Genomic DNA, 251,068 nt, shown 5'->3' on the forward strand with positions numbered 1-251,068 from the left:
TAATCCACCCTGATGATAACACCTTAGTGCAACACTACCGCTTTTGTCCAAAGGGGGTGCAAGGATGAACAAAAACGGAAAATTCCTGGGTGCACCTTTAGGCCGTGTGAACACAGGCATGCCTGTAAAGCCTATTCATGAGCCAATTGCGCTACAAGTTAAATTGCTCATGTCCTATACTATATTCATCTTTATCAGGACGGATCTGGGCCCGTGTGGGGGAGATCATTACTGCAGCTCTCCAAGATGAGAACTTTGAGGTGGATGCCAGGAGGTGTAGGGAGAGAACCATGCTGCTGCTGGACTACTACAAGAAGCAAGACTTTCCCAGTCTGCGCAGGTTGGTTCACTCACCCAGAAGAAGCCATAGTTCTGGAGAAACTCAAATTAAACTGACTTGGCTTGACACCATGACAACAAGGCTTCCCTGGATGAGTCCAAGACCCTGGATCTGGTACTCATGCATGGATAATTCCTTGTTTGTTTTTTTGTATGACACACAAGCATAATTAGTATTACACAATACTGTAATAAATGTCCCTGTTACTTTGAATATATCATATATTTCCCTGTTACTTTTGTCAAAGAGCTTCAATCTGTTAAGACTATTTGAATTTTGAACGTTAAGATGATCCCACTGGCAGAAATCTTTACATTTATGCTGACCATCTTCCAAAACATAGGTACTGTTACCTATTCTCAAACACAGGCTTAATGTGTGTGTGTGTGTGTGTGTGTGTGTGTGTGTGTGTGTGTGTGTGTGTGTGTGTGTGTGTGTGTGTGTGTGTGTGTGTGTGTGTGTGTGTGTGTGTGTGTGTGTGTGTGTGTGTGTGTGTGTGTGTGTGTGTGTGTGTGTGTGTTTGGTGTGCTCAGATTTGGAACAGAGAGGTTGTACGCCCAAAAGGAGGATCTGCTCCATGAGGTTTTGGAGCTGGAGGCTGAGAAGGGGCTCCTGGCCAGCGGGGAAAGCACAAAGTACCAGGTAGGGGCCAGGGGCCTCATTTATAACGGTGTGCGTAGAAACCATCCTAAAACATTGCGTCCGCAGAAAGCCAAAAATGTGCTGCGCAAAAAAAAATTCAGATTTATAAAACTGTGCGGCGCACAGTTTCACGCAATCTTCCCTTTATAAATACCCACCTGCGGTGAATTGTGCGCAGACGATCTCCACCCCCTGTCCTCCCACTTCACCTCCCAGTTTCATCCCACAATCTACCATACATGGCGAATGCTAAATAGCTCCTGAATATGATGACGCACTTAATAAGCACGGAATTTTGACTGACATGAGGAAAAAAGGGAGGCAACGCGGCCGCAAAGAAAGCGACTGTGAAGGAAGAAAGCCTGTGACGTCGTGCATGTGCTGCAGAAACTGGCACACACACCCGCGCACTTATCACATATCATGATTGGCACAGTCGTTGTAGCCTAGTCTTTGTAAAGCAGTTTCGCCCAACTTTGTACTGTATGAAATATCACGTATTAGCGTAGGCCTACCTGTAGTCCTATATGTAGGCCTATATAAAATATGGTGTGACAAGTGAAATAATGCCTATAGTCAATTCGAGAGCATTGTTTATCTCCCGTGAGGTCCACACATTTCCAACAACGTCAGATTATAGTTATATCTTCCAGAGGGGGAATTGTTATGGGAAAGAGATGTGTGTAATGATTTGCTAAATTCATAACATGATTTTATCTAACGAAATTACAGTTTTAATTAATATCTGTTGGGCTTAACTTTGTACAAAACTACTTTTTACACACCTCTTAAAATTTGCTCTCCCGCTGGCCACTCACGGAAACACCTCCCGACGTATAGGATATTATTATAAAGTAGCGCTATAAGATTCAACTTATAAAATATAACCAAAGCATGTAGACCTAGGCTACTTGATAAGTAATTCAACCTACATCACAACTGCATGCCATAGACTACAGTAGCCATATATTCACAACTATAGGTAAGCTTATATATTTTATTGACTAAATATATTGGGTGCCAAGCATAATTTGTCTGTGTTTTTCTGATGACTGAGCTTTATTTCGTGGTGTTGCCATTGAGTGTCGCTGATTCCCCGAGTCAGGAAAACCTTGCGGTAGCTCTACGCATGGTCGAAGGTTGGCGTAGGAATACGCACACTTCTCCGCAAATAATGTCTTTATAAATACCAACGTTTGCCACCGCACATTTTCCCGCAAATTTCTTCCCGTCTACGCAAGGTTTTTGTGCGCCGCAAGCTTTATAAATGAGGCCCCAGGAGTTTTGTGATCAGGGAAAAGATATAGGGACAGGCTTTAAGTTACAGCTTCTATCAAACGGCTCAATGCAGCAATTAGTTTATTCCTTACCAGCGGAAGTTAGGATGTACACATATTTTGTTCTCGGCCTAATATTAGATTTAAGTGTGTAATTCCTCACAACTGAGTTAAAGGTGCACTATTTACAAACATATTTGATTTCAGGCGCCTAAAAGTAATTTAGTTTTGATTAATGATGATATAATTATTCATTACTAGGAAGTACATGTAGAGTAAATATGTTTTGTAGACTAACTGCAAGCTCTGCAAATGTCAACAAATCCCCCTCTCTTGACGGCAATTTGTTTTTTACACATCACTAAACTGAGGATAGCCAGAGAAACATCCAACATATGTTTTTTAACGCTCATTGTAGTTACTTGGCCACTTCACTTTTCATCCTCTTGGTGTCATTCGGTCACAAGTTCAATAAAATGAACTCTCTTTTGTTCTTTTTGGTTGTCGCAGCAGTGAAATATAATATTTGCCCCCTTGTCTCTTGTAGGACGAAGAACTGAGAAAGCCAGCCATAGAAGAGCTGACTCTACCAGAGCAGGACAAACCTAACATCAACTTCACACAGACACACGCTGCAGGTAAAAACACATGCAACACCAGAGGGGACAAGACTGCAGTTGATTGAGTTTAAAAGAAAATGTGTTCAGTATTGCATTCAAGGTTGTTCCCTCTTAATCATTACATCCAGCTGAGAGGAAAATCAAACCTAACTGTGTCTAATCGTTACCGTTGCATATGACTCATTACATAGTGTGGATGTGGTAAGATGTGGCCAATGATTAAAGTCCACTTAGTTGCATTGTTAATATTTATATCTTATTCTGTGAGGGGAAAAGGAGATTCGAAAAGATTCAATCACTTTTATGCATTTTGCACCACACTTTTGGTGGCAGAAGGCTATAACCAAATTGATTAATTGGTTCATTATGCTTTTAAATTCACATCCTATCCTCTGTATGCAAGAACGAACACTGATAAAAGTGATCTTGCCTGATCAGAAGAAATCAATGAGCCAATCATATAAAAAGTGTGAAACATGAACCCGACATGAGCTTGAAATGTATAGCTTGTATTTAGTTTTTTCTCTTACGGAAAATAGAGGCTGTAGTCACAGCAGTAACCAGCCCTTTAAAGCCCACAATTACAATTTCAAGTGCAAGTCATTTCAAGTGTCCTTCAGACGTCTCAGTGGATGTTGCTCTGTAGCTGACGGTTCCCATCAGAAATGGGGTAAATCTTGACATGATTACTATCACAGCAGAGCCAGAAGACTACCACGACGAACCACCGGAGCTTTCGGCGGCGCCCATGGCTAAGCGGCCGTGCCAGTGCTGCTGCCAGACCTACTCTGAGATCCTCAGCTTCCTGGAGAAACGCTCAGAGGCCGAGCAGCGGCTGAGAGAGGAGGAGGTGGCTCTGCGCCGCGAGGAGCTCGAGATTCAGAGGAGTAAGAATGCAAGAGCAGTGAGGGGTGATTTCTAAAGTGGATTTCCACTGGTTTAAGAAATTAATAAAAGTCGTTTCAGGATTAAGTTATCAGAACATTAATTGTAACTCAAATCTGCAATAAATTCAGAGGCCTGCAACTAGACTTAGTAAAGGCGAGGAAAAATATATAAGAACTATACTATTAAGGAAGAACACGTGATATATCACTAAAGTAATTTAAAAAATATAAGACTTGGACTTGACAGTAAAATAATCATAGAGAAGCATCTAGGTTTTCCTTAAAACTGAACTTAAATTAAAGAGGAAATAATAACTGTTTTAACAACATATTTTTCAATTCCCCCTTTTTATAATTCTCAGGTAAGATCGCCCTTGAGAGGGAACGTCTGGGGGCTGAGAGGAAAGAGAGGGAAAGGAGATTTGAGCTGGAGAGCCAGGAGAGGCAAGTCATCTTGGACCTGCTCAAACAGAAGGTGCTGAAAGGCTGACTGAGATAAACTTTACCACCTGAATTTCAATGTCACCTGATCTGAAAGATCAATGGTCGTTGGTTGTAACGCGCCAGTCATTGACCTGGTAATATAACAGAACCAGATCTGATCTGAGAGATGAACACAGAACTGAGATTTATAAATGGAGGGCAATACTGCTATATATTCAGTTGCCTTTGTCTGGGTTTGTGCAGGCATGTTTCTGTGTCTGGTGCACAAGGTACCGGACAGGTGCACTTAACTTCTGACAGTATTCAAAAGCAGCACTATTAACTCAAACCGGCTGCACAGAGCTGATCCATATAGATCCCAATAGGAACTTTATTCGTCACTTCACCGTCTGCACAACCATTTAAAGCGCTGCACATACTGGGGTGTCACCTACGAAATGAATTGCAAAAAAGGGTGTAGTGCTGTTATCGACTGTGCCACATCTGGCGGACAGGTTCACTGGGTTTACACATGCTCTATTCCGTCACTTCTTTTTTCAATATGAAGACTTTTGAATAAAATAGAAGTAAAACTATATTTTACTGACTGTGAATCTACTGTACATTGACTGGTAAGCACTTTTGTACCGCAAACAATATAAGCCATTAAGGGTGTATTCACACATGCTGTGTTTAGTTCGTTTGAAACGAACTCAGGTGCACTTCCACCTTCGGTGCGCATCTTTCAGACAGGTGTGAATACAGCAATCGCACTCGGGGGCGGACCAAACAAACGCTCCGAGACCCAGCTGAAGAGGTAGTCTCGATGCGCTTCAAAACGCACTCTGCTGCAGTTCGTTTGTGGTGTGAATTTGGCCGGACTCGATCCGACCCAATTGCAGGAAGCACTGCGCCTTTTCTTTCTTTTCTTTTTTAATAAATCGCCATCAGCTTCACATTATGGGAAAGTGTTGTTGTCCATTGTTAGGAAGATTAGTTGTGGTTTGACCGGGAGCCCCGAGCGAAAATATTACATTTGATAATGACGCGTGCGGATCAGCGATCAGATGGAGAGGAGCGTCTCCCGTAGCCTACAGTGCCAACAGGTTCATGCTGCGCTTTGCATGAAGTGTGTGTTTTTATTGTTCTTCCCAACGGGACCGTCAATACTGTCCCCGTGTCAGTTTGGTGCTGAACTGCGCCGAACTGACACCCAGCTGATACACAGCTTAATCAGCTGTGTTTCAGTTTGAGCCTATTCTTCACGCGAGTCGCGCGTCCAGCAGCAAAAATACAGTAAAAATGATGTTTCACATCGTAGGCTAGAAGCCACATAACGTGGCATTGTCATAGGGCTACATATTATAAACATATGAAACAACAATAATTAGATTTTTTTCTTCTTTATTTATAGGCTAGATGTAGGCATTTTTATTATTTTTAACTCCATATTATATCAATGATAAATTCGCAGTTTTTACTTCGTTCTTCCTGCTTCTCTCCACCCCAGAATGTCTGTCCAATGAATGAATGACCTTAGATCACGTGTGGTTTTGCTTCGTAATGCTGGTTCACTTGCAAAAGGGGCAATATGAAAGTGGACCACACCAAACAAAAAAATCCAAATTCTATTTGGTCTGGACCAAAGCAAGTGAACTAACGGACTTTCCATGTGTGAATACACCCTAAGTGTGTGTCCTTATTCCATATCCCAGATTATACATACATTACGCGCACATGTTTTAAACTTATGACATTAAGTGAAGTAGTTTAACAGTTTAAGTGCGCTACATTCCTTTTGCTATAAGATAGTTGTTGTTAGTCAAATTTATGTCAACATCCTCAGTGTAAATTGTTACTCCAAGGTGTTGTATACTGTTCTTGGTTAAAGTTGCAATATTGCATACATATAATTCATAATGCAGTTTTTATTACATACTGTATATCCATGTTCTACTTCATAACAGGGTGTGTTTTTTTATGCGAATGATTTATTACATGATCTGGCTTTTATTACATGACAGTTGCTAGTGTGACCTTTATGTTGTTCGTAAAAAAATGCTTTGAATTACATTACTATTTTTGCACATGCCATAGCAATGCTATACAATAAAAATAAAATAACAATGCTAACACAAAGGATGATTTTTTATTCTGAATTATTTGATAGCCTATTAGATGGAAATACTGTACTTTTTCTACACTCTTATTAGCCTGTAAGCTGCTTTGTAATACTTGTTTAGAGCACGTCGTGTTATGATTGAGTTATCTCCACCTCAACATTCTGTCCACGTAGTACCTAGGGGGCAAACCCCCTTTTTTTTTTGAAAAACAGACATGGAGCGTTGTAAAAGGTTGTTCACCAGAAATGATATCCAGGACCTTCCAGGATCCCAACCTAGGTGGACAACCTGGTCAACTAGCTGCTGGAAAGCTACAGGGGGCCGACAGAGCAAATCAGAACCACTGTTTAAGTGAATGGGGATGGGCTAATGGGGAATTTTTTAAACTTATAGATATCATTATGAAACTTTGCAAGTTGATAACTGACATTAAAACAACAACTTTTTGTATTACAGTATTTTCCAAAAAGTTTGAATAAATATGAAAAATCATCAATATCTTACTAATAATGCCTAAATTTGCATATCTGCAAAGCCCCAAAATCTAGATGTTGGACAAAAGCAGAGTCAATTTATTTTTAAATTTGTAAAACAAAACAAGTGTCCAACTGCCTGAAGCTTTTTCTAATCACAGTTCAAATTTGATCAATAACCCATAGAAACATTTTTTACACTGTTTTTTTCCAAGGGAATGTCTAGCCGTTTCCTAAAATACCAGCTGGAGACTCCAAAAGGACACTTTTGGTCCATAGCACATGAAATTTAACTGTGTAAAAAATGTATTTTCTATGGGTTATTGATCAAATTTGAACTGTGATTAGGAAAGGCTTCAGGCAGTTGGACACTTGTTTTGTTTTCAAAATTTTAAAACAAATTGACTTTGTTTTCTTCCAACATCTAGATTTTGGGGCTTTGCAGATATGCAAATTTACGCATCATTAGTAAGATATTGATGATTTTTCATGTTTATTTAAACATTTTCGAAAATACTGTAATACAATAAGTTTTTGTTTTAATGTCAGTAATCAACTGGCAAAGTTTCATAATGATATCTATAAGTTCAAAAAATTCCCCATTAGCCCATCCCCATTCACTTAAACAGTGGTTCTGATTTGCTCTATGTCGGCCCCCTGTAGCTTTCCAGCAGCTAGTTGACCAGGTTGTCCACCCAGGTTGTGATCGTGGAAGGTCCTAGATGTCATTTTTGGTGAACAACCTTTTGTCCATGTCCATAAAATCACTTTGCCCCCTGGGTATAGCCTATTAATTTATCAGAATGAAATAGGCTATATTATCCTAGCCAATAAGAGAAATTCCACATAGGCTAATAAGCACTTATTAATTCGAATAATACTAGGCCTACTTGATTAATCTATCCAAGTAGGCCTACTTCTGCCCGCCATGTAGACACTGTGGCAGTTTCTAACAGATTGCCTTGTAATTGTTTCTTGCTGCACCGCTGCCTGTCAGGAAAAATGTGGGGCAAAACAAAGTTTTCACCCTCGCCAATTTTTTTTAGGTCGATGTCCTGTAGTTTTAGGTCATGAAAATCCCACGCACTGATTGGCCAAAATAAAACCTTACACGCCCTTTGTTGTTTAGATCTGGTTTCTGATTGGTTTCTTACAACGTCATTCCCTTTTTTTCCATTTCACCCAATGAACAAACGCTCGGCGTTTTTTCGCTTAGCCTACTTCGACCGCCGTAGCTACAGTTCACGTGCTATCGGCGGAGTTTTGGATTTATTTTACTGTTGCGGCGCACAATAAGTTTTTGATACATTTCAGTCGGTCCCCATGGTGACATAAAACGTCGTGAGTGTTCCGGAGACGATAAAGAGTCAGTGACAAGCTTGGAAAAAGCGCTCACTACTTTCCATCTGCTGTTGGTAGATCAGGTTTCCTGTGTTGCTGGTCGGTGTGAAGGTAGTTGTTGACTGGCTAACATCAGCACGAGAGCGGCTCCCACGTTTACATGTGGAGCATGTGCTCTTTGTTGTTTTAGTTTTTACACAGTGTTGGTGATTCACAGCCTCCGCAGAGTATTTTCTTATTTAAAGATGCGTCTGCATGGTGAAAGTGTGAACCAACCATAGTTTAGATTTTAGTGTGAAAACTGTTCATAGGGGGATAGGCTATCTATAAAGAACGATTTTCACGGGTGTGTGGAATCGTAACCAAATACCATATTGACTCTACAAGAATATGCCTATTAGGCGTTTTGGTGGTCATAGGTCTCAGGTCTCTCTATCTCCAAAGTTTTCGTACAGTCACGCCAAAATGAACATTTCAAGAACTAGCTACCGCGTTTTTTCTGCCAACTCAACCACCGCTTGCACCGAGCTGGCCAAGCAGATCACAGAGTAAGTGAAGTTTTATTTTATTTTTATTTATAACTTAGCCTAACAACGTCATGGTTGAAGTCTTTTCAATGTCTGCAATCTTTTTTTTTGTTACCTGGCTGTGCACCCGAGGCGAGTGGGTGTGTGTTGTTTTGAATTTGATGCAGTTTGATTCAATCTATTTATTGAACCCCTTCAACTAGCATTGTGGGACCCCTTTGATTAAATCTGTCAAGCTGTATTCCCTTCATCAGCATTTTTACAATAATAGCACACCTGTAATAAAGGACCTGTCTGTGAGAATCATTACATACTGTGTGCAGACAAAACAACCATACTAAGGGAGCAAGCAGGGCACATTGCACAGACATGACTTAATAGGCACATATTCATGAGACATTAATTGTGTATTGGAAAAACAAGTAAAACCAGGTGAGACGCAATAAAAGCTAAAGGGTTTGATGTTCTTATGGAAACATACTGACTGACCCAGATGTCTGTAAACGCAAATATCTTCTGCTGTTGTTATTGTTGGAAGAGCAAGCGAGCCGCCATGTTATTTTTCCCAGCACTGCAGAGTTGTCAGACAGCCAGGCACAAGTTGCACAGTGGAAAACGGCTTGGCTTTCTCAGTGTGCACTGTTTGGCAACATTGTAGAACATTATTAGGGAGATAATGTTGCCATTCTTCTAAGTAGTTTTTTTTCTTGTGGAACAAAGGTTAAATAACAACATGGACGCACAGGATATGTTAATGAACAATGGACCTAATATTTAGGTGGTGCACATGCTGACTGGGCTGTCTGTAAATACGCCTGGGACTTTAGTCATCCATATTTTTAGATCCATGTTATTCTTCAGTTAATTTTTGTTCGCCCTGTGAAAAATAGATAAAGGGGCGTTCTATCAAATATTGGAACAGGGTAGAGGGTATGTAAACAGGGTGAGGCTACAGAGTCAGAGGCGCCTGTGTTGCCTAGCTGGGATCTCTGCTGACTTTACTGGCAGCGCCTCCCACTGTCACCAAGCTAAGCCCCCATGTTATTTCTTTGTAATTGGCACTGTTAGATTTTATAATCAACAGCATCATTTTCTGCCCCAGGTATGACTGTATTCTTATCACCTGGACATGATGCAACAGGAATGTTCAGTGTGTCATTAATCAACCTCAAATTAATATATGTTTGTGATTTTTGTGGTTGTTTTGATGTGTGTCCTCTTTGACACTGGTAACCCTCACAGTTACTTAAAATTAAGACTGTGGGGATGCATTTAAGAAGATGGCATGGACAGTTTGTAAAGTTATATAACAATTATGTTCGATTAGTCTGCGGAGTGTTCTTTCAATTCATCGATTTAACTTGTGTTAATTGTATAAAAAAAAGTGAAAACAATAGTGTTTTACAAGCCACAACGTCTCAATTTACACTTCAGTTAATGGGACAACAAAGGTGTGTGTTGTAACACTCCATGTCTCGTTCTTCCCCAGACGCTTGGGTGTGGAGTTGGGCAAGTCAGTGGTTTTTCAAGAGTCAAACACAGGTAAGGCTGTTATATATCATACAGTCCCTTTTTTCCTTGATGAATGTCGTAGATTTACAAGCTGAAGGTTAATTGTTGCTCCACTTTGTTTGTTCTTTGTTTGTTTGTTTTTCAGAGACTAGAGTGTATGTGAAAGAGTCTGTGCGTGGTCAAGATATCTTTATCATTCAGACCATTCCCAGGTGAGACAGAAGGGGGCATATAATGTTTAACATATCACTAGTATGTTCATAAAAACCATGTCACCTAACTCAGCAACTATATTGAGCTTTTTAGCCTAATTTTGCATTCATATTTAGTTATTTCAGCCCATGACTATAATGTTTGTTTCAAACTCATTAGCCTCATTCCAGCAGCAGGCAGCATCTATTTAATTTTTTTATATTTTGCTAAAAATCTCAAATTCCTGATCTAGATAGATATGGCAATAACGTTATCTTAACAGATGCCGCCACATACAGAATCATTTTATTACCTAAATCTGTATTTCATCATAGTTTTTCACAGCAGTGTCCTTCATATGACCACAGACTGTAAAAGGCTGTGCATTTTGACCAGGTTTTAAATGTTTACTATGACAAATCACTATGCAATTCATGAGAATAAGCCAAAACATGTTGACTCTGTTACCCTGAGATGTTTGTCTTTTTGTTTCACATTAGAATGGGGTCCAGATAATATGTAACTTTGCTGCAAGTGAAACTGGGAAGACAAGACCAACTATGGCCATTACACTTTAACTAGTGTCGTCTTATGTTTGTCCTTGTGGGTCACTTGTTTGCTTTGACCAAGAGGTATGCTCTGAAAGAAAGATGCCCAAAGTTCACAGGAGGGGGCCTGACCTTTTTTGAGCTTTTTGTATTGAGTGTGTGCTGATCCAGGAGGCCACGGACCTCCCTGTGTGGGTTCTCTGCTTTCAACAAGCTGTCAATGCCAAAATGAGTACATCCAGTATCCCGTTTCAGTAGTCAGCTCGACTTCACATTTCCGTAGTAGTGAAATTGTCCTAGACATCAAAATTACAACCAATTATGGAAGTGTGTAAAAGCCAGTAAGCATTTTTACTAATTTGTCTTTTTTTTATCAGTGCCAGGGGGATTATTGATTAAAAAAGTTCCTATGAGCAAGTTGTTTCTTACTCGCAAGTGTGTGTGTGTGTTTTCCTTTATCTAAAATAGTCTTTTGACTTTAATGTGTTGTCTCTCAGAGATGTCAACACTGCCATCATGGAGCTGCTGGTCATGGCTTATGCCCTGAAGACCTCCTGTGCCAAGAATATCATTGGGGTCATTCCGTACTTTCCGTACAGCAAGCAGTGCAAGATGAGGAAGAGAGGATCCATTGTCTGCAAGCTGCTGGCATCCATGTTAGCTAAATCTGGTATGGACACTGCGATAATGTCATTTCATTTTGTTATTATTCTTTTTTTTTTGTATTCATACCGACTGACTGAATGGAAGCATAGATTAAATTCATAAAAACGTATTCAACTAGTTTCATGTTGAGGTGGGGATACACATTATAGCTGCTGAGCCAAATATGATTGTGGCATGATGACTGATTGGACAAGGTGTGGGTCACATGACGTTGGCAGATAAAATCATATAGCTTGTGATATGTAGTCCTCAGATTGGTCCAGTCTTCAGGTTTGTGCACCACACTATTTATAACTTCACATACTTGACAATGTCCTGCTTTTGTTTTGAATGCCAGATGCATATTGCAAATGTGTTACGTCAGAATTTCCTAAAACTGTCGCATTCTGTATTTAAGATAGGTGTGCACACATTTCTGCGGCAGAAAATCTATGGTGAAGCCAGACCAACTCATGTTCATATGTGTTTTGGTGTTTGCAGGGCTGACTCACATAATAACCATGGACCTCCACCAGAAAGAAATCCAGGGCTTCTTCAGCTTCCCTGTTGACAACCTGAGAGCTTCCCCCTTCCTCATCCAGTACATCCAGGAGGAGGTGAGGCCCAGGGTCAAAGCAGTGATGGTGCTTCACTGAACAACAAAGAATGAACTTTGGAACACAATTTTAGTTAAACAGTAGTTTGTATGATGTCAGATCATAGGGCCATTCTTCTTTTCTTTTTCTTTCCTCAGATCCCAGACTACAGGAATGCAATAATTGTTGCAAAGACCCCTTCAGCTGCCAAGAGGTAACAAAAATAGCATGGGACCGCCTGAACTTTCTTTTCCTTAAAGGAGCACTATGCCACTTCAGGAGAGGGGGTTTTGTTTACATTTCAGAGCCTGCAGTTAGTTTACACTTTATATTTTCTCTACGTGTTATTCTTAGTTTTGAATAATTATATCAGCGTTAATGTTTATTTTTTATTTATTTTTTTTGAGGCACTTGGAACCAAATGTAAGTCTAGCATATGTTTGTAATCAAAACTATGGACCCTGCTGCTGTAAACAACAACACTTAAACAGTAACTCTCCAGGAAGTTTCTAGTTACATTCTTCGTTTCACCCAACTGCATCACTTTGCCTACTGCCTGGTGGGCTGTTTCTTTCATTAACATTGCATTTGTGCTTTCATATTACAACGTTCTGTATTTTGTAAGTCTGTTCATGCTTCTGTGCAAACTTGTTTTTCTTTTTGCGTGTGTATTATCGTTTCTAAGGTTTGAGTTTGACAGTTTATTTGACCCTGTGTGTGTGTGTGTGTGTGTGTGTCCTTGTGTCTCAGAGCTCAGTCCTATGCTGAGAGGCTGCGACTGGGGCTGGCAGTGATGCACGGGGAGGCCAACCATTCGGAGTCGGACATGGCCGATGGTCGACAATCTCCCCCCGTGTCCCGCACCACCTCAGGACACACAGGCCTGGAGATCCCATGTAAGACGCATAACAACAACGCAGCTGATGCCTGCTCACGCTTTCCTTTTCTCTCTGCACTCTGTGTTTCATCATTTACAGACTGAACACAAATCACTGTGTTCTATTACTGGTTGCAGGTAAACAAAGTCGCTTTCCATGTTTATGTTTCTCCCTGAGGAATGTCTTGTTTTTAAATGTTTTGTGTGTGTGTATGTGTGGCTGCCACATACACGTCTATATATTGTACTGTATGATAGTAGCTGTTGACCTAAAGAGTATTTTTTGGGTGGGCATTTGTATGCTTTATTAGACAGTTTTGGAGAGATGGAGATGAAATGGGACAGAGAGGGTAATGACAGGCAGAGAACGACCACAGGCCGGATTTCAATACGTGTTCTGCTGCTACTGAGGACTGAGCCTCTATGGGGGGGGGGGGGGCACTCTAACCACTAGTGGCTGGTTAACTTTTGTTAATAATTCGAATAAAATGTTGCATTAGTAGTGTTTCCAGCAAAAAGGAAACATTCTTAGCACCTATAAAAGGATAGGCCTAATTGAACTCTTGTTAAAGCCACTACGAGTAACTTTGTCCGTTGGCGGCCCCTTTGGACAAAAGCGATAGTATTTTTACGATGCCAGCTGTCGTAAAGTTTTTTTCTAGCGTGTGCCGGTTGTGCCAGTCTCAATTGATTAGGACGCAATATAGTGCATGTCTGTGTGTTGAAAGTGTGTATGGATCACGATGAGGTAATGTGTTTATGTTGTTGTAAATAATTAATATTTCAGATGAATAATGGTCATCTGATGATGGTGAAGCAAAGTAAACTTTGTGTTAGTACCGCTCATTCATTTAGGAGTAAACACTGCAGTCTAGTTCACTCCCGTGTAATTGTATACACGTTGCTTGGCAACGCCCTCGCCTCGTCCCGTCTGTCTATCACTCTCCCTTTTAGCTTTTCTTCATTGCATTTTTTTTTTTCTTTGATGGTTCAGCCCCGTTATCAGTCATTATGACGACAAATAACTGTCTCAAACGAGGCTCCCGCTCCCCTTCCCTCGCCTGGTGGGATAGGCTTCTCAAATCCCGTTGCAGCGCTACACTGAAATCTGCGACCAATACGGATATGTGACCATAGAGCCTGCATGCGCGAACCGAAAATCGGACTGGGTGTGCGACCAGACCAAACGCAGTAATAAAAACTATATAAAAACATCTTTCTTTGCACTGATGGTCTCGTTTGCTGTTAAAGGTAATTTATGATTATCAGAGGAAACGTGAGGCTGTTTAAAAGATATTTAAATGTTACTCGGAGCTGCTTTAAATGATGTGGGAAGCTGAATTTGCAGCAGGGAAATTAGAGCATTGAGTTGCACGGTGAATAGTCTGTGAGAAGAATGAGTTCCAAATGAAATTTGCTATTCATGTGTCTTTAGCCAACCAAAATAGTTTTCCTTTGTTAAACTTAAGGACCCAAAGGCCTCTGGATCTCAGATTCCAATCCCTCTGAGTCAAGACTATTGCTGGCCTAAAATGGTCAGGTTAAGACCAGAGTAATGACCGTGCTGAACCTGCAGTAACATACGCACGCATGCACGTACAAACCTAAATCACACTCATTCCACCTGTCACTCTCTCACTCTCTCTCTCTGCCTTAACATGTGCATGTATTACCTGAAAAATGAATTCATGGTACAGATAAGGCTTCTTACCACTGAACAGCTGTTCTGTTGTAATCATTGTGCGCTTTGTAAAGTTTTTTCTGTTTGTTTAATGTCTAATTGTGTATTAATTTTCTTTTTGTACCATCCTATATTTTGCAAACCCAGGCAGCAGACACCATGTCCCATTCCCTGGGTTAGAGCTCCCAAGTACGCTTAATGCTGGAATCCATTTGTGTTTGGAGTTTGTTTTTCTGCATGGAATGACCGCATGGATTACTGAGTGCTTCCAGTCATTGCACATCTGGACATTCAAGAATTGAAATGACTGGTCCTATTATATGTGTTTATTATATATTAATATGTCATCTGTAGGTTACAAAAAAAGAACTTGCTAACAGTTACATAATGGACACGTGATAAAGTTAAGGCAGAAGTGATGGATTGAGAAGTACATGAACTATTTCATTTTTACTTTCTTAGAGACTGAAAGATAGGTGGGTATAAAACACGAATGGATTTAAGTCGGATTTTATTTTAATATCTGTAAATCTAAGGAACACACATCGAGTAATTTGTTAATAATTTTATTATCACTTATCGTTGTGCTGACCCACGGTTTCTGTTTTCCCTTTCTTTTGGCAAGGGAAAATACTTTGACTGTTTTTGATTATCAGTTTGACAGTTTTTGATGAATTGAAGATGACATTTGTTTTCCCAATAGTGTGGAAACCCTCAGTCTTGCATCATCTCATTTAAAAACAATTTGGTTCGCTGGATATTAAAAAATATTAGTGGACTAAATAATGCTGATATGAATGATTTGATTTATGTTATCGCCATGGATGTCAAATCCTCGGGCTGCTCAATAGTCAAATGAAAGGATTGAAATCAGAGCCTAAAGCAAGAGAGACATGAAACTGTATGTATGTGAAAAGCATTGTTTCTTAGGACTCATGCTTATTAACCCTTCTACTAGATTTAGATTTTATGAAATGACATAAAACTTGATTATGAACCACATATTTTAGTTCAGTCATTACTTAGCATGAATGTATACATGCCAAGTACGAACCAAAAAAAACTGTTAAATGTGTACCATTTTGCATTTTTTTGCTTGACAAATTTTGAGTTGGTTACTCATAAACGGCTTGATTTTGTCTTGTTAAAAAAATGTTAATCATTGTATTTGCATTCTAGTTGCTTGGCTTCTTTTCCAAAATCACAAAATTAATTTTTTTTTTGCACAAAGGTTACTTAGTGGATGTTTTTGCGATGGATTTGGAAAGTGACCTCTGAACGTGCTTGCTGTTGTTTGGAAGAGGGTTATTGATATGATTTGAGCATTGCTAAGGTCTGGGCCTCAAACCCTGGTTCTAGACCTGGATCAATTATTACTTGGAATCCCTGCAAGTACCTGCTGCATTTTGTTATGCCCCTCCAAGACCACTTATTCCTATAACTTTTTTTTCAATACATCAGCGTTGTTATCAGTTGTTCAAATTGTTTTTGACTAGATAATAATGATCGATCTTGGTCTGTGGTTCCTAACAAGAGGCTCAGTTCTACACACACTTTTCCTTCTACCACTAGACCAAAAGCAGTTACATGTTATCACTCCATATAAACCCATCGTATGTCTTGGTTTGAATTAAGCAGCAGAACAAATTTGTCCCATACATAGTCTTTGTTTATTGGCCTATGGTTATTAGATTGGTGATGTGGTAGCTGGACGCTTGTTGGGGTAGAGCTGTCTTGCATGATGTTTGCAAGTAACCAAATACCTTCTCACCAAATCTCCTGCCACTCAAGAGTCTGTCACTGACTGGGATTACAGGATAAACCTCAATTATGTTCCAAAGTAACTGTTGGTTCTTCTGTGTCGTCTTTTCAGTGATGATGGCGAAGGAGAAGCCACCTATCACTGTTGTTGGAGATGTAGGAGGCAGAATCGCCATCATTGTGGTAAGACATTTACTTCTACTTAAAGCTATTTAGCTCCTATTTAACTATTTAGATTCACTAAGTATGTCGTAAAACATCGGTATTGTAAAGATGCTGTGAGGAATAGGGCAGTTGCTTGTGGCCAGTTAGTTTATATGTTTTTTGTGATACACATACATTTTTCTGCTTTTGTTTTTCCCCATTCACATATTAATGCCCTGTGGACCTTTTCACAGGATGACATTATCGATGACGTGGAGGACTTTGTTGCAGCAGCAGAAATCCTGAAGGAAAGGGGAGCCTACAAGATCTACATTATGGCTACACACGGCCTGCTGTCTGGAGACGCACCGAGGCTAATAGAGGAGTCTGCTATTGATGAGGTAAAACCATGCGTGGATGGCAGAATGATCTGTGTCATGCTATCTTGTCACTGAAGTTAGCTTGGAGAGGACCGGGTTCTATGGAAAATGTATGTAGTGTAAAAGGTGTCTTTGACAAAATAAAGGACAAAGTTGACTCATATTCTTTCAGTAAACTTATCTAATTAAATAAGTGTGTAAAATATGTATGAATACGCCTCAGTGTGTATTCATTTATAAGACGTTGGAAGTGCTGGCAAGCTAGGGAAACCCCATTACTTACTACCCCATTGTTGGTCAATTCAATGTTGGCTTGAGAATAAGTTATAGTGCTACCTGAGAGCCTAGACTCAGGGCAGAAAAGTTCCTGTAAACATGGAAAATGGGCTTCAGCTTAAATGCAATAATGCTTTTGTCTTGCGCCTCTAGGTGGTGGTGACCAACACTGTTCCTCATGAGGTGCAGAAGCTGCAGTGTCCAAAAATCAAAACTGTGGATGTCAGTATGATTCTGGCTGAGGCCATCCGGCGCATCCACAACGGAGAGTCCATGGCCTATCTGTTCCGCAACATTGCTGTGGATGACTGAGGCAAAACACACACACACACACACACACACTCACACTCTTAACATTTACATTCCTGCACACAGAAAGCAAACAGGCACACATAACGATGACCTAGAATCAAGTTTATTCCATTCCCTGCTTTAACCTGTGGTTCCTGTTTGTTTTGCTGATAAACATGTTGACAGAAATTGTCTTTATTTACTGTATGTTACATATGAAGCAAATCAAACTCTGCTTTATTCCTCGGATGTTTTACACAGTGGGACTGCACAAACTTCACTAATATACACTAAAACATGAATGTCACTAAATGTAATGTATCAATGGCAGTCTCTTGGGAAGCTGCAGAATTTGGCCAATAAAGCAATTATTCCTTGGTGATTATAGTTCTGTCATTTCTTTTTTACCCTGTACCGTAGATTGGAAGTGACATATACCCACACATGCTTGAATTACTGGATGGATGCATCACAGTACCACAGCTGGCATATGTATAATGGTGTGATATGTGTCTGGTTTGTATTTTGAGGTGTGAATATATTTCTGGAACTGTCAGAAATGTACAGTACAGTAGTTTCCTGCCTGAACCTAAACTCTCAGTAGCGGTTTCAGTCACAGCTGAGGCTGCTTGCTTTATGAAGCATGGGAAACTGCTCAGTTACAGTTACAGTTGTTCAGTTACATTTAGATGGGCACATCCTACAACCTGTGCTGTTAAGTCATGGCGTGGTTGCAGTTCATTATACATCATAGCACTCAACACAATGTACAGTGTTGTGTAGGAAAATATGTAGTGTATTGTAGGCAAAGTGCTGGGAGTTGATTGTTCCAATGTGGCATACCTAGCACAGAAGTTAAATTGACTTGTTATGCTTGTTATGCTGCCTAAAATAACTACATGGTAGATACAATGCTAGATAAAAAGATCCAAAATATGACTAATCATGATTTAGTATGTTGCACAGATCTAATGCTTTCCATCACAATGGGTACAGTATATATGCACTCAATTAGCCTTTAAATTAAAAACATTTTGTGATACTTTTTGTATGTAAATTAATGTGTTAATTACATTGATTGCCTTTTTTTAAATGATTCCTAGATGGCCCATTCACAAGTGTATCTCACACATGACCCATTAAGTCCCAGAGTAAATATATACATATGACACATAATAAAAGGTATTTTTACTCTTTTACAGAGGAAGAAAAAAGGCCATAAAACCGGCATTGCAGTGATCTGACCATCTGTTTCATTAAACCCTATATAGTAATCTTGATGCGTTCTGCCCAGGACCCTGAACTTGTTCTAAACGCCTCAGAGTCGCTTTAATCTGCTGAGGAGCTTTGACCAAGTCCAGGGGCCAAGACAATTGAGAAAAATGAGTCCTAACCGTATGAATGGCCTCCCTCAACGCAGCTAGGACCTGGCCACTGAATAGTATTGATAAAGTAATGGTACTTAAAATGATTATCCAGATATCCAATTTCCGACGTTGATTAAAGTAGAACTCTGCTCTGCATGACGAGACGACGGATCCCCACACCTGCGTGACTGTGAAGCTGCTATGCCTCCCTCTCTGCACAAATGAACGAGCTGAGTGCGGAAGAATGTTTAAATGTGGACTGAAAGAGGAACTGCCCTGCGAACGTTTCTAGGGCCACTTCCTCAAAATAAAACAGGAAACTTGGTGCGGTCTAATCTAATGGAGTAAAGTGTGTGTGTGTGTGTGTGTGTGGGGGGGGGGGGGGGGCTTTGACCTGAGCACTAACAACTGTTTGTGTCGACAGGTTGCCTTGCCTTTAGGGGAACCATGAACAACTATTTGAGGAACTCCACAATTATCCATTTGGTAAACCGGTTTAACGGTTTTGAGTTTAATTTTCATATTTTGTGATGCTATAGATATAGAGGGCAGTTCAGTTTATTGTATTGTGCTTAACTCTGACTGCTGTCTCCTCAGGCCTGGAGCCAGTTAGCAGAGCTTATGCCTCTTTTTAATTGGGTTGTCACACTTGTGCTTTCATCTTAAATTGAAATAATTATCCAGAGATGGGAAATATGTCTTTGTTATTTTCCAGGCTGTTTCTGTTATTTTTCTGTAAGCTTAAATGTGTTTTTAGGGGAAGAAAATCCTGCCCTGATAAGACCATAGACTTCATTAACAGTTTGATAACGTGCTGCCAATCAGTCCACACTGATGATGTACAAAAACATAAGCGCACACTTATTTGGTTGTCAGGACAATTGACGTTAAGAGAATAGGAACCCAGTGCAAGTAAGTCTTAGTTGAGGCAGATACATATTAAAGGTACAAACCAGAGCCTTAAAAACCTAGTGTGTTCTCATTTTCAACTTGAGTCAAACTCACTGAACCTCTCCATGCAATGATATATGTGATTTTGACGTTTGGGTAGGGTGAAGCCTCAGTGTTGGAGCGGGTTACAAATACTGTATAATAGGATGTTACAAGTTCCAGTGGTTGCAGTGTGATTTTCTTTTCAACAGATGGCGACAGAGATCCTACAATTCTGGATACCAACCGAAACTAGAATGGCACATGCAGTTTTTGTTGGCACATGTTGGCTTATTTGGTCACATTTTAAGACTCCGTGGATGAAATTGAGCTGTAGGCGTATGAGCAGAATGTGAACATGCTGGGAACCCACCGTAAATAATCAGTACTCACAGTTCTGTGACACAAGTATTGCATCTTTACTTTTCTATAATTTAAAACGTAAGTTTTATCTTTCTATTTCTACCCAAAAGGACAGGATCAGTGGCCTATCTGTGGCCTTGAAAAACCTGTTTATCATCTCAATTCTGGTTTGTGTGGTCTATATAAATCATACATTTTCCAGTGTTAACGTATTTACATTTTATTTAAATATGTTTTAAATAACAGTCAAACACAGTAGTCCTACAGGACTATACACTTCATGTGTTTTCATTTAATTCTGTATTTATTCATTTCTGTAGAGTCATTCATTGCTGCACTGACATGATTTATTAGAAGGAATTACTGAAATATATTTTTTTAATCTAGCTACATCAATAACTTCACAGAACAAATTGTACTTTTTTTGTGCTACCATCTTTTATTAGACATTTAGATCAACATTCCACTTACATTTGTTAAATGAACAGTAAAATAACATTTGTGAGAATAAGCAACGATAAAAAAGGTCAAATTTAAATATAAAAAAACAACTTACATCGTTTTGAATGATGAATGAAAAGTGCATTTACATTTGCATTTTACCGCTTAAAAACATGTCATGCTTAATGGCAAAAATTAGAATTGAATACAAAATAAATTGTAAACATTATGATGTGCTACAGGTAAATAATTAAATCAGAACAATTCACATTAGACATATTTGCACATACCCCCATAAATATAGACATTTTCCCTTCAGTGAACAATCTGTCAGCAACAGTCTAGAAATCTCGATGTAGGTAAACATTTTAAGTTAAAATTCAATACTTTAATCTAAACACCAGCAGCATCGCACCAAATAAGCAGCAAAAACATTACACCAAGTTAACAACTGAGTTATAAATGCATCGTCCTTTTCCATTGGGAATACTTTCAAGTTCAATTAGTGATATAATTCATCTCTCCGGTTTCTCCTCCTCTCAGCTGTGAACCCTGGAGTGTCTTTGTTGGTTCAGAGTCACTTATCTCAGTCAGGCATCTCTTTACTCTCCAACCCCCGTAGACAGCCAGACTTTTCTCTGTCCAGCAGCACTGTATTTCATTTCACATCTAACTGTTCTGTCATTCAACACGACGAACAAAACGTATCCCCCCTCTCTCTGTCTTTTTTCATTACGACAAAATACAACTGTTGGTCTTGTTCATGGGCGGCCGGAAGGTGCCGTCTTCTTTGGGGAAGGTCTCCCTGCGTCTGCGGAGCGCGGGGCTGAGGCGGCTGGGGAGGTTGGCCTGCTGCAGGAGCTCCTTGAAAATCTCCACCACGTTGATGTTCTCCTTGGCCGACGCTTCAAGGTAACTGTTGTTCCAGTCCAGCTCTACGGTGGACAGCACGTCTTTGTTGGACACCTGACGGTCCTCCTCGCGGTCCACCTTGTTTCCCACCACTACAATGGGCGTGTACTTGTCCTCCTTGATCTCTAGGATTTCGTCTCGGAGGCTCTTGACGGCCTCCAGCGAGTCGGGCTCGTCCACGGCGTACACCAGGGCGAATGCGTCGCTGTTCTGGATGGAGAGCTTGCGCATGGCCGGGAAGGAGTAGCTGCCGCTGGTGTCCAGGATCTGCAAGGTGATCTTGACCCCGCTGATGTCGTACTCCCGGCTGTGCAGTTCCTCCACGGTGCGCCGGTGTTTGGGCTCGAACGTGTCCTGGAGGAAGCGTTGGATGAGCGCCGTCTTGCCCACTCCCGCCGCCCCTAGGAATACCAAACGCACCTGGGTCTTCTCCTTCACCTCCAGAGACATGCTTTGGTTCAGGGGGAGTGTCCCAGATTCCAGAAACACTATGTTTGCTCACTTTCTTTGCAGTGGTTACAACAGCTGATGTAGACGATAAACACTGCACCTGCCCAACTGACTTCTACTTTTCCTTTCCCCCCTTTCCGGCTTCTTTTGAATCTCCTCCTTGAGCTTATTTCCCTTGATTGAGTTTTTTCTTCTACACCTCCCAGTTGAGCGTTAAGCTGGCAGTGGCTTCGAATCTTCACAGAATGACTTATTGGGTGCTTCTCTGTGTATGATCCCCCACACTGCCTTTTTATACATGTTTTGGTGAGAGCTCTTCCATGCCCTCCTGAAGCTGCAGCCAATCAGCAGAGAGCAGCCTGTTGAAGAGCAACATCCAGGAGGCAACCAATGAATACAGAGCAAGTAAATCAGTGTGCTGGGGAAAAGGAGGTGACATCTTTGTGAATAAAGAGATAGCAGAGCATTGAAAATGCAGAAAAATCATCTTTTTTGTATGTGCAATTTCTGTTTTCACTGCATGGGCATACTATAACGCAATACAATTCTCACACAGTAACAACAGGGTTTACATATCAATTTTGTTTCGGCAAAGAAAGGCAAACTAATTTATATAAAGTAACTTTCAACAACCAAAGTGTCTTGTGTAAGACAAACTGCATTACAACAATGTGTAAAGGGAAACAAGGGATATTAAAAGAAGGATCAGGATTTAAAAAGAACGCAATCAAATAGGAGACTGAAATAGTAAAACAAAATGAACAAAAATAAGAATACATCGTTTTCGCCTCAGTCTTTATCATTTGTTGGCGTGATTGTAGAACGAGTCTCTAGCTTTTTTGGGCCAGTGGTTGGGCTCCATGCAGTCAAACTAGTGTTTCTCCAGTTACATTTTTAAAAGTTTTGTTTCATTCCTTCAGTAGTAGGGTTGCAAAATTCCGGGAATTTTCAAAGTTGGAAACTTTCCATGTTTAACAGGAATTTACGGGAATTTGGGGAATTAACGGGAATAAATGAAGCAACCCAAATGCACCTAATCCTTGTAACTATGTAATTTCAGTCCTAGCAAACGCTCTAGACAGTAAAAAACAGTGTTTTTTTATATATTTATGAACATTTAATTTCAAATCAGATTTTTTTTAAAGCTTATTGAGACACCCAACTTGATATCATATATTGATTTTTACTAGACCTGGTTTCCAGAGGCTTAAACAGTGATTATAAATATAGTTGGGGAAAATATATTTCAGCATAATCTTGACTAAAACAACCAGAATTCATGCAAGTATACGCTTGGCAAGTTGCACATAGCACACATCTTACTGCAGGGGTACTGAGGCCACGCCCCCTACATGCACTGTGCATTCCTCCATTACATGGGGGGCAATTTACTTAATTTATTGAATGGGTGGGGTTAGAAAGATGTTATATTTAACACAACATTCATATTTGTGTTGTTCAGTGAAATTATTGATTGTTCATAAAATAATCAACTTGATAGTAGTTCTACGTACAAATAAATCTGTTCAAATATAATGTTTTTTATTGTATTATTTTGCATAGATGTCTGCCTATGACCAAACATAGTGTTTATATGTTTAGATTTATGTTTGGATATGAAAAAAAAAATCTAAATTACCACCATTTAGTTAATTCCTATAATTCCCTATTTTGAATATTCCCAAAATTCCCAAGCGAAAGTTCCCGTCGAAAGTTTCCGGAAAGTTCAGAAAATTTACCGAAAACTTTCCACCCCTTTGCAACCCTATTCAGTAGTAAGAGGAAAGCCTGGAAATCCAGAACTGCCGCTGGCAAATTTAAATTTGCTCAGCCTGTTGGTCTCGACACGATCCATTGGAGCTCATTAACTATGTCGGAAAATTCAGATTTGCCAATCAATTTGTTCAATCTGAAATCGGCGGGCCAGAGCCCTATGTATGGGGCTATGGGGCGGACATAGCTGGATGACGTGCTGGGCATGCACCGTCGAAGCTGTGATGGTAAACAACAAAGATGGATGCGGATACGTTGTTTGAGTTTGAGACGGCTTTGGACGGCACTCAAATCTTTCATTAGCAAGAAAGAAGAATTTTCTGTTGTCGACCGACCACGGAAAAAGTTTAATTTACCAGTTAATCTGCTGAATACGTCACCTTGTTCATTGCTCTGATTGGTCGTAGTGCTATCCAATTGCGTGCAGTGTCATTTAAAATGTGTGCGTTTGTGTCGCCCAGAGCCATCTCCTTATATTGCTCTGGTGCCGCCCCTTGAGTTGGGAAGGTCTATTGATCGTGGCCAGACCCTATATGGTTCTAGATATAGGGTCTGGATTTCCAGGCTAAGGAAAGTCACAAAGACCAAACAACATATCTGTCCTTTAGCAGGTGTAATTTTCTTACACAAATGAAAGAGAGAACATACTGTATGTACTCCCTTTAATTTGTGTGTTACGTCCCCTAAGAGCTCTAGGGGTAAGGGAGTAACATAGACCAGATCACAAAGAAAAAAGGGAGTCAAGTGTTCAAAAGTAAAAGTGTTTATTGCCGAGCCCTATAGCTTCAGGGAGACCCATTGGCTAATACAACAAACAAAAAGGTTCTATCTAAACTTAAATGAAAATACAAGTGCTGAACCTCCCTAGCCAAAATCAAAACAGGAGAAAAGGGGGGATAAACAAAAGGGCAGGCCTCCCCTACACGACTTCCTGGCTCACCACAGAATTAGGATATGACCGGACAGCACTGCTAAGCAGTTGATAGCGGTAGTACAACCAGGTGGCAGACGACAGCAGGCCACAGCAGACAGCGATCAGTGGAGAGCAGCACATGGGACTGGTAGCAGAGCCAAGAGCAGAGAGAGAAAGCAACTGCCATGCAGCTCCTCTTTTAAAGCGGCTACGAGTAACATTTAAATATCTTTTAAACAGCCTCATGTTTCCTCTGATAATCATAAATTACCTTTAACAGCAAACGAGACCATCAGTGCAAAGAAAGACGTTTTATATAGTTTTTATTACTGCTTTTGGTCTGGTCGCACACCCAGTCCGATTTTCGGTTCGCTCGTGCAGGCTCTATGGTCACATATCCGTATTGGTCGCAGATTTCAGTGTGGCGCTGCAACACGATTTGAGAAGCCTGGCCTCCAGGTGAGGGAAGGGGAGCGGGAGCTGAACCATCAAAGAAAAAAAGAGAATGCAATGAAGAAAAGCTAAAAGGGAGAGTGATATAGGCTACGGGCGGGACGAGGGCGTTGCCAAGCAACGTGTATACAATTTCACGAGAGCGAAACTAGACTGCAGTGTTTACTCCTAAATGAATGAGCGGTTGGTACTAACACAAAGTTTGCTTTGCTTCACCATCATCAGATAACCATTATCTGAAATAGTCATTATTTACATCAACAACACAAACACATTACCTCATCGTGATCCATACTAACTGCCGTCTCTCGTTCATTCGCTTTCTGTGAGGACACGTAGTCTTTCAGCTCCGTGAGAGAGAGTAGTTAGGTGACGCTGCTGCATCAACTCATTGCAATCAGGTGTGTGTAGCACTGACTGGCATTAGTTGATGCAGTGTCAAAACTACTCTCACGGAGCCGAAAAGAGTCCTCACACTTTCAACACACAGACATGCACTATATTGCGCCCTTCTCAGTTCACACTCGCACGCCTGGCACGAGCTAGAAAACAGCAAGAAAACAGCTTTGCGACAGCGGGCGTCGTAAAAATACTACCGCTTTTGTCCAAAGGGGACGCCAACGTGCCATATTACTCGTAGTGGCTTTAAGCAAGCAGCCCCTTGATTAGTTCTCCAGGTGTGCCTCGTTTAGGAGCAGCAGAGGTAGTGGAGCAGAGGAGGGTGGAGCCGAGGATCTGGAGGCAGCATATACAAGAGTCCATTAGAAAATACATAGGAATGTAACATTGTGGCTGTATCTCGATTCAGGGGTTGCGGTCTACGAAGGCTGCATTTGAAGACCGATTGCGTCATAGCGGCACGCAAAGGTTGTTCCATTTGCAAGGCTCCTTGCAAGGCTCCTCATATGCGGCCGAGAAATGCAGCCTTCGTTTCACAGTTTTGAAGGCTGCATCAGATGTATCCTTCGCAGCCCAACATATCCCATGATTCATTGCGTTTTTTTCAGAGATGGCATACAATAAAATAAAAAATAACAAAAGAGCAACGTGTTGCTCCATCTTTTTAACTTTTATCTTCCTTTCTTTTTTTCTTGTACTTTTTTTTCTTTTCGTCTGGTAGGCAACTTCTTTTTCTTTTTTCCTCTTTTGACAAGGCTGTTTCCGTTGGCAGCTATCAGGGTTGCTAGGCAGCACAGGAGCGGCGTGTCGTCACGCAAGGTAACGGCTTGTTACGCAAACCGGAAATGCTCGTAAACGGAGACCTGCGTAGACCGTCCCGTTTAACAACGCTCGTTCGGCCCTGGTTCGGCCTTCGAATCGGCCTTCATAGGCTATAGCCTTCATAGACCGCGAGACCGCGTCCTACCAAGGAGGCGGTCTCTGTAACGGGATACAGCCTGTGTAAGAATAATTCACACAAGGAGAGCATGACGATCACCTACAGCTGTCTGTGGTGTCCAATTAGTGTGATGCATTGCCTGTATCTGTCTGTTAAGGCATCTTGCCTGCCTCCGGTTTGCCATGTAATGATGCTTGAGGAGTGAGCCTGACTCCTGTATATCCCACTGGACCGCTGTCGTCTCTGGCTGTGTGAGACTCTGCCTGCCTTGTTAAGTCATTCAACAGGGTGGAACCACCATAAGCCCCCAGGGCATGCTCTAACAACCTGTCCCATAACTGCACATATTAAAGTGTGAGCGCTCAATGCAATGACACAACTTAAAACATGCGGGGGAAACAAAACAAAACAAAAAATGCATCCTTAGCAAGTTGATCCTGCAAAATGAGTGCTGTGAGTAGCACTGAAAGGAAACCAGGAAGTGCCTGCGACGGTCACGTATGTATTTGATTCACAAAATTACATATTTTGTAAAAACATAGTGTGCACCATAATGTGGTAAATAAACAAGCCCCAACAAGCACACAGGAAAGTTTGGTGATGTTGTAAAGTGTATATGTTGTCCTGCTCCCATTGACTAGCAGTGTTTGAGCAATGCTAACCTGGATGAGCGACCTTTGCCCATGTTTATATCAACAATGCACGCACATTTACAGGAACGGTTTCTGTCGCCTTTTCTTGAGCCGGAAAAGATAAAAATTCTAATGTTGAACTATTCCTTTAATATAGTCGGCTCTCCACTTAATTTGGGTCTGTAATGCAAACGTATTGTCGTCTGTGCTTCTTACAGCGTTTCTGTATCGTTCTTTTCGGGGGGCAGCGCCGCACTCCCACACACACACACACACACACACACACACACACACACACAAGTCACGTAACTGTAGATAGAAATAAAGTGTGGAGATACGCTGAGGATACTAATAGCGGCGGCGCAACCTATTAGCTTAGCCTAGCCACTTCATTGTAGAACTTCCCCCGGGCAGAAATACCCTCATAAACTCTGGAAAATGAAGCGTGGAGTTGGTCTTTAAATGAAAAATGGACCTCCCATCTGTGGCCACAGGGGACTTCACATGCCATTATGTCTCATATCCCAGGCATTTTTCTTATTTGGTTATTTGCGGTCATGATGCCCTGTGGTGGTGATAATTACCAGATGGCACTGCCCGTTGAACTGAAACAAATGTCCAGCTATGACACATGTTGAGCAAAGACACTGTTCTACACCATTGCACTTTATAAGAATGTTATGGCCATTCAATTTTGTGCATATCTTTTATGTAAAAAATATCCTTATTTACAGGCTGTGTTTATTCCTTGTCAAAACTCATGTTTGACACAAAAATGGCTACATATTGTTTCTCATTTATCAGCTCTTCTTGACTTCCCTGGTAAATTTTCAATCCTAATTCAGCAGGTTGCTGTCTACCTGTTTTGGGACTGAATGTGTGTGTGTGTGTGTGTGTGTGTGTCCTATTCGTATGCACAGTTTATAATTGCCCTCCTGATGCTTTTGTGGTGCTAATTCTTCCTCTGCTAGGTTGAACCTATGTTAATAATTTTTTTTACAGACTGTCATAATCACTTATGTTGCTGTTTTTAAAACAAAATGTAGCACTTGGAGCAGTTGGGCATATTTGATGAAGTCTGGGTACTTGCCTGGTTTTGGCAATTAAGGCTTGTATCCACGCGGTAGACAATTGTAAAGCCCTTTGGATAAAGGTGTCTGCTAAATGTATGCTTTGTGACAATACAAAGAAAGTCTATATTTATTAGTTATCTGTATGTTTTCATTTAGTAAAATGGTGTCTATTAGCCCCTTGTGTTGTATTGCGGAGGATTAATCCTAGCTTGTTATGTTGATTGAAAGTTGTCTGTATTTCAGGCCCATGGCCTGAATGTCAACTCTCATGTGGGGTCATCCTGTCAAGATGATGCCACAATATGATGGTGTGCCAATCTGACAGGTGCCAAATATAAATGTTGCCCTTTGTGTGAATTAACCTTGACTGCTACTGGAACATTCTCTCCCTGTATCTATTCTTTCAAGAAGTGGCTGCAGAGGACTGTTGAGGTTGTATTGCTGTAACAAAGGAAGCATTGTGCATCCTTCACAAATACCGCATGTAGAAATGTTCTTAGTTGGCAAACAAAATAAGTATTTGTGCAAATTACCATCAAATTCATTACAAGTGCGCACCAGGCAATTTATTTTTTCTAACCACCCAGTATGTGATATTTAAATCAGAATAATTCCAAACAGGAAAGTGCATGCAGCTATTTGCAACCAGCAAACCTGTAATAGGCCTTTCACACCGCCGCAAAATCGGCGCTAGTTCTGGGCTTGTTCGGAGTTAGAGCCAGTGTTTTGGTTTCACACCGCCAGAGAGCCTGCTCCGGGCCGTAAAAACCGGGGGAACTCATACCCCAGGATTGAGCAGGGTTTGATAAGAACTGCTTGCGCGAACGGTTGGGGGAGGGATTATCCTGACCAACCAGAGCAACTCAAACCTCATGCCCGCCATATTTAAAAACACCGCTACTACGAGACGTAAACATAACATAATTACCGAACGTAGCGATCAAATTGACCGGCGAGAATACGCTGTATGGGTCCTGTTTGCTTAAGAAAGCAAAGCGAGAGCCAACAAGTGTAAAAATAAGACGTATTCGCCGCTGTTGTTGCGCTTAAAGCTAGCGGTAGCTTTAGCGTTAGCCACAAGAGCAGCGGCGTCGGGTGACGTACACACACGTTTACAGTGACGTCATGACGTTGCTCTCTTGCCGGCTCCATGGCTGTCTCCGGTCGATGTGAAACCAACCGGTTCATAACTGGGATAAGGCTGTAACCAGTTTTGAACTGACCCCAACACCAGCCTGGAACTGACTCTTGGTTCATTTTGGTGTGAAAGGCCTATAAGAGAAAGGCATGACCCCTGAAGCAAAATAGATCAATCATTTTAGGGTCAATGAAATGTTACCAATATCGCCCCAGGTGGAAGCCAGAAAAGGCAATTTTACGTATTGTTTCCTTGGGAGTGATGGTAAAAAAAAGAGATATATTGAGCTTGGGTTGCAGTAGCCGAAGCGGTGAATGTCATTTCCCCTGATACACAGCCGGTGGCTCAGGTGGAAAAAAAGGAAATGGTTTGACATTCAAGCTGAAAAAAGAACAGACCAGAGGCAAAATAAAGAACAGGTGGAGGTCAAGGACCACCTGAACTGTCAGCCCAAGATGAGAAACTTGCCACAATTATTGGACAAGAAATGAGGGTGGCGGTGCTGACATCAATCAAGGTCAGAGTCAGAGGTAATTTGTTTCATAATTGCAAGGTGATATTTGAATAGTGGGCTTTTGTAGTTGATTAAAAGAATTGTGCATAAAATGTTTGAACAAATTAAGTTAAATCTATACAAATTGAGTCAATGAAATGCCATTATACAAAGTAAATAGTACAGTACACACAATGATTAACTCAAATGCAATCATTTTCAGATTTTCAGATTTGGCCATATTCCAAACGGCTTATTCATACTCTCACCTTGTTTATCAAAACAAGCAAGTAGGTAAGTAAATACTAGTGAGTAGTAAATGTTGATGGGTGAAATGATACCATCTTTCAAATTTATGTTTGAAAGATGGTTTATGTTGTCTCCCTGTCATTTATTGCATGACTACTTTAAGTAGAACAATCATAAATTGTTCTGTGTCTGTATTCCAATTTGGCTAATTTCGGCCAGTTGTCAGTAGGCAACCTGCAATCAGGCCCGGTTCTAGACAGTTAGATTAGGGTGGGCCTGTAGAAATTTTACGTGGGCACACTGGGCAGAGAGACCGAAGATACGAGTGCGCGCAGAGCGCGCAAGCAGAATTTTCTTGCCCTTGTAAGATCTCTGCGTCTGCTTTTTGGCACATTTACTGTGAATTGTGTAGAACACAATATGCAAATAAACTTTGAGTGTTGCTGTGTGGGAGATTTGATTCTTGCATGTTTTTTTTCCAAAATGTTTTTGAATAACATGTAATATACATTATATAAAACATAATGTATCTTTTTTTTATCGCAGTATTAACTGTAGGCAGCCTGAGCTGATTGAAGAGAAAGCTTTGGGACTGGGCAACCTGGATGGTGGTAGTCCAGAGCTACAGTATATACTATACACCCTATATAGATATATAGTCTTTCCACTATTGGCTCCGATGTCCAGCTGGGTGAAAATAGTAGCCAGCCGAGGTCACGACCCTGCTAGGGGGATCCGGGGGTATGCCCCCCGGGAGATTTTTTTTTACCTTTTTAAAGTGAAATGCATGAATCTGGTGCACTTTGAGAGGAGGAGGCTAAATCTGAGGAATTTTGTGTGAACAAATAATTTGGAGACACTGGGTCGGATGAATTAGAAGCTATTGAAATATATATCCATAGAAATAGAAATTTGAAATAAAATATTAAGCAGGGTCCTCTGGGATGGGCTTGGTGCTCTTTTTCTTTTACGGGACATCTTTTTCTGTAAGATAATGAATTCATTTAAATGCAGTGAGAGGAACCAAGCAGAAGAACTCGGTTGTCCAGTTATCTTTTTTTCCACTGACGAGGCTGAAATAGGCTATTGACTGACTATACACAGTGCATGGGCAACTGAGGGCAGCCCCATTTTCAAATATTTTTAAATAAACTCAATACACACTGTGCATGCCATGGACTTGAACGTGACATGATCAGTTAACCTCGGATTACCTCCCAAATGAACTGATTCAATTATTAAGCTATTAACTATCTACCAAAACATTGTATTCCTTTTATTGTATGATAATATCATTTACATAATATGATGTTGATATCAAACACACAAAATTTTTTTTTAAATAAAAATAAAAATTGGGGGGGCCCCTGGCAGTCGAGACCCTAAGCAACCGCTCATTTCGCTTATGCCTCGGGCCGGCTCTGCTGACCAGTGACCACTATAAGCGGGTGGGTAACTTGGAGGCAGGCTATCCTGTAGTCAAATAATTACTATTAATTAATTGTCTGAATTTTATTTGACATTTTCTTGGACAGCGAATGAACAGGTCCGTCCGATAGTGGGTCTGGACTTCCAACAAAAAAAATAAATAAATAATTTTCATTGGGTGGGCACAGCCCACATTTGGGTGGGCACGGCCCACCCTGGCCCCTGGCTACCGCCGGCCCTGCCTGCAATACATAACAGTAAAAAAATTTAAATTTTTTTTTTTTTATATTTTTATATATACATTATAATTACAGCAGGCCTGAGCAAAAAGGGGAAAAAGACAAACAAACATATTGCAAACAGTTGGAGCAAGACCAAGCTTGTGATCTGTATCAACATACTGTAGTGCATTTCTTCTTGTCAGACAGGATGTCTGCCAGGATATTGTAAGAACCGCCGGTCTGACTATGCAACCACTATCAGTGTCCTCATATCTTTGTCAGTGTACAGATAGATATGCAGTGATGATGATTGCCATCCAGCCATCTTGTCTTATTCTTGTAAAATACAGTGCTGCAAATTATGTGGCATTGTAATGTGCCCTATTTTTCATGTTTATAATGTTTTACAATTTGGCTAATCATGGTGTTGACAAGAAACATGATGCCACGAGATGTGTTTCACCGACTCTCTTGAGGCCATCCACACTTCTTCAAACTCAGTTGCTCTTTTATATAATTTTGGACATCTGTGCTAAAATTGTTTTTCTCTGCAGCGTATATCTGTCATAAGATTTTATAGCTATCAATCTTGTCAGGTCTTTGGTTGAATGGACATTTGTGAGATGGAAAATTACATGTTCAACATGGAATTCATGTTTTCAGTGTTTACCGCTGATGCAGCCCTAAAATGGTTGAAAAATATATAAAAATGTAACATATAAGTTAATTTACTACTAGACTAACAGTGATCCGGCTTTAAAAGAAAATCTGCACAATCCATGCAGAGATACTAATGGCAGCCTATTTAACATGGCACCGTCTTGAATAGCATGTCAGCAGGGCCGAGTGACAGCATATCACCAGGGCCGAGTGACAGCATATCACCAGGGAGTTTTCATAACATCGCTCTGTCCTGCCTACATGTCAGTTATTATGTAAAGGCCTGCTGGTTTTGATATGTGAGCTGCTTATATATGGATGTATAGTCTCCAAGCCTAGAAAAATGAATAATTTGAATTATGTTAATGTCGGGTTTCAACAAGCTACAACTTCAGAATACTGATTCCTAGTGAAATGTGCTCAGGTGATAGATAGATGTTGACAATGGTGGATGATGGGGCTCCAGAAAAAAAATGCTAAATGCTGCGGGGAAATGCTAAAATAATGTATCAAATTAATCAAACCATCTATGAGCCTCCTTTGATTATGTATCGTCCCATTTCTATTGATTTGAGAATTGTCGAACCAAAGCTATTCAACATTTGTTGTGATATGTGGTAGTATTCATTTCTTATTTGACTTAAAAGCACCTCATTGGCTTTTGCAAGTAAATCATTTGAATATGGTATCACAGACTATTGTAGCTTAAAATGGATCAAAGCAATGCATATGCCTTTATTCATAACCAAGCAATTTGTACCCCATGGTTGTGGTTATTGTCATCATTTGCAAAGAAAGTTGACTATAATTAACTTTGTGAGTATTTAGTGTACTATATTTGGAGAAGAGTAGGCTAACACGAGGTTACAAACATCTCTATATTCACAAGACTCACAATGGAGCAACCAAAACATTTCAATCTAATCACTAGTGTCTATCAGTGTCTAGTCATCAGATTTGGTACACAAATGGTTAATGCTAATAGGATTGGCTTTTCCTCGCTATCGTGTGAGAGGCTATCTCTAATTCTGGTTGTAAGAAGCCGCAAAGTTCTGTCAAATAGAAGTAGTTGTGCATGTAAGCTAAGTGAGGAGGACACAACAGTTAATGTGCTTTGCCATTATAGTGTGTGTGTGTGTGTGTGTGTGTGTGTGTGTGTGTGTGTGTGTGTGTGTGTGTGTGTGTGTGTGTGTGTGTGTGTGTGTGTGTGTGTGAGAGTGAGTGAGTGTTTCTGACTTAAGTCGCTTTCAGGGACAAGCACTAGACTTAAAACCACTTTATTGAGAACAAACTGTAATACACTTATATAAAATATTTTCTCAGTTGCTTATGTGTGGTTTTGTTAGGTGACAGAATCAACCCAACCAGTGGCGTGCACAGACATTTTCGGGGGCAGGTGCTCATTGCAAAAAAAAGGGAACAATATATTCTATCGATGAATGACCAAATCATTTTAAGGGTACTTGTCCAAATTCCCCCCCTGGCCTAATGACTTTTAAAACCCGGCCACACATAGAGTGTTTCTCAAAGGAATTTGGGAGACTGTGTTTGGGACCCTGGACCTTCTAGGGGGGTCCAGGGGAATGCTCCCCCGGAAGAAAAATTTGAACCTTTTAAAGTAAAATTCATCAATCAGGTGCCCTTTGAGAAGAAAGCTAAGGCTAAATCACCTGTGTCAATGTGGGCTATTTAGTACTATTTTCTGGAATAATTTGGAGACACAGAATTACCAAAAAGCAGAAAGAAAAAATGTACATGTTTGAAAAAAAAAACAGTCAGTTTCGGATTTTTTTAAATAATCCCTTATCCCGAATTCTCTCTTTGAAGTCTTCGTTAGGCCCCTGATCTCTGTACTAATAATATCCTATTAAGGTAAATACAAGATTACTGCAAGTCTTGTAACATAGAAATAACTTATGGTTGGGACAAAATAATATAATTAACTTATATAGCTTCATGACTGATTTAGTACCACCAACCCACTTTGTGTAGTTAAAATAAAATGTGTGGACAGCTTTTAAGATATTTGAATAACATTTGAGGAACAGTTTAATATTAAAATCTGAGCTTTAAAAGGCCCTGAACAGTTAACATGACTCTGGTCTTGACTCTGACACTTCATCTTCTTCTTCCTCCTTGCTGCTGGTGGATGCTTTCATCCAGGAGAGCAGAGAGCTTGGTTACATTACAACCAGGCACAAGGCTACATTGGGAATTGCCTGTTTGTCATTTAGCAAATAAATTACTGCATGTGTATAGCCTTATATAGCCTAAAGTTAACGTAAACAACACTAAATATTCAGCATGAGTTCATCACGTCATATATATATTTTTTTGGGCTAGCTTGTTAAGCAGGACAGTCGGCTAATTTATGCTCAGCTGTGTGGCGCTGCATGATAGAGGCTACTTTATAACAGAGACAAATAAATGCAAGTTATAGCTTGGCAACTGAGGCTTAGGGGGCAAACAATACACTCTTGACTCCATTCAATGTATGTGTTACCTCGCTGATGGGGCAGGGCAGGCGCAAGAGTAGGTGTGTGTGTGCAGCAGCTGTGAACTGCTGCGGCAACGCGCCTCCGTTTGTGTCCACTCTTTCATTCATGTTGACAAAGGAAGTGTGTGCGGAGGAGGAGGAGGGGGGGCATATTTATTGGGGCATTATTGTCAAACGTTTTTAATCGTTAAGCATTTATAGATGATAATGTCGGCATGGGCCACATACACTTTAAAAAAAAAAAAACTTTCAGATTTTTTTTTATTTATTTTTTTTCAAAAGGGCACTTGATTGGGCCAGGGGAAAAGGGCAGGTGCTTCAGCACCACTTCAGGTCTACCTGTGCACGCCACTGAACCCAACCGTGAAGTAGCTAACACACAGAGGAGGCAGGTGAGTGGGATGGACACAGTCTTACTGATGAGACTCAGTATTGTGCCGGGGAAATGTAGCTCAACTGCAGGGCCGGTGGTTCGATCCCCCGTCTCCCCGCCACAAGTCCAAGTGTCCCTGGGCACTGCGTGGTTGCGGCTGCTATCGGTGTATGAATGTGTGCTCCAGTTGTAAGTCGCTTTGGAGAAAAGTGTCTGCTGCTAAATGACATGTCAAATAATGTGACAGATCTACTGTGCAGCAGTAGTTCATCCACATGTGTTTGTAATGAGGGCTTTGGATAGGCACATGTTTACCCTCTGTTCATATGGCATGCATCAATGTATTAGTTCATCAGGTTACAGAAGCAATCATGCCAGGGAGTGATTCATATAATAGTTGGAGTAGTTCGCATAATCCAAGCTGTGCAATACAAATCTCAGGAAACACATTGACAGAAAATTTACTGTCACTCAGTGCGTCTGCAGAGCATGTTAATTGCCACAAATTACCCAAATAGTTCCTGCCTGTCATCTCAAAAAAGGGGTAATTATGTTAAATTTCATTGCGGTAGGTTTCGCTTTCCCAGTTTGTGTGTGACAGACAGTGTACGTGCTTGTGGGCAGCAGCAGTCAGATGGCTTGTCAGTCTATATTGGGCTCAACAGTGTGACAGTTGGGTGATCAGTCATGCCTCATCCTGTCAGATTTATCACAGCAGCCATTCCAAGGTTCTGCAGTTATAAATATATATATGAATTTTGTGTGTATTTGGTTTTGCAGTGTTGTATGTGCAATTCCGTCTACAGATGCAACCTATCCACAGCCCTTTTATAGCTAACGATGATAACTAACCTGTCTCTTAATCCGAAGGTCTGTCATGCTTTTGTGAATATGACGCAGTACAACCAGTGTGCCAAATCCACCCATCTGGCTCCATCTGACACAGATGGAGGGACAGCTCAATCACATGGAGCTGAGATTTATGCAGATAAGAAATAAATCTTATTTTTGAAAGTTATACAGAGTAAACAGCTTCACTTTTCTAAGCTGTGCCATATTGGCTGAGGCTCACGTGGAGTTGAACACGGCTATTTTAGTATTGTCAACAGGAATAAAACCCGAAGGACAGCAGCATATAGTAACTAACCTTGGCCATAATTGAAAATAGAAAAGTGAAGGTAAATGCTCTCTTATCCATACAAGTATCTCTCAAGGCTTCATATATGTGTTTGGTGTGTGTGGACAAGAGTCCTATCATAGCTGTGAGTGTGCATGGAGAGACACTTTAAACAGCATTGTGTAAACCTTCCTCAGATCAAAGGTCCAACAACAAAGACTGCATTTTTGGGGCTTTTGCACCATAATTCCAGGTTTTAGCTGTACATAAAAAGAGCCACTAGCTCATCTATGAGCTCCATAGTCCAACTAGCTCATAGATGAGCTAGTTGGACCTTTTCGGGTTGAAGATGGCCTCAAAATCAACTCCCAAACCTACTGCCAGTTTCTAGAATATACTTTCTTCAAGCAGTGGTACAGGAAAAAGTCTGCATCTTTCAAGAAGACCATGATTTTTATGCAGGACAATGCTCCATCACATGCATCGAAGTACTCAATTGCATGGCTAGCCAGTAAAGGCCTTAAGGATGAAAAATAATGACATGACCCCCTTCCTCACCTGACTTAAACCCATTGAGAACCTGTGGGCCCTGCTTAAACGGGATATTTACAGTGAAGGAAATCAGTACACCTCTCGGAACAGTGTCTGGGAGGCTGTGGTTGCTGCTGCACAAACAGTTGATCGTCAACAGATCAAGAATCTGACAGACTCCATGAATGGAAGGCTTGTGACAGTTATTGAAAAGAAGGGTGGCTATATTGCTCACTGATTTTTTTTTTGTTGACATGTCGGAAATTTTTATTTGTAAATTTTGAGTTGTTTTATTATTCTCACTTTAATAGATGAAAATAAACAAGTGAGATGGGAAAATTTTAGTTTTTTTATTTAGTTGCAGAATAATTCTGCATACTAATAGTTGCCTAATAATAGCAAAACATATATATATATTCTCCTAAGAAAGACAAAACCTCACTTTTACTTTCGTAAACATTCAGGTTTAGGTTCTTTAACATTTTGGATTGACCGAGAGCACTGTAGTTGTTCAATAATAAAATGTATCCACAAAAATACAACTTGCCTAAACATTTTGCACACATTTAGAAATTGTGTTGTTTTAAATGCTTGAAAATACTTTGTTCCATAAGTGTAATATCTGAAATAATCATTATGGGTGATCTTTTGAAATAAACAAAATGTGCTCTCAGGTTTGATAAGTTTCAGGGCACACTTGTACAGATGACTTTACCTCTCAGACTGTAACTGGACATTTTGGTTGTGAAAACTTGCCCTCTGACTTCATGATTTAATTTTCATTCTTGACTTAATCGTAGACGACCATGCTAATGCAGGCAGAAACAAAGGACTATTATTAGTGACAAGGATATTTTCACAGTCAAATAGCCTTCATAATGACGCTCATTTAGATCTAAGGCCCTGACCCAGAAACTAAAAAATATATGTATCGCGTAAGATCACTTATCAGATCCCCTTTTCCACAAATACATTTTTAACAGCCCAATTATACAGGCTTGAAAGGGTGTATCACTTGAGTACACTGACCTGATATTATGCTATAATTAATATTCATTGTGTGTGACCGCTGTTTTTAACTCTCCTTCAGTGGACACTTTTGGAGACATGCAATTTCTAGGTCACTATAGCAGTGTGTCATTAGGGGTGATTCCAACCGCGCAATCTTCGGTCGTGAAATTGAAGTTAGCCTATAACATGCTCATCATCATAACTTTCCCATTGTTTGTCATTCATCAATAATTTTCCACAGGGACAGTTTGAGATAGCCTGTTCGAGAGTGTGGGAGAGAGAGGTTTGAGTATTTTCCACAATTGTCTCTGATAATGGTGAATGAAAGGAATGTTTTGACCAACTTTTTTAAAGTGGACTTTGGAGATTTGCAGGAGTTTTTTCTTTGTAGTAACGCTGACTCATTCATGACCCTGGTTGATACTTGCTTTGAACTGCTCATATAGATTCAAAGACTTGAATACCAATTACTTTTTAATAGATACATGTTTATATATTACCTTTCATGATATCAGAGAAGAACAATGTTCTTTTTAAAGAATTATAATAATTGCATTACGTTTTACACAGCGATAGCTTTAATAAGCTATGTTAAAACTACTGAATTTCAGACGTTTTAAAAAGCTTGTATTCTTTATGTCAGCTCTGCTCCTAATGTTCAGTGGAAGTAAGAACACTGCAAATGACAACTTCCACCAAAAAGTATACACTGTCTTGTAGCTCACAGGCTTGTATTTAACGGCCACTGCATGATTCAGAGGGTTTACTGTTCTTCTCTCCATCTCACTGTCCTTTATTTAGCCCCTTAGCCCTCCCTCTGTCTGCGACCCTGAGACCATCAGTGGGGCTCTTTCTCTCTCTCTCTCTCTCTCTCTCTCTCTCACACTCACTCACCAAACTGCCATTGCATGCTTGTCAGAGATATTAAAACAAGCTCATTATGAGAGAAAGATAATGACAATTAAAGGTTAATAAAAAAATAAATGAGCTGAGTGAGAACTGAGAAAAGCAAATTGTAATCCGCATCAACAAGACATTATACCCCCTTACTTCCAAAGGCAGGGGGCCTTAGGAAGTAAGGGGGCATAACGTCTCATTATGTGATCAATCAATATAACAGCTGTGCATGAGCTCACACATGTGGCCTATTTGAATGCAGGTAAGAGTAACTTTGCCAGGCCAGAGTAGTTAACCATTGGTCTAGTGAGCTTTAATGGCTTGGAGGAGCAACACTGTCAGACATAATCACTTACCAGGTACACTGTGTATTTATCGGGTGCAATGAGCCACATGATAGTCGTCCTTTCCAGAAAAGATGATTCCACAAATTGGAATTCCCCTCATCTATTTTGGGGAAATTCCATTTTCTTTCATTAAAACATCTCTGTTGGACAGAAACTTCAGTCATGGGCGGCATACTGGAATGTTATGTGCTCAAGTCTTTGTAAGCCTGTGGACAAAGACAGACATAGCACAGACCCACTGGTTTCAGATTTACCGTCATTGTACTTCAGGTCCTTGTTCCTCTCTTTCCTCTGCCTAATATCAGAGTTGTCCCACCATTAAGCCTCTAGCCGTTAGCTGCTCCCACTATGGAGGAAATCTGCATCTCTCCAGTGATGTTATACACATTCACACTACCTTTAATTTTCACTTTGCATTCAGGTTCAACACACAACGTTACATCAGCATTCTAGCACTTATTTTATGAAGACTGCATGGCTTTCCTCACAGCACTGACTATGCTCTGCCAGTGAAAAAGCTGCATTACCTCTAGGATGGATTTCTTCATGTAGAATTGTTTGAGTGTTTGTTCAAAAAGGCAGCTACAGAAAAAATAATTCAACTTGAAGTTTTAAGTATCTCCCATAATATACAGCATGTCTTCTTCTCCACCCGGTTTTCTTCTCCACACGCCTTTTCTACTTCTGTGTGAGTGAGTGAGTGAGTGTGTGTGTGTGTGTGTGTGTGTGTGTGTGTGTGTGTGTGTGTGTGTGTGTGTGTGTGTGTGTTGTGCGTTGTGCCTGTGTGCAGGAGATCAGTGGTATTTTCTTCTTGTATTAGTCCCTTTATGTGGCCCAGTGTTGTTGACGGGCTAGCTGTCGGAGGCATCAGAGGAAAAAGGCCTGCTGGGCATCCATGTGCTAACAAGTCACATTTGTTTGTGTAACACTGTCATCTATCTCAAGTGTGAAGTGAAGTCGCTCTCCATCTTTTGTTTACAGACACTAGTTGCCTGAGGACACTCACAGGCAAAAGAAGATATGCAACGCTTCTTCACAGAGATGTTGAACACACTTTTACTTAATAATATTTCTCTCTTTAGGGTTTTATGTAATACAATTCAAAACTTTGACCTTGTCATTGGTTTCAAAAGTTTACAATATTACAAAAAGTAATGAGACATCACATAATAAACAGGGCTCTTGCTCGTGAGGTGCAAATAGACTGAATGAACAACATACTACATTAGTTAGCTTGACAGTTCCCACTGTAACAGGGTCTGATGTGACATTTCTGTTGTAGGTATTTTATTAAATGGTGAGAAAAGTGGAGTAATTATGTATTTAAAAAGATGACATTCCTGCCTCACAGCTGACTGCGAGTCAGCGCTTATTTCTCATTCCTCCTTCAATGTGTAGCAGTAAGGGATGGAGTCCATCCAATTCAAGATGTATTCATTTATTACATTTTCTTCAAAGCATAGAACAGCTTATCTAGCTTGTTAACATTTCGTTAAATTCATAAGAAAACAATAATACTAGTGGATTTGTCCCAGTTGTACACATCAGTGGTTCTCAGTTACAGTAAAGCTGTCTCTACTCATACAACAAGCAGGGTGCAAGCTGCACCTGTATGCCTCAGGAGTAGCAGATATAATGCAATTTTGTAAGAAGTCATTGAATGGTTTTGTGGAAAACCAAGACACAAATTACTATTCCAGGCAAAAAAAATGTTTCAATAGAAAATGTCTGGAGGGGATTTTCAGATACTGTACTGGGTTCATCATGTGGTTCATGTAGCGCACATTGTTGTCTCATGTTGCAGTGGCCGTGTCTCAACATATTAATTCCAATGGAGAATTCAGAATTTGTTTTCTCTGCTGCGCCTGTAAGATACTAAGACAAAAGATAACATAGGCTTCATACAATACAATAAAATAAAAAATAGGTTAACTATGTTGTTTTTTTATGTCCTCTTTTATGACATCACCTACCTTCCTATTTTGCTCTTGTCACAAACATATATTTATTATTAGTTTACTTTAAAGTATAACTATGTTGTTTTGGGGCTACATGGATGCTGGATGGAAGTGAGGGTTAAGTAAAGGACTGGTTTCATCCTCTCTGAAATACATACAAACGTAGGTAATTCATCATTTACATTACCCATTGCACCTTAAAAAAGCAGTAGTCCTCTATTCCACTTTGATCTTATTCATATGTTTTACTTGAAAGAAAAACCGGTTCATTTAAAAAAATTCAAATAATAACAATTAAATCACAAAACACAATATTGAGAGGTTGTCTAGATATCATTTTACCCAGTTTATTTCATTAGTGCATGCAAACCAATTATTAGTCTCAAAATTGACTGTGTGACCGCTACTTAATTCCAATGTGAAGCGGATATTAGAATTTCCAGGACCCAGTCTATGAAATGCACAGTATATTCTAAAGGTTATTGAGCAATTGTGAGTAAAGCGGAATAAATCTATCATCTACATTTTCGGGTAATTGCATCCAAACATATTACATGAAAAAGATTACAAATGGTCATTCCCTATACAGTATTGACAACAGAAACAGGTTTGAAGAGATCAGACTTAACCAGAATTAAATCAAGCTCTTTTGAACAATATATGGATCAATAGGGCTTTAGCTACTGTACTTGTTACGTAACATAGCAGCCCTGGAGGGTTGCAATACCATCCAAGAATCGCATGAGTGGGATATTGATTTCAGTGTGCTGGGAGAATAAATGCCCAGATGGTCCTCATTACTTGGAGACCCCTGCACCTTTATAATGGTCGCTGCCGCTGTTATTGAGTCTGTGTAGTTATGTAACCATTGGGATTATTGTAACACCTGGCAACCTTGATGCTCTCAAAATTTTCACTTAGTCTTGTAATTGCTTGAAAACTCAGGAAGCATGCCTGGCTATCTTGCAATGAATCAGAGATTGCCATATCCAGTAGATCTTAGTGATGTATTTTCCAAGTAATTATGGTGAAAATGAAAGGACAATAGTGGAAAACCTTAAAGAGGACCTATTATACTACTTTTCTGGTCTTAATTTCTTGTTTTACACTGCTATAGAGCAACCTGACACGAATCACATCACAAAAAACTATGTAGATTTTCGGGAAACTCTTTCTCTTATTTTGGCGATCCAGCACGTCCTGTCAACACTTGAGTGTGTGTGCTTCGGCAATCTCCGCTCCCTCCGCCTGTGCATCGGCCATCTCCGCTACCCTCCCCCCCCCCCCCCCCCCTCTTGCAAACCCCACTCCGTTGTGATTGGTTACCTTCCTTCCGGAACACTTTCAGTGGCGGGAAGCGCGAGCATGGACCTATAAGGGCGCGAGGCAGACGCGAACAGGGAAGTGACAGCATAACCATACATGGAAACATCCGCGTGGTCACGTCACAAATTTTTATGCGACGTCACGAATAATGAAAGGGTAGACCGCTTTGAAGACGTGACTTCTCGACTGGCTAGAATAGTGTTTAGTGCTCTGCACAGACACCCCAGAAGGTTAGCAGGGAATACGTCGAAATGCATGTAAGTCATTATTTGATAATTTAGTATTAAGCATGACTATGAATCATCATAACAACGTTTATAGGTCATAAAAGTCAAAAAGCATCATAGGTCCTCTTTAAATGGAGGTGACTTGCTCTTTAAAGGGGATCTTCCTCCTAAGATGATAGAGACAATTTAAAGGCCATTCTGGAATTCTGATATATTTCCAAGGTTGGAAGACATTTTTCGATACTTACTGTGATCAAATTAAGTATCACTTTCCATCTGGTAGGTAATACATCCTTGGTCTAAGTTCACACGTTAGTATCGGAAAGGCTTTAATAAAAGTAATTGCATTGCACATTCTTAACACCTGCCATAAAAGCACTTTGACTCATCCTTCTTATACCAGTATGAATACAGCCATCACGTTATCAAAACGAAAGTCACAATTTGATTTAGCTGATGCTTTTATCCAAAGTGACGTACAAATCCAGAACAGAACAACCATATAATTATATGAGCTTCAAATAAGCCAAACTACAAAGTGCTACATGTAAGTGCAACAACAAATTAAAATAAAACTGTAGCAAGACACATAAATGATGCTGCTATTCTGGCATTGTATTACTTATAGTCAGGGTGAATTGACCTTGAGAGTAGAATTCTTGTTTCAAAAGGGATTCATTATTTCCAATTTGTCTAAACCCACTAAGGGTTGATATAAGGGGGGGGGGGGGGGGTTGGACTCCTCATATGTGCCTTTTTTCCGTAAGCAATCGATTTGTAAATATATTTAACAACTGCTACATGTGAATCAGAAGAAAAACCCCAATAAATGTTTAACATTACTAAACATGACATCTTTTTGAAACATTCAACTGAATTGGTTCCTTATTTCTATAAATCTTACATTGCAGATGTAGTGAAAGCAGAACATATGTTGATTAAATGGTTACAACATGGCATACATAATGTTCTTTGCATACTCAACAGACGCATGCATGCATACAACAAACAAATGACCTCACATGTATTTTATTCATGCATAGAAACCAAGCAAGACACATCAGTCTGTCTATAGAGCATTTTACAACTCCTCAAGTTGTTCAACGTACTTCTTTATTTACATTATTCACATGTTTAGCAATCTACGTATGGAATAATTTTTTCTTTAAAAATTGTTCAACTGTGTTTTTGTTGGTCTCACGGGGGATTCCTCCCTGTAGCGCTTCCTGAGGTTACTTCCATTTTTCCCCCATTTATATACATATTTTTTCACAAGTTTTTCCTTTTCTAAATACAAAGGTTTAAAGACAGAGGGTGTCGTATGTTGCGGTGTGCTCTCCTGCCGCCCACAGCGCAGGACGGCACTGGTTGCACATGAACTCAACCGCTACGGCATCGACATCGCAGCCCTGAGTGAAACCCGGTTTCATGGAGAGGACTCATTAACAGAGGTGGGAGAAGGCTACACCTTCTTCTGGAAGGGACTACCAGAAGGATCCCGCCGCCTCCATGGAGTGGGTTTTGCTATCAGGACCAGCCTGCTGCACACAATCCCTGAAACCCCAGTTGGTATCAGTGAAAGGCTGATGACATGGCGTATACCCCTCACCAAAAACCGCCATGCCACCCTCATCAGTGCTTATGCCCCAACCCTGGATGCAGACCTTGAGAGCAAAGAAACATTCTATGCCTCCCTAAACTCCGCCATAGGTAGAACACCTTCTGCTGACAAGCTTATTCTCCTTGGGGACTTCAACGCGAGAGTAGGCTCTGACAGCGAGCTATGGAAGGGAGTCCTCGGTCAGCACGGTGTTGGCCAGATCAATGACAATGGCCTCCGCCTTCTCTCTCTCTGCTCTGAACATCAGCTGGTCATCACAAACACCTTGTTCCAACTAAAGGACAAATTCAAGACCTCCTGGCAGCACCCTCGCTCTAAACACTGGCACCTACTGGACTATATCATCGTCCGCAGTGTGGACAGAAAGGAGGTGCTAATCTCTAGGGCTATGCGTGGAGCTGACTGCTGGACTGACCACCGACTGATCAGAGCCAAACTACAGATGGATATCCGTCCCCAGCTTAAAAAAACCCCAGCAAAGAAAAGGTTCAACTGTGACGCACTAAAATCCAACTATTGTGTAGAGCAGTTGAGGGCCCAGCTTGCAACAAACCTCTCCACAATCCCTGATACCCCATCAGACCCCAACATCAACACCACCTGGAGTTCCCTACGTACTGCCATTTATCAGGCAGCAGAAACATCGATGGGATTCACTAGGCGTAAACACCAGGACTGGTTTGACAACACTTCACCGGATATCCACAACCTCCTCCACTCAAAATACAAAGCGCATGCTGCTCTCCTAGCTAACCCACAATCCCCTACTGCAAAGACTCACTACATCTCCATCAGAGCTGAAGTACAGCGCACCCTCAGAGTCATGGAAAATGACTGGTGGACCAGGAAAGCCAGCGAGATTCAACTTTACGCTGACACAAATAACACCCATGGATTCTATGATGCCATCAAGTCCATATATGGTCCCCAGAGGAAAAGCACAACACCAGTACGATCGGCTGATGGACTCACCCTACACAAGGACACCCAACAGATCCTGGACAGATGGGCTGAGCATTTCGATACTCTCCTCAACTCCCAGAACCCTTCCAACCCATCCATACTTGCAGATTTCCCAAACGTCCCCCTTGTTCACCATCTGGATTCCCCGCCCAGTTTCACTGAGGTTCACAAAGCCATGAAAAGCCTCAAAAACAACAAGAGTCCTGGCCCTGATGGAATCCCTGCGGAAGTGTTTAAGCATGGTGGCTACCTCCTCACCCGTCGGCTTCACCAGCTAATAAATAACATCTGGTCCTCGGAAACCATCCCCCAGGAGTGGAAGGATGCAGAGATCATCACCATCTACAAGAGAAAGGGCGACAAAGCTGACTGTGGCAACAGCAGGGGAATCTCCCTTCTCTCTGTTGCTGGCAAAGTGCTAGCCAGAGTCATGCTCTTTCGATTGGTCTCTCACATTTCCGAGGACATCCTACCAGAATCACAGTGTGGGTTTAGGAGAGACCGCAGTACTACGGACATGATCTTTGTAATTAGGCAAGTACAGGAAAAATGCCGGGAACACCACAAGGATCTGTACGTAGCCTTCATCGACTTGTCCAAGGCGTTTGACACCGTCAACAGGAAACTCCTCTGGGAATTACTGGGAAAGTTGGGGGTTCCACCAAAGTTCCTCAACATTCTTCAAAATCTCCATGATGAAATGCAAGCCTGTGTTTGCATCGGAGGCCAGAAATCCCCCCTTTTTAATGTGAAAGTAGGGGTCAGGCAGGGCTGTGTCCTAGCCCCTGTCCTGTTCAACATGTTCCTGTCCGCAGTCACCCTCCTCTCACACAAAGCCCTGGAAACCACAGACGGTGTCCACATCCAGTTCCGGCTGGATGGAAACCTATTTAATATCCGGCGCCTGCAGGCCTTCACCAAAATCACCACGCGACAAATCCTGGAGCTCCAGTACGCTGATGACTGCGCACTCCTCGCTCACACACCAGATGCTCTGCAGCGGGCACTTGATGTGGTAACCAACATATACAGTGCCCTTGGACTCAAAGTCAACACATCCAAAACTCAGATAATCGTGCAGCAAACATCCCATCAACCGGAAGTGCCTATCTTCACTGTTGACGGCCAAAAGCTCACAATTGTCCCGCACTTCACCTACCTTGGAAGCGTCCTCTCACCCACCTGCAACATCGACAGTGACATCCAGGTCCGCATAGCCCTAGCCTCCTCTGCCTTTGGTAGGCTTAAAAACAGAGTCTTCCTAAATAGAAACCTGACAGTTTCTACAAAAGCAGCTGTATACAAGGCAGTCTGTCTGTCCACACTGCTGTACAGCTCAGAAGCCTGGACACCATATCAAAGGCACATCAGAAACCTTGAGGCATTCCACATCCGTTGCCTGCAAAGGATCCTGGGTGTGTCCTGGGAGGACAGAGTCCCTCATGTGGACATCTTCGACCGCACCCACACACCAAGCATCGAAGTGCTCCTTGCCCAAAGACACCTGCGTTGGGTCGGCCATGTAGTCCGCATGCCCACCCAGCGACTCCCCCGCCAGATCCTCTATGGCCAACTTCAGGAAGGTCGTAGGTCTGCTGGGGGACAGCGAAAACGGTACAAGGACCACCTCAAAACCCTCCTGAAGCGCTGTGACATCCAGCCAGCATCCCTGGAAAGCCTGGCTGCCGACCGTCCCACATGGCGCTCAGCCAGCCACCAGGGTGTAGCACACCTCCAGGAGCAGACCACTGAGAGGAGAATACAGCGGCGTGCACAGAGACACCAGCGCGCTGCAGGGGCCACCCTCTCATGTACAGACTACATCTGCCCCACATGTGGCAAACCATGCGGGTCGCGCATCGGCCTCTATAGTCACATGAAATGGCACCAACGAAACCCCCCATAATAACCCAGCTCAAGTGGAGCAACGTCATCATCGAATACGATGGACAGCCATAAGCAACAGACAACTCTCTCTGAAACAAATAGTTATTTGTGATACTGCAGGGCTACATACATACAATGGACCTGACTTAACTTTAATGAAGTAAATACTACACACACAGAATGCAAATGTACATCTACAAGCATAGTCACACTGAACTCAACTCAACATTCACTCACTCAACTGTACAAAATATTGATTTGTTGCGGCCAGCTGTTTTGTGTACCAGATCTGTCACTGCATATTCTTGCCAAACAATATCAGGTTGTCTTTTTAAGATAAATCTCCACAAGTAACTAAACAGCAGATAATGCATTCGGATCACATTCACATTCTGTGACAGTTTATGAGTCACATGTTCATCATTTGACACCAATACACAGAGAGCACGAGATATTTGCAGCCTTTCCTCAGCCAAGCTGTGTCTGTGTACAGTTTCACACATTATCAGAATTGACCTTATCTGTGTTTCATGGTTTCTTGTAGCCATTCTGCTGTGTGTGTGTGTGTGTGTGTGTATGTGTGTGTGTGTGTGTGTATGTGTGTGTGTGTGTGTGTGTGTGTGTGTGTGTGTGTGTGTGTATGTGTGTGTATGTGTGTGTGTGTGTGTGTGTGTGTGTGTGTGTGTGTGTGTGTGTGTGTGTGTGTTGCTACGGATAGAATATGACTCTGTGGAGGGCTGTTAGGGCTTGAAGCTAGTTAGCAATAATTGCGCTTGTAGTGTAGTGGTTAGAGCGTCCCCCTAGAGGTTCAGTCCTCATCGCAGCAGACCCGGTTCGAATATGACCTGTGGTCGGTTCTCTGCATGTCCTCCCCTCTCTCCCATTTCAACTCTGTCTCTGTCTCTCCAAGTCTTTCTAATAAAGCGTAAAACGCCAAAAAATCATCTTTAAAAATAATAATAATACAAAATAAAAACAATAACTGCCGCACCTGCTGCAATTGTTGTGCATTTTATAACAAAAATAAATGTCATACTAGAACTTCTCCAAACTCCAAGAAAATTCTCTGGAAAAGCAGCCACATAAATAATGTAAAAATGATATTTTTTAAAGGAAGAAGAAAATATTTATCAGAAATAACACGCTAGCCTCCGAGGCAGTAGGGTAAAGCACATGTATGGAGAAGGTAGGGGTATTCTTCTTTATTTCAGAACATGATCGCTCAGCCTGATTGGCTGATGCTCTTATTGAACTTTAAAAAAAAATTACGATATTCACTTTCCCTGAGGCTCTTTCTGCTCATTTTGTGTAGATATGTAGGGCTATATACTGTATAATACAATTTTATATTGTTATTCATTTTCAACATGCATATTTCATGGTTGCATAAAGAGGCACATGTGCAGCGAAAAATATCCTAATGTCATTATAACCCTTATGAACAACACAAACACAAAAATGAACCTCAGGTAAATGCCCAGCTAGAGACTGTGCAGCAGCAGGGTAAATGAGTATGAAGGGTCGAAGGAGGACGACTAAGGTTATCCCGACCTCTCTCCAAAGAAAAATCTCTCAGACTTCAATCATGCCTGCTTCTCTTTGCAGAGACCCTGCAGAGCTTTTCAAATGAGTTAATACCTTTGAACAATAGGTCATCTTTTTCCATACATTCCACACACAACCTATGAGGGGGCGCTACTGTCAATATGCTGTCAATATGTTTTTTTTCCTCCCTAGAGACACCATACGTTATTCTGTCTATTTGACATTTGATTTTTAGTCTTGATTGACATTAAGTGACATGTAGACTGATAGAGAAAGAGGTTGTGTAAGTGTTAAAGCTTGTCGGTTCATTCTTAGCTATGTTTTTCTTCTCAAATGTTTAAACTTTGGCCACACTTTCCCTTAAACAGTAATTGTATATATATATTGTATTAATGGCGTCTGTTACACAACAAAGGTGATAGGGTGCAATGGGATCATATTAACTTTTTCAACACAGATACATGAACATGAGTTGTGTTTTTCCAATACTACAGTTACACCTAATGATTTCATGACCCTGCTGACATTCGATGGATATGACATATGGTTGGATGCATCCTTCCTCTTTCAATTAGACGGGGGAAATAGCACGGTATGTTCTGTTCAGTGTTGCCCTGGAAAAGAAAAAAACATGCATCACAGTTGGAGACAGGTCTGAGGAACTATTTCAGAAAAAAAGGAAAGAGGCCACTGGTTTCTATGCTCCTGACATGATCGTAAAACACAGATGTCCCTCATGAGAGCCACAACTGATGTATTGGCAATAAACTGTAGAGGCAACTTGGGGGCGGGACTCGATAAGCCTTAGGCTTCTTCCGTCACCCTTCGGACAACACAAATTAAGATGTATGATGTGAAAGAGATAATTGTGTATTGTGTGGAATTGTCCGAAAGAATAATAAATAAAAAAACTTGTCACAAACACTAACAGTGTACATAACGATCATTGTCACTGACAGGCCTTCCAAACAAGGGTTAGAACATGATTTCAGATAACCACACGAAGTGCCCCATGAATTTAACCCAACTGCAAGAAAATTACCAAAAAAGCAAGCCTTTAAATGTATATGGATGTTTCTCATTGTATACCAAAACTGATGCCAAAGTTCAGTTTTTTCTTATTTTCATATGTACCTCTTTATCCATGCAGTTTTTGACCAGCATATTAGAAAACGAGGGCAAAAAGAGGGCAGGCAAGTCAGTCGAGCTTAGCTGAAGCCACAGAAACATAGAATTGTATTAACCGGAACACGTGTGCGCAAACTTGAAAGTTAACAAGTTATCAGCATTTTACCACAATTATAATGCCAATGGTAACATGCAGATGTACAATGTTTACAAAGACCCCCATCATGAGTGTAAGCATGCCAACATTTATAAATGATCATGAAACAAAAAGTGCAGCTGAGGCAGATGAGAATGTCATCACATGATATTTAGTCATAAAGCATTAGACACATTTAACATTTGACCTGATGATGGCACTAGGAAGGAGAACTGAGGAGCTACAGTGACACAAGTAAGATATGTGTAGATACTGTATGTTCAAGGATCATGGCATTGAGTTGAACATTGGGCCACAGAAACATAGAAAATGAGCCCCTGACAGCATAAAACCTTTTGAAAAGTAATGTGTGTTAACAGAATGTTTAATTAGGGAACAAAGGGCCCTGAAAACCGATGGCATGGGGGACATATACCCTAGGAAGATTGGGACGTAGGTATGCTCTTGCTGGAAGCATTTACTAATCCAGACTAGATTTAACTACGACAGAAACGGAGGACAGGGAACAAGAAAATAACTTGCAGGATAGCCAAACTTGTAATATGTTGGCATGAAGTGTTGAGAGACCAGCAGGTAGCAAAATCTACAATTTGGCAGAATGGAAGTGGCAGGGCTGAGTATTTGTGGAGGCTTGATTAGAGAGATGAGATGCAGCTGGTGTGGCACTGCTCTGACTCAAGATTACCTGCAAGGCATATCTTACACAAACACACACACACACACACACACACACACACAGGGAAGAAGGGAGATGGGAATATCAAGGAGTGTCAACATATTAAATGGACACTGTATTTAAGGTGAAGGGCATTGTAGATCATTTCCTAGTGGCAGACGTGACATAAACATTACCTAGTGTACAAAAAGAGCATCTGGACACACCTTAATTGAGACTAATATACATTCTCAATTCCAGGAAGAAAGCCAGCGACTCATGCAGCGCCCTCAGAAAAATGTACTCCCCTCCCAAGGCATAATCCAGGTGCATTTTTCTGATTTCTGATTCACTTTAACATTATTGTTATGCTACAGACACTATACTGTGTCTGATTCATCATTATTAAAGTAATAGTTAACTTCCAGTGGTATACATTTTATGTGGTAAAAGCCTTTTCTGATTCAGGGAAAAAGCCCAAAAAACTTTGAAAATTTATTTAATTGCTATTTCAAGAAAAGATATAAGACTATTAAAAGGCACTGACACCACATAGATAAGGCTAAACCCAGTGGCTGACAGTTCTGTCTGCAATGTATATATTGTGTTTGGTGTGGTGTTGCTATCTGATACCACAACTGCAATAACCAGAGCACACTATCCTCTGTCTGTGGCCAGGTGGGCTGTGTTTCACTTCATTATCCCATATGTCAGTTAAACAGGCTGATACAGGGTTTCCATAGCGAGTGATAAGCGCAACGGGTATCGACCGAAGTGGTGGAGACTGAGAAAGAAAAAACACACAAACATTCATCTCCCTTTTCATTAATTTGGCCTCGCTTTGAGCTAACAAAACAAAATGAGGAGGGTGTAACCTGTCTCCTTGTAAGCATTTTAAGCCCTTTCATCAAGCTTATTGTGTGATTCACAACAGTTTTTTTTTCATGTGTTACCTTGATAAAAACCATTCAATCCACTAAAGAGTTGCCTTCAAGACCAATACTTCCATCATCTCAGGAGCTTGTGGATAAAACTTTAAACAGAATGGCCTTGCGACACTACATGATCAGCCGTGCAGATAAAGAGGCACGTGATGAGTTTGTTTGCCCAAGGATCTCCCCTTTTGTGTGGAGAATATGAGCGAGATATACACTCACAATCGGCATTAGCATTAAAATGTGCTCGTGCTTCCCTATCCGAGTGGTCGGTCCTTTCCCATCAGCACGCCTGCCCCTCTCACGATCTCTTTCCCTCGTGTTGCCACACGTGGGCTCTTCAATATGCAAAAGAAACTTAATGAACCACTTTCTCTTTGCAGCTTCATCTGCTACACACATACGGTTATCCATCTGAAAGAGCTCTGGGTGGTTTCTTACAACCCGACATGATCACTGATTGCACTCAACAGTCATTAATCAGTAACAATTCATCACGGTGCTGCAGTTGTACCCCTAAGAAATTCCACGTAGTATGCAACGCATGTGACCGTGAAAGTGTGTTTGACATGCAGTATGCAGCTGTGGAGACTTGGACAACAGATGATAAGTATGTATGTATGCAAACTTCATACAACAACCTCATGCAAACATACTTCTCCACATGCATTTGCATTTCAAGTTCAGCAGTGGGGGAGTTTGAGAATAGCAACATTTTCCGGTTCAATATTTCTCAGAAATACCCCACTCCTCCACTCTTCTGCTGCAGTATATACAGCCACACTAAGGATGCAGTAGGCTTTTCCTCTCAGTAAAACTTGTTATCAATTCATGAATAAAGGAATGGTTTAATTTGCCTTATAAGCAGGTTTTAATTACACACTTGCATGCGCTCTCGTCTTGGAGAGAAAAGGAAAAAGATAAGATGGGACCATGTAGATTTCCCTGACTCCTCTGATAGATAGGGATGAGAAAAGATAATGATTGAAACCTAGACACATCGTTTTTCTCCTCCCTGTAAGACTAATTCTGTGTGGCATGGCAACATAGTATGTGAAGTTGTGTGCAAATGTAATGATACTTTAAGTTGTTGGTATGAATGTGTCCATGTATACAGACTGTACCATGTCCAAGATCTTCTCTGTCAACAGATTTGTGTTGAAATGAACTTGTGTCACAAGTTTTCAAGCAAGAACAATCAAGACTTTTATAAATCTAAGTACAGATTGACCAACAGTACAAGTTTCTACCATTATACTTCTCCCAGATACTCTTTACATGAATACAACAGATCATGATACTAAATCAACTAAGTCATATTGTTACAGTGGGTGAGGGTTTGGTAGTTATTGTTGTGGGTAAATAGGAATGTGTGTGTGTATTCTATATCTATTTGTTTGTGTTTTGAATCCAACATTCTGAGTGGGCTGGAGTCGTGAGAACCTGTTTGAGGCCACCGGGTCACTCCACAGTGGGATGTTGATGAGAAAGAGAAAGAGAGCCTCCAGTGTCCAGCCCTCAACTCCCAGCTGTCTCTCTATCTCTCTCTTCTGGCTCTTTGCCCCGCCTACGCACACAATCACATAACTGCACTGGGTTGGTATGACATAACCATTATTATTTATTCCCTCTTTTAGTTTGACCTTGGAAATGACAATTCAGTGATTGATATTGTAATCAAATATAATATCCAAAGCAATTGTATTTTTTCTAACAATTATTAACCACAACACTGGCTGTAACACAAGGAGGAGCTCTAGAGCATGCAGACATGCATAGACATAATGTAGATTGCAATAAGAGAACTGTTTACAATTTACAATACGTTTCATAACACAAAAATAGGGACTCCAAAATAAGTTTTTTTTACTGCTCCTTGCATGGAGTATAGGGTTCCTGCCCATCAATACAGTACATACAGTAATTTATATCATTTTTAGAAGTAAGAAGTGGTGTTATAATTTCCAGTTAGATTGACATCATGTTTATCTGTAAATGGGGAATGGTATCTCTGTTTGTCAGTATTTAATGTTTGCAATATTAATAAGGTTTGTTTGATGTGCGGTGATCAAATCATTACCTCATTTAGATTTCATGTTGATACCATTTAAGAGACAAAATCCACAGTCCTTGTTCTGTGTAAAGATACATTGGGAATCCAGGCAATGATTTCAGAATGAAACTGCATGGGGTTTCAGAGGTTTTAATTAGACAAATCAAATGGGTATCTTCAAAAATGGTTGTCTGTGTGAATGGAATTCCCTTATCTTATTAACTTTTCAAAGTTAAACACAACTCAAGAAGAAAAAAAGTAATTTGTTGTGTTCAGAAGAACATTTGCATCTCTGCATATGAGGCATTAGTTCGGTTTACACTCGTAGGTAATGGACGTTAAATCTATTGAATTTGAACAAAGTAAAGTGACAACACAACAGCATTTCCTTTTACTTAAAATAGTATTCATGAATCATGATTCCATTACGAAGAACATTTTGAATCAAAGATTGATTTGATTGACTGTTGAATAACTGTTGGAAAGAAATCTCCTTCTCATTGTAAAAAAAAACCCACAGTTAAATGCATCCATGTCTGTATGTGAATGAGTAGACATGGAAATGCCATGGAAACGTCACTGCTTGGTGGGGCTCATTGGCTGTGTCTTGATTCAGGGGTTGCACCCTACGTAGGCTGCATTTGAAGACCGATTGCGTCATAGCGGCGCGCAAAGGCTGTCCCGTTTGCAAGGCTCCTTGCAAGGCTCCTCATATGCGGCCGAGAAATGCAGCCTTCGTTTCACGGTTTTGAAGGCTGCATCAGATGTATCCTTCGTGGCCCAACATATCCCATGATTCATTGCATTTTTTTCAGAGATGGCATAAAATAAAATAAAAAATAACAAAACAGCAACGTGTTGCGCCATCTTCTTAACTTTGATCTTCCTTTCTTTTTTTCTTGTACTTTTTTTTCTTTTCGTCTGGTAGGCAACTTCTTTTTCTTTTTTCCTCCGTTGACAAGGCTGTCTCCGTTGGCAGCAATCAGGGTTGCTAGGCAGCACAGGAGCGGCGAGTCGTCACGCAAGGTAACGGCTTGTTACGTAAACCGGAAAAGCTCGTAAACCGAGACCTGCGGAGACCGTCTCATTTAACAAGGCTCGTTGGCCTTAAAACCGGCCTTAAAATCGGCTATAGCCTTCATAGACCGCGAGACTGCGTCCTACCAAGGCTGCAACCCCTGAATCAAGACACAGCCCTAATCTGCCATCGTGAAGAGGACGAGCAGGAGCCTGGGGGATGTTTGGAATAAAAGACAGGATGAGGAGAGGAAACAGATGAGTGATTGTTAGGAGGCTGAGGGAAGAAAGGGAAAAGAAAGAGAGCGTTAAGGGGAGCAAGGGCATGTAAATAATCAATATTACCTCTGCTTTACTACGCTTACAGACCAGGTAAAACATTAAGACACTGCACACTATCAGACCTGGAGATTAGGATTAGTTTCATACAAGGGAGAAAATTATTCAGACTGTATATGCTGTATACATACCACAAGCCATTTTATGAAAACAGTATGTGGCCCCTGGGTGCATCCTGTATTAATAATCAAAAAGTCCAGCAGTAGCGGGTGGGATAGCCTTATCATTTATACGGGAAGAGATGAATTAATGGGGTAGAAGCTGGATTATTGATTTTGGAACCTGCAGTGCAGTGTAGTCTGTGTTGTGTTAAGCAAAAGAATTGCAATAGGAATAAAGTTTAACTTTCTCTACTGTAGATTTTCGCAATTATTTATTTATTGTACTAACCTTGCCCAGCACTAAAAAATCAAATTAAGGAGTGAGTTTGTGCTAGCCTGGCATTCCCAGACCTGCCACTAGGCGCTGGCAAATTAAATTTGCTGCGCGTGTTGGTCTGGACACGCTCCGTTGAAGCTTTACGAAGAAGACCAGAAATCTGGGCTCACGTTTCAATTGGTTCTATCTAATATGGGCGTGCCAGAGCCCTTTATATGGTGCTCTGGGGAGGACGTAACCGGATGACGACAGTGACGTGCATGCGACGTCGAAGCCGTGATAGTAAACATCAAATATGGCTGCGGATATGTTGTGTGAGTTTGAGACTGCTTAGGCCTCGACCCTTAACGATTTGGAAGACGGCACTCAAATCTTTCATTAGCAAGTAAGTGGAATGTTCTATTTGCCGACCGACAACGGCAAACGTTTAATTTAACAGTTTAACAGCTGTTCGCTAAACGAAAGGGGCTCACGTCGCCTTGTGCATCGCTCTGATTGGTTGTAGTGCTATCCAACTGCGTGCAGTGGCATTTGAAATGCACAAGTAGGAGCCGCCCCTTGAGTTGGAAATTACTAATGATCGTGGCCAGACCCTCTATCGTTCAAGATATCAGGGTCTGGATTTCCAGGCTAAGTTTGTGCCACATTTTATGAAAATTCCTCAAAGCCTTCTTTAAAGAGGTATGAGGTCACACTGAACTTGGCCTTTGACCGATGACCTTCAGAATCTAATCAGTTCAGCCTTGAATTAGGTTGCGTTCCAAATCGCATACTTTCTACTATATAGTATGTAGAAAATAGATTTAGGATGTCCCGAGATTGTTAGTGTTGAAAACAGCATGCTATTTGGGCGATTCTGACCCACAATGCGCACGTGAAGTGACGTCACATCGAAGAAGCCTCCATATGAAAACAAACAGGGATGCGACGGATATAAATGCTAGAGGCAAGATCAAGGCGCAATGTTATGATGAAATAAGAGAGTAAAAGTATGTCCCAATAGTATGCCTACTGCATCCTAACTAGATTATTTTTATCGTCGGATGTAGTATGTAGAATAGAAAAAATAAAGAGTATGCGATTCGGAACGCAACCTTAGAGTGGACATGTCTGCAAAGTTTGAAGAAAAAAAAAGTGTTCGTGACATATTGCGCTCACGAGAATACCGTTGTAAAGACGGAGGGACTGACTGACAACCCGAAAACAAAACACCTCAAGCCTTCGATCACCGCCCACGCGGAGGCATACAAATGGAAGCTTGCTGTCATGGGGCTCCAGGGGGAGAGCAGCGGGGAATGTCCGGGGAGCTGAGCGAGAGCAGGCCAGAGCAAGCAGGCAGAGGGGTCCGGGAGGAAGTGCTGGCTGGTGTGGGCTGGAGCTGGTGGCTGGAGTCAGGCCGAGAGAGCTGTGGCAGGGAGAACAGGAGTTAGCTGCCAACAGGTAAGTAAACTAGAGAGCGACTGACTGTGTGAAACAGAATCTACAATCTGGCAGTGTCTGGAAGGTCAGGCCGGGTATATGAAGAGCTGTTGATTAGTGATAGATGGCAGCTGTGAACGCTGGTCCCTGACTCCAACACACCTGACTCCAACCCTGCAATTAAACCAGACACAGACACAGGCACGGGCAAATACAACACAGGGGCAAAGAGGCCCAGGCAGGATCATGACAGCATGTGTAGGTAGTTCCCATCCAATTGCAACAGTGACCCCAATTTCCAGCATAGACCCCCATTTCAATCCCAAGCAAAGACAGAGACAGCATTACACAAGGTGGACTAGCCATTCATCTTAAGAAATAGTGAGTGCCATCCACATCCTGTGGATTGTGTAACGCACTAAATTGTTTATTTTTGCATTTGGGGTCACTGAAGGGAGCTGGGTTTGCACAATGATATGCTGGGGCTTTTACCCAATCACTGAGGAAAACAGCAAGGCTTTTCATCACACTCTGGTGACAGAATTGGAAAGCATGGCGTAATTGGGCTCTTTGTGTTAGTAGTGGAGCAGATGCTACAATCTTTCAATTTGTGATACAAGCGTAAAAATGGCATGAGCAGTCTCCATGGTTCACTTGACAAGAAAATTGTCCGAGACCATGAAGTGAAAAAAATAAAATAAAAAGAAAAAACCCAATAGGCCTACATTCCAATGCAAACAAATGTATCTTGAAATTTCAAATGTCTCGGACAATTTTCATGTCAAGAGACCCATGGAGACTGCTCTTGCCGATTTTCACGCTTGTATCATCAACTGAAATATTCGGACTAAAGTAAGCACTTAGCCACAGAAACATCGGGTTTTGCACTCTGGTATGTAGGAGCTGGTAGCTGATAGACCACTGATAACAATGCACTTCAACACTCCCTAATTACCATGGAGATTGGCCACCGAGGGCAGGATGGAGATGTAAACTCCCTCATCTTTGGGAAGCTTTAGGGCTATCGGGCAAGAGATAAAAGGAGTCTCAATGTTTTCATTGAGAACGAGGAAGGCGTCAAGAAAGTGATTAAAAAATGAGAAAAGGCAGAGGGGGAAATGAGAAATGAGAGGACAAGGTGGGGGCGGAGTAGTGCTGATCTATGGGATAGCCGTGTGTGTGTGTGTGTGTGTGTGTGTGTAGAGTTGGTTTTATTTTTAGATATTCATTGTCCTCTGCCCTTTGCAGACACACAGCCGGTCTTCAGCCTGGTTGGTTTCAGAAGATCAGTATGGATCTGTACTCTCATGAGTGAGGTGTAAAGTGTGGTGTCTGATGCTGATGGCAAGATCACTGTAGTAAGACATATGAAACAGACAAAGCATTCCTGGGATTTACCTCCATCTGTTGAAATTCAATACAACAATGTGTTGCCTGTTGCAATATTCTGAGTGCTGCGGTGCATACAAACACACACTATTGTATGCAACATATAGTCTTTGAGCTTCAGTGAATCAAATGATGATGTGAAAACGAAGTGAAACAAGCCTTATGTAAATTAGATGTAGATTGGAGAGGTGCGGAAAATTACTTTGTGTGGTCTCCCAGGGCAACTACTACTAGGAGTGCATGCGGTTACCTTGAATATTCTCTTTACAACACACACAACTAAGCAAATATGTCTGCTATCTGGGAGATGAGCTGAGTGAATGCACCAGCTAGGTGTGACAAGAACAAAGCCTGAAAGGTTAAATGTATGATGCAGAGGGACACAAAAGCCTCACGAGGTCTGCCTTGTGTAGCTTGTTAGTCTTTCTATCTTTCAGACAATGGTTTACATTCACCGTATCGCTTTTCCACCCAGCTTTACCGCATGGATCATGGAAAAGAATGCCGACCGTCACATATGGGCTGCACTAGGCCTCTGGCATTTCAATACTTGGTTACCATATCATCCTAACATTCCATCTACAGTGGAGGGAACGAAAATGACACAGATGGAGAGCGACTAAAAAAAACTCTACAAAAAGATCAAATGAGGATCCAAGCTCAGTTCGTCAACTGTGAAAACGGACAGCCCACACCACACATGGAATTAAGACTAAGTGAGCAATGTGTATTCAAGCAGTATTGGCTCTTTGGTTTCTTATTATGGCACTCAGCAGACACTGTTTGTTGTGAGGCATTCTGCCAGCTGTGCTTTCAGATGACAGAGGTCCGTTTTTAATCCGCATTACAACCTTTCTTGCTGGTCAAAGGCAGCTCTGAAAAACTGGGGCATGTCCGTTGGCACATAGCTAAAGAGCATATATTGACATTTATTCTAATTCATCCTATTTTCTACGGCTATAACCTTCAAGTCACAGTCAGCATCCTTCCAGTGTAGATGTGAAATCAGCTGAGGGGCTGCTGAGTCTTTGTGGTATTGAGGAGGGATGAAGTGTTTAATAAAGCCTCCTACACTGTCGACTGAGATGTTTACAGACTATACAGAGACATGATATTGCATTCTGTGTTGGGGCCACCAGTGCTTCATGTGAAGCTGTGACCTACAGGTGCATCCTATGTAACCTGGAACATGTTCGTGCAAAGGTATATTTCCTGCTTTCACTAAGGGAAAGTAACTGTACTCAGATACGCCATCACATTTAATTTAAACATCCAAAGTGGTTTAAGAGTGAGCCAAAACAGGGGCTGAAAGTCACCAAAGCTATGTGAAGCAGAGGGGATACTATTCTATGTATTGTACTGTAGGTTCATCACTAGTGACCCCCTTCCATATGGTCACATCGTTTTTGAAGTGGATTAATTGGTAGGTGGCCGAGAGGGCCTTGAATCCACGACATTTAAAACTAGAAGGAGACGGCGTGCAAGGGAGACTCGGAGAAAATAGTTCTGGTCTCATCAGGTTTCTTACTTTATTGACAGGTTGGCATCAGGTCACAAGTTACAAGTGAGGAGACACAGCTCCCCATATAATCAATACAGATGTTAGTTAACCTATACCTCACCAGATAGGCTATCTCTCAGATCTTAACCATAATTCTAGCCTAACCTCAACCGAACTTTGAAAAGGGAACCAAAAGCCAAGCCATCTTCCTCGGGCCTCTGTGACAGAGAGCAGCCAAGCTGCTGGTGAGCGCCCAGCTTTCTGGCAAGGCATGGCCTTGTAACAGCTCAGTTGTGTGTGTGTGTGTCTGTGTGCGTGTGTCTGTCTGTGTGTGAGTGAGAGTGTGCATGTGAGTGCATATGTGTGTGTGTGTTCTGATGCCAATTCGATATCCTATTTGTAGAAAGATGTTCCTGTTACCAAATCTAAGCAGCTGGTGTTGTTGCTGTCGATGCAGGAAGCAAAGGTCAGCCTTGTGCCTTTCTGATTGACTCAGAGTTCTGTAACTACTTACAAATGTGACATACTATGTTTAAATAATCCTACATTTTCACTTCATCATTTGATTCATTGTTCATACAGAACTATCAATTATATAGCTGCTGCAAAGTAAGCTTCCATCTTTATGCTTCACGGTCCAGTAATCACAATCATATTACACTGACAGGGGCCATCCTGCAATATGAATATGATTGACTTAATTTGCTATTTAATTATTAGTGTGTTATTCCTGCTTTTACTTGATGAGCACATGATCTGATTTAGCTCTTATGCTGAACTGAATTAAAACATGCAGTGCTGCAGGATTGGAACATACATTATATCAGTGTTTCTATGTTTTTTAAAGAAGTTGGTTTATTTTTATAAAATGTGTGTAAAGTGCATGTGAGCAGATTGTGCATGATCTAGAAATGATTAAAAAGGGTGTAAGGCAAATGGAATTAAGGCAGAGAATCGGAGAGAAAGTCTACAGAAACAACTGTCACCAACAACACTGAGCATTGTGCACATCATCCCTCGGGGCAATTAATCTAGAGCCGACTCCCATTTACCGTAATGTTAGGTAACAGGCTATCAGCGCTTCACATTCAATCTCCCCTGTTTGTTGACAGAATCTGACTTTTATCTCCGCTTTCCATTCCTCCATCCCTCTGTCTTCTCTCCTTCTCTGGCCCATCTATCCATCCTGCCTCGCTGTTTGTCTATGAGTCCGTTTCTTATCTTGTCTCTGTCTCTTTTTCACACACACACACACACACACACACACACACACACACACACACACACACACACACACACACACACACACACACACACACACACACACACACACACACTCTCACTCTTCTCTTGATATAACCATCTGTGGCCGCTCACCTGACCAATGATCACCAGGCTGTCGGGGCGATAATGTAAACCTCACTGAGAGGAGATAACAGGCTACTAACATAATTTTCCGGACGGACACACACACACACACACACACACACACACACACACACACACACACACACACACACACACACACACACACACACACACACACATATGAAGCCTGGTGCCCACAGTGAGACACTTCTCAGTTACCATGGGAACTTCACCTGAAGCCCATTTATACTTACACACACACACGCGCACACACACACACACACACACACACACACACACACACACACACACACACACACACACACACACACACACACACACACACACACACACACTCATTAAATAGACTGAAAGCCCCTCACTGTGTACTTTGCACCAGACGAGGTTCTCACAGGAGAAGCAAACTTCAAACACTGTGAGATGATGTAACAAGGCAGCAGGGCCACCTGCAGATATATGGCCCATGTTTCGAGGTGACTTATCGCCCTCATGATTATATAAAGGGAACAATACATCCCAACCAAAACTCTTTTATAATAACACATTTTGAGTTGCAATATGAGTTAGAACATTTTTTTATATGTTTGTTCAACTTTTGAACTTTGGGACAAATTAGCCCAGTGAAATGTATGCTTCACGACAACCTCCATTATGAAGCAATCCATTTTTTGCAACGCCACAAGGTTCTCTGAGTTTATTCTTAAGTAACATGGCCCATTGGAAATCCGAGCATCAATATGAAAAGCAGCAATCATTATCTGTCTCGAGGTTGATTTTTAAGTGTGTGACTTGTTCCCTCTTGTGGTAGCACGTGCACACTACAAGTGAAGAGAGGGAAACAGTTGAATTACTTTTATACCTGAAGAAATACCTTTATGTACTTGCAAAATCTGCAAATTTACCTCAGTATTTTTTATTACATGCTTTGTTGCCAAACAGAAAGAAACTCACATTGACATTAAAAAGAGCTGATAATCTTTATGAGACTATTGAATAAAAAAAGAAGGGAATAAATTAGCAGCAGAGAAGAAGCAGCTGGTGGCAGGGATCACCATGTACACAGCGGTGACAGTCTGCATGCGGGAGTACAACAAATAAACAACAATGCAATAACGTCAAGGATCACGCCCTACCTTAATTCTTCACAGATTCAGTGCACCACCTGTTAAGCAGGCTAAGTTACAGAAATCAAACATGACCGAGATGTTGCATGATGACCGACAGGTGCTGGGTCTGACTCTGTTTGTGACAGAGAGGCTGAGTGACTGAGTGAAATTGCAGAAATTAATTTAGACAGGTGGGTAGGTACAACGACACGACCTTTGAACACGCTCTCTATCGGAATTTATTTTGGAGGCTAAAGTTCATTATTCTGACATCAGTATCAAGTACCTCTGATTAACAGAAGAACATTTTCTTATTTATCCTAAATATTTGGGCTATACACTGAAGTACAGTTGACAGAACAGTCACATCTCAGGGTACATTCAGTAGCTGCCATGGAGCATTCGATAAAATCAAACGAGCTTCATCAGAATATGCTCAACTTTCATGCTACTGCAGATCTTACATTTTTTTCTGAGCACTTTGAGGCGTTCTTCTCCATGCTAACACATTATGACAACTGGGCAATGTCTATCTGCACCTACAGACATCTATGTGATCAATCCACCTTAAAGATGCCTTTGCAAAAGACATTTGCAAGTGAGGTACAATCAGGGCCACTACACTGTACATCAAGGGGAATCCTTCGTCACATTCTTGAGTAACATGGCTCCAGTTGGCTATTTGGATAGAGAAAACAACTACTAATCAATGTATTCATAATTGTTCTTTATTTCCATTTCAAAGCCATATTATGAAAGCTAATGTCAGTTTTTACAAGACTCATTTTGTAAACATTTTAAGCCAAGACTTTTTAAATTCAAAATATAAAAATGTGGTAAAAGTAAAAACATAAAAAAAGTAAAAAAGAAACGGATCCCAGAGACACAGGAATAAAAAAAATCAGAAACATTTCTGTAAGCAGCGTTCACATTAGTGTCATAATTTGATGGAAGATTTATCAGCTCAATTTACAGCAGTGACTACTGTGAGTCTGAAATAAAGAGTTAATTTAAAAAAATAGACATTTGCAATTATTCCATCATCATCACCCAGTCTGTAAAAGCATTATGTATCGTGACCATTTATGTAAATCGAGTTAAGATTGCATTGTGAAATATTTTGCAGGCAGACACATTTACTATAGCATAGAATATACCTAGTCTAATCAGCGGCAACACTTCATTAAATTACGCTTTTGAGTCATCATTATTCCTGGAAAACACATTGAAGACAGCACAAATATTTAAGTCTCTGCTGATGGACTGGAGTGTATATATATTTCTGTGCGCGTGTGTGTGTGTGTGTGTGTGTGTGTGTTTTTGTCGTGCGTGTGTGTTGATGCCTTGTGTTTCGATGCATGTTTAAAAGTCAAGGTGACCTTCTGTTTGATTACATAGCAAGTTCTCAACCGCTGCAAACGTCTGCCTGAAAGCTCAACTTGCCCCTGTGTGGCACCGGATTCTGTGACACCGTTAGCAGCACAGATTCATTCTGCCTAAAATAAAGCCTCTCAAATGACCTGTCTGAAGAGGGTGCACTGAGGCGTTATAAAAGGCTGAGATTTGGCCTCAGAGCTGGTGGACTCCATCTTTGAGTTACACCTGCAGAGACTTGATTGGGAAGAGACAGAGGGCTTGTTGAAGATGGGAAATAGGAGATCTGATCTGTTTTCTTACTGACCGCTGTACCTAAGACACTAACTGCTGGTCATATTTAACATTAAAAGTCACAACATACACAGTTTTTGCACATAAGACTTATGACTTTGTGTGTGCAATCCATCTGGGACTACTTAAGCTACACAATAAAGGAGAATGGGATTTCCTTTGTGATTAAACAATGATGCACAAATTAATTCAACAGGAACATTTATCATTCAGAATCCCACAAACTTTTTCGTGGTCAGTTCCCATTGGACCTATACATTCCACAGAAAAAAGTGTTCCTATGAAATCAGAGAAACCTCCTTTGTAGTGGAGGTCAAGTTACAGGAACATTTCACCCATTTTGCCTTCCATGTGCTCAGTCAACTGTCCCTATAATGCAGTTTGTGGTATACAGCTGCCGGAGCCACGTCTGGGCAATAACAACATATTATTCACCAGAGGGCAGCATCCACTCACAAACTATACAGTCAGAGTTGTCGCATGACTAAGAGTCCCTGTGTCCAGCTAAATTATATTTCACACACAAAGGCTTCTATGTTTCTAATGGGAATTCATGGTCTTTCGATTCTGTTTTCGCGATGGACAGATTTTTCGTCCCGAGGGGCTCTCACAGAAAGCCTGCATTCACATGACAGCTGCCACACATAGACAACCATCCTGCACATAGTGGACACACCTGTCAACCAATAATGTCATCTCACTCTCTCAAAAAAAAATGGATCCATTATTCTGAAAACTGAGGGGTTTAAAGCTCAAGGCTAATTTGAACCAGTCGCCAAAGCCTTCTTGAAAATGTGCATTGTTATATGAGCGTTTCTGTGTTTTTTGGATGTATATTTGTTTTCTAAAGAGAATAAGGAAACCGATACTCCCTGCTCCCTCGTGCTTGACCCTCTGATTAAACCAAACAACAGAGGTATTTTGTACAGTGTAATAGTTAACAGTCTGCAAATATTTGTTCACTTCAACCAAGACCTAATCCAAAGAATATTAAACCTTTGGACCATGCAAGGTGACTCACGTTAAGTAGGAGTGGTGTCGGACTTGGGAAAAAATACACATGAATCTCAGTACCTCATTACATCCATTGCTTTCAATCATCTTTGCTTCTCAATGATGCCTTACCACACTGCATGGTATGGATTTGCTTGGGGAAAAAATCCATTATTTCAGTGTGACAACAAGAAAGATTGGAATACACCAAAATGTCCTCAAAGGTCCCTGTGATCCAACTCCACCGTGTGCCTGGTGTGTAACGCCCAGAGCTCTGGATTCAACTTTCGCGACCAGAGTGCTCGCAATGTATCTGCCAGATTTGGTGCTCTTCAAGGAACAGTTGTAGGGCGCATCCCAATTTTCCCGCGACAGTTCACTCTCGATAGTCAGCCAACCAGCTCCGTTCACACGTTTTTCAGTGATCCCGTCTGAGAGATTGTGGGGGCCCTGAAACCAGTGCACATCTCCATCTGGGTAGACATTGTTGAAGATGCAACTGGGTCCGTGACTAGTCCAAACACCATCAACAGACCCGCTACACTCTGAGGGGGAAGACAGTAAAGAGTTAGAATATAGCACTTTTATTACATTTTATGATGTTATTTAGCATGTGAAACCGTCATCAACCGTCCAGACCGCATTGATTACATTATCAAACCTAAAGCAATACCACATTTACTCAAATACTGCACTGCAATTACAACTGAGCATTGTCTTGTTATAAAATGGTAGTAAATGCGTCTTAGACCATAAGCTTCATGAGTGCATCTGCAATAAGAATCCATTACGGTGTATGTGTGAAAATGTAACACTGTGGCCAGTCTGTGTACATTACAGCTTTACCTTTTGACATTCAAGCACATTTTACTGCGAAAAAACATAAAGGAGTATTTTAACACAGCAGTATTTTACTTAAAGGTACCCTACGTAGTTCTGGACCCCTATAGAGGGGTTGATTATGTAATGGTCCCCGTTTTGTGATACAAAGTCCTGCCAGTGGTTTTAAACTATTCTACTGATCAACAGGTGGCCAAAAGAGGATAAACAAAATGCAGCAATGAGCCAAACAAAGTTAAGATAGAATACTGACAGTTATTACACATGGATGTAAACAAAACAAGACTAGATACGTATATTTAAAATGATCTGTGTTTTATGATGAAGGAAATGCATCCAACACGTTTGTTAGACTTAAAGGATATACTCAATGTTAGTGTGTTTAGTAGAAAACTCCACATTGGCATGTTTAAGTGAAGAATCTGAATAGTTCTGCCACCCCTGCAATTGAGGAACAATAGCTAAAAAGCAGCAGACTAGTCTTCTTGTCTAAAAAAAGGGTTGTTTGTGGACTCTGACCTTGTAACTCCACTCTTGTAGATCCATGCAGAGCTCCCATGTTGGATTTCAGTTTGCACATGTAGTCGCCGCTCCCCAGGGGCTGCACGTTTTGAAGGATGAGGGACAAATGTCCGTCTCTGTATTCACAATGGTGCCTGTGGTGTCTGGTAACTTTCCCTCCACTGTCCACGGAACATAACGATGTTTTGTTGTGAAACCAGCCCATATGTTTGATTGATAGTTGATGTCGAGACGAGGACACGTTGCAGTTCAGGGTAACCAGCTTGCCGCACTCTGCCGTCACCTTGGGACTAACACTCAGCCTCGCCAACTCTGTCGACAAAGATACCGACATTAATATGAGATTCAATGGAAACAAAAAACATCTTAAAGTAAGCATTATTGTCAACACAATCCCACTGAGTATTGAGTATATGCTGATTTTCCTTTAAACTTTTAAACTTAAAGTAAATTATTTTTTTCCCCCTGCATTATAACCCTGATTATTTAGATTTATAAATGATATAGATTTGTTCCTGCAAAACATTTGTTACAGACTTTTCCTTTACTAAATGAATATTTCTACTGAATTACTTTAATAGGTTAAAAAATTGTTCCACAAACCTTGTGTCGTCAGAGTGAATGCAGTCAGAAGCCAGAGAAGTAAAGACAATGCTGTGAACCCCATTTTCATCTCAATTGCATTTCACTGTAAAAAGGAGAACAATCAAATCAGGTCTTAACATAAATACACAAAAGTATTTTTTTTACAGCCAGGTTGAAACCATGATCTTGAAAGAATTACGCTTGTGGAGCCTTATACTGTAGTTGAACTGACCTTTAGCTCCTCTCCAGTGCTTGTCTTGTCTTGATTTCTTATGGTGCTTTTCTGCCTCGTCCTTCAGACAGAAAGTAAATGATTACAGATAATATACGGAAAGGAATTGCCAGGAAGGCTAAAGCTTATCAGTGCTGGTACTTGAAAAAAGGGATCGGGAAAATAAGGGTGGTGTTTTGTGTGTGTGTGTGTGTGTGTGTGTGTGTTTGCGTGTTTGCGTGTGTGTATGTGTGTGTGTGTGTGTGTGTGTGTGTGTGTGTGTGTGTGTGTGTGTGTGTGTGTGTGTGTGTGTGTGTGTAAGAGAGACAGAGTGACAGCGAGATAAGGCCTATTCATAAGTCCGTTAAAAGTGGCACAAGAAGGGACTTGTATGATTGCCTTTGATGTGTTGCAACAGTTTTCTGCTGCTTCTTTTCAATGCGTTTAAATTTCATATCATTTTTTTCCCATGAGGTCATTATCACTGTCTGATATTGTTCAAAGTCAATTGCAGTAGCCACAAGGGAAAACCCCTCCAATTTATGAGGTTCCAAAATAAAGCCACTCTCACTCAGTTGAGGACTTCATTGTGTCTTATTGTGCGTGCATTAGTCATTTTATCGGAAGTAGTCATGGTAGAGTGGGAAGAGTTTGTGACCTTCTCTGAGTACACTTCCTACAATACTTGTTTTAAAGATATATAACTTTGATTATTTTTATTTTACTTTATTTCTATACATCTCATTTTATATCTCTATAGTTTTACTTATTTGTTTGCAAGTGTTAATATAGACAAATATAACTGATTTAAAAACGGTTACATTTTGTTTACTTATATGTATAATCAAATCAAACTTTATTTGCATAGTATTGTATTTTATGGCTAAGATCTTTGTTTTGGGGAAGTGATGCCAGCCTTGTCTCATATGCATCCACAAAATAAATAACATGTCATGATAATTATTGATTTTTAATAGCGCATACTTGAGCACTTTCAGCACAGGTGTTAATTAGAGATCTGTCTAGTGTCTGTCTAATATCACACATCTTCCTTTGGTTCTTGTATGTAAAATACACACTAAGAGGTCGCTCCTAGAACATACATATCAGTTGCTTTTAGTCATTAGAATGAGCAATTTTGTATTCTTTTTGGTTAGTATTAGGGGTGTAAATCGCTGCTTTCATCACGATACGATATTAAATCGATTCATTAAACAACGATATGATATTTGCCGATATCTAAAATCTGCTGCGATAAGATTTCAATTCGATTCGATTCAGGGGCCTGCGATCGATATGAGACGATATTATATGCTCATTTAACACAAGATGGCCTATCTCGTTATCTAACAATACATGTTGATAACCTTCTTAATTGTTTGTATAATTTTTATCCATTTTTATGCATTCTGAACACTAAAGATCTTGAAGTTAACAGGATAAACAACAAATTTAAGCTGCTACCTCGGCTATTTCCCTCTTTTTGATGACATTTTATTTAATGTCAAGGGGACTTCCTTATAAAATACCTCTATGTAAAATACAGCTAAAAAATATTAGCTTGAATTATTTGATTGAAAGATTAATATCTTTCTTAAGCTTAATATCATTCATAAGATTAATATCTTTCATAAGATTAATATATTTCAATCTCTTACTATTATTCATATCTTAAGGTGTCGTGGCAGTAAACAATGCTTGGAGTGACATTTGAGTAGTTTTGGGCCGTGTGGGGTTTCAGGGCACAGGACTGAATTGGTGGATTCCTCGCTAGCTTAGCTCATTAGCCTAATAGAGCTATCCTCTTTAGCTGAGGCTGCGGTGGCTTGTAAATTCACCCCGCGGAGAGGGTGACCGCCCCGGGGAGTGCAGGAGCTTCTCACCGCTGAGAGAGCAGCCGAGCCGCGCATTCTTGGAACTTTACACTGCGAGCCACGCAGAGCTGTGCTGGACAGCCCGCGGGGATAACAGCCGAATGCCCCGCTAGCTCGGCTGCTAACCCCCGCGAGCCTGTCGAGCGGCGCGCTGCCCCGGTAAGCGCCGGCTCGACTGCTCTGTCAGCGGGGATATATGATCCTCTGCCCATGGTGCAAACACCGACAGGTCTGTTACCGATGGTTTCAGTGTCCGAAATGAACTTTGATAATCATAACAAGCGTGAAAAGCCTGCTGCGGTCGGGCGGTAATGGTGCCACAAACACCCGGGCAAAGACATTGTCAAAATAAAAGCATATACAACATCAATTTGTATCGATGTTTGGACGTTGTATCGATGCAGTTGGATCGTTCGCAAATCAATCAATGGATCGATCTACATCGATGGATCGTTACACCCCTAGTTAGTATACCTTGTCTTGGCAAAACACATGGAGTTATACACCATCCCCCTTTGGTTTTCTTCCATTTTACTGAAATGAGAAAAAATAGAATTAAAACATGACTTCTAGGATGGATGTATTACTACGGATGTTAGAACTAACATGTATGTGTTGTAACATTACTAATGTGAATATAATACTTGACTTTAGACTTGATGTAATGACTTCTTCCTGTCGCAGCTGTGTTTGTTATGACCCACATACAGTAACCAACATATAAACATTTAAAGGGGTAGTTCAGGATTTTAGACATAGGGCCTTATTCCCAAGTTAGCCTTGGTGTTCTTTATCAGTGGAGACAGTTTTCAACACATTTAATTCAGTCCTTCTAGTTGCAGAGTGCGCTCGTGCTAAGCTAGCGCACGGCATCGGGGGGATACCTAGCCTGCTACTAAAACAGTCTTACCCACTCCACAGTACACCCGAGGCCAATCAATTATAACGCCAGACTATCGATGTAAATGTCTGTGTTGATAGAATAATTTTAGAAATAAAACCAACCTCGCATATTGCATTTTGAGGGACTTTATTCCTTGTAGGCTGCGGCAGCGGCGGACTAATACCTAGGTTACAGGCTCTATAATAGTTTGTTTACCTGCTGCTGTCTTACAGACGCAGAGTACAGTGCACAAAGGAGTTGTATTAGCCTATGCAATAAACAAGATATGGCCACGTTTGGAGGACTTAGCAATGCGTCTGCTTTTGAAGACGATTATGAGGAATTTGTTGTATCCAACGAACCGTACCTGTACGAGCCGGAATACACTGATGAAGAATTGAGAGGGATGCTCAAAGGGCAGAAAGAGAAAGAGCGTCTGTAGAGACAGCCCCCGCTGGAGCTGCAGCAGAGAACCGGGACAGAATGACGGTAGACTGGTGGCAGTGCAGTTTCAGTTTCTGTCCCACGCTGCTCTGTTTACTTTCTGCTGTAGTGATTCGGTTACACAGCAAAGTAAAAGTCCGCTGCTGCTAAGAAAGTAGTCCCTCAAAATGCGATAATTCATGCGATGCGAGGTTGGTTTTATTTCTAAAATTATTCTATCAACACAGACATTTACATCGATAGTCTGGCGTTATAATTGATTGGCCTCGGGTGTACTGTGGAGTGGGTAAGACTGTTTTAGTAGCAGGCTAGGTATCCCCCCGATGCCGTGCGCTAGCTTAGCACGAGCGCACTCTGCAACTAGAAGGACTGAATTAAATGTGTTGAAAACTGTCTCCACTGATAAAGAACACCAAGGCTAACTTGGGAATAAGGCCCTATGTCTAAAATCCTGAACTACCCCTTTAACAACTAGAATATCTTTGCTATCAAAACTGTGGGCCCTGCTGCTCCCGTGAGGAAAGTTTTGTTTATTCAGTTATTAGAATATTCCTTACGAAATGTTCACTTTTCTGACACACCCAAGGTTACATAGTGCACCTTGAACACATTGGTCCTTTTCTTTACAATTAATCTAAACAGATTTTATAGACTCATTTCTCCATCCCAATGTCCACAAGCCAAGCACACAACCTGATGCACTTTTACAAGTGTTTGACTTTTTTTATTGATGTCATCTACCACACAATAGTGTAGCAGCCATGAAAAACTAAATTCTGCTCTGAACTGTCAGTGGACCTCCATCACTGTTTAAAACCCTGCCCCCTCAGGCAGAACATTTAATGCTAGAAACTCAAGGTTTCAGAATAGCCCCTATGCTTCTTCTGTTTACGGCCTGAATCTTTGAGCACTTTAACAAAGCTCCATTTTATTTACTGCAATGCAGGTTGCCCTTTGTCCATGGGGCTGCTGTACTGTGTTGTATGTTTTTCTTTTATTGGTATTATCTATCATTGAATTATATGTGGTGTTGTCCTTTGCCCTGACTGCAGGTTTTTATGTTTTTATGAGCACTATGTCCAGGGATAATGTGACTGTTGCAATGACTTGTTAAATCTTGAATTAACAGTGTGGCCCTCATACACACTGAAGGCCACTTGGGTATTCTCTTCTTTCACCAGGCTCTCAGCCCACTGTGTATACATCGCCCTCTGAAAGCCCTAGATTTATTTATGATATACCAATTTTATTACACCTGGTATCAAACCTTATATTGCTCAAATCCTGCCCAGGATATTGCAGAACAGTTTTTCTTTTCATGTGTGCGTTGTTTTGGTATACCAATGGAGTGCTGGATTAACTATTAACACAGGATGACTCAAATGGGCAGGCAGGTTATCTCTCCTTCCTCTTGTGCCATTACAATAAATGAAGTAGGTCAAAGTCGTAGATGTGTGATGGCCGGTTAAAGCATCAGTATGGTAATGTTTGCTGTGTTTGGCTATACAAACTTAGATTTGGGTAGCATGTTATTTTTTGGTCTGTTACTTCAAAATAATTCTAAATAAAATGTCCAGAAAGGACCCAATCGAATGGAAACATTAACAGAAGATTAGATTAATATTGAAAAAAATCTTGATATAATGAAATACACATCTAACTTGAAGAGTAAAAACTAGTAAAGCGAACATTGATTAAATGGTACTCTTCCAAATAATTCATTCCAATTGATTGCCAGTAAATATTAAACAAATTATAAAAAGGCTAGGGAACCATTCCTGTGGTGTTTAAAAAAAACCTCCAATGGTTAATAAATAGTTTATTTCATTGGAATGAAGTGCCTAATTACCTACTTATTTCCAATTGTTATGAAACGGTTAGAATCACTTGCATTACTTGCCCTTACAGTATCTGAATTCTTAAGAATGATTGTGCTGCATTCCCATAACTCAGCAAATTAGCTTGGTCAGCGCAAAGTTAGCGTTTTGAGTGCTAGAAAAGCGCTATATAAATCCAATCCATTATTATAATCATTATTATTACATTACCGATAGACTATTTTCACAGCAGACATTATGACTTTACATGGCAAGAAAGGCTGGTGCAGGTGTGGAACATTAGCTATTGGCCAATAGGTGTCCTATGCCATGGCAGGCAGTCATCATTCCAGTTCAATAATTTATTCCACCTGTGCTTTTTCCTTTGCTGTCCAAGCTGTCTGCTGGCCCCTATCATTTACGGCTGTTTATATATTGCAATAACACATATTAAATTGTAGAAATATCCCCCCGGTAAACCTGTGGCTTATAGGCAAGTGGGGATTTGCAGCCCTAGAGCAGGCTCATGTTTTGGCCCTCTCTTTAATCTGTCTTTGGATATGTGTGCACACAGCCACACAAACACACACTAATGGTAACACAAACATAAATGTTAATCTTGAATTCACTGTCTCATATTACAGGGAAAACCACTGTGTCAGGCCTTGGCTGCCCTTCATGACAGCAGTGTTGCGGCTTAGTTACACGGCATGCCGAGTTTCATCCTGTACTTAATTGCAGTGGGGAGCAGATTACCCGTGAATGTGGCTTTAACGTGATTTAAACCGCTCAAGTTATTTAGCATCTGGTAAATAAAGTTTGACAGGAATTCTGCGCTTGAGTCCGGCTGCATTTGAGTCTCATTCTGGACCTGCTGCTATGGCGATTACTATTAGTCAAGAAGATTTTGTTGCAGTAAGAGGACAAATTCACATGTTCTCCTGATATGTGAAGCCTGAGGATTACATACCTTTTAGAAGCTGAAAAATTGTCATGCTAGTGTAATTTATAGTTTTTTTCCTTGGCGACTGCCTGGATAATGTCAAAGATGCAGTCACCAATCTCAACACAAGAGTGATTTATGTGACCTTTTCCGGATGTCACCTCTGTTAGATGAATCATTAGTGCCTATAAAAACTTATATTTCAGCAACTGGAAGCATTGTCTGATGTTTTAATGACCACCCATAGCCTACAATATGACGTGAATAGGCATCATGGTCAACAGAAATGATGGAGCTGAGTGTAAAAATGATTTCTAAAGGGTACAATAACACCAAATAGTTAAACACTTTTTCAAGGCCCAGTCCAAGTTTTTGTATGTGTTTTTGTTTTTTTATGTATTCATATTATTGATCTGGTTTTCTTATTGTTATTTTTTTTTTTATCCCTTGAATTATTTCTTGCTTTTGCTCTATTGTCATTCCTGTTCTTGTTTTTATTTATTTATTTATTTATTTTCTTCCTTTATTTGCACAGTAAATGTACGTTTGTTTGTGGTTCTTCGGAATCTGATTAAAAAAATAATAATAATTGTTCTACTTTTTGAACTTGACTGCTAACGAGCATTACGGAGTGTGCTGGTACAAGTATTGCTCATAATTCCTGTCTATCTAATTCCACTTATAACCCAGGATTTTGGCTGGTAAACCCCCCCTCTCAAAGCCCCACTAAAGCTCAGCCTCAATGAGATTTAAAGAATATAAGTTGTGTGCTGGCACTTTAAAAGTTCAGTAAGAATCTCATTTACAAGATGGTGTATACCTCTGCGGGTTTCCAGCTTGCTGCATTAGAGGTAACTGAACTGAAGCCATCCTGTTTTATGTTGCGGCATGGTTGTAATGCTAGTACAACCATTATTGGTGTCTATAATAGCAGGATCCAATCAATGCTACCCTCTCCTCATGCGAGAGCTGTAAGTGGGAGAAGCACAAGAGGCTCTAAAATGTAGAGAATTTCTTTCTGCGTGCAAAGAAGGAAGGCAGTTGGAACTAAAGAATTTGTCTCATTCGAACTCTGCACTCAAATAAAATTGAGCCAATTTCACCAAATTGTCACAGAAGAAGCGCCTTGGTAGATCTGTGCAGATCAATGATTGTGTGTTTCAGCTGTACTGTAAAATTGTTTTGTTTTTTTAGGGATAACAGTGTGAAGAGACTAAAAGCACAGCGTTATCATTCATGTCACTCTGAGTTTATACTTGCTGTGATAAACAGAATTCCTCTGCTTTCTTTTGGATTTTGAATTGGGTTGCAGTATTCATTTGGGACTTTTCTTCTGCAGCTGAAGGAAGTTGCAGTGCCATGCTCCAATATGTAGGAAAGCTCAACCAATTCACATTTGCTTTTTGCCATGCACATGACATGACCATGTGGGGCATACTTTAATTCTAACGTTGACTTTATAATCAGGCATTAAAGATATTTTCCAGAGTCATACTTGTATTCAATTTTCATAGTTAAAATCTAAACCGTGAATATGAGGGAGGTGGCCTGCAAGGGACTTCTACCTGTAGTCATGGCCATGGGCTATGATTGAATTAGCCTTATTTAGCTGTCATAATGAGTCTGCCTTTTTTTCTATTTAGTCCAAGGCTTGACATTGATATGATAGTAAGAGATCACATTTAAGGAAAATAATGAAGTATCTGAGATTCAAAGTCCTTGTGGCTAATGATTATTAAAATCAATGCATGTAAAATGCACCGCAGCAACGATTCCCTTGAGCTAGATCATTCCTTAATTGATGTCCTCAAGTCATATTGTCAAAATAATCAAATTCTCCATATTATATTTTCTCCACAACATGTAAATATGCAAGCTTTTGAGGTGACCATGGGGGCACTGAGAATAAAGGCATGCGTATACATAGTATCTGATTGCATGAATAAATACTTCACAGATTACAGTTATAATCCCCAGGACACATTTACTGTACTGCATGTTTTACAGAATTGGGCCAAAAGCCTGGACTGTATTTGGACTCAATTAAAGTTAAATATGGGAATATTTGTCCATATTTTGCACTTTATTGCACTACAACCAAGTTTCTTAATAACAGTACGAGGATGTTCCGTATCGATATGGATGCACCTTGTCATATACATTCATCAGTTAAAATAGATGTTCTCAGAAGTGAAGTTGTAGCCATCTCGAGTGCAAATGATTAGATCATAGAAGGATATGAACTGGCTGCTAAATTCATGCTGAGACTCAGACAGGTTGAAAACACTCGTATGAGAGATGTGTTACTGGAAAATCCAGAAGAAAATTGTGTTTAATCTTAACATAAATTAAAATTTGGGGAAACATCTGAGATTATAAGCAAACCTTTAAAGAAGATGTTTTTTGTTGGTGTTGTTTGTTAAAGGTTGACATTGGGAAAGCCATGTGACTCAATCGTGGAGTAATCTCTCTCTCTCTCTCTCTCTATCCCTCCCTCTCTCTCTCTCTCTGTGCCCTCTGTTTGAGCTCTTTAAACTTTTGGGACATATCCATCACACACATTCATGAATCACATTTATGAGCAGATCTGGATCGTTTGCCGCACTCATAAACACACCATTCGACCCAATCGCCACCCATCAAGACTGCTATCACACAGTTAATGTCTATTGGCAGGTTCGTCTGAAGGGTACAGCATGGGGGTATAAAGCGGCAATGGGATTAACTGTTCTAATGGGTTTGAGGGAAGCTGTGACCAGTTTCCGACTGACAAGATATTACACACATTGTTCATCTCAGGATAGTTAATTAAAAAGTCTGGAATAAAGGCTGCGGGAAGTCTAGTGAGAGAAGAGTGCTATATAAATAAAATGTATTATTATTATTATCATTTATATAAGGAGATGAAGAGCAAAATAAATCTCTTTAATGACTGTCCTCTGAAGTTTGTTTTCTGTTAAATTCAACACAATAGAACTTTCGGATCCAACATCTAGTAATGTTATGTGAAAGTTGTATTTTGTGTCTGCAAATCCTTTGAACAGACATAGGGCCTGGTAAACCCTGTGTCATATGTCATAAAGTCTTGTTCAAGAAAACAGTATGAGATTACTTAATCTAGATTTTTCAAAACTAAAATCATCAGATGACATTTTGTTGCAGTATGACAATATAAACCATATGGTGATAACCAAACTCAGGGCATATCATTTAGCTTCATATGTCACCCTACCTCATATCAGAGAACAATATGATGGCTAACCATAAACTACCCTTTTCTTTTTTCTCCTTTTCTCTCAGATGTATTTTGCAGGCAAACCATATGAGTGTGATATAAAAGACATCATGAATGATTCATTACGGCCTAGCTTTTATTCCTGACAGTCCTCAGTGACCTTTTCATTGAAAAGGAACAAAAACTTGAAAGTGTGGACCAGTGACAGACTAGAAGGATAATGCAGACAGGAAAGGTTAATGGTGAATCGTTGCAAAACTCTACCATTTCTGAACGTTTTTAACATGATTCTAATATGCAATTAATCAACATTATATCAAGTCTCTGTGGTGAAAATCCACAGAGCCCATCAGATCAATACAAATGTCTAAATGTTTTGTGTCCATAAAAGCAGATAATTGGTTCAATCTCTGGGATCATATGATTTTAAAGGTCAATCCTTTTAACTTGTTTAAAAAGGTCTATCGCTGTGAGGGCTGGCCAGTCATTAAAATGGTGTACATAAAGCTATACTGTGCTTTTGAAGTAATGACCCTCTTTAGGTTAAAAAAAGCTGCAGGTACTGCATGATCATTGATTCATTAATGGTGTTTTCACATCTAATAGTTTGATTATTTGGTGCGCACCAGTTGAGAGTGGATACATTGTTTTGTTTTTTAGATTGTTCGGTTCCTGTGCGCAAAGGCCCAACTCAACATTGTAAACAAAAGTCACATGCACGGAAATGCTGTCATTTGATGAAGCATTGTGCGTTTCCATCAGTGGGCCCATGATTCATCAATCTCACCATAATCTAAAGGATGTGAGTGCCTTCTGGACTCAACTGAATAATCTTGATTATCCTGCAGCTGACAGGAACAGGAGAAAACCATCATGTCCTCTTTCATTTTGTTACTGACATGACAAGACAAGCTACTTACCCTATTTCACTTTTATCTATTTTTAACCATCTATATTTCTGTATTTTCATGCTATTTAATCAATGTAATACTTTACTGAAATCAACTATTTCTCCTGTGCAGTAATCTCAAACTGTTATACTCTTTGTATTTAGACTGTCATTATTAGCTTGTCAGTTATCTGTAAAGTACTTTGATTTGTACTTACCTGTATGTAATGGTAAATGGCTTTCTTGTTTCGGTAAGGCAATACAAGTTTTGGTTAAGCTTGTAGAAAGCACACCCATCCATTACGTAGCAATGTGACACCTTTACAAGCAGATACTACAGTATGCTGCGTTCAAAGTGCTATATGAAAGTGGGAAACATTAATTTGAACTGCACAATATGGCTTATCATTATGTTACTGCAATTGGTACCAAAACAGATTCCTAAACTGAACTGCACTATGTCATTAGCATCATTTTTATTCACTGCCAATCACGTGCATTTGGTGTAGAAAGTCATACATAGTTCAGAGTTCCAAAGTTTCCTGAAGGTAATATGATTGAAGAAGCCTTCTTTGTAAACTGAAAAAATAGGATCAGAAAACATCAAATCTGCAAATAAGAACTCAAATATCCAAACAAATACATGAAAGTGAAAGATGAAAATAATATTACATTTAACAGAATTCCATAATTTCCTTTGTTAATTTGTTTTTACCGTTGAGATGACAGGATGGGACACATGACATCCTCCTTTAGAACATATCCATAAACCCTTAATGATTGCTATATAAATCTAGTTTGACACATTTAGTTTAATAGGCAGTTTAAGCACAGTGCTGTTATCAGCCCCATCTGCATTGTCACTGTCCCTGCATGTTATTCATGGATTCATCAAATCCAGGCTGTTGCTGTTGACCACATCCTTCTATCTGCATAATCAGATTTATCTGAGCAATAATTTTCCTTAATCTCTAAACGAACAGCCATCTCAGGGATCCTTGTTATATTTTGTTTGAACTGCAAATGGGTAAAATACAATATTTGAATACACATCCCATGCCTCCCGTTAGTCCCGTGGTGTTGTCACCGACTGTGATGCAAGAGAAATGCATGTTTGAGGGAGAATTTATCTCTCTCAAACCAGCTCAGAGGAGATCAGACAAGTTTTAGCAGAATCAGAAAACCTAATCTGGCTAAGAGCATACAGAGTAGTTGGCATACCTTCTTAACGAATGTGGAGCCATGCTCAAACTTGACGCCAGTGTTTGCTAACGCAGAGGATTAGCCTTGTGTGTTTGCCTGCACTTTGAAGTTGCTGATGTATTATTGCAGCATTACTGGGCCTAAACATATCCTTTATTTTGGCTCCACTCCCAGATGAGATTCTAGCTTCTAAAGGTGTTTTATGATAGGATGATTAAACATGGTTCCAACTGCCTCAGTGCAAAAGATGACCCGCTGTGTGATTAACAACACTCAGACAACCACTTCACACTGAAGTGCTTATAGACAGTGCTTTAAATGCCAACAATTTGAAGTGGGGGTGTATTTCCCTTAATTATAAAAGGGAAATGATTATAGTAATGACAGATGAAGCTCACAGGAATCTCTGTGCATGTCATCCTCTCGTGAGCTCTCCATGTCTAACGAAGGGCATTTTTTTGCATTTAATAAGACTGTACAGATGCTCAAATGCTTACAATGCAGCTCTCCTAATTAAACTTAAGTGCTTCACCTTGAATTGTGCATTGTGTAACTGTATTGTTAAATGAAGCTTTGCCACTATACTATTTTTATAACAACACTACAATCTCACTTAAACAATGTAATAATCCATAGAGAGATGATACTTCATGTGCTGACTGTATTGAGGCTTGTGCAACAGGAAATAACATGGTAATGCTTTCGACATACAGTTCAGTGGTAGGGCAGATACCTACACACCATATGTATTAAAGACCTTCGGGGAGGAAAGGAAGCACGGTTCCTCTAACCTTTCATTGTTAAGGTTGATTGACTGATTGTGTGTTTGTGTTAACCAGGAGGCTGCCATCAATCTTCAGGCTCACTCAAATTGTATTACATTTTCAGTTCTGTTAAAGCAGCCTAAACTTCGCCTTCTAAATGAATAACAATTAACACAACAATCTATTTATTTTTTAACAATGTAGCCAAACTGAGGCCATTATTTTGGACCTATGTGAAATATTGTTAATGTATCAGTTATGACTCTGCCCTCCAGATTTAAGACTGTGGTAGTTAAACTTCTGTTGAGAAAACACCCATCGATCAGTTTTTTATACCTTTTCAAAACTTTTGCTCAACATATTTAAAAGCAATATTTTTTTAACCTTTTGAGTCTGGCTTCTGGGCCCTCCACTGTTGCTTTCCCTGAAGATTCTTCCATTCATTTTAATTGACTATGTTTCGACATAGGACTGGCCTCGCTGCCAATGGTATTCATTGACAGAGTGAATTAGCCTTCTCGTCTCCCCTGGGCATTCATCCACTTTGATTTAGTGGAGCTAGTAATCATGAATTACAGTCAAGCAGTTGAGTTTTTTTACGCTTTTGTTTACAGGCTGCTGCAGGGACCTTAATCTGGCAGCGATAAGAGGGGGAAAGGGTGTGTCCATAGTTGGTCTTTACTGCATATGTGTGTGTGTCCATCAGATGGTTTTCACAAGCTCTGTGTAATACGACCTGCTATGCAAAGCAGAGGAAAGTTGGCGACCAAACCCCAAATGGATACAACAGTGTTTTTATTCACCTACAGGACATGGGTCCTCATTGTAAATGAATGAGGGAAAATAGCGTTTTTGACAATGTTCAGCTATCAACTTAACTTTGATAACTTACCATTCATCACTGAAAGCACATTATAAAGATATAAGTCTAGTATCATCTAACAAGGGAGAACTTCTAACAGAGTGCTGGTCAGATCATTAGCCTCCATTGATGTCCCCTTTAAAGGCATTACCCTTCATAAATGATAGCCCTGTCCATTAGTGATAGTACATCAAATGAACAGTTTGACTGCTGAAGAAAATTGCCTCCATCAATGCTCCCACACGTTTATGAGCCTGTGACTTAGGATCCTTCCCCTGTTGGGAGAAGGTGCCATGAAGTGTCACCCATTAGCCTTGCCATAAAGGTCACCAACACAGGAAAAAACACGGGCCAATTCTACATTCCTGACGATTTAATTAGTGTCCTTGTTGGCGATAAAAGGGGTTTCCATCAGAGGGCGGGTGGTTGAAGGGGTCGGAGAGAAGAGAGTAAGAAAGATGCACACAAGGCGAAAGGGAAAAAGCTGAAATCACGAGGTTGCTCCCTCACAGCCCCTCCATCCAACACAAATACACACACTTGTATGCATGTCTGCACCATGCTTTATTTAGAATTTCCCCTACCATTGTTTTAGAAGACATGTTTTGGAAAGAGAGGTGTGAGCTTTCCGGTCATAATTCTTTCATCAAAGAAGGGACGCTATCCCCCTACAATGGAATGGAAAACATTTTTACCAGCTTGACAAATCTGTGGACTATGCATCCTTTATACAGTAATAACACTTCTTCAAAATAAAAAAGCAACAATTCATCTAATGCTCCTATCTTTTACATTTTCATCTGACAGCAGATGTATACTGTACATGAGCCATACATTTGAAAAAAATTATAATTCTGACATGACGGAAAGCCTGATTCTGTATTTATTTCATTTATGTGAAACATAGCTATCATTTTCTGCCATCTACTTCTAAATGAGAAACAATGGTGTTTACATTTGAGAGGAGGGGAGCTAACTGCACAGGAAAGTTGAATGTCACATTCCAACTTTACAGCACTGCTTCCTGGTATCCCAGCTCAAAGAAACTCATCCTGCATGCTTGCTGAAGTACATTTCTATCTATTAAGAATATTATAATTTGGCCACAGATCCAGCAGATTCGTTTTGTATCATCATCTCATGTTGATTACCCTTTAGAGAAAAGTTGATGGCTTGGACCAAACGCAACGCTAAAATTACACTCATATAAAGCTCTAATGTGTGTCATGCTGAAGCAGTCAATTTAGGGTGAAGTCGGCTATATTACTTTGGCGTCAATTGAGCAGCTCCATGGTCATTTGGGCCAAACAAGACTCTTTAGAAATATCACTTCAATCTACAGTATTTCACTCTCGGGGCCTCAGGGTTTGATAAGCGTTTTACCCAACAAAAGTTATGAGGAAAGCTGATCCCCCATTGTTGAATGATTTTAGCCCTGGTGCTTGAAGCAGAAACAACTCATTAAAAACTAACACATTGACTGACAGTTTTTACCAGATAGGGGAAATTTCAGTTGTTGTGTGATAATGATTCATTTATGTATGGTTATGGAAATTAACTCCTGTAATGTTAAGTCTTCTTTCTCTCCTTACATACAGTTCTGCTGACGCTGACAGTCACACTGTCCTTGTGAATTCACTTTGTGGTTGTATTAGCATACACTTTAAAACGTAACAGCATCATGATCAAATCTACATTTGTCATTAAGATTGCATCTTATGCGCTAACACTAGACTGCTAACGGTTGAAGCAATTGTCCTCTTACCTCCTGCCTTTTCCGTCTGATGGCTGTTGATGATGTCTTATTCAGAATGAACTTGAAGTCTGTTTGTTTCTCTCCGGGACTGTTATCTCACACCCACTTTCTCTGCTCCACCACTTTCTAACCCGATAGTAGCATCAATGGTGTGGACTGCTGAGCCACTTCCTTTTGTAAAAGCTATTGTGTCGATAGATTGACTTCCTGTTATAGGGTAATAAATTCAGTGTTGTCAAACACAGTCCTCTTCCTTCCTTCCTCCCTTCCTAAAGGAACGTTTGTAGCTTGCTGTTTTCCTTCCTCTGGACTCTGTCTGCTTTTTTCTTTATGGGACATTCATTAAGATCTATCATGAAAATGAAAAGGCCGCTGTCAACAAAATTTAGTTTTTATTGAAAGTTGACTGTAGAAATGCCAATACCTTAATTTAGGTTAAGTAAGCTTTATCCTGTATGGTCTTTGGACTAGTCCTGTCGTGTTGTGAGACATGACACCAATGATGAAAACATGATTTTTGACTTGTTTATTGTTTTCTCCTAGTAACATGAGCAATTCACCGCACCACCTTTCTTACTCCTGTGTAACGTCTTAGAGGTGAGGATGGGATGGTGTCAGCCACATTTATAGACAGAGTCTGCCCCGTCCCTGCACTCATCCTCGATTCCAGGCAATCATGGCGGGCACACCGAGACAGGAGCGTCTGATGAAGTCACGCAGGGAGTCAATCCAATGTTAGACACTATATCATGCTCATAAGAGAACACATGGTGTTAAAAAGTTTTTAATGAATGAGATACTTGCCCTCTTTCTAGGTCTTCCCACTCTGACCATTTTTCTTACAATTTGAACAAAACTTTCTCTGAGACATTTGTCACCATTGGCTTTACCGGATGAGATGAGTAAACTGAGACGAAGCGACGAAGCCATGGTTTTAAGTTCCTCTCAGCGCTGAAAGGTTTTGAGATTTTCCATTAGGGGCTGCAACCACACCAGAAAGGTCCAGGACAATTGGCCACAATGTGCTGCTGTTACTGTATGGCTGGCAATTTAATGAGCTTTTAATGGGCTTTCGTCAATAACAATTTGCCACAATATGTTGTACCCTGTGTTCACGAAGAGTTTCACTAATGCTCGACTGTAGCTACTCGGAACTTTGAAGAGCAACCATTGCATGTAAACACTGGCTGTGTTTTAGTCTGACATGTGCGAAAACTGACTGGAAGAAAGATATTTATTTATTTTTAGTTTTTTTTCTCCCTTTGTTTCACAGAGTTTCTTCTTTATTTCATCTTCTGAAATGACTTTGTAGGGGAATCAATTTTCTGGATCATTCTGGAACTTTGCTGATAACGTTGGCTTATTAACATCGGTGTAATTTTTATCAGAGATGGATTGAAACTTAACTTTTTATTTGTGAGCAGCATCTGTGCTCTGTCAGTTTCAATTGTGTTCCTTTAGACATGTGAGGGAATATGTGTGTCCTATTCACAATTAAGTAAAGGGGGATGGTGGTATAGACAAACCCACTGAAGTGTACTAAGTGATGAATATGACATTGGACATGTCTCTCCTTCGAAAGATGAAAAAACAAATCAATGTTACAAACCATGTAAAATAAAAAAGAAATGTATTTGGGCTATTTTAAATGCTATAGTATGATAGTTTAACATAGTGTTTTATGATAGCCTTGTCCTACCAGACCACTGTAGTTCATTTCATTTGTACAGAAGGTCTGGAATCACTCAATTGACAAACGTATACTCACTTGAAGGCGGGTGTCTTTTGAAGTTTAAAACTATTGGATCTGCCCAGTGCCACTCTGGATCTGCCAACCAATCGAATAACGTTTGGTCATGACGTATGGCATGCGCTGGCTTCTGCAACTGAAACTGGCGCACATCATTGTTCTCCGCCTCTCCCTCTGTTCGCTGATTGGACCAGTAAAACAATCTGCAGGAGAAAACCCACTAATATACCGCAGACCCAGACTGACTACTGAAGGGAAATGAAAATTGAGCAGAAGTAGGTATAGGCGGGCGTTGCCAGGCTAGTTTTCTAAGACGAATGTAGAAGTATTGTTTGAACATGTTGGGTGGTGGCACGAAGTGTGGTTATTAAGTATGTGGCTCCTGTCATTACACACACTGAATGACACAACTTCAGGGATGGAGAGAGGACAGCTTTAACTGTCATCCTCGTTCAGTATTCCGTTCTCCTCTTTTTCTTAAAGATTTTCTGACTTTGTTCCGCTTTCCCCAGATGCCCACAGGAGGCCTTTCTGGCAACAGAGGAGGGATTTCTATGCCTCTGCCATCAATCCTGTTTTCTATGCTTCAGTCCCTGCCTGTCTCTCCCACCCTCCCTCCCTCTCTCTATCCATCCATCCATCCATCCAGCCAGCCTTTAGTCCACCCCTTCAAATCCATCTCGCCTTTCCCCCAGGTTGGCGAATTGATTGCGTTGCGCTTATGGAAAAAGGGCAGCCTCTGGGGACATACATTGAAGCACTGGTTTACCAGGCCTTCTGTTTTAATGAAACGCTAAAGCCCCAGCAATCACACCTACACACACAAAGGTCTCATACATACTCCCACACATACAAACTGACACACACATGAGTACACACACTGCAGCTAGCTAGCGGGCAGATCTATGTCCATAATTACCTATGCTGTGTAGAGTCCCGCTGGCATTTAACAACTAGAGTTACCACCTTGTTTGCCTGCTGAATGTAAGATTTACTTCGGAATGTCAATGCCGCCTAATGGCAGAAGTTACTGTATGAAGTCTCGTGTGTGCTCATATGTATATAAAATGAAAATGTAAATAATATATAATAATAATAATAATAATACAAAAGAATAAGTTCAATTTTGTTTCATAGGCTGTTGTTTTCATTGTCATGTTCTGACGCCTTGCTAAAGTGAATACAAAATCTAACATGGGCGGGGTGAGAGGAACTGGGGAACTAGAGAAGATTTTAATGTCTTACAAGCTGTTGTCTAAGAGGGAATCAATATTACGTATCGATCGCTGCTGGGAATGAAGGGTTGTGGGTCACGGTTATGTGCGTTTCGTGGACGGTATAATGGGTCTGGTGTGTGTGCAGAATGTGTTTGTGTAAGTGTCCATCCACTGCCTCCTGCTGACAATCTATATCATCTAAGTATACTGTATAACTGTAATGACGACAGGCAGTCAGCTTCACAATAATATCAACTGGTTGTAAACACCACCTATAACCAAGACTTTTAGCTTTAACAATTCTACACTGTGATATATTGACCTGTTCCATATACTTGTCAGGCTTTAGGGTCTCCTCTTCTCCTATAAAATGAGCTTGTTTAGTCTGCTGTGTCATTTTTAAAGCCCTTCCAAGCAGATGTGTCTGTAGAGGGAACTCTGCGGTTTTGGCCAATAATACCAGCATTTAAGCCATGTCACAAAGTATGTGAGAAAGTATGTAGAAGTACTGTATGTGTGGATGTGCTCAATTGCTGATTGGGGCGGTGCAGTAACTCTGGGTAAAGCTCTTTTGTTATGTCTCATGTGAATGACATGCTTTCTGAGTGTGTTTCTAAAAGTGACTTTAATTATATTTAAGGAATGTCAAGTACATTTTATTTTATATAACCCAATAATATTCATAATGATAGTTTAGTTCGAGGGAATAAATCATATGTGCAGCATTCAACCACTGTGTCCTTTGACCCTGGATTCAGATAGAGAAAATCTTCTTTTAAAGTGGAAGTAACCACAGGAAGAGCAACTGAGGAGGGTTCCGTCTCCAAGGACAGATAGACGTGCAATAGATGTCATATGAACAGCACATAACAGATCAACATAAGAATCTGGATTGAAGTACGTTTTTATGACTAAGGTATTGACTAGGACCCGAGTCACACAACCTCATCTACACCTTATAGACACCACCACATAGCACAACTCAGCCATGGCCTGTTCGACCGAACCCAATCCATCCTTGCTCTTCATTTCACGCCTCTGCTTGCATTGTTTATCCTATTCAAGTGGGGCGTCAATGCCAACATTCAGCTATATGAACTGTGATTGATGGTGAGACTCACAGTCTGCCATGGTAACAATCCTCTCCACACAACAACACAACACTTCGGCCTGCTTTAGTTGACAGAGCAGAAACAACACAGCCTTAGACCTTCTATTCTCTGACACCAACGGGGCGATAACAGTCCTGTAGCAACCACCGCTCTTATTAAACAACAGTGGCAAAATGTAATTCTTCAACAAAATGGTGCTATTTCTTGCCACAGCAGTATATCCGAAATATGAAACAGACATGTTCTAATGGCCCAATTTGTATTTCCTCCTGAAGGAGTTTATTGTCACTGGGTGGATTAATCAAGTTCATTAACCCTCTTAACACACATGCTATAAGACTAAAGGAACGGATCATGAAAAGAAAATTGGTGTCCCTGGCCACTTGCAGAGCATGTCTGATCCCATTCAAAGCAGGCCCACTGGTTGATGATTTAGATGGCCACCAACAATGAGCCACACGACTCCATAATCACAGGCCTGTGAACAGCAGGCAATCTCACAGTTTAACTGAATCAACAGCTGAGTCAAATCAAATCAAATCAGTTTTATTTGTATAGCCCAAAATCACAAATACATGTGTCTCAGTGGGCTTTACATTTCATACAATATGATATATGATACAATATGACACCCTGCCCTTACACCCTTAGCTTGGCTGAGAAAAAACTCCCAGTAAAAACTAGGGGTGTAAATCGCTGCTTTCATCACGATACGATATTAAATCGATTCATTAGACAACGATATGATATTTGCCGATATCTAAAATCTGCTGCGATACGATTTCGATTCGATTCGATTCAGGGGCCTGCGATCGATAATTGTTTGTATAATTTTAATCCATTTTTATGCATTCTGAACACTAAAGATCTTGAAATTAACAGGATAAACAACACATTTAAGCTGCTACCTCGGCTATTTCCCTCTTTTTGATGACATTTTATTTAATGTCAAGGGGACTTCCTTATAAAATACCTCTATCTATGTAAAATACAGCTAAACAATATTAGCTTGAATTATTTGATTGAAAGATTAATATCTTTCTTAAGCTTAATATCATTCATGATAAGATTAATATCTTTCATAAGATTAATATATTTCAATCTCTTACTATTATTCATATCTTAAGGTGTAGTGGCAGTAAACAATGCTTGGAGTGACATTTGAGTAGTTTTGGGCCGTGTGGGGTTTCAGGGCACAGGACTGAATTGGTGGATTCCTCGCTAGCTTAGCTCATTAGCCTAATAGAGCTATCCTCTTTAGCTGAGGCTGCGGTGGCTTGTAAATTCACCCCGCGGAGAGGGTGACCGCCCCGGGGAGCGCAGGAGCTTCTCACCGCTGAGAGAGCAGCCGAGCCGCGCATTCTTGGAACTTTACACTGCGAGCCACACAGCGCTGTGCTGGACAGCCCGCGGGGATAACAGCCGAATGCCCCGCTAGCTCGGCTGCTAACCCCGCGAGTCTGTCGACTCGGGCAAGGACATTGTCAAAATAAAAGCATATACAACATCGATATGTATCGATGTTTGGACGTTGTATCGATTCAGTTGGATCGTTCGCAAATCAATCGATGGATCGATCTACATCGATGGATCGTTACACCCCTAGTAAAAACCCTTTACCGGGAATAAAAAAAATTTAAGAAATCTCAGGGAGAGTCGACAGAGTAAGGGATCCCTCTCCCAGGACGGACATACTGCAATAGATGTCATAAGTAGAGAAAATCACAAAGGAATTTGATCATTGACCAGGTGATTACATGGTAATACTAAGTAAAGTGTGAATAGTGTGGATGCAGGAAGACTTCAGATGCTGCCAGAGGATCCACACCGTCTCGTCTCCACCAGGGAAAACTAAGGTTTCCATCGCCGGGATTACATCCCACGTCTCCAGGTGGCGTCCTTAACCACTGCAACATCTTTCGCGTTGATGGTCCATTCTCGGATGTTACCGGAGAGGGGACCAGATCCACACCGTCTCGTCACGACCAGGAAAAACTGGAAGAGGACAGACAGGCAACCAGTGAGCAAAGCAAAAATGAATTTAAAGTCCTAATCTTCTTTTGATGTAGCCATGAAACCATTCATTACCAAAGCAGAGACTGAGTTTTTTTTTAAACAGCTAGTGTGGGCATCTCAGCATGATAACGTTTTGGTTTCTAACCGGCAGCAAGGATGAAGAATGAAATCAGCAGCCATTGTGATGAAATGGAAATCAAGTATCATTTCACGTTCTGTCTTTGTAAGCCCGTGACCGCAGGTCAGCTGGCAGGATTCAGAGTTATGTGTGACGAGTCCAGAGAGAGAGAGGGGGGGCAGAGAATAGGAAAGCTGTGAACTGAAGCCAAGTCCATTTTGTTTTAGCAGCACATCATAGTATCTATCCGATGCTCAAAGTCAAAGAACTACAGGAAATACACAGGGCTTGTGAAAAAAAGTCTTCAAACCGATTTGGTTATGTTGTACAGAGCATCACACTTATGAACTAAAGTATCAAATTAGACTGTGATGAAGGTACTGGAGGGATATCTGTGAAAATGCATTCTCAACTAATTTGTTTCTCATCATGCAAACTGTTTGTGCAAATCATTCTGGAGAGGAGCCATTAAGGACAAAGAGGAGGAAGAACTGATGAAAGAAAGGAAACCAACGTGCATACGTAATTTAGCTTGCTGTATTCACCTTGGAAAGTGGTTATTTGTGTGTGTGTGTGTGTGTGTGTGTGTGTGTGTGTGTGTGTGTGTGTAGGCCTATGTGTATGTACGTACTGTATGTGTGTGTATATCTGTGCGCCAATGGCTGGTTTTTGAAGCAGGTTTAACTTTTTCAACCTGTAACCAAGGTACTACGGAAGTCTGTAATATACCTCTTTTATTTACCACTGTATGCAACTAGTTAGCCATGCATGCTAAACGCAGCATACTTCATCCTTACAGAAGACACTTTGATAAGCAGATTGTGAGGAGATCTTCACTGATTTTATCAAAAAGTGATTTTGAGAACACTCATTCTCATTCTCCAGAATCGTTGACTCCACCTTTAACAGGTAAACACTACTTTATTCCCTACTTATGAGACCAAGATTACCAGCATAATGTGAGTGATAAGCTTTTCAGCATCAAATTGATATGCTTTTATTTTGAAATATAAGCTGTTATTGTGTGTCCAGGATGATAACACGCACAAAATGTGCAGGCATCCTTCTTTATGTAAGCTTCTAGAGATACTACCCGAGGGCAAAATAAATATGTATAAAGATTCCAGAAATTGTAATCAACCCACCCAATGCACCATATAGGTACCGTAATCACAAAATGTATTCAGTCACTTGATGTAGTTTGCAGTCGAAACACCAGATCCAATGTGAGAGAGGACTGCTGTCAACAGTGATCGATCACTGAGGCACCACCCATCAAAAGGTGACATTGACAAGTTGAAATGCCTGTTGTGTTTTTCTCTGAGATGAATGATGAAGTGGAAGTTTGAGTTGATTGACACTCGGCTATAACCTGGACAGTAATCTACCATGTCGTCAGCGTATTACAGTCAATGAGGAAAGTCACTTTATCTGCATCCCTTTGAATTGTCTTGATTGCATTCCTGAAACAGCAATAAAATACATTTATTATTTTTTACTATTGGACTTATTTACTTTTACAAAAAAATTTTGATTAAGTAACCTATAAAGTGTCCGTTTAGCATAAGCAAACTGTTAATCTTACTGGAGAATACATGTAAACCTCCTTTTTCATGAGGTACACTGTGTAGTATAGGAGACAGCACCATTCAGTAGTGTTTGGTGTTGGAAGGCTGTAACATTTGAGGAACTTGGAGACAGAAATGAATGGATTCTATTTTGAGACAACCTGCTGTGTCTAGACAACCTTGATATGCCAATACTTGATGTGGCACACTGTCAATGGCGGCCTTTTAGGTCTAAATATGTCTCTTGGCCAAGGAAGATTGTACTTGAGCCAACATGGGTGGATGAGTTGTGCCCCTGGGTTGTTTGATGAGATGAAAATAAATTCTCCTCTCTCTGCCTTTGTGAGTCTCACATGCTTAGGGAGAGAAGTGTCCACTCTGTCTGAGCCTACAGGGGGTGTCTTCACTTAAAGCTTCTCCTTCTGCTTCTTGCTCTGGTCCAGAAATTCCCACTAGCCATCACACATATATTTTGGTGTGAAGGCTCAAAAGGGTGGGAAATATTACCTGCTGCCTTGAAAATAATTATATGTGTCCCTTGGTCCACAGTTATCCTATTTCCTCTGGCTGTATAATTGTCCTCCTGCAGTACAGTGGAGGACTGGGTCTGAATTGGCAAAAATGAATAAAAAACATTATATTGATGCTGCCACATTATTCAGCTATTATTATAATACTCTTAAGAACCTTGAATGCAATTTCAATATGAAATTCTGTAACATTGAGGAAAAGGTTTGCCATTGTGAATGAACAACATGAACACCAGGCGCCATGTATGAGAACTACCGGCCAATTTTGGTCCAAATGTTGGCGGAAGTTCGTGCAACATTCGCAAATGTGTGTAAGAACCAATCCAGTATGATTGCAAGTGAAAATTGTTGCCGTACGCATATTCTCTCCCAATGTTGTGTCTCCAACAATACTCAGCCCTGTGAGATAGTGCATTTAGACATGTCAACTTGGTGGCGGGACTAAAAATAATTCAACACCATTCTACAGTATTTAATGAGCTTCAATGGAGAGTGTCCAGACCAACAGGCGCAGCAAGCTTAATTTGCCAGCGGCAGGTCTGGATTTCCAGGCTAGCCAATATCTTGAATGTACTGAGAAAAGATAATGGTGTTGAATGATTTTTAGTCCCGCCACCGCTTAATATTTCACATTGTTCATTGTACTGATTGGTTGTACTGGTATCCAATTGTGTGTAGTGGCATTTGAAATGCACAAGTAGGAGCCGCCCTTTGAGTTGGGAAGGTCTATTGATCGTGGCCAGACCCTATATCGTTCTAGATATGGTTCTGGATTTCCAGGCTAGATATTGGCGAAATATTGGCCAAATCTTGATACTTAATGAGAGCAGCAGACCCGGGTTTGATTCCTGCCCGCGGTCGTTCTCTGCATGTCACTCCCCTCTCTGCCCCATTTCACCTCTGTCTCTATCAATAAAGCATGAAAAATGCCAAAAAATATATTAAAAAAAAAATTAAAAAAAATGTGTGTACCTCTCGTGGAGGAGTCCAGGTCACAATGATAACTTAGTGTAAAGGTCAATTTAAATGTTCATAAATCTCTTACACTCTTACAACCTATTTTTTATCCATTTACTTCACAAACCATGGACGACCATGTCCATGGTTTGTGAAGTAAATGGAAATACAATGTGTTTCTGTTCCAGATTAACCATATAACCCTAAGAGTTTTGGAAGGAGAGTAATGTGCAGTGCATTGCCAGTAATAATAATCAACCCCCTAGCCTCTACAGACACAATGCGTTTATCACCTTCAGCCACTTAGCACAGGGAAGAGTGGAAAACAAAGCCTGAAACTGTCCACTTGCATGATGTTACCGTGCCCTCGTCTGCCTGCACCTCTTTCCCTCTCTGTTTAAACTTCCATTAACCATTCACCCTTAATGGCTCTGGTATTTCAGACAATTTAAAGCCGCTCTCCTGCAGAGGGGACGGTGCGATCGAGTGTGGCAGAAAGCTAATTGAAGTCCGCTGGCACCATTAGCAAACTGCCATCAGGCTGATAGCCAGTTGTATAACAAGAGGCTGAGGAAGAGAGAGAGAGAGAGACAGGTGAACAACTAAACACTTATTTCTTTCTCAAAGGTCAGACTCGTCTGACTTAACACGCCCACATGTTTTACACACACACACACACACACACACACACAAACACACATATGGCTTTACAGTGTTTTCTCACAGGCTTACAAACCAATGTCTCTTTCTCATGCAAAATCCATTTTCAAAATCTCTTAACCTTGTAATCCCATAACTAAATCACCTCTCGGTTACTGTCAAACGTGCATTCACACTGGTTCAGCACTCTTCTACCAACAGGAAACAAAGCCCTATCATTCTTCTCTACAAAGGTCATTCAATACAGGGACCCGCCAGCTTATGTCACGCACTGGCCTTTATCGCTGTGGCCCAAGCTAATGCACCATGACTGTTGCCTGTGCTGAAAGGACTAACAAGTGTGCTCTCTTGCTGAAAATAGGCACTGGAGCCTAAAAGAGAGGTCTCTGAGATTATTTTTGTGTGCATGCTATTTAGCCTTATGAACACTCATATACACAATGCACAAGTAGGCAATGTATTTGGTAAATGCCTTTTTTTAAATGTATCTTCCCGCACCATATTTGGCAGTTACACATAGCTTAAATCAAACCTGCAGCCCTGGCAATATTAATACTATGAAACCCAGCCTGGCTCTAGATGCACACAGAAGGAGCCTTAATAATGGGTCAGTAACATGCTGATCTGTGCCACCCACTGTTCTATGGATTTGATGTGGCTGCGACCGTCTTTATTTCCCCTGGGCTGTAACGCTATCACGGTGAGGCGAGGAGGTGAGCCATCCTGCTGAATGGACATGCTCCCAAAGATGTGCTGTATGTGAGAGACTAGCCCTTGGGACCAATACTGGCTTATGGCTCTCTGATTGACTGGGCAAAGGGAGGAAGAGATGTGAGGAAGTGAAGATGGGGAGTGCGGGAAGGTGACAAGCGTCTGTTTGTCTCCTCAAGCACTTGAGTATAATGCTATCTAGAGCATGTTTATGAATGCTTATCAGTCTTTGACAAGTGTGTGGTTTAGCGTGCATGTGCTGTGCCCCCGCCCCTATGCCTTTCAGCCTGTGGCCCTAATGAAGGCTGCTTACAGTATAATGAGAGATGTGGTCAGATAATGGAGGAGGTAATTACTCCAGCGAGCAGCAGCCTCTGGTTAAGAATGACATTATTGATCGGCCAGATGCAGCAGCACGACAGGCCAGGGAGTGAAAATGGAGAAGGGAGAAAAAATCAACTCCTAAAAATAAACACCTCGACTGTCCGTCTCCCAATCAAAGCTGAGGCATGGGGCACACAGGTGAGAGGAGAGTGCAAACACAAACACATTTCAGCTGAGCAGCTTCCCTCAACAAGAATATCTGCACTTACAGTGTCGTGCGAAAGTTTGTGAACCCCTTGAGCCTTTTGGAATTTTATTTATTTTAACCATTATTAATAAAAAAATTTCAATACCAGTATTTTTTATATGAAATAACAGATGTTTGCTTATCAATTCAAAATTTTTCTTTTCCAGAAATCAATTATTAAAATAGATAAAACAAATTATTTGACAAATGTATGTGCAAAAGTTTGTGAACCCTGAGCTGCATTGCTTAAATCGAGCAAGGTAAACACAATCAGGTGGGCCAAACTGATTGATGAAATAGACCAATGTAGTGAGAGATCTTTAGGGAAGAAATTGGGCGCCACTAGATAAAACAAAGATAAAACCAGGTCAGTTTAGGCTCACCAAACTGAACCCATACAGGTCAGACATGCTCAAAGGGGAAACAATCTCAGAGGATCTCAGGAATAGAGTTTTGATGTTGCACATTTGTCTGGGGACAGCTATACATCCGTATAAAAAAAGTTTGAGCTCCATCGGCCCACCGTGAGGCAAATCATCTACAAATGGAGAGCTTTAAGAGTGACTTAACATCTGCCTAGAAGTGGACTTCCTTCAAAAATATCTTCAAGCACCACAAGAAAAGGGATTTTTCAGGTAAAAGCCAACCCACACATTACATCTGGAGATTTGCAGACCATTTGCCATCACCATTCTTCACTTGGGAGAAGGTTCTGTTGGTGGTAGGCAGAGTTGCGTTTTTGCCCAAACATGGCGGTTTTGGTTATGACCAAACAGATCAATTTTGGACTAATCTGTCCACAGAATAAGACTTCAGGTATCTCCAGGTGCTCTCTGGCAAAGCTGTGACAAACAGTTTTGTTCTTTTTTGAGAGCAGAGGCTTCTTCAGCAACCCTCCCTTGAAAGCCATGTTGACTGAGTTTTCTTCTTATTGTGGAACCATGCACATCTGTTCCATATGTTGCAAGAGAGGTCTGCAAATCACTAGATGTAATGTGTGGGTTGGCTTTTAACTAAAAAAATACTTTTCTTGTGGCGCTTGAAGATATTTTTGAAGGAAGTCCACTTCTAGGCAGATGTTCAGTCACTCTTAAAGCTCTCCATTTGTAGATGATTTGCCTCACGGTGGACCGATGGAGCTCAAACTTTTTTTTAATTAATTTATAGCTGTCCCCAGACAAATGTGCAGCATCACAACTCTATTCCTGAGATCTTCTGAGATTTTTTTCCCTTTTAGCATGTCTGACCTGTATGGGTTCAGTTTGGTGGGCCTAAACTGACCTGGTTTTATCCGTGTTTTATCTAGTGGCGCCCAATTTCTTCCCTAAAGATCTCTCATTAAATTGGTCTATTTCATCAATCAATTTGGCCCACCTGATTGTGTTTACCTTGCTCGATTTAAGCAATGCAGCTTAGGGTTCACAAACTTTTGCACATACAACATTTGTCAAATAATTTGTTTTATCTATTTTAACAATTGATTTCTGGAAAAGAAAAATGTTGAATTGATAAACAAACATCTGTTATTTCATATAAAAAACACTGGTATTGAAAAAAATTAATTAATAATGGTTAACATAAATAAAATTCCAAAAGGCTCAAGGGGTTCACAAACTTTCGCACGACACTGTATGTGAGTGAGTGGAGAGCCAAAGGGCTTCACTGAGCTCGGAAATATCCTGCTACCCTTCTCTCTCTCTCTCTCTCTCTCTCTCTCTCTCTCTCTCTCTCTCTCTCTCTCTCTCTCTCTGTGTTTGTTTGTCTCCCCAATCTGTGTCAATGATGTGCTTGCCTCTTCTGTGGCTGTGGACAAGGGAGGGGATTTCCAACTGCAGTCACTGACCATATCGCTTACTTCTCCTTTAAATATAATATTCAGTTATCTTTATTTTTTGGGGCATTTTTATGCTTTATTGATAGTGTAGAGACAGAGTTGAAATGGGGCACAGAGGGGAGTGACATGCAGAGAACTACCGTGGGCTGGAGTCGAACCCGGGTCCGCTGCTGGCCGAGGCCCATGGGGGGGACGCCCTACCAACTGAGCTAAGGTTGCCCCATCTTTAGTTTTTTTGGTTATGTTTTTTTACAAGACTTTGCTAATTTAAATATGTTTAGAATTTGGGCAAAATAGAAGTTCTGTAGAAGTGTGAATCTAGCCTACTAAATGAGATGTAATTTAGTGTTGGTTATGTTGAATGCTATAGTGATCTAATTGTATTTAGTAAAAATACATTCCTGAAATGCATTCTCTTCTTCTCTTTGTATTTGAACTAATATCATTCTGTTGTAATTTTGTTTAGTTTTACACACAGAGAAGACTTTGTGTTCACTTTCAGTTGTGCCACAATGTCTTACATTGTTTTCGTTTCAGTCCATGGTAATAATTCTGTCATACTTTCAATTTAAGTTTAGAATAACCCAACCTTGATTCTGTCTTGCTGTGTTAAGCATAAACACAGTAGAGCTACTTTCCACTCCGCTGCACACCTGCAAGTCACACCTGAACTTGTTTGCTGGCAGCATTATAAAGTGATTGTGGCCCGGCGTACATATCTACTATCTAGATTTATGAGTCTTGTTTCGGCTGGCGGAGAACGAGAATGAAATTGAACACATTTATACAGTGTTGTGTAAACAACAGAGTGAAAAACAATGTGTCTAGATTGAAACATATCTCTGTCTCTCTCTCTCTTTCTCTGTCTCTCTCTCTCTCTCTCTCTCTCTCTCTCTCTCTCTCTCTCTCTCTCTCTCAGACATACACAAACACCCACTTTCTTGACTAGATTTAATGAAAAATTGCTGTTGCTGCTTATGGGCGCCCTGCATTGCCAACTTGCGACTGAGATGACGCCAGCAGCTGAGCCCTCCCTTTAGTGATTCATTGCTTTAATCACTCCGGCTCTCCAACCTCTTACCCACCATGGCAGGGTTTGACACATCACTGCCTTCTCGGAGCGCTCACACCATTTTTCCTATTTAGGACACTGTCTCTATCCTCGTGGTCAATCAGATGTTGTGTAGGGTTGGTAAAGTACAGCACAGGTAAATTGGTGCGCAGCCATCCCCAATTCAACTGCAAAGATGGTGGTTTTTCTTGCATGCCGCCAATGCCATCAACCCCATCTGATCCTATCACTGGAATATAGCAGAAACTTGTGAAAGACTATAGATCCGGTATATTGAGGTGATTTTAATTTGCTTTTAGTTAAAAGAAAATGGCCCAGTTTGTCTGTTTATTTGTATTTTAAATCCTCCCCTCTTGCTCTGCCTCCACCTCACTGTGTTTAATTCTGAGTGGTCATAACATTATATCCACTGTGCAACAGCAACCTTCATAAACCGCTATTGATTTTTGCCCGGGTCTGTCTTTTTACTGCTACATAAGGCGGAAAGTGGATCAATCCCTCCTCTTTTTCCCTTTTGCCACTTTTAAAAGGCATGATAACTCAGTGGCTTATAGAAACACTAGCGGATAGAGGGGAAGCACCGAATGAGTGCGTTGCTCCCTGCTGTGCAGGAAATGTGCAGACCTTGCCCTAATTCCGGTGAAATATTGAAATGTGACCAAACAGGGATGATGTAGGCTACTTGCCACTATTTAGTGAAACCTGAGAACATGAGAAACTAAAAGGAAGAATTAAACTTGCAAATGGCAGTGATTCACTCCCAGAGCACAGACAAAACGTATGTACTGTATGTGGCAAGAAGGATGAGTGTTGGCTCCTATGAGCTTTCCAGTTTGCTGTCCTCACTACACGTTTTGTACTGAAATACACAGCTGTCGTCTCCTGTGCTGTCTTCCCCAATGGTTCGGAAATTGCACACAGACGTGATGGCGGATCATAGGGAGCCTGTGTGAAGCTGCTGAGATGTTGCCCCACAGGAGGTGAGAATGGCAGTTCGTGCAGTGTGGATGTTTCAAAGTTGTACACGCTGTGAGACGCAAGAGACTCAGCCTTGAAACAAGCTCGAGTTCACTTCTTTCACTACAATTATTTTTCTTGCCAGCCTTTACAACTGTACAGATATTTTTAAAAATATTGGTTAAAAAAGCTAATGAAAATTCCCTTTCTCATACATGACCAAGAGGATGTGGATGGCTTAACTTACATCCAATATGTAATTACAGAGCATTATACCATTAGCATCTGTTTGCAGGTATTACTATGTGACTAAAGCAGCTTTGCAGGCTGCATGAATTTCCTCTCAATAAGAGCATTAGGGAGGTCAGGAACTGATGTTTGACGACAAGGTCTGGCCAACCAAAAATCTGTGTGCAAGTTCATCCAAAAGGTGTTTGCGGATTATTTATACTAGAGTATGTATTTCTACCCACTGAATGATGGGAAGAAGGATTTAGGTGGTGAACGCTGAGCAGAATTAGCCTGGCGCTACCAGACCATCGTACTTCATTTCATTTGTACAGAAGGTCTGGAAGTGCTGTAATTGGCAAACGTTAACTCACTTGAAGGCGGGTGTCTGTTGAAGTTTAAAACTATTGGATCTGCTCAGTGCCACTCTGGATTAGCCAACCAATCGCATAACGTTTGGTCGTGAGCCGGCTTCTGACGGTGCGTTCAGGGAACTCGGAAATTTCCGACTTCACTACATATTGTAGTCTATGGATCTACCGGTACCTGGCAATGGTAACTTGTTAGAGCCTAACGTTTAGTTATTTGGATGAGAAAGGTTGTAGGCGTCCATACTTTCCCGAGCAGATGCACTGGAACACAGACAGGTCGGAACTCGGAACTACCAAGTCGGAAATTTCCGAGTTCCGAGCGTAAGGGAACGCAGCATTCAACTGAAACTGGAGCGCGACTTCGACCCTGTCACTACACGATCTGAGGAGCCTGCACGATATGAGGACCGCATGCGCAGAACGGCCGCCATCTTGGAAAGCCCGCAGTCGCCTAGGCAACGCACGTCAGCGTCCTCACCCCCGCCCCCTCCTAAAGTTCCCCGTGAGCACAAACACACACACACAAAGTCCGTGGGTTAGCGGCCCCTTAACTGAATTTAATTCCAACACGTAATCAGTATCATGATTAATTGTTCTATCTTCATAACAAACTAAATTTCATGAAAATCGGTTCAGAATTGAGCGAGTTACAGTCTGTTTTTAGTGCAGTCTGTGGCTCTCCAAAACACTTTGAGCTAAGCGGGCTGTCAACGATGGCGGCCATTTTGCGCACGCGCACCTCATATCGTGCAGGCTCCTCAGATCGTGTAGTGACAGACCCGTCGTTCTCAGCCACTTCCTCTGTTCGCCGATTGGATACTCAGAAATCTGTTCGGAAAAATCTCACTAATACGCCCCACCACCAGACTGACTACTGAAGGGAAAATGAAATTTGGGCGGAAGTAGGTAGGCGGGCGGAGCCAGGCTAGAGCAGAATGACGAGAGAATAATTTGTTATGCACTGCCAGTTGCCTCTCAGTCCAGAACTGAGTGTACTGTATGTGCTGTTGTGGTTTGGCTGTCCACTGTGTCTTGTGTGAGACAGTAAGCCTCTGAGAGAATTTCTATTTGGATCACAACGCAGGGATCGGCTCTTTTTCTGTCTCTGTGAGGATACTTCTGGGAGCTTGTCGAGTGTGTATAGTCTATCCTGTCCCCCTGCCACAGAATAGGACTGTAGGTCTGTCAGTCACAATGTCAGTATTAGGGCCCTCAATGGCCCCTGCAGGCCTTTCCCCTTTGGCGTTCCTTAGTGATGCCACACTCACATACTCAGATGACTGCTCCGTTTACTCTGTGGGCTGCTGGCTGTCAAAACTGTCGGCTTTACAAAAGTGCTTGTCTGAAGGAACAACTGTTTGTGTGTGTGTGTGTGTGTGTGTGTGTGTGTGTGTGTGTGTGTGTGTGTGTGTGTGTGTGTGTGTGTGTGTCAGTGTGTGTGTGTGTTCTCCCCTACTGCCTGTGTGTGTGTGTGTGTGTGTGTGTGTGTGCATGCATGTGCGTTGTCGCACTGCACAACTTGTCCAAGTGACTAATCCAGTGACAATAAACTACCAATAAATATTGTTTCTTCTTGCTCCAGCAGCTTCAAATCCACATTAAATCAAGTTAGGCATTTTCTATGTTTCACTGGTAGGAGTATGAGGAATGCAGACCAAAATAATTTGCTCAAAGCTGCTGAAAGATGCAGATTGAGCTAACGGCTGTATCCGCAATACTAGCAATTCCTTCACGTACGGGGAGTGATTTGACTTAAAAGCATTGTTTAAGGTTTTCTGTTGTCCAGCATTTTATTCACATTTCTGGTTGTGATTTGAGTAAACAAACATGGAGCATTAGGTTTATTTGTCAGCTCATCGGTGTTGGTTGTGGTATTTTTAAGGTTTGGAGAGGCTGAGCTACCTCCCAGTTTCAGCTCCATACTTCCACGCAGTCTACCTCACTCTTTGTTGATTCTCACATCAAACAACATTTTAAGGAAATCAAACAAATGTATTTCCTTAAACTTCTTAATATTTTTTCTTTTGCTCATTCATTTTATATCAAAGATAGGTTGTTAGGGAGCTTTACCTTCCCATATTTACAGTAATAATAAATATCCATTATAGTCTGACGTTGGATGAAATCAGGTTATACACAAAAAAATATGCACTTCCTTCAGCATAGAATTAATCAAATGTTCTCCTTAAGTTGAACACATTATTAAATGTGCACATAATTATTGTTTACAGTGCGGGTCTGTCTGTCTGTCTGTCTGTCTGTCTGTCTGTCTGTCTGTCTGTCTGTCTGTCTGTCTGTCTGTCTGTCTGTCTGTCTGTGTGCATGAGTGTCAAACCACACAGGGCAAGGAAGTCAATCTATAATGAAAATGCAAATTGTCTTTCTCGTGTCGACCTGGGCTGTCAGTCAACATCACAATACTCCATCATCTCTCAACCTCTCAACAACCGGACCATAATCCAACTGGACGTGACTCAGAGGAATCACTCCACCGTGCCTTCCCCCTCATTAATAACAGAGAAATCAATCTCCCTTATTGTTACGTTCTCTCTTCATGTCTATCCTCTATTCCTTCATCGATTTCAGTCATCCCACCATTCGTCTGAACCGTTTTGTCTTTATCACTCCTTTCAACTGTTTTCCTCCATTCCAGTCCACCTTCTTTAAATTGCCATTAAAAAACCAAATTAATTGGTAAGTTGATGGAATGAAAAACTATAAAGCAAACAGGTAGCTAGGAGAATAGGATGATTAATGCTTAGTAATTAACTCCGGGCTATGTTTTCAATTACAGTTCAGCGGTAATGGATTATTCTTTGTTTTTTTTTTGACCAACTTCCAGACTCCCAATTAGCCCATTGTTGTGTGGGAGTCCAGAGAGGGTGAACTGAGTGGGTCTAAAATAACACAGCGAAAGGTTTGTTTTGTTGCCTGCCTGGTCTAATTTCCTGTTCTTTGTTCCTCCAAGTGGGAGTAGCTGTGCAGCGTAACGTATGTTAGTCAAATTTGATATACACAATTCCAACACAGTTCTGTGTCTGCTCATCAACTGGTTCAGAAACAGGTGAGAACTCAGTCAGGCTGCCAAAACTATTAAAATGTTGTCAGCGAGGAATCAGCTCAAAAATATAAAGTGAGTAACTTGCGGCATAACACTGCTGTTGCACTGCTCCTTATTGGTTGATTCTTTGGCCTCACAGCTTTGTGCAGAGGTGCTACAAATGTTAATGCATAGTATTTACCTTTCATTTGATTTACTCCATGAACTCTACAGACATGGGGACTGGTCCACATAGTTGTATACATTGTTTGTTAACGTTCTTTAATGACTTGCCCTTGCTTGATGTGTGTCTCTCTCTCTAGGTGTGTGTCAGAGTCTAGACATTTTTAAAGAACTGCAACAATGACGTTTTCCTCTTTTTGCAGGTTCTCTTCGCCTCCAGAGAAAATGTAATTAGATTGGCGGCCGCACATGCGCGACACTTTGACTATGATTGCGTTCCGAATCGCAGACTCTTTCTTTTTTCTATTCTACATACTACATCCGACGATAAAAAGAATCTAGTTAGGATGCAGTAGGCATACTATTGGGACATACTTTACTCTCTTATTTCATCATAACATTGCGCCTTGATCTTGCCTCTTGCTTTTATATCCGGCGCATCCCCGTTTGTTTTCATATGGAGGCTTCGTCGATGTGACGTCACTTCACGTGCGCACTGGATTGTGGGTCAGAATCGCCCAAATAGGATGCACTTTTCAACACTAACAATCTTGACCGCATGAAGTAGGACATCCGGGTACTTCTAACCATCCTAAATCTGGCCACAAGAATCGGGACATCCTAAATCTTTTTTCTACATACTATATAGTAGAAAGTATGCGATTCGGAACGCAACCTATGTGATCAGAGTTCAAACAATTGCTCTTGGTCTGTTGTTTTCATCTCAACTCATCTTGTGACAGTCCCTATACCATTACTGTAATACCTGCATAGGTCACTCATTTAGAACCACAGTTTGTTTAGCTAACTGCTCTTACACCATGTTCCAACGAGATCCATTTAGAAATGGGGAAGTGCCTTTGACTTGCTGGCTCCAGAAAAATCAATGTTTGCTGCTGTCCCAATAAAACAGCCTCTCCATTAGCTCACAAAACTGGATCATTATCCTTATCCAGACACATAATATCTGTAACAGCTCCATTTAGAGATAGCCTATATTAGGTTAAAGATATTTTTTAGATACTTACTCAATCGGTGGGACCATTTTGTAATTAATATTTGACAGGCATGAAAAACAAAGTTTGTGTGTGTGTGTGTGTGTGTGCGTGTGTGTGTGTGTGTGTGTGTGTGTGCGTGTGCGTGTGTGTGTGTGTGTGTGTGTGTAGGCATGCAGGAAATAGTTGGGTAAAAGTCAAAAGTGTGTAAGCGAACTTAACAAAAAGTGAATAGGATAAAATATGCATTTTGTGGTTATGCATTAATCCCCCAGCCTGAAACTGTCTTCTTTTTTAAGGTTGGTACATTTTAGGGTACAGTACATGGTTTGCTGAGGCCACCAAAGCTGCCATTGGTGGGCAAGTCATACCAACCATAACAAAGCAGGCAACATTAACAAATATACAGCACAAAAGACGTGATAATAATAACCATGGTGATAACAGAACTGCCATCATTTTTTCATTACAGATCACCATCTTCTTGTGTGCCTGTGGTGCCTTTACAGATTCTGGTTAGCTCTGCCTTGGGCCTTATGCTGCTCCAGGGTAGACAGCTCATTAAGAACAGTGACAAGTGCTGTGGCAAGAACTTAACCAAAGGAGGGTAAAGGAGGACTAGAGTACAAAAAGAAAAAAAAATATTACAGCCACGACAGGAACAGTATCTCCCCTTACAATTTACTCTGGCAGTTGGCAGCTTTTTCAATTTAAAAAAAAATTGCATCTTTCCTGGAGATATAGTGCAACATATTGCAAATGATACTTTAAGAGTGAGCCAGGAATAAAGTATATATTTGCTTTGTAAGAGTCTGAAAGCAATGTGAAGCCTCGTACCCTGGGGCATTCTCCGTCTGACGAATGCTTTTTTCACCTAGGTAATTTCTAGTACTGTGTACAGAAACACATAACACACACACACACACACACACACACACACACACACACACAGACAGACAGGAATAAAAGGTGTAAAAGTCCCATGTTTGCCCAGTGGATTCCATCTGATAGAGCAGAACTCTTCCCACAACCCGCAGAGAGGGACAACCTGCGTGGGCGGTGGGCTGTCAGTCAAATCCACATGTACCGCGGCTAGTGATGCACAAAGGGAGTCTGAGATTTCACTGTCATCCTCCGTCTACCGCCCCCCCCCCCCCCCCCCACCCCCACAGATCTCCCCACTTCTGTCTCCTCCATTTCTGCTCCAACGCACCCCTTGCCACACAGAGTGTATAATCTGTGAAACGACTGAAACTGACTGCAAATCATCTATAGTATAGGCGAACAAATGGGATTTTTATGTTGCAGCTCAAGTCCCTCCCTTATTGGTTGTGCTAATTCTATGTGGAGCCACAAGTTGTGTGCTGTGTGGGTGTAGAAATTGTTCTTCTTCTATAGGTCTTAGATACAGTATACTGTATTTTTCTTTCTTTTTCTTTGGCTGGTGCTGCTATGACACTGCCTTCCGCTCGGTGCCACTGTTGTGCCCTGATCATATTCGCTGTCCATGGTCCTGAAAGGATCAGCTGCGCTCAACACTAGTCTTACCACTTTCCCTCAATAGTTTCCCACAACAACCCGATTAGATTAACGCTCACCAGTAGATTCTAAGTGCCTGACGAACAATGAATCCCTCAAATCACTTATTCCAATTCCAGATACCTGCTATACCTACTTGGACTGCTAAAGGCTTCGACTTGTACTTTAGCAGGAAACAATAAGTGGAGGTTTTGAGTGCTATTTGAGTGCATCTTATGTCACAACCGTAGACGGCGCCGGCCTGAGAGGCTTCAGAGGCTTCACCATACGGATCTCTCGATCTCTCCATCACTGTGCCGGTGGACCAGCGTAATGCGTAAAGTCATCCAATGGAAGCTACAGCCATACAGGAAATAATGGGATTTGCATTCAAAAATAAAAGGACAAAATGTGTTTGCGCACACAGTTAAGTATTAGTCTATAGGCACAGTCGGGGGAAATTGTGCCATAACAATATAATCATTATTTAAAAAAAATACCTAACTGGTTTCTTTAGAACTGCTTTGTATAATAATGTGCAATTTATAATAACATAAAACCAAACTAAATAGAGATACATTAACACAAAATATCCTGACCATTATCCCACCATTGTCATTAACATGTTTTGGTTTTAGATTATGATTATAGGCTGACTACATATGTTTGAAAATATGTGAATCATGAAACGTTTAATGAGTAAACACAAAACAAACAAACAACATCACATTCAATTTATTAATTTCTTTAGGACTTTTACAAAAAAATATCATTTAGCCTACTTGCATTTTTTCTTTCTTTCTTTCTTTCTTTCTTTCTTTCTTTCTTTCTTTCTTTCTTTCTTTCTTTCTTTCTTTCTTTCTTTCTTTCTTTCTTTCTTTCTTTCTTTCTTTCTTTCTTCATTATTGTGGACTCTGGTTGCAACGTCCTGAAGCAGTGTGAATGATTTTTGACTTTATAAATAATAAATACGTCTACATGATTTGTCCTGATAGTGTATTTTCTTTTACATTTTCTCTTATGATCAGGGTGCTATTATACTGAAAAGATCAACCGGACGTTCAAACCCTCGGTGAAGCTTACTTGCCCATTGGAGAAATTAAAGAGTACGAGGAAATACGGCTGACTTGCCACACTCGCGCTGGCTTCGCTGTGAAGTTAAAACGCCTGTGCAGCTCGCTATCACCTCCTTCAAACCCTCCCCGGAGCGAAAACAACACACACTTTGACCTACATGTTTGACAACAACTACGCCCTAAAGAGCTTACATCGGATATGACACCGATGGTCGACAACACCTGCAGCGACTTCGGCTCAGATTCAGAGTGTTTGCCTGACGAGAGGATAACGCTTTTAAAGACATTGTCCGACACGGGAAAGAAGACTTGCTGAATTAAACTTTGTTCCATCTTTTCTCCCCCGGAGGTGTAGGCTACAGAAGCACCTGTGGGTGACTGGGTGTCGTGTTCGTTTGAAAATAACCGCGTTGACTGCCGCTGTGGACCGCTGGATGGGACGCAGATAAAAAAATTAAAAAAAATGTTTGGTCAGCTCAAGTTCCAGGTTGGGAGGTTAGCAGAGATGACAGGGGTCGCTCGTTTTGGAAAATGACTACTGGCTGCAGCACCGACGCTAAAATAATGGTCAGAAGATGTCTAGTGACGTTCAAACCGTTCAGGTAAGAGACAAAAGAGCTGACGACGTTATACTGTGTAGCCTACCCTGGCAGTTTCCTTTTAGCCTCGAGCAACATTGTGGTTGCTTAGCATTGGTAACAATTTAGCATATGTTTGTTTTGTTTTTCTCACTTCTTACGTGTTGGGCATAGGCTACATTTCATAACATTTTCATACAGATGTCCCATAGCTGAACATAAAGACATCACTGCGAGGAATGGCTACACTGAGTTGTAAAGCCCTGACAAGATGCGCTACTGTGGCATTGGGGATGCAAAGAGAGAGAGAGAGAGAGAGAGAGAGAGAGAGAGAGAGAGAGAGAGAGAGAGAGAGAGAGAGAGAGAGAGAGAGAGAGAGAGAGAGAGAGAGAGAGAGAGAGAGAGAGAGAGAGTGTGTGCGCGTGCGTTTGTTGTGTGCAAGTGTGTTTGTGAGTGAGGGTGTGTGTGTGTGCGCGCGCACACAATCTCAACACACACACACACAACCCCACACACACACACACACACACACACACACACACACACACACACCAGATGTTTTTCTACGAGATTAATTAGATCTAGATGGATAAGGGAACAACACACAGTAATACATCATGTAAGAGCCGTTGTAAATAAGCCTGTACCACCAGTCAGTCGAACTCTAACTTAGTTTCTTTCTACATGGATTGCTCCATGTTCACTGTGTGGCTGGGCTCTGTTTGTGAAGATGTAAAACTGTTAACGTGTTAACCACTTAAACACCTCAGACTTAACCTGCTTTGTTCTAGCTGCCCTTACATGAATAGAGTAATTGCTGGCTTTAAATCTTTAAATCATTTCCTCTTATACATTGTGGGAGTTGGGTGGCGCAGCAGCTAAAGGATCTCCTCGCTCTCAGTGGATACTATCATTGACCCTTTCACCCACTTTCCCACCTGCTAACACTGTTGGATTTTTCCAATTAGTGTTCCACTGAATGTCATGACTTACCTGCTATCTCCTCAATATATTCAGGCTTTCAAACACACTCACTGCGGCAGCTTAGTGGCAAAGCTACTCTAGCCTTGACACCACAGATACAGCTGATGTGTGTATGTAACCCCTGTTATATTCAAACTTAAAAAAACTTGGCCTTTTCTGGATAGTTATGACAAGGAAACTCAACCAACACTTTGGCAGAGCTAATACTGCCTGACCACATTTGAACTAAGGATGTTTTGAAGATTCATCTTGGATCACTGGAGCACCGTTACAACTCCAGCAGACACATTTAAGTTCAGAAAGTGAACCGTGGGTAACTTCTTCAGATAAACAGGAATATTTATTGACGCGTGTGATCTATTGATTAACAGCTACAGCAGAAAGTGGTTAAAAAAAACAGCCAAAAGTAATTTTATCTCATACTTTCTAATTAGTGTGAGATAGGATAATCAACACCATCTGGGTATGATCGCAGTGAGTGGCTATAGTTCAGGCGACAGTGAAAGTTTCTTGGAAAAACACAGCAGCGAAGTTAACATCCACACCACGGCTCGTTCACGCCTGGCACAACACAGCAGCCTCTCGCTTCACTGTATCCTGTACCTCCAGGCCCAATCTGATATAAGTCTATATGTGTGAGGAAGCCAATTAGCTGATAGCGGATCTCTCTTTCTGATCCAATTATGGGGAGCAGAGCATTTACTTTAAGCCTGTTAATTAAAGACTCGTCAGGCAGGACCGGGGCCTAATCCTCTCGTATCAACCACCTAACGCCACTTTGAAAAAAAAAAAAACTTCTAAATGATAAGAGAGTAAAACGATCGCCCCAGGACAGCATCAGGCCTACACATCCACACAAACTGATTATATTTCCCTCTCCTTTGCACACACACCCACATGAACAGGACCAATATTGGTATCTGGTCCGATGTGACTGGAATCCACTCATCGGACGGATATCGGACTGATGCCACCGATCCACGTACCGATAATGTATCTCATTCATATTTAGGAAGCAGCCAGCAGCTTATGTAAAAGGGCTCTTTGGAGATTTATTTCTTTGCACATTCCTGCACTTCTATTATAACATTTTCATTGCACTTTCAAAACCTTCTGAAGGAAGTTGAAGTTCTGAAATACTTCTGTATTGAAACAGTTCAAAGCAGTTGAAATAAATGGTTTCCGATACATTTAAGCCTTTTTGCAATGTTGTATATTTTCTGCATTGCTGTGTTGCTAAAGCTTTTAATATCTTACATATAATACCACCACCAACAAAAAGGTAAAAAAAACATTATGATATCGGACAGTATCGGTATTGGTGATATCCTGACCTATAGCCTATATTGAAAATGGGTCGGAACTGTAATATAGTGTATCGGTGCATCTCTAACATGAACACACAAAAGATGGTTAATCATTAGATCACAGGGGAAATAATAGAAATGTATACTGTACATAACGTAATAAAAACAGTGGATCACAAAGCTTTATGGTTAGCCTGTAAAATCTGCCAATATCGCTTCATGTCCTCTGTGTAACCCCCCTTGTGTCAGTGGGCCTCTTCAGTGTTCCATACTGCAACAATACAAGGCCCTGAGGATGAGAATGAAAATAATGTGGCAGCTGAAATGTATTAACACTTTAAAATCAGTTATTCAGATTTCAGCATCCTAAGCAGATGGTAGTATAGTGAGGTATGATAAGTACCTCTGTATCATGGCGGCATATACATGACAAATAATCCCTCAATCATATTGATTGTATGGGGAGGGGGGGACTGGATACACAACGTCAGCTAATGTATAACTGTGCTGTTGTCCTCTGACAGTGATTGAGCCATTCTAATTAATAACTGCAATATGCTTGGAACAGATGGGTGAGATATTTTATTATTTCACTACATTACAGTATCCTGGGAGGGGACAGAGAGGTGAAAATGAGAACACCAGAGTGACTGAGCATGTGCCAGCTGCTCAGATGCCGGGGACTTTGATGTAAATTACAGTTATGTCCATCACGTCCCTGTGTATTTTTCAGCATAAAGAAATGCAACATGGCGGATAGCGGTCGCCGACGCGCTGTCACAGTCGCTCTGAAGTTTCTCCCGTTAATCCCGCTGGTGACAGTGATCAAAACATTTAAAAAATGGTCTGATAATCTGCTTCCACTGCCAGCAAAATGAGGTTGATGATCAGAATGTGGAAGTCTAATTTCAACACCGAATCATACGCAAATTTCAGTCTTGTTGCAGGTGTAATCAGTGAGTTCATTAATTCGATCCAGATCAAAATGCAATCTTGATCACTTTTCTTGCAGAATGTACATGGAGAACAAACGACCAATCAAACTGTAATGACTGCATAGCTGCTATACTTTTCGGAGTGATCAGATAGCTGTAATCTTGTTTGATGCATTCCATTTAAATGAATGATAGCCTTGATGATGATGATGATGATGATGATGATGATTATTATTCACTTGCAATATGTTCTTGTGTCGCTGCACTCAAGGAGCCACATCCCACTGTCTGTCCTTGAAGCCAGTGTATCACGACTCGGAAACCAAGACGAATTGTCTCTGTCTTGGATTATAGTCGCCCATGGGAGCTTGCCAAACCACCGCGCTCTATACTTAACAGATTATTCAACATCGTCTTGATCCTTTTGGGTCAATCCCATCCCCTCTGCAAGCGTTCGGTTAAGTGGCCATTCTTCCTTGCTGTTGATGGGAGCTTATTTCTCACTGCCTCATCAATATTAAGAGGTTTCTGCCTTCAGAAGTTTGCGTGACCGGAGCTACTTAACTGCACCATTCCGGGAAAGTGGTTGTCCGATCTCACACTGGGCCGCGCATTCAAGCAAACAGCTCCTGCCTGGCTTTGAAGAGAAAGCAACAGTTCTAAATAATTCATCCATTTGTTATGTTAAAATTCGGTTTTCCAACCCCTGATGCTGAACATAAAAGTTTAAAGGTTACCTTTGCAAGGTTGGCCATTAATTATGAAGTGAATGGGGGATAGTTGTATCTCAAAATGCTCCTGTGAGTTCATTTTCTTCATCTCCAAAAAAGCTTTAGATGTATTCTTTTATATTTTGGATATGATTTGAGACTGCTTGTTTCATACAAGATTCCAAACAAATGTAACACAATGAGGACATTTGGGACAATGGCTTCAGCGCTGGAGTGTTAGCCAGTCATTGCCACATTAATCTGCCTTTTTACTGCAATACTTCTAATCTTCCAAGAGCTTTCTCTTGTGGGGGTTATATCAACAGAGATGTTCAACCTTTTGTAAGTCAAAGATCTCATTCTCTGGTCTAACAAGACGAAAACCCACCACAAGTCTCATTTTATTTTCCCCTCTGAGCTACGGCAGCGTTTTAAACATTAGATCTTTGCCGCAGAACGAGGGAAGGCACAACTTTACGTGTCAAAGCTCAAATTTGCCCATACTCTGATGACATTTTTCAAGTCAATCTTAAATCAACCCTCAAATCCCCAGATGGAAATTGAGAGAGATATACATGGCCGAAGTCCTTCCTCCTGTCCATGAGCACTGAGACACTCACTTCATTTGGCAAACATCAGTTTAACTGAGGACTGTGGATCTTGTCCCAAATCACGTATATGCTCACATGCCTTTGAAAAAAAGATCTCTTCCATGTCAGTTTAAGTGACTTAGACCAATTTGTGTGCTCACAGACTTTGGTTGGCATTTGGCTTTTACCTTTTAAATGCCTGAGTATTAAGGGCTATCTACTGTATCTGTCGTCTCCTTGCCTTTTTCTTCCCCTTACCCTCTGTGTCTCTCTGATATTAAATAATCACATCAATTGTGCGTTCACTCGGAGACAACAACTGCTCATCCATATTTTGACACCGATAACATCAGAACACTGACATTTTTGGAGTTCTCTGCTTTTCTGCGTGTTATCATTGCTGTATGTATAATCCTTCTGAAAAAGCCGAGTGCTGTGTCTCTTCGTTTGCCTTCTACCCTCCTCTTCTGCCCCACCACCTCCACATTTTCCCTCACCCTCCTGTCTTTGCATCTCTATTTTCCCATCCTACCTTTTACTCCCCCGCTGCCAATCATTCTATCCTGCTAACCTGTTTTTTATCTTTGTCAGCCTGTTTCATCTGCCCGTACGTTCTTTTTTGTCTGTTTTCAAGCCCCTCACTCTTTATCAACACCTTTCTCTGCCTCTAAATATCTCACTGGCCGACCCGCTCTCCATCCTCATCTTCATATTTCCAAACCACTCAGCCAAAACATCCATTAACCTGCCCTTCCCTATAAACCGGTCCATCTATCTCAACTCCCTTTTCATCTGTTGCCTCTCTCCTCCCCCTGTGTTGCAGGATCTTCGTGGTGGGGATAGGCTTCTTCAGCCTTTGCTTTCTAATGACCTCTCTGGGGGGCCAGTTCTCAGCCAAGAGACTGGGGGACTCCCCCTTCACCATCCGCACAGAAGGTACTGACACTGTGTGTGTGTGTGTGTGTGTGTGTGTGTGTGTGTGTGTGTGTGTGTGTGTGTGTGTGTGTGTGTGTGTGTGTGTGTGTGTGTGTGTGTGTGTGTGTGTGTGTGTGTGTGTGTGTGTGTGTGTGTGTGTGTGTGTGTGTGTGTGTGTGTGTGTGTGTGTGTGTGTGTGTGTGTGTGTGTGTGTGTGTGTGTGTGTGTGTGTGTGTGTGTGTGTGTGTGTGTGTGTGTGTGTGTGTGTGTGTGTGTAATTGTACAACTACTTTTGTGAGAACCAATTTGAGTTTTAGACCTTAGGAGTGTGGACATTTTTGGAAGGTGAGGACATTTTAGCCAGTTTTCACTTTGAGACACACTTTTAAAGGGCTGTTTGAGGGTTAAGACTATGTATTAAGGTTCAGGTATGAATGTTGGGGTTAGGCATGTACTGTAGGTTAGGATAAGAGGCTAGATAATGGATTATGTCAATACATGTCCTCACAAGTAGGTGTGCGTGTGTGTGTAGGTGTGCGTGTGTGTGTGTGTGTGTGTGTGTGTGTGGTTAAACAGTTTGTTCGCTGATTTGAAATGCTGTAATGTCACTGCATATTGCTGTACTATAACTCTCCATGGTCTTGCTGGCGCTTCATTGCCATGTGCCACTTTGTCAAAGCTGCACCACCTGTCAGCGGAGATGAAAATGGCCTGGGATATTAGGATAAGGCAAGGGGATCGTAAAGTAAATGTAAATTCCACTGCAGAACTATTATGACCAGTGAATTTCATTCCTATATCCTCAAGCAGAAAAGCAGCTTTTTTCCACAGTTGCGGTCAAGTTGTGAGAGATAAATCGTTGTGTTGGTAAAAAGAGATTGATACGGGGGAGTGGGACGTGAGGAAGAGAGGCTAAGCCAGTATAGCTTGGAAGTTATTGGTCTGATCCTCAGCAGTGACAGCAGGGTGGATGGCTAATTTTATATTTGTGGCTTCTCGCTACTTTTAAGGGATTTTGCACCAATGCCAGCCCTGTTCGCCCTCTGCCATAAACAGTATGCTGGGAGTGTGTGTGACACACATACTGTAGATGTAAATACATGTGACTATGTTTACTCGGCTAACAGTACTTTAGAGGAAGACAAAAACACAAAAAGCTATGCATAATTTACAACAGAATCTATCTGCATAATATTGAAAACCTTTTTCTTGCACTATCATTGATGACCTTAGAGCAGGGGTGTCAAACTCTGGCCCGCGGGCCAAATCTGGCCCGTTTCAATATTTAATCTGGCCCGCGAACCAATTCGGTAATTCCATTAAATTCGGCCCGCAAAAAAAAAAAAAAAAAAAATTTTTTTTTTTTTTTTTTTTCTCATGCGGAGCCTGTGCCATATCCGCACGTCACACACGCACCCAACCGTTAGGACACTCGCACAGCTTACCACTAGGAATGTCTGCTGAAAGTTCCACAGCTCAGGATTTTAAGCCATGAATTGATGAACTTGCATTGAAGAAAAGATGTCAGTTTTCTAATGGCTGTAAATAGGCCAATCTATGTGGCTAAATAGCATGCTAATATGATGATTGATTGTGTCAACTATCTAAGGATGAATGCTAACATTATCTGGTTTTTAACTTTTTGCCTCAAGTTACAATATAGCTCACTAGCTAACGTTAGATAGCCGCTGATAGCCCACCCCTTTTGTTTCCAATGGTGGCTTTGCATTTCATTACCAATGTAAAGTGTCATAAATAGTTAACACTGGTGCTGGGTCATGATTCCTATAAAAAAATAAAATAAAAAAACGTGATATGTTTTGAAAGTGCAGAAAGTTTTGAAAAATCCAAGAGAAAACATATTGTGGCTCAATCCAGAATGCCTGAGAGCCTTACTGCATTATAGTCCTTTATAATTGTTTCACCAGGAACCTGAATGTTGTCTTTTCCTTTAGAAAAATAAAGACATTTCCACAATAAATTGATGCAGAAAAGGCACAGAAAACAGAAACATCTACCAGAATACAGGAAATTAAGTGTTTGACGCACAAAAATTTCTGGGGGAGCACCCCCATACCCCCCACCTATAATTTGTCCCCCAAAATATGTAAACGAAACCTAGCCTATGCCCCGTATGTACGCAGGTTATATACCTAGATATGTTGTTTGATTTTTGGAATAAAAAGAAGGCATGTCAGTAAGCGACATGTCTGGCCCTTCGTGTGATTATCATGTCGTAATTCGGCCCTTTGTGAAAATGAGTTTGACACCCCTGCCTTAGAGGAACAATAAAAAAAAAATCCAACCTTAAATGCCTTTTTACAGCTCCCCTGAACCCTCTCAGGATTCTCTGTAAGACTGGCCATTATTTGGAAGTCCATTAAAGAGAGCCCATATTGCCTCTGCTGTAACCACAAGTGGAGATTACACTATGATGAGCCACTGAATCGCTCTACATTTCTAGAGATTGTCTTGAGTCAGCGGTTGGTCCTTTGTGCCGTTTGTACACACAACTCAGGTTCTCGGAATGACGGGTAGGGTTCGTGAAGGGTTGAATAATGGGCAGGGGTTTTCAGATTGAGTATGAGGGATGAAAGGGGGTTGAGGGATGGGAAGAAGGCAGTCGAGGAAATGAACGTAGGGTCAGTTGGGGATCAATACACGGGCCTGTAAACGTGTAGGGAGCCAGGGACAGAGATTCAAGGTGGGAAGGGGATCAAGTCTCAATGAGCTTCGGCTTCATCATCCCTAGGGTTTTCTGTATTGACAAAAAGAAAGAGGAACCAGGTTGTGCGGGGGAGGGTTTCCTAGTTCTCGAAACTGAGGGAAATGGCAGAGAGAGGGGTTACAGTATATAGGTAGGAGAAGGACATTGAATTAGTGCGAGGCTTGTTCATTTGCTGAATTCATAATAACGTAAACAAATAAAGTTAAAGGTGGAGTCAGCTATTCTGCAGAATGCTTGTTTTCAAATCTCCTTTTTGTCAAAATCGGTGAATACCCGTTTACAGAGCCTAGGCTGTGTATGAACACCCACTTTTTTCAGCGCACACACAGTATGGGGATGTAGCAGACTTTGACGACGAGCCTTCTCTAGAAACTGCTGACTCTGCCTTTTAAAATATAAAATTCAAGTTTTGAGGGCAAGCGAAGTTAGAATTGTCAGTGTGCATATTTGAGAGGGACAAATCCATTAAAAGTATCAGGCTTCACTTCTAGGTAAATCTACTCCCCGCTGTAATGTTCAAATACTTCTCAGCGTTTCATTTGTCCACATCCAGACAAATACTGTGAATAATGAACCTAACAACCATGATCTTCCTTATCACTGCACACTGCACATTGGGTTACTGTGCTTTGTGATGGACGGTCACTGAAGCCGAAGCCATATCTCACCGCTGAAATGTCATTAACACATTGGACCAGCCGGAGATATCACATGACCTGGAGTGAAGGCTGATTGCCACTGGCCAAAAAAAAAGGAAGAAGGAAAAAAATATATATAAAGAAAACAGTTGCCACTGTAATCTCCTGCTGTACGAGGTGCTAAGATTGAAAGTCATAGGTCATTGTGTGGAGGCCGGCCACTTCTCACTACTGCTAGAGTTAAAATAAGAATCGTGTGTGGTGAGGGAGCTTCCACATGTGTGTTGCATGTGTGTGGGCACAGCAGTAGTTGGAGCATGCAGTGTGTCGTTTTTTTTACGTGGGTGTGAGAGCAACTGAAAGAAGGAGAGATCGACTCGGTAAGGTGTTGGTGCAGCTCAAATATGTGCTGTAATCTGTCAGAGCCAAAGATGTAGCCATGAATAGAACACACATAATAGCGGTCTTAACTGAATGCATAGATGCTGAAGGGTATTAAAAACCATGCACAGTGTGTGTTAGAGAGAGAGATAATTGGGCAGAGGGAAGGGGGGGTCATTTGGGATTACGGTGTTTGTGATAAATTGAGATTACTGAGTTTGTGTGATAAATTAGGATTAGTGTGTGTTGTGCGTGTGTGTGTGTGTGTTTTAGTAAAATGAACTTGATTAATCAACTACTCATAGTGCAGCCGGGAAGACATCTGGAGCAGGCTCATTAAAAACTGCATGGTGTCCAACAGTTCTTCCCCATAGGAGTCCTGTGTGTGTGTGTGTGTGTGTGTGTGTGTGTGAGAGAGAGAGAGAGAGAGAGAGAGAGAGTTGTGCATTCCTTTATGCACATATTATTTTGTACTTGTCTGTGCACAAAAGGTGCTCGTATCTCTATTATCATCTACAGTGTGCCGAGGTTCATATATGTTTGTGTGTATGCCCCACTGGTTTCCTCTCTTTTTTCCCTTTGTGCGAGTCTGTGTGGTTGACGGCCTCACACTGTTTGTGCTGCTTTTTCCCTTTGAGTGTATGTGGGTTTTATGCGTTTGTGATGAGCTGGCGGGAAATTGGCTGTTAAATGGGGCGACAGGAGCAATGTGGGACAAGATTGAGAACAGAGAGACCAGAGAGCCTGAGAGGCTCATCCATCTGGTCTCTTCAAATCAGCCCCACACAACAACTAGCCCTTTCATTAAACCTCCGGTCACCACCTGCAAAGCAGAACACACACACACGCGCTCACTCACTCGCGCACGCACGCACGCACACACACACACACACACACACACACACACACACACACACACACACACACACACACACACACACACACACACACACACACACACACACACACACACACACACACACACACACACACGTATATTCACTCAGCTACTGTGGTTACTTTGTCAGCCATCAATTATATTTCCCCTGAAGACATTTCACTTTGCTTATAAAGTGAAGATTTTGAAAAAAAGTTCCACTGGCAGAATTGAACTTAATCTTAACCATGTTTGTTGAAAATTTCCACCTGCCAGTAACATTTCTATTTCTGGTTAGCAGAGATTGTTTTCATATTGACATCGTATTTGAAAGAGGGCAATTTTTAAATAACAAGACCCACTTTTTTAAATACAAATGCTGCTGATTATTTTAGCTGTAGAAAGCTCATGTCAGTCAGTGAGTTGGGGAAACAACACGTTATTGGCTGTTTAAATGCTATCTCTTCTCCCCATGCCTTGGTCCATACAATTTACACACTTGAGACTTATATAATCAATAACTAAAGCACTCCGAAATAAAAGTGGTTATCTAAAACTATGCACGTTTATTTATAAGTATATTTTTCTTCAATTGAACTGAAAAACATGAGATTTCCTAATAAATAATATGTTGACCACAAATACAGGCCTCAATCAACAATTATTTTCAGGCGCATGTCTTGTATGCTAATTTGTCTGCTGTAAAAGCTTTATTCCAAAATTGAAATAAAAAGTATCTATCATGACTCAGCAAACTGATTGTGCATTTCCTCTGGCTCTCTCTTATACATTACCGTTAAATGAAAACCCTTAATCACTTCAACGGAAAAAGGTGCGTTTCATTAAAAGAGCTGTTTCCTTAATAATGATTTTTGAATTTTGTTAATTTGAAGAATTGTTTACAGAGGTGACATTGGGAGCTGAAGAAGACAGCTGATTTAAACCCTTACAGCCAACATATCCATAACATTTTGTCCCCAATAGCCCTCAGCCACCATTTAGTCACTGCTGTCCATTTTTATCATCTCAAATACTCATGTGTCATTGTGTAACATTGGGCTTTCTTCTACATCCTGAGTTGAGGATGTGTGATTCAGCATCTGTCACATAAGACTTTGATATGTTAACAACAAGGCCATGGGGAACACAAGCAGACAAGTCGCTTTTCTGTATAGAAATATAATTCACAGGATTTCATCTTGTTTTGTCATTTGTATACAAATGTTAGCTTGCTGTGCGCACACAATAACCAGCCAAATTTGTGTATGGCTTTGTCACCTTAGTGGGAATCGCACTGGTAGCATTTGTCTGGGTATTAACTGAATTCCGTCGCCACCTCTCGCTTGTGTGGATTATCAGCTTCCACTGGAGATTCAGAGTGCTGCGGGGTTTTTGCTGAAATCCCCTTCTCTTCTCCTCAGTGACTCAAAAACTCATCAAGAGCTGTGAGCCGCAGATGGAGAAGTAGGGGCTCAAAAGGGAAAATGAGAAAGTATACAAGGAGCAGGAAGGAGGTGGAAGTAGAATGGAGATGTATCTGGAGTTAAGCAAGAGATGGAGTGTTTTTTTAAGGGGTTGCATTGCTCTCAAGAGAGAAGGATGAAAAATAACCATAATTATGTTCTCCTAAATTTAAATGCATTAGACCGGAGGGAGATGTGAGCTTGATCAAGGGCAATCCCTATGGAGCTTGTACATGCACTGCACTTTGTTACACTAACAAGGACCCATGACAGTCCCCTCATCCTGTTTGTTCTAGCTGAAAAACTCTGGGCTTTTTCTCTCTCTAGGTGAGTCCCTGCTGGGACAGAGAGAATATAATTTTATATTTTTTGCTTCACTTTAGATTTTTTCTTCTCTGTAAGTTTTATTTAGCCTGGAAAACCAGACCCACATCTGGAACCATGTAGGGTCTGGCGATGAGCATGCATTTCAAATACCACAGATCACTCTGGATAACATGTGGTAAAAAAAAATAATAATTAAATGGTTTGGGGGTGAGGTGTCTGTTTGTAATGATCCTGACCGTCCTAACATGGATGGAAAGATAGAAAATTAGGAAATGGATGAGGAAGGTATGAAATAAAGGTTAAATTAGGTGAGATAGTTTATGATGGTGCTTTCATCACCTTACAGTGCAGGAAACTTTTATTGAGATGAGTTTTGGTGAGTTTGTGTGGGTAGGGAGGAAAATTAACTATTCAAATATGTTTAAATTACTACCAATTGCAAAACCTCAGCCAGGTACTAAACACAATCCTCCAGCAAGTTCAACTTCCAACAACTTCATTTATCCCAAAGGGCAATTCAATTTCAACAGTCCACAGACCATACAAACATTTAAATATAGACAGCCGCATGAAGTATGCAGACAGGAGTACATCAGATAGATTACACAAGAGGTCTGGGCAAGGAGTATACAGTTCTAGTTTAAGAACAATGATAACATAATAAAGCAATAACAACTCAGATTAGTAATTCAAAAGTTAATTTCCAGAGACTGAGGTTTAAAAGCCTGATAGCAGACAGAATGAAGGACTTTGAATAGCGGTTTGTTTTCCTGAGTGGAGCTATAAAGCCTGAGGGCATTAATGTGAATTCTTTAGACAGGACGTGGTCGTGTTGGTCAATAATTCTTTTAGCTTTTTGGACCACGCAAGGGAACATAAGTCTCTCTGCCGAACTCCAATTATTTTGTAGCAGACCTTGACAATATTCAGGCTATTCCTTTGTTTCACACGCAGACCATCAAACCAGCAGATGAATGATAATGCTAGACTTTTCAATCAATGACTGATAAAACTTGCATACAATTTTGATACACACAGGCAGAGTACTCAGTCAACACACCATGGCTGGCTATGTAGATGTTAATTTTCAGAAGGAGAGCGATTATGGCCTTTGCAATTTCATTACTCTATAGATACGCAATGGTGACCCAATGGCTGTCATATTATTCTTCGAGATAAAAATGGAACTGACGTGGAGGTACAGTATTGACAGAGAAACAATGACAAACATCCAATTCTAATTGCCACAGCTGGATGTATATGAATAGATCTTAGCAGTCAGCTGGTGGCCAAACAACTGCTGAAATAGCTCCCGTTGGTAAAGCATAAATTAAACATCTCATGAATCTTTAGTGCATTTCCTGAAATAATGCTATCCTCCAATCTTGTTTGCACAAACAGTCCCATTTGCATGTGCACTAACTATCCCCAGCAGTATGTGATTACCAAATCATACAGTACATACTACTTGCAATGTGACAATATTGTGTCTTTTAAAGCTACTATCGTACCCTGTCCCCCAGTTTCTCTATATCATTACCAACCACAAGTAAAGTATGGTTCTACATGAACTGCATACATCACCTGTACTATCCATTAAATTCCTCCCCGACTTTGTTACCCCTCTGTGCAAACTTCAGGCCATTCACCGTGTTATTCCATCCCTTAGCCCATTCCTAACACCAATACATATTAATGAGAAAGCCAATTTTCAAGTAGAGAGAGCCATTGTTCTGACCTAAGTGCTATTACCCAGCTGTAAATGAGAAATTTCTCCACAGCACATTATATTACGGTTATGTCTCTGGGAAGGTTACTCAGCAGCAACATGCTGTCTCAATTACCCAGCCTGCATCAAGCTTTGTCTGCAGGTCGCTAGCTCATCGTTTTCCTCTGCCATAAGCTGGTTATTTTCTCGGGTCCTGATAGTGTCACACTCGAGCTTGCTTGCACTTTCTTTCTGCAGATATACGCTAATGGTGTTTACGAAGCCATGGCCTCTGTTGCCTGACAGTTTTGGGACGACTACCGATTGTATTATGTCTGTGTTGACAAAAAAGGCAGCTGTATTTGTCTGGTTTCTTTCCTGGTGTGGGCTGATAAGGTCATAAAAGCGGACCAAGAATGACTTGAGATTATTTCTTTCCTCGAGCCAACTCTTTTCCCACCTCTCTCTCTCTCTCTCTCTCTTTCTCTTTCTCTTTCTCTCTCTCTGTCTCTTCTTTCTCAATTGTTTCCCTCAGAGATGAATATATAAGTGTCAGGTGCAAGACTGCATAATTTCAGGGTAGCTGTAGCTTTTTCTTTTGTTTCTTCAGCTCACTTCTGCCTACTCCTCTGCCCCCTCTTTTTCCTTCTCTCACATGCAGGCCTGAGCTGAACACAGTTGGAGAGCTCTTCCACAGCCCCCCCCCCCAACAAAAACAACTGCTGTATTTGTCTGAAAAGTATCAGTCATGACCGCTGCAATGCAGACAATACATACAAATTAATAGTGGAATGATGATGATTATGACCATTTTTTTTATCTTCAAATTTACAGATTTCACTTTAAATAATGAAGCTTAGTTCCAAATGATAAGCAGACAAACATTAGTTGGAAACAATATAAGAAAGCTTGTCTTCCAGCCTTTTCTTCATGTGCAGTAGACTGCCCTTTTGTGCTTTACTTTTCTTAGTTGAAACTATTATTTTCCCTGAGATGGTTTGAAAGATGAATATTCAACGAACGCACTCACAAGACCAGTATTACAACAGTTAAACATTGATAAATCATCACTATTTTCCTTTTCGATAATAGAATATACGATGTAAACAAATGAAACCATTGCCATAACATTGGATAGCCCTTAAGGCCTTAACATTGCATCTTGTTGTGTATTAAGTGTCTGCCTTTATTAAAATATATTGTCTGTTCAAAAAGTGAGAAGACGGAACTATTCTTTGGCAATAAATACAGCTAAGTTTAAAGCTCCCATATTATACACTTTTCGGTACTATTATACACCATATTATATGGTCTTAGTGGTCACTAATACGTTTTTCTTTAATTGTTTGCTGAAAAAAACTTTCAGATAATTTATTGTACTATGCTGAAGTTCAGCTAATCTCACAATGGCCTATTTTTTAAAAAGAGCTGCAGCTCCCCTCGTAAATATACAATCTTTGCGCTGCCCCCGCCCCCTGTCCGGAAGCGAAGCCAGATACGCCTCGCCCTCTGTCTGTCAGGGCCGTGGACCAATAAGAAATAGGGGTGTGGGCTGCACAGTGGAAGCTTCTGGCTTTCCAGTTTGTGAGGTCAGAAAAGGGGAAAATTCTGACTGGAGTATATTGGGTGGGGGAGGGGTGGTGGTTTCAGAAAGGGGGATTGTGAGAAAAGGAGAGTGTTATTTTTAAAAATATTTTGGCAGTCTCTAGGCACACTGTGGACCCATGGATATGTTAGAACACATTTAAAAAGTGCATTTAGCATAATATGTGACCTTTAAAAAAAAAAATCTGTTAACATCACATGGTGAAATAAAGGAAGGAAGGAAACCAAGCTACATTCAGTTTATCTTAGACAACAATGGGTTTAATGGGAAGTTTATTTTCACAGTAGCATTATCGATACATACCATTAATCGTAGTCCCAGTTGTTTTACGGGTATATGGCCACTTTTCTTGTATAAATAATTCAGTACAATCTGGCAATTAATATATGGAAAAAAATGCAAAATTAAATCAACTAAGTGCACTCAGGACAATGCAAGCTACTTGTCCTTGTCATACAACGACAAACATGACAGAAAGCCTTGGGATTTTTTATAAACTGCTGCTAGATAAATTGGCATATAACAGACTCTATGTTTACAAAGATGAAACTGCCCCTGGTAGAAATTACTGGAGAGCAGAACTAAGCTGAGCAATGCATGCACAATCTACTATGAATAAATTAGTTAGCAACACAAAACAGGTTCTAGTTTAGTGGAACAACTAATCCCATATACTGTATGTACTATCCCAAGTCCTTTGTTGGATATGCTGCTATGCGAGCACTAGTGCTATTTCAGGAAACGCTGCAAGGGGGAAGTGACATGTCTCTTAGGGCAGCAGAGATGCGGTAAAGATAGACGGATGAGGATAAAACAAAGGATGAGCACGGCTGCTCTATTACCAGTTTACTCTGCTCACTTGTTTCACAGTGCAATTTCCTCCCGTTTGATTTGCATTGTTTGCTGCGTTGACACTGCAGCCCTCTTTTCTTCTTTGTTCCCCTTTTCGCTCCTGTTTTTTTTTCTTCGCCTCTCCAATCATGTATGAAAAAAATGCAAAGTATATTTTGGCATCATATGGTATTGTTGCAGCATCATCCATCCAAATCACTGGTTTCTGGTATCATGCTCTCTGATGGAATGTAAGATGAAATGCCAATGTCATAGATGAGTGCTCTTTTTTTTAAATGTAAGTGATCAGGATTTTTGTTAATGCGCATGCATAAACACACATACTATTAAATATAATTTCATACAAGCAGCTTAGGGTTTTAGTTCAAAAGCTATAATGAAACAAACCAAATGACCAAATAGCTTCCTTGATTGTAAGACAGCTGGTTGAAAGGATGGATACACGCCCTCCCTCTTTCTTTCCCTCTTTGTTCTCACACTCAAAACAGTTTCTTAAATCTTTTGTCTGTGACCTTACACTACCTCTCCCCTCCATTCCTGCAAGATGAACACAGAGAACGGCTCCTCCCGACAGGTAATGGCCGGGAAGGATAGAGGCAGGTTGACTACAAAAAAGAAGAGCTGAAAGGGAAGAGAAATGAAAAGTTCTAGTGAGTGTCTCTAAGCACTAGACAGGTGGACAGGTTAACTTCAGCCAGCTGTGTCTTATTTTTTATATGTTTGTGTGTCTGTGAAGGCCCGTGTCTGCAGCACCTAGGGGAGTTGAACTGTTCTGGGCTGGGCTGTAAAGCCAGGCTGATACGAGGGTAGAGTGATTGCTGGGATTTTATAAGAGTGGAGAAGAAAGGCTCAGTTGTGGGCAGCTGATATGTCCTAATTTAAAATCAAAGGATACACATGGGCGCAAAGCTAAATTAAGATGCATGTGGGACGATAAGACAAATACACACACACAAACACACACATAAACACTGTCTTTTGCGCAGCCGTCACGCAGTCAGTTGAAATTACGGTCAACCTCCCAGCATCTATCTCTCTCTCTCTTTATCTGCCACGCGACTGCCAAACAAACACTCACACACACACATTTACTAACGTATGAGGATTTCCTGTGCTTCACATATTCATGTGGCAGCAATAAACACACCCGCAGCATTGATATTAGCCGTGGTGTTGCACATCCGTCAGCAGTGCGTGATAATGTCATGAAGCTTCCTACACACAAAAGCTTTCCCTAATGGTTGCCTCATCAGCATCAATGTCCAATAAGCCATATCTGATTGTTACCCCTGTGAGGTGTAGTTGTTGAGGCAATCCTTTTGATCAATGTCACTAATTAGAGGCTTCATTTTGCAGTTAAATTATTTTCTTCCACTGGCAAGATTTAAAGATGGATTACCTCACCTCCTATTGATTGTGTAGATAAATCAATCCTAAATGTAACTGTGTAAAATAAGTGAGATCTATACAACAACTGCAAGAACACATCCCTCTCTGTCAGGCTGCAGCTTAACATAAGCTTTGGCCTCTTCGTGTCTCTGGAAAAGTTTATTTGTCATTACCTGTCAGTTTGCATGATAGGGCCAATCCGTTTCTCAGTAAATAAAAGGCGTGCTGAAGCACAACAGAAAGGGAGATTGCTAAAAGGTTTTCCCCAAATATTGGTATCTGTCATGTAACATTCCGTAGATTTCTCTGCTGAGAGATGCATCAAGTTTGAATGGGAACGGCTTTAACAAGCACAACCATTTTTCCATGTCAGAAACCCTACAAACGATGTGGTGGAGTACAGTCGCTTTACTGGGATTTACAAATGATAGTGCAAGTGTAATCCTGTTCACTTCAAGCACAAGCTGAGTTGCAAAGCTGAGGCAAAGTTAAACACAAAGTTGTACAGTTACTAATAATAGCTGTTGGCTTATATTAGCAGTCTCAAAATGACAAAAAATTGGTATGGTTTGTATGTAAGCTCACTGTTAGGTAATGGGAGTGTTTGCTGATGCTGCCATGCATACCAGCATTTTTTATTTGTCCCTGCGTACACGTGCTTGTGTTGGTCTAGATTAAAATTTATTTACCTGCCTTTTGGGAGATCAAGTTGGATGAATCAGTTTTGATTGATCAATCTAATTTCCTTAATGGACCTGCTCAAGGCGGCGTCAGTCTCTGTGGCTCCCACCCTGCCATCATCCGTCTGAGGAGAATGAAATGTGTCCGACTCAGCATCCTGTGGTTAGGTAATCGGGAATACATGAAAACCCTGTAGTTCATGCTGTAGATTATTTACACACACTGCGTTTCCAAACATATATGTGATATATAATGCATGGACTCCCGCTTTCTCTACTTCTCTCACACACACAGACACACACAGCAAACTATACCCACATGCTATCAAAGCAGCTGAGCTCACAGACAGTTTAGCAAGTCGATGGAGAAAATTGCCTCAAGCCCCTCAGCACAGCTTTGTACACATAAAAATCCATGCTAAATTAACTTGTAGAATACAAATGTTCGTGGCAATTAAATGTATTTTATGTTTACATGTAAATGAACCCAGCTGTGGATAGGTTATCTTATTCTATGATACAATGAGATTTTTGTGGCCCATGTAATTTATGGATCTTTTTAATGTATTCATATATATACAGACATGTCCGCCTCACTAGCTTCTAACATTATACATGTTTATGTGGTCTGGCCTCTGCTGCCATCTGCCATGTACATGATATGTTATGTTATGTTACATTCCAATGCTCTGGATGTCTTGTAGAACCAATGAGTTGTCTTGTGCTGCCATCTTTCTACCCGGTCACTGTAACACAAACCGCTGTGTCCGGCTATCATAAAGGGCTTCAAACCCTAACCTCAACCATTATTCTCATGTGTTTCCTATCTCAGGTCTAGTTGTTATGTGTCCCCACAAAGTAAAAAAGCTGGAAGCAATAGGACCACTGCCTCCATACCTTTTAAGCTAAATGTCAGCTGTCTGCAGCTGAACAAATCGATAGCAAGCCATCATTACCAGACCAATAAGTGTCACTGCTGTCAATGAGCAGACAAAATCTGTTGAGATTAAGCTGTACTATGTGTGTCTAAGTGACCACATATCTGTATTGGCTGGACAGAGGAATCGGTTGCCTCTGTTCAAGGCTTAAATATCGACTGTTCTTCTGAGACACTGTAGCTTGCTATACAGCCATTTTTTTTTGCAGTGCACAGTGATTATGTTCTATCCAGCAGCACATCTTTGAAACCAAAGCCACACCACTGAAAGAGATCTGCACTGTTAGCCTCTTACAGGAATATGGTACAATATGCGGACAGATAAGTAACAAGACAGCACAGCCAACGCATTGAGAAAGGAGACAACTCAGTTTATCAAGTCTAGTTTCACCTAGGATTGTTATACAATGAAACGATTGCTGCTGTTGCATGGATTGTCATCAGCATCCCTGAGGATAAACAAAACAAAAAGATCACCTTTCGGGGAATGTATAGGGGCTCCATACGACTCTACTCATAGAACTGGTATTGCAATTTATATATTTATTGACATTCACATTCTCGCACACACAGGAACAACACAAGCACATTTGGCACTGTCTAGTCTCTTTCATCAATATTTCAATAGAACATCATCCTCAGCACAGGGGAATTAAATAATTGATTAGCTATTCTGTAGGATTTAATAAGTGTGTTCTTCACATGTGTGGTGTGTTATGAGGTGAGTGTTGTGCCAGTGTGTGAATGTGAGTTATGTGGTGTGCCTATGTTTAAACTGTTATCATCGCACTCAGTCACCTTCTTCAGTGGCGGGCAATGTTGTCAACACAGCAGACACTTTATTCCAAATCTCCAACTGCAATAACTAACATCTCATCTCTACGTTGGCATCAGCAGAATAGTAGTGTAGTAGTGGTGTAGTAGTGGTGCCTCAGGTATAGCTGAAAGATAATGCAATTAGGCAGAGACCGCTGAGCATTAGCTGCAAACAGAGGCTTATTGAAGCTGACATGGCTGAAAAAGCTGGGAGGGGGAGACAGATCATAGTCTAGGCTGTATTCTATGTATGTATGTGTTGATGTTTGTGTCTTTGTGCACATGTTAAGGTGTTTGGGAGGCAGAGCAGGCAGTAGCAGCACCGTGTTGCAGATTACACAACACAGCGTCAATTGAAAACGGAGGTCAGTCTCAGTTTAAGTCCGCTTGCACACAAACCTATTAGGGCCTCCCTCATTTGGCCTAGTTTCTACTTTAAGATGTTCCCCATCCATTTGCCTCTGTCTGGCTTCTTCTCCTCTTTGTTTATTCTGTTCTTATTCTCAGCTGCAGATTTCAAATCCTATATCAAATACTCTAAATATATTTTAAGTTGTCTTAAACTTAAAGTGACCCAGGTTTGACAGTATGCTGGCTAGAATATGTTGCAGAAATCTGCTATGGATTAAAGTATTTTACTTAGCCACCAATTAATTTGCCTTGTTTCATAGTCACTACACTCTCAACTGTATCCACTAAAGTCAATGGGTGCAAATAAAGTTCACTTCCGGCTTGCAAAAGTTCACTTCCGGCTTGCTGAGGGTGAAGAGCTATTTTTTGAGAGCAGCGGAGAACTCAGATTCACAGCATTAAAAATCTCTGAAAATCTCTGGAGATGTCCAAAAAAGGAAAAACCACTGATAAGGCAATGGAGGAGGACAAAGTTTTTGCGGAAGAAATGAAAAAACAGTTGTCAGACTTGAAGAAAGGAATGTTGGCAGATTTGAAGAGAGAAATAAAAAGTGAGAGGGAGACGGAGCGAGCACTGCGGAAGGCTGAACTGGCTGGGATTGTTGACGAATTGATTGGGCGTTTTGATGTAAAAATCAAAGAGAAAGTTGCTGCTGGTCTGAAGCCACTGATGATCGAATTGAAGGAACTTCAAGCCGTCAATGTGAAGAAAGATCAGCTCTTGAAAGAGATTGGAGATAAAATTGATGATCAAGAACAACAAGCAAAAAACAGAGATGTGATAATAACTGGAATGGATATTAAACCAAGGTCGTATGCAGGTGCCGGGAATGGAGAAGAAGAGGGCGATACAGGGAATGTAACGGTGGAAAAACAAGTGGCAATGTTTCTGAGAAGCAAAGCCATTAATCTGGATCCAGAGAACGTGGAGTCCTGTTTTCTTCTCCCGAAGGGAAAATTCGCCAAAAAGCGTGCTGTCATTCTGAAATTTGTGAGTAGAAAGCATAAGATAAATCTGCTCAGTCAAGGCAAGAAGCTTAAAGGTGAACAAATTGGAATGAGTGAAAATTTAACCAAGAGAAAGGCTTATCTGGCCTACCAAGCGAGAGGGTTAAAAAAATGTGGACAGGTCCAACAAACTTGGACGAGAGATGGAAGAATCTTCATCAAAATGAATGGAGCTACACCCGAAGAAGCCAAAATTGTGCAAATCAAAACGGAGGAGGATTTGGATCAATTCCGGAGGGACGAGGATTAAAGAAGGCAAAAAGCATGGACTTTGAACTAAAGGGATTTAAACTGGTTTGAGTCAAAATATAAGGTTTGAAATCGTAAATAAAATGTGCTCTGCTATTGATAACCTAATGGAATGTGTGACGATTGAAATTCAAATGAAAGATAAATGTTAATTATCAGCTGTGTGTTCAGAACAACCGATTCAAAATTGGAAGACTTTCTCTGACTGAAGAATTTGTAAATACACTGCATGTTATGGGACTGTAGTCGAGGTCAGCAGACACACTGACTGTTTTGAATACTGTTGCAGATGTGTTTAGACTACTAGAGAAGACATGGACAAGGCCATATCTGCATTGTCACAGGCAGAGAGGAAAATAGAGACCTAAAATTATCTGTGTATTAGAATGAATCTTCTTAAAAAAAAGAAAAAAAAATGTTCTTACTGTAGTAGCTGTGTATCTGTGTATCTGAATCTTATGGCAGTGGGGGCGGGACCCGATAAGCCTTTGGCTTCTCCTGCTTCCCTTCGGACGATAACACAAAGTAATATGTATGAATATGCAATGAGAAAATTATGTATTATGTGTAATTGTCCGGAAGAATAATAATAAATAAAGCAGTACATGAAAAACATTTTTATATATACTGTATATAACTGTGACTGGTTATTCAATTTTTATCATGTTATTTCTAATGTGCCATACCCAACTGATTTGAATATTCTGAATAATGTAGAGCTCATATCAAAACAAACACCAATATTCAGATTGTTTCCTATTCAATCAAACTTTAGTCAACAAACATAATTGATACCATCATATCATTCATAAAATATTATTATAAGAATATTGCATTATTAAAATTACATTGCGTAACCTCTGTCGCCCAAAATAGGAATCCTGAGTAATTACAACAACACTGTCGTTGCATATACATGAGGTAAGCCTTCGGTGATCGTGCATAGATTATATAACTTCTGCTGTACGTCCAGTATTCTTCATAGCTGTAGAATGAACCACTGAAACATTTCCTAGGATTTTCCCCCAGTGTCAGGGCGTGACACCAGTTAGTAAACACTGCCATACTGAGAAATACAGAGACATTTTTGTGGTGCTGACAGGCTTAATCAACTTTGTCAACTCGTTTGGCGATGGCTTGGATGTAACCGACATTCATTTATATGAAAAAGTGACGCACCAGTACTTAAAGTCCAGCTTGGAGAGTATCTTCCTGCTGGTAGTCAAGCGTCCTGAAATTTTAACCGATGCCAGCGTTTTGTAATTCACTATTCTTGGGGAAAAGATTAACTCCTTTAAAAATGAAATCACCAACTGAAAAGTTTCGCAGTGTGCACTTTCAAAATACATTAGCGACTGTTCCAGCCAAATGTTGTTGTTAATAAATGTTTTAAGGAGCCCTATAGTGGCTGCTCGCACTCTAACAAGATGTATGCTCGCAACAAAACATTTCTTGAGATGTAGTGAAATCGCAGTTTCCAATTCTGAATACATTGTTTTCCAGCATTAGAGTAAACAACTGTGTTTTTCCTCTAAAGTGTGTTGTCCATTGTATTTGTTAGCTCTACGGAACACATGGCACAGTTGTTGCTATTGGCTTAAAGCCATTAGATAAGCACCTTTTCACTGTAAACACCTAAACTACCCTCGGCCCAGCTGTTCCGTTTCGACGGTAAACATTTGTATATCCCAAGTTTTCAACACAGCCTCCCAGTATCACAAGGCCAGATGTCCATTCTGGCTCCAAAGAGCGCTGTGTCTTTCCTCTCTCACACACAGTTTCTCCGGTCCTTTGCTTCATTACCTGTGAGTCAGAGTAAATAACGGGATGACTGAAGGTGCCAGGGTGCTGAAGTGAACCACTGAGCAAAAAAAAAGAAAAAAGAAAGAGAGATCAGCGTCTGCCAAGGCTCGCAGCACAGAGCTAATTTATCTGCAGAGGGTTGAATTATAGAGACCGTTTACTAACAGTTATATGTCCAGAGAGAGAAAGGGGGGAGACTAAAAGACAATATTTAAAGGGAATAGACGGTGAAAGATGCCAGGAAAGGAACATATGGAGAAGTCTAGCTTAGTAAGGACCAAGAATACGTGAGCACATAAAAGTGAGGGAGTGAGGAAAAAAATGGAGAAACGAAAGAAAGGTCATAGAGAGGTTGGAGAACAGATTTGCCAGGGAGTGAATATCCCAAACAGTTGGTAAAGTATCTATACTGAACTGAAAAGGATTAATGTGCGGTAAAAGAGCTGAATGAGAGCCAAAAAGCAGGGGAGGAAATCCTTCCATGTTCTTATCACCATAGAAACTGCTTTCATACAACTGTACTCTGAAATGTTTGCTTAAGTTGAGAATTAATCAGCGTCCTGTTAGTCATCACAAAGCCTGGCAGCACAAGCGACCTGCTCGCAGCTTAGTGCATTTCTTGCATTACACAACTGGATTCAAGTTGCCAGCAAGAGCTTAAATGTTCAATGAAATATATCACCAGTGGAAGGGACAAGGAGATACCACTTGAGGAAAGTTCCCACTCATGCCAATTTCAAAATTCGGATTTTCTGTCGGATGCTCTCATTGCCTTTTCTGCAGGACGACAGTATATAGTGACACTGGCCTCTGGCATTATCTTGTTATTTTCTGGGAAACGAACGAATGGCCACTGAGATCCACTTGTCTTATACCAGTTTTATTGCTGTCCTTGTCATGCTCTTCCATCTTCCCCTCATCCTCCCCTCAGGGCTGCAATGAAACCGTGTTTCATTGTGATGTTGATTGATAGGAGGCCTTCGGGTGATGTAGTGAAAGATAGTGGAGGCGAGAAGATACAGCACAGGCAATTACTGTCCAAAACGTGAGCAAAAAAACCTAATGGGGTATCTTAATACGGTGCATCTATTTTTCCCCTAAGAAATATTTAACATTAACGTGTTTTCTTCTCAAGCCAAATGAGCGGAACATATAAGAATGTTGGCCTCAATGTGAAACGCTATCTGACTTTAATGGTGGCCAAAAACTACGCAGTCTAATCTGCCTAATGGAATTTTCATTCTTAAGTGCTTTGCTTGTACACTGTCTGAAACACGTCTGTGAATAACTCGATGCAGCTTTCATAATAATATACATTTAACCATCACAACAAAACTGAAAATATGTAGTTTGTCTATTAACATTATTCACTCAATCAAAGGTATTGGACTTAGTGATTGCATCTGAAGACGGTGTGTTCTTGTACAGGCAGCTTCATTGTTCTTTATGTTGTCGCACAATTAAGAAATTGTTATTACATATGGTAATAGGCCTACACATTGTGTTAGGCTTAGCTAGGGTTGGAGGAAAATAGGTGAGGATGAATACCGCTTACATCTTTTGTTTCACTTCATTCTTGTTATTATATAATATAGTATCTGAATTGTAATAGCATTCACATCCAAGTTGTGAAACATGAATTAAGCAAACAAGTATGGGTGCCTTATATTGTTAAGATAATCACAGCCGACTTTAATAAATATGGTGTTACATTTTCAAAGCAAAGTATTTTTAATATTCACAGTAGCTATTCAGTTATACAATACAACTTAAATGCTACGTTCCATCCCATATAAGGTGAATATTATCCCAGTGAGGTGACCACACCCAGAAGTAGGGCATGCATGGCACATCTGTTATTTTTTCATTCTCACCCTTATCTACAACCACAACCACACACACACACACACACACACAAAACTGAAAAGGTCATGTCACACATATTTCTCGTCTAAATTATTGTATATACCCCCATGTAACGCACATAAATACACACACCCACACTCGCTCAACACAACGCTCCGTCACACTAACACACATTGACGCATTTGTGGCAAAAGGAGCCCCTGCAGCTGTGTGTCCGTCGGCTCTGAACAGCAGAGCTAATGCTGAAGTCGTGAAAGTCAAAGGGGAAATGCTTTCTGAGCATCAGGGACTACAGTAGGTGGTGGAAATGGTAATGAGGGCCAAGGCTTGTGTCTGTCATGCTTGTCAGGGTGGTGCTTGTGGACCAATGTGCTAGTATGTTCTCAAATAGGGTGTGTGTGTGTGTGTGTGTGTGTGTGTGTGTGTGTGTGTGTGTGTGTGTGTGTGTGTGTGTGTGTGTGTGTGTGTGTGTGTGTGTGTGTGTGTGTGTGTGTGTGTGTGTGTGTGTGTGTGTGTGTGTGTGTGTGTGTGTGTGTGTGTGTGTGTGTGTGTGTGTGTGTGTGTGTGTGTGTGTGTGTGTGTGTGTGTGTGTGTGTGTGTGTGTGTGTGTGTGTGTGTGTGTGTGTGTGTGTGTGTGTGTGTGTGTGTGTGTGTGTGTGTGTGTGTGTGTGTGTGTGTGTGTGTGTGTGTTAGAAATCAAAAGGAAGGTCATCGCTCGGACATGTCACTGTTCAGTTCAGGAGATAAATAGGACATTGTTGGTGTGTAATACCCAGAAGAATAATGCCATCAGATGGAGAAAATCCATTGTTTTGTATTCCATTTGAAGTTGTGCTATGAAACAGCCTTCGCTATCACCCCATTTCATCACAGTTTCATCAAGAAACATACACACACACACTACACTCATCAACCGATTAGCCTTTTATGCTGCGTGTATGCACATGCACATTTTGGTCTCTGTTCAAATACTGTTGTTTATTTGTCCGTCTCTAGTGCTGTGGGTGGGTGTGCGTCTGTGAGTTCAGCGTTGCCAGATTTTCTACCTCTGTCGTCATCATCACAAGATAAATAATCTATGTTAAATCAAGAGGACAGGGAGGCAAACGGTGATAATTAAAGAGTCAACGTTTTTTTTTTTTTTTTTAAGAAAATGTCTTGTCCACTTTGAATGTTTCATCTTTATAACATAAAATAAATCACGTAAAGCAACTTCAACAGCTGACAGAGAGAACAAGATTTGGGAAAAGAGGTTGAAGAGGATGAGGGTTGAATTGGGGCGGAACTGATGAGAGCTAGATTACAGCGATGCACAAAGTCTTACTTCATCCCTTTCCCGATCATTTTGAAACAGAGAAGCGCTCAAAAGGAAGTGAGAGACACTGTCGGCATTAATCGGCATTGTAGCTGTCTCTCCTCCTTTGTGTATTTTAATATCCTCTCATCTATCCCATCTGCCCTCATGGAATCCAATTTGCCTCGACATCGCTGGATGAATGGTGCGAAAATGTCAAATCCAGCCGAACAATAAATATTTCAAAGGCTGAATCGAGGAGGGGAATTAAGATGGAGCAAAAGTATATTTTTTTTCACCAATACCAGCTGGTTCAATTATATTGGGTTCTTTTCTATTCTCTTCTTTAAATTACAAAATAGCTTATTGATCATCCCATCATATGTGGCCTTACATCCTATTAAATTCTTAGATAATTTGGGATCCATTGAGTTTACTTCATTGCCAACATATTTCACTGCCTCCATGCTTTCATTTTCTGCATTTTCATTTGCCAAAACCCTGCTCCAACTGTATGCCTTCATTCCAAAAGTGCAGCAAAAAAAACACAAAAAAAACACCATCTCACTCTTTTCTATCTGCACTCAGTCTTGCCGCTCTTTTGCTAATGAACAGTGGAGCTCCTGCGTCATAATAATTAAACTGTACATAATGTGTAGTCATTGAAAGTGGGTGAGTAAAATGAGGAGAGTAGGGGATGCACTGGAGTTGGTTAGTGGAAGTGGGGCATTAAGCACTGGCCCAGTCTGCCTGTATTTCTGTGTGTCTGCCCGCTAAGGAATGACGTTGGAGGTTTACCAGTGATTGTGTTGTTTCCTCTAGTCTACTGCACACAGGCAAGAGGCTGAAGTGGAGGGGGAGGATGAGCTATTAGGTGAAAAATGTGGAATAGTACACGATGGAGCATGAGAGGGATGGTGAGGAAAACACAAGGGTGAGGTTAGGAGAGAAGATTACATGTATGCAAAAGGTTCATGTGTTAATTGGGTGTGCATGTATCAGCCGGAGGTTAGCATTTGTGTCTGTTGTTACTATTGTACCGATTTTGAGTCTCTCATGAAGTTAAGGAGTTGAGGGGCCCAGATAGACTGCGTTGATGATGTCACCTCGGCAAAAATCCTGGGGCCAATGGTGAATAATGTCAAAACCTACTGACAGGAATGCTATGACAGCATCCATGTTGGTTTTACTGGGGGGATGTTGCTGCATTTTCTGAGTCGTATCTGGGGGACACAACATCCAATTATACTCAGTGGAATGGAATATCTCTAACAAAGCATTTACAAGTTATTTAGAACTGAATAAACATATCCACAGTGTTTAATGGCATCATCAATTCAAGTCTTGATTTTTGTAGTTCCCAGCATGGACAGAAAGTTAAGCATTTTAGATATTCATTTTATAGTGTGAAATAATGTTCTTTGTTTAAGTAGCTTTAAGTCTTACATGCCAATCTGTGTGTGTGTGTGTGTCCCTTTGACAAAATGACATCGGTCTCCAGTTAATTTAGCTGTGTCAACTCCTATCCAGCAGGCCCTTCTGTCAGCATTCATCAGACCACAAATGGTTTTCTTCTCATGAATATGCAAACAGCCCCTCCACCTCCCCCCAGCCAATCAAAACACCATCCTGTTCTGGCACACATAACACTTCCCACACGCAGGAAGAGAAGTGTGTGTGTGTATGATTGTGTGCACTCACTTTGGTGGTGTGTGCAGCTGCAACCATGCTTAAAGAGATGGTGTTAAAGACACACTCGCATGGGGGCGCCTTTAGCTCAGTTGGTAAGGCGTCCCCCTCCCGGGCCGGGCCCAGCAGCAGACCCGGGTTCGATTCCTACCCGCGGTCGTTCTCTGCATGTCACTCCCCTCTCTGCCCCATTTCACCTCTGTCTCTCTGCACTACCAAATAAAGCATAAAAATGCCCAAAAAATATCTTAAAAAAAAAAAAAAAAAAAGACACACTCGCACGGCATGACATCCGCGCACACATGCACGCACTGTACGCACACACACACACACAAACAAATGATTGGCGGCCTCACCGTAGGAAGGATTATAGTTCAGAGCTGTCTCACAAACCCACCACATATCAAATGATAGAGAGTGTGCTTCGAGACAGTTTCATTTTCAAAGGCAGAACTGGATCGTGCTTGATATGTGGAGACAGCGAAACGAAAGTGCCATAACTCTGCTGCAGGTGAACACTCGTTCCTCACTTCTCTCAGATAAGTTTTTCTACGTTGGATTTCATTATTTTCATAATGCCATTTTTTTTTTACGGGACCATGTAGTATCTGATTTATAGTTTTAGATACACAATGTTTGTTGTTTAATATTTGGGCTTCCAATTTCAAACACCTCTGGGAGTCTGTAATTCACTGAATGTACACTTGTATTTTTTCTTCGTAATTTGTGCATGCAGTGTTATTTCAGTTAAGTTCAATTAGACATTAAAAAAAGCATTTAATCACCTACACTCACCCTGTCACCATTGCACAGTACAAACGTCAGTCATAGACGTGTCATCTATTGTGTAACCCTACTGTGCAAAGATAAGAAAAGGCTTTTTTTTATGATGGTGCAGTTGACACAGACAAATATTTTTTTACAGCCTGGGTAAAAATATGAATGCTTGTGATGTCGGGAAGTTATAGGTTTTTTATATTGAGTGACTCTTTCTGTCATATCCATTACAGTGAAGTCAACTACAGTTATTTCATGCACCCTTTTTATAAGCACCTGCCCATAGTGACATATTAAGTTAGTTTTAGTATTCTGTATGGATTCCGAGGGAAGCTGCATCTGGCTGGCAATTTAATTTCCACACTAATTAGGGGGCCAAGCCCGAGTAGGGCTGGGACCGCGTTTTGCAGAGCAACGCGGTTCCCAAGCCCTGCGGGGCAGGGAACCCTATTGATCTTGTAGGGATTATTAGGGGGCCAAGCCCGAGTAGGGCTGGGACCGCGTTTTGCAGAGCAACGCGGTTCCCAAGCCCTGCGGGGCAGGGAACCCTATTGTTCTTGTAGGGATTATTATTATTATTATTATTTTTCCTTACGTAAAAGTGGTGCTGCAGCCCAAACCGTAAAGGGTTGGGACATGCCACTTGCAGGGCTTATCCAGGTCCGTGCCTGGTACGCAGACAAAAAAATTCAGACATGCCAGCCACTAGGTGGCGCTACAACAATAAAAAAACATGTTTGGGGCTATAACTCCCACACCGAAAGTCCGACAGTCAAAAACTTTATATCCACAGATGCCCACAAGTCAGCTGCATCTTTTGAGATAGGCCACGCCCATTTGCGTATATATACATTTTTCGCTACATCGCGAAAGCTGTGTCAGTCACCAAAACATACTCCTCCTACAGTTTTCGCCCGATTTGGACGAAACCAAAAGCATTATGCTCTACCGACTCCCACGAGCAAAAGTAAGTCAAATAATTTTTCTACGACCATCGGAAGACCAAACGGTAGCGCTTTAAAGATTTGCGAAAATTCCTTAAAAAAATAAAATAAAGGGATTTTCTTGAAACTCAAGGGACACTATCATGGGGCGTACCTGAGTCTATAAAAAAAATATGGGCAAGAAATTCCTATGTATGCCGGATTTATTAAACAAATTAGTTTTGCACTTTCACTTCCTGTTTCGAACTATTTGGCGGGAAAATTCAAAAACGTGGAGAGGTTGACAATTTGATTTTACTCATAACTCCCCAACCAAACATCGCACATTCACAAACTTGACATCCACTTCTTTGGTACACTGAGCTGCATCTTTCTATCTAACGCAGTTTCGCGAATGTCATCCATAGGGGGCACCAAAACCGCAAAAAGCAAAGAAAACGCGTTTGGGGCTATAACTCCCACACCGAACATCCCACATTCAAAAACTTTACATCCCCGGATTCCGTGAAGCGAGGGGCCGGCGCTGCGGACGACGACGTCCAATCCCGAGTCGCGTGGGAGGCTTGGCCCCCGTTCACAACTGCTTGCAGTTCTAGTTCTTCTTATTATTCTTCTCCACATAAAAGTGGTGCTGCAGCCCAAACCGTAAAGGGTTGGGACATGCCACTTGCAGGGCTCATCCAAGTCCGTACCCCGTACGCAGACAAAAAAATTCAAACATCCCGGCCACTAGGTGGCGCTACAACAAAGGAAAAGGCGTTTTGGGCTATAACTTCCGCACCGAAAGTCCGACAGTCAAAAACTTTATATCCACAGATGCCCACAAGTCAGCTGCATCTTTTGAGATAGGCCACGCCCATTTGCGTATATATACATTTTTCGCTACATCGCAAAAACTGTGTCAGTCACCAAAACATACACCTCCTACAGTTTTCACCCGATTTGGACGAAACCAAAAGCATTATGCTCTACCAACTCCCACGAGCAAAAGTTGGTCAAATAATTTCTCTACGACCATCGGAAGACTAAACGGTAGCGCTTTAAAGATTTGCGAAAATCCGTTAAAAAAAAAAAAAAAGGGATTTTCTTGAAACTCAAGGGAGACTATCATGGGGCATACCTGAGTCTATGGCAAAAATATGGGCAAGAAATTCCTTTCTGGGCGGGACTTATTAAAAAAAAGAGTTTTTCAATTTTTTTGCCTGTTTTCGCCATTTCCTAAGTCTTTCGGCGGGAAAATGGGAAAATTCAAAAAACTGTCTTTACAATGGAGAGGTTCACAATTTAATTTTGCTCATAACTCCCCAACCGAACATCGCACATTCAAAAACTTGACATCCACTTGTTTGGTACATTGAGCTGCATCTTTCTATCTAACGTAGTTTTGCAAATGTCATCCATAGGGGGCGCCAAAACCACAAAAAGCAAAGGAAACGCGTTTGGGGCTATAACTTCCACACCGAACATCCCACATTCAAAATCTTTACTTCCCCGGATTCCGTGAAGCGAGGGGCCGGCGACGCGGACGCGGACGACGACGCCCGATCCCGAGTCGCGTGGGAGGCTTGGCCCCCGTTCACAACTGCTTGCAGTTCTAGTTTTAATTGTTCCCAATGTCAACATTCTGCTGCTCGGAAATTGAAATGGCCAACTTTCTGTGTAGGCTACAGGGTTTGCACATACGCACACAGAAACACACACACACACACACACACACACACACACACACACACACACACACACACACACACACACACACACACACACACAAGTGTCTCTCTCAGTCTTCAGTAGTCCATTTAGAGACACTAACAAGGATTCTATTCACGCTTCACGCATTTCTGCCTCAGGAGAAATATGATTTGCCGTGACACTAAATATTCAGTCCAATATGGTGGCTAAAGCAGGGCACTGTGCATGTGTGTGTGTGTGTGTGTGTGTGTGTGTGTTCTGATTTATTCCACCACATGCCAGTGGGGCAAGCCAGACACGGCATGAAATGGTATGCCAGCAGCTTGGCCCCTGTAAGCTCACTGCTTTCACTCTCATTGAATCTTAAGTCTACATTTTTCTATCACAAACACAAACAGGTATTCACTCAGGCACCACAGTGCTAGATTCATGTCCGAAGGCCTCAAAACAACTTTTGTTTGATCTCTGGAGATAAGTTATTCTTTCATACATAGTAAATAACTTGCATCTAATTAAGGTTTTTTTTTTTTTGGTGCCAGTTAAGAAGTTTTCACTTTTCAACCCATTTATTAAACTTCCATTTCGTGATTTGCTTGTGATCAAAGGCTCCTTCACGGCATTAATTAGAACTGCAGGGCAGTGGCACATCAATCAGCCGCTACCACTTAAATGCATGCATCTATCAACATGAGCCATTTAAACACAAGGTCTTTCATTAACTAGGTGTCACTGCCGTGCAATAACAATGGCACACACAATGCATTATAACTCTAACTCACACTCACACATGCAGTTGACTTAAAAACCCACTCTTGATGGCTTTGGCTGCATGTTTTGCTCCAACTTGCTAAAGTTGGCATTTTAGTCCTTGAGGCCAACATCATTATTTTACGCTAATCCAACTCTGCACATAATTTAATATAACCTACGCCTCATCATAGTGCAAGTTAAACAGTCACCTTGCTCACAAGTAGTGGAATACTTATCATGCGTTCACGTCCATTCAGGATGGCATTTGCAATGGTAATTTTCCAAATGTAATTGAAAATGTACATTATTAGAGGCTGAATTAGATTCACCAGCTTGAACAGAAGGTGAAGCAAGGATAACCCCATGGGCTCATTATCGTAAAGGTTTTCCTCACATTGGGAAAATATTTCTGGCCATGGGCATTAACAGTCATATAATGGGAGGCACATTTTCAAACCTGTTTGTCATCAGGTAACTCTTATCTGGATGGCTCTGTCATTTGTTTCTCCTTTATTATACTACAGACTTTGAATAGTTTCACCTCTTTGGCCTGTTGCAGTATCTGAGGTGCCAATTATGCCCTCTGCTTTATTTAAGTGGAGCTATGCATATTTGACCTACATTTTCACGGTTCCTTGCATCACAGTTTTTAAAGGTGCTCCAAGGAACTTTCAGTTTGTGTTCATTCTTGTATCCCCTTTGGACAAAAGCGGTAGTGTTTTTACGACGCCAACTGTTGTTCCTGGATGACCATACCCATTGCTGTTACGTGTCCATTTTTGATCATCAGAGGGAAAATGATACTGTTTCAGAAATATTTAAGTTCCTTGTAGCACCTTCTAAGAATCAATTACACCTGCAGGTCACTTTGTATTTCAATCATTTGACATTTGGCTATTTTGTGTTCAGTTAATTTTCTTTCGTTTACTGAACGCAGATCTCATCAATATATTGTCCAATCAATGGGCTCATTCCTGCGCTACTTCTACTTTTAATCCTTATTTGCTATCAATGTTCTTTTTCATCCTTCCCTTGATACTTGTATTCTTTCACACCTAGATTTGTGTGTTTCTTATCAGCTTTTTCCAAGTGCTTTTTTGTCTGCAATGTCAATGTCGCAAACACAGTTTCCTGTTTCGACTTCACAGCCCTTTGAGCTTGAGCAAGTCGAACCATCTCTATCTCTCTTTAGTAATAGCTGCTGTTTATCTACTCTCTGCCTGTGTCCATTACAGGCAGTATCTGTGGTCACGGTGGCCTTCACTCGCGAATATATTACACCAGTGAGATCTTAAATAGGAAAAGGCTGTGTTTTTTTTGTTGTTGTAGTGGTATCATTTAAGCTAGCTATTGGAATATTGGCACTTGTCCGTTTAAATTGGCATTTGGCTCACCTCACTAAAACACATTAGAAACATTTCCACTGCGTCTTTCATCAAGGTACATAATTAAATTGCAACCAGGACCAGCTTTTCAAAGCTGGACCTTATTTATTGCAGCTGGTAATTTGCCTTCAATGGGAGTGCAGTTTCTGTGAGTATTTTTTGAAACGCTACATTTGTCTCACAAAGATTCAGAACAATTAGCCCCCTGACTCGTAATAACATTTGATACATTAGGATATGGGAACATATGAAAGATCTTTTCATTAACTTTTTGGATATCTTACACATTTTTTATTTTGTTTGAGTCATTCTCATTTTGCTCCCTTTGCAGCACTAATGAACATCACAGTTGCTGTGTGGAAAATCTCATTTGGTAATTAATTAACAGCCACATACAAAGGGAATCGCCCACAATAAAACAGTTATTTAAAGCGGCTACGAGTAACATTTAAATATCTTTTAAACAGCCTCATGTTTCCTCTGATAATCATAAATTACCTTTAACAGCAAACGAGACCATCAGTGCAAAGAAAGACGTTTTTAAATAGTTTTTATTACTGCTTTTGGTCTGGTCGCACACCCAGTCCGATTTTCGGTTCGCTCGTGCAGGCTCTATGGTCACATATCCATATTGGTTGCAGATTTCAGTGTGGCGCAGCAACGTGATTTGAGAAGCCTATCCCTCCAGGTGAGGGAAGGAGAGCGGGAGCCTTGTTTGAGACAGTTATTTGTCGTCATAATGACTGATAAAGGGGCTGAACCATCAAAGAAAAAATGAAAAATTAAGAAAAGCTAAAAGGGAGAGTGATATAGGCTACGGGTGGGACGAGGGCGTTGCCAAGCAACGTGTATAATTTCACGAGAGCGAAACTAGAATACAGTGTTTACTCCTAAATGAATGAGCGGTTGGTACTAACACAAAGTTTGCTTTGCTTCACCGTCATCAAATAACCATTATCTGAAATAGTCATTATTTACATCAACAACACAAACACATTACCTCATCGTGATCCATACTAACTGCCGTCTCTCGTTCATTCGCTTTCTGTGAGGACCTTACTATCTATGGTGAGGACACGTAATCTTTCAGCTCCGTGAGAGAGAGTAGTTAGGTGACACTGCTGCATCAACTCATTGCAATCAGGTGTGTGTGGCAGTGACTGGCATTAGTTGACGCAGTGTCAAAACCACTCTCACGGAGCCGAAAAGAGTCCTCACACTTTCAACACACGGACATGCACTATATTGTGCCCTTCTCAGTTCACACTTGCGCGCCTGGCACGCGCTAGAAAACAGCTTTGCGACAGCGGGCGTCGTAAAAATACTACCGCTTTTGTCCAAAGGGGACGCCAACGTGCCATCTCGTAGTGGCTTTAAAGGTCCGAATTTGACATGACTTCAAACACCAATTCAATTTAAAAAAAAGTGTGTGTCTCACTGTCTGTAGGTATAGGCAGAGACTTTGATTTCTGGAAGAGACAAAAATATATAAAATTGGCCCACATATTTGCTCAATCCTAATAATAAATGATCTCTCAGCATGGCCATTCCTTCAATTTTCCTGACCCTTAAAAATTACTGTTATCCATTATCAGCCAATCACAGAGATGTCACCATAGCGACCCACCGTCACACTATATGACACAGCGAATTCATCACAGGCAAAGGACATGACACTGTCAGTCCTGAGACAAATACATCTGTCGCTGAGAAGATAACTCAGTGAACTTCAGGATTCCTTTGGAAGAGATCAGACAATGACCTTCCACTGCAGCTGCTAGGCACTCTAGCCCATTGGCTGTAATTGCCTGTCAAATAGCAGACGTGGGCTTTGACAGAGTGGTCAGACGGCCTAATCCAGGTGTTTGCATTGTCAATATGGGCCCTGCCAAATCCCCAGATGGGAGGCTAGAACACACTGTGACCTTTTTGTCCCTCGTGTCCCCAAGTTGTACCTTTTTATTAGGCTGTGTACTGTGTCACATGTGGTTACTGAATATTTCGGAGAGGACAGGTTAACTTAATATGCTTTATAATGTCTGACAGTACTTGGGTTTGTGTTGATGTATATACCTGGGTTGTACTGACACCTGAATAACAATTCATATGCACTGTGCATAGCCTTCTAAAATCAGTACTATCGCTGTGTTCTCACCTGTGCAAAGGAACCGAAGTGAAAATGCACCCGAGTTTGTTTCAAACAAACAAAAAAAAAAGGCTGCAGGTGTGAAAGCGCCTTCAGTCATCTCCCTCAGTCTGACTGACTTCACTGACACTCTGACCCTGGCAGTGTCGGTGTAATTTACCTAATGAGGTCTAGCACACCTTTGTATGCAGTCAGAGTATATCCTACCTCTCTCCCTCACTGTCTTTGCAGCTGCATTTGTGTGGGTGTGTTAAGATTCTGACACACAACCAAATATGTGTTCATCTCGCAACACACACACAGACACACACACACACACACATATACACACACACACACACACACACACACACACACACACACACACACACACACACACACACACACTCACAACCAAGTACACAGCCCCCCACCCTTTCTGTATGCTAGTCCTGAAAGTAGGATAATAGCCATCACACTGAGAGAGAGAGAGAGTCCCTGGCGTAATTGGCTCCTGGCTTTTCATAACTCATGGTCTTGGAGGAAGTCTGATTCAAATCAAAGGGTATCAAAGGATATAAAAATAAGCCTATATTCAGACATCACACTCCAGAGTGTCTGGGTGTCTAGGCCTGAACCATAGCCAATTTATGACAAGAGATCAGAACCCGGCACTGTGCACTCCTGTTGGCAGAGGAAATGACAGATCAAGCTGTAGATATACGGGTTAAAACCTGAGATAATCAAACAGGCACAAGTGAGGGGAGCTGCTCTAATGAGGCTTAAGTGGTATTACTGTGGAGGTGGTCTTTCACTTTTAGAATGTGTATATTTTTTTTCAAATCAGGGAGTCTCTGTGCATGTCATTGTACTAAATGTCCAATACAGCTGCATAACTTATCTAGTGTTCTCCTTTTAGACATTTGCATATTTATTTTAAGAGGGCACCCTCTAGTTTTGCAATTATTCAAATAATTACTGTTTTATGTCCATATACGTACATGGAAAGCCTTTTTTCGATACAGCCAATCAATTCAAATCAAATCAAAAAAAGGCAGAGCAAGTGCTCAAGCTGAACACACCCAACACAAGGGATACACACTCTAAACAACAACAGCAGCGTGTCTGCTAAATTCTCCTTCTTATCCAACTGACAAACATGAAAACATACCCTGTGTGATGCACCGTTGCTTCTTGAATCTCTTTTTGATGAAAAGGGGACTGAAGTGGTTGTTGTTTTTTTATTTATATGAATATAATTTATATGAAAAACACATATACTATATACTGAGTGTTTTTCCACAGATCTAATTCTGATCTAAAAAGGGAATTTACCTTTGATCTGCAATGCCTTAACGTGCATAGAGAGAGACAGTTGTCCAAAAGGAAGAACACAGGCCAGAATCAGCTACAGTATGGTGAGCCAAGCAGAGCTGCAGGCTTTGTGATTAATGCACATGCTGTTCTACACGTTTGTTATGTTGCTCGGCTGCCCGGCTTCTCATTCATCTCCTATTTCCCTCTGCTCAGTGCTGGGAGGCGTGGAGTCCCGTGGTGTGCTGAGGAAGATCAGTGACATGCTGGAGGTTATTCTGAAGAGGATGGACAGCCTGTCTAAACTGGACAACACCTCCACCACTGACGCACGGCGCCTGGATGAGCTCAGCTCTGCTATCAACAGGTACGCTGGCGATTTTTTTTCTTCGTTTTTTTACTGTTTAATTTTCTGTCATTTGGGGAAATATTTAACTTATTTTTTAAGGCTTCAAATTTATCATAACAAATGTATGAATATGAGTCTGGCTTGCAATGATAATAGGAAAGGTACAACAATATAAAGGTATTGTTTGCTGAAATAGTGCAACCATATGTTACAGAATTCACTATCCCTTCAGTGAAAACTCAAATAATTCATTGTACTTTTTATGGGGCGCTCGTGGCCCAGGCCCTGCAGCAGCGGCTTCGAATCCCGCCCCGGTCAGTTCTCTGCATGTCTTCCCCTCTTTGCCCCATTTCAACTCTGTCTCTACAAGTCTGTCTAATAAGGCAAAAATGCCCGAAAAATATCTTTAGATAGTACTTTTTGTTAACCACAAGCAAAACTGAATTAAACTGATACAAGTATGGCTGGTAATAGGGAAGTATTAGCCTGGCACCGCCCGCCTACCTACTTCCGCTCAATTTTTATTTCCCTTCAGTAGTCAGTCTGGGTCCACGGTATATTCGTGGGTAGTCCAATCAGCGAACAGAGGGAGTGGCTGAAAACAATGACATGGGCCAGTTTCAGTTGTAGTCAGAAGCCGGCGCATGACATACATCACGACCAAACGTTATGCGATTGGTTGGCAGATCCAGAGTGGCACTGGGCAGATCCAATACGTTTACGTTTAGCAATTGAGCGATTCCAGTCCTGAAGAAATGAAATGAAGTGCGATGGTCTGGTAGGACCTGGCTAGGGAAGCATTGCTTTTCACTCTTAAAAATAAAAATGAAGAATATAAATTGCTTTGCTACAAAGTGTAAAGCAGGCTAATCAACATTTAGCATCATTTTAGGATACACTATCAGAGTGCTTGGCTCAGCTAAGGTTTGTACAAACATTGATCAACTTCTAATATAACTTATCCTTTATTGCACATTACATACTATAATGACATCATCATATTTAGGCCATATTCCTCATTGTGTTTCATATCGTACATCTATTCCCTATCCCTAATGATGGCTGCTATTTTTTATCCCTTTCTACTCCTCGCGTTATTGTATTTGGCTCTCATCTCTCATCTCATTTGGCTTTCCCCCTCCTACGGTCGCTGGAGGAAATTGCTGCCTATTACCTTCAAATCGCTGCTGCAAACAGACAAGTCTTGTATGACCTCGCTGCTACTGCCTTTATCAAACCGCTCGCCTTTTTTGCCCAGTTAGCACGAAAAACATCAAATTTTTATTTTTCCTGTCTTAACGTTCTCTTCATTCCGACTCCTTTCATTTTCAAACAGCCAGAATAAACTCAGTGCAGCGGGTGGGGTGTGGTACGCACTGACAGAAATCCCTTTCACTTCCTGGAACCTTGTTAAATGATCCTGGATAAGCGCTCATCAGGTTCAGATCTGCACCGAGGCACTAGAGCAGAAGGATGGAACGATTAATACGGTCTGGCATTGGTGTTAACTGCAATCAATGTCTAGTAATGGGCTGTTTAATGCCGGAGGAAACTGCTCTGCTCGTAGGCCATGACTGGGAAGAAGTACCCTGCGGAGGGTCTGTCTGTCTGTCTGTCTGTCTGTCTGTCAGGGACAGTACATGCCTGTGTTACCCTGAGAGATATTGCCTTGAAGGGGGGGATGGCTAGTTTGGGAGTGTAGAGGTAAGGGTTTAGGGAGGTGCCTGATTAGCACAGGGGCAAAAGCTAGCCACTACTACAGAGACCCAGGCTTAATTCTGAGCAGCAGTGCCTTGAGCTTGGTGAGGCACCCCATTACACACAACTGTTATTCAATCTATTACCAGTATTGCAGCAGATTTGTTAGCGTTATTTATTTTGCCCCCATTAGGAATTCTGAGCAATAACAACACATTGTCCGCGCATCTACATGAGATGAGCTGTCAGTGATCCTGCATGGATGTTATACCTTCTATACATCCAGGTGTTTTCTTAGCAGTAGGCTTAATATGTATATGAACGCTATTATATTATCCGAAAAATATTTCATTTACATGAGCTGCTTACATAATTTTTTTTTCTGTCAAATCTCAATTAAAATTATTAAATGAAAGCATAAAACAACATGGATCAATGCCTATGGTTCAACTGAACCCATGAATACACTTAAATAATATGTTACCTTATGCAGATGGCAGTCAGCGCAGACACTATAAGGAGTTTGGGGGAGACTTTACTGTAGCAGAAGTTAGCCTTGTATTGTTGCAGAGGGGGCCAGAAGAAAAAAAAATTTCTTCACATACAGTATAAATGCTAATCTGAGACCTGAATATCTGTTCAATTGTACACTAAACTGAATATTTTTCCACAGCTTTAGTGTGCCGACAGACAGCCCCTTATTTTTGTTGCATCCCGCCAGTCAGCCAACCTGATGATTATTCAAGGTATACAAGAAAACAGAAATAAACAGCAGTCTGCTGGGAAACTAAATCTCAGTTTAGCCCCCTCTGCAGCAATACATGGATGACTTCTGTTTCAGTGACCCCTCCCTCAAACTCCTTAAAATGGCTGCGCTGACCCCCATCTCCATAAGGTAACACATGCCTAAACCCCATACAACCCCACTTCAAAAATGCTCAGTCAGTTTACTGCTGGTTTGCTCTGTTGACATTCTGTTCCACTTGTGTGAAAAATTATGTCACTGCTTCTTTCAAACAAAGCTTTGGAAAATAGTGACTTGTAAACATGGCTTGTATTGCATGGCTTGTCTAAAATTTTGTTCCGATAAATTTGATGCGAGCCATATGTTGTTATGATCATCAAACTCCCCACAGAGACCAAACATTATTCAGGGAGCTCAGAGACTGGCATGAACATGAACCTCTGCTACATGAAGTTGACATTTATTTGTTTCAATCTTAAATTAGTTCTCCTTGAAAGATGTTCTCTTTGACAGAAGTGCTCTGTTGACAACAATGAATGTTCATTTTATTTTCTGACTACTGTGTTGCTTGCTTTGGACTGAATTGATCCTTGAAGTGAAGCAGTTTTAATAGCTGGAGTGAAGATTTTGATTCAGGAGGCATAATACAGAGGATTTTGACAAAAGGAAATCTGGTGGGGAAATGCAGACCCACACACACGTCACACACACATACACAAACACACTTATTTTTCCAGTGATGTTCCCTTGCTGGCTCCCTGCTGAAGAAGGAGAATAATATGTGTTTAATGAGTGTGAGTGTGTGTGTAAGAGTCTGTGTTGGTGACTGAATGCATATTGCATGTTTGTGTCTATGTATAAGTTCACTTGAGGTAACACTTGTTAAAGCCTGTCTAGGCTTGAGACAGGGCAGACCCCTGACTGAGGATATAGCCTGCAGGATTAATGGCCACACAAACACACACACACACACACACACACACACACACACACACACACACACACACACACACAAAGTGACTTTCCCAACAGGGATGACCTAAGTTTCTCCACAATCCAACAATATCCATGTCATTAGGCTTTGCCCCTCTTTTACTGCCCCTTTCTCTCTCTCCTACACTGCACCTCTGCTGTCCGTCTCTTTTTTCTACAGTTGCTCACACTCGGACATATACACAGATTGAGAGAGCGCCTAAGAATGGCAGTGTTGTATGAGTGACTTAGAAAAAGTGTAATTGTGCCTGCGGCAAGAGTAGAATATAAGAAGAGAGATCTTCAGAAAAAAACATATCCCGGATCCAGGCGAGTCAGGCATGCTTTCACAGAAAGACACACAAACACACACACACACTGGGCGGGAGTCTCATCTCCCAATGAGCTTCATTGATGCCGACACACTCCCGTGTTGCGGCGAATGGGAATTGATGTCGGAGGCCCCGGCCTGCTATTCGCCCACGGGGCAGCCTCTCGTTAGAACAGACAACGGAGGGAAAATAACGAGGGAATAAGGTAGGGAGGGAGGGAGGGAGAGCGACGGCAGAGAGCCTGTGAAAAGGGGGAGAGCGAGATGAAGGAGTGGAAAGGGGATTCAGAGTTGATTCACTCCGTTTTACTGTGCAACGGATGAGAGGGGAGATTGGTAAGTCTCCCCTTAGGCATACGTACGCTCTCTGAAGATCACTGCTCCGGCTTGGCTTCACCTATTTCTCCTCCCCTAAGCACCCATCTAAGCTCCGTCAGCAGCAACCTCTATCAGGAGGACTTCTGTTCCACAGCACTCTACCTAATGCCATATTGGCAGCTTTGTTTGAAGTAGCCGGCAAGGAGACACTTGAATTCTTCTTTTATTTAATTTCTCCTGATTTCAGTTACTCTTGCATAGGCAAGTGGGAAAAAGGAACAATGAAGTCTATTCTTTTCTATCAATCTGTAAATGAAAAAAACAAAAGTGTGTGTGTGTGTGTGTGTGTGTGTGTGTGTGTGTGTGTGTGTGTGTGTGTGTGTGTGTGTGTGTGTGTGTGTGTGTGTGTGTGTGTGTGTGTGTGTGTGTGTGTGTGTGTGTGTGTGTGTGTGTGTGTGTGTGTGTGTGTGTGTGTGTGTGTGTGTGTGTGTGTGTGTGTGTGTGTGTGTGTGTGTGTGTGTGTGTGTGTGTGTGTGTGTGTGTGTGTGTGTGTGCACCCATGCATGGAAATAAACGACGGAATAATCGATGTTGAGTTGTGTTGTTGTTGTAACACCCCGATGTGGGGTGGAATTAGTCACTGACGGATGCCAAACACACAAACCCACATGCTGACACCTTGTCACATGCATCTCTCGCCCTGGACAGCTTTGGTTAATTGGACTGCTGCCTCTTCCCTTAAGAGGATGAGCTTGTTAAATGCAGAGGGATGGGCAAGAATAGTAAGAAGACCATGAAACACATTGTTTCCTTTCAAACCCTCCATGTAGTTATCATTGATTTTTTTTCCGTCTTTTCGCTTTTCTCCATTTCCTATTTTCAGAGCGTTCTACTTCTGCTTTGGCATCCGTCCTTGGATTTCCTCGTCACCGCTTCCTCTCCTCCCCTACTCTCCCCCCGTTTTGTCTTTTATCATTTTCCGTTTTGTTTCCCTCATTTGTAAAAGAGCCAACTATCTACATACATCAAAAGGGGAGTAAGTTTCCTTGCATGTAGCGCGCAACAGTGGGCCATCAAATATGCATATTGTGTACTCTTTGATCATAATTATTGTTCAATATTTTAGTCGAGCTGTTTCGTCAGTGGATCTCTTTATTTTATCCTTTCTCTTTCTTAGCACAAAGGTCCCGCTGGTACTCTGGGTCTGTTTGCTGGGAATGGTTCATCTCCTCTTTATTTTCAGTCTGTCTTTTTTTTCCATCCCATCTTTGGATCTCATTTCAGAATGCTTTCTCCCCTCCTTCAAAGCTTTTCATACATTTCTCTGCCTCTGTCTTTTCAATGACTTTCCCCCATCTCCGTCTCTGTGCGTTGATCCCTCGGGATGCGTTCACATTGCAGCAGACATTAGAGGTGAGATTAGTAGGTCTAGACTTATAGATCCCAACATGCACAGTCCCTTAAAGAGGGTTTTACAGTAACATGGGGTTACCCAGCTTTCCAAGCAAAGGTTGTGTCCTTTACGCCAGATACATTGCAACTTTTATAGTGTATAGGCATGTACCCCTGGCTGCTGTAATCCTCGACAGCTGGGAACTCTTGTGCAATGCGCCATGTGATAACTTTAACGTTTTAATATCATTTTATAGCCTACTATAATACTGGCTCTCATTATAAGACAATATAAGGTGATAACTTTCACTAATGCGCGCGCTTTAATTGCCTCACTTGCGCGGAACCGATAGGTGAAATTATAATTAGTTCTGTCATATGCTTTTATTCATAGAACTGTGTGTCAGAGAGGTCTCGTGCTGAGCTCATTTGGAAACGTTGATTCACACTGCGGGAAAAAAACTATGATAAATAAATGATCCCACATTTTGAGCGTCGGTAGGTGTAGGCGGGTAATATACAGTATTCCTACCTAGCACACAAATGTGAGGTCGCTAAACTGACGGGAACTGAATGGTTTGTAGAAAGTGAGAAGAGTTGCTGGCAATTATCAACACCTTCAAGTCTGAGGTCTAGTTTATTAAGTATACTTAACTGGAAAAAGTAGATCAACCCCTTGAAGGTTTGAAGAGAGTCCCTGACCCAACATGAAGAAATTTGAGGGTCTTCTTCATTAATGTGGGTAAGATCGATGATGCATCAGCAGCAGTAATGCAGATGCTTCCTTGGACCATCGTGTTGAAGAGGGAGTCGAGCCTGTAGGCAAAGCTTTTGATTTACTGGTCGATCCATATTCCAAGCTTCACCTTTTGCCATGGGCTTTGGGTAAGCCGCCAAAAGGATAGAAGCTACACAAATGAATTTCCTTCGCTAGGTGGCTGCTTGTACTTTACTTTGAAGGGAAACAGTTAAAGTGGTTTGGGCACATACTGCGGATGGCTCCTGGACAGATCACTGTGGAGGTATTCTAGCCACCATACCTCAGACCAGAACACCTATAGGCTCACCTCAGGAAGAGCTTGAGGATATGGGAGAATGATGTATGTCTGCGCTACCGTGACCCAGGAAGATGGGTGAAATGTATGGCTGAAGTGTCGGATAGCAGGAAACAGATTTTGCTTTGACTGTCACTTTATTTGTCCCCAAAGGGTTGCTTAATTGGTTAAAGAGTTAAACATTGAAAAAAAATCTAATCATAAAAAAACTGTAAATGTAGACCCAGAATGGGGTCGGAATTTTTTTTTCTGTATCTATTGTATGTCAGTTTTGGCTAGTGGGGGTGTAAATGAACAACATGGTCCAACTATGTTATATTTCCATATGTTTTTTTTTTTTTAGATCTATTACAATAATCTCCATGATTCCTTATCGTACACCAGCCATGGTAACTCATCACCACTCATGGTTTATCGGTGGTCGGGTCGAGGGGGCAGCAGCTCTAGCAGGGGACCCCAAACTTCCCTGTGCCATGTTAACGTTCAATGATATTATTTGCATGTAAAAGCTTTACATTCTGCAACATCAATACTGAACACATTAGTTTATAATTATGTCCACTAGGGTTGCAAAATTTCGGGAATTTTCAAAGTTGGAAACTTTCCATGGGAATTTATGGGAATTAACTAGCCTGGAAATCCAGACCCTGATATCTTGAACGATAGAGGGTCTGGCGACGATCAATTGTAATTTCCAACTCAAGGGGCGGCTCCTACTCGTGCATTTCAAATGCCACTGCACGCAGTTGGATAGCACTACAACCAATCAGAGCGATGCACAAGGCGACGTAAGCCCCTTTCGTTTAGCGAACAGCTGTTAAACTGTTAAATTAAACGTTTGCCGTTGTCGGTCGGCAAAATAGAACATTCCACTTACTTGCTAATGAAAGATTTGAGTGCCGTCTTCCAAATCGTTAAGGGTCGAGGCCAAAGCAGTCTCAAACTCACACAACATATCCGCAGCCATCTCTGATGTTTACTATCACGGCTTCGACGTCGCATGCACGTCACTGTCGTCATCCGGTTACGTCCTCCCCAGAGTACCATATAAGGGGCTCTGGCGCGCCCGCCAGATTTCTGGCTTTCTTGGTAAGCTTCAACAGAGCGTGTCCAGACCAACACGCGCCGCAAATTTAATTTGCCAGCGCCTAGTGGCAGGTCTGGGAATGCCAGGCTAGGAATTAACAGGAATTTTGGGAATTAACGGGAATAAATGGGAATTTACTAAATTTAAAGCAACCCAAATGCACTAAATCCTTCTAACTGTTATTTCAGTCCTGGCAAACGTTCTAGACAGTAAAAATCAAGTTTTTTTCAACTACGTTTAATAATATTTATGAACATTTAACTTCAAATCAGATTTTTTTTAAAGCTTATTGAGACACCCAACTTGATATCATATATTGCTTTTTACTAGACAGAGGCTTAAACAGTGATTTTAAATATAGGTGGGGAAAATATGTTTTGGCATAATCTTGACTAAAACAACCAGATTTCATGCAAGTACACTTCGCAAGTTGCACATAGCACACTGCTTACTGCATGGGTACTGAGGCCACGCCCCCTACATGCACTGAGCATTCCTCCATCACATGATGGCAATTTACTTAATTTATTGAATGGGTTGGGTCAGACAGATGAGTTATATTTACTCAACATTCATCTTTTTGTTGTTCAGTGAAATTATTGATTGTTCATAAAATAATCAAAACTTGATAAAGTTCTACTTTAAATAGTAAAGTTAATAAATCTGTTCAAATGTAATGTTTTTTTTATTGTATTAGTTTGCATGGATGTCTGTCTTCCTATGACAAAACATAATGTTTATATGTTTAGATTTATGTTTGGATATGAAATTTTTTTTTTTTAAATGACCGCCATTTAGTTCATTCCTATAATTCCCAATTTTGAATATTCCCAAAATTCCCGAGCGAAAGTTTCCGGAAAGTTTCCGGAAATTTACCGGAAACTTTCCACCCCTTTGCAACCCTAATGTCCACACATGTGTATGATGTTTGGAGACAGCTGTTTACCCTAAATATACTTGCACTAAAGAATAATTGCTTCTCTGTTCAGTTAACATATTAAACAGGATGTATACACATTTAGCAATGCTTTAAAAGCTCTTTATATAGTGTTGAGACGTTTGTGGCTGCCTCCATTTATTCAGTTAATTTTCAGGAAAGCGGCTGTTGGCATTTAGTTTGTTAAGCAGCCTTGCATTATATCCTGCACGCACGTATATGCAGAAACACACACACACACACACAATCAATAACTCTGATCATCAATTCTGGTAATGTGTTATTACAGTATCCCTTTCTATTTAACCCTCATTTAATCCAGAGACTTTAATGAGGGTTAATACAATCGGCTGATTAGGCAATACAGAGAGAGGAATGGCAGCATACACACACATACCCCTTACCGCACCCCACCCCACCCCACACACACACACATACACACACAATCACACTGTGCACACTGACTATCAAATCATTTAAATGGACATAATGGGCACAGCAGTATGAGCATGTGCTCTTATGCAGGCTTGGCTTTGCGTGATGTGCAATCTTGCGTTTAGATGCTTTGGAAATATGCAGAGCTAAAATGAGCACACAAACTCAAACACACGCACATTTCATACACATGTTATTATGTGAATGGAAAGTGTCTCGCCCTACAGAGGAAATGGTATTAACAGCATAGGTCTTTTTCTATTTCACGCTCCAACCAAGTGTCTGGCAATTTGCATTTCCCACTAACACTTCTACATCTGTTAAGATGTAAATGGGAGGGAGGGGACGCAGAAAACGAGTCAAGGGAGGTTTTAAGGTAGAACTAACGTGAAGCAGTAAAAAGGTAGGAACAACGATAAGAAATAGCAAAAATGTAAAACGGAGGAGATGAAACAACGAGGAAAGAAAAAATGGGTGATGAGACATATTTTTGTGCGTTGGTTGAAGTGTGTTTGTTGGATTGACAGCCGTGTAAAGGTACCTCTAATTTCCACATGCTATTGTGTGTGTGTGTGTGTGTGTGTGTGTGTGTGTGTGTGTGTGTGTGTGTGTGTGTGTGTGTGTGTGTGTGTGTGTGTGTGTGTGTGTGTGTGTGTGTGTGTGTGTGTGTGTGTGTGTGTGTGTGTGTGTGTGTGTGTGTGTGTGTGTGTGTGTGTGTGTGTGTGTGTGTGTGTGTGTGTGTGTGTGTGTGTGTGTGTGTGTGTGTGTGTGTGTGTGTGTGTGTGTGTGTGTGTGTGTGTGTGTGTCTTCAGGTTTCAGCCAGCCAGCCTGGTGGAGAGGATCCAAGCTATAGCCCAGAATGTCTCCAACATGGCTATCAGAGTGGAGCAGATACTTCAAAGCAGTATGGTGCAAGGAAGAGGTACAGCCCAAATTATCATCAGGTGTAAAATGCATTTCTCCCCCTGTATACTTGACATCATGTATACATGCACCAGCTGAACACAAATCTGGTATAAAATAAGTATACTAGCATAATTGCCAAATAACCAATACAGCAAAGAATAATACACAATACTTGAGCGACACACACATGCCAAGAGACGCTCACACACTCAAAGGCTTGTTCCAATGAGGAAAATTAGCAATTTTTCTCCACTGACACAAAAACTTTGAAACGATAAAACTGTATTGGATTTAAAATTACAGCTGTACAGTTAGAAATAATACTTACATCAACCTTAAAATGAAAACATTAAGATCTGAGAGAATGTCCTCCATATACAGTATATATATGTTTATATAGTTAGTGGTGCCTGACACTGTGGCACTTACTTTAAATGGGAATCCAAAAGATATGTAGCAAGAATGCCTAAAGGGATTGTTTTCTGATGTAATGGCACACAATAGGTGGGGAATATAGGGTATAAGGCTTGTGATTGTGCTCATCTTCGGGCTATTTGAAAATATTAGATATAATCCATTTAAATACTGAGTAACAGAATTGAACTTGCAATAATTTGAAAAGCGAATACGATGCCAATTAATGAATTCATTCTCAAAAAATGTTAGGCTGCTATCTCCACTCTGCTTTATTGCTTCCATCCAAGCCAGTTGTTTTTTCCTGCTGTCTCGCTCTTGCACATTTTTTAATCAAAACCGTAATAATACTCACAGACATAGACAGTTGCATAATATAACCTACATTACGCTCATTTTTTTACTCCTTATATTCGCCTCTCTCACTTTCTTCTTCTGCGGGTAATTGCCCAACTCTTTACAAGAGAATAAATGAGCATTACATCTCCTTTTGTTTTTCCCAAGCCGCATCTGCATGGACCACGGCACACGCCAAAATGAACCACTGCTGCTCTCTCTAATCACAGATGAATTGAAACACCGCCGGTAGACTTTATTATCATGCGGTTTCCGCGGCGCTTTATTTATCACATGGCCTGTCGTGTGCGAGAGGGAACTATGGGAGGGAAAGAGAGAGAGAGAGAGAGAGAGAGAGAGAGAGAGAGAGAGAGAGAGAGAGAGGACGTGATTAGAATGTCCTTCCCCTCAAGCCCTCACAAGGCTCTCGTGTTCTCCCATGCGAGGAGTCAAAGTTTGTATCTAGTTCGTTGACCACATTTCCAATTGTTGCTACAGTGGGTTGCCATCGTAATCATATTTGTAAGCAGCGTATGTCTCCGTGGAGAGAGAGAGGCCTTCAGGGAAGACTTATGTGGAGAGATGTCTCTTTTTCATTTGGCAAATGGAGAGAGACGGAGCCAAGAGAAGGCAAATGTGTTGGTTCAGATAGAGAAAAATGGGGAAAAAAAGGGGGAGCGGGTTTGAAAGACAGAAAAACAATGATACATTTAATTGGTTCTCCTATCCAACGATATCATTCCAGTTATCTCTCTCTCTCTCTGTCTCTATGTGTCACTCTCCTCCCTTTTTTGTCCTCACATCAGCGGCAGAGAGGCAGTTAACTAAGTCAGTGGAGCAATTAATGCAGTGAGTGTAGCCTAAGTGGGCAGACGCACTTGCTAGCGTAACCCTAGGATGGTTTGGCAGCAGAGGGAGACAGACTGTGCTGCTCTGTCAGGGCCCATAGTGCATAGTGTGTGCACTGCGGTGGAGCAGATAGGGTGTGATGTTGCAGAAGGGGGGAAACCACGGGGATCTCTGGGCATCGACGGCACACTTGGCATACGCTGGAAGTGCTGGTGTTAATGATGATGGAGAAAGTGAAATTTGCCATACAAAGTCCCTGGGCTGTAAACGGGAGTGACACTGTAACCGAAGGGGTTCTGTGGGTCAGAAAAGGGCATGTTCTGCTGTCATTTTGTGGAACTGATTTGATTTAAGAGATAAAGCCCTTAATTTAAAAGAGGCTCTGACACGCACCATATGCTGCTAAATGAGCTGATGGCGAATATTGCACTGGTTGATTGCTGCTTGAATAGTTATGTTCACTGGAGAAAAAAATACTCACATTAAAGCCAATTGACTAAAGTGAGCTTAGCCAGCGAGCCTGCAGTATAAGCCAATGAAGCAGTGATGGTGAGTAAAGCAAAGACATGCAACTAATGTTTCTCTCACAGGAGGCAAATATCGATTCATCATCTAGTTTGTTATGCCAGAGTTGGAGTTAGTGTGTGTCGCTGGCCTTTCTCCTGGTCCTGAATTTCATTTGTTGTGTCTTTTCCAGCAGTGAGAGACGGAATATCAAGCCAGTGTGAGGTACCAAGAGACCCCCGCTATCCCGAGTGTCCAGGGAAAGTAGACGTGAGTGTGTCAACCTGTTATTTTGAATTTAAAATATACGAGGCAGCAGATTTTCTTAACATATTTTTTTTATTGACAGCATTGTCACGAACCACCCTATATGTAGTGTTCGGGGTCAACAAGTTTTAGGATATTATAACTCACTTATTAGGCATTTATCTCCCAAACTCTCATTTTCTCTAAAAAAACACTTAAACTTGTTTGAATTTTTAGTTGTTTACCCATGTTAGTAAGCTAGTTAGTTAGTTACTTGTAATTGACTCCAGTTTAGTTTTTTGATTTGCTGTTATAAAATCAAAACGATTTTGGTGGGAGATGGTGTGATAAGTAAAGGTGGACTAGGCACAGATTGAGCCAGGTTTAAACTAATTACAGCAAAAATATCTTGCTTATAGCCTGTTTATTTGAAAATTATTCAGCTTTTTTCTGCTGAGCTGTCGGGTTTCCTTGCAACCCAGTGGCAAAAATCATTAGTGCACGGCTCTGGGGTTTTGGAAGCGCTTTTAAAGAAAATAATTCATAACTTATTTATTTTCATCTGCTGTTGTGTGATTTTGTCGGGGAGGGGAATGTGGATTGCATTTAGTGTATGTGTTCTCTAATTACCAATCCAGTGGATGCGTGCGCGTTGGACATCGGACCCTTGCTATGCCTTCTACGGTGTGGACGGTTCCGACTGCTCCTTCCTGGTCTACCTGAGCGAGGTGGAGTGGTTCTGCCCCCCACTGGCCTGGAGGAACCAGAGCAGCCCCCCCACTCCACATGCACAGCAGCCAAAGGCCCCCAAGAGACAGGTGAGGGGAGTACACACACACACACATGGATGGCAAAAACAAAACACATGGGCACAATAACATTTATACTTTATACCAAGAAAAATGGACAGTAAATACACAAGTGATTGTATAGCTACATAGCAGCGATCTGTACTGACATGCATATCATGTATACTACAGTCATGTTATGATATAAGGATCCCTCATTCCATCTGCCCTAAGTTCATTATTTAAACATACCTAAGTCAGTAAGTATTTTAAAATGATAACTGAAATCAAAACAGGAGTGAAGCTATTCCACATATGGCTGTGCTGAGAAAAAGCAGATGCAGTGAGTGGGAGTAGTGTCAGTCTGTATGCAAAAATATATATTTTTTTTTCAAACTATTCAGTCTAGAATAATGGTTTAAATCGTTCATAATATGATAGTCAGGCGTCAGCAGCATACAATGCTATATACAATACTATATAGTAAGTATACAGTATTACATTGTCCACAATTTAAATAGTTTTGATCTTTGACAACAAAGATATTTCTTTTTAGCTTTGAGGATGGGCAGGATTCAGCTCGACACCATTGTATTATTGCGGCTCTGTCAACTTCAGACACACAGCATTCTCAGAGGAAATAATACAGACCTTTTAATATTATTTTCGTCCTGGTTATATTATTTCGAATATATTGTCAGGAGAGCTGAGGACCTTTATTTACTGCTATATTAACAGAATATTGACAATATCATTTAAATGTCCACTTTCTGTTTATTAAGTTCACATCAACACGATCTGACCCCAGACCTCTGCTCTGTTTGATTTCTCAGAAAAGCCAGAATAATAATAAAGCTACCAGTTCAGACATGTTCAATTCACCAAGGTTATGTGAAACCACCGCAGTGTTACAAAGTAATCAATATCAGCTTTATTGCCAAGTAGGTTTTCACATAACATTTTCCTTGGTATTTTGGTGTGTAAAATAAACATAAAGAATATAAATAGAGAAAGCATAGATAAAATGAGCATAGAAAAATGCATGATGAAAAATATTAATAAATATATCTACAAATATATGTTTTTGAAAGGAAAGAGCTGTACAGTTTGTGCAGGAGTGAAGTATGAGGTAGAAAAGTTATGTGCAGTGTACAGAGATAATGCAAAAGATGAACGTTAATGTAATGCATCATAATCAAAGTGTTATTGTAATGTGTAGTTTCTATGGTTCTGGATTAAGGTCAGATCTTGATGCCCGATGGGAAGAAGCTGTTCTTAAAGTGTGCATGCATTTTGGCCGCGATGAGACTCAAAGAGTTTGTGAAAGGTGCTGGAGAGGTGAGCCACAATCTCTCCTGCACGCCTCAGGCTCCTGGAGGGATGGCAGCTGGCAGCCAATCACCTTCTCAGCGGATTAATTAATTAATGGCAAATAAGGGCAACAGTTCCTGTTTTGAAATTCATAGAATACGATGGGGGTAAAAATGAGGGCTAAAGAATAATCTTATTAAGATTATTATGAGTGCAATTCACCCTGTTGACACTTTAACATGGCTGTCATGAATTCATAAATGATTTCCCTTTTGGCTTCTTTACTTGATTTGTAGAAGCTGTTATGACTGTGGATTTTTCTCCCTGTGTATTGTGGATCAGAATGTTTTATTAATTGTGGACTTACTAAATGGAAAGGAAAGATGATTCTACATTAATCTCTTGACATGACTAAAACGTATTACCAACATGGTAGACACTTTGCAATGCACTGTTGGTGCATGCATGTACATCTATCCATTAATCAATGGACCACCACAAGGTTCAAAATGAGCATGAATGTATTTACCAAAACACACATGGTTATCCATCCAGCATGTCGTAAAGACAGTGTTCACCCTGAACAACAAATGTGAACCTGCTGGTGGTGCTAGAGAAAAAAATCAGGGGGTCATCAAAATCAGTAAAGTTTATCCACTTATCCGCCATAGATCTGTATCCATGTGTAAGACTTCGTAGAAACCCATCCAATAGTTTTTGACCAATCTACCCTGCCATTAGCCTGGCTCCGCCCGCCCGCCTACTTCCGGCCAAATTTAATTTTCCCTTCAGTAGTCAGTCTGGGTGTACAGTGCATTTTCCAGCTTTAGCCGGAGAATCTACAGTCGTCCAATCAGCGAACAGAGCGAGTGGCTGAGAATGATGACGTCGAAGTCGCGCTCCAGTTTCAGTTGAATTCTGCGTTCCTTTATACTCGGAAGAAGGAGATTTCCGACTTGGTAGTTCCGAGTTCCGACCTGTCTGTGTTCCATTGCATCTGCTCGCGAAAGTATGGATGCCTACAACCTTTCTCATCCAAATAACTAAACGTTAGGCTCTAGCAAGTTACCGTTGCCAGGTACCGGTAGATTCATAGACTACAATATGTAGTGAAGTCGGAAATTTCCGAGTTCCCTGTCCAACTGGAACGCACCGTCAGAAGCCGGCTCATGACACACGTGACGACCAAACGTGATGCGATTGGTTGGCTAATCCAGAGTGGCACTGGGCAGATCCAATAGTTTTAAACTTCGACAGACACCCGCCTCCAAGTGAGTGAACGTTTGCCAATTACAGCACTTCCAGACCTTCTGTACAAATTAAATGAAGTACGATGGTCTGGTTGGACCAGGCTACCCTGCCATCCCTATAGACTATAGACGATGGTTTAAGATTAACATCCCAAAATGCAGTTCAAATGTATAATCTGATATTCTGATATGGTAGACTACTCTTTCCATCACATTTGCCACACTTACTTTCCACCCATTGCCTTTTGCAGGCTGCCTTCCGCACAGACCTCTCTGTGTTGCTGGAGCAGGTTGGGACGGGAAAGGAGTCCCTCAGCTTCATGAAGCGCAGAATCCGCCGCCTGGCACAGCAGTGGGCTACAGCCGCAAACCGCCTGGATGTCAAGCTGGAGCAACGATGGAGGGACCAGAAGAAGGTGAGAGAAAGAGATGAAAACAAAAGGGGGATTGATGGTTAAGAGTGGAGCTTGTGGAGTGTTTATTCTTTCAACTGCAATCAGATACTTTAAAGGTGCACTATGTAACTGTGGGTGTGTCAGAGGAGTGAAAAGTTTCTTAGGTATATTCCCGTAACCGAATAAACAAACCTTCATCCAAGGAAAACTGGATCCCTGGAACATTGTTTGAAGTTAGAAAGGATACCTTAAAAGTTACTTTTTCACTGTTGTAATTTACAGCCGCAGGGTCCATAGTTTCATGTCCACACATATCCTAGTCTTTTGTTTGGTAACAGGTTCCTCAAAGTATTTTTTATTTTATTTATGATGATATCATTATTCAATACTAAGAATAACATGTAGATTAAGTAGGTTTGTAAGGCCTGGGTGCCTTCTGGATGTTGAGTGTTTGATTACAGTTTTTGCCGAATGCTTACACACATGTTGCAGACATTGGCTCACTGTGTCAAAACTTAACACACAGGCCGAATAAGACACAGCACATGGAGATAAACTTCTAACTTATACGGCAAAATGACACTCTTGAAACAAAACCTAGCAATCCCATCTCAAAACGGTTTTTAGCATCAAAACAATATACACATGCACCATTGAATTACTCTTTCCTAGCAGAAACAACACACATATGTGCTATATGCAAAACACAGCTGTATTTAAGTACTTTGGATGGTTTTTGACTTTAAAAGTCTCATACAGATGTTTTTGTATTGTACAATAGGTGTGTTTTCCCAATGCTTGCAGGAGATTTCATGTTTGAACAATGTGTCTTATGTAAAAAACAGTGTGTAGTGTTTTGCAAGAAGTGTTTTGGAGAATTTCAAACTATATGGTGTTTGTAGGGTTGGTGCTTGTGCTTAGGGCAAGGTTACCAAAGTTAGAGGTTGTGATGCTTTGTGCATTGCAACCACTTTTAGTGTTTAAGCATTAGGCAAAAACTGTATTAGTTGGTTAATATTTATAAAACTAAGTTGTGTAATTTAAAGGCTTACTTTTTTTAAATGTCAACGAAAGCAGTTTGTAATAAGAACTTTGCAAACTTTTTTTCTCCCCTGCACGTCACCTTTCACCACACCACATTTACAGTCATATGAAAAAGTTTGGGAACCCCTCTCAGCCGGCATTATAATTGACTCTGCTTTCACAAAAAAAATATAAAAGTGGTATGTATTTAATTTACCAGGAACAGCTAAGTACTGGGATGTTTTCCAAACAAAGATTTTTTGAAAAGCAGTATTTGGTTGTATGAAATAAAATAAAATGTGAAAAACTGGCTGTGCAAAAATATGGGAACCCTTGTGGTTTTGTTGATTTTAATGCCTGTAACAGCATGTAAAACTGATGATTTTAAACACAAAGTTGGTTGGATTATGTTGTTAAGCCTTGAACCTCATAGAATTGCCTGTTTAATCATGAGAAAATTTATTTTAGGTGCCTAAATGCAAGTTGCACTTCTCTTTGACTCTCTGCTGAAGTGAGACAGAATGGGATCATCAAAACAGCTCCCAAAAGATCTTAAAAACAAAGATTATTCATTGTCATGGTTTAGGGGAAGGCTACAAGAAGCTTTCCCAAAGGTTTCAATTGTCAATTTCTACTGTAAGGAACGTTGTCAGGGAATGGAAGGACCCAGGCACAGTTGCAGTTAAACCCAGGTCTAGCAGACCAAGAAAAGTACAAGAGCGCCATATGCGGCGGATTGTGAGAATGGTTGCACACAACCCAAAGATCACCTCCAAAGACCTGCAAGAACATCTGGCTGCAGATTGTGTATCTGTACATGGTTCTACAATTCAGTGCAATTTGCACCAAAACATCTGTATGGCCGGGTGATGAGAAGGAAGGCCTTTCTGCGCCCACGCCACAGATACAGTTGCATGGAGTATGCAAAAGCTCATTTAGACAAGCCAGCTTCATATTGGAAGAAAATGCTTTGGACTGATGAGACAAAAATTAAGTTATTTGGTCTTTATAAAAAGCAGATGTTTTGGTGCAAATTGCGCTGAATTGTTGAACGATGTACAGATGCACCATCTGCAGCCAGATGTTCTTGCAGGCCTTTGGAGGTGATCTGTGGGTTGTGTGCAACCATTCTCACAATCCTCCACCTATGCCGCTCCTGTTTTTTTCTTGGTCTGCCATGCCTGGGTTTAACTGCCACTATGCCTGTGTCCTTCCATTTCCTGACAACGTTCCCTACAGTCGAAATTGACAATTGAAACCTTTGGGAAAGCTTCTTGTAGCCTTCCCCTAAACCATGACAATGAACAATCTTTGTTTTTCAGATCTTTTGGGAGCTGTTTTGATGATCCCATTCTGTCTCATTTCAGCAGAGAGTCAAAGAGAAGTGCAACTTGCATTTAGGCACCTAAAATACATTTTCTCATGATTAAACAGACAATTATATGAGGTTCAAGGCTTAACAACATAATCCAACCAACTTTGTGTTTAAAATCATCAGTTTTACATGCTGTTACAGGCATTAAAATCAACAAAACCACAAGGGTACCCATATTTTTGCACAGCCAGTTTTTCACATTTTATTTTATTTCATACATCCAAATACTGCTTTTCAAAAAATCTTTGTTTGGAAAACATCCCAGTACTTAACTGTTCCTGGTAAATTAAAGACATACCACTTTTATATATTTTTTGTGAAAGCAGAGTAAATTATAATGCCGGCTGAGAGGGGTTCCCAAACTTTTTCATATGACTGTAGATGGTCGACCCTGCTTGCATTTTCCATTTCTTACCTTGCTGCTCTGAGTAGAGTTATAATCTTTGACTTAAGAAAACAGAGATAAATTAATGAGTTTACATGAGACGGCAGACTGAGCACTCATTCTGCTCCCTCTCTCCATAATGTGTCTCGCTGCCCCCATCTCTCTCTAAAATGAGTTAACAAGGGTGGAAATAGTCCTCTGCATCTGAGATTGATGGTAGCCTTGTTCTGGTAGTGCACCGAGGGGGATTTGTTATCCTCTATCGTGACTGTGTGTCTGCCATGGACAGTCTATGTCCCTCACAACATGCTGCCGCTATCTCAACAGCAGACGTCCTGTTTGTAGGAGTTAGCCGTGGCTGTCAAAAGCTGTTAATCACAATAATTAGAATGTGTGTGTGTGTGTGTGTGTGTGTGTGTGTGTGTGTGTGTGTGTGTGTGTGTGTGTGTGTGTGTGTGTGTGTGTGTGTGTGTGTGTGTGTGTGTGTGTGTGTGTGTGTGTGTGTGTGTGTGTGTGTGTGTGTGTGTGTGTGTGTGTGTGTGTGTGTGTGTGTGTGTGTGTGTGTGTGTGTGTGTGTGTGGTAATTGGATAGTATTGCAATAAAAGCCCAAGGCAGAATCCCACATATTTAATTTGAAAATACATTTTCATTTAAACTTTAAAATAAGCTCTCATTTAAAAAAAAAATTTCGATTGCTTAAGCACGATTTTGAAAACAGGGCTCGATTTCTCAAAGCAAATATATAGCCAATGGTTTGCTTCTTGAGTTTAAGGTTTTGATAATTGTGTAATACTTTTGATTTTAGTGTCCGTGCGATCATAAAAAACTGTAAAATTGAGTAAGAGAACACTGTTTGATTTTAATTAACTCCAACCTTGGATAGAAACACCGCCCGATGTGAATTGACTATGGCCTCGCACTCGGCTGACCTTTGTCTTTGATCAAATCCCTCGCTTCCGCTAGCAATTTCAGCATTCTGCTTGAGTGTGCACTCTTTACAATTCCAATGGGGCTCTGTTGATTCAGTTCTGTTTCCTTGTTTGGTTTTCTCTTTGATTGTAAGCGGAGTGGATGTTTACTTAGAAAAAGAATAATTTAACAGAGCAAAGAGGCAATAATGGAGCAGGAATGGATTGACAGGGAGAGGGGGAAGAGCGAGATATCTTCTTTTTAACTGTCAGACATGAGGACAGGAAACAGGCGTGTGTGTGTGTGTGCATGTGTGTGTGCGTGTGTGTGTGTGTGTGTGTGTGCGCTTGTGCAAGTGGCTGCGTGTAGGAATGTTATTCTGAAAGGTTGTCTTTACTTGAGCAGAAGAGGTTTCAGTATTTTTAACAGATCTCTGAGAGATTTAGCACGCAATGAAGGAGAATACATTTGAGCCTGCCTTACATCTATTACGAAATCTTTTTTATTTGACGACGAGTCTGCCCATTTCCTTATCTATATGTGGAGTTCAGAGAGAATCAGTGAATTGTATTACAATCAAGCTTTTGCTGCCTTTCACTTTCAAAGCTCCCTCGTTTTTTTCTCCTTTTTTGTGCCTGACTTTGTCAAAGTCAATGACCAGTCTTGGTCATCCTATTCAAACACTAAAACATAGCTGATGAAAAATGTTGTGTATAGCAAATTGCTGTATTCTTTTTGTAGACACCAAAGGAAACATATTCACCTGGAAGGGGTTTTAGGAGAATGTATTACAGATGCAATGATGTCAAACTGTGCATTTTCATTGACTGCCTATTTGGTGTAAGTTTCTCTCAGCGAGTGACCGTGTGTTAATATGTGCCTACTTGGTGTGCTTTGAGCATGCACATTTAATGTATTAGTCAGCTTTAACCAAACTGCTAATATCTCTTCTCCCCATGTCTGCCCTCTTGAAGTTAATTGACCTCTGACTGATGAAGTGCAGACAGTGTAGGAGACTAATGGGATATGGAAGGTGATGTGAGTAATGAGGAAGTGAGAAAAAGTAGAGAGAGAGTGTGTGTGTGTGTGTGTGTGTGTGTGTGTGTGTGTGTGTGTGTGTGTGTGTGTGTGTGTGTGTGTGTGTGTGTGTGTGTGTGTGTGTGTGTGTGTGTGTGTGTGTGTGTGTGTGTGTGTGTGTGTGTGTGTGTGTGTGTGTGTGTGTGTGTGTGTGTGTGTGTGTGTGTGTGTGTGTGTGTGTGTGTGTGTGTGTGTGTGTGTGTGTGTGTGTGTGTGTGTGTGTGTGTGTGTGGAAGTGGGGTGGTAGGAAGAAAGACATGATGAGAAATAAAGAAGGGAAAGTTATGTGTAGCGGCGAGAAAAGGAGAATGGCGGAGAAGGATAAATTAAGGGTAGAGCAGTGATGGTTGGCAGTGCCAGCTTGTGTTGCCACCCGTGGCCTTCCATCGGACAGCTGCAACCTTCATAAGGGCCACAGTGCACAAGCAAAAAGAGTCACGCACACTCTCAAGGCACACATTCGTTCGTGTCTTGTGCTAATAGATGCTGCAATTCAAATTAGCATTATTCTGTCCTTAGCCTGTGCTAGTGATGAGTGGAGCAGTGAAAAGCAGTGAAGTGGGCTCCACGTACTTGAGAGCCACTTCTACTCTCCTCCTCTCGTGTGTATGCACCAAGGGCTTTCCAAGGATTTGTACTCGCACGTGCTCTAGTTAGAATAAAACCTTCCTTACATCGGCACATGAGAGGCAATATATTTCCTTTCCAAGGCTTATCCTAGTTATATAATCCCCCCTGAAAAAAAGAAGAACATTCAGAGCAGCGAAGTTGTGCTGAAAAGACCTTGATTTGCAGCCTATTGCGCCATTATCGTACCTCTCTGTCTGTCTCAACGGGTTTGGCAAGGGCTTTGTGTTCAATCCCTGGGGGGCGTTAACAGTAGAGTAGCTTAAGATCCTTCTGAGAATCCCCAGAGTTCACGAACGAGTGAGCATCCGCGCTGAACACACACGCAAGTTCATTGATGTAATGTCAGTGTGAAAGAAATGCACCCAAACAAATAAAAACAAACAAAACTAAATCCAATATCCATCAGCAAACACACACACACATACACACACTCCGACACATACCATCTGGGAGTACCATAAGTCCACTGTATAAAGAGCTCCACTCTCTCATGTGTTATCAGATTCCTGAGGGAGGCCGCTCACCTTGCTACAGTACTGCATGAGGAAGTATAGCTTTAGCTCCCTCTGTAGTTGATATCACAATTGTGTGGCCGTTCAGTTTCATTTACAAGTGAGTGCGAGAGCAAAGAGGTGGGAGTGTGTAGGCGTCGAGAGTGTGTGTCAGTTATCTGCATGGTAAAACCCAGTGCCAACCACCCAGCCTAGCTTTTCTCTCCTCTGTGTTCCCGCTATTGACTCCTATTCTGCGATGCTTATGTGACTTCTCCAGCATTGTTCTGATATGTTTCATTGAACTCCACTCTAGATACGTTGAATGAACATTTGCAAATAGAGATAAGTACTACCTATTAGAGGGAAAGTGAAATCCCTCTTCAACAGTTCTAGATCATTGGTGCAATTTGTCGGGTTTTGTAAAGCATCCTTACCTCTCTCCCTATTAACATTGAATTTGTGGATGGATGCCAGTTTTATGGAATCCGCAGTCATTCAGCTCTGCTGCTACTGTGAGATATTTCTCACATTTACTTAGCAGCGTTGCTGCCAGTATATGTAATTCGCCCCCTACTGTCTCCATTTTGCCGTGGTTGCCAATGTTTGTGTGATACACCCTCAACGGCACCACAAACGCCACCAGCACCCAGCCAAAAGAGTGAATAGTATTGGCACCATAATTTCTCACTCTTGCCATCTGCCACCCAAACTGTAATTAAATTTCACTTATCTATTTTCATGAAGCAGAAGTTAATAGAGCTGGCTTATTAAATCAGGGGATTTTTCACGCCAGCTGGAGTGTCACTGGAGCTTGACTCTGCTGCGCACACACACACACCATTGTCCGATATCTTACACACATTCCTTACATTGTTAATTTAACATGTCAGTGGGGGTAGTTGTATTGTATGCATACAGATATAATTCAAGACAAAACATCCTGTCTCTATGTATTATATTAAATAATGAAATGTCAAATATCGAGAACACTGTGTTTTTCTCCCTTTCACTTATACAGACGTTCATCTTTTCCAGGATAATGAAATGTTTAACATGTAGAAGTACGTGTACATTAGTGCATTGTAGCTAAAGTGGTTTGATTGAGAGGGAATAGAGTGCATTGCTGTACGCTACTGAAAAGCTCTTAAAGCTTTTAATTATTGCCTTTACAGTTCAAAGCAGTGAACCTACAGACAAAGTACACACACGCACTTACATGCAAGCAGAGAAAAAGAGAGAGAGGCAGTAAACAATCACCGTCAAAACTTTCTGGCAAACTCCAGACAGTTGGCTTTAAGCTCATTATGTGTGTTGCATGGAGGTGTTCACATTGCTTTAGTTAATCAGGATTACTCGGCACAGCAATGTTTGGACATGTGGCTGTGTCTAATCCACTGTGAAAGGCAAAGTGTTGCTAATTTCTAGGTGGGTTGCGCTAATTATGCAGTAGGTAGGTGGACATTCATAACAAAACTGTTACATGTAAGTACAGCATGGGGTGACCGTGGCTCAGGTGGTTAAGCGGGTTGGCCAATGATCCAAGGGTTGGCGGTTCGATCCCCGCTCTGCCACCTGTGTCATGGTTGTTGTGTCCTTGGGCAAGACATTTCACCCACCTCGCCTCGTGTGAATGTGAATGTGTATGACTGCTGTATGTTTGATGTGGTGGTCGGAGGGGCCGTAGGCGCTGAATGGCAGCCACGCTTCCGTCAGTCTGCCCCAGGGCAGCTGTGGCTACTATGATAGTTTACCACCACCAGTATGACTGTGTGTGAATGAATGGAACCTGGAACCCTGTAAAGCGTCTTTGAGTGCCTTGAAAAGCGCTATATAAATCCAATCCATTATTATTAAAACTGGGATAATTCCTTCACATGTGGTATATGCTGTTTTAAAACAATGTGGATTTTTCCACCAGTTACCTTGGCATTATATTTAGCACTTATCTGTATAGGCACATGTTGCCTATGAAATGAGTTGGATGGTAAAGTCCATAATGATGAATTTCTACATGTACTGTACATACATGCCATCCCATTGGCGCTAGAGGGGATCAATCATAGGGGATTTCAATTAATCCAGTTTCCACAATTTCTTTTTGGAAGAGTCTGAAATTCTAATGATTCTAATCCTCAAACTCATTATAACGGTTTTCACTGCAGAAGCTTAACTTTCAAGTATAGCTTAACGTATGCACACACATTTAAATAATATAAATACGATTGAATTAGATGTGCTTTATAATATAAACATTAAACATTAATGTGTATGTATAAATGACTGCACCAACATATCTGTTAAGTATGTCACATTAGGGTACATCTGGAAGTTTTCAAGCTTATTATCTAACAGGAAAAATTCTCTTTTCAGAGTTATTGCTCCTTTGAACATTTTAATCAGGTCCTCTAATCTATGAGTTCAGAGCAGCGGCTATACAATATGAAACTTAGGTATCCGAGTAAAATAAGAAAGGCCTACTCAAATGTATAGTTTTATATGTAAAGATATTTTTTTTTAATTAAGAGAAATGTAATTATAACTGTCTTTAATACCAAAACAATAACATTGTACTCACATAGTACATAGGTCAGATTTGTGAACACTGCAACATTGCACAAAATAAATTGGGCCATGCCAGAATCATCAAGTTTTAAGTATTTAAAATGTATTTAAAAAGACAAAGTCAACGGAGAGTTGAAATTGCTATTTTACCATCAGTTGTAAACATCCATTACAGTTTATAAACCAGCTTCTTAGTTGAACTTTACGAATACAGTTCCTGGGTTGTGTGAGCACACAGTTGGCCTGTTTATTTCTGTCCCATTGGTCTTTAGTGTAGCAATGCCATCCCATTCCCAAATCTCTCAGATTAGCTTGGTGATTATAATGTTGTAAAAATGATGGTCAGAACAACACCATTAAGATTGAATTTGTATTAAATGTCATGTCAGTTGGAGACTGATTATATAAAGCCATTAAAGCCTTTTAAAGCATCTGCATTAGTTTTGGTTAACAATTGTGTTATTCACTGAGCTATTCTTTTTCTTTGTTTTGCAGCTTCTCGGTTTACTTTTATTTTATTATCTCAAGTGCGATGTGTCCCTGTCCTCCTTCAGATCCTGGTCCATGTGGGCTTCCTAACAGAGGAGTCTGGAGATGTTTTCAGCCCCAAAGTGCTGAAGGGAGGGCCTCTGGGAGAGATGGTCCAGTGGGCAGACATCCTCACTACCCTCCATGTCTTGGGACACAACCTCAAGATCTCCATGTCTCTCAAAGAGCTGCAGGGGTGAGTGACAGTATAAGAAAAGCTACTACTACTGCTGGAGTGTTTGTGCTTGTTAGTTTTCAGCTATTCTTGAGCAGGGGAGAATGCACATGTTAAACCACATTTCTCCAAATCCACTCTCTGGTCATCATGAATTCGCCCATTCATGTGTTTGATTCTCTGCAGTAAAGACCACACTGTAAATGTACATGTCCCACTGCCAAAGCATCTACAGTACGTCAATATAGGGATTATCCAGACAAGGTAACTTGTTTTCTTTGAAAAGAGAAAGGTTATTGATAAGCAGGGTCAAGGCTAGTTTGTTTCACTGAATCAAACTAATGGCCTTTATGAAAAAGAATTGTATACAAAATGTTTACCACAAAATGAGCTATGATGACAAGGACAAGTGTGGCAACAGGCCGATAGACTTTTACTATCATGCTGTTATTCATGTGCTCTTGTACTACCATACTGTATTCAAAATGTGTAAGAGCTTTGTGCTCTGATTACATCCCCATTGCCACTTAAGCCGAAGATTAAGTATAAGGTCCTGTTGATTTGTTGCTGTATTGATCCCATATCGACACACTCTACAGCTTCCTGTCAGTGTCACTGCGTTGATGTGTGTCGTTGTATCCTCTGCGTCAGCAGGCTTACATGTTTCTGCTGACGGCTACAACTGTAGAACTAACACACACATGCACACACACACACACACACACACACACACGGGTGGATGGATGTAAATCTACCCTGTTGGGAGAGATCCCTCTGGCTTGTTCTGTCCAGTCCATTCAATATCTACTTCATGGCAAAGACTGAATAAATCACATACGTTGTCAAGCTCACGTGAAGACGGATGGCTAACGCTGAACAGTAGGATTATGAATAGGTATGAGTCTGAGAAGACAACTGAATCAAACTGTAGATGGCCGATTCAGCTTAGATTGGGCCAATAGACTTTGTCTTTCTGCCATCGTTGATCACTGCGATGACACATGTATAGAGTATAGATCAATGTAATGATGTCTACAGAGACCTCGCTGCACTCTTTTACACTGTGCACTGCCTGCAACAACTCTTACAAATCATAGAGGAAGTATTGTATTGACCCCAAGCCTTTGGCAGTCATTTTGTAGACTTATAGTACCTCTGCATGGAGCAGGAGAGAGGGGGATAATCCAGAGGAATTCCATACTTTAAAAATGAGTTTAGAGATGGCAGGGACATCCACAAGGCTGAGTTCAGTTGTCAGACCTCAAGTGTATGGCGAGATCATTTTCACTGTGTGCGTGTCGCAGTGCTGTCTTGTCTCAATGCCTGCTGTGATGTTTGAGGCGACTGTGCACTGTGATCTAACATACCAGCATGAAAAATTATGTTGTTCTCCTTGCCAAAAGGAATGGCTTTGGAAAGAAAAATAGCCCGTAGCGTTGGATTACTCGCAGAAGCACCCTAAACTTTTCTCCAAACTGCATTTGGTTCCTGGCTCAGTCCTTTAAAAACACTGGTGTGATGTATAGCAATCTTTCTTCATGGTTTGCTGCAGGAAAGCGAAACAGAGAAAGGCCATGCTGTGTGTGTTCAGTCATTTTTTTGTTGATGTGTACCTCTTGTGTGATTACCTTTAATTTCCCTTGTCCCCTGCCTTCAGAAAGACACAATAGAGAGTTTATATTTAACTAAGCTCATAATGTAGTTTGGCAATCATGGATCAAATCTGTTCATTTCTTTGGCTCTTCATTATGTTTGAAAAAAAAAAAGTTAAATGTTATAGCTTCAGGAAGGCTTTGAAACGTTTCATTCTGAATCCGAAGTTGACATGGGATGGATGATAATGTGATAGTTAAAGCAAATCATTTATATAATCAATCGATGGAAAGCTGTGTAAAGGAGGATATACTGTGTTTAACTAGTATTGGCATCCTAATCCATAAGGTTGTTCTGTGTGCTGTAATGCTATGCAGTTTGAATGCACAGTCAGTCACCCAACATATGTTCTGCCTCTCTGCTAAGCTTCACACAACTATGAAGTGATTTGGGATTGTTTGTTGTCACTCTAAAATAGTGAACGGTGAAAAAATTATTTTGTGAAATAATTAAATTATTATTCTCTGTGTTGTGTTGTTTCTCTGCAGTCACATATTGGCCTTGTGTGTGTCTCACATTGTTTCAGTAAACAGACAATAAATGAGTGATAACACCTTGAGAAGCTCACAATCAACAGCAAAACAGCAAACAGCAAATGCATTTATGCCATTTAATGGAATAACATTTCCACACAGATGTCCTGTGTTGATTTAATTGTTTCCGCTGGTGGGATGAAAGTAAAGAGGTTTATAGACAGATAAAAAAAATCACTTATAACACTGTTTTGGGTAAATAGTTATTCTAATTCTGTTCATTTCAGTTCTATTTCAGATTACTGTAATTTCAGATTTTGTTTCTATACTACTTGCTATTGTTGTCTCTTGCAGACAGCACTCAAGTGTATGTGATTTGCTTTCTTTGACCTACTTTCCCTCACGTGTTCCCAATGTCGTCCATTTGTGTAGACATACTGTCCTTTGTGTCACACACTGCCTTTTTTTCCCGTCCTAAAATTGGCAAGAGTACTAACAAAGTCAGGAGGTGCGACATTTTTAATATTTCTTTCCCTAACGACAAACCGGTAGATGAACAAACCTGACAGACAGGCAGACACACAGAGGATTATATCGGCAGATCAGCTGAGACAGATGGAAAAAGCAAAGGAGAAGAACAACCAATGCCCCAAGGAAAGTCTCCTTGCTCTTTCTTTGGTCATCACTGAGCAGCATTAGAACAAAAATTGTCCAGGGTCCACTTACCTCCACAATTTTGTTGGTGTGTGTGTGTGTGTGTCTGTGTGTCTGTGTGTTTGTTTGTGTGTGTGTTCTATGATACATTTCTCTCGACGCCATATCTGAGAGTTGTGTTCGGCTGAGGAAGAAGCAGAGAGTAGCTGTAATTGGCCACCGAGGGGATGATTTGATCTCACTGTACATAGCATGGACCCTCATTTGTAGGCTATAGCTTCCTATCAGCACTATGGTACGGCTGGACTTTATTGTCCTGAGATGGAGATGGTCCGAGCACATAGACACTCACTAGCATACAGTGGCCCACAGATGACGAGAGTTAAAATAAGACATGGTGTATGAATAGAAACTCAACTGAACTCTGAAGCTGGTGATAGAGAGAGCTGGTCTGCGTGCCATAATGATTCAAGGGATCATTCACTCATAATCTCCCTTTTATGGAAACTTAACTCAGGCCGCTTTTACACCCGCCTTATTTGGTTTGAGTGACAGAAACTTTAGGTCTGTTTCCACATTAGCTGCTGTTCATTTGGGAAGGTGAAAACACAGCAATCGCACCAGGGTGGTCACTAAAACCGGAGAAAACAAGTTGTCCTGGACCTTTTTGAAGAGGTCCTCATGGTACACTTCCATACAAACTCTGGCCAATCTGTTTGTGGTGAGGACATGAGCAGACCTGATCCGACCCAACTGCAGGAAGTTGGGTCGCGATAAACAAACTCCCATAGACAGCTACAGTATGTTTTGCTTTATGGGATAAGGAAGGTGATCTACAGTACTTCCTGTAGTATATTTCTGTAGTTTTTCCCCCATCGAAATTCTGACCAATTGTAGAGCAGAAAAAATGTATAATTCTCACATCTGGTGCAAACTAGAAACAGACTATTGGATGTGAAAACTCCCTCATTCTCAAGGCTGTCAATGTGTGGGTGGTTGGACTGATGAGAAATGTACAGCAAAGTGCTGAGTTTGCATTTGTGTGTGGTTAATGGTTCAACACATTTTACTGTTTTGTTTTTGGTTTGTTTTTTGTATATTTTGTCTTTTTTAGGCTCACTGATCAATGCTTGTTTCTGGATTTTCAACTGTCCCTAATTCCTGCACAAAGCATGGATTTCACTTGCACCCCTTACTTTACAGCACACACACCTGATTTAATTCAATACAGATTTTTGCATCTCACCGGCTCTGCTGAGTGGGCACTCCTCACAATGTGGGCTTACTGAGTAGTTTCATGGAAATGAAGCTGCATTTGGTGCCAATTAGATTGGGATGGTGAGATGTATTAGTGTGAGATGGAGAAAAGACAGGGCTCCGCCTGCTCTACATTACAGACCCGAGGGTCCACATCACAGAGAGCCGCTGCTGTCAATGTGAAGGTGGATGGTCAGCACCTTTGTGGCCAATCCTGTCACAACCGCAAAGGCCCATATAGAAGGCTCCGTTATACTGAAAGATAAAAAGAAAATACCCTTTTACGGCCTGTAGCACATACTTGGCACAGCATTGTGGATTGAAGAATACTTTGTGTTTCAGTTGAATACTTTTTCATAGGTGTAGGGCAAACAATGTTGGCAACAGATACAGGGCCAACAGCAGGGTACATATTCATTCTAAACTTTAACTCAGAGTGAGTCTGGTGGTCTTTTAAGAATTATGTAACTTAAAGTTATTCAGTCTAGTACTGCTTCTTAAAGGCCAGGACACACTGGCCCGATAATCGCCGTCGGAGAGTCTGGAGGGGGCGGGGACACAAATCTGTTTGGTGTGTTCGGTGAGATCGGCCGTTGTAGATGTCGTCGGGCTTCTTTTCAGTCAGAGCAATTTGATTGGTGGAGGGCCAGCGAATCAGTGCCCGGAAGTGAGGCGGGTAGCACAAACGGGTAACAACAGTATCGCATCGCTAGCCATTGTTTTAATGTGTTTGTTTGTTTCGTTCAGCAAGTACTCACATGCATCAACCCTTCTTGACTGCTCGACAAAATGCTCGACACTCTCTGCTAAAAATGGTGCTCTTTATGGTCCAGAGATATAAATACGTATTTATATCCAAGTTTATGGACTAGACAGCTGTCCCATCATTTCCGGCTTCCGTATTTTTTTGGGCCACAATACAGATTAGCGCCGCCTGCTGTTATGGAGACATTACGTCCCGCGCAAGCGCAGAGCGTACGGAAAGTCAGTAGTCGGATCGGTGTGTTCTTGGCACTTTTTTGGCCGCGACGGGCAGACTGGAGCTGCCTGAAATGGCAGACTCCATTTTCGGGTAGTCGGACCGGTGTGTCCTGGCCTTAAGACTCCAACTCATGTTTACTATATCTCCTGTCCTACTCCTAATCACATGTAGCAATCATGAGCACATTATATATGTATGGAGAAATAATTAAAACACTGTACAACCCTCTAAGTATCAGTGAAATCAGAACAGCTAGTTAATTTTTGCATAGCTTTATTGATAATTGGAGTCCTGCTTTCACATCTTCTTAAACCACCATGTATTGCAGTACATAAGCAAAGACTACAGGGGTCGGTGAACTTAGTACATCATTGTCGCAATTTCTATTTATTTTACTTTTTATTCTATGAGCTTATTTACACCTCAACTAAACCTGCTGCTTGTGTAATAAGAGAGACGACCTTCATAAAATCTACATTTGAGGGCATACGTAGGAAAGATCCCTTTCAGGAAATTTCATGTTTCTTTTTTTTTACCCTAATGTCACACTAAGTGCACAGTCCAAATGGCTCCAGGAGTGCCATTCTGTGGACACTTAATGCACACTCGGAGCACTGCTGCGTCTGTTTGCTCATCCTTCTGTATCGCACAACATTTGGGATTGTTGCTTTGGTCAGCCGCCCTAGGGCACTTGCACTGACCAAAAACTTAAACCTAACCCTGTTCTCAGTCAAGGTGCTCCTTTCTCAGTCCTTTGAACTCAAATGATCGCTCTTATTGGTTCATTTTGCTGTTAAGGCTTACATTAATGGTGTTTTAGGAGGTATTGTAACTGTTGAGAGTTAATGATGCTGTTTTCTTATTATTTCTTTAACACAAGTTAGTGTGTGACACGTAGTCTCAGTCACCGGGATACAAGGTCGTGGTTCAATTCTCTGAAGCGCCCGTAACCAGTTTTTACACCACTAACACTTAACAGTTCCTGTAACTGCCATCTGTTCACAATTCCTTTGCACTTTAGGTTTCATGTGTGCCATAAAAGCTCTTAAAGTTTATTTTGTGTGCTGCTGAACATCGCCAGCTACATTCCCAGGGCAAGTCATTCTAGTTCCTCCTTCCACAGTGGTGTTTCCCACCCGCCTTCTCCTTTTGACAGACAAACTACATGACAAGAGGAATCTTAATCTGTGTCAGCCCGTCCTTTCCAGAGTGAAATCCCCCGGTGGCCTTAAGCTCTTTCTCACAGTAAGGGCAAACGGGGGAACTGACATCTGTTTGATCTAGCACAATGATTAAGGTTTTTTACCTTCAACATTGATATACCCTGGGTTTTTCCTTTTTCTTCTTTGCATTTTTGTTATACCTTCTTTCCTTCTTCATAAATACTCACTGCAGGAAATCGCCCTAATATCTCAGTCCTGTGTACAAAGGTCAAATGTGCTTGTCAAGGAAGTTTGACTTTAATGTCTTTCGAACAGACCATCAATATTAAGAGCCTGTCGAGCCTGTGGTGTCCAGCTGTAAAACACAGAAACAGTAAATGTTACTTTGGGCCTGAAGCCAGTTCAGTAGAGCATGTGTGTGTGTGTGTGTGTGTGTGTGTGTGTGTGTGCGTGTGTGTGTGTGTGCGTGTGTGTGTGTTTGTGCTCATTCTGCCCATTGGTCTGCGTGTAACTCTTTTTGTCTCGTGTGAAAGGGGGCGCATATTACAGGAGGAGAAAGGCTCCATATGTGCTCAGGGATCCATGTGAGTGGGCATATACTACATCATGTTGCAAAAGAACTAAAGCTAGTTGGCACCATAAGCTCATTGTTATAAGTCTAGAGGACGTTGGGCCAGAAATGGCTTGCATAACCCGTTGAGATTAATGCAAAAAGAGCTATCCACTGAGTTTACGTAATAGCTTCTAAAATTGGATTCTTATTCAGATTTTTTTGTTTTGTTTTGTTTAGTTCTTTGCTCTCAGTCTTGCGCATGTTCTACTTTGTGCATCACAGCATTGCAGCTCTCTTTTTAGAACCTTATTTAATTCTTCAGATCCTTACTTTCTTTTTCTGTTTTCTTGAAGTGTCTCCAGTTGCTTTTGGTCCAGATTTCATCCATGTGTTGCTCAACATCAGTGGACCAAAGTGCTCTGACCTTTAGTTGAATGATTTGCGCGGCAATCTCCGAGAGTCTGAACGTGCAAGGTCAAAGATATTGCAGGTGTGGGTTGCACAGACTAGTTTGGGGCAATGCAAAACTTCAGCAAGGAAAGCACGTATTTCCTCTCAGAAATAGTCCTTATGCAATATGCAGAATGAGCTGAGTGGATGTCAGTGTGTGGGTGATTGTGGAATTTGCTTCTATTTTTTAAAGGTGTTTACTGCATATTCCCCTTTTTGTTCTGAGGTGAAAGTTAAACCATCGCTCTGTGTGAGTGTGTGCCTCATAAACCCTCTTCTCTCTCTCTCTCTCTCTCTCTCTCTCTTTCTCTCTCTCTCTCTCTCTCTCTCTCTTCTCCCTCCATCACCAGCCCATCAACTTGACTCCTTCACCTTCCTCCATCATTAAAGTTAAGCCTGTAGAGAGACTGAAGTAAGTGACCTCAGTTCCCCTCTATGCTCTCCCACAGGCTGGCATAGAGCTGCCTTATTAGTATACTGTATCTTCCCCAAGAAGATAAGAAATCACACACACATGCACACACATAGCCTCTTTAAAACCCTGATTTTGCCTGCCTTTCTTATCCCTGGCAATTCGGCTGTTTTCACTGTCCTTACATCACGGCTTTCTCTTATTTGTTTTCACCTCTTTAACATCTTTCTGCATTTTAGTGTGTAAACGAATAGTAAAGCAGCTGACGTGAATATTATTTTACACTTGGCTGTGTAAGTGTGCGGGAGAAGCGCCTCTTATTAAAATGATCTCAATGTTGTGTTATGAAGGAGGTGTGTACCCAATCTCTTTATTCCAGAGAACCTGCTGAGGAGTTTTACATTTCTCAAGAGACTTACGTGGAACGGAAGCACATTAACATTAATCAGGTGTGTGTGTGTGTGTGTGTGTGTGTGTGTGTGTGTGTGTGTGTGTGTGTGTGTGTGTGTGTGTGTGTGTGTGTGTGTGTGTGTGTGTGTGTGTGTGTGTGTGTGTGTGTGTGTGTGTGTGTGTGTGTGTGTGTGTGTGTGTGTGTGTGTGTGTGTGTGTGTGTGTGTGTGTGTGTGTGTGTGTGTGTGTGTGTGTGTGTGTGTGTGTGTGTGTGTGTGTGTGTGTGTGTGTGTGTGTGTGTGTGTGTGTGTGTGCGTGATTTCCAGGCGTGATTTTTTTATTTGGTGAATGCTCAGCGCCACCGTACTTTCCTTTCCTGTCATGTTCTACTTCTGCACTGCGACATTAAAGTGGGAATATTATACTTTTTATTCCACTCTAATTCCACTTTAGCTTCTTTACAAGTGAGACATATGAAGAACTTTTGGTTATAAATTATTAAATTATATAAGTTTTTTTTTTTTTCTTTTTTTTTTTCATTCTTATTTTATAATTATATATGACGGTTCAGGGACATTCTAGCAGAAATCTGTGCACTTTCTTTGAACGGTCGATTTTGAAATAATGATATGTTCATTAAAAAAATGGGTGGAATATTAAAAATTGAATTTTATCCAATTAAACCGAAAAATGTATAGACCGATTAATCAATTATTAAAACAACTATTAGTTGCAGCCCTACTTTCCCCGCCCCTGTCCTCCTCTCCTTTTGGTACATCCTATCTCTTCACCCTCTTCTATTGCACTGTTCCTCCTCACCTTACTTTCATCACTCTGTCTCCCTCCCTCTTTGTCTCTTTGGTTCTTTCTCTTTCTTCTTACAGTTGTTCCCCTCTAAGCTGAAATCAATGTGCTTGTTAGCAACTTCCCAGAGTTTTAAAGCATTTCATCACCTCTGTACCATTGTTTCTAACCCCTCACAGACACACAGACACAACGGTAGCTCACCTTTGGTAATGACTTTCTTTTCCAGTGTTGGCCCATGGGTGACTTTGTCTATCGTTAGTTGTGTCGCTCTGAATCCCATCTCCACATGGCATCACCTCTAATTGGTCTGCGTGACACAACTGGAGCTCGACAACACAAATAGGACAAGCTGTTCCTCCTGCTTCTTTTGCTGATTTAGCACAATCCTTGGTGTTCTTGTCATATCCGTGGCGTATGAGTGTGTCTGCATGCTGGTATACGTCTAGTCTTGTAAACTTGTGTTTGTAGTCCTTTAACAGCTTTGTAGTTCTATAACGTGAATAGAATATTTCTCATGAAGTGATTGAAACTCAATATTGTGATATGAGAGGGGATATCATCTGAACCTCTATACAGACAGTTAATGTACCAGTGAAACGGCAGCTGGAGCAACATTAGCCACAGTAATGTAAAACATCTTTCTGTGTACAGAATATGATAGCAGGCGCTTAGACACACGAGGGATTTATATTTCAAATATCTGAAAAAAATTGAGGGTTGCTAAGTGAATAAAGTGATTTGATTATATTCAATTTGGATCAGTAGAGAGATAGAAAGCTGATGGGCTGTTCACCTCCACACACACCTCTATCACCCAGAATGCTGGATCAGGAAGAGGAGGACTATTGTTAATCTATGTATAAGACCTCAACCATATTCTATGGAAATGTAAACAGCTTTTTTATGATCATAATGTCGCTCTAGGGTCAACAGTGAAGTGCGGTTTCTGTTGCTAATATGAAAATATTACAGAGTTGTCCATCACTGGTTAAATTGTTAATTCAGTCAGTGAGTGTCCCCTTGCACTATAGTATTCTCATCAGATGTCTCTTACTTATGCCAAGTCTGTGCCGCCTGCCAAGCACTGATTTAGTGTGTTTATACAGGCTAATGTCAAAACAAATAGCCTATGAGCCTCTCCCACCAGTCTCTCATATGTAAGTTTTAAATCTTAACACTTGCATTTAAACATTGTGTTTGTATGTCAGGGAACGACATCATTTTATTTTGAAGGGCTGGATCAACATCATAACACAAATGCTGCAGCTTGTGTTTAATATGCTTGCAGCGGATGACCTAACCAAATGATACTTTTTCAGTTGGTTTTAGCAGTAAACTAATACCTCAGATTGTTGCCCAGAATGACCTAATACAAGAGTGGCGTTCACTTTTTTTTTTAAATGTGTGACGTTCTGCAAATGCGCGTCAGGGTTAGCTTTTCTTACACATTGTAAATGTCTCCTCTCTCCTTTATCAAACTGAGTTGGTGTCGAATATAAAAGCATCACAATGAGCATCGGGACCTTGAAGAGACATTGCCATGAATTGGGCCTATTCATCAGAAAACAACATCAATAATTTATGACTCCATAACCTCAGAGAATATTCAAGTTTTGTAAGTGTACGATCTTGAAAACTTTTCCTCAGAACAGCTCCATAATTATAATTTCTTTTTTGCTATAATGGCCCTTATTTTCACAGCAGGACAACAAAAACAAAAGTGGAGCATGAGCTGGAATATAAACCTCAATTAGACTTCATGGGTCTTGGGCAGATCATTACTCAAGGCGCATTTATAAAAAAAATGCATTTTAACCAGACTTTAAAATTACTTTTAATGCATCTGTTTTTTAAGATGATAGGTAATCGTTACTCTACCCAAGTTTAAGTACATCAGTAAGCGATGTGTGTAAACTAGCTTCTAGTCCACACGGTCTGTCCCCCACAATGTGTCAACGGCAGCTGAAATCACAGTGAAATAAGCTGTCATTCTTCTTGACACTTGAGACGGAGAGAAAAGCGGTTCCAGGACTTTGAACACATACAATCATACAGTAGGCATACAGAGCTGTTGTATCTGATCCCTGATCTGTATTCGGCCACTGAATTATCTGGGTCTGTAATAGAGAGAGAGAGAGAGTGATAGATAGGAGTCAATGAGAACCTGTGAAGACAATAAATGTCTCCCGTGTAGTGCCTTACTGTGATTCAGGAAAATGTTTGTATGACATTATGGATAGTTGTGGACCAGCTATCTGTAAGCCAGTGCTTCTCAAATGGTGGGGCGCGCCCCCCTAGGGGGGCGCCGTGAGTTGTCAGGGGGGGGCGCGGGCTGCCTTGATTTCCAACTTACCAAAAAAAAAAAGTGCTAGCAAGCGCGATGTTGTGTGCTTGTGTATGGTCATATCCGCGTGAAAGGCCGCGATTTGCAGTAAATAAATGTCCACATGTGTCTCCAAGTGTCTCTGTGGGCTATTTAAAAATAAATCAAGCAAGTAGAGGCAGGATATATGATAGCGATAACCAATAATTAGAATTATTGTTTATCACATCACAGAAGGCCTATTGGCCTAAAATAATAAAAAAACACCACCTTAACTATGTTTACAGTTTAAAAATGTTTTGAATGAAATGCAAACCTCAGTGAATCATTTGCTCTTGTTTCTCTGTCCTGAGATTCACACAGACTGAGCAGTCTTGTTTAAATGTTACAAGTTGAGCTAATAAACTGCACTTTGAATTTTTTTGCTGCAGAAGTTATCTCAGCAAATTTGTTATCTAATTTGATAATAAGGTGATTGTATGCAGAATGCTCGTGCCAGAAAGTCATACAGTGGTTTTGTACAGATAAATAAATATTAGCAAGTTCTCAATAGTATTTCAATTTAGGGGGGGGACGCGAAAAAATGTCTGTCCCCTAAGGGGGGCATGACAGAAAATAATTGTGAACCACTGCTGTAAACTATGCCATATCTATCATAAAGAAAGTGTATTGTCCCTGTGGAGAAACAGGTTATTCTTTATCAGCTATTCTGGACCATTTATTTTGTTGGGAAAAATAACGAGTGACCAAGAGTGTGTAGAGTCAAGTCAGTGAAAGCTGCTTCAGTTGTCTGACTACGTGATGAAAGGCTAAGAGAGGTCAGTCTCTCCTGGCTGAAAGGCCAAAACAGTTGGCTCTTGACGGGTACAGAGTGGACAGCTAGGGGACGTGTGAGAGACAAAGGCTGTGGCTGTGTGTGTGTGTGTGTGTGTGTGTGTGTGTGTGTGTGTGTGTGTGTGTGTGTGTGTGTGTGTGTGTGTGTGTGTGTGTGTGTGTGTGTGTGTGTGTGTGTGTGTGTGTGTGTGTGTGTGTGTGTGTGTGTGTGTGTGTGTGTGCGCGCGTGTGTGTCTGCGGTGTGGTGCGGTGCGTGCTGCATGGTAGTGTGTTTATTTCATCATCCAAGACCCAGGTGCTGAGGGCTTTTCAATCCCCTTTTACTACCGAATAGAAGCAGGGGCGCGGAATTGTTGCACCGAATAGACTCCCAGGCCTGGGGTTCACATTGAGCCGAGCTCCAGTAAAACCAACGCTATCACCCATTCATCAACCTCCTTTCCCTCACCGAGCTTTATTTCTCATGAGGAGTTGCCTAAGGCAGACTGAAAAAGAAATAAGGACAGAAAAGAGAAGTTGAAGGAAGTGTATTCTCATCTACTAACACGTCTAGCTTTTCCTTAAATGCTCTCTCTGATCTGTTAATAGGTCATAGATACTGTAAGGGGATGCTAGAAGAACTCAATTCATTGAGAGTAATGAAGAGCTCTGGTGTGAAAGATTACAAACTTCATAATGGTTCTTAATTTGTTTTTAGTGCAGCAGGGCATGACCACTGCTGATAAACTAGCGTGCAGCACCTGCAAGAGCATCATCATCCATTTTGATGTTGGGAAAGTATGCAGTCATGCATTAATAATTATATGATCATTTATGTGAACAGTCGATAGAATATCACATACAGTGTGTTGTGTCATCACATCCTGGCTTCTTATCCTAATCCCACAAAAATAAAATGTTAACTTCATCGGCGAGTCCTAATGAACACAACAGCTGTGTCTGTCTGCTAGGTTGGGGTCGACTATATAATCTTTATCTCATAAGAAAATATAATTTTATTTTTCAAACCTAAAGTAGGCTAAATGACATTCAAACCACGGACACCAATTTATCATGTCTGTGCCAAGCGCTGCTAAGAATGGGGTCAGAAACCTCTTATTATCCTCATTTTCCTCTTGCAAACTTGACATTGCTTGTTAGTTATATCAGAGCCCCCCATTATATCTACCCTCATTCAAATGAGAGCGCAGCTGAGTAGAAAAAGTCAAGTATAATTGGCTTAGCTACATTGATACTGTACCTCACAAGAGTTAATACGAGAAACTAAAACATTTGTGTCGATGCTGTCAGTGTCTCGTCTTCCTAATTGCTTATGCAATGATAGGATGCCCAAGCTAAACATACACTGATGAACACCTGATATTTCAGTGCCCTCTCCAAGGATAGGTTCGGACCATTTCAGGGCATCCAGCCTTGAAATTAGGCTGTGTGAAGAAAGGTGTTGATTTCACTCAATCTAAATAAATTGCTGTCTTTTCTATAACCTTTCCTTATTGGTTTCTCATTTTGGCATGCTTTAGTGTTTTCCTCTCACTCTCTATCTCTAGTATGTGCAGCAATATTCTTGGTAATAACTGAATTGAAGGAGGCAAAGGCAACTTTAAAACACACTTGCAGTCCTTTTTTGCAAATTCCATTTCCTACAATATCAATGACGAAAAACGCTGCTTTAACTGCTTCTTTACAGCTCTTTCACAACACATCAACATTGTGTTTCTGCTCCGTTAGTCTGATGGAGAGCTGTGAGGAGACATGCCACAGCCCATATGATCTCTGTCCAACAGAAAAACACATTCAAGCTATTTTTTTGTTTTGTTTCTCAGTATATATTATTTATTTTGCTGAATTTAATTCAAGAATATAGTGGACTATGTGAATAAAATGACCCTGCCTGAGACCAGAATTGAGTTACCATTATCAATTCACAAGTTACTTAAACGGCCAAATCTATTGTTTGTAATTGCCCACGTAAATGTCACATTTAAGACGATTTCTGATCTGATGCTACAGCCTGCAGGAAAGCTGTGGTAGAGGCTTGGTTAGGTTCAGGCACAAACACAACGTAGTAGTAAAAACGATGTCAGGTTAGGGGTCAAATGCAATCATGGTTCAAAGAAGCCAGCATTGACTCTGTGTACGAAACGGGAAGCATGCAGCAGTATCCCATTATGTGAAAAATGCCCTTTTTTGATGACGCTTGGATCCAACATAGCCTCCTTTTGCAGACTTTTTGGTTTTACAACAACATTATTCCCTCTTTTGCTCCCAACGGACAAGAGTCATAATTCCAATAGCCATTAAGGGTTTATGAACTGATTCTAAAAACATGTTGCTTTGGGGCATTGGCTAAACATGACAGCTGGCTTTTTTCTTAGGAAGATAGTCTCAAAAAGTCTTACCGTGCAACAAGATCAACTCACTCCAAGTTGGTGCAACTGTTTCATTCCATCCCAAAAGATGTAACACTTTTGCTTGACTGCCCCGTGGGTGATATCAGCTCTGTATCTGAACAGACAACTTGATAATTAACGCTTGTCAAGTCTGAGTGATAGATACAGAAGAAGAGAATAACACTGCAAACCTTGTTGGCAGGTTATTGAGGCATAGATGAGAAAGATGAAAGATTTATAGGGTTTATTTCTTTACCATCACTGCTTCTAGAAAACTCTTTCCCCTTGTGTCAGTGTGAGTTTAAAGGTCTTATTTCAGGTGTGAGCTCAAATCCGGCAACCGAGTGCAGTTCCAGGGTCAATGGTCTACAACACACATTGAACAAAACAAAAAAAAGTATTATTATTTTGGTGCTCTGTCCTGACAGCTGGGTATTGATGAGTTCAATTTAATAGTATACTGAGGTGTGCATGTGCGTGCATTGGGATGGCACCTGCATCCACACGTTCACTTGAGCTGAGATCATTCTTAAGTGTTTTTTCCTACACATTCACCCAATTGTTGTCTTGGTTCCACACTTGAGCAAAAGGCATGCCGCCTGCTGCATCACTTGACTGGCACTCTCCTTCTGCTTCTCATTCCCTTCTGAGTGCCAGAGGCCCGTTACAAAGTGGATTTATTTGATCTGCACCCTGGGAGAGCATAATGATATGTATGTCTGCCAAAGTATCTATTTACGCACCCGTAGCCCACCACACCTGCGTGCATGTGTGTGCTGTGTGGACCCCCAAGTGTGTGTGTGTGTGTGTGTGTGTGTGTGTGTGTGTGTGTGTGTGTGTGTGTGTGTGTGTGTGTGTGTGTGTGTGTGTGTGTGTGTGTGTGTGTGTGTGTGTGTGTGTGTGTGTGTGTGTGTGTGTGTGTGTGTGTGTGTGTGTGTGTGTGTGTGTGTGTGTGTGTGTGTGTGTAAATTGATTGTTATTCTTCTTGATTTAGTGGGATTAGATCAAAAGTCGCTGACGTAGGGAAAAAAGCAGACCGCCTGACGTCTTGGGAGACAAAGCAGGAGCCTACATTATTATTAAATGTTGCATTATGCTGTGTGTGTGTGTGTGTGTGTGTGTGTGTGTGTGTTTTGTGTTTGAGAGGGATAAAGAGAGAATACGCCTCTAAATTTGCATGTGTCCAGAGACCAAAATCAGACATTGGAGCGAGCGTATGGAGGTGTATTTTCCTTTCTTATTATAACTTCATTGTTTTCCTCTCTCTCTGTCTATTTAACTCACACGCACACGCTCCCTCTTTCAGAAATTAGTATCCATTTCTGAATCTTTTTTTTGATAGTTTCAGCCTGTTAATATTTCTGTCTAAAATGTTCAGATTTTTTTTTCTTCTTGCCCCCTCTCTTCTTCCTTCTTCTTTCCCTTTGCTCGCTTCCACTTGGTTTTCTCTCTCTCTCTTTCTCTCTCTCCTTCTGACTGCCTTGCAACTAACTTGTCATTTCTCCCTTCACCTTGCTCCCCCATCTCTCTCTCCCTGTCATGCTCCCCCTGCGTCTCTAATTCTCCGTCTCTGCACCGATGCTCAGAGAATTTTATTATCCCTGACAGGAGTGTTGAATTTTTTCCTCTTCCTTCTTTCATCTCTGATTCATCCCTCCCTCTGTTGCACTCTCTCTCCATCTCCTGGTGTGTATTGGTGTTTAAGATGCCTTTCGGCGCCCTTATCTTGTGCACCCTGCCTTGGCTGATAACTGGGGCCTGTCAGCTGCTCATAGCACTGTCGTGTGTGTGTGTGTGTGTGTGTGTGTGTGTGTGTGTGTGTGTGTGTGTGTGTGTGTGTGTGTGTGTGTGTGTGTGTGTGTGTGTGTGTGTGTGTGTGTGTGTGTGTGTGTGTGTGTGTGTGTGTGTGTGTGTGTGTGTGTGTGTGTGTGTGTGTGTGTGTGTGTGTGCTTGCGCTTGTGTGCTTGCGTTAGATAGATTGCGTTGAATGGTTTATATCTGCATATGTGTGTGACTAAGAGAAACAGATTGCACACAGATTGCCATCCTCTGGGTGTAATCAGAGGTGGATGTGGGAACGGATGATTACATGAATGTTTAAATGCTTGATTAAGCTCTGTGTGTTGTGTTGAGGTGTGTGTGTGCCCAGCAAGCATTTGCTTAAGCCGGAAATTAAGAATATTTTGATTTACAACAGTATTTACCTTTTCAGGCAGGAATTCTCAATATTACAGCTATCTTTGCCCATATCTCATTCACACTCACATCACTGAGGTAACTTCTTGAAATGTCAAGACTTGCCCTCCTTAAATGAGAATATTATACTGCGAAGAGCTGCCGCCTTTCCTCACAAAGGAAGATCGAGCTGGTGTTGCACAATTTTGTCATCATGTCATGGTGATAAACTTTGTAACCCAAGTTAAATCTGCGGAGCTGTAAGGCAGAAACTTTTTTCATTTGACCTTATGCAACTGTAAGGCAACATTATTATGACATTTAGGTCAAAAAATAAATGTTGTTTCACTGTTATTTAGTTATAGAACCCTTATTGTTACGGTTGGACAGGGAGGACACAGGCGCGGAGACAGTACCAGTTTAAGAAGGTTTATTGAACAAGAATCAGCTGGGGGTTGGGTCGGGATCCGGGGGGATCCAACTGTCCTGGGGAGGATTCCAGGGAGAGAGCAACGGAGAATGTCCAGGGCTTGGGTGAGAACAAACCAGAGCAGGCGGGTAGAAGAGTCTGGGGGAAGTGCTCGCTGGTGCAGGTTGGAGCCGTTGGGGAGTCAGACCGGGAGAGCTGTGGCAGAGAAACAACAAAAATTAGGAAACGGAGCTGCAAACAGGTAGGTAAGGAGAGATAGAGCTACTAACTGCGTGAACTGAAACTACAATCTGACAGTATCTGGAAGGTCGGACCGGGTATATGAGGGGCGGTTGATTGGTGATTGCTGACAGCTGTGAGTGCTTGAACTGACTCCCCACACACCTGCTCCAACCCTGCAATAAGCCAGACAAGCAGAAAGGGCAAAAAGGCAAAAAACAAAACAGAGACCCAGGCAGAATCATGACACTTATAGGACCCTTCTTTGAGTTTGTAACCATTTAGGATTGTACACTCACACACCTTTTGCATTTACTTAACCCACATTTCCCTTTTGTGCTAAAATCTTTAAAACAGTCCAGATGAAAGTTTTAGAAATGCTGTTCAGATTCACACCAGCTGTGCACTCCCAATGTACCTACTATGGAAATAGGGATTAGTGATTACCATATTGTTTTCTATATTTGGACTTTTAAATATTTTCTTGCATGCATCATACTGTATAACATTGAGGCCGAGGTCATCTAGGGAAAATGGAAAATAAACAAAACTTTAAGACAGTAAATTAAATTATGTTGAAGTTGAATGAATAGTTTTCATATTATTATATTGTATGCTCAGTATGGAACATAGTAAGACACAACAAAATCACAGATTTGATCTGGATCTGATGCCAAAAATAACCATCAGTATGTTTGGGAATCTGTGTATGTTTTTATCTTTTTTTTTACGGTAGGACCAAGACACACACTCACACATATACACACACTTTATGCAGTGCGTGTCACAGTCCAAGCTGCTTCCATCCCCTTCTCACTGCTGACCCGTCTTGCCCTCTGTCAGTCAAGACAGTCGGGATGACACTAGGTGAAAGCGCTGATTGGAATGGCTTTCAACGTTTGTGTCATTCAGACAAACACACACACACACTCACACACACACACACACACACTGGCTGAACAGAGGCATATCAGACCTATGCATCATTTCATACAATGTGTAGTGACGGTAGTGAGTAAGAATAAAATGTCTGTGTTCCTGCACCACATGACCGAGACACACAAACACTACACACATATAGAGTAATTGACCCGTGCGAAAATTGAGAGATATTAGTTTTCCACAAGCTGTGGGCTAAAGCTTATTTTGTGCCATTGTGCGTTTAATAGAACCCTGCTAAATTGCTCCTCGGGAGATCAATACGGTCTTTTAGTATTGAAAAGAATAGCTATATAGCACCATGCCCAAGAAAAACATAACAAGTAACACATACACCAGCACACACACATTGCAAATACATACATACAGCATCTCATTGAGATTGATTGTTGAAGAGCAAAAAGTGCAAAGTCTTTAAAGCTGAGAAAGTTGATAACTAGACAGAGAAAGAAAGAATAGCAGGCCAACATATTAAGAGTTTATATACAGGACTGAGCCCTGAACATTGCAGCTATTGAATATGGTTAATACATTATCAGTTAATATATCATATGAGTATATAAGAATATTTTCAAATGTACTGTAGATGGAGAAAATATTAAACGAATCACCTTTGCCACCTCACTCCAGACAATATGATGGTATGTTATGATACTCTATTACAACATTATTTGTAAAAGGTAACACAAAAATATCAGCAGTAATATTCAAATATAACCCAACTTTATGAACATATGATTAGTTTGAAGGTCTAAGGAGGAATCAGTTCGGCAACAGGTTGAGAACCACAGCTGTAAACAAGCGTCTCATCAGAGTTTTATTGTACAATGACTGAAACACTTTCATTAATTACTGCTGTGAAATGACTGCTTTCCACGCATCCTACCAATAACCTGGTATTTCAAAATTGTGCCAGTTTTCGTCCCGTCTAGAGTGGACTTTTTCCAGTAAAAAATGTCCCTCTCTACCATCACTTTTTCAAAATCTGTGAATATCTCCTCACAATCTGCTACAAGTCTGTGCGAATGCACAGCCATAGGCTCTATAAATTGATTTTTCTTGTCAACGGGCACAATACGGACGTGTGTGTGTGTGTGTGTGTGTGTGTGTGTGTGTGTGTGTGTGTGTGTGTGTGTGTGTGTGTGTGTGTGTGTGTGTGTGTGTGTGTGTGTGTGTGTGTGTGTGTGTGTGTGTGTGTGTGTGTGTGTGTGTGTGTGTGTGTGTGTGTGTGTGTGTGTGTGTGTGTGTGTGTGTGTGTGTGTGTGTGTGTGTGTGTGTGTGTGTGTGTGTGTGTGTGTGTGTGTGTGTGTGTGTTCTGCGGGCTTGTTGACTCCCTGCCAACCAAGAGACAAGAGAACATTGGGTAATTGGACTCCTGTGTGGCCCTGCATGGCACTGGAATTGTGTCTGGGAAGGCTGCCATCCGAAATGTGTGTGTGTGTGTGTCTGAATACGGTATTTTTCTGCATGTAAGTGTGACCTATGTTATATTTCTTCTGCTGCTGAATGACAGGACCTCAAGACAGGTTGGGTGGAGTACTGCACTGGGTTTTATTCTGCAACATGGAATGCAACACAACCAATGTGCATTAATTGAAAAGTCTCGTCTTGCTCGCACCACAGAGTGACGACATTTTGTTTCTAACATTGATCGTATAGTGGTATATTTTGGTTCTAAAACATGCTTGTAAATAAAATATAAAAACATAAAATATCCTATCTAAAAGAGCACCCAGATATCAATTACACATAACATTGCATATAAAACAGTACAAATAAACATACCTGCAACATGGAATGCAACACAACCAATGTGCATTAATTGAAAAGTCTCGTCTTGCTCGCACTACAAATAAAAAGAGGAGCATGGCATGAGCATAGAGGTCACGTGCACCCCGTGCTGAAAGTAACTAGCTAGTACAGCTTCACACATGTTGGCTGCTAGCCCAAAGACACTCTTCAAACACCACGGCAACAATTAATCACAAAACAACAAAACTACTAGTTTTACAGATGCCTCATTAGTCAAGCATGCTATACAACAAATGCTGATATTTTATACATCATATGAACCGTAGTTTTCACTTATTACTATACTTAATGTCTGAGCGAACAGGGCAGCAACTTACCAACAGAGTGACGACATTTTGTTTCTGAACGCAAAGCAAAATGCCCAGCATTAAGGGTGAAATCAACTTCCGCTCTAGACTTTCAAAATAAAATACACAAAAAACTTTTGTTGCAGTCCCAAGTTTGACAGGAATTTAACATTTAAGACAAGTAATTATTTACACTGTTACATACACCCCCTTTAAATTCTGTTAAACACCAGACAAATCCAGAGTATCATAAAGAGAAAAGAAATAGAGAGAGAAAAAAAAAAAATTGTGTGGGATTGCTCAAAGTGAAACCATATCACTGATGTAAATTACAGTCGATACAAAATCCTCCCTTAGGGAGTGCAAAAGGATCAGGAGGTACCAGGCCCAATACTTTACACAGACCAGTAGAAGATGCCATATACACCTACTAAACATCTAGTTCAAGGCAATACACATTGCATACCCAAGATCACAAAAACAAAACAAATAGCACTTGGATGTAGCCCATACAAAATTGGGGGTAAAAATATGTACTGGTCATTTAGCCCTTAAACAGTCCGTGAAAGAATGCATACACAGGACTTGAACTAAGAAAGGTATGCTCAACCTTTTGTGTTGACATCTCATGAATCAACTTTTTGGGAGGTCTGACATGTCTCCCATATCTGGTAGTAACTGCATCACCTGAGCCAGCTTGAACACTGTGAGGTTGTGAACAAACAGCAGTGTTTTCATCAACATCTTCTGTGGGAGTCAACTGAGACATGTCTAGCACAGGCAAATTAACAACACTGGCAGGGACTGAGTCAGGGGAATGAGCTACACTGACGGACACTTGGTCAGGGGAATGAGCTACACTGACGGAGACTGGGTCAGGGGAATGAGCTACACTGACGGAGACTGGGTCAGGGGAATGAGCTACACTGACAGACACTGGGTCAGGGGAATGAGCTACACTGACAGAGACTGGGTCAGGGGAATGAGCTACACTGACAGGGACTGGGTCAGGGGAATGAGCTACACTGACAGGGACTGGGTCAGGGGAGTGCATTAGCCAGTCCAAAGTTCGGTTGTAGCCATCTGCATCGTTCATCTCCACAGAGTCTCGACCACTTGCACATGCCACATCCTGGTCATCTGAGCCCACAAGAGAGGCAGGAGTTTCATCCACTGCAAGAAAGTCAACTGAGAGAAGAAGATTCCGGTGCACAACTCTCTCTCTGCCGGTAACGGCATCTCTTATTCTGTACACGTTGATCCCAGACCTCACAGACACAACATCATAAGGTGTAGAGTCCCACTTGTCAGCAAGCTTCCTTTTTCCTCTTTCACCACGGTTGGCCAACAACACTCGATCACCCATAGCTAGTGGAGAGCCCTTGACTTTGCGGTTGTACAGCCTGGCATGACGTGCTTGCTCGTCAAGGGTGTGTTTCTGAGCAATCCGCGAGGCTTCACTCAAGTCCTGCTTCAACCGTAAGACAAACTCATTATGGCTGATCACTTTGTCATCTTGAAGCACATGCTGGAACATGATGTCGATAGGGAGACGTGGAACCCGTCCATACATGAGGTAAAATGGGGCAAACCCGGTCGTCTCATGTATTGTACAGTTGTAGCAAAAGGTTAGAGTCCGCAGCACCTGAGGCCACCTGGCTTTTGCAGTTGGGGGAAGGGTTCTCAACATATTCCCCAGCGTCCTGTTGAAGCGTTCTGTGACACCATTACCCATTGGATGGTAAGGTGTGGTGTGTGACTTCTTCACCCCTGCCATCTCCAAAAGTTCCTTCAGGAGCCTGCTCTCGAAGTTGGCCCCCTGATCTGAATGGATTCTCTTGGGAAAGCCATACACGCAGAAGAAATCATCCCACAATCGACGGGCAACATGTTTTGCAGTTTGACTCTGACAGGGGAAGGCGTGTGCCATTTTGGAGAAGTGATCAGTTATGACCAAGACATCAACAGTTTTCTTGTCGCTCAGCTCAGCTGTCCAAAAGTCAATGCACACCAGTTCCATTGGTTCAGATGTGTGAATGGATTCAAGGGGTGCACGGGCTGCAGGTTCAAGGGTTTTGCCAACAATACATCTTTCACATCGTCGTACATGGTTTATTATGTCTTTTTCCATTCCAGCCCAGAAGAACCTTTCTCTGGCGAGGGAGAGGGTTCGTGCACGTCCCTGATGACCAGCATTGTCATGGAGGCCAAGGAGAATCTGATGTTTAAGGCCATCTGGTACAATGAACTGGGACAGCTTTTTGTTCAGTCGGTTGTCTTTTCTCACCCTGTACAGAATCCCATTTTGTACTTTGAGCTTTTTCCAGTGTCTGAGGAGCTTAATGACGCATGCAGGTTCAGCTGCTGCCTCGCATTTGGTAGCTTTCCTTTTTCGCTGCACATAGAACAGGACTCTGCTTATCGTTCGATCTTGCTCTTGAAGGCTCAAAAACTGGCTCTGAGGGATAACTGTGGAAGGGTCTTCGTCAGGCAACTGTGGCAATGGTAGGTTAGCACTGAGATGACCACAACCACGATGAGCGCTTAGTGCAGCTGACACCTCGTCTGCGCTGATGGAACTTCCGTCAGTCTGAGGATCATGCACATCACTGAGGTCTGTTGACTTTGACCTTGCACCTTGAACAACCTGACAGTTGTTTGTCAGTCGAAAAGCATCCTGAACTGTACCTCTGACAACTCCATTGACTTCATCCAATAATGCAATATAGGGCTCTTTCAGCAAGCGATGACCAACACATGACTGAACGAATGGCTCACGGCTCAAAGCGTCTGCAACAGTGTTCTTGACTCCTGGCACGTACTTAAGATCAAAGTTGAAAGCTGCCAGCTTGGCCACCCACCTTTGCTCACACGCATCCAAGCGTGGTTTTGTCAGAATGTAGGACAGGGGATTGTTATCCGTCCAGGCGGTGAAGTGTTTAGCCTTTAGCCAATGACTGAACTTGTCGCATACGGCCCATTTCAGTGCCAGAAATTCCAGCCTGTGTGCAGGGTAGTTCATTTGAGAATGGGTCAACGTCTTGCTGGCGAAGGCGACAGGCCTTGCAATTGTTTCACCAGGTGCCACTTGTGACAAGACGGCTCCAATACCATCAAAAGAAGCATCGACAGCAAGGATGAAAGGCTGGTCGAAGTTAGGGTGAGCCAAGGTGACACCATGAGTTAGTTCACTTTTTAGCGTTTGAAATGATTTCTGACATGCATCAGTCCAGTCACTTGGTGTCATAGCTGGCGGGGCAGAGGACTTTTTCTTGAACTTCCCTCTTTTCTTGGCCTGGGATTGAACTTGCCGTCCAGAAATGAGCCTGAAGAGAGGTTTGGCCTTTGCGGAGCAGTCAGGAATGAAATGCTGGTAATAAAAGACCATGCCAAGGAAAGATCTGATCTTTTTCCAGGAGGGCGTGACACCATCATTCTCCATTAACTCTGCCTCTCCAACATCAGAAATGGTCTTGACCTTGTCAGGGTCTGTTCTCACCCCATCTGCACAGATGATATGCCCCAGAAACTTAACTGAGCTCTTCAAGAGATGACATTTCTTGGGAGCAAGCTTGAGTTTGTGAGTTTTCAGACGAGAGAACACCATCTCCAGACGTTCAATGGCCAGCTGCTCACTGGGGGCGAAGACCATCAGGTCGTCCAAGTAACAGAGCAAGCTGCTGAAATTTTCATCACCGAAGATTGATAACATCATCCTCATGAAAGTTGCGGGACTGTTGGATAGACCTTGGGGCATCCTATTGTACTCATGGAGGCCAAAGGGGGAAGAAAAGGCGGTGTACTTCTTGTGTGCCTCATGAAGTGGTACATTGTAAAATCCAGAAGTCAAGTCCATGGTGGAAAAGAAGACATTTCCTCCAAGAGCAGCAAGGGTATCAGCTTGGTGCGGCAGTGGATGTGCATCCTTCACAGTCTTTGCATTAAGCCATCTGAAATCGGTACAAATGCGCAGACTGCCATCCTTTTTCCACACCAAGACCAGTGGTGAAGCGTACTCACTGTGCGACTTCCGGATTATGCCTTTTTCCTCCATCTCATTCAGTGCAGTTCTCAGCTGCTCGTACTGTGTTGGAGGCACTCGACGGTAAGGCAAGCGAAACGGCCTCTCGTCCACGAGGTGTATTTTGTGGACGAAGTCCGTAGCCTCCCCGCAGTCCATCTTGTCCCTTGAGAAGACCGACTCATACTTCACAACAAGCTGCAGGAGCCTGTCTTTCCACTGGTCAGACACCTCACAACCATCCAAGTCCAAGTCTTGTAGACCCAAGTTGTTTAAAACCTCTTTTCTCTGCTCAGGGGACTTTGTCGACACAGAGCCCTGTGTGACATCTTGAACATTGACAGAAACCTTTTCAGGGGAAGGCAGCTCCTCAACTGCAACACATGGGAAGACGTCTGCAATCTTGCAATTTCTCTTCAGAGTCACTGCCTTGCTGCTAGGATTTATCAGTTTAAGGGGGACCCACCTGTCTCCCCACAGAGGTGTGACAACCCGGCCAACCAGTACATTTCTGGGCCTTGATTTTGACTGAGTCGGTTCGACAATGACTGTGCTCCCTACTGACAAAGGTGCGGATGCGGGCAGCTTGCCCCAAACAAGGTGTTCACGCAGAGGTTCAAGTGTAATACTCTGCCTTAGCTTCACTGTGCCGATCTTGTCAGGCATGGGCCCTCCCCGCCATTTTTCAGTGTTGGAGAGCAAAGATAAGAACTGGCCACAGTCATCATCTGCAATATCAACAGGTGCAGCCAGAAGCCTCCAATAGTCCTCAGACTCTTTCATCAAGTGTATGAGCAGCTTGATAGCATTACTACCGACAATCATGTCGTCTGTTTGTCCAGGGATGACCAGTGTTGGGATGAGCAACCTGAAGCCATAAATAACCACCTCCAAATCATAGACTGCCTTTGGGTAGACATGGTGACCTCCAGCACCAACAACAACAATGTCATCAGCAGGACTACTCTTCAAATCAGGGCAGTGTTGCAAGAGACGCGCAGCAGCAGCTTCACTTACAGAGCATGACATGGAACCACTATCAATCATTGCTTTCAGTTGAACTCCACCAGCAGCACAAACATCAGTGTAAAACAAGCTGTCAGACTTCTGAAGTCTGTGTGTCGATTGGAAAATCACTGTCTTTCCAGATGGTGCAAAGGAGCACAGAGATTCATACAAAGATTCTAAGTCATCACTGTCACAGCTGGGAGACACACTATCATGATCCACACTGTCCTCCCTAAAGTGCGGACCCACTAGTTTTCCGGCTGCTGCTGAGTGGTTGAGGCTGTGCGGCCAGGACAGGCACGACTCGAGTGATTTGGTGAGTGGCACTGAAAACAGAGCTTATGGTCACGGCAGTGAGTGAAGGCAGAGTGAGCAGCATCACGACAGACAGAACAAGGCATTTCATGTAATCCTTCAATCCTGGGACGCCGTGGGCCAGACTGTCTGGTTGGGCCCGACTGGGCAGGTCTCTGCAGAAGCACCTTCTCCAGCATGCTGATAAGTCGCTCCAGGGTAGCAGAGTCTGTGGCCTGCGACTGTGGCAGCCCCTGCCCCCCAGTAGGCGGTACAGGTGATGGAGAAGCAGTGTGCTGTATGTTCATTGTTACCTTCTCTTTGGCTACTTTGCTCACAGTGGCTGTTAAACCTGAATGATACTCGCATAAGATTTCTTGGACTTCATGAGCAGTCCACTTGTCAATGGTCTTTGAACGAAAGGTCATTGAAAGCTCAGGAGTGGGACAGTTTCTTATGAACATGCGTGTCACCTCAGTGCCAGGACTTTCCAGCATCTTGCCATGCTCTTTAAGCCGTTCAACGGCAATGTCAACAGCACGGTGTAGCCTGAGCCAATAATCAAATGCCTCCTCACCCTTCTCAGGCAGAGTGGTATAGAAGTCTGCTAGTGGGAGTGATGAGCATGGGGCAGAACCAAAGTGCTTTCGTAGGAGAGCATAGATGGCTTCAGGGTCACGAGTGATGTCTATGACACTGTTTCTGGTACCCACCCGGGCGATGTCTTTAGCTTTACCCCTAAGGTGAACAAGGATCTCCTCAGCTTGTTCCTCGGGTCTTAGGTTACTTTTCTTAATATAAGTTCTCATGAGATCCTCCCACTCTCTAACAGAAACAGAGTCAGAGCTCTCCCCTCTGAAGCATGGGGGGTCTTTCAGCTTTCTGTGGGATACGAGCTGCACATGAGAGCTGTCAAGCATGTTTGAAGTAGACATTTCAGCATTGGTTGGGGAAGTGGCAGCATTGGTTAAAGGGGTACTCACAGATGGGCTAAATTGGGTTATAATGTTCTGTACAACCTTCTGAGTAACATGCTGAATTACATCTCCCATCTGATTGACAATTTCATTAGCAAGGGCCACAGGGCTAGGGGCAGCAGAACTGGTATGTTGCGGCTCATTTGAAATACCCACAGGATTACTTAGGGGAGGGGACACATGCCTATTGATCAAAGGGAGCCCTGGTGTACCCTCACTTCCCCCCAAAACAATACCACGCCCATTTACAGGTGTTTCAAACTGCAAAAACATAGGAGAACTCAACACTCCTCTCCCCCTGCCAACACCACGAGGGGTGCTATTTCCCTCAATAACACTCATTGTGAAAAAAAAAAATTTCAATGACACTTTAAAAAAAAATCTAAATACTCAAAGTGCAATAGAGTTAGTTCGGATGAGCAGCAGGATTACCACAAAAATCACTATGCGCTCTAACAGCTCAACAGTACACATGGAATGTCCACCTGATTACATATAGAGGAACAGTAGTAGCAGATAGAATCCCCGGATCGCGCTGAAGAAGCCACCGTCCAGGAGATCGATGAGTCACGGCACCAATGTGACCTATGTTATATTTCTTCTGCTGCTGAATGACAGGACCTCAAGACAGGTTGGGTGGAGTACTGCACTGGGTTTTATTCTGCAACATGGAATGCAACACAACCAATGTGCATTAATTGAAAAGTCTCGTCTTGCTCGCACCACAGAGTGACGACATTTTGTTTCTAACATTGATCGTATAGTGGTATATTTTGGTTCTAAAACATGCTTGTAAATAAAATATAAAAACATAAAATATCCTATCTAAAAGAGCACCCAGATATCAATTACACATAACATTGCATATAAAACAGTACAAATAAACATACCTGCAACATGGAATGCAACACAACCAATGTGCATTAATTGAAAAGTCTCGTCTTGCTCGCACTACAAATAAAAAGAGGAGCATGGCATGAGCATAGAGGTCACGTGCACCCCGTGCTGAAAGTAACTAGCTAGTACAGCTTCACACATGTTGGCTGCTAGCCCAAAGACACTCTTCAAACACCACGGCAACAATTAATCACAAAACAACAAAACTACTAGTTTTACAGATGCCTCATTAGTCAAGCATGCTATACAACAAATGCTGATATTTTATACATCATATGAACCGTAGTTTTCACTTATTACTATACTTAATGTCTGAGCGAACAGGGCAGCAACTTACCAACAGAGTGACGACATTTTGTTTCTGAACGCAAAGCAAAATGCCCAGCATTAAGGGTGAAATCAACTTCCGCTCTAGACTTTCAAAATAAAATACACAAAAAACTTTTGTTGCAGTCCCAAGTTTGACAGGAATTTAACATTTAAGACAAGTAATTATTTACACTGTTACATAAGCATTCATAGAAATGTGTTGATATTTATGTATGACTGTAAATTTCATCGATTTTAATCTGATTTGTCAAATCAGATTGTATTTATTTATTTTTTCCCCAATATTCAATCTTAATTATGACTTTAGCAAAATATACATTTTCAAACTATAGGTGATTTTAAAAAGCCACGATTTCAATTAACCTTAATAATCCCTTCTGTGCATCTTGGTGCGTGGGAAACAGAAAAACAGTGCAAGTAACGCAAAAACAATATTCAAACATACAGGTCCTTCTCATATAATTAGCATATTGTGATAAAGTTGATTATTTTCCATAATGTAATGATAATAATTGAACTTTCATATATTTTAGATTCATTGCACACCAACTGAAATATTTCAGGTCTTTTGTTGTTTTAATACTGATGATTTTGGCATACAGCTCATGAAAACCCCAAATTCCTATCTCAAAAAATTAGCATATCATGAAAAGGTACTCTAAACCAGCTCTTAACCTAATCATCTGAATCAACTAATTAACTCTAAACACCTGCAAAAGATTCCTGAGGCTTTTAAAAACTCCCAGCCTGGTTCATTACTCAAAACCGCAATCATGGGTAAGACTGCCGACCTGACTGCTGTCCAGAAGGCCATCATTGACACCCTCAAGCAAGAGGGTAAGACACAGAAAGACATTTCTGAGCGAATAGGCTGTTCCCAGAGTGCTGTATCAAGGCACCTCAGTGGGAAGTCTGTGGGAAGGAAAAAGTGTGGCAGAAACGCTGCACAACCAGAAGAGGTGACCGGACCCTGAGGAGGATTGTGGAGAAGGGCCGATTCCAGACCTTGGGGGACCTGCGGAAGCAGTGGACTGAGTCTGGAGTAGAAACATCCAGAGCCACCGTGCACAGGCATGTGCAGGAAATGGGCTACAGGTGCCGCATTCCCCAGGTCATCCACGTTTGAACCAGAAACAGCGGCAGAAGCACCTGACCTGGGCTACAGAGAAGCAGCACTGGACTGTTGTTCAGTGGTCCAAAGTACTTTTTTCGGATGAAAGCAAATTTTGCATGTCATTCGGAAATCAAGGTGCCAGAGTCTGGAGGAAGACTGGGGAGAAGGAAATGCCAAAATGCCTGAAGTCCAGTGTCAAGTACCCACAGTCAGTGATGGTCTGGGGTGCCATGTCAGCTGCTGGTGTTGGTCCACTGTGTTTTATCAAAGGCAGGGTCAATGCAGCTAGCTATCAGGAGATTTTGGAGCACTTCATGCTTCCATCTGCTGAAAAGCTTTATGGAGATGAAGATTTCATTTTTCAACAAGACCTGGCACCTGCTCACAGTGCCAAAACCACTGGTAAATGGTTTACTGACCATGGTATTACTGTGCTCAATTGGCCTGCCAACTCTCCTGACCTGAACCCCATAGAGAATCTGTGGGATATTGTGAAGAGGAAGTTGAGAGACACCAGACCCAACACTGTGGATGAGCTTAAGGCTGCTATCGAAGCATCCTGGGCCTCCATAACACCTCAGCAGTGCCACAGGCTGATTGCCTCCATGCCACGCCACATTGAAGCAGTCATTTCTGCGAAAGGATTCCCGACCAGGTATTGAGTGCATAACTGAACATAATTATTTGAAGGTTGACTTTTTTGTATTAAAAACACTTTTCTTTTATTGGTCAGATGAAATATGCAAATTTTTTGAGATAGGGGTTTTTGGTTTTTCTTTACTTTTTTGCCAAAATCATCAATATTAAAACAATAAAAGGCTTGAACTACTTCAGTTGTGTGTAATGAATCTAAAATATATGAAAGTCTAATGTTTATCAGTACATTACAGAAAATATTGAACTTTATCACAATATGCTAATTGTATGAGAAGGACCTATAATCATCAGTTTAATTTAGTGCGTCCTAATTTAGTTGAAAGCCAAGGAATGATCCTATATGTATGTGAACAGGGTTTTCATGATGTACCAACCTGTATGATCTGATGATCAGTGGAGCTTTGTAAAAACATACCATCCACAACTCAGGCATTCAATGTAGTTCCATCAGCAAAATTGTCCTTCTGTGTTTGTTATCAAAATCATTTTACTCTTTGCCAATATGCTATGGTTGAATAGCTGCCAAAAGAGAGAGATTAGAGTAAAAGATTGAGAGATGAGGGCTGCTGATAGAAAATGAAGAACAGAGGAGCTGCTTGTATTATGCAGAGCTGCTGTTTTCCCAGCTGTTGGTACATCACAGTCTGTGTTTTTCTTTCTTTCGTTTCTCATTTCCTGTTTTTTTTTTCTTTGTTATTTTTATTCTACAATTAAGCTGGTGCAAACCATTTTTTCACTGGCTTCATTGTCACCCTTCTCTCTGTAATGATATAAAGACAGTCATATGTAGGGAATGATAGACATCTAGGCAAACAAAAGGACTGACTGGGCCACAGCACTGCCCTGATGATTGATTGTACATGTTTTGTTATTCCTGTGTTAAAGGTGAATCGCTCTTTATTCATACATTGATCACTTATATAGTCTGCGTGTTTCATAAAGATCTCTCAGTCACCCGCTCTGCATGTAACCGGCAAATAAACTTTTCGGGGATCCTGAAACTGATATCCAATCACAAGAGAGAACGCTACAAACCAGCACCCGTCTCACTGCCGGTGCACGCGCAGAGCGACAGATGGGTGAATGTTTAAGTGCCTACAATGGCGGAACAGGTAAAAATCCTTCCCAATGTCTGTTTTGATGGTTTCTATCATGTTTTATCACAATTACTTATCTGAGATGATGCTAGATAAATCGCTGTTTGAAGACCGCAGTGCATTAATGTGGTGACGTGGGGACGAGGGAGGGGACTGCTGTTTTGTTTTGTCTTCAACGGTGTAGCTTTCCACATTGTCTCCATATTTTTCTCTAAAACTTCTGTAACAAGTCTATGCTGCAGAAGGTTTACTTTTCCCTGCCATCTCTGAAATGTGATTGGTTCTCATCGAATGGTCTTTTTTTTAAATTGGCCTCTTTAACTATTAGAGTTCTACATTATCTCTAAGGTTGGAGGCAGACATTGTATCGCTAATGGAGAAAAAACTGATGAGGGCCACCACACTCCAGGCAGAGTGCACACTTGAAATCCCATCATGCCATTCCATTATGTGCTACGAGGCTTCAAACCACAGATGGTGGCTAGCCTCTAAAATGCTGTGATTCAGGCAAGAGTACAGTTGTCATTTAAAAAACCTGAAGGATTACATCACCTGTTATTGGATAACATGTAACAGATGTGCGCTTGTGAAACTTTTTGTTAATTCACTTAAAGGATGGGTTCATCAGTCAACACAAAAGAAATGTTCACCTATCCTTTTAAGAAACTGAACACAGTATTCATTTTGGCACATCATTTTGATTTTGTTCTAGTTTTTAGGCAATGAAAACAATATCAAAATGTTCTTTGATTCAGTGAGAGATGGAATTTGTATTTCTGTTGAATACAATCTTGATGTTTCATGTAGCCCCTGGATAATGTTATTGTTGTGCCTCAGATTTCTCTCCAGGGGAAATTTCAACAGTATTGTTAACAGTAGTGCATTAAATAATTTTTCACTTCGATCACTACATCACTCTCATGCGTGTGTTTTCACTGCTGTCTACTGTTTGTTAGCAGAGTAACCTGTAAGTGATGTCTCACGACACTATCTAATAACCCTTTAGATAAGCAGTGCAGCCAAAACGACTCCAATGTTAAACTAGAAAAGTGAGATGAAATCCACTGGGGGCACGAATTGCATTACAGCCTCCATTAGCCTTTGGCCTCATCTGTCACAGATATAAGAGCTAAGTAAGAGCGAGCAGACCACTCACAGGTCAGATATCAAATAGCAAGTCTGTCAGCACTGTAACAGAGAGGCTCGTCAGTCGATCAATTGGTTGAATTGGAGTCAAACAAGGATATGAAACTGGATGCAGCACACTGCAAACGTGGAAGTTATATATCTCTTGTCTCCTTTGGTGTGTGTGTGCACTGTGTGTGTGTGTGTGTGTGTGTGTGTGTGTGTGTGAAGTTGTTTGTGTGTGAATGTGTTGGTGTTGTAAAGGTCTGGTTGTAATCAAAGAAGACTTTCAGGAACGGATGGAGTGTATCAATCAGCTTTATTGAAGAGAATCAAAGTCCAATTTTAAAGTCTTAACAACAAACGAGGCAATTATACCAATGTTTGATAGGTGAGGTTTCCTATTCCATGTTTCAATCCACAGACATTTGGATCTCACAACACGGATTAACATACACACACAAGAACTTTTAGATTTAAACCATACGACCCATGCAACCTCAATACTTCAGTTTTATTTTTTTCTATTATCTCTCCCTCCATCTGTTGTTTTTGATGTTGCTGCTTCAAGGTGCAACAGCCCGGTCATTACATATTCAGCTCTTTCCATCCAGTTTGTTTGAATAATGTTTGGCCAAAGGCCTCCCTGGTGCCCCCTGGCTTGACTTTGATTGAACTCAGCGTTACCCATACGATACCATCTGATCAACAAACACACTTTCAATTCAACTTTCAGTCAAAAACACAATTTTAGTTTTAATAGCTTTTGTTAGCTATTGTTTGTGCTTCACCCCCGGGAATTCGATTTTTAACTTGATATGAGAAACTCTTTTCCCCAAAGCAAAGGGGCGGGACCCGATAAGCCTTTGGCTTCTCCTGCTTCCCTTCGGACGATAACACAAAGTAATATGTATGAATATGCAATGAGAAAATTATGTATTGTGTGTAATTGTCCGGAAGAATAATAATAAATAAATAAAAAGGCAGATGTAAACAACGATGGGCATTTGATTATTTCACATTGCAATGGTGGGTTACTTTGGCTTGAAGTCACCTAAAGCTTTTGAAGGACATGCTGATGGTTTTTATAATTTTGTCACAAAATGAAATTCCCTTAACAGCAAACTGTTTTTTATTTCAAGACCGGCCAAGCCTATAACTGTGGTAATATCACTGAACAAATACACACATATGCAGTATACAGTATATGGCAAGAAAAGGCATCTGGTCTTGGTCATGACTTGGTTTACATGGTCTCTTGACTGACTGCAACTACCATAGTTCTATTTTGTTCAAATTCATCTTCATGCTGTGTTCCAACTCTGGCCTCATACTGCCATCTATACGCTCTATTTCTATCACCTCTGTTGTTTTGGAGATCAGAAGAGTGTAACAGTTCCTGGGTTGGAGGCTTTGATTTCTTCATGGGACATGCATTTAAAAAAAATCTACTTCTACTTCTAGTTTTTCTTTTTTTAAATAGCACAATTCTTTCAAATAAAAAGTTTACATATTTTGAAATAAGCTCTTACTGCTGTGGTGTTTGCACCACTACGCTTCTCCGAGATCTAGTGACAATCAAACAGGATTTTCTGCTGACAAAGTTCAGTCCGTGGCTGGCATTCTTTGTCTATTCAGCTGTCACTGCACATGCTAACCACTCAGTTTTGTTTTGTTTTTTTTTGCTGATGGGAATGCGTTATTCAGCACTTTTTGTGTTCCAGATGATTCCGAATAACATCAAGTAACATGTGCAGACATTTGATATTAAATAGATACCTTCTAACGTCCAATCTAGAAAAGCCTGGAGCCCATGCAGACAGCTACTTAAAATGATATGAGGCTAAAATCTAACGACAAATCAAATGTTAACTGGATGGTGATGCAATTTTATTTAATGATATTATTTATTGGTTTATTTCAGGGACACTGTTGTCTCCAGTCAGATATTCACAAAGTCAACCTAAAATTACAGAAATAAAATGGTTGTGGAGAGAATGAAGTTGCACAAGCTGAGGAAGATAATGGTCAACACTGGTCAGAGAACAGTGCAATCTGCATCATCAATTTACCCTATCTATTATAGAATTGCATGTCAATCCATCCAATGTTTGTATTATTTCGATCTGGACCAAAATTGTTGGATCGTTTTATAAAACTCACTGGATGTCATAAAATTCAAACTAGGATGTGACCTCGTTCAAATGCTGGAAAGCCAAAGACATAAGCGGTTGCTAAGAGGAAGTCATTTTTCTTTGTGGCAATGGCATCGTACTAAATGTTTCATATGAGAGCAGCAGAGGGACAACAGGCTCATTATCAGGTTATTATACTTATTAAAACTGCAGTGCAATGAGAATATATCCATGTCTACGCATGTTGAAACTTTAAGTATTACATCCAAGGTCTATATTGTAATAAAAAAACTCTTACTATGTCTATTAAATATGTATAAATTGTAAATACAGTATATACCTAATTACTGCACAGAAGAAGTAATTCATGACTTTTTGGACGTGCAGCTGAAGCTGCCGGAGCTGGTCACCTTGGGATAATTCAAAGGAATCCTGAAGGACAGAGAAGATAGTTCTATTGGTCAATGCAATTGTCTGTAAAGCTATTTTCTGATAACGGCCAAGTTTATTCATTTCATCTGTCACCAGTTTATTTATTTAATTTTAACTGTACTCATTTCAATCTTCATATAGTCTTGTCCCTGATCTTGTATTGTACTTTAATTGATGTTGAATGTGGTGTATGAGAATTGTGGTTGATTGTGCTTATTTTTATCATGGTGCTGCCTTCTTGGCCAGGTCATTCTTGAAAAAGAGATTTTAATCTCAATGAATTTTTACCTGGTTAAATAAAGGAGATTGATTGATTGATTGATTGATTGATTGATTGATTGATTGATTGATTGATTGATTGATTGATTGATTGATTGATTGATTGATTGATTGATTGAGGCTCCCACTCTTGCCTATTAGCTGCTGTATTTGACTAGACAGAAGTCGGCTCTCTATTAATAGAGTTCCGGCTGACTGAAGTGATGTAGTATAGACAGGTGGACGTATCGCCTTGCAGGAGACAACAATAGAGGACTTATGCACATTTTCACAATAAATGGATGAATAACACCAAGTAAAAGAAACCCCATCCGTCCATACACCATAAAAGGGAGAAACACAATATGTCGAATAAAAAGGCGACCCCTTCAGCAACCCTACTGTCAATGACTCCCAGCTAACACTTCTGTACCTGTTGTTTTGACCTATTATTTACTTTCTGCAACCAAACCAAATATTTTTTTTTCTGTCCGAGTTGATAATGAGTGTCTCGGAAGGCTGAAGAGCTCACAGTATTTTTTTAAATGGATTTTTTTTTTCTTCTCTGTCACGTTTCTCTGCTCCTCTAAACTCTGTATATTGTTTTTTTTTGTGCTGCAGGTTCCTCGGTGTTCCCCCGGGCAGAGGCAGCTGCCCACTGACAGGCCCACTGCCCTTTGACCTCATCTACACCGACTACCACGGCATGCAGCAGATGAAGCAACACATGGGACTCTCGCTCAAGAGACACAAGTAAGTTCAATCTGCATTTTGTTTGTGTGCGAAGTTTAGTTATCTCCATGTTCTGACTGAGAGTGGAGTGCTGCTTCACGTGTGTGCGTGTGTGTGTGTGCGTGTGTGTGTGTGTGTGTGTGTGTGTGTGTGTGTGTGTGTGTGTGTGTGTGTGTGTGTGTGTGTGTGTGTGTGTGTGTGTGTGTGTGTGTGTGTGTGTGTGTGTGTGTGTGTGTGTGTGTGTGTGTGTGTGTGTGTGTGTGTGTGTGTGTGTGTGTGTGCGTGCACAATTTTCCATGCAGACACATAGGTTTAATTGATGCGTTTATGGATGAATTATTACTGCTTATAAGGTGTACATGTCTTAGCCCAGATGACTGACTGTCACTCAAGCTTGTCAAGCTGTCAGCTCGTTAAATGCACCTACTTTTTTAGTCAGACAAACACACTTGTGCGTGCACACAAACACACACACACACATCACACATCGTAGTAAAGGGCTGTCTCCTTCTAACCATTCATCTCTGAAATGCACATTATGTCAAAGTCATATTGTGATGTAATGCACATGCAACTTTACCTTTCACAGCAAGAATAGGATAAACATCACATCTAATACACCATTGGAGGCATTTGAGACCTTGACAACTCGACATTCACGTACATATCCAACGCCCCCCCTCCCCCTTCACCACCATCCCCTCTCCCTCCACACACACACACATCAGTTCATGCGTGCAGCAATTTCAATCAAAGCCTGCTTGAGGAGCTTTTTATCGCTGTTGTTTTAATGCACTCAGAGACTCACTGTCAACAGGAGTGTGGTGATTAAACACAAAAAGAAGAAGGGAATGAAAGACGGGAGGAAAACACAAGACATCTGACACATGGGAAAGAGAAAAAGATTACTGAGACGTTAAATAGAAACAGACAGTGAGGGGTTTTTTGTGATGTTACAAAAGTGTGCTTAATGGCTTTTGGCATTGCAACAAAGATGGAACCACTTGGAAAGTAGGCCACGACGATCATGAGACCGAGGCAACACAACAGCAAAGTACGCTCCAAAACAAGAATTGCCACAGTGCATAAAGAAAAGAAGAAGAAAAAAACAGATCCACAGCCCTGCAGTGTTGCAATACAAGGCCCATATAATCTTCAGGGCTCTTCCGTGTTGATGCCTCAGAAACACATTCCGTTGAAAGTCCAGTTTGAGCCGTGTCCTCTGCAGCCCCTTAAAAACAGCTGGCGGCCACCCCCCTCTGCCCCGCTCTCATCTGTCTTGGTTCAATAAATTGGAATCTTTGTCTACCCCCTGTGTGCAATGGCAGCAATTGACATTTTGCTTTCCTTGTTCCTGTTCCCAGTGTAAAGAAACAATGAAAGATGAAAGAGGAGAGGGCATGTGTGAAGAGAAAGCCAAATGAAATGGAAGGGAAGAGATAAAGCAACAAAAGAGAGCAGTAAAGAAAGAGAGATACCAAATAAACAATGGGGATTGTGTCTGGAATCAACCCGTCACCACCATATAAAGGGCCATTTTTTTTTTAAATCCAATTATGAGAGATAGAAATGCCAGGGTATAGCTATTTTCCCAGCACACCACCATTCCTTTTTGTTGTTCCATTTTCCTCAGTTTGTCTCCCTCTCTTTTTCTCACAAACACACACACACACACAAAACCCCACAGCTCCCACAGACCAGATGCCAGTCTCCACCTAATTGTTTGCTGAGATCAGCAGTGCTCCGCTCTGTCGTTACCACGCGGAGTCTTGATTTCTGCTTTCTCTAACAGAAAGTGACTTTTACTGTTTGTAAGAGATGGTCTTTTGTTCGCCCACGAAGCTCACGGTGAAAGAATGATCTGCATGTTTCAGCGATGCGGATGAAACGACATCCGTCCTTCAACAGGGACGATTGCCAAGGATATTCATTTTTCTGGGTGGATTTGGGAGGTCACCACTCAAAGTCACAATCAGGTGTATGAAATGTCACATACACCAATCACTTGTTAGCGTCCACTGTTCTTTTTAGATTTCCTCTTTTCAGTATATACCTACAGAAAGTGGAATTCGTGCCTATATATTAAAGCTGTAGTGCGTAACTTCTGTTGTCCCCATGAGGAATTCTGAGAAATTGCAACAACACTACTGGCACATCTACATGAGGTAAGCCTTTGGTGATCATGCATGGATTTGTTACCTTCTGCGGTAGTTCCTGGTTTTATCTGAGCAGTAGAATCAACAACTGAAACATTCCTTAGGCGTTTTTTGGTATATTTCTGAGCTCCTCCACCTTTGGACAAAAGCTGTAGTGTTTTAATAACACCAGCGCCCAAGCGTGCATTTTTTTTGGAAGTGAGTGAAAGAGAAACCGCAGATGCGTCGGAATGAGATAATGTATTAATATGTGACTATGTCAAAATAATAATGGTTATACATGTATGACGATAGTGAAGCAAAGTAAACATTGATTTAGTACCGTTCATAAACACTGGATGATCCCAGGAATTCTGACCGGTGAAAAGGCATTAATTAAAACTATATTAAAACATTGTTGATTTTGCTCATGGTCATCATAGGAGAAAGGAGACTGTTTCATTAACATTAAAAATTCCTCATAGGAGGTTTAATCCAACAATTCCACTGTACCCCGGAGGTTTAGAATAGGTCAATGACAAACCTAACAATCTCTCTCTCTCTCTCTCTCTCACCCCATCATGTCAGGCGAATCTACTTGAGCCCTTTGTGCTGGAAGGCATCATTAATCAAGTGCTCTGAGCTTTGGGGCCCTTCAGCTCCCTTTAATTACTTTTGTTTTATGTTCCCACCGCCGACCCTCCACATTAATTCATTATGCCCGGACAACATGGTGCTGTCTGCTTTGTTGTTGTTGTGTTTGTGTGTGCATCCGAGTGTGTATCAATGTATGTGTGCCGCTGTGGAAGATAGCTGATCAGCGGACTTACTCTTAAATCACAGCCACTCATCTAATAATAGGAGCAGTGTATTGATTGCCCCTGCATGCTGAATTTATAGCTTTGATAATGGCGGATCAGAGATGGTATCCAGGGGGAAGGCCTGCAGAAAAACAAATAACAAACTCAAGAAGAGGAACTAGAGAATCTGCTGACAAGCCGTTGGAGGTTTTCTTAACTCGTACTATAAACTGCAGTCTGTCAATCAGCCACACAACATTGAAGCCGCTCTTCTGACATGATTAATGTCTTTAACCCCTGCCATTTTTGTCTGGCTTCTTTCAAGTTCTGTACCCCTGTATCATACTGCAGTTACCCCAACTAACAGTGAACTGTTTTTTCAATTGAAAATGAAAAACATGAAAAGAATTGCCTAGCCATGGTGGTATTTTGGTCCCACTGAATAACAACAGTATGCTTAAGTAGATAGTTTAGTTCCACTTGACAAAGTCTAAGTGAGACTAATGGATGTCGCATAGTGAGTAAGCCTGAACATCTGCCAACGCAATGGAGGATACATGATGGATGGAAGAGGGAGTGCTGTACACATCATTTCACTTTGAAATAAAGGAGTCACTAAGATAGATGTACACTGCATAACCGCATAATGTGAAACATTTAAAATGGCCTGTAACTCAAGTTAACCAGGTTTATTGTTTCTTTATTTCTACTCTGTTGCCTGGCAAGAGTGCATGGCCTTTATTTGAACAAATTGCAAAACTTGTGTGAACCTCGAGCTGGTAAAGACTAAGATTACCACATGCGCTGAAGTGCAACAACTGTAACTGTTAAAGCTAATTATCTACAGTTTTACTATCTCTCTCACAATAATGTTGCAACAAATTTGCAGGCGATTGTTATCACGTTATTTCAATTTATTTTGGTGCCAGGAAATCCTTTTGCCAAAACAAAGTACCAAATTGTTAATATCTCACTTTAAGTGTCCACCAGATTGTAAAATGTCAAATGTTGTTCACATTTAACTATGCATGCGTATAACATACTTGGTCCGGTTAAAAAGGGGTACATTTTGTAATGTTTTTTTTGTTTGTTTTTTACATTTGCAAAGCAATAACCAAGTGTTTCCAGGACAGGAAAGCATTAGGGGAATTTTGTGTGTAAGAATAGTCTTAACTTTATCATGTTTCCTTAACACTGCTATTGCTTTTCTTCAACAGTTGAGCAAACAAGAGAAAGAGAACGAGGTGTAAACAAAGAGAGGGACAAGACGATGCTTGTTGTTTTGAAAGCCTTAAACCGGCACCATCATCTAATAACTCTTTCTCTCAGGCAGTAAAGGAATAGCTAGCATCTCTCACATTGCTACGTTATGTTAAGTGTACTGATGTGGACACATTACAAATGCTCTACTGAGAGCCAACCAGCCAACAAGTTTGTTTGGACCAACTTGGACATGAAGTACAGACTGAGTTAGCTAAAGGTCACAATAATTCTTAAATCATTTTCTTTCGGCAATGATCCAGCTAAAATGAGATGTAATCTTGATGTGTGTTCATTAATACAAGGAGATTAGCTTTCTCATTAGCTTCAGTGTTTCTTTTGGGTCCCCTTCGCTGCTCTGATTCTCCTTCAAGGAGCAAAGCCCTTGCCGCCAAATCTAACTGGGAAAAATTCGCTATGATTTCAACACGTAAAAGGGATCATTCATCTTCTTATTAGAGAGTGTTCGTAACATTGTGTTGGAGCTAATAACATCTCTCACAAACTACCAGCCATCTTAAAGGTTCAGCGATTTATGAGCAAGCACATTCCTTAAAAAAAATCACTAAATGTTCTGCATAACAACTAAAACATCTTAAATTAAAGTTTACATTTGTTGTCCAATGAAATCCCCCCTCCCCCACATTCCCCCTCAAACCCGTAGGACTGTTGAGCTTTGCCGAGCAGCCGTTTAACCCAGATTAGCCCCATTCTCTGATCCGTCCATAGATATTCATCTCAGCTACTCCCTCGCTTATCCCTTCCTCTTCCACTCTTCCTTTTTTTTTACTGCCTTCCTTCGGGACCTCTTATCTGTGGGCAAAAACATTCTCACCGATCCAGAGCTGGCGATATGTGATAGCGCAGATTGCAGGATGGAAGTAAGGGAGGCAGGCCAGAGACAAGTGAAACTAACATTTGTTATTAATAATTCATTGTCTGCTTTCTGTGACCCCTTACGAGTAGACTCACCTCATTTTTCCGCAGAATCTCATCCTAAGTGCCTCCAAACTACTTTTCTTTCTCTTGCAGATAATGCTATTTTTATAAGCCTCTTTTCTGAGATATCACACCGCCGTTGGTGACCGAAATATCTCGAAGTATCAAACAGAATTGGGGTGTCACTTTGTCTCTAAAAAAGGCTTGAATGGCTACAGAGGAATACTTTTGATCTGTGAATTAAAGCTCCTGAAAATACACAGTCACCCAAAGACACTGTCTCTAAGTGCAACGGCAAAGCTAAATCCATTGTAAGTGGCTAAAACACAAGACTGGCAATACATTAGTAAGGGGGTTCTAAAGTTAAAACGCAAAACTGTTGAGATTACTTTGCACATTCGGGGGGATAAGTGCATCAAATGTAGAAAACAGACAGATATTTCCTCTGCAGCAAGAATGTAATAATACATATTTTAGAGCTGTCAGCTTATAAAAATCAAAGTGCGGGGAGCTTATTTCACCACATTTACGGCAATGTTCATCTATACAGGGAGAATCCACCATTGAACACACTATTTACTGTGAGCAATTTCAATAGACACACAGTTATCTGCCAGGAAAGAGTCTAGTTGAGGAGGTGGACTCCGCCACCTTAACTTTTCTTAATCCCCCTGAGCCCACTGACGTGTGTGTGCGTGTGCGTGTGTGTGTGTGTGTGCGTGTGCGTGTGTGTGCGCGCGTGTGTGTGTGTGTGGTGGGATGTGTACTGATGCACAGCCTCACTGCTTTGTGGTGCTACTAAGGGTTCACCTAACACTGAACAACCCCCCATGTATATCCTCAGAGTGAGCCAGAGCCCAGATACAGTATGTCTGACACCATCAAGCCCAGAAAATACATGATAATGTTGTAATGCAGAACAAAAAACAATTAGACTATTAGTAATTGTCCCAATTTTTTATTTAAATGCATGAAAGTTATGTCAGATGCCCTTATAAATAGCGGTTTGAAACTTAGAACACAGCATACAATAGGAACCTTTTTGTTTAAACGTGTTTGTTCTGTTGTTTTACAGATGTCATATCCGAGTGATTGACACGTTTGGGACGGAGCCCGCCTACAATCATGAGGAGTATGCGACGCTGCACGGCTACCGGACCAACTGGGGCTACTGGAACCTTAACGCCAGGCAGTACATGACCATGTTCCGTAAGAGCCAAAACACTTCCCACATTTTGTAATATGTTTAACATGCTGTCAGTTTTATTGATTTAAATATCCCTTTGTGCATAGAAAGCTTGACCATTGTTATTTACCTCTTTTTTTCATGTCCAAAGCACTCGACAATCAATTCAAGCACGTGTATATTTTATAACTTAAAAACTCTAAAGTTAAAACTCTCAACTGTCACTCACAAACACATACACACACACACACACACACACACACACACACAAACATACATACACACACACGTCATCATCTTTGACAGTTTTTCTAAAAATGATTCCAATTTACCGTTTTCATTTTCTCTGACAGGTCCGGCCTCCTGCTCATGATAGTTTGGAGTAAAGTGTCTAGTGCAGCCATTTCCAGCAACACAGCATCTAGTACATGTTCTTTATTTCCTTGCTTTTCTTTGTTCTGTTTAATTCTAAACAATATGTATACTGTTGTTTAAGCCCTCATTGTTGTATATCTCCTCACTGCTCTTGCCTGAAACACTGACTACCTAACACAAAGCTCTGCTTTCATATTCGCTTGTTTGGTGCTCGGAGGCAGGACCATCATAAAGTCAATATGTGGCCTGCTGTGGACGCCCACGTTTACCGCTATCCTTAGCTGTTATGGCTGACTCAACCTCTACTCACTGCTTCATACTTGTCAGAATGCAGCAGGGGCCAGAACTTAAAACCCTTTTGCAATATATGAGAATGTATATTGCAAAAAAAATAAAAATGGCATAAACTCTGACGACAGTAAATAGTTAATTAAACGCGATTCAATCTCTTTAGGATTATGATAGTAAAATCAGCACTTCAGAACAATCAGCAAACATCAGAACAATCTCATGTAGCCAACAGCAACATGGCTTTCTGAAAAGCTCACTATTTAGAACATTTAGAGAGCCAATAACCACACTAACATAGCCAAACAAAGATGTAGTGCTCTCTTTCTGTCTTTCCTCTCTGTCTCTCAATCACAATGAAACTGTCCTTCTCCCCCTCTCTTTGTTTTTTTCCTGCCTTCCCTGACTACTCACACACACATTCAGCTCACACCCCAGATAACTCCTTCATGGGCTTTGTTTCGGAGGAGCTGAATGAGACGGAGAAGAGGAGCATCCAGCAGAACAAAGTCAACAACATGGCTGTAGTGTACGGGAAAGAGGCCAGCATGTGGAAGGTACAGAACAACATAGCACTGTCAAGGTTTACCACGCACAAAATGAATGAATTTCCCGGAAGGGGACGCAGTACCTAAGGCAAATATTCACACAAATGTAAACATATACAATGATATGATGTGACATATATGTTCATGGACACATGTACAGAGCCCTGCTAATGCATGCAAGGCATGGATGCACATGTTTTACAACAGCACGCATACACATAAATAAATCATCTCTCAACCACACACATACATGGAAAGGTTTCACTGTATGTTGCTCTGTTAAACAGATGATTTCATAGAACAGGTAAGTATCTGTGGCCTCTTCAACGTTGACATATGCAGACCATGCACACACACACACACCACTCCCCCACAATAGACTGCAGTGTTAAAAGAAAAATCTAATGACAACATTTTCACAGCCCGCTGTTCACACTATTACAGCTCAGCTGCATATGGTTCTATACTCACAATTGTGCAGCTTTAATTCACAGGCAATTTTCCTCTCAAAGGCTGTCTGCTTGTTTCTCTGCACACTGCAGTTGTGTCTCCATTGTTAAAATTATTATAAATATTGTTGCCATACTGTCCAGGGTCTGTCTCTACAATTCCCAGGGTTTCTTTATAGTGGAGCTTGTGAAAGAGGCAGGCACAGAACAAAGATGAGTGGCTTATTAAAGTCCGATACAAGAATCTGCAAAAGCCCGTTTATAAAGCAGAAAGTGTATTGTTCTCCATTGTTGTATTGCTATCTATCCACAATTTGCATCTGATTTAATTTTCCTATCTCTCCCTTTCTCTTTTGTCTTCTTTATTGTGTGGTCCATTGACTGAATACTCATCAGCTTCAGGTAAGACCCTATTACTTTCACCACATATTCCTGTTAAGACCATCACACACCCATGTGTATGCAGAAAAAAGCAAGTTACTTGCAACAAACACAAACACAACTTATAGTCAGGGTTGGATCTAGAAAAGTGATTCATGTTAAGTTACGTGGCACACATTTATAAGTACACTTCAATGCACCGTAGCATTCACATGGCCGACATCTCTCCTCGAAGGTTATATGTATAACGGTGATTATTTTTTGATCCTCTTAGTTGTCAGAAGGCACATAGACTTGTAAGGCAGCAAGTCATTTGAAAGATGGATGTTTTGTGCGGTAACATGATGTTTTTGTTCATTTTAACAGAAACATATCAATAGAGAGATAATGTGGCCATTGCACATTATGTGCCACCTTACATAAAGCTTTTTTTCACCATTCTGTTCTTCGCCAGCTACGAATGAGAAGCGCTTTTGTTTACCTCAGTCTGAAATCAAGGATCTGTTGTTTCCATAAATCAAGAAGAATCTTGCATGGTCAATCTGCCATCATTTCCTCTGTAAACAGCAAACGTGGCATACGAGAATAGAACACTTGCTGTCATTGGAACAGTAAGGAGGGTAAGGCTCAACAAATGTGCCTTATGTTCTGTCATCTCATCCTGCTAACATGTCACGCAAATCAAAATCAACATGGTAATCCGCCTGCAAAAATACAATTCTTAAATCTACATTGAAAAAAATGACATGAGGGATAAAAACCAGAAGTGCATTACATTCTTATTAACAGTCCTAATCCAATGCATGTTGAAAGAGAGAGAGAGGTGTAGGTTATGGAATGCCTGCGTTTCTCCGTTTGCTAATTCATGTTGCTTGCTGCATTTAGCGCTTGAGCTAATCCCCTAATTGGCTGGGAAAATCCTCACAGAGAGGAAGCTATCGATTGCTACGGCCTCCAATTACGGCTGCGGGGGGCCACACCACAGTACAGGGATACAGTAAGCTGCTTAACACCAGACAGCCAGTCAATACCGTAGCCCAGGGTAGCGCTCCATTCTCATTACTAATTTTTGGATGTTTAGTTAAGGCAGAAGTAAGCTAAATATGTTTGTTAATAGGCGTGTTACATACGGTAGCTCTATATTCATACAGAAAGCACTTATACAGTGTGCACCGTTCATAACACAGATCTCTCAGTCGCTCCGCTCTGCACTAATTGGCGGATAAACTTTTCTTGTAACCCTCAAACCTTTATCCAATCAGGAGAGAGAATTCCACAAAAGGGGCGGTTATTGCTCCCCAACCGTGAAACACTTACTTCAGCTATAACTGTTGCTGGTTGTTTTTTATATTTCCAGTCATTGTGACTAACCTTGGCTTTGAAATTGAACCCTTCTGGCTCTCTCTCACTGCAGAATGAAATGTTGGTATGCTTCGAAAAATGTACAAAAGATGAATGCACAATCATGAGTATGTGAAAAATAAGGCTTTTATCGCGCGTCTCACATCCACACAAGCCCCAGCACAATCATTTTGTAAAGGAGAGATGCCTAACTGCTGAATCCCTGCACCCCTGAATTTAATGACATTTTTATACTCAAACAGGTTTTGTTGATTTTAATGTATGATTCTATTCTATTACTTTGAATACCAAGTCTTCTAAACATGATTATGCATCTCAAGGTAAAGTTTTATCCATTAGCAAGAATGTAACAGGGAACGGATATCCAATGTGTGTCTTAACAATAATATAAAAAAAAAAGTGGAAAAACAGGAGAATAGTAGGCTACTGGTAATAGAGAGTCATTCAAATGTTAGACAGAAGTCATTTTATTTCACGTACGAGTATACCTACAGCCTTCAGCCCATTCAGTCTTCTCTTTATCTCTCCGGTCTAGTCAACCATAAAGCCGATTTTTGGGATCTGTTTTTCTTGTAAGACTGATCCCCACCAAATAAGCAAACGACAAAGGGGGCCTATAAATACTTGCATACCTACATACAATTATAATATCCTCACACGCTCATGGCAAATTCTTCTTTATAAATATATTGTGAGAACAATTTGCAGCATAAAAATGAAATATGATCGTCATGTCAATGCACAGTATTAAGGAACCATCGGCTTGTCTGAAGAACAGCTAAATGATGAGTTTGACTGCATTAGAGTACAATAAAAGTAATCATGAAAAGCAGCAGGTGGGAGAATGGAGGTTTAATGTGCTGAGACTCTGGCTAAGATTAACCAGTTTGCATCTGTTCCACTTCATTATGACTGGTTTGCACAGGTTTGTGAAGGAAAATGAGGGGTTTCCGTTTTTTCCTTTATTCCTGTTTCACTTTTGTGCGCACATACATCTTTATGAAAAATACCTGAGAGCCCTTGTCTAGGAACAATGTGTGTGTTTATTCTAAAGAGGTATAGCCTCAAAAGGCGCTGTCTTTTTCGAGAGCAACATGCACTACACTACAATGAACTGTATACAAACAGAGTGACACCAAAGGCTGACAGCTAAGGCACACAGACAGTATGCTGCTCACACGACACATTTCTCCTGGACACAAATGATTTCCTTGTTATATCAATCATATTCTTCTCAATGCTGTTCTTTTCTGACACTCCTTTTTTGTGCGCCTTCCGCTCTTCACTCCTTTGCCTTCGAACTAAAGCACATTTTTCCCTTCCTCTCCCAGCAGGGTAAAGACGGTTTCTTGCAGATTCTCCACAGATACATGGAGGTCCACGGCACAGTGTACTATGAGACCCAAAGACCTCCGGAGGTCCCGGCCTTTGTGAAGAACCACGGCCTACTGCCCCAGCATGAGCTGCAACAACTGCTGCGCAAGGCCAAGGCAAGACACTGAGGAAAATGCTACCTACACACATACTCTATGTGCTGAAATCACACTCATTGTCTGCAGCTTCAATTCTGTCTTTTTGTAGCAGGCTTCCTCTACCTTCCTCTCCTCACTGTTATCCAGGAACACACACACAAGACAATTCAGTGACTAACTAAAACGAAAAACATGCGTTACCATAATTGCAAACTAATGTTCTATATATATTTTTTAGCTCTTCATAGGCTTTGGTTTCCCCTACGAAGGCCCAGCCCCACTGGAGGCGATAGCCAATGGCTGCATCTTCCTGCAGCCCAAGTTCCACCCACCTCACAGCTCACTCAATCACGAGTTTTTCAGAGGCAAACCCACTTCTAGAGAGGTAGGCTCAATATGTTCATTACTCCCCACCATCAGTCACTCAGTTGAATATGTTGGCCACTGTCTGCTTGCCAGGTTGCAAAGTAACTTCATGCATCAGTGGACTCTATAATAGAACAAAATAAAGGTGCAGACGGTACATGATTATTCTTGATTCGAGGCTGGAAAATGCTGTCCCAAGAAAAGTCTGTTGCTACTAATGATTCTTCTTGCCCACTGCGTTTAATAGCCCTCAGAAAAACATATCATGTATAACACATGCTCTTAAATGTACCACATGGTGCCTGGTTTTATCAGGAAATATTTGTATTTTGCATCATTGACAATTTGCATTTAATTACAAACAAATATCCAAAATAGTAAGACTATAATAAATGACAGCATCCTCATCATTGTAAGGAAAAGTTAGAAATAAACAACAACATGCTAAAACTTCCCACAATAACCATTTGAGACGTTGATGTTACACACACAGCTCTTACTGTATGCCCTGCATGTGCTTTCTGTAGGTGTCCTCCCAGCACCCGTACGCAGAGCAGTACATCGGCAGACCTCATGTCATGACGGTGGACTTCAACAACTCACTGGAGTTTGACTCTGCCATCAGGGAAATCATGAGGACCAAGGTACTGTTACATGCCGGGCACTGTAACTCAAAAGCATACAAAATGAGATTTGTAAATTGTGCCACGGTACTTTAGTTTCAAATCAGTCATCAGCATCATAAATGTGACGAGATGTTTCCTACTGATGCCTCATTAAATCACCCTCGTTATACATTGAATACACTAGGGACAAGCTGGCATTGTTGTTTCAATGTGGTGCATATCTTCTCGTATTGCAAGTTGAATACAACCGTATTAAGTTGCTGACAGGAATCTTATCTGGTAGCTGAACAATAATTTAAAAGAAGAATACGACTTTGTATTAAACATCAGAGTTGTGTTAATAAATCACTGTATTCCTTTACTCTGTGAGGTTAGAATTATAGTTGTTGTTCTTTTTTTCCGTCTGTCTGTCTGCCTGCCTGCTTTCTATCCAGGAGCTATGTTGAAGCCACAGTAAAGTACTGGACCAGTTGTCGCTGTAAGCTTGATTCAGGGTTGTTAAACCTTAATACATTGCAGTAGCAATAACTTTATCCACAGTGGAGTTCTTCCAGAGTAACTTTGCCCTTAGCAAAGAAGCTGGCTGTCTGATATGCTGAACTTTTCCACGCAGGAAATGTGGTTTGATAGAGAATATGAAGAAGATAGGAACTGCCAAGAGTGGGAGGGAGGTTAATTAAGGGTTAGGGGGAGATTATATATCTCTGGAAAGCAAGACAAAGGGGAAGAAAAGAGGAAAAGAATACAGAGAGATAAAAAGAGAGATGAACATTCAGACAGAGAAACAAAAAGACTGAGAAGGAGTCTGAGGCCCAGATCCACTTATCGTCTGCGTGATTACGAAAGCTTTCTCTTCTCATATTAAATTGAAGATTGCAGGTGCATCAAGCGCACAAAAGTGACACTTTGAATGAGAGATTAAGCAGTGGATCACTACACTACACATTGCTTTATTGTCCTGATAAAGCCCTTTGGTCATTTCAAACACAAAGCTAATAGGACATCCATTTTTACAAATGTTATTATTAGAATTGACAAAGTGATATTCACAGCTAAAGATATCGTGCTCATCACATACTGTTGCCAAAGATCATTCCACAAATCATAACATGACGTGGACATTTTTTTCTTTCGATTTCATAAATCCCATATGTTTTCATAAAAAGGCCACAGTAGGGCTCCTAAAGAGCATCAATCTCAACTGCATTAGGGCACTGAGCGATCATGTGCAGAGGGCGACAACCGTCTGGAAGTTCCTTTAACATTATTCAGTACGTTTAGCAGATTAGAAGACGTGTGCAAAGAGATTCGAGGAAAAGTGATATCTGCTCTGTGTGTGTGTGTGTGTGTGTGTGTGTGTGTGTGTGTGTGTGTGTGTGTGTGTGTGTGTGTGTGTGTGTGTGTGTGTGTGTGTGTGTGTGTGTGTGTGTGTGTGTGTGTGTGTGTGTGTGTGTGTGTGTGTGTGTGTGTGTGTGTGTGTGTGTGTGTGTGTGTGTGTGTGTGTGTGTGTGTGTGTGTGTGTGTGTGTGTGTGTGTGTGTGTGCTCTGTCAAACCACTGAGATAGGGCCGATGGACCCCTTCACCCTTCACTGGAGGCACAATGCCCCGGCAAACACACCCACACACAGAGAGCGTTGGATAATAATCTTCTCCTTGCATTAATCTGAAAAAAAAACACATAACAACAATCAGAGTTACACTTGCTGTATATTGCAAAGACCTTTTCTGCAGATTACAACCATCGACTTCAAGTGTGTGTGTGTGTGTGTGTGTGTGTGTGTGTGTCTCAGAGGCTCAAGTTCAGTCATGCAGGACAGAGCCATCACTGGTTGGCTGACAAGTCTTCATGTTCCAATAAATCTTTCTCCATCTCTTTCTTTGTAGTTTTCTCCTTTTCGCATTTCAATCTTGCTCCCTCCATCCCTCTGACCTGTAGTTTACAGTGGAAAACCTTTCCCCACTCTTTGGCCAAATGGCCAGTAATAATCCTTCTCATTCCCAGTAAAACAACATGCTCTAAGTATCCTTGCCTGTTTAAGTGAAGTTAAACATGAGAGGGGACAGTTAAAGAAGGAGGACCTCTGTTTCATAGAACTACAGTAGATTTGTATTGCAGGGTTGTTTGTGTGTATGATGTCCATGTGTTAACTTTATGTTCCTACTTACAAGGTAAATAAAAAAAAAGGCTTTGATCAGATTTGCCGTGTGCCTAACTTTAGAAATTGCATCATCCCTGCATACTTGCATTACAGTGGTTTTCACTTGAAATGGGCCAAGTCTGATTTCACACATTGCTGAATATTAGACTGCTTTGACTTCAGATTGGAAAATGCGATTTAGTGAGCCGTGTATCATTCACAAAGGCAGGTATTTTGCAGTAGGTACTTCTATGATGGCAAATCGGTGCCCGAAAGTGCTCGAGCACAAATGAGATCTCTGCGGGCGGTTGTAAAGGAGCTGTGCACGCAAATCAAACAGCCACACATGCATATTATTTTTGCAAAAGCTTTCACAGCTCTTGCATGCAGAATATATCTTCTTGCGCAACCATCATTGAAGCCTTCAAGCCGAAACCATGGATAGCTAGCTAATCAGCTAACCGTGGGCTAGTCTGATTAGATAACATTAGCTGATAATTCAGGCATGTTTCCCACATAGTCAATTTAATTGAAGCATAATGCAACTTGTACAATTAAATAGCTCTTATTGACTTTGCATGGTTTCCTCCTGTAAACTACAATATTGCTCACGGAGGCAGGGATATTCTGCATGGTGCTCCTCTACATCCAGTCATGTGGATCACAGATTTTGGCACTGATTTGCCATTTTACACTTTGATCCGTCGGAAACCTTTAAAAGTGGAGAGAAGTTTGTTGCACACAATTGTAACAACTCCTTTATGTCAATCATGAAGCTTTAATAGTTTTTAGAGAGTGCGGTTGATTTCCAATTAGAATACCAACAATATAAATCAGATTTTTTTTTTATCAGCTCATTTGTATTATTCCTAGCACTGCAGTTAAATTTTTACATTCATGCAGTTTTGTGTCAGACAGTTTGTTAGCTTGAGTTGAATATGATAGAATCGGGGAGAAACACAAAAGATTATACTGTATATACTGTAAGAATACAGTATATACAGTATAATGTGTTCCCATCTCATCTCTAATTAAGCCAATCAAAAGTGTGCTTTGGTGATTAAACTGGCACATCACAGCAGTGGATGATTGTTTGGTATTCAAAAAGTATAATGACTTTCTAAAGAGTGACACACTGTGATTGGGCCTCACAGAAAATATGACAATAGAAACATTCATCGGGCTGCAATTGACAAGGAGAAGAGACATGTTTTTTGCAATTAGTGAACAATGAAATATAAATAAAAATAACAGTTTAATTTGTGCAAAATGACATGTTTAGAATAATAAACTGTGTGTGTGTGTGACATCTCTGTGTGTCATTTCCAGGTTGAGCCATATCTGCCTTACGAGTACACCTGTGAGGGGATGCTGGAGAGAGTGCACGTCTACATACAGCATCAGGTGAGGTTCAGTCGGTGCTGTACCTGTACACACACACACACACACACACACACACCTACACCTCTTCTCTCTTTTAGCTGCTTGTCCTCCATCTTCCTCATGCACACACTCTCTCAGCGCTCAAGCTCCCCACTCTTCTCAATATTTCATCATTGTGTGCATTCAACACCCTGAACACTGTGTATTTCTGCTTGTGTGTGTGTGTGTGTGTGTGTGTGTGTGTGTGTGTGTGTGTGTGTGTGTGTGTGTGTGTGTGTGTGTGTGTGTGTGTGTGTGTGTGTGTGTGTGTGTGTGTGTGTGTGTGTGTGTGTGTGTGTGTGTGTGTGTGTGTGTGTGTGTGTGTGTGTGTGTGTGTGTGTGTGTGTGTGTGTGTGTGTGTCTGTGTGTGTGTGTGTGTGTCTGTGTATGTGTGTGTCTGTGTCTGTGTCTGTGTCTGTGTCTGTGTCTATGTCTATGTCTATGTGTGTGTCTGTGTCTGTGTCTGTGTGTGTACACACTTGTGATTAATCTACATGCTAACTCTCATTACCAGCCACATATCTTGCCCTGCGGCTCTGAAGCAGAAGGTCTACTGACAGTAATGAGGAAGGATGAGTAAGGAGAAGTGTGGGCATGATGGTGATGGAGGAATGGAATCAAAGAGAGATTTATTTTTAATAATCTCATACTAGCTGTCAGACAAACTGCAGTGGTTCTCTCACCAGCCTTGGTCTGCCCCTGACTGGCAGCTGGTCTGGAACCGCTACTACAACATTTATACTGTAGAAAGAGAGACGGGAGAAAGTTCAAATACATTCCTGTTTACCAAAGGATTTAACATGGAGACCAGTGCTTACACACGCTCATTTGTTGTGCTTTTTGTATTGCTGTGTACCACTGAAAGCGTTTTTGTCAGATCTAGGGTTGGGCTGTATCCAATGATTGATACATTAGGCTTTAAACCTTCCCCAAGTTCTACCCAAGTACACGCTGTCACCGTCTGATAATACCTATTATTTTCTTTTTTCTTCACATTATGTTCGTAGTCGTTTTTTATTATATCCAACAATATGCACACACAGACACATCAATAATAAATAAATACTAATAATACATATATTTTTTTAAGGATACTGTCTGACCCCAGGATACTGTATGACAGTAGACAGCACACCCCTAGACAGCACATGCTTTAGTTATACTGATACAGTGGCCTGCTGTAACAGCTAAGGCTGGCTAAATAGGCTCATTTGTACATAAACGGTCAACAACAATAATAATATAATTCTTTCCCTGCTGCTATCTCCAGGACTTCTGTGCCCCTGAGCCCGCCTTCCTTGCGACCAACCTCTCCAGACAGGGGTCTTCTTTGGGCAGCAGCAGCAGCATTACAGGACCTCTGTTTGTGCCCCTGCCCAACACCACAGCCCTTGGCTGGTCGTCCAACGTGTCTGCTCCCTCTGCCTGGCCTCCTCTCAGCTCCCTGCGGCTGCTGGTGTCTCTAGAGGGCCAGTCCTGTGTGGAGGCGTGCCAGGCCGACGGCTCAGTCTGCGAGCCGGCTCACTTCCGCTTCATCAACAACAAGGAGGCCCTGCGCTGGTAAGTCAAGACTTTTTTTGAAACAGTAACTTTTGAATTCAGTCGCTGTCTTTCTCATCTGACATTGTCTCGGTATACTGGAAAACAGACTAAATATGGTCGAAACAATGTGTCAATCATATCTACATAAATTATCAAAATGAAATGGCAGCAAACAGGCAAATGGTGGTAATTGTATCTTCCTTCCGAACAAAAACTAGATCCGCTCGAAGAAAAACATTGTCTCTGTAGCTAAAAGGCTCCTGTTTTAATGTAATCTACAGTACACACAGTGATAGCATCTAAACCTACTATTTCCTCTTTGCCTGTATGGATTATATTAATTGACCCTGAGCATTGGTGAGGCTTAATTACAGCAGGTATGTATTTAGTTTACTGTATAACAGCTCGAGACAGCTCAACCGCAAACTTAAGCTTTTTACTCTGCCTTTTTCTTGAGCTCTGTGACTATAAAGTGTTTGAAGCTCTCCTCCTAACACCTCCCTCATGACTGCCTTCAGCTTTTATTCTTTGCTCTTGTTTCATCCTCCGAGTATCTTTTGTGTTCCCTTCTTCTTGGTCTGCCTGTTGCTCGGCGGGTCTGTTTTCTGATACCAGTTATCCCTTTCTCTTCTTGACATCTCATAACGTGCCTTGCAGTCGTTCCTCTTCGGTCTGCACTAAATTTCTTGGCTCTCTTGTTTTTAAATTGGCGTCTGTGGTTGGATGGATGAGTGATGAAATGCCTCCGTATTCCTGTCTGCACTTTCCATTTATTTCAAGGTCATGCCACTTCCACTTCCCTGCTACTCGTCTCTGATAACTATATCACTTCTTTTTATCAGTGAAGTTTTTATGTTGTAGTTGCACTTGAGTTTGCGACAAGATATAGACAAAGCAACACACACACACACATCAACATAAAATAACATTACAATGTGCTAACAAAATAAAAGAAAATACAAGAAAATAAAAGAAAAACATAGCTGCAATAAAATATAATTCATAGAAATATTTCATTCAGGTATTCATTAGGTCGATGTCGTATTGCATATAGATGTTCCATTTCTTCTGGTTTTTATTACATGTATTCCCTTTGACTCCAACCCTATAGCTTTTCCATTAAAAATGTCTAAAAAAAACCATTGAACAGTGGTTGTCTTTAGCATGTATACAGACCTCTGCTCCTCTGTTTCCCCCTCCCTCAGGTTGGACGTGCAGTGTGAGGTGGTGGACTCTGAGATCAATCACATCCTTCCAGCCTTCTCGGTGGCTCGGCGGGAGTGTGGCCTCCAGCGGGAGCCCCTCCTCTTCAGCTGTGCGGGACACTCCCCCAAATACAGGCGCATATGTCCCTGCAGGGACTTCCGCCGCGGCCAGGTGGCGCTGTGCAGACACTGCCTATAATGACGGGGGACACTTGGAAGGACAGACACACAAAAGAATCAAGACACAGAGAAGGAGAGCCATTGGCCTGAACGGGGTGTAGAGCCGTGACCTGACGTGGTGCAGTGAGGCCGCTCCCTACAAAAAACAGTAAATGTAGGATGAGGATGAGGAAGTACAGTACAGGCATGCATGGTATAAAAGAGCTTAAAGGAGGGCCTGATTGGCTGCCATCGGTTAGGTGAGGGTTTGGTTGACTGTAGTTGTTATAACAGCTGGTATGCTGTTACTGAGTATACCAGTACTGAGATTGCTGGTGTTATTAAGACCAGGGGCAAAGGCCTACTCACCATCCACAACTTTCACATTGATCCATCAGACTAAAGGATATAAGTTGCTACAAGATGTTGACCGGTGAGATGATTCACGGCTCTCTTTACACTTTTGTGTAACTGCGACTCACCAAAAATAAGGGGTTTTAGGATGGGAAATACTAATTAGAAGAAACGTGCTACTGCCGCGAAACTCAGTATTAGGACCAAAGTGTCGATACATGACAGAGTCTTCAAGTATCTTGGCTCAGAGAAGACAACCTTGGGTCAATATCCAATCTCCTCCCTGCACTTGGACAAAGGATGATGGACAGCCAGGTTATCTCCCTGGCTTTTTTCTCCCCTCCTCAAGTGATGGGAAGAGTCATTTATCAGACTGAACCCCAAGTCTGAGGCAACATCGGTCAATGCTATCAGCTCCGGTCGCGAAAAGAAAGGAGGAGGAGGAGGAGGAGGACAGAGGACAAAGATAAAGGGTACAAGATTATTTTTCAATAAATAGGCCTTGAGAGCTAACGCACGGATTTCTAAAGAGTCCTCCAGGCTTTGTGATGGAAATCAGAATAACAAAAAATTAAATAAAAAATGTGAACAAATCCAAAGTGCTCCAGTGGTGTTTATTCTGCATCTTGTCTTCACTCAGTTCCTTGGTCTCTTTTCAGGGTGAAGTGTTTCTTATTCCATTGCTCCTACACCCATATGTGATAATCAGTCTGTGGGGAGGAACGTAATGGAGCAAGTGACCATGCTGGACATTTTAGTATTTTGCTGACAATGTGTTTTAAATTTAATCTTCAAATTTCAGTATTCGAAAGGCTTTTTTTCTAATTTAGCTTATCTGTTTTACTCATCAGTACGATCAATACACTCTTGCTTTGATTAACTTTGAAGTGATTAGTGTCGTACACATCATACGTACTGTGTGTGTGTGTGTGTGTGTGTGTGTGTGTGTGTGTGTGTGTGTGTGTGTGTGTGTGTGTGTGTGTGTGTGTGTGTGTGTGTGTGTGTGTGTGTGTGTGTGTGTGTGTGTGTGTGTGTGTGTGTGTGTGTGTGTGTGTGTGTGTGTGTGTGTGTGTGTGTGACACACAGAGCCACTCTTGGTCTGACTCCCTGTGACTAAAGCAGAATGCAATGAATAATAAATCACACGTGTGAATACCAAAGTGGATTCATCAAATCCCCATTGACCTGCACTGGCATGAGGAAAACAAAAATGTCACCCCGTTCACCAGCTCACTGGGAATTAAATTTAACACCACAGGTATTTCACATTGCAATGAATACATTTTCATCTCCACAATTCATCCAATTCTTCCATCTTCTTGAGTGAAATATTTACAATGATCATAAAAAAGCACTTAGGCGCGATGCAGAAAATCAGTTCTCTCTCTTTCTCCGTCAACACAGCACATCAGAGCCAACAGGAAGGCTCCCGTATCACATCTAAGAGCATAATGTGTAATGATGTCGCATCATGCTTAATTAATTCATATAATTTACAAGCTGAGTACCAGCGCTCAGAAGATATTGCATTAGCTAAATATGTTTTCAGGGAAACACAATACCACCTGGTTCATCATTTATGTAAAGACAAAACCATCATATCTGTTTACGTTGGCTTTGTTTAACTTGTTGTTTATTCCTCTATATCGCCTGATGGCAAATGAAGTTTAAGATCAAGTTTAGGGAGCTAAAGGACTCAACACTACAGCCATTACAGACTTTACTTTGAATGAACTGCGACAAAATGTTCAGAAATATTCTCAGAAATAGATATGACAATTGTTACCGCTTGTCTGTTATGAGGATTAGAGCAAAATACATAAACACTGTACTGTACTGTAGATGCAGGCACATGGGACTGAACCACTGAAGACGGGCATTTCTTTTATGAAAACCATCAGATTTAAATGTGTGCCTATAAACTCCAAGCTTTCCATTTATCTCTGAAAAGTCTTTATCTGCTCTCAGGGTGACTTTCAGACTTTACACTTAGCCGCACCTAACAACCAGGTGGGGATTTTCTTGACTTGCCTGTGAAGGTCACAGGCTGTATGTGTTTCCATGTGTGTATATGTGTGATAGGGAGAAAGAGAGAGAGAAAAGATATGCTACACAGTATGAGACTAAACTGTTTTCATAATGCCTTCAGGCTACTATTCCAGTAGATGATTCTTTAGCAGTGAGTTTCCATGATCATCTTGGCTGAAGTCTCCATCTGGACAGAAATGCAAGTAACAAAGAAACAAATAGTGCACAAACACCATTGTATTAGTGAATCATTTAAATTGTCATTGCCAGCCACTTAATTGGTTATTATTTGTTGACTGAAAGATATTTCTTTGAAAATGCACCAAGGACATTTATTATTGTGCCATCAAGACTTAAGAATACCCAGCAGCAGTCAGGATCAGTTATCAGTTGTATCATGGTAATATTCACAGCTCAGGGCGAGGCCTGATTAAGCCTCCATCACTGATTACAGCTCGTCTGCCTTCTGCTCAAAGGAGGTTCATGTGTGACTGGACTGCCGAAGCTTTTTGTTCTCCAGCAGAGAGAAGCGTTACAGCGTATATGCAAATTCTTTAATTTCCTGTCATTGTTTATGTGAGGCTCCACACAGTAATGATTAGGCTCCGTGCGTAGCTAGCCTTGTATTCTGTGCGGGGCTCATTAAAAAGAAGACTTACGAGTCATCATGCATTCATCTCATCTTGAAAAGAAAGTTGTTGTTGTTTTTTTAATCTAGGACAAACAATTCATGTTTATGATAGTATCAGTCAGTCTCTCAAGAGCCAGAGTGTGTTTACATGTGTAGAGATGGAGAACCCTGTCGATAAGAGTATTAGTAAATTAACAGAGCCTTCATTGGAAACAGTATATATATTGATACAGTAGATAATGTGCTTTTTCACTTTCTTCTGACATTTGACAGGCCAAATCATCAGTCTATTGATCAAGACAAAGTTCAAAGTTGACCCCCTTAATTATAAGATCATCTCCTTCATGTATTTTGTATGTTCATCTTTAACCAGTGGGTTTTAAATAGAAAATACAATATTTCCACCAGGTGTTCTAGTTGAGTAGAAGTATTTAAGGAAAGCGCTGTAGTAAACGTACTTCTGTGTCTACTCTGTCTGCGCCCTTCTTTTGTTTGTATATCTACGAAACAGCTACCGAGCTTATTATAAATCCTATTTGGTCCGTCAGCTGTAAGGGAATTTGAATTAGAACCACATCCAAGCATATTATTTATGCCGTTTAAACAATAATGAATCTGTGTGGGAACAGATTGATGTATACACAGCTGAAAAATTACTCAGCCAATAAAGATATTAAATAAATAAATAACTTACAGGGAACACGTTTGTCAGAACTTGCCTTTTTTGCTCAAGATTGGAAAAAAACACATGGTTACATCAACCTGCTTAGACACGGACAGTGTATACACAGACCCCCCCCCCCCCCCCCTCCCCTCACACACACACACACACACACACACTTCTTATTTCTGAGGAACACAGTTTTTCCTTTCAAAATTCACTCACACACACACACACACACACACACAAGAAGACACTATGTAAACACACAAGAAGACAAGTCAACTTTCAACCCTAATCTAAACTAATTTTTTACTCATTTCCTCTCTCCTCCTGTTCTTTTGTTTGTTCTCACAGGTCTAATTTGCTCGCCAGACCTTTGGCGCAACAGTCTTGCTGACAAACACTTTACTTGTTTGATTGCAAATTGTTGTTGCTACGGTACATGTGACTCTATTGACAGCTTCCCCTGCTTTTTACCTCAGCGGACTACGCTATCCCCATATAGCCTCGGATTACACAACGGTACGTGTGTTTTCCTGTACATTTGTGTGTTTTTTCGTGTGTGTGTATGTCTGTCTGTCTGTAAGTTGCGAGTTCACCTACAGATGTGAAGACAAACACTCGTCTCTTTGTAGTACGCGTAGTGGTCCCATGTTTCCTGACTTGGCTCTTTAATGAAGCCGACATCCGTTTGAAGTGAAGGAGGAGGAGGATTCAGCCATCGCCTTCAGTCATGTGGTCAGATCCCCGCTGGGCTTATTCACATCAAGGTGGAGTGTGGGCCCATTTCCTGTTTCCCTCAGATGTGTTGCTATCACTGTGGACAGAAATCCCCCCCCCCTCCCCTTGATGTGCCTATACCTGAAGATTAGCAGGGTTCAAACCTTTAGGCAACTGTAGTGATGAATCGCCGCTGTGAAATTCTATTTGTATATTTACCCGTGTATGCAGTTGACAGCAATTGAGAACAGTAGAAAGATTTACATGTGTAGTGTGTGTGTGTGTGTGTGTGTGTGTGTGTGTGTGTGTGTGTGTGTGTGTGGGTGGGTGCGTGCTTGTGTGTGTGTGTGTGTGTGTGTGTGTGCGTGAATTCAATTTGTTTTGTTGTGATATACCTCCAGACCAACCAGGAGATTGGGAGAGAAATATTCAAATGGAGGACAGGGAAGGTGATGAAGAAAATAAGGGAAAGAAAGCACAAGGGAGGTGATAACAAGATGAAATTAAAAGAGGAAATGAAAGAGAGAAGGGGAAGGGATACGTAGGAGAGGGAAAGAGGGGCGAGAAATGGGAGAGAAGGAGAGACTGAGAACGGAGCCACTCGAGGTCGACTGCGTCCTCGTCAATAATGCATAGGTAATTGGCTGACTCCTTCCGAGCCCTCAACGTGAGCCTGAATAAATGAAGTTGTGTGTAAATAAAAGTGCTGCTCAAAAAGAGCAGCAAATCAATGACTGAATCCCCAGATGAGAGGGTGAATGAGAAAGAGAAAAAAAAACAATCCCCCTCCTCCCTTCCCAACTCTCGCCTTCTTCATTTCCTTCGGTATTGAATAACGAGGCAGGCTGCATGTGGCTCAGAGCACTGTGAACAACATGCTGTGCAGAGAACGCCTTGGGAGCTGTGTGTGTATGTGTGTGTGTGTGTGTGTGTGTGTGTGTGTGTGTGTGTGTGTGTGTGTGTGTGTGTGTGTGTGTGTGTGTGTGTGTGTGTGTGTGTGTGTCTTTGTGCATGCATGTGTGTGTTTATTAGAGAGCATTTCTTCCGTCTTTGTTCTTTAACAAGCCTCCTGCCCTCCCTCGCCACAGCAACTCTGCCTGTATCTCCTCTCTAACCATGTTTCACCCTTGATGATGCCTCTGTTCTTTACACTCCTTTTCCAGCTCTCATCCTTCCTCCAACTCTCTGTCCGTCCGGCTTCAGTCCAACCTCTTTCATAACTGGTGTTAAAACTGATAAGGGCCTCCTCCTCAGGGAGCAGCGCTAATGATGCTGAGAACGAGCGAGAGAGAGAGAGAGAGAGAAGCCTGCATCAAAAAAAGTTGTTTCAACAGTGGTAGTCTGGGCACAATAGGGTACATGCTGTGGTAAGGTGGGAACTGAAATGCTGGCTGGCTGAAGTGAAACCTTCAGGCCGCGTTCTTCAAAGGGCACAAGCACTAACAAGAAGAAGGGGGAAAAAACTTCACCTTAAAGGTTAACTATGCAACATTTTAATGAGGGGGCCGTGAAGTAAGCAGGGTCGTGGCGTGAAATAGCAGGGAGGAAACAAGTTTGTATACACACCACCACACATTTTAGTGGGACAGAACTGATTATTGAGGGATTATATTTGTGTGACTATCATTTCTGTTTCATGAAAATGTTGCAAAGTGTGCCTTTTAAGAAAAACAGTTTCAGCTAAATCTTTATTTTTGTGCTTTCTTCAAATGTTTTATATAAAGCCACATTGTGCAGAATATGAAATATGTCAAACATTAGCACCCCCTTGTATTAATAAAAAAAACTGCGACACACAACATATACTCATACATGGGATATTCCCATACAATACGCCCAATATTGGAACAGTGAAAGTGACGTAGCAACCCAGTCGCCAGAGAAAATTAAAAATTGTTGTCTCTGAAAACGTGGAATACGTACACGTAGGCATATCAAAGTTGTTGGCCTTCTCTTCAGGATATTGTGATACCTCCACTCAAACACACACTCACCACACTAAAGGAACCACAGTCTAAGAGCAACAGACATCATGCAAAGCCTTTCCTCGTATAAACTGTCTCTTCAGCTAATGGCACTAATGCAGCATTGCAGCAATTTGTTTCAACACAATCAGAGGAAAGTAATGCCCGACTCAAGTTAAATGTCCGCTCTGAGGTTTACAAGCATCAAAACAAATACATTTCAAAATAAAAGGTCAGTCACCGGCGGGGGATTTCGAAAATAATTGTTTGCTAATTGTGTTTCCCCTCTTGTCTTGTTTAAAGGACAGAATCATTGCTTCAAAAGAGAACTAGAGAGGAAGGATGATGAAACACTGTAGTGGAGCTGAGAGCCGGTAGAGAGGCAGGCCTTGAGCTCTTCCTGCTGCCCAGTGAGGGTGCTCAACAGGAGGGCTGTGGAGAGGACGAGGCCCCTTCCAAAAGGATGGCCCTTCTGAGTGTGTCTTTTAATATTCATCCAACGCTTCCTTTGTATGAATCCAACTGCACACACTGACCAGATCACATGACATAAAAAGGGAGGCAAAAAAGCCAGGACGGCAAGTAAGCAGTAAAGGAAGGAACAAAGACCGAAGGTGACAGTTATTTACCTACTGGGAGCTATCATGTGAAAAATGGTAAACTGAAATGTTCACAGAGTTGACCCAAAATTTCCCCTGTACACAAAGATGTTGAGTTGCACTTTAATCCTGCAGCCATGGCTGGACAATAACCTGTGTTTTATGACAGCATCATCCTCATCTTAGATGTGTTGTCTAGTTGTGAATCTAAAAACGTTCCTTGAACACATACATACACATTTACTAAAAGAGATTATTACCCCTGTTTTGACCATGACTTACAAACTCAGATTTCTCTTTCTTCCTTTAACCTCATCTATCTATCAATCTATCGATCAATCTACCAATCTACACATTACCTCTAGAAAGCTAGGATAGGATTGTTGACATAACACTGTCAGTGGCGGTCACTACTAGTAACACACTGTTTAAATGAATCTAACGTCTAATGTCATAATATGTCCTAATCTGCCAGATAGACTGAACACATTTGATACAGACCCTTAAAGCAACCTGTCCCCCATTGGAGCAAAAGTGTCAGACATGACAGCTGCTGTGAGAGAGTTGACACTAAAAACCTGCTCATCTGCATTATGGAATAATGTTCCATAATTTTTCAGCCTAGATATCCCCATTGAAGAAAACAATGGACTTTGACTATTTCAAACACCAACAGTAGTTTTGGCGTCCCTTGCAATCAAAGCTCAGAGGCTTCAGTTAATTTCCAGAGTGGCTATTTGGTTCTAATGTGTAACAATCACTTTGGGAGAATGTAGAAGATCTCTAACTGCAGCAGATGTGGCAGTAAAATGGGCTCACTAAAAATATAGAATACAGCATCCAGTCAATCAGTGGAATGTGGTAAACATTACAAACAGACAAAGTAAGAGGATTTACCAAAGGAATTATTCAGAGCTATGAAAGGGAAGTTTTCAGGACATGAAATCATTCAGCTTGTTCCAACAGAATCGTATCTCCTATCTGTGACCAATTTTATAGACTGACCTCTGGTTTAAGAAACACTGCAGCGAGACATGTTTTCATGTGTGTACTGCCCATAGAAACACTGGTTCTAATTATAGCTTTGCTTATTGTGTGTGTGTTTGAGAGAGAGTGTGAGTGTGAAAGAGAGAGAGAGAGAGAGAGAGAGAGATGCTATTCATGCATGGAACTTGGAGCCTCCTCTAAAGCAGAAAGCAGCTTTGATCAGCCGAAAGCTTCATACCAAAAGGAAATGATGGATCAAGTTGGAGGGCAAACAAGAATGGAAACACACCCACCCACACACACACACACAGTCAAATCCAGGTCCAGGTCTTTTATCGGAAAAGGGACTGAAGGGTGCCACTTATTCCCCTCTCATATAAGTACACATCCACCTTCCACACACATTGTAAATGAATCTTCAAAATAAAAGCATGGTCATGTCAGCCCCAGTAGATACGTGTTGAACTTTGAGGGTTGTGTCGACGAGATGGGACTCAAATAGCTCAGCCATACATCTCTACATGACAGCAGAGATGAATACAAGGAGATTGCTTGGCAGAAACAAACTGCCACTTGGGACACTGTAAAGCCTTGAATGATAGCCAAATATATTTACTCACCGTACTGTATTGTAGCCTTCAGGGCATTTAAGTAGGCCTATACCGAAGAATAATAACCTTCTTTTTTGTTAGTACAATCTAAAGGGATAATTGGGGAACCTATGCTTTGCTGAAATCCAATTTGTTGTTTATATTTTCTGAGTTTGACTCTTGTTCCGTTATAATGGGTGGTTAAATCCTTTATCCTTATTAGTTTTATCCCAGTTGCCGGTCCCTCTCCCAGCTGACAGAAACACTAAACAACATTCTAAAGTAAGATCTTGTCAGGCCAATTCTATTCCTAAGTAGTTTTTATTTTAAAAAAAACAGCAGATGGTTGAAACTTCATGATGGATTGATCATGTATATTCTGTCATTTATAAAGATCCAAAAAGAGGTAATGGCTTTTTATGTACTGTATTTATTATTGTAAGTAGGGAACCATTGTAGCCTAATTTTTACAGAACAAGCAAATATAAATCTGTGCTGTAGGTGTGAGGGAACTCAATCTTTCGGAATCTTTCGACTCCGTGAGAGTGGTGAGTGAATCAACTCACTGAAATCAGGTGTGTGTGGCACTGATTGGCTTTGATTGAGCCCAGGTGTGGGGAGTTTATATATGCCCTGCTAATTATTTCACCGTCAGAGGTAGTGAGAGGTTCTCCCTGGTGTCTAGCAAGTTCTCGGTGTAGCTATAAACACAAACTCAGTGCTTTGAGTGTATTTGATGTCTATTGCCTTTTGTTTTGGGTTTTCTGTGTCTCCTGAGGGGTGTTTCAAGAAGCGGGTTTTGAGGCAACTCTGAGTTTTTTCGCTCTGAGTTAGTGGAAACTCTGGGTTTTCCGTTTCAGGAAGCAGGTTCAGCGCAACCGAGAGTCAGTTACTGCGACAACATACGCCGTGGGTCTAACCTGTCAGATAGGTGGTTAGCGCCAACTGAAAAAAGAGTCACTGTCACAACGCGTTCCTGTACAGTTTAAAGTAAAATCACTCCATAGAAATCTCCATCATGATGTTTTTATCATTTCCTGATGATTTTACGTTTGATCGACCATTTATCTGATCATCAGCCTTGTTCTCAGCCCTGGTGTCGTTCATATAGGCGGCCACCTTACACATCGTGAACATGCTTCAGATTAATACACCTATTTATATTGTATGTATATCGTTATTTTTTTTATTAACAGGAGTTTTTTAAATGTCTGTGCCACTGAACAGATTTCTGTCGGGTTTAAATGTAATTCTGCGGCTGCACGCGATCGTTACTGTTCACTTGTGTGATCCCAAAGTCCCCTACGAGCCTTGTTAAATAGCCTAATATGAATATAGAAATGATATAATAATTTTAACTGATCACTTGAGGAAAATGGATCTGGTAATAAATCAATAAGCTCTACAATGTAAACTGACACCTAATTTGTCTGATGTTATTTCTTTCACTACCCATTTAAAAGAAGCAACAGTCTGTTTACTGCACAGTATTATAACGTGCCTACATATTATAGGCCTACAGCGAATATAAAACACTGTCAGCAATGCTGTCCCGCGCCAGCTTAATATTTTTGCTGCTACTGATATGCTTAACTTTTTAAATTAGACTATTGCTTCTCATACGGAAGCATAATGATTCTCTTGACAAACATTTTTTGCTAAAAGAAAATCTGAATTGCAGAGGTAATTAGATCAGAGTTATGAGATAATATCCCCATTAATTCTTCTCCATACCATAAACTCATTCGTTAATATTTCTAACTCTAGCGGGAGGAGAGAAGTTGTTTTTTTGGGGGTTTTTTTAGAAGTGGGAGGATCAAGCATTTGTTTCTCCTGTTTCCATGGTGAATCATGTTATCAGCGATCCATTGATGATGGCTTTTACGCACGCTCTCAACCCAGAGTGAACACGCTCAGAATTGATTGACCCAATGCTGATCCATTGTTCTGAAACCGATAACCCAGAGTTGCTCATCTCTGAGTTGACCAAGTCGGAGTGCAGGATTAAACTCAGAGTTTGTAAACCCTGCTACCTGAAACACCCCTCTGGACAATTTTGGTTTTAAGTCAGCTGCTTGGCAGCAGTGGTTCAGTTAGTCCTTTTAGCGCTTTATTGAAGCCTGCAATGGCTCTATACAGTTCCGTTGTTTTTTTCTCCCCTTCCCCATCTACGCTCGTTCGGCCTTCATACGCGGTCTCTGGATTGGGATATAGCTATTGTCCGCTCTGTTCAGAGCCCGCAAGGACACAAACGTCTGCAGATTTCAGAGATGTGTGTGATTAGACATAAACATAACGTCGGCTTCCTGGCACAAATTAATAGTCCCCTAGATGTGGGCGCGCGTACAAACAAACAAACAAACAAACAAACACACTCACACAATCACACTGCGGACTGTAATCAAGTTGTATTCAAGAATGCACAACCTATGGATTCACCAAATAAATGCCATTATATAGCCTATATTTGCCCAAAGACATAGTAAAGAGACAGACAAACTGAATTATGGTGTGGTAGGTATATATTTTAGTTCGATTTAAATTTATTTTCAATATTAAAACCATCATTTGGATTTTCAATTAATAAAAATACTAATTTTAAATGTAGGCTAGATATACACCTTCTGTCATTTATCTTTCCGTTCATACAACAATATACAGAGAAACTTCAAATTTTTCTTGCATATTCGAATGGTAAAATTAATCGTGATTAATCCACAGAATCCTGTGATCGTTTGACAGCCCTAATTTTTATTAATTGAAGTCCTTGCTTTGTGAGACCTAAATGTGGCCCTAGGCTATGCACAACAGGACATTTTCATTTATTTTACCGTTGACATTTTACATTCTTTTGAGGTGACCCTGCCTCATAAATGCTCCAGGCACAGAATCATTGTAATTGATACAAACATTAATGAAACTCTTTGTAGGTGATATTAACACAAGTGCTTAATTAGCTAGTTCATGTAGTCAAGCCTCAGGCTATTTATTTATACAGTATTTTCCCAGTAGTTCCTCTGCCTCAGTACAAAGCAGGACAGCTGGCTTCTCTGAATTTGCATTTACTTCATAAAATATTCCTGTCATTGACTTCAATGCTGAACGTAAAACTGAACAACGTGTCTATGAGCAAACAACGCAGATGGTGGAGAAAAATATCCGCAAATTATTATTCGTTATTTTACACTTTTATGAGTGTCACTTTCTGTAAGCTGTAGCTGTATATGTATATTACACATAGAATTTTCTTTACTTTTCTACAAATGTGCATTTAAGAAAGGGTGCATTTGACTCCTCCTTGAAAATCAATTAATTTTGCCAGTGTGCCTGTGCTTTCATATTTGCATATATTTATGAGGATAAAAAAACAGTAAGAATTATTTTTCTATCATATTATAGTATTGTTTAGTTATTTTGGGATACATTTGTTGTTGGGATTTAAACTAAATGAAATGAGGAAGTGCGAAATCTCAAATACTTACACGTAACCAAAGTAAGAGCCACAAACAAAAAGAAAACAAGATATCAGAACATGGCAACTCCGATTCTCATAACCTCCCTTCATCCTTTGGATTAAAAATTTGATAGTTCTATGAACTCCAAATGCTATCAAATTGACAGAATGGCAGATGTTTTTTCAACAAATTGTGCACAAAGATGTTTTAAGATCATAGCTTTAACCTTACAGCTTTGTTCTCTGCATATATTAATCCCAGACTTTATATACACAGTAACCTAATGCCTATATCCTTAAAGGCTCAAGAAGAGGTGTGAATGTCGATAGTTAGCCTGCTATCGGTGTATGAATGTGTGTGTGAATGGTAACGTGTAAATGGGAACAGGTCTCCCTTGAAAAAGAGTCTTCGGACTCAATGGGATTTACCTGTATAAATAAAGATTAAAAAAAAAAAAAAAAAAAAAGTGACAGAAACAGTCCTTGTAACTGTGCATCTTTGATATAGAAATGGGCAAAGGTTGGTCATCCAGGTTAGCTTAGCTAAAACACTGGTTGTCATGCAGATCAAAATATATACTTTACAACATCACTAAACACTCCTGTGTGCTTGTGGTGATATGTACCACGGTATTTTGCGCTCTATATTTTTACACATTCTGTCATTTAAAAACAAAATACATACTGTAAGGAAACCAGGAATGTGCCTGTGACGGTCACTTATGTATTCTAAAATTACATAACTTGAGGAGAAAAGCTAAAAACATAATAATAATTGAACTATTCCTTCAACACTAGTGCTGACAGATTACCTAGTTACTTGGATGAAAGTTTTAAGGGGATTTAAAGAAAGATTTACAAAACTTTCAACTGAAGGAGCTGTCACAATGAGTGTGGGAAACAGAGCTATGCTCAGATATATGATATTTATCCCTTGAGGCATTTAAAAGTACCGTATTTTCCGCACTATAAGCCGCACTGGACTATAAGCCGCAGGTGTTATAATGTTTAATTACCATATGTAAGAATTCGTGCACAGAGGGGATTGTCGGGAAAGAGATGGCTGCTTGAGGAAGCTACCATTTATTAACATTTCAACAAACAAGTTGCATATTTGCATAACGTATTCAAGTGTTACCATTTAGTGCAATAGCTACTAGGGATGGGCACGAGTGTTTTCACTACTCGTGTGATTGCTTGCATTCCTCGAGGATCAATCGATTCCTCGTTAAACTTTTTTAAATTTTTAGAACGCAGCGCATCTGTCTGCAGAACAACGGTTCATCGCAATAAAGCGCTCAATGCTTATTGTCAAACAGTCACAGTTACCATATGATTGTAAGGATTTATTTTCCACAAGTTTAAAACACATTTTCCTAACTGAAAGTAATTAAATAAGCGGGCCACAATTTAAACCGATCGAGTAGGTCTGCGGTGGAGAGAAAAAAAGAGAGAGAAAAAAAGCATGGGCTGTAGTTGGCTAACAATCAAAATAGACACAATTTAAAATAAGAAGGGCAGCAAATACAATAAAATTATTGTCCTACAATTTAAACACATAGATAGGCTAAATAACTCACCAAAGCAGTAGAAGTAGTATATCCAACCACGTAATGCTCACTCCGTGTCCGTGACTATAATTAGCCTACCGCGACTAATTCCTCGTTAACGGAACGTTACACCGGTTGGCTTTTGAATCTCAATCCTATATTCCATAATAAAGGCTTCTTAACTGTCGTTTGCTCGAATGTGCCCGAAGTCAGCCTGGCTTCTTTACGTGACTTTCCAAGTTTTCCAGCACCGCATTCAGCTCCGCGGTGCTGTGGAGACCACACACTGGCTGCGCTGCACGGAGGTGGCAGTTATTTGCGGTTGCTGTTTGACACAACGCTTAGTTTATTTAACTTGGATCAAAATATTTAATTTTGTTAAACTTTATTTTATCCGTTTTGTGCCGTTTTGTACACGTATATAATATTTTAAAATAGGGGCGGCCCGCCGGCCGGCCTAAAGGCTACAAACACTAAAAAAAAAAAAAAAACTATTTTCCTCATCCACCAATCGAGATCATTTGAAACGAGGAGTACTCGAGTACTCGATTACTAACGCCCATCCCTAGTAGCTACAGAACATATACTGTGCTGTGTAATAACGGGGAAAAAGTCGCGGCTTGTAGTCCGAAAAGTACGGTATTCTAGAGTGTGGAGACATAAAGAGGCAGAATTTCCCAACAGCACCGTGACCTACAGGTTTAGATCCTCTGCATCGACATCATCCATTCACTCTCTGTACAGTGGGTTTTTTTTCGCATCTCAAAGGAGTCAGAAAGGTTTTGTCTGTGTGAAAGCCTTTGCTTTAAGGTGACGAGAGCAGTGTCAACTAGGACAGGAGAGCTCCCTTCTGAGGCACTCTCTGATATATCTCCCTTATCTCCCGTCTCTGTGCTGCTACAGATAATCCTTTACTCCTTTTTAAACTCTCTTTTCAAGGTTTTAGTTGGCAACCTCTGGGCTAAATAGGCCTTAGTCACTGTGTTGATTTTCAGATAAAGGATATCGAGCAGTGACACAGAGAAGGCTGTGTTTACATTTCCAGGCATATGCCTCTCGTTAACCCTGGGCTCTGTGGCGTCCTCTTTTGGAGCACAGAAAGCCTCAATCTTAATGAATAGGTTCAAGCTTCCCTGTCAGGTTTTTTTCACAAACCTCAGTTGTACGTCCATGAGCACGAACCCATACAAAGTTGGCAGATGCAACAGAGGCCATCACAAGCAGCAAACAGAAGGACACATACGGCACTGATGTTCTGCACTCCAGCCAGGATTTCAACAAAGTCACGGCCACTGCACTCTTCTCAAAGTAACTGTGCTAATAAATTCAAAATCTTCCAGGAATGTTTTTTTCTGTATTTTCTATACTTTTCACCACAAGTGTGTTGGGTATGAGGTCACAAATTTAACTTTAGCATGGAGTAGTGAGAGAACCAGTCAAAATTATGTGGAAAAAAATAAGAGAGTGATGTTAGTAATGTTGTTATTTCTTACCAAGCCAATGGAAAGACTTATCCCCTGGTCGTCATTTTCATACTTAGGAAAGAGGGAAAAGCATAAAGGCCGGAGGTGCTGTCCAGCTAACTGTAGAGCTACTGTCTGTGTGCAGTCAGCATATAGTCAAACCATCACATGTGCACATACAGTATGACGCAAGGCAAAAATTCACATTGCTTTGCGTCTATTTTAAACTTAAAGTGTATTCAGCTTTTTTGATCCTCATGATCCCCTACTTGTCTGTACTGTGTGTGCGCTGAAAACAAAGCTAGTGTTAATACACTACCTAGGCTCTGTAAACTGGTATGTAAACAAAGGGTATGTAAACAAAGGGGGCCCACCATAGTTAGCAACTTGCCTGTTTACAGAACCGGTGGCATTGTCTTATGGCAGAACCTGTCACATCTGTGATTGACATTCTTGTAGGCAGCTGCTTGACAGGCGTTGTTGAGGGACAAAAGAAATTCTGTATTATTGTTTAACGTTCTAAGAAGCAATTTGCATACGAAATGGTTGTGAGACATTTAGCTCAAATTTGTTATATGGACAAATGTACTGTGTTCTAATTACTAAATTACTTCTTAATTAATTACTTCCTTTTAATAATTATTTAAGCAAAGAAAAAACAAATAAGTTAGTATTAAAAATAAAGCGTTTTTGTGTTTGCCGAGTTCGGATTTTGACTGGCATTGTGGAAAAACAATAATGGGATGGCATCATTATCTGTCACATTGTCCTTCACATTCAGTACACTTCGCTCCCGGCCTTTTGCTGTCCCCAGAGGTTTCTGCCACAGAGACGAGAAATAATCAGAACTCTGCCAAGTTGATGCCACATTAGAAACATCGAACTCCAGATTCCCTTTACATGCACCAAGCTGATGTTTTCAGAGTGGTATCTGTAATCCCACAGTGTATTTTCCCCTGCTGAAGTTTTCAGACCTGTATCTTTGTCTTCTCATTCGCCTGAGGACTGTCATTCCCCGTGGATGTACAGTCAAGATCTCACTTTCTTGAAGTTTTTCTCTATTGATGCTGTACTGAGTATGTGCTTTACTCTCAACTCTTTGTTTAATTTAAAACTGAATTTACTTACCTAGATTGAAATGCTAATTTAATTTCACTCAAAGACCATTTTCAAATCAAATCCCTATATTTAAACATATATTTATATTATATTATATTTAAATATTAATTTTATAATTAATAGACCAATTTATTGTAGTTCATGTTCATGTTTTCCGTCAACCAAAACTTATCTATATGCTACCTTATTTACCACATATGTTGTCATTGAAGTCTGGTTACACGGATCCAAGAGACCAGGTAAATGGTCTGCTTTTCCACCTTAATGGACAAAGCACTAAACCGTCAGTCTACCCCAGGGCAGCTGTGGCTACTCTCGTAGTTTACCACCACCGGTATGACTGTGTGTGGACGAATTGAACCAGGAACCATGTAAGCGTCTTTGAGTGCCTAGGCAATAAAGCGCTATATAAAACCTATCAATTATTATTATTATTATAAACATTTAGGTCAACAATGTGGCATATTTATGTGGACTGCTGTACTTGTTCATTAATGTGCATTGTCCTGAAATAAATAAATAAATAAATAAATATTAATCGCAATAATAATTGACCTTTTCTGCATGTGAGTCAACTGACACATCAATGTAGGCTGAATTGCAACATCATGAAGAAATCATGTCATGACCTCGACAGCACAGCATGTGGTGGTGTTAAGCAGCAGTATAGGACTTGCTGAGAAAGCTAAACAATGGTTGCCCTCTCCTCCCATATGAACCTCTCCTCTTAGTATATGAGATAAAATATGTTTTGGGTGGGTAACCACAGTCATCACAAAGCTGTGATCTCCACTTCACAATTGTCCCCAACAGAAAACGTGTGATGGCTACTAAAGGAGTAGTAAGTGATATGTTCTGTTAATATATGTGTTAAATCACTCTATATTTATACAGCAATCTCTTAAACAGTATGCACAGTTCATAACACAGGTCTCACAGTCATTCAGCCTGGCAATAATTGCCAGATAAAATTTAAAATATCCCGCTCGTTTTTATCCAATCAGGAGACAGAGCGCTATAAAGAGGCGGGTCTCTGTGCCTGTGAACGAAGACAGCTGCCTGTTTATGTGGTGGTGACGTAAGGACGAGGGAGGGGACTGCTAACTGCAGTCACTGACAGGAAGTTAGCTAAAAGGACCACATCACTTCTCCTTTAATAACTTGAGTAATAATGGTGAAATTCTCTGCGGCAGCTGTAGTGCTCAATTACACTGAGCAATACGGGAATGGGAGTGTCATCTATCCCGAACGTTGGCCACAGGATACCCACTTCCTGTCTCCCTTTTGATGCTCCAAGGAATTTTGTTGGCCAGCAGGTATACGGCAATACGGTTTTACTGCTGTAACAGCCGCGGCAACAGAGCAGTCATTGAGATCCAGGCAACCACCTGGCACTTCAAGAAAGCTCCCTGTGGCACAAGGGCACGGTGCAGCCAACAGCTACATAACAGGCCTCCGGGCGTAGTTGCACTTTGCTGCCCCCAAAATATGACATTCATCCAAATACAGCATCTGAAAGATTTTGGCAGACAGAATGTGGTAATTGAATAAACATCACTGAGGCTGTCAGGGTCATCGTCATATAAAGAGATATATACAGTAATTCGACTTAAGATTCATTTCCAGAACCAATTATTCTCTGCAAAGAGGCCATTGTTGAGAATGTTCCGACTGGTTAATGGAAAGGTGAAACAAGGGCAGTATTGGTTCAATGATTTCGCAGAATTCCAGGGTATGCATGTTCTGCTTAAGGCAGGTGGGGCATAAAAAGAAAAAGCAAATATAAGTCATGGTATTTAAAGCTGCACAAACCAATATGTTTTTATTTACAAATGATCACTGACTACATGCAATGTGAACTCAAAATTACAAACCTCAACAGAATTATAACCGGACTCTGCAGTTCCCCTCAGTTCCACGGAGCGTTAAGCGGTTTTCAGTTCATTGTTTGGATTTTACGGACAGCTGCTTTACTGTCCTCTCCGGCAGCTGATACATGCTGTATACATAACACAATACAAAGTGGTTGTCCTGCATGTTTTATAAGCATGTATAAGAATATGCCTGAAATGTTGTGTTGACTTTTTCACAAGGTAGGCGACTGAATGTACTGTATATGACAAGTGTATGAAGAGATTTGATATAAAGGAGGGGTGTGACCAAATAGCTGTCATGTTTTAGACATCCATCAATACTGTATGTTTTACCAAATAAAACTGTCTACTGCTGCTGAAATACATCCAATCAAGAAAAACAGCAAAGGATTCATGAAAGCCTAAATATCATACGCTACATATCATATTATAGACCTTCCCTCTCTTCTCTCCTACAATACTACAATAACATTTGTACTAACCCTGAAGCAAGCAACAACAACAAAAAGGATACTCCTCTAGCAACGATGGAGTTGTCCTCTAAAGAGCCCTATACTGTTGGCATGGTGCTTTTGTGTCTCCCTCAAGGCTGCCAGTGCTTCTCTGATTCCCCTCAATTATCTTATTGTCCTTCATTCAGACAGAAGCTCTTCAATGCAGCCCCATAATTTTTCTTTAGATTTTTTTTTTTACCAGGGTGGCCACAGAAAATGTCACAGTGAGTGAGAGACAATATTGAAGTTTAGGGAGAATGACAGTGAACGGGAGCAAAAAAGTATTCAGTGGTTAGTAGGAAAATAACCGTTTGTGTTTACCTCCATGTACAAAAATGACATTTCATTTTTATACATTTCGTTTTTTATAGTTGGTTTGTTCTGATTTAGACAGACCTGCATTTGGATTATCACTCTGATCTCTGATGGACAAGTAAAAAATGGCTGAACGTCTTTTAGATGATTCTCTGCCATAGATTTATTTCCCAGTGACATATTGTTAAGACAAACAATAATGTCTTAGTATGTTATAAGAAAAGGCCGGGATAACAAGATATGCAGATCAGAGACCCAACTGATAAATAAATAATACATCACTGTGCATAAAACAGTGGAAATTAATGCTGCTTTTTAGTTTTTGTTTGAGGACTTCAGAAGCTTTTAACTCTCAGCCCCGCACAGATAGCCCCGTCCTCCATTGGTGATCAAATGAAAATTCAAGTGGGTGGAATCCAAGAGTATCTTGATATTCAAGAAATTCCATCACCTGGTTTAGTAACACTCAAATTATTGGAACTGATATGACCCAGCAAGATTCAACAGCCCCCTACAAAAGATATTGTGTTTTACAATAACAACCTTAGTAAAAGCCCTGTTAACATTGCTTTAATTATGTCATCTCCCTACAGTCACACACAGCATGTGGGGCCCCTGCAGCTCCATCTGATCATGAGCTGTAGGGTCCCTAGTGATTATTCCAGCCACCTCCTTTGAAGAGACCCTTCACTGCAGGCGGATGAGGGCCGATCCATCTGCTCTCAGCCAGCGAGATAAACACAGATGTTAGCAAGCCAGAATGTCCACTTACAGCCAATCACATAGACAGTCAGACTGATTGAGATGAAACCCAGAGTGCAGGGTGTGTGAGTGATTCAGCATTGTGTAACTCTACCCTTGTTGTCTCTGATCTATACAGCTAGGAGGATCTGGAAATATAGATAAGTAAAGTGACACATGAAAAGTCTTATTGAAGTGTAGGGACACCACTTGCCACTAGAACACCATCAATCTATCTTGACATTGATTATGTCTTTAACTCTACTGGGTGGATGAACATCATTCTTCCAAAAGATATTTCCTCATTTAGTGTTTTGATGATGATGGTGGAGAGTGCTGTGTAACACTTGGGTTCACATGTTCCCTTAGAATTTTAATTGGGTTGAAATCTGGTGGCTACGAAGGCCATAGCATATGATTCATATCATTTTCATACAGAACCAATCAGTAACCCCTAGTGGACTTTGGTTGGGGGCATAGCATCCTGGAAGCGAAACACTTCATGGATGATAAGGTTTCAGCATAGGATAGAGTAGGATAGCATAGCATAAAGATAGAGTTTGGTTTGAATTCATTTGAGCACCTGCCCTTCTATCATTTGGCAAGAAAACTCATAGATCTCACACAGAGATCCCTGTGAGACTGAACCATGTGTATGTCAGGAGGGACAGTTGAGATGAAAGAGAAAATGCACAAAATCTGTCTTTGACCTTTGACATGACTCATGCTCATTTGTATCATTAAGGTATAAATGTGATATAAAGGTGATATATCAAGAATTTTACTTTGCTGTGGGTTAGAGCTTATCCTCTTGCCACCATCTACAAAACCATCTCAATCATCTAAGCCTGCTCAGCTAGTTTTACAGATGCCACAGAGCATGATTGAATGTTAATAGCTTAATTGTACCATGCAGTGCCCCTGTGTTAAAGCCTCAGAACTGATTATGTGTGTCCACTCATTTACAGGTGAAACTCGAAAAATTTGAATATCATGCAAAAGTTCATTTATTTCAGTAATTCAACTTAAAAGGTGAAAATAATATATTATATAGACTAATTACATGCAAAGTGAGATATCTCAAGCCTTTATTTGTTATAATTTAGATTATTATAGTTAACAGCTTATGAAAACCCTAAATTCAAAATCTCAGAAAATTTGAATATTACATGAAATCAATAAAGAAGGGATTTTAAATACAGAAATGTCGGCCCTCTATAAAGTATAATCATCCATATGTACTCAGTACTTGGTTTGGGCCCCTTTTGAATGAATTATTGCCTCAATTCCAATTCATTTTCCATGATATTCCATGAGTATCACCTGTATATAGGTTTTACCTTTAATTTGTACACACACACACACACACACACACACACACACACACACACACACACACACACACACACACACACACACTCACACTGTATTTCATGTTCATCCCGACTGTGAAAAGCTTTTTGACTGCAATAAAGCCCAATAAGGGTAAGGACAATAGCCACTGAAGTGTGAAAAATCCCTTTTCCTCCACCTATCTTTGATGTCCCTCGCCTTCCAGTTTGTTTGGAGGTTGAAGTATACTATAGATCTTATGTCTACATCTACTGTATACTTTCTAAGCCTTCAAATGTGTAAACAACTTCTGTATACTGACACATCCACTGAAACTGGGTCACCACTCTTTGTCTTACAGAAAATGCAGATGATTTGTTGTTTTTATATATTTCCCCTTTGAACATTCCCCAGTTTGTCCTCTGAACTTCTGTTTATTATTTAGAATCTTAGCAGCCTACTTTCTTTCAGACCGTGGAATCATCTTGAGTTTCTTTGTCAAGTGTGTGCACATATGTACATATGCACAAATGAGAGTCTGCACACATACACCATCAATGTATACAGTGTGCTGAAGCATGCGTACATGCTTACAGTAACACCTTTGAAGATATATGAAGTGACTGAAGGTGCAGAATGCCCGCTATCTAAAGTAGTTTTTAGTCATAAAAAGGCAGTAGCAATCTTCAGCTCTTCTTAATAACAATTGTTTTCTTTCTTGCTACCATCATGCTGTTTTCAGCAAGGAGCTGTCAAAGGGTACCACAGAGTGTGTTTGCCCTATATTGTAATTGTATTATCATCCCTCCAACAAAATAAATCACTTCATGGTGCAGACAGGTGCACAGCTGGGGTAGTGGGAGGGACACTTTACTTCTCTCGCTCACTATCATCTCCCTATACCCCAGATTAATGTCTCTGTGCAGCTCTGTTGAAAAGTGTCCCAGTTTGGATGCCGCACAGTCGGAGTGCTATAAATGGCTATGATCCCAAACCAGAAACTGTGGGGCAGCCACACTACCAACAATAGGGGTCACACTAGGATTCATTTAGACAAGAGTTGGTTGAAAGACAGAAAATGCTCTGAAAAAGACAACAGATAGAGAGAATGCATCATTAGCCTGAAAGTAAAGTACAACAAGTACATCATCTGTGGAAATTTAAGGAAACTGTCATTTTGCACGAATGGCAATTCACATGATAAAAGTACAGCATTGATGTACTTGTCTGCTTGCTTAGTGTCCCTGTGCAGTGTCCCAATGAAAGGGGACTCATTCTTCAAATCATAGCATTTTGTCACTTTAACTTGTCCATCACCTTCCTCAGGCTCCTCCTCTATAGCTATATTAAAACATTGTTTTAGACAAAAACTAATAACCATCCTCCATTTATTGAGTAGCTACTGATTACTTTTTGTAGACAATTATAGATTGTGACTTAGAATATTACATAAGCTATGTGTTGACATGCCCCCAATAAATGTAAGAACTTGTAAAGTTGTACTTTATATTTGCGTGTCCTCATGGGATATTTAATGGAGATTTGGGTATCAGTCAGTGGTTCAAATCAAAAAAGAGGGATTATTGTATCAGAGAGAAACTGGTTGAAGAAAACAAGAAGAAGGTTGCAGCAACCAAATATGGAATAGAAAAAAGAGAAAATGAAAAGAAAGTTACATTTTAAAAATAACTGATTTAGCTTTGCACATTGCAATTTTATTACACTACATTTATTTAATTGACGATTTGTTCCGAAGGTAAGAGCTTTTAACCATGCAGACACAACCTAAATATTTGGAAGAATCCTGCAGGTACATTAACTTCATCAACTATGCTGAAATGCTTCATGTGCTACCTTTAGGAAGGACTTAGAGATAGGGGAAATTTTTAGTTTTTTTGTTTGTGGGCCAAGGCGCAGTCTGAACCAATTAGTTTTCTGTCAGCAAAGACGTGTAAAGTTTCTGTTGTCCCTGATGTGGATGGGAAGCTTGTTCCACCCATTTGGCCTCTAGTGTATTTTGCCAATCCTTCAGTAAGGGAGTGGCTAGCCGGCAGTAGCAGAATGGATATACGTTATATTACATAGTTCCCAGGTAGGAACAGGGAAGCCTTACATTGGCCCTGTGGCTTCACAAGTTGTGTCAGAATGATGAAGTGTCACAGTCAGACACATCACTCTGATATCAAATTGACAGAAACACATTTTTATCAACACCGGACACACACACACACGCACACACACACACACACACACACACACACACACACACACACACACACAAATATGAGTATATAGTGTGTTTGCGGGCTGTACACGTGACATCTATTTTATGTCTGTCCATCCTGGGAGAGGGATCCCATCCACTGTCACTCGCCCTGAGGTTTATATAAAAAAAAATCCCAGTAAAGGGGTTTTTGCTGGGAGTTTTTCCTCAGTCGAGCGAACTGTGAAGCCCATTGAGGCAAATGGCTATTTGTGATTTAAGGCTGTACAAACTAAATCTGATTTGATTGGAATGACAGAGTAGCATTTATAAATTGTTTTCTAGTTGAGAAAACAATCAAACTAAAAGTGAGAGCACGTATTGTCTCCAACTCCAGAAACATACAAATTGACTTGTCTCATTATCGGTGCGGCTATATATATTAAGGAGCACAATGATCCATATCATCTGAAGGGCAATATTCAGTGTCCAGACATCTTTATTTTTCTCTTTAGCAGAGATGTAGAGATTGTTTTCCCCTCTACTGGCTCAGATCATCCATCGATACCTTAATGTTACTATGTAATAGATGTGAAAGTTATGACCCCTACAGCACTCAGTGTGTGTGTGTGTGTGTGTGTGTGTGTGTGTGTGTGGGTGTGTGTGTGTGTGTGTGTGTGTGTGTGTGTGTGTGTGTGTGTGTGTGTGTGTGTATGCCCCTCTCTTCAGCCATTATTCATTAGGCAGTGTGTGTGAATGTTTTGTGTAAAAGTAGCAATAAAGTGCAGGGACAAAAAGGGTGTAAGAGGGAAATATTAAACACTTCTCTGCTGCATCAGATTTCTTCCAAAGCGCGTGTAGACATGAGAGCTAGCTGATGTGTCCCATGTGCTACACCTTACACCCAAGCAATCACACACCATCGGGCCTCTACTCATTAACCGCCGGAACCCTAATTAGATCCATGCCTATGCGCACACAGACGCTCATACATCGTACACTCACACACACACACACACACACACACACACACACACACACCGCATAAAATAATCCCCTTGTGATCAAATCCCATGCCTAGCAATGTGAATCAGTTAAAATTGTTCTCTGCTGGAACATACCCTACAGCTTAAAGGAAGGATTTCAAACTGGATAGTCATGTTTGAGATTTTGTGTGGCTCTTCTGTGCTTTGGTTGTAGTTATTTCAATTTGCCTTAATGCTGTGGAACTGCATGGCAATCAGGCCGGCAGATGTAGGTGTTTTCTTTTGAAATTGCAATGGTGGAGGCATCATTGTTGCTCCGTGAGCCAAAGAAAAAAAACAACACACTTGCAGACTATACATCAGCTCTTTTAATTTTCCCTGTCTGTCCTCAGACTTTTTTTGTTAAATGTCAGCTGAAAAAATCAAAATGAGATTTTATTAGAGGGCCCTCATTCCTGACAAAACTCATCATACTTCAAATGGCTCCCTGTGACTTTTTCACTCCATCTTATTACTTACAAAGTGTCCAACTAAGATCCCTCTGGTTAACACCACCTGAGATCAGTAGCAGTTAAAACTGATTGGTCTTCATCAGACAATGAATCAAAACAGACAGATCAAGGTGGGTCACTTATATATGAAAATATGTGCCTCTCTATTTGTATAAAATTATATTTTTGAAACTGTTCTTACATTCAGGATACAATAAAGGCAGAGTTTGATCAGAGTTCATTGAAATATTGTGAAGAAGAGGAGAGTACACTATGATTTCTTAAAGAATACTTCAAAAATAAATCATAAATCAGTGGTTTAAATGGCCATTGGGGTTTGGGCTGGCATTATGGATTTAATCCACTATTAAGCTGAATAGTATGTAAACTGATATCACAATATGGATATACACTGTACTGTGTATTTTGTAGTAGAGTATATATTCTGGAAAAAAATCAATGTATTCATTATCTCACTGTAGAAACACAGAACTTCGAGTTGTGATTCTAAACAAATGTGAAATCTGCCATTTGTCTTCGTTCCCAGTGTTTCTCTTCTCATACAGTATGTCTGCTTATGAAGTGTGTTTGTGTTTGCTATGCACGGATGCAGACAGGGATGGCCAAATGATCCACTCTGTCTCAATGAGTCCAAGCTGGCCACATGGTGGCTCAGCCCGGCAATGGCCATCTGGACCGGCTGGCAGTGCCCAACTAATGGACTGGAGTTTTGGCTGGCAGGGTGAGTCTTCAGTTTGGATAATGACTATAGGGATTCAATGGGGTGTGGATTTTGAACTTGGCTGTAAGAACACCACGCAGCAAGTAGTTTGCATTGCTGGCTGTGTAACATCTTGGAAACCAGAGCACAAATAGTACTGTGAGTAAGCGTCAGGCTGGATGATAATGTTGATGGACCTAATAATTAAAGCAAACCTGTTCCTCAAATGTAATCCTGCATGTTGTCCAGCTCTTCTAATGGAGGCGCAATAGTTAAAGGGCACGTTTAAGAACCCTGAAGCTAGCTTTTATATTCAGATAAAAATTGATGTGTGGAAACTTACAAACACTCTAATTGCACAGTCTAATTACTGTGGTGAGATCCTTGCCAGCATCATAATAAATTGAATACGGCAAAAATTGCAATGCTAATCGGGGTCATTAATGTACTTATCGATCCAAACAACTCTGTCTCATGAGAGGTGATTATAACAGTTTGCTTGTGTTTACTCTTCTTTAATTTCAGTGTGCTTACTTTCAAGGGCTTACGGGAGAGCTCAAGAAAAATACATTTTAAAATAGAGTAAAATCCATGGGGAATTTTTGGGTTTTAATGTAAGGCAGAGTTACAAAACTGAATTAAAAGATAGTGCTACTGCTCTCATCTCTACTAAAATACAAGGTTGTCAAAACATGTCATAAATAAGTGCCTCGTGTACATTACAAAAATGTATCAATGTAGTAAATTCAATTAGGAATAATTTAGAAAAAGTGTGGTCATTCCTTTTTTAGCTTTAAATGAACTAGTGGTGGGCCGATAACGGCGTTAACGTGCTGCGTTAAGGCCAGACTCTTATCGGCGATAAAAAAAATATCGCCGTTAATCTCTTATTCCTCTTATTTTAGCGCGGATGTATACCTGGCCGAATTGCACTGTAGTGCACGAGTCAGAACGAGTCCGACTTCGCACCTGTGTACCACAAACGTAACGTGCTGACATGGATGCAGCTAGGAAGCCGCCGGGTTTGCTTCAGGGAAAATGTATTTTTAAGAAGCTTCCCAATGGAAACCTCGACAAGACCAAGGTTGTTTGCACCTTGTGCAATGCGGAATTGGTTTACTGTAGGAGTTCTAACAGTCTGTGCTCTCGGAAGCGGCCGGGGCATGCGTGTGTGCAATGGGAGAGCTTTGTGTGGAGAGAAAAAAAAGAGGCAAGGGAAATCGCCAAAGCCAATGCATAGCCTCGACTCATTAAAGGTTGAAAATCACTGAATTACACAACATGTAGGCTAGCCTATGGCTTAAGGCTATGGAAATCATTATGGAAACAATATTTTTTTTTATCAGTGATAGCTCAGCTGATCTCGTTGCTATAGAGACCACGTCCGTCCGCTTTGTTTGACAACTGACAGAGCTGCCAAGTCTCACCCTTTTGGCCGTGAGACACACTCATATCAACCAGCTCACACTCTCACACGCTAGCCTACAACTCAAATTTCTCACGCGGAGAAGTTAATCCCCAAAATAACGATTGTTTTGCGGGACTTTTATTTTGACAGTCTTATATTGAAAAGCTAACGGACATGAGTTCCGTGACATCCTCTTTCTGCACGCGCGTTAACTTGATGCATTAGGTGTGCACCTGCATACCCGTCGCTATGGGCGGGCCATAGGGGGCCGGGCCCGCCCCCAGAAATGCTTGTGCCCCCCCCCCCCACTTGGGGCACAGATCTCTCAAAAAAAAATTACTTTCATTTTTATTTTATACTATCATAGTAGCTAATTTTGTGTTGATAAATACTAATGTTGCATTCTTTATCATCAAAACATTTAAAATATAAATAAACAATGGTGATTTAGTTTTATTGATGGGAGTCTATCTACACTGCAACAGCCTATCACCGCCTTACTGAAAAGAAAGTAAGGCTGCGTAGGCCTACGTAACTACGTCAATGCAGCCGCTCAACAGTTACCGCACATTTTTGAAAGTGAAGCTGGATGAGTTTTCGCCGGCTTACTATTCCATTTCTAGTTCATCATAATCGATATTCGGTAACGGTTGAAAAGCCCACCAACAGTCTCCTCTGCCAAATCGGATCGTCAAACTGTTGTCACTTTTCGAGCCGCATGACAGACTACAATCCGAAATTATGGACTTGTTCAGCGCGGTGACACTTCTGATTGCGTGAAGCCACAGTTTTGCACTGTGGGAACTCTGCGCTCCTCCAGCCACGGCCATCGAGGCTGTGCCGGAGACCGACCCCGGACCGAACGCGGTCCAAGCAAGAGAAGGCGCACAATTTACAAGAACCTCCGCGGATTTGCAGTTGAGGAAACAGTTGGTCCGTCAGAAAGTGACATAGACGAAAAGACTGAGTTCAAGAGTATTTTACAGTGTTATTGATGCTGTGCAAGGAGAGATGGATGCGCGTTTTGGAGAGCGCAGTAGCGAGCTCATTGGCGCACTGGCTGCTTTGAACCCGGAGGCCGAAATATATGTTGATGAGGAGGTTGAGCTCGGAGAAACGCCGCCTCCCGCTGTACTGATAGAAGGGACTGGAGAGAGCACAGCCCTGCCTCCACTCAAAGTAGGCTACCGTGTGTGTGTGTGTGTGTGTGTGTGTGTGTGTGTGTGTGTGTGTGTGTGTGTGTGTGTGTGTATCCCTCTGTTGACTGCTTTAAAATGCAATGTTTGAGATATGCGTCTGGTGTTAGGCTACATCTATGTTGAATAGTCAAGTGTTTTATGGATATTCATAACATTGCTTCTATGTAATGTATTGCTTTAAATTATGAATTATGAGGACTGATGTTGTAGGCTATAGGCTACCGCTGTTGGTTAGTTTAACGTGATGATTACGTGCTGCGCGAATAGAGTATAGGACTATTAAAAATATACGTACTGTAGGCTAATAATAATTGTGCCCCCCTATGCATTTCATGTGCCCCCCTTAAGACTGAGGTCTGGCGACGGGTCTGTGCACCTGCACAGGAGATGAGCCCCTGGTCTGATGCGCCACCTGGCTTGAGAAACACGTTCTCAAAGACTTACTTTGAGTCATTATTTAGGGAGCACACACATATTATGATTGAATTCAAATGAGCCATTTTAATCTAGATTAATCTAGATTAATTCCAAAATTAATCTAGATTAATCTAGATTAAAAAAATTAATCTATGCCCACCTCTAAAATGAACATAATTTGTACATTTGCTGTCCTAAGGGAATATTGGCTAAAGTAACATCAACAGATTATATTAAATCAGGCATGTCTGAAGCTGTTATAAAATATGTATTGGCTAATACACAGTAAGACTTTTTACTTGAAAAGCGTGTAACAAAAAAAAGTTCCAATGATGTCTACAGAAATAAATATATTAATAAAATATATTTTGAGTCATTAGAGATAATTATGGTGAATTTCCCTGGCCAACCAATGTTTTCAAGAATTTGCTAATTAAGAATATCACAATGTTGGCATAGAAAAAAGGCTTTTTAAGCACGCTTTCTGTGACTCATCTAACGCTCACCTCCCTGTGCATCCCTGTGCTATGCAAATAGCTTCCAAGCAGATGACCTTTTTAACCGGAAATAGCAGGCATGAATATGGAAATGTGTGTTTCTGGTGACATTGGCCAACAATCAGGGGTGCATAATTGTAATATCATTCATCCACAAAGCCTGAGATTTGAGGAGTGTGACCTCCACTGTGATCTTTCTGCCTAAAGACAGAGGGAGAGAGGGACAGGCTGTGTGTATGTGTATTTGGACTGTGGGGGGTACTGATCACAGCTCAGGGCAACAGGGGGAGACTTAAGAGGATTGTTATGCTATGACCTTGTGGGTGCCTTTGTACTTATGTGCCTGTTTGTACACACAGTGGCCCTCATTTATCAAACTTGCGTGGAAACTGGTGCAGATTCTGGCGCAAATACCTCCCTACGCCAGGTATCGCGTGGGATTTATCAAACAGTCGTATCTCGCCAATCTCGGCGTACGCCAGGCCATTATTGATAAATGTGGCGACTGAAAACAATCGTACCACGCCCCTATATTTTCTCAGTTTAGAGGCCTCGCCCAGAGGTTTTGCGACATGGATAAGCGCATTACGGCACAAAAGAGGAACTTATCTGAAGTAGAAATTGACAGAATAACAGCGAAAGTAGAAAAATAAAGAGTTTCCTTTCGGAGCATTTCAAGCGGCATCGAAGAACGACAGAAGGCAGCAGTTAGGAAGGAAATAACTGCTGCGGTCAACAGCGTTGGTGTTGACAACAAACGATCTCCAGCTGAGGATTTTGCATTTTAGGTTTACATAATGGCTATTGCTCAAATGCTATAAAACAGCCTATACAATTATATGTCGCCATGTCTTTGAATAGACGAAGAAAAAGTGGTCTGACTCAAAAATCGCCACTAAAAAAAGCGTGTTGCTGTTCTGAAATGCAACCAACTTGGCTGGGGGTGCGGGCATAATATAAGTGGTAGAGGAGAAAAAGACGCACCAACTGTCCGATAA

General features: G+C 41.1%; 4 protein-coding genes and 1 long non-coding RNA gene across 5 annotated transcripts in view; 3 read left to right on the forward strand and 2 right to left on the reverse strand.

Moving 5' to 3' along the window:
• LOC307252152 (uncharacterized protein) overlaps positions 1-4,859 on the forward strand; it is a gene marked incomplete at its 5' end in the record, with an annotated part of 5,848 nt that extends 989 nt beyond the window's left edge. The window contains 5 exons of the mRNA XM_080029735.1: positions 199-340; positions 874-982; positions 2,807-2,897; positions 3,578-3,766; positions 4,129-4,859. Coding sequence (XP_079885861.1) covers positions 199-340; positions 874-982; positions 2,807-2,897; positions 3,578-3,766; positions 4,129-4,256 — 659 coding nt within the window. The 3' untranslated portion in view covers positions 4,257-4,859. The remainder of the gene's footprint in view (positions 1-198; positions 341-873; positions 983-2,806; positions 2,898-3,577; positions 3,767-4,128) is intronic.
• Positions 4,860-8,006: 3,147 nt separating this feature from the next.
• LOC307251909 (phosphoribosyl pyrophosphate synthase-associated protein 1-like) lies at positions 8,007-17,936 on the forward strand. The gene is made up of 10 exons (XM_080029362.1): positions 8,007-8,674; positions 10,143-10,195; positions 10,311-10,377; positions 11,403-11,575; positions 12,052-12,167; positions 12,305-12,360; positions 12,897-13,042; positions 16,578-16,648; positions 16,864-17,010; positions 17,419-17,936. Exons 1-10 carry the CDS (start codon positions 8,517-8,519, stop codon positions 17,575-17,577), a joined length of 1,146 nt encoding a protein of 381 aa, XP_079885488.1. The 5' UTR covers positions 8,007-8,516; the 3' UTR covers positions 17,578-17,936.
• A 3,453-nt stretch (positions 17,937-21,389) lies between these two features.
• rasd4 (rasd family member 4) lies at positions 21,390-22,137 on the reverse strand (the record flags this gene model as incomplete). The annotated part of the gene is made up of 1 exon (XM_080029033.1): positions 21,390-22,137. Exon 1 carries the CDS (start codon positions 22,017-22,019, stop codon positions 21,390-21,392), a length of 630 nt encoding a protein of 209 aa, XP_079885159.1. The 5' UTR covers positions 22,020-22,137.
• A 43,186-nt stretch (positions 22,138-65,323) lies between these two features.
• On the reverse strand, positions 65,324-66,873 carry LOC307252429. Its single transcript, XR_013844928.1, has 3 exons — positions 66,784-66,873; positions 66,178-66,492; positions 65,324-65,363 (listed from the first exon to the last, which is right to left on the reverse strand). It is a non-coding gene; the product is annotated as an uncharacterized lncRNA (long non-coding RNA).
• Positions 66,874-104,635: 37,762 nt separating this feature from the next.
• LOC307251822 (alpha-1,6-mannosylglycoprotein 6-beta-N-acetylglucosaminyltransferase B-like) lies at positions 104,636-221,309 on the forward strand (the record flags this gene model as incomplete). The annotated part of the gene is made up of 17 exons (XM_080029242.1): positions 104,636-104,732; positions 110,058-110,170; positions 142,075-142,225; positions 151,990-152,099; positions 154,380-154,456; positions 155,071-155,250; positions 158,033-158,197; positions 167,187-167,356; positions 202,505-202,636; positions 208,825-208,958; positions 210,025-210,155; positions 213,673-213,828; positions 214,049-214,195; positions 214,704-214,820; positions 218,271-218,345; positions 219,634-219,923; positions 221,111-221,309. The coding sequence occupies exons 1-17, from the start codon at positions 104,662-104,664 to the stop codon at positions 221,307-221,309; spliced, it is 2,418 nt and encodes an 805-aa protein (XP_079885368.1). The 5' UTR covers positions 104,636-104,661.
• Between the last annotated feature and the right edge of the window lie 29,759 nt (positions 221,310-251,068).

The sequence above is a fragment of the Ammodytes marinus genome (genome assembly GCF_949987685.1).
Source record: "Ammodytes marinus genome assembly, chromosome: 6".
Lineage (NCBI taxonomy): Eukaryota > Metazoa > Chordata > Actinopteri > Uranoscopiformes > Ammodytidae > Ammodytes > Ammodytes marinus.

Excerpts from the sequence above, each read along its gene's own strand:
- LOC307251909 (XM_080029362.1), top strand. The coding sequence starts at position 8,517 with ATGCCTATTAGGCGTTTTGGTGGTCATAGGTCTCAGGTCTCTCTATCT. Across the intron at positions 10,196-10,310 it reads TTTTCAAGAGTCAAACACAG|AGACTAGAGTGTATGTGAAA; the intron begins GTAAGGCTGTTA and ends TTTGTTTTTCAG. Across the intron at positions 16,649-16,863 it reads GCAGAATCGCCATCATTGTG|GATGACATTATCGATGACGT; the intron begins GTAAGACATTTA and ends ACCTTTTCACAG.